Genomic DNA, 277,500 nt, shown 5'->3' on the forward strand with positions numbered 1-277,500 from the left:
GGGGGGGTCAGACATTCTGCCATGCCACTCTCAGGTGGGCAATAGGTTGCCAGCAGCATACCACCCTGCATCCCACTGCTGGTTTGCTTCTGAAGCTAAGCAGGGTTGGTCCTGGTCAGTCCCTGGATGGGAGACCAGATGCTGCTGGAAGTGGTGTTGGAGGGACAGTAGGAGGCACTCTTTCCTATGGTCTAAAAAAAAATATCCCAATGCCCCTGTGTAGGGTGCTGTCTTTCGGATGGGACGTTAAACGGGTGTCCTGACTCTCTGAGGTCATTAAAGATCCCATGGCACTTATCGTAAGAGTAGGGGTGTTAACCCCGGTGTCCTGGCTAAATTCCCAATCTGACCCTCAAACCATCACGGTCACCTAATAATCCCCAGTTTACAATTGGCTCATTCATCCCCCTCCTCTCCCCTGTAACTATTCCCCAGGTCGTTGCTGCAAATGAGAACATGTTCTCAGTCAACTTACCTGGTAAAATAACGGATAAATTAAAAAATACAGGAGGACTTACCCCTTGAGCAATATTAAACCTGCTTACAGGAGATCTAATCAAAGTTGTAATACACAAATACAGGTCCAGGGCATGATCACAGTTATATTCAAACCTCGTAGGAAATAAAAAGCATACAGCATGTTTGTAATGAACATTCGAAAACCCCTGTAATATAGTGTAATACAACGACTAACCGATGTCCAGAGTGGGCTGATTATCACCTCAATGTTTTCGCAGCGTCTGCATCCTCCAGGCCAGTAGAAGACTCTTCAGTCACTATAAACAGGTTCCTCCAGGCCAGTAGAAGACTCTTCAGTCACTATAAACAGGTTCAGGCCAGTAGGAGACTCTTCAGTCACTATAAACAGGTTCCTCCAGTAGAAGACTCTTCAGTCACTATAAACAGGTTCCTCCAGTAGAAGACTCTTCAGTCACTATAAACAGGTCCAGGCCAGTAGAAGACTCTTCAGTCACTATAAACAGGTTCAGGCCAGTAGAAGACTCTTCAGTCACTATAAACAGGTTCAGGCCAGTAGGAAACTCTTCAGTCACTATAAACAGGTTCAGGCCAGTAGAAGAGTCTTCAGTCACTATAAACAGGTTCAGGCCAGTAGAAGAGTCTTCAGTCACTATAAACAGGCTCCTCCAGTAGAAGACTCTTCAGTCACTATAAACAGGTTCAGGCCAGTAGAAGAGTCTTCAGTCACTATAAACAGGTTCCTCCAGGCCAGTAGAAGACTCTTCAGTCACTATAAACAGGCTCCTCCAGTAGAAGACTCTTCAGTCACTATAAACAGGTTCAGGCCAGTAGAAGAGTCTTCAGTCACTATAAACAGGTTCCTCCAGGCCAGTAGGAGACTCTTCAGTCACTATAAACAGGTTCCTCCAGGCCAGTAGGAGACTCTTCAGTCACTATAAACAGGTTCAGGCCAGTAGAAGACTCTTCAGTCACTATAAACAGGTTCAGGCCAGTAGAAGACTCTTCAGTCACTATAAACAGGTTCCTCCAGTAGGAGACTCTTCAGTCACTATAAACAGGTTCAGGCCAGTAGGAGACTCTTCAGTCACTATAAACAGGTTCAGGCCAGTAGAAGACTCTTCAGTCACTATAAACAGGTTCCTCCAGTAAAAGACTCTTCAGTCACTATAAACAGGTTCCTCCAGTAGAAGACTCTTCAGTCACTATAAACAGGTTCCTCCAGTAGGAGACTCTTCAGTCACTATAAACAGGTTCAGGCCAGTAGAAGACTCTTCAGTCACTATAAACAGGTTCAGGCCAGTAGGAGACTCTTCAGTCACTATAAACAGGTTCAGGCCAGTAGAAGACTCTTCAGTTACTATAAACAGGTTCAGGCCAGTAGGAGACTCTTCAGTCACTATAAACAGGTTCAGGCCAGTAGAAGACTCTTCAGTCACTATAAACAGGTTCCTCCAGTCATTTACATCCAGAGAGGATGAATGTAATGGAAGCACACCGTCCTGGTAATTAATGCTGGTGTGAAGTCACACACATGAGTCAACTACACAGCACTGTGGACAGGACACTTCTCCCCTCTCTGACATTATAAATAAATTATGTGAGTGACACAGCAGTCTGAGGAACTGCATCTCAGTGCTAGAAGCATCACTACATACCCTGGTTCGATCCCGGGCTGTATCACAACCGGCCGTGATCGGGAGTCCCATAGGATGGCGCACAATTGGCCCAGCGTCGTCCAGGTTAGGGGTTGGGTTTGGCCGGGGTAGGCCGTCATTGTAAAATAAAAATGTGTTCTTAACTGACTTGCCTAGAAGGTTAAAGGTTAAATAAATGTAAAAAAATAGAAGTACACACAACTGCTTAGAAATCCACCCTAAACAACAACAACAGAATCTTCTATGGTTGCATTTAATTCCTTAACATTCCAAAAAGTTGTTCCCTCCCCTCTGGGAGTCAACAAGGATAGAATGAAGGTAAGTAACTTTCCGAAAGGAGATGAATAACAGCCTACGAATAAAATCTTACAAATAACAGCCTACAAATAACAGCCTACAAATAACAGCCAACTCTATAATGTGTTTTCCAGGCGGTGTGTGCGTCCACACTGGACTGTACTCTAGAGGAGGTAAAGCTGTATGGAGGTCCAGGAGCTTGAACTCCTTGGCCTGAATGCCAAGCGTCACGTCTGGAGGAAACCTGGCACCATCCCTACGGTGAAGCATGGTGGTGGCAGCATCATGCTGTGGGGATGTTTTTCAGAGTTAGGGACTGGGAGACTAGTCAGGATTGAGGGAAAGATGAACGGAGCAAAGTACAGAGAGATCCTTGATGAAAACTGCTCCAGAGCGCTCAAGACCTCAGACTGGGGTGAAGGTTCACCTTCCAACAGGACAACGACCAAGTCTCTGAATATCTTTGAGTGTCCCAGCCAGAGCCCGGACTGAAAACAGCTGTGCAGCGACGCTCCCCATCCAACCTGACAGAGCTTAAAAGGATCTGCAGAGAAGAATGGGGGAAACTTCCCAAATACAGGTGTGCCAAACTTGTAGCGTCAAACCCAAGAAGACTCAAGACTGTAATCGCTGCCAAAGGTGCTTCAACAAAGTACTGAGTAAAGGGTCTGAATACTGTAAATGTGATATTTCAGAATTATATTTGTCATACATTTGCAAAAATGTCTAAAAACATGTTTTTGCTTTGTCATTATGGGGTAATGTGTGTAGATTGATGACGGGAAGAAATATATTCACTTTTAGAATAAGGCTGTAACGTATCAACAAAAAGTGAATGGGTCTGAATGCACAGAGACCTCAATAACAGCAACGCAGGGCCTCATTTCATTGGTTACATTAGAATATGGATATGTCTACATTTCTCTGTGAAGATGCAGGGGTGTGTTGTGGTTCAGTCAGCCTCTCTTCTCTCTCTGAGTGGAGTCCATGCCCCTGAACGAGCTTCATATTCACAGTCTTGACACACACACACACTAGCGGGCATGCAATCACACAAGCGCTTGCATGCACACACAAGCGCACGCATGCAGGAAGGCACGCGCGCACGCACGCACGCACACACACACAGCTCAGAGCACATAGAGCTCAGAACGAGAGCCATATTCACAGTGCTCACAACGCTCTGATTTACATCAAAGGGGTGCATATTTTATACTGTCCTACTTTCCCTCCACCACCACCACCCCCACCATCACCACACACTCTCTCTCTCTTTCTCCCAGGTACACATACGTGTGCTGAGCCCCCTACCCCCTCGTACGGGCAAGGCATCTGGAGCAGCTGGACCCCCCCCCCCCCCCCCCATCAGGAAACAGTGGATTAGGGAGTGGAGGGGTCTCAGGGGAGGGGGGGGGGGGGGGGGGGCAGTAACAGACTCAGGAACAGGAGCCTTCTGGGCAATCAGAGTCACCTCTACCCTCACCATCGCCCACTGTGGAGCCCTTTTCCTCAGAGCACATTCCAGTTTGAACTCCAACAACAACAAAATGGGATATCACGTAAAAGTGGCTTTACGATGAACTTTATCACCAAGAGATCTCTGAACCCCTTTCGATCTTGAGAACCAGGGAGTTCCTGGGGGAACCTGGGGGAACCTGGGGGATCCTGGGGGAACCTGGGGGATCCATCAGTACAAAACACGCACAGGAGCAATGAATAATGAATTATATTTATTACAATGCCACTATACTGTGTACACTATACTGGCTCATATCTGGATATGTGTTCCAGTGTGCAATAATGATGACGCTTGAAGTAATGTCCAAAAAGCTGCATTTTTCTAACGACTCAAAGTGTCACCGCTTCTCTCTGTCTTCTTGTGTCAAATGTTGTGTCAAGTTTCCTTTGTAATGGAATACTAAAGTATAGCACAGGCAGAGAGGCACCACTCTCCTCTCTCCACTTCCCCTTGAAACATGAGGCACCACTCTCCTCTCTCCACTTCCCCTTGAAACAGGAGGCACCACTCTCCTCTCTCCACTTCCTCTTGAAACAGGAGGCACCACTCTCCTCTCTTCACTCTTCCCCTTGAAACAGGAGGCACCACTCTCCTCTCTCCACTTCCCCTTGAAACAGGAGGCACCACTCTCCTCTCTTCACTCTTCCCCTTGAAACAGGAGGCACCACTCTCCTCTCTTCACTCTTCCCCTTGAAACAGGAGGCACCACTCTCCTCTCTCCACTTCCCCTTGAAACAGGAGGCACCACTCTCCTCTCTCCACTTCCCCTTAGAACAAGCCTCGGTAGGAAACACAGTAGCCTGTTACTCTACTCACTGGTAACCCAATCAGTCTCGCCTTAATCTCCCCACCCTGCACCTGCCACCCCATCCTTACGTCCATCTCCAAAAAATCTACCTCCACTTTTCCAGAACAATGCACTTAGTATGTTTTATTTAAAATCCCCCTGCATCACCTAGGTTGCATCATTAATGGCACCCAATTCCCTATATAGTGCTATGGTCCCTGGTCAAAAGTAGTGCACTGTATAGGGGATAGGGAGCCATTTGGGACACAGTCTGACCTAGACACCTGAGAGTAATTTGCACAATGGACGGACGCTCCAAATCCACTTCACCTCTCGCTCTGTGGCCTCTGAAGCACACAGTCACACCATACCTTTACTCACGTGTCCCTGTCCAACTCCCAAGCTACCCGTCGTGACGTAGTTGGTACACTGCAGATGGTGCGTCGTGTAGCGGCGTTTTCAGGTCATGGATTTTTTTTTCTCCAAATGGCACCCTACTCTCTACATAGTGCACTACTTTTGACCAGGGCCCAATCTGGTCAGAACGGGTGGAATATGTATGGAATAGGGTGACATTTGGAACACAGTTCCTGTGTCTAGATACGTAAGATTTAGAACAGTTCCTGTGTCTAGATACGTAAGATTTAGAACAGTTATGTATGAAGGTGTCAGGATGAAAACCCCAAACAGAGATTGAAATAAGGCTGGCCTCTCTGAGATTCCCTGGCCTCTCTGAGATTCCCTGGCCTCTCTGAGATTCCCTGGCCTCTCTGAGATTCCCTGGCCTCTCTGAGATTCCCTGGCCTCTCTGAGATTCCCTCATCTTTTCCTCATTAAATATGTCTCTTTTTTTAATTGTTCCATGTCCAATAAATGTATATATTTGATTGATTTAATAGCAGAGGTAAGTTATTTTACAGGTAGCCTAGTGATTAGAGTGTTGGGCCAGTAACCGAAAGGTTGCTAGATCGAATCCCCGAGCTGCCAAGGTAAAATCTGTTGTTCTGCCCCTGAACAAGGCAGTTAACCCACTGTTCCTATGCCGTCATTGTAAATAAGAATTTGCTTTTGAACTGACTTCCCTAGTTAAATAAAGGTAAAATAAATAAATAGACCCACATACGTTTGAGATTTGTAAATGGGATGCGATCGCCTGAAAATGTATTAATCAAAGAAAGAGAAACGTCATGGGAAGGAACATATAAATGGTAAAGTTCATGTTGAGCATTTGTGTAATTCAAGTGTGTTCTCAACAGGCTTCTGGTGAGAAGGTCTAGCTGTGATTCCATTGGTCAAATGCATTTTATAGTACTTGTTTACATAACGTCCTAGTCTACTCTACCGCCTCCTTCTTAGAACATCTCTGCTCTCTAGTGGCTGATGTGGGAACTGCAACAAGGTCATTTGAGAATTGGAACAATGTCATTGAAGTGATATCTCATGTTTACTGATGAGGGTGATACAGTATGTAGCCCACAAACAACCCACACCATGATTCAATCATTGACAGTGTTGTGCATGGTAAAACTGACAAACGTAAAATGTCTGATCAGAGGGCATTTGGTGCCATAGGTCTACTACAACTACCTTGACTAACCCGTAGCCCAGCACATTAACTCTGTATAGGTACCCCCTGTATATAGCCCACCACATTAACTCTGTATAGGTACACCCTGTATATAGCCTCGTATTGTTATTTTATTGTTACTTTTTATAATTTTTTACTTTAGTTTATTTGGTACATTTTTCCTTAAGTCTTTCTTGAACTGCGCTGTTGGTTAAGGGCTTGTATATAAGCATTTCATGGTAAGGTACACCTGTTGTATTTGGCGCAGGTGACAAATAAAGTTTGATTTGATTTGCGAGGAATAGGTCAAATGCTTGGCTTTACAGTTCCCACTGCAAGAATTACAGGTCCCATAGTAAATGGGAAATATTTCAATCTTGAAAAGGTGAAATCCACAGAAAGTGCAATATCAGTTGAGCTCAGCCAGATACAGTAGTATTGTATGGTTTATCCAGACCATTCCACACCTTTATAATCTCACATAAAACGCAGCTGCACATGAGGGCTACTTGCTGTTGTTGTTTTACATTTCCTCCAAGAATCAACAGATCCCTTTTCCATTCAACCTTAACATTAGATACATTTGGTAATACAGTCATAATATAATATAATAACACCTAAATATTAGACAATTGTTGATGAAGCCTCCTCTTTTATTTCAGAGAAATATAAAACATATTTTGATTTGCATGCAAATATTATGATAATATTTGTGCCAGCAATATGTAGATGCTCAAAGTAGCTCAGTCCACAATACAAACAGACATATTTAAATATGGTTGAAACAGAGCAACTAATGCGTAATAAACATGTTATAAAACCATGACTCATTTGTAATAATCTCCCAGATCATTACCAGGCAGGCTGGCCTCGCCCCTCCTCCCAGATCATTACCAGGCAGGCTGGCCTCACCCCTCCTCCCAGATCATTACCAGGCAGGCTGGCCTCGCCCCTCCTCCCAGATCATTACCAGGCAGGCTGGCCTCACCCCTCCTCCCAGATCATTACCAGGCAGGCTGGCCTCGCCCCTCCTCCCAGATCATTACCAGGCAGGCTGGCCTCACCCCTCCTCCCAGATCATTACCAGGCAGGCTGGCCTCGCCCCTCCTCCCAGATCATTACCAGGCAGGCTGGCCTCACCCCTCCTCCCAGATCATTACCAGGCAGGCTGGCCTCGCCCCTCCTCCCAGATCATTACCAGGCAGGCTGGCCTCGCCCCTCCTCCCAGATCATTACCAGGCAGGCTGGCCTCGCCCCTCCTCCCAGATCATTACCAGGCAGGCTGGCCTCGCCCCTCCTCCCAGATCATTACCAGGCAGGCTGGCCTCGCCCCTCCTCCCAGATCATTACCAGGCAGGCTGGCCTCGCCCCTCCTCCCAGATCATTACCAGGCAGGCTGGCCTCGCCCCTCCTCCCAGATCATTACCAGGCAGGCTGGCCTCGCCCCTCCTCCCAGATCATTACCAGGCAGGCTGGCCTCGCCCCTCCTCCCAGATCATTACCAGGCAGGCTGGCCTCGCCCCTCCTCCCAGATCATTACCAGGCAGGCTGGCCTCGCCCCTCCTCCCAGATCATTACCAGGCAGGCTGGCCTCGCCCCTCCTCCCAGATCATTACCAGGCAGGCTGGCCTCACCCCTCCTCCCAGATCATTACCAGGCAGGCTGGCCTCACCCCTCCTCCCAGATCATTACCAGGCAGGCTGGCCTCACCCCTCCTCCCAGATCATTGCCAGGCTGACTGGCCTCACCCCCTCCTCCAGGTCATTACCAGACTGACTGGCCTCACCCCCTCCTCCAGGTCATTACCAGACTGACTGGCCTCACCCCTCCTCCAGGTCATTGCCAGGCTGACTGGCCTCACCCCCTCCTCTAGGTCATTACCAGGCTGACTGGCCTCACCGCTCCTCCAGGTCATTACCAGACTGACTGGCCTCACCCCTCCTCCAGGTCATTGCCAGGCTGACTGGCCTCACCCCTCCTCCAGGTCATTACCAGACTGACTGGCCTCACCCCTCCTCCAGGTCATTACCAGGCTGACTGGCCTCACCCCTCCTCCAGGTCATTACCAGACTGACTGGCTATGATGTGTGTTGTAATTCCCTGGCTATGATGTGGGATGTAATTCCCTGGCTATGATGTGGGGTGTAATTCCCTGGCTATGATGTGGGATGTAATTCCCTGGCTGTGATGTGGGGTGTAATTCCCTGGCTGTGACGTACAGTAGGTACCTGGGAGACGTCCATGAAGCTGGGTCTGACTGTGGAGATGAGCCCTAAGGTCTTAATGGGACAGTTGACCAGCTGGGACAGGATATCGCAGGCTGCCTCCGCCAACTCTGTACAGCTGTCCACCTGCAGGAGAGGAGAAGGAGGAGGAGGAGGAAGGAGAGGGAGGGAGGGGGGAGGAGGGAATAGGAGGGAGAGCAGGAGGAGCAGGGAGGAGGAGCAGGAGGAGAAGGGAGAGCAGTAAGAGCGAGCAGGAAGGAGAGGAGGGAGGGGGAGGAGGGAGGAGGAGGAGATAAACACATAATAGCAGCCCAATTCATAGGCCTACACTACAAATTAAACACAATTTTTAACACATCTGGTTAGTAGGCTATACAATCAGTGTTAATGTCAATGTCAAATAACATAGCCTAATATTTTCAATTTCATTACATTGATAAAATCACCAATTTTTCTATTAAATATGTTTTTAATATTTCTTTGTGTGTTGTTTGAGGGAAATCAGCTTGCAATCAACACAAAATGTTGAAAAAGACTCAAAATAATGAAAATAGACGTTTCAGGGAGGAATGGAGAGAATTAGGAGTTCTTACCATATTTCTCCAATGTCAAACCAGAGTGTGTTGTTTGCAACGCTGTTCGCAAATAATTAAATCTTAGACATCCGTATGAATCTAAGCATGGCACTTTCAAAAGTTATACCTTTCCATCCAGACAGAGGCTCTGCCGATGCAGAAAAATGTAAGCTTCAACTGCTGGCTACTCGTCCGTTGCAAAACCCAACAACCGGTTTGACGTACTGCCAAATTCTCTAAAATGACGTTGGAGGCGGTTTATGGCAGAGAAATGAACATACAATTCTCTGGCAACAGCTCTGGTGGACGTTCCTGCAGTCAGCATGCCAATTGTACGCTCCCTCAAAACTTGAGACATCTGTGGCGTTGTGTTGTGTGACAAAACTGCACATTTTAGAGTGGCCTTTTATTGTCCCCAGCACAAGGTACACCTATGTAATGAGCATGCAGATTAATCAGTTTCTTAATATGCCACACCTGTCAGTTGGATGGATTATCTTGGCAAAGGAGAAATGCTCACTAACAGGGATGTAAACAAATTTGTGCACAAAACATGAGAGAAAATATTTTTGCGCGTACGGAACATTTCTGTGATCTTTTATTTCAGCTCATGAAACATGGGACCAACACATTACATGATGCATTTATATTTTTGTTCAGTATATTTTCAGTGCAAGTCAAGCACTGCACATGATCCAGGCTAATTGCAGACAATCTTTGAATTAGTAAAGACTTTAGTTATTACTTTCTTAAATCACATCTATGTAGGTCCAGTAAATATCAGAAAACTCTTAAGTTTTAAAAAGGGTAAAGAATTTACAGGCACACATTTAGAAGGACAAACGATCTGTCATATTATCATAGGACATCAGTTCACAGTGAGGGATAAAGGCTTACAACTTTCAATTGCCTACACAGCAAGAGCAAGCTGAGGAGAGGCATACACTTGACATTTGAGTGGATAATTAGACAAAACACGTGTTTATTTTATTGTTTGTTTGAAAGTCGATGCCATTGTTAGTCCTATGTTTGAACCTGGATTCCTGGTCTAACTGCTAGGCCTGCAATAATAACCTTGGCCCCTACTCACTTACATTACAGGTTGGGTTGGTAGGACCATAAACTAACACTTGTTGGAATAAAACATAATAGAATGGAATATAAAAACAAAATTTCTAAGCCTAATCGACACATTTTAAATTGCCTTTGTACAGCTTTGAACAACATACGCTACAAAATATGAACTGTGCAAAAGGTATTCAATGATCAGCGAAAATGAAGGGAAGGAGACGAAACAAATGGAGGACACCAGCTTAGAATATTTAGATGCACCCCCAAATTCATCACACGCTGCCCACGTCACCTACCCAGCTCCTCATCTCTCCTGCGCATATCCGCCGCAATTTGAACCGTGTGAAGTCAGCATGAAAAACCACACATCGACAACCTAAACAAGTAATGTCAATATTCTTGTATTTTAGCTTCAAGCTGTAGTACAGCACTTGTTGCGGCGATAAGGAGATCGCTAGCTAGCTAGCAAGCAAGCCACGTTTCTCCCCCTTAGCATCCGAATATCGTTTTTGCAACGTCAACACCCTCCTGCTTAGGTAATTACATGATTATCTTATTGTTAAACAGGTAAATATCTCAAAATGGTTTATCTTGAAAATAACGTTTACTTTAGCTAACTAGGTTCAGTAGCTAGTTTGTTGGTGCTTGATCGGAAAGCAGTCACATTTGTTTTTATAAAAGCTAGCTAGCCGTTGATCATGACTCTCAGTTCCATTACATTAACGTTACACATGAGTCATTGGACAAAGTCGTCTTATGTGTGGGGGAGTTTAGCTCCGACGGAAAATGCCGTACGGCTGCAACTCGTTAAACAGGTTAAAACGATATACAATAAGTGTGTAGTTTGCATTTGTGTAATTATTTTGATGTGGTATGAAAATAGAGTGATTTAGCTATGTTTCAATACATTTAGAATCGATTCACGTTTTAACATGAGATGGAGTATTTGGCTGTTTTGGCTTCCAGAGCCAATGCCTCTTTAAAATGAACATGTAACGTTAGGTTAGTTAGCAACGGTCCTTGCCCTATAGGAGTAACGTTAACGTTACGGTCCTTTAGTCCAATATTGGGCTGGCTAGCTAGCTAGCTAGCTATGCTAATATAATATAGCTATGATTAAAATACAGATTGTACGAAAATAAGTTACTTTACATTTGCTGTGGTGTCATAGGTACAGTTGCTATTGAGCCAATAATTTATCCATTGCATTAATGTTATTAGGACGCATCCAATAAATAGGGTTAGCTATGTGACGCGAAGCTAACCAAAGGACTTTCATGCCATGGCTAGCTAACTAATGATGTAACTTGTTTTCTGAGGTCGATGTAGCTAACAGTACTAGAGGTCTCCAAATGTTGCTTACTGTGACCATCCTGTCCTATCTGTGTCACTCATGATCATCTATTATAGCTTTGGGGTACCCATGAAAGGATTCCATTCATTATACAAACATCCTTTGTCATTACAATACATTTGAAGAAGAGATGGGTAGGTAGCTAGGCAGGATCCTTGTATCTGCTTTTAGCAACACTAGTATTTATATTGGCTTCAGAAAGTATTCATACCCCTTGACTTATTCCACATTTTGTTGTGTTACAGCCTGAATTCAAAATGGATTAAATATATATTTTTCTCAGCCATTTCTCACTCATGACAAAGTGAAAACTGGTTTTTAGAAAATTTTGTGAATTTGGTGAAGTACAGAAATATCTAATCTGAAGTAAATTTGGGTAAGTCTCTAAGAGCTTTCCACACCTGGATTGTGCAACATTTGCCCATTTATTCTTTTCAAAATACTTATAGTTCTGTCAAATTAGTTGTTGATCAGTGCTAGACAACCATTTTCAGGTCTTGCCATCGATTTTGAAGTAGATTTAAGTCAACTGTAACTCGCCACTCAGGAACATTCACGGTCTTCTTTGTAAACAACTCCTGTGTAGATTTGGCCTCGTGTTTTAGGTTATTGTCCTGCTGAAAGGTGAATTCATCTCCCAGTATTTGGTGCAACACAGACTGAACCAGGTTTTCCTCTAGGGTTTTACTTGTGCTTAGGTCCATTTTGTTAAAAAAATATGTATCCTGAAAAACTCCCAAATCATTAACAATTACAACCATACCCACAACATGATGCAGCCACCACTATGCTTGGTAATATGGAGTGTGGTCCTCATTAATGTGTTGTATTGGATTTGACCCAAACATAACACTTTGTATTCAGGCCAAAAAGTGAATTGCTTTGCCAATACCAAAAAGCAGTATTACTTTAGTGCCTTGTTGCAAACAGGATGCATGTTTTGGAGTATTTTTTTTTTCTGTACAGGCTTCTTTCTCTTCACTCAGTCATTTAGGTTAGTATTGTGGAGTAACTACAATGTTGTTGATCCATCCTTAGTTTTCGATCACAGCCATTAAACTTGAACTGTTTTAAAGTCACCAATCCCTGTGCGGCTTCCTTCCTCTCCGGCATTGAGTCGCCTATATCGTCGTAGTGACTGGATGTATTGATACGCCATCCAAATACATACAGTTGAAGTCGGAAGTTTACATACACCTTAGCCAAATACATTGAAACTCAGTTTTTCACAATTCATGACATTTAATCCTAGTAAAAATTCCCTGTCTTAGGTCAGTTACGATCACCACTTTATTTTAAGAATGTGAAATGTCAGAATAATAGTAGAGAGAATGATTTATTTCAGCTTTTATTTCTTTCATCATATTCCCAGTGGGTCAGACGTTTACACACTCAATTAGTATTTGGTAGCATTGCCTTTAAATTGTTTAACTTGGGTCAAATGTTTCGGGTAGCCTTCCACAAGCTTCCCACAATAAGTTGGGTGAATTTTGGCCCATTCCTCCTGACAGAGCTGGTGTAACTGAGTCAGGTTTGTAGGCCTCCTTGCTCGCACACGCTTTTTCAGTTCTGCCCACAAATGTTCTATAGGATTGAGGTCAGGGCTTTGTGATGGCCACTCCAATACCTTGACTTTGTTGTCCTTAAGCCATTTTGCCACAGCTTTGGAAGTATGCTTGGGGTCATTGTCCATTTGGAAGACACATTTGCGACCAAGTTTTAACCTCCTGACTGATGTCTTGAGATGTTGCTTCAAAATATCCACATAATTTTCCTGCCTCATGATGCCATCTATTTTGTGAAGTGCACCAATCCCTCCTGCAGCAAAGCACCCCCACAACATGATGCTGCCACCCCCGTGGGTCACGGTTGGGATGGTGTTCTTCGGCTTGCAAGCCTCCCCCTTTTTCCTCCTAACATAACAATGGTCATTATGGCTAAACAGTTTTATTTTTGTTTCATCAGACCAGATGACATTTCTCCAAAAAGTACGATTTTTGTCCCCATGTGCAGTTGCAAACCGTAGTCTGGATTTTTTTATTGCGGTTTTGGAGCAGTGGCTTCTTCCTTGCTGAGCGGCCTTTCAGGTTATGTCGATATAGGACTCATTTTACAGTGGATATAGATACTTTGTACCTGTTTCCTCCATCTTCACAAGGTCCTTTGTGGTTCTGTGATTGATTTGCACTTTTCCCACCAAAGTACGTTCATCTCTAGGAGACCGAACGCGTCTCCTTCCTGAGATGTATGAAGGCTGTGTGGTCCCATCGTGTTTATACTTGCGTACTATTGTTTGTACAGATGAACGTGATACCTTCAGGCGTTTGGAAATTGCTCCCAAGGATGAACCAGACTTGTGGAGGTCTACAGTTTTTTTTCTGAGGTCTTGGCTGATTTCTTTTGATTTTCCCATGATGTCAAGCAAAGAGGCACTGAGTTTGAAGGTAGACCTTGAAATACATCCACACGTACACCTCCAATTGACTCAAATGATGTCAATTAGCCTATCAGAAGCTTCTAAAGCCATGACGTCATTTTCTGGAATTTTCCAAGCTGTTTATAGGCATTGTTAACTTAGTGTATGTGAACTTCTGACCCACTGGAATTGTGATACAGTGAAATAATCTGTCTGTAAACAGTTGTTGGAAAAATTACTTGTGTCATGCACAAAGTAGATGTCCTAACCGACTTGCCAAAACTATAGTTGTTAACAAGAAATTTGTGGAGTGGTTGAAAAACGAGTTTTATTGACTCCAACCTAAGTGTATGTAAACCTCCGACTTCAACTGTATATGCATACATGCATGCATACATACAGTACCAGTCAAAAGTTTGGATACCTACTCAAGTTTATTTATTTATTTTTATAAAAATGTTCTACATTGTAGAATAATTGTGAAGAAATCAAAACTATAAAATAACATAGGGTGGCCTTTAAAATGTTTTATTCGATTCCTCATGTTGTACTCATTGTTAGGAAGAATTATGGTCCAAATCGGATGTTAGGTATTATATTTATTGAATATTATATGAATCCTATACATTTATAATGTCAATTTGGGTGCAATCAGTTAGCTTCATTTCTCAGAAATCTAATTATAGTTCAACAAAAAAAAATGTTTCAGGAATGATAATCTTTCTAACTACAGAAACAATTTCAGAAAAATCTGAGATAGTGGGTGTCATGGCTTGCTGAAATGACATGGAATGACCCCCCCCCTTTGCATAAGTACCAACCCTACAAACAATCGGCATATTGAATTTGATTTAACTTCTGGCTTCCGGTGGGCTATTCTCCTTTTTTGGTTCCTTATAAGTCGTTCATGGCAAGTGGAGTGGCTGGAGCGTCATCAAATCAGATCCCCTGTCACACAATGATGTAGCTAGTAGCCCCTACCTGTCTACGGTCAAAGCAACGACATGTCACTCTTCTACTGCACTGTCACGGTCAGTGGCTCCTGAGCTGGGATAAGCCAGATTTATTTTTTTGTATAGGTCCAATGCCTTGTGTTTGGTCTGGTATTTGGTAGCTACAATATGGATTGATCCTCAAAACAGCAGTAGTGCAGATTTATTTTCAGAGATATATATGTGTATGTGAAGCTGATGAGTAAGTAGATTATTTATTTTTTTGTTCATAATGTTTTTCCTTGCAGCTTTTCAGAGTGTGATGGAGATATGTGTGATGTTAGGTAGTAAGGAGGGGTATGGAATAGAGGTTGACCGATTTATTATTTTTCAATACCGATTATTGGAGGACCAAAAAAAGCCGATACCGGTTAATCTGCCTATTTTTATTTGTAATAATGACAATTACAACAATACTGGATGAACACTTATTTTAACTTAATATAATACATCAATAAAATCAATTTAGCCTTAAATGAACAATGAAACATGTTCAATTTGGTTTAAATAACGCAAAAACAAAGTGTTGGAGAAGAACGTAAAAGTGCAATATGTGCCATGTAAAAAAGCTAACGTTTAAGTTCCTTGCTCAGAACATGAGAATATATGAAAGCTGGTGTTTCCTTTTAACATGAGTCTTCAATATTCCCAGGTAAGAAGTTTTAGGTTGTAGTTATTATAGGACTATTTCTTTCTACGATTTGTATTTCATATACCTTTGACTATTGGATGTTCTTATAGGCACTTTAGTATTGCCGGATATGTATAATTCTGGCAAGTTAATTACGGCCTTTGTAAGGAATAAATGGACTTCACACAGTTCGCAATGAGCCAGGCGACCCAAACTGCTGCATATACTCTGACTGCTTGCACGGAACGCAAGAGAAATAACACAATTTCCATAGATATAAGAAATTAATGTTAGCAGGCAATATTAATTAAATATGCACGTTTAAAAATATATACTTGTGTATTGATTTTAAAGAAAGGCATTGATGTTTATGGTTAGGTACATTGGTGCAACGACAGTGCTTTTTTCGCGAATGCGCTTGTTAAATCATCACCGTTTGTCGAAGTAGGCTGTGATTCAATGAGAAATTAACAGGCACCGCATCGATTACATGCAATGCAGGACACGCTAGATTAACTACTGATTATGTTAAGATTGATTGTTTTTTATAAGATAAGTTTAATGCTAGCTAGCAACTTATCTTGGCTTCTTGCTGCCCTCACGTAACAGGTAGTCAGCCTGCCACGCAGGTTCCTCGTGGAGTGCAATGTAAGGCAGGTGGTTAGAGCGTTGGACTACTAACCGGAAGGTTGCAAAAACGAATCCCCGAGCTGACAAGGTAAAAATCTGTCGTTCTCCCCCTGAACAAGGCAGTTAACCCACTGTTCCTAGGCCGTCATTGAAAATAAGAATGTTCTTAACTGACTTGCCTCGTTTAAATAAAGGTGTAAAAAAATACAAATAAATAATCTGCAAATCGGTGTCCAAAAATTACCGATTGTTATGAAAACTTGAAATCGTCCCTAATTAATCGGCCATTCCGATTAATCGGTCAACCTCTAGTATGAAAGGGTCTTTGAGTGACATGTAAGAAATAGAACATTTTAGTTTTGGACCTTATGATTTATTGAGAGGGACTACTGCACATCAGCCCATTGACTAATCCTTATCTTGGTGTGTATGACGTCAATGTAATATTTACTGGCCTGTTTCATTTCTGTTTACTCTATTGCCGTGGCATGACAAGGATCTTGTTTCCCCTCATAAATAGTCTAACTTATGACCTTCTTGTTTGCTTTTTGTAATGTGAAAAGGTTTTCTTTGTTTAACCATAATGTGTCTTTTGTTTTGTTCCCAGACCAAGGACTTACAATGACACTGAAGGTCAAGCTGAGTTCAGTTTGCCTGGGTGTAGAAGGGATGACCTGTGCTTCCTGTGTTCAGTCTATTGAGCAGCGCATTGGGGGTCTTCCTGGAGTCGTACACATCAAGGTGGGTCCGGTACACATTTATGGGAGGTTTCCCAGACCCAGATTAAGCCTAGTCCTGGACTCCAGTGAGAATGATTTTAATTGTATTTTTTAAAATAATTTTGTTCAGGACTAGGCACAATCCGGGAAACTGGCCCAATGTGTTTTAACATGTGTATCACAACTTTATAGGATAGGCCTTTGTGTGACATGTACATGTGTTAGATTATAACCTACACATCCAACTGATTTGACAGAATCTGAAGCAGGTTTTCACCCTTACAGCTTTGTGGTCATCAATCTTTCACCTTTCAAACAGAATGTCTTCAAACTGCCAAGTCTGCATTTCCACCATACCCTTGACACCATTGCACAATTTCCAGAGATTTAAAATAGCGGAGTGTGCTTCTTTTTCTTCTTTTTCTCGGTTTCAGAACATTTTAAAAACTAGATGTGAAACTAACTAGCTAGAATTGAGAAAGCAGCAAAAACCTTTCTTTATTTTATCTCTTACCAACTATAATTTTATATTTCTTTTCACCCAACTAAATATCCCATAGCATCTGATTTCCAGGTCGCGTCCTATTCTCAACTACTTTTGACCAAGGAATCAGGGAATGGGGTTTGGGATGCACCTCCTCTCCCCTAAGGGGATGGCTTGTTCATATAGCTTAATTGAAGATTAACAGTGATCCTTACTTCCGTGTAGCAGCTGTAATAATGTCCTAGATGGCAGTAAATGTGGCCTGGCCTTCTCTGTGTGTTTACCCCTCAGGCACAGGTTAATGAGGATATAATGTAATCGTGTTGTTCCTGACAGAGAGCTGGTCTTTACAGGACTGTCATTTGGTTATTGTGGGTCGATAACCGGCTGAACGGGTAGCAGACGGAGGATGGGCAATGTCATCAATTCCTTTAAAGGGTCTGGGGACGTTAATGTGTGTTATTGTAAAAACGGTACATGTCCTTTAAGTGAGGAGTGAATAGATTGTTGTTGCATGTGGACGGTAGGCCTGTAGGATAGTTTTTGACTAGTGTCAAAGTTAAAAACAGTAGTAGACTGTATGAGGAAAGGACAGTCTTTCTCTCTCATTTACTCTCGCTCTCCCTGACACACACACACACACACACACACACACACACACACACACACACACACACATATATATTTAGGAAAACATAGATCTCTGGTACGTGCACACACACTTCCCTCCTGTGTTTTTAACTTGCAGTTCAGTCAGGGTTGAGTGGTCATGTGATGGCGTCAGTTAATCACAAGTTTCCGTGTGTGTGTGTGTGTGTGTGTGTGTGTGTGTGTGTGTGTGTTAGAGAGATATGGGTTCATTATATTGCTACTAGAACGTGCTGGAAGCTTCTGAGGCCAATGCACTCCTCTTTATATACAGTACCAGTCAAAAGTTGGAACACACCTACTAATTTTTATGTTTTACTATTTTCTACAATGTAGAATAGTGAAGACATCAAAACTATGAAATAACACACATGGAATCATGTAGTTAAACAAATCAAAATATATTTTATATTCTTCAAAGTAGCCACCCTTTGCCTTGATGACAGCTCTGCACACTCTTGGCATTCTCTCAACCAGCTTCACTTGGAATGCTTTTCCAACAGTCTTGAAGGAGTTCCCACATATGCTGAGCACTTGTTGGCTGCTTTTCCTTCACTCTGCGGTCCGACTCATCCCAAACCATCTCAATTGGTTTGAGGTCGGGGGATTGTGTAGGCCAGATCATCTGATGCACCACTCCATCACTCTCTCAGATCACACTGTTGAAAAACAAATGATAGTCCCACTAAGCGCAAACCAGACGGGATGGCGTATCGTTGCAGAATGCTATGGTCGCCATGCTGTTTAAGTGTGCCTTGAATTCCAAATCAATCACTGACACTGTCACCAGTAAAGCACCATCACACCTCCTCCTCCATGCTTCACGGTGGGAATTACACATGCGGAGATCATCCGTTCACCTACGTATCACACAGACACGGCAGTTGGAACCAACAATCTAATTTGGACTCATCAGACCAAAGGACAGATTTCCACCGGTCTAATGTCCATTGCTTGTGTTTCCTGGCTCAAGCAAGTCTCTTCTTATTATGGATGTCCTTTAGTAGTGGTTTCTTTGCAGCAATTCGATCATGAAGCCCTGATTCGCACAGTCTCCTCTGAACACTTAATTTTGATGTGTCTGTTACTTAAACTCTGAAGCATTTATTTGGGCTGCAAATTCTGAGGCTGTTAACTTTAATGAACTTATCCTCTGCAGCAGAGGTAACTCTGGGTCTTCCATTCCTGTGGCGGTCCTCATTAGAGCCAGTTTCATCATAGCGCTCGATGGTTTGTGCGACTGCACTTGAAGAAACTTTCAAAGTTCTTGAAGTTCCATATTGACTGACCTACATGTTTTAAAGTAATGATGGACTGTCATTTCTCTTTGCTTATTTGAACTGTTCTTGACATATTTTGGTGGACTTGGTGTTTTACAAAATAGGGCTATCTTCTGTATACCAACCGTACCTTGTCACAACATAACTGATTGGCTCAAACACATTTAGAAGGAAAGAAATTCCACAAATGAAACTTTTAACAATGCACACCTGTTAATTTGGATCCGCCCCCCTTTTTTTTTTTTTTTACTAAAATAACATACGCAAATCTAACTGCCTGTAACTCAGGACCTGGAGCAAGGATATGCATATTCTTGATACCATTTGAAAGGAAATGTGGAAATGTTAAATTAATGTAGGAGAATATAACACTTTAGATCTGATAAAAGATAATACAAAGGGGAAAAAATGTATTTTTTTTGTACCATCTTTGACTTGCCAGATAATGGCCCTACTGTTATATTCCAATCCAGGCGCAATTTAGATCAATATTGCCCAAATGTGCCTAATTGGTTTATTAATACATTTTCAAGTTCATAACTGTGCACTCTGCTCAAACAATAGCATGGTGTTCTTTCACAGTAATAGCTACTGTAAATTCGAGAGTGCAGTTAGATTAACCTCTCTAGGCTAGATCGGACGCTACCGTCCCACCTGACCAACATCCAGTGAAAGTGCAGGGCGACAAATTCAAACTACAGAATTGTAAATATTTAACATTCTTAAATACACATACAATATGTCAAAATAAAGCTTAACTTCTTGTTAATCCAGCCACGGTGTCAGATTTCAAAAAGGCTTTACGGCAAAAGCAAACCATGCTATTATCTGAGGACAGCACCCCATCAAACAAACACAGACAATCATATTTCAACACGCCAGGCGCGACACAAAAGTCAGAAATAACGATATAATTCATGCCTTACCTTTGAAGAGCTTCTTCTGTTGGTACTCCAATATGTCCCATAAACATCACAGATGGTCCTTTTGTTAGATTAATTCTGTCGTTATATCTCCAAAATGTCAATTTATTTGGCACGTTTGATCCAAAAAAACACCGGTTCCAACTCGCGCAACATGACTACAAAATAGCTAATAAGTTACCTGTAATCTTTGTCCAAATATTTCAAACAACTTTCCTAATACAACTTTAGGTCTTTTTTTACATAAATAATCGATACAATTTAAGACGGGATAAACTGCGTTCAATAGCGGATAAAAACAAAGTGGAGCGAGCTTTCAGGTCGCGCGCCCCAACCACAACAGAACACTAGACCTGACCCTCGTTCTGAACAGCCCTACTTCTTGATTACACAAAGGAAAAACATCAACCAATTTCTAAAGACTGTTGACATCCAGTGCAAGCAAATGCCTTCGAAATCTAGATCCACATAGAAACCTATTTAACACTGTCACCTCAAAAAAAAAAAAAAACCTGGATGGTTTGTCCTCAGGGTTTCGCCTGCCAAATAATTTCTGTTATACTCACAGACATCATTCAAACAGTTTTAGAAACTTCAGAGTGTTTTCTATCCAAATCTCTTAATAATATGCATATCCTAGCTTCTGGGCCTGAATAGCAGGCAGTTTACTTTTGGTACGCTTTTCATCCGGATGTGAAAATACCGTCCCCTAGCCTAGAGTTTAACAAGAATTTAAGCTTTCTGCCAATATCAGATAGGTCTATGTCCTGGGAAATGTTCTTGTTACTTACAACCTCATGCTAATCACATTAGCCTACGTTAGCTCAACCGTCCCGCGTGGGGGGACACCGATCCTGTAGATGTTGATTGAAATGCATTCCAGATGACTTCCTCTTGAAGCTGCACAAGGATTATCTTCAGACTACTTGTTTATGTGGAATATATTTGATGTCCTATTGATTGTAGCTGCATAACGTTTTAGTAACCGTCTCCGTGTATGTGATTTCAACCTATTCCATGAATCTCAGAATTGTGCTGATTTTACATAGTAACCATGACATGACAATTTTATGGCTGTCAATGACTGCATGTCTTCATGGCATAATTGTATAACAGCTGTATAATTCTGTTTAGTTTCAAAGCCTAGTTTTAGAAACTGCAATACTGTACATCAGTTGTCACTTCTGTTGATTCAGTATAAAGTGTTTTAATTATTCAGTTTGTTTGACATTTTTTTCTGGTAGGTGTCTCTGGCGCTGAAGAATGCCAGCATCATCTTCGACCACAGTCATCACACCCCAGAGTCCCTGGCTGAGGCCGTTGAGGACATGGGGTTTGACTCCATCCTCTCAGACACTACCACAGCTTCCGTGGTCCTCACGGAGACCCAGCTGGTCCCCATCCCAGCCCTTCTCACCCCCGAAGCACAGCAGGAGGCTCTGACCAAGCTAGCTCAGCTCCAGGGGGTCCTGGAGGTCCAGAAGAACAAGGACCAGAGGGGGGTGTCCGTTACCTTCATCCCTTCCCTGATTAGTGTAGTGCAGCTTGGGGAGGTGGTTAGTAGTTTGGCCCCCCTCCTGGAGGTCCCTACATCCAATAGCCCTACAGAGGAAACACTTGTCCCAGCTCCTGCCACAGTGTCAGCCCCGGCCACATCCTCACAGCCTCAACTGGTGAAGATGCGGATCGAAGGCATGGTCTGTCTGTCCTGCACCACCACCATCGAAGGGAAGATTGGCAAGCTCAAAGGAGTTGAGAAAATCAAAGGTAACTTTGTTACTTTGTATTGCGTAGTAGTCACCGGTTTTACACTGAAGGCCATTATCATTTGATCGTGACTCAATGAGGTCTGGTCAAGTGTAATGGTGATCTTGCTAAAGGTCCAATGCAGCTGTTTTAATATCAATATCAAATCATTTCTTGGTAACAATGAAGTACCTTACTGTGATTGTTTTCAATTAAAATGGTCAAAAAGAAACAAAAATAGCTTCTTAGCAAAGAGCAATTTCTCAAGCAAGAATTTTGCTAGGACTGTCTGGGAGTGGTCTGAGTGGGGAGGGGAAAACTAGCTGTTATTGGCAGAGAAGTTTGGAACTCTTATTAGTCTTTTAACTACACTGAACAAAAATATAAACTCAACATGTTTCATGAGCTGAAATAAAAGAGAAGCTGGGGACAATAAAAGGCCACTAAAATTTGCAGTTTTGTCACAAAGCACAATGCCACACATGTCTCAAGTTTTTAGGGAGTGTGCAATTGGCATGTTGACTGCAGGAATGTCCACCAGAGCTGTTGCCAGATAATTTAGTGTTAATTTCATAAGCCACCGCCACCGTCAATTTACAGAATTTGGCAGTACGTGCAACCGGCCTCACAACCGCAGACCACGTGTAACCACGCCAGCCCAGGACCTCCACATTCGGCTTCTTCACCTGTGGGATCATCTGAGGGTGGGTGGGGGTGCTGAGGAGTATTTCTGTCTGTAATAAAGAGCTTTTGTTGGGGAAAAACAAATTCTGATTGGCTGGGCCTGCCTCCAAAGTGGGCTGCGCCCCTGCCCAGTCATGTGAAATCCATAGATTAGGTCTTAAGGAATTTATTTGAACAGACTGATTCCTTCTATGAACTGTAACTCAGTAAAATCTTAGAAATTGTTGCATGTTGTATATATATTTTCTACGTATATTTTGCCAGCTGGTGATGCCATCAGGCAGGCCAAAATTCCATCCAACTAAAACAGGCTGAAACTTATTTTCAAACAGCTGTTTTCACAATTTCACAGTATTATTCCAATCTCATAGTGTGTGTCATAGTTTATATAAATATAAATGAATGAATACAACACAGGAAAATTAAAATTAACTCCACTGGTCCTTTATCTGACTTGGCATTCTATAGCGATGAATGAATATGGGAAGTTGCCGTAGTCCAGTATTCTCACTTAACATTATTCCAGACCCTGAAATGCAAGTTAATCTGGAAAACAAACCTCAATCTCCTGTTTTTCTGTCCTCAACACTGTGATACTTTTGGATTCCTGGAGATGATAATTTATGAATGTTTCCCTTGTGTGTTCTCCTCCAGTGGTTCTAGACTCCCAGGAGGCCACAGTTCTCTACCTGCCATACCTCATCACTATCGACGACATCATCACCCAGATCGCCAAGGCCGGCTTCAAAGCCACACCCAAGTCCAAGCCCCGCCCCCTGCAGCTGTCCGTCAGTGAGATGGAGCGGTTGCTAAGCGCTGCCCTATCACCCCCACCGCCAGTGGAATCTTCCACCGAGGATTCTGAGGTGTCTACAGACTCGGCCCAGACTACCCTCAGGGTGACGGGCATGCACTGCCGCTCCTGTGTGGTAAACATTCAGGATAACATCTCCAAGCTGGCTGGGGTGACCTCCATAGAGGTATTGTTGGAGAGCGAGAGCGCCTCCATCCACTACGACCCAGAGAGGCTGACTGTGTCTGGGCTACAGCAAGCCATCGAGGCCCTGCCACCGGGGACATTTAAAACCCAACCCTGGAGCGCTACCTCTGGAGGTGTAAGCCCTACATCCACCACACCACCACCACCGTTGTCCCAGGCCGGCCTCTCCTCCACCCAGCCCTGCTACAGCCAGCCTCTGACGGCCACGGCCTTAATCCATATAGAGGGGATGACCTGTGGGTCCTGTGTTCAGTCCATTGAGGGGATGCTGTCTCAGAGGAAGGGGGTGCGGTCAGCCAGGGTGTCGCTGGCCAATCACAGAGGGGCGTTTGAGTTCGACCCTCTCCTCACCCAACCAGAGGAGCTCAGAGAGGCCATAGAGGACATGGGATTTGATGCATTCCTGCCTGGTGAGTTGATGGGCGGTTTGTATTCTTTTATCCTAACTAGGGTTTCAAAATTCAGCAAACGTTCCGTACATTCCCAGGTTTTTCAGAGATCCTGGTTGGGAGGATTCCCTCGCTCCTTATTCTGGGAATCATACAACAGGAATTTCTGTCTTAGGGGAAGTTTCTGGAAATTTGCAACCCTACACCTAATAATATCTCTAGCCTAAAGGCTGTGTTGTGAAACAAAACAAATGAATCTGTGTGTATTTGTAACTCATGTAAACTTCCCAGAGCAGTAGCTGAAGAACAGCCATAGAAAGCAGCATGAGAAACCAACATGAAATGGAAACTAATTGTTGCTATATTGTCCTTTTTAGAAACCAACTCCCTGTTGACCGTCCCAGTTATCAGTCCCCCCTCGCCCCCATCCCCCCCCCCTGTCAAGGAGAAGGAGCTGGACAGCGACTCAGAGAGGGGCGCTGCACAGTGTGTTAAGGGGGCCCCAAACACCCTCGCTAAATGCTTCATCCAGATTGGTGGAATGACCTGTGCATCCTGTGTGGCCAACATTGAGAGGAACCTGAAGAATGAACACGGTGAGAGGAGGTTATGTTCATTAGGGCATGCACATTTTTGTTGTTTTTGCAACGATTTACTCCCTGTTTCAGTCCATTTTCTTCGGTAATTAACACAACCCAGTACTACGACTACTGATGAACTATGGTGTAGATCTATTAGCAACACTGACATAGAGCCTGTTCTGTACAGAAGCTAGCTGTCGTATCTGGGACGGGAAAGTGTCATAAACGGTGTCAGTTTAAGATTTACGACGGCAGTTTTTAAGTAACATGGGAGGAACGTGTAGGATGTTATGAAGGCTGTGGACTTCTACCTGGTCAGGACACCCCTTTTAAAGGCATTCATCACTTGTATATTTACTGTTGTCTCCCTTTAGCATCAAGCTCATGTATCAGTTCGATAGGAACGTGATTAAAATGGGTATGTTGCATTAGTCTAACATTGTCCTGCGTTCCTCTGTGCAGGTATCTACTCTGTGCTGGTGGCCCTGATGGCTAGTAAGGCTGAGGTCCGTTATAACCCTGAGGTGATGGACCCTCTGAAGATAGCCGAGTATGTCAGAGAGTTGGGCTTCACTGCTTCTGTCATGGAGAATTATGAGGGTTCTGATGGAAGCCTGGAACTGGTGGTGAGTGTTCTGATTCTCGTCAACACACCGTAATGGTGTTCTGATTCTCGTCAACACACCGTAATGGTGTTCTGATTCTCGTCAACACACCGTAATGGTGTTCTGATTCTCGTCAACACACCGTAATGGTGTTCTGATTCTCATCAACACACCGTAATGGTGTTCTGATTCTCGTCAATACACCGTAATGGTGTTCTGATTCTCGTCAACACACCGTAATGGTGTTCTGATTCTCGTCAACACACCGTAATGGTGTTCTGATTCTCGTCAATACACCGCAATGGTGTTCTGATTCTAATCAACACACCGTAATGGTGTTCTGATTCTCATCAACACACCGTAATGGTGTTCTGATTCTCATCAACACACCGTAACGGTGTTCTGATTCTAATCAACACACCGTAATGGTGTTCTGATTCTAATCAACACACCGCAATGGTGTTCTGATTCTCGCCAACACACCGTAATGGTGTTCTGATTCTCATCAACACACCGTAATGGTGTTCTGATTCTCGTCAACACACCGTAATGGTGTTCTGATTCTAATCAACACACCGTAACGGTGTTCTGATTCTCATCAACACACCGCAATGGTGTTCTGATTCTCGTCAACACACCGCAATGGTGTTCTGATTCTCGTCAACACACCGTAATGGTGTTCTGATTCTAATCAACACACCGTAATGGTGTTCTGATTCTCGTCAACACACCGCAATGGTGTTCTGATTCTCGTCAACACACCGTAATGGTGTTCTGATTCTAATCAACACACTAATGTTTTATAGGGCTAGTGATATTTCCACTGCCTCTGTTCCCTCTTGAATAATCCCAGATTGTCTCTGTGCTACACCCCTGCTAGATGTTTCCTCTAAACCGTGTATTAACAGTACTCCTCTCCACCTCTCTCCAGGTCAGGGGAATGACGTGTGCCTCCTGCGTTCACAAAATAGAGTCCAGCCTGATGAAAGAGAACGGTATCGTCTACGCCTCCGTTGCCCTGGCAACCAACAAAGCCCACATCAAGTACGACCCGGAGGTAACGGGACCGAGAGACGTCATCAAACTCATAGAGGTACTTCATTTTTTTTCAATAATTCATTTATTTGTTTGTCCATTCGTTTGTTCATCCCAACTGGGTCATCCAACCCCTCTCCTCTGCCCTTCATGACAATGTGATATCTGTTTCTTTACCTAGTAAAATATAGGGTTACATTTATTCATTCATTTTGTCTGTTTATCAGAACATGGGCTTCGAGGCATCTCTGGTGAAGAAGGATCGAACAGGCAGTCACCTGGACCACAGCAGAGAGATCACACAGTAATGGAAGGGAATGGGAGGTGTGGGATAACGGGAGGCAATAGTTCAGCTGCTTGGGTGTTTCCTCACTGGCTATTTAGACGAGATTACTCGTCTGTCTCCATGTCTGTACCACCTTCTCTCTCTCTCTTCTCCCAGATGGAGGAAGTCGTTCCTGGTCAGCCTGTTCTTCTGCGTCCCAGTCATGGGGATGATGACCTACATGATCATAGTAGACCACCAGATCAGCACGTCTCACCAGCACAACGCCACCACACAGGACCGGGAACACTACCACTCCACCATGTTCCTGGAAAGACAGCTGCTCCCAGGCCTCTCCATCATGAACCTGATCTCATTCCTCTTCTGTGTCCCTGTACAGGTAGGAGAAAAAGAGGGAGGGAGGGAGGGAGGGATAGATTGGGGGGGAGGGAGGCGTAGATTGGGGTGGAGGGAGGGAGGCGTAGATTGGGGTGGAGGGAGGGAGGCGTAGATTGGGGTGGAGGGAGGGAGGCGTAGATTGGGGTGGAGGGAGGGAGGCGTAGATTGGGGTGGAGGGAGGGAGGCGTAGATTGGGGTGGAGGGAGGGAGGCGTAGATTGGGGTGGAGGGAGGGAGGCGTAGATTGGGGTGGAGGGAGGGAGGCGTAGATTGGGGTGGAGGGAGGGAGGCGTAGATTGGGGTGGAGGGAGGGAGGCGTAGATTGGGGTGGAGGGAGGGAGGCGTAGATTGGGGTGGAGGGAGGGAGGCATAGATTGGGGTGGAGGGAGGGAGGCATAGATTGGGGTGGAGGGAGGGAGGCGTAGATTGGGGTGGAGGGAGGGAGGCGTAGATTGGGGTGGAGGGAGGGAGGCATAGATTGATAGATGGGGTGGAGGGAGGGAGGCGTAGATTGGGGTGGAGGGAGGGAGGCATAGATTGGGGTGGAGGGAGGGAGGCGTAGATTGGGGTGGAGGGAGGGAGGGAGGGAGGGAGCAGTCACTTGGGGCGTGTGGACGGGGAGCAGTCACTTGGGGAGGGAGGGAGCAGTCGCTAGGGGCATGTAGACGGGGAGGGAGGAAGGGAGCATTCACTAGGGGCGTGTAGACGGGGAGGGAGGGAGCAGTCACTTGGGGCGTATAGACGGGGAGGGAGGAAGGGAGCAGTCACTAGGGGCGTATAGACGGGGAGGGAGCAGTCACTAGGGGCGTATTCAAAAGACTGCAAGCTTATAGAACATTCAGATAGAAATGTATTATGTAGAACAAACAAGACTCTGTTGAATAGAATAGATCATATCAGACTGAATAAGCCCCTGATTTAAAATTAGACTTACACTAGTGCCTCCGGGAAAGTATTCAGACCTCTTGACTTTTTCCACATTTTGTTACGTTACAGCCTTATTCTAAAATGGATTACATAATTTTTTTAAATCCTCAACAATCTACACACAATAACCCATAATGACAAAGCAAAAACAGGTTTTTCGAATTTTTTCCAAATGTATAAAAAAACACAAAAACGGAGACCTTATTTACATAATTATTCAGACCCTTTGCTATGAGACTCTAAATTGAGCTCAGGTGCATCCTGTTTCATTTGATCATCCTTGAGATGTTTCTACAACTTGATTGGAGTCCACCTGTGGTAAATTCAAGTGACTGGACATGATTTGGAAAGGCACACACCTGTTTATATAAGGTCCCACAGTGCATGTCAGAGCAAAAACCAAGCCATGAGGTCAAAGGAATTGTCCTTAGAGCTCCGAGACAGGATTGTATCGAGGCACAGATCTGGAGAAGGGTACCAATAAATGTCTACAGCATTGAAGGTCCCTAAGAACACAGTGACCTCATCATTCTTAAATAGAAGAAGTTTGGAACCACCAATCCTCTTCCTAGAGCTGGCCGCCCGGGCAAACTGAGCAATTGGGGGAAAAGGGCCATGGTCAGGGAGGTGACCAAAACCAGATGGTCACTCTGACAGAGATCCAGAGTTCCTCTGTGGAGATGGGAGAACCTTCCAGAAGGTCGACAATCTCTGCAGTACTCCACCAATCAGGCCTTTATGGGAGATTGACCAGACGGAAGCCATTTCTCAGTAAAAGGCACATGACAGCCCGTTTGGAGTTTCCTTAAAGACACTCCAACAATGAGAAACAAGATTCTCTGGTCTGATGAAACCAAGATTGAACTCTTTGGCCTGAATGCCAAGCGTCATGTCTGGAGGAAAACTGTCACCATCCCTATGGTGAAGCATGGTGGTGGCAGCATCATGATGTGGGGATGTTTTTCAGGGACTGGGAGACTAGTCAGGATTGAGGGAAAGATGAACAGAGAGAAGTACAGAGAGATTCTTGATGAAAACCTGCTCCAGAGTGCTCAGGACTTTGGACTGGGCCGAAGGTTCACCTTCCAATAGGACAGCAACCTTAAGCACACAGCCAAGACAATGCAGGAGTGGCGTCGGAACAAGTCTATGAATGTCCTTGAGTGGCCCAGCCAGAGCCCAGACTTGAACCCGATCGAACATCTCTCGAGAGACCTGAAAATGGCTGTGCAGCGACACTCCCCATCCAACCTGACAGAGCTTGAGAGGATCTGCAGGGATGAATGGGTGAAACTCTCCAGATACAGGTGTGCCAGGCTTGTAGCGTCATACCCAAGAAGACTCGAGGCTGTAATAAATGCCAAAGGTTCTTCAACAAAGTACTGAGTAAATTGTCTGAATACTTGTGTAAATATGTTTTTTTATATTTATTGAATTAGCAAACATTTCAAAAACTTGATTTTGCTTTGTCATTATGAGGTATTGTGTGTACATTGATGAGCAAAAAAAAACAATTTAATACATTTTAGAATAAGGCTGTAACTTATCAAAATATGTGAAAAGTCAAGGAGTCTGAATACTTTCTGAAGGCACTGTATACCAAAGTATGTGGACACCTTAAAATTAGTGGATTTGGCCATTTCAGCCACACACGTTGCTGACGGGTATAAAATCGAGCACACACCCATGCAATCTCCATAGACAAACATTGGCAGTAGAATGGTCTTACTGAAGAGCTCAGTGACTTAACGTGGCACCGTCATAGGATACCACCTTTCCAACAAGGATGCCCTGCTAACGCTGCCCCAGTCAACTGTAAGTACTGTTATTGTGACGTGGAAACAACTAAGAGCAACAACGGCTCAGCCGCAAAGTGGTAGGCCACACAAGGTCACAGAACGGGACCGCCGAGTGCTGAAGCGTGTAAAAATTGCCTGCCCTCGTTTGCGACATTAACTACCGAGTTCCAAAATACTTCTGGAAGCTGCTTCAGCACGAACTGTTAGTCGGAAGCTTCATGAAATGGGTTTCCATGGACGAGCAGCCGCACACAAGCCTAAGATCACCATTCGCAATGCCAAGTGTTGGCTGGACTAGTGTAAAGCTCGCCGCCACTGGACTCTGGAGCAGTGGAAATGCGTTCTCTGGCGTGATTAATCCCAATTTATCATCTGGCAGTCTGACGGACGAATCTGGGTTTGGCGAATGCCAGGAGACGTCTACCTGCCTGAATGCATAGTGCAAACTGTAACGTTTGGTGGAGGGGTGATAATGGTCTGGGGCTGTTTCAGGCTAGGCCCCTTAGTTCCAGTGAAGGAAAATCTTAACGCTACAGCATACAATGACATTCTAGACGATTCTGTGCTTCCAACTTTGTGGCAACAGTTTGGGCAAGGCCCTGTCTTGTTTCAGCATGACAATGCCCCTGTTCACAAAGCGAGGTCCATACAGAAATGGTTTGTCGAGATAGGTGTGGAAGAACTTTACTGGTGTGCATAGAGCCCTGACCTCAACCCCTTTAAACACCTTTGGGATGAATTGGAACGCCGACTGCGAGCCAGACCTAACATCTGTGCCTAACATCTAATGCTCTTGTGGCTGAATGGAAGCAAGTCCCCGCAGCAATGTTCCAACATCTAGTGGAAATCCTTCCCAGAAGAGTGGAGGCTGATATAGCAGCAGAGGGGGGAACCAACTCCATATTAATGCCCATAATTTTGGGATGAAATGTTCGACTAGCAGGTGTCCACATACTTTTGGTGATCTCGTGTATCTTTCTAAGTAACACAATACTTACTTAAATAATAATCACCATTTGTGACTCAAGTGTGAAAGTCATTTTCTAATCAAACCTGAAATTAATATATTTTGAATTTTTTAACATTCTTGTCTTTTAGTTTATTGGCGGACGCTACTTCTACACCCATGCCTATAAGGCCCTGAAACACAAAACAGCCAACATGGACGTGCTCATCGTGCTGGCCACCTCCATAGCCTTCACCTACTCCGTGGTCATCCTCATGGTCGCCATGATAGAGAGGGCAAAGGTCAACCCCATCACCTTCTTTGACACGCCCCCCATGCTCTTTGTCTTCATCTCCCTGGGGCGCTGGCTGGAGCAGATTGCCAAGGTACTGAACCTATATATCTCTTTATTTAACCTTTTAACTAGACAAGTCAATTAAGAACAAATTCTTATTTACAGTGACGGCCTACCCCGGCCAAACCCGAACAACGCTGGGCTAATTGTGCGCCGCCCTATGGGACTCCCAATCACAGCTGGATGTGATGCAGCCTGGTTTCGAACCAAATATATATATTTTTTAAACTGTTTTTTGCTTTGTCATTGAGGTTTTGTGTGTAGATTGATAAGGGGGGGTACAATTGAACCAATTTTAAGAATAAGGCTGTAAATGTAACAAAATGTGGGGAAAGTCAACGGGTCTGAATACTTTCTGAAGGCACTGTATGTAAAAGCATACTTTAGCTATAACACAAACGGATAACTTATCATTAATAGAGACGTACTCTTGCTACAAAAATAGCACCATGCTCTGCAACTACTACTGTCCGTTGCTATAAAGATGTAGAAGCATGTCTTCTAGAAGTCATGAGCTCCCGAGTGGCGCAGCGGTCTGAGGCACTGCACCTCAGCGCAAGAGGCGTCACTGCAGTCCCTGGTTCGAAACCAGGCTGTATCACATCCGGCCCGAATGCTCTGTAGCTATTGCAACCATATAGTCCTGACCTGCTCTGTCTCCCCTGCAGAGTAAGACATCAGAAGCTCTGTCCAAGCTGATGTCCCTCCAGGCCAGCGAGGCCACGGTGGTCACACTCAACACGGACATGTCTGTACTCAGGTACTTCACTAAACTTCTCCTGTTTCTACACTTGGAGTTGGATAGCCTGGGTGTTTCTGCTCTTAACCAAAACCGTTTCTGGCCCTGAGATTAGGATTTGGATAAGGCAGGTTGTAAGATATTTGAAACTATTTCAAGTGTTTAAGTTTCATTTCGATGTTTAATCAGAACTGACCCCAGGCCAACATTGAACAGCAAACTCTTTTGAGACGTGGCATAGAACCTGCATCTGACTACATGCCTTTCTCTCTGTCCATGTCAGTGAGGAGCAGGTAGATGTAGAGCTGGTCCAGAGAGGAGACGTGGTCAGGGTGGTGCCTGGAGGGAAGTTCCCCGTTGATGGGAGGGTCATCGAGGGACACAGCATGGCTGACGAGTCCCTCATCACAGGTGGGTTACAGTGGGGAAGATCAACTCTGAGGAGACTGGAGAAGATACATCTCAAAGCTAATGTCTCATCTCTGATGTGTTTTGTGTCCCAGGCGAGGCCATGCCAGTGACTAAGAAGCCAGGCAGCACAGTGATAGCTGGCTCTATCAACCAGAACGGCTCTCTGCTCGTCAGTGCTACACACGTGGGCCTGGACACAACCCTGTCTCAGATAGTTAAACTAGTGGAGGAGGCTCAGACATCTAAGGTGAGGGTGGTGGTGGTAATATGTCAAATTTTGTGTAAATTATCTTCTGTTTCCTGGACTTTGAGTTGGATATTTGATATATATTTGTCTATATTTGATTTTGACAGAACTGACCTTGGGCAACACATGGAGGATTTGTCTCAGAATGAATTTTTCAGTAATGAGCTGGAAGAGCTTCACCTCTGTGGCCTCTGACCTATGCTTTAACCTTCATGACCTCTGACCTCTCCCCTGCAGGCTCCCATCCAGCAGTTTGCAGATAAGATCAGCGGTTACTTTGTCCCGTTCATCGTTGGGGTCTCTCTCCTCACTCTGTTCGCCTGGATCCTCATTGGCTTTGTTGACTTTCCACTGGTGGAAAAATACTTCCCGGTGAGTAACAATTACTATACAGATATCTATGTAAAAACCTTTACTATGCTGATATCTGTGTAAAAACTTTTACAGGGGGTGTATTTAGCTAAATCATTCCACTTAAATCAGGTATTTATATAATTTTCATTTAAATCCTGTCTCTTTGTGAGAGCAGTATGGGAAAGGCCTAGTGGGGAATCTGCTGTCACCTGTCTACTTCCTGTTTAACCTCTCTAGGGTACATGGGACGGTAGCGTCCCACCTCTTCAACAGTCAGTGAAACTGCAGGGCGCTAAATTCAAAACAACAGAAATCCCATAATTAAAATTCCTCAAACATACATGTATTTTACACCATTTTAAAGATGCACTTGTTGTAAATCCAGCCACAGTGTCCGATTTCAAAAAGGCTTTACGACGAAAGCAAACCAAACGATTATGTTAGGTCAGCACCTAGTCACAGATAACACAGCCATTTTTCCAGCCAAAGAGAGGATTCACAAAAAGCAGAAATATAGATAAAATTACTAACATTTGATGATCTTCATCAGATGACACTCATAGGACTTCATGTTACACAATACATGTATGTTTTGTTCGGTGAGGTTCATATTTATATCCAAAAATCTGAGTTTACATTGGCGCCTTACGTTCAGAAGTCACAAAACATCCGGTGATTTTGCAGAGCCACATCAATTTACAGGAATACTCATCATAAACATTGCTAAAAGATACAACTGTTATGCATGGACTTTTAGATGCACTTCTCCTTAATGCAACCGCTGTGTCAGATTTTCAAAAAAGCTTTTCGGAAAAAGAAAACCAATCAAGACACAAATATAGCCGCCATATTATGCAGTCAACAGAAGTCACATTATAAACATTCACTTACCTTTCATGATCTTCATCAGAATGCACTCCCAGGAATCCCAGTTCCATAATAAATGCTTGTTTTGTTCGATAATGTCCGTCATTTATGTCCATATTCCTCCTTGTTGTTCTAGTGTTCAGTACACTTTCCAAACTCACGACGTGCGGGCAGGTCCAGCGGAAAGTACGGACGAAAAGTTAGTTATATTACAGTCCGTAAAAACATGACAAACGAAGTATTGAATCAATCTTTAGGATGTTTTTAACATAATTCTTCAATAATGTTCCAACCAGAGTATTCCTGTGTCTTCAGAATTGCGATGGGACAGAGCTCGCTCTCACGTGAACGCGCATGGTCACCTCATGGCAGACCTGACTAATTCCTCTCCTTCGGCCCCACTAAACAGTAGAGGCATCAGACAAGGTTCTAACGACTGTTGACATCTAGTGGAAGCCGTAGGAAGTGCAACATTACCAATATCCCACTGTATCTTCAATAGGAGCTGATTTGAAAATCGACCAACCTCAGAATTCCCACTTCCTGGTTGGATTTTTTTCTCAGGTTTTTGCCTGCCTGATGAGTTCTGTTATACTCAGACATCATTCAAACAGTTTTAAAAACTTCAGAGTGTTTTCTATCCAAATCTACTAATAATATGCATATTCTAGCTTTTATGGCTTTGTAGCAGGCCGTTTACTCTGAGCATGCTTTTCATCCGGACGTGAAAATACTGCCCCCTACCCCAAAGAAGTTAAACAGTGGAGGCTGATCAAGGGAAGGAGGCAAGAGAGAAGAAATCAGCATTAGACTATTGAAATGTAATCCAGACTGTTCCCCTGTTTCTCTGTCTCCCTCTACAGGGCTATGATAAGAGCGTCTCCAAGCTGTAGACTACCCTGTCTAACGTCTCTCTGTCTCCCTCTACAGGGCTATGATAAGAGCATCTCCAAGGCAGAAGCCGTGATCAGGTTTGCCTTCCAGGCCTCCATCACGGTGCTGTGTATCGCCTGCCCCTGCTCTCTGGGCCTGGCAACCCCGACAGCTGTGATGGTGGGCACGGGGGTGGGTGCTCAGAACGGTATCCTCATCAAGGGAGGGGAACCACTAGAGATGGCACACAAGGTGAGGGGAGAAGACACTACCAATCAGACAATAGTCGATCACTAATAATATCATATTGATAGTAAAAATCATTCGGTTTGATATGTTATGCCTCATGTTTGTAGTCAGAATCTGATTATTTGCGACTGTTGCAGTTACTGGGTGTATCTTATTAAATTGTCTGAGGATCGCTATACTATCGCTTCCCTTATTGCTAACTCATTACAAAAAAAAACGGTATATTTTCCAGATCCAGACAGTGGTGTTTGATAAGACGGGTACCATCACCTACGGAGCTCCTAAAGTCATCCAGGTGAAGATTGTAGTGGAGGGGAACAGGATGCCTCGCTCCCGTCTGCTGGCCGTCGTAGGGACCGCAGAGAACAACAGTGAACACCCGCTGGGAGCTGCCATCACCAAGTACTGTAAACAGGTGAGTCTGGTTCCATCACCAAGTACTGTAAACAGGTGAGTCTGATTCCATCACCAAGTACTGTAAACAGGTGAGTCTGGTTCCATCACCAAGTACTGTAAACAGGTGAGTCTGATTCCATCACCAAGTACTGTAAACAGGTGAGTCTGGTTCCATCACCAAGTACTGTAAACAGGTGAGTCTGATTCCATCACCAAGTACTGTAAACAGGTGAGTCTGGTTCCATCACCAAGTACTGTAAACAGGTGAGTCTGATTCTGTTACCAAGTACTGTAAACAGGTGAGTCTGATTCCATCACCAAGTACTGTAAACAGGTGAGTCTGGTTCCATCACCAAGTACTGTAAACAGGTGAGTCTGATTCCATCATCCAGTAAAGTAAACAGGTGAGTCTGATTCTGTTACCAAGTACTGTAAACAGGTGAGTCTGATTCCATCACCAAGTACTGTAAACAGGTGAGTCTGATTCTGTTACCAAGTACTGTAAACAGGTGAGTCGGGTTCCATCACCAAGTACTGTAAACAGGTGAGTCTGATTCTGTTACCAAGTACTGTAAACAGGTGAGTCTGATTCTGTTACCAAGTACTGTAAACAGGTGAGTCTGATTCTGTTACCAAGTACTGTAAACAGGTGAGTCTGATTCTGTTACCAAGTACTGTAAACAGGTGAGTCTGATTCCATCACCAAGTACTGTAAACAGGTGAGTCGGGTTCCATCACCAAGTACTGTAAACGGGTGAGTCTGGTTCCATCACCAAGTACTGTAAACGGGTGGGTCTGATTCTGTTACCAAGTACTGTAAACGGGTGGGTCTGATTCTGTTACCAAGTACTGTAAACGGGTGGGTCTGGTTCTGTTACCAAGTACTGTAAACAGGTGGGTCTGGTTCTGTTACCAAGTACTGTAAACAGGTGGGTCTGGTTCTGTTACCAAGTACTGTAAACAGGTGGGTCTGGTTCTGTTACCAAGTACTGTAAACAGGTGGGTCTGGTTCTGTTACCAAGTACTGTAAACAGGTGGGTCTGGTTCTGTTACCAAGTACTATAAACGGGTGGGTCTGATTCTGTTACCAAGTACTGTAAACGGGTGGGTCTGATTCTGTTACCAAGTCCTGTAAACAGGTGAGTCTGATTCTGTTACCAAGTCCTGTAAACTGGTGAGTCCAACTGAACCTCAGTACTACAGCTGACAGGTAGGAGACTGGTCGTGAGTGGATCATTCCATTGTGGATCCAGATGAAGTATACTAATCTGTCTCTGTATTAGGAGCTGGGTACGGAGTCCCTTGGTGCGTGTACTGACTTCCAGGCTGTGCCAGGCTGTGGAATACGATGCCAGGTCAGTAACACAGAGACCATCAGGAGAGGGCTGTGTAATAAACTGTGTGTGTGTGTGTGTTAGGTCAGTAACACAGAGACCATCAGGAGAGGGCTGTGTAATAAACTGTGTGTGTGTGTGTGTGTTAGGTCAGTAACACAGAGACCATCAGGAGAGGACCGTGACGGCTGTGTAATAAACTGTGTGTGTGTTAGGTCAGTAACACAGAGACCATCAGGAGAGGACCGTGACGGCTGTGTAATAAACTGTGTGTGTGTGTGTGTTAGGTCAGTAACACAGAGACCATCAGGAGAGGACCGTGACGGCTGTGTAATAAACTGTGTGTGTGTGTGTTAGGTCAGTAACACAGAGACCATCAGGAGAGGACCGTGACGGCTGTGTAATAAACTGTGTGTGTGTGTGTTAGGTCAGTAACACAGAGACCCTGCTGAGACAACATCAGGAGGACCGTGACGGCTGTGTAATAAACTGTGTGTGTGTGTGTGTTAGGTCAGTAACACAGAGACCCTGCTGAGACAACATCAGGAGGACCGTGACGGCTGTGTAATAAACTGTGTGTGTGTGTGTGTTAGGTCAGTAACACAGAGACCCTGCTGAGACAACATCAGGAGGACAGTGACGGCTGTGTAATAAACTGTGTGTGTGTTAGGTCAGTAACACAGAAACCCTGCTGAGACAACATCAGGAGGACAGTGACGGCTGTGTAATAAACTGTGTGTGTGTTAGGTCAGTAACACAGAGACCCTGCTGAGACAACATCAGGAGGACAGTGACGGCTGTGTAATAATCTGTGTGTGTGTGTGTGTGTTAGGTCAGTAACACAGAGACCCTGCTGAGACAACATCAGGAGGACAGTGACGGCTGTGTAATAATCTGTGTGTGTGTGTGTGTGTTAGGTCAGTAACACAGAGACCCTGCTGAGACAACATCAGGAGGACAGTGACGGCTGTGTAATAATCTGTGTGTGTGTGTGTGTGTGTGTGTGTGTTAGGTCAGTAACACAGAGACCCTGCTGAGACAACATCAGGAGGACAGTGACGGCTGTGTAATAATCTGTGTGTGTGTGTGTGTGTGTGTGTGTGTGTGTTAGGTCAGTAACACAGAGACCCTGCTGAGACAACATCAGGAGGACAGTGACGGCTGTGTAATAAACTGTGTGTGTGTGTGTGTTAGGTCAGTAACACAGAGACCCTGCTGAGACAACATCAGGAGGACAGTGACGGCTGTGTAATAAACTGTGTGTGTGTGTGTTAGGTCAGTAACACAGAGACCCTGCTGAGACAACATCAGGAGGACAGTGACGGCTGTGTAATAAACTGTGTGTGTGTTAGGTCAGTAACACAGAGACCCTGCTGAGACAACATCAGGAGGACAGTGACGGCTGTGTAATAAACTGTGTGTGTGTGTGTGTGTGTTAGGTCAGTAACACAGAGACCCTGCTGAGACAACATCAGGAGGACAGTGACGGCTGTGTAATAAACTGTGTGTGTGTGTGTTAGGTCAGTAACACAGAGACCCTGCTGAGACAACATCAGGAGGACAGTGACGGCTGTGTAATAATCTGTGTGTGTGTGTGTGTGTTAGGTCAGTAACACAGAGACCCTGCTGAGACAACATCAGGAGGACAGTGACGGCTGTGTAATAATCTGTGTGTGTGTGTGTGTTAGGTCAGTAACACAGAGACCCTGCTGAGACAACATCAGGAGGACAGTGACGGCTGTGTAATAATCTGTGTGTGTGTGTGTGTGTGTGTGTGTGTGTGTTAGGTCAGTAACACAGAGACCCTGCTGAGAACATCAGGAGGACAGTGACGGCTGTGTAATAATCTGTGTGTGTGTGTGTGTGTTAGGTCAGTAACACAGAGACCCTGCTGAGACAACATCAGGAGGACAGTGACGGCTGTGTAATAATCTGTGTGTGTGTGTGTGTGTGTTAGGTCAGTAACACAGAGACCCTGCTGAGACAACATCAGGAGGACCGTGACGGCTGTGTAATAAACTGTGTGTGTGTGTGTGTTAGGTCAGTAACACAGAGACCCTGCTGAGACAACATCAGGAGGACAGTGACAGTGAAGACAACAACCAGGGAAACAGTGTTCTGGTCCAGATCAGTGACTCCAGAACCCGGCCAGGATCACACCCCCTCATCATGGACCCGCAGCCTCTCAGTGCGTACTGGGATATGTAGTGCAAAATAGGACAGCTATTTTCAATTGTTTTAAAGCTGAATGGAAAATACAATCTTAAATTAGCCCTTATTGTCAATTATTATTCACCATAAGGCCTGTTTCCACTGCACCGATTGAAATGCATGCTATACATTCTGTCTACAATCTAGGATATATTCTAGTCTAACCCCTATTATTCCTCTGTGTTCCTCTATAGCCCTGGTGCAGACAGAGAACCAGTAACCTCTCTGTGTTCCTCTATAGCCCTGGTGCAGACAGCATCCTACGTAGTGTTGATAGGGAACCAGTAACCTCTCTGTGTTCCTCTATAGCCCTGGTGCAGACAGCATCCTACGTAGTGTTGATAGGGAACCAGTAACCTCTCTGTGTTCCTCTATAGCCCTGGTGCAGACAGCATCCTACGTGGTGTTGATAGGGAACCAGTAACCTCTCTGTGTTCCTCTATAGCCCTGGTGCAGACAGCATCCTACGTGGTGTTGATAGGGAACAGGGAGTGGATGAGGAGGAACGGACTGCAGATCAGACCTGATGTTGACGAGACCATGAATGAACATGAACACAGAGGACGCACTGCTGTACTGGTGGCAGTGGACAGTGAGTACTGAGTAGCCTTAGGAGTTTCCAACCTTTAATCCATTGTGTTGCTGAGTGTATATAATCACTCTCCCCTCCCTCTCTCTCTCTGTCTCTCTCTCCGTCTCTGTCTCTCTCCCCCCGTGTCTCTCTCTCTGTAGATCTTCTATGTGCCATGATAGCCATAGCAGACACAGTGAAGCCTGAGGCAGAGTTGGCGGTTCACACCCTGCAGGCCATGGGACTGGAGGTGATTCTGATGACTGGAGACAACAGCAAGACAGCACGGGCCATCGCTGCTCAGGTAGGGGACTGGACTGGCTGGGGGGGTGGGGTTCAGAGGTCACGGGAGACTACATAGACTACTACATGCAAATATAATGTTTATGAATGTATCTACTGAACCAGAACATGTCACTCAGCATCTGATTAACAACCCAAATGGAAATGTGATTTTATTGTGTCTTGTGAACTGTCATTTAGCTGTCTCTCTGTGTCCTCCAGGTGGGCGTCAGGAAGGTGTAAATGTGGTTTGATTGTAGGTTGTGAACTGTCATTTAGCTGTCTCTCTGTCTCCTCCAGGTGGGCGTCAGGAAGGTGTAAATGTAGGTTGTGAACTGTCATTTAGCTGTCTCTCTGTCTCCTCCAGGTGGGCATCAGGAAGGTGTAAATGTAGGTTGTGAACTCATTTAGCTGTCTCTCTGTCCCCTCCAGGTGGGTGTCAGGAAGGTGTAAATGTAGGTTGTGAACTCATTTAGCTGTCTCTCTGTCTCCTCCAGGTGGGCGTCAGGAAGGTGTAAATGTGGTTTGATTGTAGGTTGTGAACTGTCATTTAGCTGTCTGTCTCCTCCAGGTGGGCATCAGGAAGGTGTAAATGTGGTGTCATTTAGCTGTCTCTGTCTCCTCCAGGTGGGCATCAGGAAGGTGTAAATGTGGTTTGATTGTAGGTTGTGAACTGTCATTTAGCTGTCTCTGTCTCCTCCAGGTGGGTGTCAGGAAGGTGTAAATGTGGTGTCATTTAGCTGTCTCTCTGTCTCCTCCAGGTGGGCATCAGGAAGGTGTAAATGTGGTGTCATTTAGCTGTCTCTCTGTCTCCTCCAGGTGGGCGTCAGGAAGGTGTAAATGTGGTTTGATTGTAGGTTGTGAACTGTCATTTAGCTGTCTCTGTCTCCTCCAGGTGGGCATCAGGAAGGTGTAAATGTGGTTTGATTGTAGGTTGTGAACTGTCATTTAGCTGTCTCTGTCTCCTCCAGGTGGGCATCAGGAAGGTGTAAATGTGGTGTCATTTAGCTGTCTCTCTGTCTCCTCCAGGTGGGCATCAGGAAGGTGTAAATGTAGGTTGTGAACTCATTTAGCTGTCTCTGTCTCCTCCAGGTGGGTGTCAGGAAGGTGTAAATGTGGTGTCATTTAGCTGTCTCTCTGTCTCCTCCAGGTGGGCATCAGGAAGGTGTAAATGTGGTGTCATTTAGCTGTCTCTCTGTCTCCTCCAGGTGGGCATCAGGAAGGTGTAAATGTGGTGTCATTTAGCTGTCTCTCTGTCTCCTCCAGGTGGGCATCAGGAAGGTGTAAATGTAGGTTGTGAACTCATTTAGCTGTCTCTCTGTCTCCTCCAGGTGGGTGTCAGGAAGGTGTAAATGTGGTGTCATTTAGCTGTCTCTCTGTCTCCTCCAGGTGGGTGTCAGGAAGGTGTAAATGTGGTGTCATTTAGCTGTCTCTCTGTCTCCTCCAGGTGGGCATCAGGAAGGTGTAAATGTGGTGTCATTTAGCTGTCTCTCTGTCTCCTCCAGGTGGGCATCAGGAAGGTGTAAATGTAGGTTGTGAACTCATTTAGCTGTCTCTCTGTCTCCTCCAGGTGGGTGTCAGGAAGGTGTAAATGTGGTGTCATTTAGCTGTCTCTCTGTCTCCTCCAGGTGGGTGTCAGGAAGGTGTAAATGTGGTGTCATTTAGCTGTCTCTCTGTCTCCTCCAGGTGGGCATCAGGAAGGTGTAAATATGGTTTGATTGTAGGTTGTGAACTCATTTAGCTGTCTCTGTCTCCTCCAGGTGGGCATCAGGAAGGTGTAAACATGGTTTGATTGTAGGTTGTGAACTCATTTAGCTGTCTCTGTCTCCTCCAGGTGGGCATCAGGAAGGTGTAAATGTGGTGTCATTTAGCTGTCTCTCTGTCTCCTCCAGGTGGGCATCAGGAAGGTGTAAATATGGTTTGATTGTAGGTTGTGAACTCATTTAGCTGTCTCTGTCTCCTCCAGGTGGGCATCAGGAAGGTGTAAATGTGGTGTCATTTAGCTGTCTCTCTGTCTCCTCCAGGTGGGCATCAGGAAGGTGTAAATATGGTTTGATTGTAGGTTGTGAACTCATTTAGCTGTCTCTGTCTCCTCCAGGTGGGCATCAGGAAGGTGTAAACATGGTTTGATTGTAGGTTGTGAACTCATTTAGCTGTCTCTCTGTCTCCTCCAGGTGGGCATCAGGAAGGTGTTTGCGGAGGTGCTGCCGTCCCACAAGGTGGCCAAGGTAGAGCAGCTGCAGCAGGCAGGGAAGAGGGTGGCCATGGTGGGTGACGGGGTCAACGACTCGCCCGCTCTGGCCATGGCAGACGTTGGCATCGCCATTGGAACTGGCACTGACGTGGCCATAGAGGCAGCTGACGTGGTGCTGATCAGGGTGAGGAGCAGAGGGCTGAGTGGATGGATGTACATCTGTCTGGCTGGCTGATCGTCTCTACACGTTAATCTGTCTGATCGTCTCTACACGTTAATCTGTCTGATCGTCTCTACACGTTAATCTGTCTGATCGTCTCCACACGTTAATCTGTCTGATCGTCTCTACACGTTAATCTGTCTGATCGTCTCCACACGTTAATCTGTCTGATCGTCTCTACACGTTAAGCTGTCTGATCGTCTCTACACGTTAATCTGTCTGATCGTCTCTACGCGTTAATCTGTCTGGCTGTCTGATCGTCTCCACACGTTAATCTGTCTGATCGTCTCTACGCGTTAATCTGTCTGATCGTCTCTACACGTTAATCTGTCTGATCGTCTCTACGCGTTAATCTGTCTGATCGTCTCTACGCGTTAATCTGTCTGATCGTCTCTACGCGTTAATCTGTCTGATCGTCTCTACGCGTTAATCTGTCTGGCTGTCTGATCGTCTCCACACGTTAATCTGTCTGATCGTCTCTACGCGTTAATCTGTCTGATCGTCTCTACGCGTTAATCTGTCTGATCGTCTCTACGCGTTAATCTGTCTGATCGTCTCTACGCGTTAATCTGTCTGGCTGTCTAATCGTCCCTACTAGAGGTTGACCGATTTATGATTTTTCAACACCGATACCAATTATTGGAGGACCAAAAAAGCTGATACCGATTAATCGGACGATTTATTATATTATTTGTAATAATGACAATTACAACAATACCGAATGAACACTTATTTTAACTTGATATAATACATCAATAAAATCTATTTAGTCTCAAATAAATAATGTAACATGTTCAATTTGGTTTAAATATTGTAAAAACAGCATTGGAGAAGAAAGTAAAAGTGAATGTGCCATGTAAAAAAGCTAACGTTTAAGTTCCTTGCTCAGAACATATGAAAGCTGGTGGTTCCTTTTAACATGAGTCTTCAATATTCCCAGGTAAGAAGTTTTAGGTTGTAGTTATTATAGGACTATTTCTCTCTATACGATTTGTATTTCATATAACTTTGATTATTGGATGTTCTTATAGGCACTTTAGTATTGCCAGCCTAATATCAGGAGTTGATAGGCTTGAAGTCAAACAGCTCTGTGCTTCAAGCATTGCTAAGAGCTGCTGGCAAACGCAGTAAAGTGCTGTTTGAATGAATGCTTACGAGCCTCCTGCTGCCTACCACCGCTCAGTCAGACTGCTCTATCAAATCATAGACTTAATTATAATATAATAAACACAGAAATACAAGCCGTAGGTCATTAATATGGTCAAATCCAGAAACTATAATTTCGAAAACAAAATGTTTATTCTTTCAGTGAAATACGGAACCGTTTCGTATTTTATCTAACGGATGGCATCCCTGAGTCTAAATATTGCACAACCTTCAATGTTATGTAAAATTCTGGCAAATTAATTATGGTCTTTGTTAGGAAGAAATGGTCTTCACACAGTTCGCAACGAGCCAGGCGGCTTAAACTGCTGCATATACCCCGACTCTGCTTGCATAGAACGCAAGAGAATTGACACAATTTCCCTAGTTAATATTGCCTGCTAACATGAATTTCTTTTAACTAAAAATGCAGGTTTAAAAATATATACATTTTAAGAAAGACATTGATGTTTATGGTTAGGTACTTTATTATATGCAACGACAAGTGCTTTTTTCGCGAATGCGCTTTTGTTAACTTCTCTGGGGCAGGTGGAACGCAAACGTCCCACCGGCCAATAGCCAGGGAAAATACAGAGCGCCATATTCAAATAACATGATATAAAAATCTAACTTTCATTAAATCACACATGTAAGATACCAAATTAAAGATACACTCGTTGTGAATCCAGCCAACATGTCAGATTTCAAAAAAGTTTTTCGGCGAAAGCATAAGATGCTATTATCTGATGATAGCACAAAAGTAAACAAAGAGTAGCATAATTCAACACTGCAAGCACGACACAAAACGCAGAAATAAAATATAAATCATGCCTTACCTTTGACTAAATTCTTTTGTTGGCACTCCAATATGTCCCATAAACATCACAAATGGTCCTTTTGTTAGATTAATTCCGTCTATATATATCCAAAATGTCTATTTATTTGGACCGTTTCATCCAGAAAAACACAGCTTCCAACTTTCACCAAGTCACTACAAAATATATCAAAAGTTACATGTAAACTTTACCAAAACATTTCAAACTACTTTGGTAATACAACGTTAGGTATTTTTAAACGTTAATAATCTATCAATTTGAAGACGGGATGATCTGTGTTCAATACAAAAAGAAAACAATCTGACGCAACTTTTTTCGTAACGTGACTCTCAAAATATTTAGTTCATGTGACCCTCATTTACGATAGCCCTACTTCTTCACTACACAAAGGAATAACCTCAACCGATTTCCAAGGACTGGTGACATCCAGTGGAAGCGGTAGGAACTGCAAGCAAGTCGATTAGAAATCTGGCGTCTCTAAAAAAACTAATTGAAAAGACAGTGACATCAAAAAAATACAAATTCTGAATGGTTTGTCCTCAGGGTTTTGCTACATTAGTTCTGTTATTCTCACAGACATGATTCAAACAGTTTTAGAAACTTCAGAGTGTTTTCTATCCAAATCTCAAATTCATTTTTGAAGAATTGCGCACTTTTATTGTAATGGTAAAGCTCAGTCTGTCTTGAATACTAAGTTTTCCTCTCTCCCCCATGTCTTTCTCTCTCCCCCCATGTCTCTTTCTCTCTCTCCCCCCATGTCTCTTTCTCTCTCTCCCCCGTGTCTCTTTCTCTCTCCCCCCCGTGTCTTTCTCTCTCCCCCCGTGTCTTTCTCTCTCCCCCCGTGTCTCTTTCTCTCTCTCCCCCGTGTCTCTTTCTCTCTTCCCCCCCGTGTCTCTTTCTCTCTTCCCCCCCGTGTCTCTTTCTCTCTTCCCCCCGTGTCTCTTTCTCTCTTCCCCCCGTGTCTCTTTCTCTCTTCCCCCCGTGTCTCTTTCTCTCTTCCCCCCGTGTCTCTTTCTCTCTTCCCCCCGTGTCTCTTTCTCTCTTCCCCCCCGTGTCTCTTTCTCTCTTCCCCCCCGTGTCTCTTTCTCTCTCCCCCCCGTCTCTTTCTCTCTCCCCCCGTGTCTCTTTCTCTCTCCCCCCCGTGTCTCTTTCTCTCTTCCCCCCCGTGTCTCTTTCTCTCTTCCCCCCCGTGTCTCTTTCTCTCTTCCCCCCCGTGTCTCTTTCTCTCTCCCCCCCCCCGTGTCTCTTTCTCTCTCCCCCCCCGTGTCTCTTTCTCTCTCCCCCCCCCCGTGTCTCTTTCTCTCTCCCCCCCCCCGTGTCTCTTTCTCTCTCCCCCCCCGTGTCTCTTTCTCTCTCCCCCCGTGTCTCTTTCTCTCTCCCCCCGTGTCTCTTTCTCTCTCCCCCCGTGTCTCTTTCTCTCTCCCCCGTGTCTCTTTCTCTCTCCCCCCGTGTCTCTTTCTCTCTCCCCCCGTGTCTCTTTCTCTCTCCCCCCGTGTCTCTTTCTCTCTCCCCCGTGTCTCTTTCTCTCTCCCCCGTGTCTCTTTCTCTCTCCCCCCGTGTCTCTTTCTCTCTCCCCCCGTGTCTCTTTCTCTCTCCCCCCGTGTCTCTTTCTCTCCCCCCCGTGTCTCTTTCTCTCCCCCCCGTGTCTCTTTCTCTCCCCCCCGTGTCTCTTTCTTTCCCCCCCCGTGTCTCTTTCTTTCCCCCCCCCGTGTCTCTTTCTCTCTCTCCCCCCGTGTCTCTTTCTCTCTCCCCCCCCCGTGTCTCTTTCTCTCTCCCCCCCGTGTCTCTTTCTCTCTCCCCCCCGTGTCTCTTTCTCTCTCCCCCCCGTGTCTCTTTCTCTCTCCCCCCCGTGTCTCTTTCTCTCTCCCCCCCGTGTCTCTTTCTCTCTCCCCCCCGTGTCTCTTTCTCTCCCCCCCCCCGTGTCTCTTTCTCTCCCCCCCCGTGTCTCTTTCTCTCTCTCCCCCCGTGTCTCTTTCTCTCTCTCCCCCCGTGTCTCTTTCTCTCTCTCCCCCCGTGTCTCTTTCTCTCTCCCCCCGTGTCTCTTTCTCTCTCCCCCCGTGTCTCTTTCTCTCTCCCCCCGTGTCTCTTTCTCTCTCCCCCCGTGTCTCTTTCTCTCTCCCCCCGTGTCTCTTTCTCTCTCCCCCCGTGTCTCTTTCTCTCTCCCCCCGTGTCTTTCTCTCTCCCCCCGTGTCTCTTTCTCTCTCCCCCCGTGTCTCTTTCTCTCTCTCCCCCCGTGTCTCTTTCTCTCTCTCCCCCCGTGTCTCTTTCTCTCTCTCCCCCCGTGTCTCTTTCTCTCTCTCCCCCCGTGTCTCTTTCTCTCTCTCCCCCCGTGTCTCTTTCTCTCTCTCCCCCCGTGTCTCTTTCTCTCTCTCCCCCCGTGTCTCTTTCTCTCTCTCCCCCCGTGTCTCTTTCTCTCTCTCCCCCGTGTCTCTTTCTCTCTCTCCCCCCGTGTCTCTTTCTCTCTCTCCCCCCGTGTCTCTTTCTCTCTCTCCCCCCGTGTCTCTTTCTCTCTTCCCCCCCGTGTCTCTTTCTCTCTTCCCCCCGTGTCTCTTTCTCTCTTCCCCCGTGTCTCTCTCTCTCCCCCCCGTGTCTCTCTCTCTCCCCCCGTGTCTCTCTCTCTCCCCCCCGTGTCTCTCTCTCCCCCCCCCCCGTGTCTCTCTCTCTCTCTCCCCCCCCCGTGTCTCTCTCTCTCTCTCCCCCCCGTGTCTCTCTCTCTCTCTCCCCCCCGTGTCTCTCTCTCTCTCTCCCCCCCGTGTCTCTCTCTCTCTCTCCCCCCGTGTCTCTCTCTCTCTCTCTCCCCCCCGTGTCTCTCTCTCTCTCCCCCCCGTGTCTCTCTCTCTCTCCCCCCCGTGTCTCTCTCTCTCTCCCCCCGTGTCTCTCTCTCTCTCCCCCCGTGTCTCTCTCTCTCCCCCCGTGTCTCTCTCTCTCCCCCCGTGTCTCTCTCTCTCTCTCTCCCCCCGTGTCTCTCTCTCTCTCTCTCCCCCCGTGTCTCTCTCTCTCTCCCCCCGTGTCTCTTTCTCTCTCCCCCCGTGTCTCTTTCTCTCTCCCCCCGTGTCTCTTTCTCTCTCCCCCCGTGTCTCTTTCTCTCTCTCCCCCGTGTCTCTCTCTCTCTCCCCCCGTGTCTCTCTCTCTCTCCCCCCCCGTGTCTCTCTCTCTCTCCCCCCGTGTCTCTCTCTCTCTCTCTCCCCCCGTGTCTCTTTCTCTCTCCCCCCGTGTCTCTTTCTCTCTCCCCCCCGTGTCTCTTTCTCTCTCCCCCCCGTGTCTCTTTCTCTCTCCCCCCCGTGTCTCTTTCTCTCTCCCCCCCGTGTCTCTTTCTCTCTCCCCCCCGTGTCTCTTTCTCTCTCCCCCCCGTGTCTCTTTCTCTCTCCCCCCCGTGTCTCTTTCTCTCTCCCCCCCGTGTCTCTTTCTCTCTCCCCCCCGTGTCTCTTTCTCTCTCCCCCCCGTGTCTCTTTCTCTCTTTCCCCCCGTGTCTCTTTCTCTCTTTCCCCCCCGTGTCTCTTTCTCTCTTTCCCCCCCGTGTCTCTTTCTCTCTTTCCCCCCCGTGTCTCTTTCTCTCTTTCCCCCCCGTGTCTCTTTCTCTCTTTCCCCCCCGTGTCTCTTTCTCTCTTTCCCCCCCGTGTCTCTTTCTCTCTCTTCCCCCCCGTGTCTCTTTCTCTCTCTTCCCCCCCGTGTCTCTTTCTCTCTCTTCCCCCCCGTGTCTCTTTCTCTCTCTTCCCCCCCGTGTCTCTTTCTCTCTCTCCCCCCCGTGTCTCTTTCTCTCTCTCCCCCCCCGTGTCTCTTTCTCTCTCTCCCCCCCCGTGTCTCTTTCTCTCTCTCCCCCCCCGTGTCTCTTTCTCTCTCTCCCCCCCCGTGTCTCTTTCTCTCTCTCCCCCCCCGTGTCTCTTTCTCTCTCTCCCCCCCCCGTGTCTCTTTCTCTCTCTCCCCCCCGTGTCTCTTTCTCTCTCTCCCCCCCCGTGTCTCTTTCTCTCTCTCCCCCCCCCCCCGTGTCTATAGAATGACCTGCTGGATGTGGTGGGGAGTATTGACCTGTCCAAGAAGACCGTCAAGAGAATCAGGATCAACTTTGTGTTTGCTCTGGTCTATAACCTGGTGGGGATCCCTATCGCTGCTGGTGTGTTCATGCCTGTTGGTCTGGTTCTCCAGCCATGGATGGGTTCTGCTGCCATGGCCCTGTCCTCTGTCTCGGTGGTGCTGTCCTCTCTACTACTCAGATGGTGAGTTACCAGACCAGGTGCCAGTTTCCCATCAAGCTGTGGTATTTCTGTGTGTTAGCTCTCCTCGGCACCTTAGTAACCTGTCTAGGACTGGGGTGCCGCTAGCACACCCCCCCCACCCCCACTGAAAAGGCAGAGCCGCGAAATTCAAAAAAAATATATTTTTTAAATATTTAACTTTCACACATTAAAGTCCAATACAGCTAATGAAAGACACAGATCTTGTGAATCCAGCCAACATGTCCGATTTTTAAAATGTTTTACAGGGAAGACACAATATGTAAAGATGTAAATCTATTAGCTAAACACATTAGCATAATCCACCATCTTTTCTTTGTCCACCAACACCAGTAGCTATCACCAATTCGGCTAAACTAAGATATTGATAGCCACTAACCAAGAAAAAAGCTCATCAGATGACAGTCTGATAACATATTTATGGTATAGGATAGGTTTTGTTAGAAAAATGTGCATATTTCAGGTAGATGTCATAGTTTACAATTGCACCCACCGTCACAAATGGACTAGAATAAATACAATGAGCAACGTGTTTACCTAACTACTAATCATCAAACATTTCGTAAAAATACACAGCATACACTAATCGAAAGACACAGATCCTGTGAATCCAGACAATATTTCAGATTTTCTAAGTGTCTTACAGCGAAAACACAATAAATCGTTATATTAGCATAGCACATGTGCAAACATTACACCAGCATTGATTCTAGCCAAAGAGAGCGATAACGTAAACATCGCCAAAATATATTAATTTTTTCACTAACCTTCTCAGAATTCTTCAGATGACACTCCTGTAACATCACATTACAACATACATATACAGTTTGTTCGAAAATGTGCATATTTAGCCACCAAAATCATGGTTAGACAATGAGAAAAGTAGCCCAGCTGGTCAGAAAATGTCCTGCGCCACATTTGACAGTGATCTAGTCGTATACATAAATACTCATAAACGTGACTAAAAAATATAGGGTGGACAGCGATTGATAGACAATTTAATTCTTAATACAATCGCGGATTTACATTTTTTAAATTATCCTTACTTTTCAATACAGTTTGCGCCAAGCGAAGCTACGTCTAGCAAAATGGCGTCATAAGCGATTAACAATTTTCGACAAACACGATTTATCATAATAAATTGTTCCTACTTTGAGCTGTTCTTCCATCAGTATCTTGGGCAAAGAATCCTTTCTTGGGTCTAATCGTCTTTTGGTCGAAAGCTGTCCTCTTGCCATGTAGAAATGTCCATTGCGTTCGGCATGAACTGGAACCGTGCCCAGAGATTCACAGTGTCTCAGAAATAAATGTCCCAAAATCGCACTAAACTAAAATCGCACTATAAATTGCTATAAAACGGTTTAAATTAACTACCTTATGATGTTTTTAACTCCTATAACGAGTAGAAACATGACCGGAGAAATATTACTCCCTACACTAATGCTTGGAACAAGTGCGGGTCGGTGGCCACCGCGCGCCTGACGCAGCTGGAAAAGAGTTCCTACCTACAGGTTTTTTTTCATTTATAGTGGCTGTGATTGGGCAATCGACACTATTCAAATCGTCATCACGTAAAGGCATCCAGGGGAAGACGTAAGCAGTGTCTGTATGCTCATAGCAATAACAGTGGCCTTAAAACTGACTCCAGATCAGGGGCCAAAATGTGTGAAATCTGACTCTGTCAGGGAAATTGCTGTAGAATGAGTTCTGTTCCACTCAGAGACAAAATTCCAAAGCCTATAGAAACTATAGACTGTTTTCTATCCAATAATAGTAATAATATGCATATTGTACGATCAAGAATTTAGTAGGAAGCCGTTTAAAAAATTACACGATTTACATAAATAGTGACAACAGCACCCCCTAGCCTCAACAGGTTAATCTAAATCCAGCACTGAACTACAACTTGTAGTGTCTTAGTGTTTCTCTATCTAACTCTTCTCTCTCTGTGTTTGTAGCTACACTAACTCTTCTCTCTCTGTGTTTGTAGCTACACTAAATCTTCTCTCTGTGTTTGTAGCTACACTAACTCTCTCTTCTCTCTCTGTGTTTGTAGCTACACTAACTCTCTCTTCTCTCTCTGTGTTTGTAGCTACACTAACTCTTCTCTCTCTCTGTGTTTGTAGCTACACTAACTCTCTCTTCTCTCTCTGTGTTTGTAGCTACACTAACTCTTCTCTCTCTCTGTGTTTGTAGCTACACTAACTCTTCTCTCTCTCTGTGTTTGTAGCTACACTAACTCTTCTCTCTCTCTCTGTGTTTGTAGCTACACTAACTCTTCTCTCTCTCTCTGTGTTTGTAGCTACACTAACTCTTCTCTCTCTCTCTGTGTTTGTAGCTACACTAACTCTTCTCTCTCTGTGTTTGTAGCTACACTAACTCTTCTCTCTCTGTGTTTGTAGCTACACTAACTCTTCTCTCTCTGTGTTTGTAGCTACACTAACTCTTCTCTCTCTGTGTTTGTAGCTACACTAACTCTCCTCTCTCTGTGTTTGTAGCTACACTAACTCTCCTCTCTCTGTGTTTGTAGCTACACTAACTCTCTCCTCTCTCTCTCTGTTTGTAGCTACACTAACTCTCTCCTCTCTCTCTGTGTTTGTAGCTACACTAACTCTCTCCTCTCTCTCTGTGTTTGTAGCTACACTAACTCTTCTCTCTCTGTGTTTGTAGCTACACTAACTCTCCTCTCTCTGTGTTTGTAGCTACACTAACTCTCTCCTCTCTCTCTCTGTGTTTGTAGCTACACTAACTCTTCTCTCTCTGTGTTTGTAGCTACACTAACTCTTCTCTCTCTCTGTTTGTAGCTACACTAACTCTCTCCTCTCTCTCTCTGTTTGTAGCTACACTAACTCTCTCCTCTCTCTCTGTGTTTGTAGCTACACTAACTCTTCTCTCTCTGTGTTTGTAGCTACACTAACTCTTCTCTCTCTGTGTTTGTAGCTACACTAACTCTTCTCTCTCTGTGTTTGTAGCTACACTAACTCTCCTCTCTCTGTGTTTGTAGCTACACTAACTCTCTCCTCTCTCTCTCTGTGTTTGTAGCTACACTAACTCTTCTCTCTCTGTGTTTGTAGCTACACTAACTCTTCTCTCTCTGTGTTTGTAGCTACACTAACTCTCTCCTCTCTCTCTCTGTGTTTGTAGCTACACTAACTCTTCTCTCTCTGTGTTTGTAGCTACACTAACTCTTCTCTCTCTGTGTTTGTAGCTACACTAACTCTCTCTTCTCTCTCTGTGTTTGTAGCTACACTAACTCTTCTCTCTCTGTGTTTGTAGCTACACTAACTCTTCTCTCTCTGTGTTTGTAGCTACACTAACTCTTCTCTCTCTGTGTTTGTAGCTACACTAACTCTCTCCTCTCTCTCTCTGTGTTTGTAGCTACACTAACTCTTCTCTCTCTGTGTTTGTAGCTACACTAACTCTCTCTTCTCTCTCTGTGTTTGTAGCTACACTAACTCTCTCTTCTCTCTCTGTGTTTGTAGCTACACTAACTCTTCTCTCTCTGTGTTTGTAGCTACACTAACTCTTCTCTCTCTGTGTTTGTAGCTACACTAACTCTTCTCTCTCTGTGTTTGTAGCTACACTAACTCTTCTCTCTCTGTGTTTGTAGCTACACTAACTCTCCTCTCTCTGTGTTTGTAGCTACACTAACTCTCCTCTCTCTCTGTGTTTGTAGCTACACTAACTCTCTCCTCTCTCTCTGTGTTTGTAGCTACACTAACTCTCCTCTCTCTGTGTTTGTAGCTACACTAACTCTCCTCTCTCTCTCTCTGTTTGTAGCTACACTAACTCTCCTCTCTCTCTCTCTGTGTTTGTAGCTACACTAACTCTTCTCTCTCTGTGTTTGTAGCTACACTAACTCTTCTCTCTCTGTGTTTGTAGCTACACTAACTCTTCTCTCTCTGTGTTTGTAGCTACACTAACTCTTCTCTCTCTGTGTTTGTAGCTACACTAACTCTTCTCTCTGTGTGTTTGTAGCTACACTAACTCTCTCCTCTCTCTCTGTGTGTTTGTAGCTACACTAACTCTCCTCTTTCTCTCTGTGTTTGTAGCTACACTAACTCTTCTCTCTCTGTGTTTGTAGCTACACTAAGCCCAGCGCTGAGCTGCTGGAGTCTCGTCTGGGCAGTCAGAAGAGAGACGCTGCAAGCCTATCAGACGTCAGCGTACACATCGGCATGGGCGAGCTGCGCCGTTCCTCCCCCAAGCTGAGCCTATTGGACCGCGTTGTTAACTTCAGCCGCGCCTCCATCAACTCCCTCCAATCAAAGCACTCCCTGAACAGCATGGCCCTCAGCGAACCCGACAAACACTCATTGCTGGTGGGGGAGGCCCCCTGCGAGGAGGAGTTTGTCTGAGGCTAGGTTATGCTAAGCTACTCTAGTCTACGCTAATTTAAGCTTGGTTTAGCCATTTTATGCTTGACTAGGCTACGCTAAGCTAACTTAAGGTAGCGAAGGCTAAGTGGGTTACGTAAGTTAATTGGCCCATCCATCTACACAGGTGCCCCCAGGGTGACATCTTTTGACTTGAAAAAGCCTTTCTGTTGCCCCACACCGTCTGACTGACAGTGTGTGCACTCCAATGGGTGCCTGGGAGGGCTTCATGTTCACTCTACCGCTGCCTGTGTCTTTTGTCAATGGCCACTTGTACCCTCAGGGGAAGGGGTCTTACACTGGGGTCTTATAGGAGCTCGGACTCTTTGTCCAGGGTGTTAAGAGCTTCAGCTGAAAGACGATGCAGGTGTCATTAAGAAGACTGCACTGCAATCTTTTTCTACGTGCTTATAATATGAAGGTTTGCAGAGACAATCTTTTGACATTTATCCAAAGACACCCTAAAATGGTGCCCCATGTTAAAGTGTACTTAGTGTGACAAAAAAACAAAAATCCTTCTGAGGCAGCAGAAGTGTATTAAATATACTGTTGTATATTATGATTGTATAATTAAGCAATGAGGCCCGAGGAGGCGTGGCATATTTACCAATATACCACGGCTAAGGGCTGTTCTTACGCACATTGTAACACGGAGTGCCGGGACACAGCCCTTAGCCGTGGTATATTGGCCATATACCACAAACCCCTGAAGAGCCTTATTGCTATTATAAACTGGTTACCAACGTAATTAGAACAGTAAAAATAAATGTCATACACGTGGTATATGGTCTGATATACCATGGCTTTCAGCCAATCAGAATTCAGGGCTCAAACCACCCATTTTGTAACGAGAGTATTTATATTAGCCTTATTTAAAGACAAAAACAATTATCACAGTACTTATTTGTACTTTGTCATATTTTCCTTGGAAAACGAAGGAATGTTGTTGAGGATGTTTATGTTTGTTAGAAACCTATGTTTCCAACATAAACATTGTTTTCTCAAATTAGGATATAAATATATATATATATATATACAGTATGTGAGTAATCATTTAAGAATGTACTGTATAAACTCTAAGGATCTCTTACTGCAGAATACTCGTGTAACCATTTGTACCAGTAAACGTTACTCAAGTGCCAATTGTATACTCAAAGTCCAACACATTCCAAAGATAAGGCCGTGCTCAGCAGGAGTCTGCAGCTGATTGGCTCGTCTGCTTTACCACACTCTAATTTATTGACTGAGTTTCTCGAAGAAGAATTGGAATTGCATTTTTAATGATGTAATTCATTGGATTAGTAACACAGACCTGTGTAGAACAGCCAAGAGTCTGTTATTGAATGTCAATTCTTCACTGTGAATGAAACAACCGATGTTACATGGTAGAAGTAATATGTGATTGTGTGTGTGTGATGGGTGGAGGGGGGCCACCAGGAGGACGTGGGGGGCACCGGGGGGGGCACCAGGAGGACGTGGGTCAGTAACATCTGGGTTTTTGGTAGATGCACCACACAAGGATGACTGAAATAGAGTTCTAAAGTTGATTTCCAAGTGTCATTCAAGACTATATTGCTAGAGACACTATGAAACACCCAATGTGAAGCTAGCAGGACAAGAAGGATAGGAGATTGTAAGTCCTCTTCATTCATATTGCGGTCATGACTGATCATGCCAGAAGGTCTGCTTGTTAGTTGAACTAGTAGTGGCTTGTCATCTGTGTTTCATTCATCTGAGTTGCTGTGCTTTTCAACATGATGTAGTTATGCAACACAATGTAGACACATACTGGTTCCTCCACATTAGATGCCAGTTTCATTGTGCTCTTATATGCATACCATAGTGTCAGTCAGTACATGTATCTAGCTATCCAGGGGGGGGGGGGGGTTGTGTGTGGAAGGCATCCAGGAGGGGGGGGGGGGGGGGGTTGTGTGTGGAAGCTATCCAGGGGGGGGGGTGGAAGCTATCCAGGAGGGGGGGTTGTGTGTGGAAGGCATTAGTGTTTCAATATAGGTTGTCTGTATAATTATCTTGGAATAAACTGCTTTGACCTTGTTCTTCTGTTTATGTTAATTTAAACACACAGCATCATTCTGACCCATCAAATCCACTTGATTTGCTTTTTAAATGGATAAAACATTCTTACTGCAGTAAAGTGCACTATGGTGGAAAAAATATCTGCTGTGTCTAACCTTGACCAGTAGATGGCAGTAAGCAACCAGTGGTTTTGCCTGTCTGGGTTTGAATGAGAGATGATGAAAATGTTATATTTATGTACTTTTTCATATTTTGTTACATGGAGACTAAATAACCCCTGGTCAGGTCACATGGTTAAGGCTCCAGGACGCTGACAGCATCCGATGTCACAGGAAGGCCAAGATCATCAAGGACCTCAGCCACCACAGCCTGTTCACATCGCCACCATCTAGAAGGTGGAGACAGGACAGGTGCACTAAAACTGGGATTGGCTGATAAACAGCTTCTATGTCCAGTGAATCGGACTGTTAAACAGTCACTACTAGCCGCCCTACGCCCAGTACCCTGAACTTTAGAGACGGCTGCCCTATGTACTTAGACACTGGTCACTTTAATGTTTACATCCGGTTTTACCCACTTGATATGTACACTGAGCGTACAAAACATTATGATTGACCAGGTGAATCCAAGTGAAAGGTATGATCCCTTATTGATGTCAGTTGTTAAATCCACTTCAAATCAGTGTAGATGAAGGGGAGGAGACAGGGTAAGGAATTTGTCAGCTTTGAGACATGGATTGGGTATGTGTGCCATTCATAAGGTGAAGACAAAATATTGAAGTGCCTTTAAACGGGGTAGTAAGTGTCAGGTGCACCGGTTTGTGCCAAGAACTGCAACGCTGCTGGGTTTTTCCACATTCAACAGTTTCCCGTGTGTATCAAGAATGGTCCACCACCCAAAGGACATCCAGCCAACTCCACACAACTGTGGGAAGCATTAGAGTCAACATGGGCCAGCACCCCTGCTTTCGACACCTTGTAGAGTCCATGCCACGAAGAAATTAGGTTTGTTTTGAGGGATTTTATTGCACCTGAGATACACACATTTGAAGATTTTATGTGACCTCATTTAGTAGTAAAAACAAAAACAGTACAACCCTTTTGAGACTTCATTATTTTTTATTTCATCCAGTTAGTCTAGACATTACAACATCCCAAATTTACTGAAAAAAAAAACTATTAAATATCAATATTCCAGAATACCCTTTACTAAAAATACCCATTTCAAATTAGATTACTGTAAACTGTCATGACGTATTCCTCTTGAGTGTATTTGTATCACTTTGGCTAGATTGACATTGCAGCAGATTGACTTGGCAGATAGACTGTAGGCCTGTAAAACATTGATTGATATTTACGTAAGACTTTTATTTTGTATAGACTTATAATTTGTAGTAATTAAGGTTTGTTCGGGCAGGTTTGTGTGGAATTTCTTGGGGTTTGGTACATCAAGTTAAAGAGACACGAATACATTGTCCGCTGGTTGACAAATATTCCGTTTTTAGAATCCATTGTGCTTATCTCTCACTAATTGTTGCTTTTTAAAGTTACATTAATATATTTGATTAATGAATGTGCTTCATCACATAAATCATTTATAGAACTTTAAGTTTGAAATACTGATAATTAGAAATATGTAGTATCTCTGATCAACCATCAATTACAATATTCCAAATATAGCATTCAGTTTTACATATGAAAAACATCAAACAATGAATAGATGCTGAGACTGTGATTCAAGCCTAGGCACGTTATAGAGCAGACCACTTTAACGTCATTTACAGCGTTTACTGTCAGCGTTTACCGTTTGAACGTCAGAGAAATTGCCTTTTAAAGGTGCAGTGTCTGTCCAATCCACTGCTCTATAACACGCCTTGGATTGAATCCCTGGCTCAGTTTGAATTAGATCTGCCGATGCTACATTTAACTACTGAAGTACACTGAAACATCCATCGCTCAAAGCCTCTTCCTAACATCTGTAATTTTCAGGATTCTCTCTGAAAATACTTAAATAAAAACCATATAAGTCAATACTGGTAGATATATTTTTCATAGTTAAAACATTTAAAACACCTTACAAAAATCACATAATGCGATGAAAACGGAGGATACTATTATCAACCAAACGGAATGTTCACAATAATTATTTTAAACACATTTTTTTTTTTAAGTATTACTTCCATTTACTTCTTAGACATAAACTCTGGAATAAACTGGATAAAAAAAATAGCAATCTGTCTATTGTGTGTGTGTTTAAGGTTACTGATAATGCTATTATCCAGAGTTCCTTTAGTCTGACAGTACTGGACCAGTAGACGACCTGGAGGTTTTGTTGATGTTATTTTGGTCCCGAGTTTAACACCATAACGGTGCATTTGAGTGAATCTTTCAGCAGGTCAATCATTCACTATTCCACGAATTCTTTGTCATATAGATTTTAAATTAGGGATTGACAAACGTGCACAAGACATGATGCGCTTTTGTCTAGCCTGAGAGATGGTCTAGCTAGCCTGAGACAGCAGCAGAGTAGCACAATAAAACAAACATACCATCATCTCTTTGGCACATGGTTCAGCAAGGTCTGTGGGTTGTCTCATGACTGGGTCAGCATTCGGGACCGCAAGGCTTTTCTCTTTATCAAGAAACAACACTCAACGTTTCATAACGTTGTGCCACACCTTGAAATGGATCGCTACTTTCATTTCAAGGCAAGACGGATTCTGCTTTAGGGGGAGATTTCCCCCCCCCCCTAGAAGTAATTTTTTTTTTTTAATTTTAAAGGTATTTTTTTGAACATAAGATCTGTCATTGTTTTGAAACACAGATGCAGCGGATGCCACGCTGAAAGCAGTGGAGGCGGCTGAGGGGAGAACAGCTCATAATGACATCCGGAACAGAGCAAATGGAGCGGAATCAAACACCTGGAAACCATGGAAACCATGTGTCTGATGCATTTGATACCATTCCACTGATTCCGCTCCAGTCATTAACACGAGCCCGTCCCTCCCCAATTAAAGTGCCACCAACCTCCTGTGCCTGAAGTGACGATACAGACAGACTAGTTGACTGTCTGAAAAACACCTGTAACCAACCATATGCCTATTATCACACTAATGAGGAGTGGTTTGTTCATGCATGGTTTGGGAACCAAAATAGACAGTCTGGAATAAACATCAATTATATGAAGATATTGCATCAAAAGCACCAGTAATATACATAATGATGGTTATTGTAGACCATTAAAAGATCTCACACTGTTAGGGGGAGTAAACCCTGGTCATGGAACCAATGTAGATACCATCCAAATTGGCACGCTATTCCCTACATAGTGCACTACTTTTGACCAGAGCCCTATGGGAATAGGATTCCATTTGGGACACAGCCCTGGCAAAGTTCACTCATTTGGCAAATATGAATTCATTAAAATGCACTGTATGCCATATTGTTATTCTCTGAAATGACCCTAATATATTACTGTCAAGAGGTTGTGTATTGTTGAGAGGTCTCACAAACCGTTATTGAGATTTGGCAAATAAATTAACTTAATTTTGGAGTAGGCATCATAGTTAGATTAAGACTGACGAATACTGATTACTGCTATTGTTACAAATACAGGAACACAGACCCTGTTATTTTCCCTGGTTCTCCACTGAACACAAACAACTGTTTTGAATATGAAAATGTTTTGGCAGAAAAAATACAATTGACAGAAAAGTCAACTATTAAAACAACTGCATGGGAATAGAAAAACAACAACCATTGTACACAGACCCAACTATAAATCACCATCATCACAGTGCCAGAATAACAACGAGACCAATTTCTTCTGCAATTGAAAATAAATCACACATAGCAGCAAACAAAGCAAACAGAAAGAGAGAGGAGAGAGGGTGACGGAGAGAGGGTGACGGAGAGAGGGTGACGGAGAGAGTGTGACGGAGAGAGGGTGACGGAGAGAGGGTGACGGAGAGAGGGTGACGGAGAGAGGGTGACGGAGAGAGGGTGACGGAGAGAGGGTGACGGAGAGAGGGTGACGGAGAGAGGGTGACGGAGAGAGGGTGACGGAGAGAGTGTGACGGAGAGAGGGTGACGGAGAGAGGGTGACGGAGAGAGGGTGACGGAGAGAGGGTGACGGAGAGAGTGTGACGGAGAGAGGGTGACGGAGAGGGTGACGGAGAGAGGGTGACGGAGAGAGTGTGAGGGGAGGAGGGAAACAAGGGATTCTGTCTGTGGAGTGGAGGAGAAAAAGGAGGGCAGTTGAGGATGAGAAGCAAAACTTAACTTTGGCACACAGAATGAGGAAGAGGGTTGTCGGTGTCTGCCACCAATACAGATGGTGTGAGGATAGTATGACAGTGCCAGGAGGGTTGTCGGTGTCTGCCACCAATACAGATGGTGTGAGGATAGTATGACAGTGCCAGGAGGGTTGTCGGTGTCTGCCACCAATACAGATGGTGTGAGGGTAGTATGACAGTGCCAGGAGGGTTGTCGGTGTCTGCGTCCAATACAGATGGTGTGAGGGTAGTATGACACTGCCAGGAGGGTTGTCGGTGTCTGCCACCAATACAGATGGTGTGAGGGTAGTATGGCAGTGCCAGGGGGGTTGTCGGTGTCTGCCACCAATACAGATGGTGTGAGGGTAGTATGGCAGTGCCAGGGGGGTTGTCGGTGTCTGCCACCAATACAGATGGTGTGAGGGTAGTATGGCAGTGCCAGGGGGGTTGTCGGTGTCTGCCACCAATACAGATGGTGTGAGGGTAGTATGGCAGTGCCAGGGGGGTTGTCGGTGTCTGCCACCAATACAGATGGTGTGAGGGTAGTATGGCAGTGCCAGGGGGGTTGGCGGTGTCTGCCACCAATACAGATGGTGTGAGGGTAGTATGGCAGAGCCAGGAGGGTTGTTGGTGTCTGCCACCAATACAGATGGTGTGAGGGTAGTATGGCAGTGCAGGAGGGTTGGCGGTGGGCTGGACACTCATAGTCCTTTGTTGAAGTAGACCCTCTCCACCCCGGGGTGGCTCACACGGATCTTCTCCTGAAGCTCTGGCTCCAATCGGCTTACTGACATAGAGCTAAAGAGAGAGAGAGAGAGAGAGAGAGAGAGAGAGAGAGAGAGAGAGAGAGAGAGAGAGAGAGAGAGAGAGATAGAGAGAGAGAGAGAGAGAGAGAGAGAGAGAGAGAGAGAGAGAGAGAGAGAGAGAGAGAGAGAGAGAGAGAGAGAGAGAGAGAGAGAGAGAGAGAGAGAGAGAGAGAGATACCACATTTTATTGCTGTGAGACTGATCAACACAGCTAGCAATGATGGTTCACTCACCTCTTCTGGGGGAACAGTGCACAGCACAGTGGAGTGGCGAACACCAGGCTGAAAGACAAGCACACAAAAGGGTCAGCATCACATCTACTCTACTAAAGAGATCTAGAGACTGTAGATTAGATACCATAGCTATAATGCGTGTTGCTTTAAAACATATACTGTATGTCACGGGTCCTTCAGTGTTGACAGTATATGGCACAGGTCTTTCACAGCATTGACAGTATATGTCATGAGTGATTTACAGCGTTGACAGTATATGGCACAGGTCCTTCACAGCGTTGACAGTATATGTCACGGGTTTTTCACAGCGTTGACAGTATATGTCACGGGTTCTTCACAGCGTTGACAGTATATGTCACGGGTTCTTCACAGCGTTGACAGTATATGGCACGGGTTCTTCACAGCGTTGACAGTATATGTCACGGGTCCTTCACAGCGTTTATGTTCTGACTGATATACTGAAATAGGTTTGCAAATCAGGAGTCCAAATGGTGGTTTATCAACAGTCCAAATGGTGGTTTATCAACAGTCCAAATGGTGGTTTATCAACAGTCCAAATGGTGGTTTATCAACAGTCCAAATGGTGGTTTATCAGCAGTCCAAATGGTGGTTTATCAGCAGTCCAAATGGTGGTTTATCAACAGTCCAAATGTTGGTTTATCAACAGTCCAAATGGTGGTTTATCAACAGTCCAAATGGTGGTTTATCAACAGTCCAAATGGTGGTTTATCAGCAGTCCAAATGGTGGTTTATCAACAGTCCAAATGGTGGTTTATCAGCAGTCCAAATGGTGGTTTATCAGCAGTCCAAATGATGGTTTATCAGCAGTCCAAATGGTGGTTTATCAACAGTCCAAATGTTGGTTTATCAACAGTCCAAATGGTGGTTTATCAACAGTCCAAATGGTGGTTTATCAACAGTCCAAATGGTGGTTTATCAGCAGTCCAAATGGTGGTTTATCAACAGTCCAAATGGTGGTTTATCAGCAGTCCAAATGGTGGTTTATCAGCAGTCCAAATGGTGGTTTATCAACAGTCCAAATGGTGGTTTATCAGCAGTCCAAATGGTGGTTTATCAGCAGTCCAAATGGTGGTTTATCAGCAGTCCAAATGGTGGTTTATCAGCAGTCCAAATGGTGGTTTATCAGCAGTCCAAATGGTGGTTTATCAGCAGTCCAAATGTTGGTTTATCAGAAGTCCAAATGGTAGTTTATCAACAGTCCAAATGGTGGTTTATCAGCTGTCCAAATGGTGGTTTATCAACAGTCCAAATGTTGGTTTATCAGAAGTCCAAATGGTAGTTTATCAACAGTCCAAATGGTGGTTTATCAGCAGTCCAAATGTTGGTTTATCAGCAGTCCATTGCTGGCCACTTACCAGAATCCCACCAAGACCACTTGAATAGGTGCACTCATCCACGGGAACTTCTGAAAAGACCAGAAAACAATGAGACAAACAAAGGAAGGGATACATTCCACTACTCTGAAATGGCTTCCTCTGCTCTGTCCAATTTCCTCACACTCACTAACCACTGAAAGGGCTGGAGTGCTATAGGCAATATGGCTGTGGGTTATTGCTTAGTATACACCATTTTGTTCCACCTATCCAGTTAGTTTGAATCAGGATGAGGAAAAAGGACACATAGCAAAGGAAATTACTTTAAAACATTTGGATTTAGCCGCTGACTGTGCCTAGATGACTGCTACGGAGTCCCTCGATGGCTAACACAACACAGTGACAGGCCATTATTAATACACACTCTCTAGTAAAGCCACTTATCAAAAGGCTTAGTGCCATCATAGATATGAGAAAGTAAGGCTGACTGCCATCATAGATATGAGAAAGTAAGGCTGACTGCCATCATGGATATGAGAAAGTAAGGCTGACTGCCATCATAGATATGAGAAAGTAAGGCTGACTGCCATCATAGATATGAGAAAGTAAGGCTGACTGCCATCATAGATATGAGAAAGTAAGGCTGACTGCCATCATAGATATGAGAACGTAAGGCTGACTGCCATCATGGATATGAGAAAGTAAGGCTGACTGCCATCATAGATATGAGAAAGTAAGGCTGACTGCCATCATGGATATGAGAAAGTAAGGCTGACTGCCATCATAGATATGAGAAAGTAAGGCTGACTGCCATCATAGATATGAGAAAGTAAGGCTGACTGCCATCATAGATATGAGAAAGTAAGGCTGACTGCCATCATAGATATGAGAACGTAAGGCTGACTGCCATCATGGATATGAGAAAGTAAGGCTGACTGCCATCATAGATATGAGAAAGTAAGGCTGACTGCCATCATGGATATGAGAAAGTAAGGCTGACTGCCATCATAGATATGAGAAAGTAAGGCTGACTGCCATCATAGATATGAGAAAGTAAGGCTGACTGCCATCATAGATATGAGAAAGTAAGGCTGACTGCCATCATGGATATGAGAAAGTAAGGCTGACTGCCATCATAGATATGAGAAAGTAAGGCTGACTGCCATCATGGATATGAGAAAGTAAGGCTGACTGCCATCATAGATATGAGAAAGTAAGGCTGACTGCCATCATGGATATGAGAAAGTAAGGCTGACTGCCATCATAGATATGAGAACGTAAGGCTGACTGCCATCATGGATATGAGAAAGTAAGGCTGACTGCCATCATAGATATGAGAAAGTAAGGCTGACTGCCATCATAGATATGAGAACGTAAGGCTGACTGCCATCATGGATATGAGAAAGTAAGGCTGACTGCCATCATAGATATGAGAAAGTAAGGCTGACTGCCATCATGGATATGAGAAAGTAAGGCTGACTGCCATCATGGATATGAGAAAGTAAGGCTGACTGCCATCATAGATATGAGAAAATAAGTGAATATCCAATACATGTGATCATACGTGAATAAATAAATAAATGATGTGAATAATACCTTTAGGAAGGCTTTCTTTTCCAAGGTGTTCATTAAAAACGGAGGGATAGCTGAAAAACAGAATAGTGAAATAAAATTGTAATGTTTTATAAATGTTTACAAACAATATATTTTACCTGATAACATGGTTGATTTCAAGCTTTTATAATTTCCAGTGTATCCTATTGAGTTGCCATGTTGGAGTCACAGATCGCATGGGTTGCCAGATTGGTCCTAAAGCCCATTACGTCATACATACCCATTCCAGGAGAGGCCATGAGGATTCTAGACACCACCACCTGGGAGATAGCCTGCTTAGCGGCGGTGCTTGACTCTCCTAACCGGTTATCGTTCTCGTCTGTTATCGGAATGCCGTGTTTCAGTTCCCTGGGCAATAAAAGAAGAAGGAAAATAAAGTAAACATCTATTATAGGAACTGGCATCGATGATAAAGACATTTTCTTTTCAAAGACCTTGTCCAAGTTGTGGAAAGAATAACGTAAATGTCAATAAGTTATGTGTGACCTATGGGTTTAGAAAGGTAAAATTGAGCATTGTAAAGACACCTAATCAATATTTCAAACATTTACAGAGGTACCATACTCTGGGATTCTTATCTTCACATTGCCAAAACCTCATCATCCCTCAATAACTTCATGCAAAGACTGGGATTCAGCCTGATGAACCAAACTACACAATAATTCCCTCCATGTAGCCTGACTCTCTCTCTCTCTCTCACACACACACACACACACACACACACACACACACACACACACACACACACACACACACACACACACACACACACACACACACACACACACACACACACACACACTCAAACATGTTTTTTCTTCTATACTGAGTATACAATGTACAAGTATAATTAATTTGCTTTGTTTAGCTGATTGAACAAACGTTTTAATTATATTATATTATTATATTATATTTGTGGTGTGATTTCCATATCAGTCCTTTGGGGTTTCCAGCCTCACCTGCACACCGCTTTACCTGTTAAATAATCTCTGTATTTACTTTATCTTCCTTCTTCTTTTATTGTCCAGGGAACTGAAACACGGCATTCCGATAACAGACCAGAGATTATTTAACAGGTAAAGCGGTGTGCAGGTGAGGCTGGAAACCCAAAAGGACTGATATGAAAATCACACCACAAATATAATAAAATAATACAATAATACCATATCACTTTAACCATATCTACATGTAGATACTACCTCAATCAGCCTGACTAACCGGTGTCTGTATGTAGCCTTGCTATTTTTATAGCCTCGCTACTGTATATAGCCTGTCTTTTTACTGTTGTTTTATTTCTTTACTTACCTATTGTTCACCTAATACCTTTTTTGCACTATTGGTTAGAGCCTGTAATTAAGCATTTCAATGTAAGGTCTACACCTGTTTACTCGGCGCACGTGACAAATAAACTTTGATTTGATTTGTTAAATACCTGCAAGGTTTTGTCTTTCACTTCTTTTCTTTGGTGCGAATAAATAAAACCTAAATAAAACCTAACATTTAACACTACATTTTAGTAAATAGAATAAAAAACATTTAAAATGCTGAGTGCATGTTTGCAAAACTATATCTTCAAAGTGGAGGAGATACAGACTGGGTTTGTCTTACCGTTGCCTCATGAGGGGGATGTTGATGCAGTTAGCAGCAGCAACAGCAGCGAAGGGAACTAACCTCCCTACGAGGGGAGATATGTGCTACACAACGACAACAAAAGATTGGAGTAAAACAGAGAGACAGGGATGAAATTGATCTATACAGTCCAATAGAACTATTCGGCAAGGCTTATTGTTCCAAAGCTGAAAGCTCTTTGTGCATGTCATGATGGTTATGATGAGTGGCATCTGTTTCCACAACGGGAGTACTGTATGAATTATACAACATTTTCTCTCTCTTTCAACACATTGACTAACCAGCAAAGCAGGCAGCAGGCAACATATGTAGACTAATTCTATTCATGGTTACTATGCACTTCTATTCATGGTTACTATGCACTTCTATTCATGGTTACTATGCACTTCTATTCATGATAACTATTTTGTACATGATAACCACTCATGATATGACTTGTGAGTAGCTACGTTTGATAACACTTCGATGCGATGTGGTTGATGGTAAATGAATGAATGAGAACAGGGTTTCTATGGGTTAATACCTTTGTTAGTGCATTTAGTCCTAGAGCCGTGGCTACTGCCCCTGTGGTAGCAGATACATAGGCTGTGCCAAGCTGACTGCAAATGAGAAATGCATTCATAAATTCACATATTCATACTCATTCACATATTAACCTAACCACAAAACATTAAAGGGGTTTAATAGGTACAAGAAACACACCAGACAAGAAACTACTGGCCAATATTAACTATAACTACAGGCCAACATCAACTAAAACTACAAGTCAACATCAACTAAAACTACAGGCCAACATCAACTAAAACTACAAGCCAACATCAACTAAAACTACAGGCCAACATCAACTAAAACTACAGGCCAACGTCAACTAAACTACAGGCCAACATCAACTAAAACTACAAGCCAACATCAACTAAAACTACAGGCCAACATCAACTAAAACTACAAGCCAACATCAACTAAACTACAGGCCAACATTAACTAAAACTACAGGCCAACATCAACTAAAACTACAGGCCAACATCAACTAAAACTACAGGCCAACATTAACTAAAACTACAGGCCAACATTAACTAAACTACAAGCCAACATCAACTAAAACTACAGGCCAACATCAACTAAAACTACAGGCCAACATCAACTAAAACTACAGGCCAACATTAACTAAACTACAGGCCAACATCAACTAAAACTACAGGCCAACAACTAAACTACAGGCCAACATCAACTAAAACTACAGGCCAACATCAACTAAAACTACAGGCCAACATTAACTAAACTACAAGCCAACATCAACTAAAACTACAGGCCAACATTAACTAAACTACAAGCCAACATCAACTAAAACTACAGGCCAACATCAACTAAAAACTACAGGCCAACATCAACTAAAACTACAGGCCAACAACTAAACTACAGGCCAACATCAACTAAAACTACAGGCCAACATTAACTAAAGCTACAGGCCAACATCAACTAAACTACAGGCCAACAACTAAACTACAGGCCAAAATCAACTAAAACTACAGGCCAACATTAACTAAACTACAAGCCAACATCAACTAAAACTACAGGCCAACATCAACTAAAACTACAGGCCAACATCAACTAAAACTACAGGCCAACATCAACTAAAACTACAGGCCAACATCAACTAAAACTACAGGCCAACATCAACTAAAACTACAGGCCAACGTCAACTAAAACTACAGGCCAACATCAACTAAACTACAGGCCAACATCAACTAAAACTACAAGCCAACATCAACTAAAACTACAGGCCAACATCAACTAAAACTACAGGCCAACATCAACTAAAACTACAAGCCAACATCAACTAAAACTACAGGCCAACATCAACTAAAACTACAGGCCAACATCAACTAAAACTACAAGCCAACATCAACTAAACTACAGGCCAACATCAACTAAACTACAGGCCAACATCAACTAAACTACAGGCCAACATCAACTAAACTACAGGCCAACATCAACTAAAACTACAGGCCAACATCAACTAAAACTACAAGCCAACATCAACTAAAACTACAGGCCAACATCAACTAAAACTACAAGCCAACATCAACTAAAACTACAGGCCAACATTAACTAAACTACAAGCCAACATCAACTAAAACTACAGGCCAACATCAACTAAAACTACAGGCCAACATCAACTAAAACTACAGGCCAACATCAACTAAAACTACAGGCCAACATCAACTAAAACTACAGGCCAACATCAACTAAAACTACAGGCCAACATCAACTAAAACTACAGGCCAACATCAACTAAAACTACAGGCCAACGTCAACTAAAACTACAGGCCAACATCAACTAAACTACAGGCCAACATCAACTAAAACTACAAGCCAACATCAACTAAAACTACAGGCCAACATCAACTAAAACTACAGGCCAACATCAACTAAAACTACAAGCCAACATCAACTAAAACTACAGGCCAACATCAACTAAAACTACAGGCCAACATCAACTAAAACTACAAGCCAACATCAACTAAACTACAGGCCAACATCAACTAAACTACAGGCCAACATCAACTAAACTACAGGCCAACATCAACTAAACTACAGGCCAACATCAACTAAACTACAGGCCAACATCAACTAAAACTACAGGCCAACATCAACTAAAACTACAAGCCAACATCAACTAAAACTACAGGCCAACATCAACTAAAACTACAAGCCAACATCAACTAAAACTACAAGCCAACATCAACTAAAACTACAAGCCAACATCAACTAAAACTACAGGCCAACATCAACTAAAACTACAGGCCAACATCAACTAAAACTACAGGCCAACATCAACTAAACTACAGGCCAACATCAACTAAAACTACAGGCCAACATCAACTAAAACTACAAGCCAACATCAACTAAAACTACAGGCCAACATCAACTAAAACTACAGGCCGACTGAGGGAAATTAATTCAAAGCATACTTCCTTTAGACTGGAATTTGGCATTACGTGATTTGACATACCTGTGTATTATTTATTGAGATGCTTAGATTTCAGATGATTTTAAAATTACTTAAATACTTGGTTATCAATGGTTATCAAATGTTTTGGTTACACCTCGACTCACGTTGGTTGAACGCCCTCTGCCTCTTTCCTAATTACTTTTAGCAACATTTCATTTTAAGAAAAGTTCTTTATTGGTGTGTGTTCATTGATTTTTTTTATACAGTTCTTCTAAAGAATAATCACACATAGAAAATGTCCGGGCCCCCTGCAATCAACTTTCTTTTTTTTCCTTCTTTTTTTTTTTTTACATCTGGCCGCTGTAAGAATATAGTAGAACAGGCCTGATATAGAAACTATAACACCAACTTACTTAACTGAGAGAGGAGCATCTCCACTCCTATTGGTGTAGTTGACTATTGCATTGAAGGACTGATTGATCCACTGCCATAAGACTACAGCTGGAGTTGTCCTGAGGAGAGAGAGAGAGAGAGAGGGAGAGAGAGAGAGAGAGAGAGAGAGACAGAGAGACAGAGAGACAGAGAGACAGAGAGACAGAGAGACAGAGAGACAGAGAGAGAGAGAGAGAGAGAGAGAGAGAGAGAGAGAGAGAGAGAGAGAGAGAGAGAGAGAGAGAACACTTCAATTAGACTACAGCTGGAGTTGTCCTGAGGAGAGAGAGAGAGACAGAGAGAGATGACACTTCAATTAGACTACAGCTGTAGTTGTTCTGAGGAGAGAGAGAGAGAGAGACTTAAATTAGACTGAGACGGGGTGATAAGGAATAAATATATTGACGAGTGATAAAGCACCTAACCCTGACAAACGTGGATTTCTTTGTGTACAAAACAAGGGAGTATAGAGATATCAGAGAGAGATGGGAAGCCATCAGGTAATAGCAGACATAACAGTGACAGCACACCACACAACCACTGATCTACCCATCTTCTCAATTACACTCCTCTGAAAAACACGGCAACTCTGTGTTGACTGATGAGAATGAATGATGAGAACGATACATTCTTTTAGTGTCAGAATCTGACTGGTACTCCGCCTGCTTGAACCTACCTGCTTCAGTATGAACTGCCAGTGACCAATGGCATGACCTGATTTCTTTTTCTACAACATCCTGTAGTAAACCTACAATGAGATTCTTATAACACTATCATTCTAATAGAACAGTCTTATAACACTATCATTCTAATAGAACAGTCTTATAACACTATCATTCTAATAGAACAGTCTTATAACACTATCATTCTAATAGAACAGTCTTATAACACTATCATTCTAATAGAACAGTCTTATAACACTATCATTCTAATAGAACAGTCTTATAACACTATCATTCTAATAGAACAGTCTTATAACACTATCATTCTAATAGAACAGTCTGAACACTATCATTCTAATAGAACAATCTTATAACACTATCATTCTAATAGAACAGTCTTATAACACTATCATTCTAATAGAACAGTCTTATAACACTATCATTCGATTAGAACAGTCTTATAACACTATCATTCTAATAGAACAGTCTTATAACACTATCATTCTAATAGAACAGTCTTATAACACTATCATTCTAATAGAACAGTCTTATAACACTATCATTCTAATAGAACAGTCTTATAACACTATCATTCTAATAGAACAGTCTGAACACTATCATTCTAATAGAACAGTCTTATAACACTATCATTCTAATAGAACAGTCTGAACACTATCATTCTAATAGAACAGTCTTATAACACTATCATTCTAATAGAACAGTCTTATAACACTATCATTCTAATAGAACAGTCTTATAACACTATCATTCTAATAGAACAGTCTTATAACACTATCATTCTAATAGAACAGTCTTATAACACTATCATTCTAATAGAACAGTCTTATAACACTATCATTCGATTAGAACAGTCTTATAACACTATCATTCTAATAGAACAGTCTTATAACACTATCATTCTAATAGAACAGTCTTATAACACTATCATTCTAATAGAACAGTCTTATAACACTATCATTCTAATAGAACAGTCTTATAACACTATCATTCTAATAGAACAGTCTTATAACACTATCATTCTAATAGAACAGTCTTATAACACTATCATTCTAATAGAACAGTCTGAACACTATCATTCTAATAGAACAGTCTTATAACACTATCATTCTAATAGAACAGTCTGAACACTATCATTCTAATAGAACAGTCTTATAACACTATCATTCTAATAGAACAGTCTTATAACACTATCATTCTAATAGAACAGTCTTATAACACTATCATTCTAATAGAACAGTCTTATAACACTATCATTCTAATATAACAGTCTTATAACACTATCATTCTAATAGAACAGTCTGAACACTATCATTCTAATAGAACAGTCTTATAACACTATCATTCTAATAGAAAAGTCTGAACACTATCATTCTAATAGAACAGTCTTATAACACTATCATTCTAATAGAACAGTCTTATAACACTATCATTCTAATAGAACAGTCTGAACACTATCATTCTAATAGAACAGTCTTAAAACACTATCATTCTAATAGAACAGTCTGAACACTATCATTCTAATAGAACTGTCTTATAACACTATCATTCTAATAGAACAGTCTTATAACACTATCATTCTAATAGAACAGTCTTATAACACTATCATTCTAATAGAACAGTCTTATAACACTATCATTCTAATAGAACAGTCTTATAACACTATCATTCTAATAGAACAGTCTTATAACACTATCATTCTAATAGAACAGTCTTATAATTATAACACTATCATTCTAATAGAACAGTCTGAACACTATCATTCTAATAGAACAGTCTTATAACACTATCATTCTAATAGAACAGTCTTATAACACTATCATTCTAATAGAACAGTCTTATAACACTATCATTCTAATAGAACAGTCTTATAACACTATCATTCTAATAGAACAGTCTTATAACACTATCATTCTAATAGAACAGTCTTATAACACTATCATTCTAATAGAACAGTCTTATAACACTATCATTCTAATAGAACAGTCTGAACACTATCATTCTAATAGAACAGTCTTATAACACTATCATTCTAATAGAACAGTCTTATAACACTATCATTGGGCGGCAGGTAGCCTAGTGGTTTGAGCATTGGACTAGTAACCGAAAGGTTGCCAGATTGAATCCCAGAGCTGACAAGGTAAAAATCTGTCATTCTGCTCCAGAACAAGGCAGTTAACCCACTGTTCCTAGGCCGTCATTGAAAATAAGAATTTGTTCTTAACTGACTTGCCTAGTTTAATAAAGGTTAACACACTATCATTCATTCTAACAGAACACTGCTGCTCACTTGTAGAAGGTCATCATACAGCCAGTGATGGTCATGTTCATGGGGACCTGAGCCGACATGCGGCCAATCAGGATCATCTTCTCTCCGGTGTCTGGGTGGAAGGCTGAGTCAAAGATGTACTTGGCTCTCCATAGCTCGTCCTCTGTCAGTCCGGGGGACATCACCCCTTGCCTGGGGGAGAGAGAGAGAGGGGGGGGGGGATGACAAGTGATTAGCTGAGCCTGTTTACTTAGAAGCAATACAAGTTTAAACAACGCTCTGTTAGATGCACATAACCTGCATTCGATAAACACGGCCCATTGTATTCAATGTTGCATCATAGAACGCAACCATGTGTTGCATTTCTGGTTAATCAATAATTAATTAAGGGAAAACTGGTCCTAGATCTACGCCAACAAATTCTATCAGGAGCTCTCAGCTCAGTTATGGGTTGTTTCCATACAGCAGAACCAAGGAGAACTAGAGAGAACCAGGAGGAACCAGAACCAAGGAGAACTAAGGAGAACCTGGAGGAACCAGAACCAAGGAGAACTAAGGAGAACCTGGAGGAACCAGAACCAAGGAGAACTAGAGAGAACCTGGAGGAACCAGAACTAGGGAGAACCTGGAGGAACCAGAACTAGGGAGAACCATGCTCAGAATACACTACCGGTAGTCACTGATGACTTTGTGTGCATTCTCTAGTTGTTCGTTGGTAAGCAGGACGTTGCGGGGGTCGGTAACGGTGAAGAAGTGTTTGGCCCGGCCCATAAACGTCCCTTGGTCCCATCGAGGCTCCTTGATGTTTATGGAGGTGGAGATTTCTGTCGTCATGGTTATCTGAAAGATCACAACATTCATAACAAAGATTAATTATTTTGTCCTTGTATATCTACCCTATAAACATTCACAACATACATCAGTTATATTGTCCCAGGTGATTTATATACCGGCGCTCGAACAAAATTCATAAATTAGCCTAGCTACTGTCAGAGGAGGCGAAATTCATAAATTAGCCTAGCTACTGTCAGAGGAGGCGAAATTCATAAATTAGCCTAGCTACTGTCAGAGGCGAAATTCATAAATTAGCCTAGCTACTGTCAGAGGAGGCGAAATTCATAAATTAGCCTAGCTACTGTCAGAGGAGGCGAAATTCATAAATTAGCCTTGCTACTGTCAGAGGAGGCGAAATTCATAAATTAGCCTAGCTACTGTCAGAGGAGGCGAAATTCATAAATTAGCCTAGCTACTGTCAGAGGAGGCGAAATTCATAAATTAGCCTAGCTACTGTCAGAGGAGGCGAAATTCATAAATTAGCCTAGCTACTGTCAGAGGAGGCGAAATTCATAAATTAGCCTAGCTACTGTCAGAGGAGGCGAAATTCATAAATTAGCCTAGCTACTGTCAGAGGAGGCGAAATTCATAAATTAGCCTAGCTACTGTCAGAGGAGGCGAAATTCATAAATTAGCCTAGCTACTGTCAGAGGAGGCGAAATTCATAAATTAGCCTAGCTACGGTCAGAGAAGGCGAAATTCATAAATTAGCCTAGCTACTGTCAGAGGAGGCGAAATTCATAAATTAGCCTTGCTACTGTCAGAGGAGGCGAAATTCATAAATTAGCCTAGCTACTGTCAGAGGAGGCGAAATTCATAAATTAGCCTAGCTACTGTCAGAGGAGGCGAAATTCATAAATTAGCCTTGCTACTGTCAGAGGAGGCGAAATTCATAAATTAGCCTAGCTACTGTCAGAGGAGGCGAAATTCATAAATTAGCCTAGCTACTGTCAGAGGAGGCGAAATTCATAAATTAGCCTAGCTACTGTCAGAGGAGGCGAAATTCATAAATTAGCCTAGCTACTGTCAGAGGAGGCGAAATTCATAACAACCTTCTGAATAAATGCTTTGGAAAAACTGTAATAAGGTGTCCCTGTGATAAGTTTCTTTCCACAAGATTAGTTTCCACAAAGTGTGGCACTCACAGGAACAGTTCTAAACAGCATTAAGTCATCTGTGTCCCCAGTCCCAGACTTCCCCAGTCCCAGACTTCCCCAGTCCCAGACTTCCCCAGTCCCAGACTTCACCAGTCCCAGACCTCCCCAGTCCCAGACCTCCCCAGTCCCAGACTTCCCCAGTCCCAGACCTCCCCAGTCCCAGACTTCCCCAGTCCCAGACCTCCCCAGTCCCAGACCTCCCCAGTCCCAGACTTCCCCAGTCCCAGACCACCCCAGTCCCAGACCACCCCAGTCCCAGACCACCCCAGTCCCAGACCACCCCAGTCCCAGACCACCCCAGTCCCAGACCTCCCCAGTCCCAGACCTCCCCAGTCCCAGACCACCCCAGTCCCAGACCACCCCAGTCCCAGACCTCCCCAGTCCCAGACCTCCCCAGTCCCAGACCTCCCCAGTCCCAGACTTCCCCAGTCCCAGACCTCCCCAGTCCCAGACTTCCCCAGTCCTAGACTTCCCCAGTCCCAGACTTCCCCAGTCCCAGAGTCAGAGACAAGGAGACAAACGCAACACAAATCACCAAAAGCAAAACAAGAGGCCTTGACTATTGTGTTTCCTAGAACAAAACGGACCCTGAAACAGCCTTCCACTAATTCTATTTCATTCTGAAACTAGAGTAGACATTAGTTCCCCAATCCCACTCCACACACAGACACAGACACAGACACAGACACAGACACAGACACAGACAGACAGACAGACAGACAGACAGACAGACAGACAGACAGACACAGACACACGCACACACACATTTTGTTGAGTTGATTACACATTCTGTAGGCCTATTTTACACACATCAGCCAGAAACCACTCCTTTCTAGGTAACTTCTCTTATATTACCACAAAATAATTTCACAACTGCTGTCCCTTGAGAAGAATGAGTAATTTAGAACACACTGTGAGAAATTCTTCTCAGTATTAGCTTAGCAGGATAGCTGATTCAGTATAATGTTGCTATGGAGATGAACTGGCTGACCTGACACAGGGGTTTTGAAGCACTAAATGATCCTGAACCTCACAACCCCCTCAACCACAGACCTCTTCAAAAGCCCCAAACCACGCCCTCCTACCCCTTTCTCTCCCTCTCAATTCAATTTAAGGGCGATATTGGCGTGGGAAACATATGCTTACATAGCCAAAGCAAGTGAAATAACAAACAAAGGTGAAATAAACAATACAATAATTAACAGTAAACATTACACTCACAAAAGTTCCAAAAGAATAAAGACATTTCAAATGTCATATTATGTCTATATACAGTGTTGTAACGATGTGCAAAAGGGAAAATAAATAAGCATAAATATAGGTTGAATTTACAATGTTGTTTGATCTTCACTGGTTGCCCTTTTCTTGTAGCAACAGGTCACAAATCTTGCTGCTGTGATGACACACTGTGGTATTTCACCCAATAGATATTTGAGTGGCAGGTAGCCTAGTGGTTAGAGTGTAGGGGCGGCAGGTAGCCTAGTGGTTAGAGTGTAGGGGTGGCAGGTAGCCTAGTAGTTAGAGTGTAGGGGCGGCAGGTAGCCTAGTGGTTAGAGTGTAGGGGTGGCAGGTAGCCTAGTGGTTAGAGTGTAGGGGCGGCAGGTAGCCTAGTGGTTAGAGTGTAGGGGTGGCAGGTAGCCTAGTGGTTAGAGTGTAGGGGCGGCAGGTATCCTAGTGGTTAGAGTGTAGGGGTGGCAGGTAGCCTAGTGGTTAGAGTGTAGGGGCGGCAGGTAGCCTAGTGGTTAGAGTGTAGGGGTGGCAGGTAGCCTAGTAGTTAGAGTGTAGGGGCGGCAGGTAGGCTAGTGGTTAGAGTGTGGGGGTGGCAGGTAGCCTAGTGGTTAGAGTGTAGGGGTGGCAGGGAGCCTAGTGGTTAGAGTGTAGGGGCGGCAGGTAGCCTAGTGGTTAGAGTGTGGGGGCGGCAGGTAGCCTAGTGGTTAGAGTGTAGAGGCGGCAGGTAGCCTAGTGGTTAGAGTGTGGGGGTGGCAGGTAGCCTAGTGGTTAGAGTGTAGGGGCGGCAGGGTAGTCTAGTGGTTAGAGTGTAGGGGTGGCAGGTAGCCTAGTGGTTAGAGTGTGGGGGGGCAGGTAGCCTAGTGGTTAGAGTGTAGGGGTGGCAGGGAGCCTAGTGGTTAGAGTGTAGGGGCGGCAGGTAGCCTAGTGGTTAGAGTGTAGGGGCGGCAGGGTAGTCTAGTGGTTAGAGTGTAGGGGTGGCAGGTAGCCTAGTAGTTAGAGTGTAGGGGTGGCAGGTAGCCTAGTGGTTAGCGTGTGGGGGTGGCAGGTAGCCTAGTAGTTAGAGTGTAGGGGCGGCAGGTAGCCTAGTGGTTAGAGTGTGGGGGCGGCAGGCAGCCTAGTGGTTAGAGTGTAGGGGTGGCAGGTAGCCTAGTGGTTAGAGTGTGGGGGTGGCAGGTAGCCTAGTGGTTAGAGTGTAGGGGCGGCAGGGTAGTCTAGTGGTTAGAGTGTAGGGGTGGCAGGTAGCCTAGTAGTTAGAGTGTAGGGGTGGCAGGTAGCCTAGTGGTTAGAGTGTAGGGGTGGCAGGTAGCCTAGTAGTTAGAGTGTAGGGGCGGCAGGTAGCCTAGTGGTTAGAGTGTAGGGGTGGCAGGGAGCCTAGTGGTTAGAGTGTAGGGGCGGCAGGTAGCCTAGTGGTTAGAGTGTGGGGGCGGCAGGTAGCCTAGTGGTTAGAGTGTAGAGGTGGCAGGTAGCCTAGTGGTTAGAGTGTGGGGGTGGCAGGTAGCCTAGTGGTTAGAGTGTAGGGGCGGCAGGGTAGTCTAGTGGTTAGAGTGTAGGGGTGGCAGGTAGCCTAGTGGTTAGAGTGTGGGGGGGCAGGTAGCCTAGTGGTTAGAGTGTAGGGGTGGCAGGGAGCCTAGTGGTTAGAGTGTAGGGGCGGCAGGTAGCCTAGTGGTTAGAGTGTGGGGGCGGCAGGTAGCCTAGTGGTTAGAGTGTAGAGGTGGCAGGTAGCGTGGGGGCAGTGTGGGTAGTGTGGGGGCGGCAGGTAGCCTAGTGGTTAGAGTGTGGGGGTGGCAGGTAGCCTAGTAGTTAGAGTGTAGGGGTGGCAGGTAGCCTAGTAGTTAGAGTGTAGGGGTGGCAGGTAGCCTAGTGGTTAGAGTGTAGGGGTGGCAGGTAGCCTAGTAGTTAGAGTGTTGGACTAGTAACTGAAAGGTTGCAAGATTGAATCTCCGAGCTGACTAGGTAAAAAATCTGTTATTCTGCCCCTGAACAAGGCAGTTAACCCACTGTCCCTAGGCCGTTATCATAAATAAGAATTTGTTTTTAACTGACTTCCCTAGTTAAATAAAGGTAAAATGAAAAAATATGTGAGTTTATCAAAATTTGATTTGTTTTCGAATTCTTTGTGGATCTGTGTAATCTGAGGGAAATATGTGTCTCTAATATGGTCATGCATTTGGCAGGAGGTTAGTAAGTGCAGCTCAGTTTCCATCTCATTTTGTGGGCAGTGTGCACATAGCCTTCCTTCTCTTGAAAGCCAGGTCTGCCTATGGCGGCCTTTCTCAATAGCAAGGCTATGCTTACTGAGTCTGTACATAGTCAAAGGTTTCCTTAAGTTTGGGTCAGTCACAGTGGTCAGGTATTCTGTCACTGTGTACTCTCTGTTTAGGGCCAAATAGCATTCTAGTTTGCTTTGTTTTTGTAAATTCTTTCCAATGTGTCAAGAAATTATCTTATTGTTTCCTCATGATTTGGTTGGGTCTAATTGTGTTGCTGTCCTGGAGCTCTGTGGGGTCTGTTTGTGTTTGTGAACAGAGCCCCAGGGCCAGTTGGCTTAGGGGGCTCTTCTCCAGGTTCATCTCTCTGTAGGTGAAGGCTTTGTTATGGAAGGTTTGGGAATCGCTTCCTTTTAGGTGGTTGTAGAATTTAACGTCTCTTTTCTGGATTTGGATAATTAGTGGGTATCGGCCTAATTCTTCTCTGCATGCATTATTTGGTGTTTTACGCTGTACACAGCAAAAATAATCTCTCATAGACTGGGCAACACCTTGTCTAGCAGTAAGCCCATAGGCCTACGTTTAGTCTGAAAGAACAGAGAAAGGTTCTGGAGAAAATCCCTTTAATTTGAGAACTTCTGTAATAAGCCATTCTACTGCATGTTTATTTTCCTATCAAATGGATTTTATGTTGTTTTTTTTAATCACAGAGAGGAAAAATAATCAGGACATTCCCGAGATACAATGGAACCAGGTCTGAACTGGATTCTATTAACCCGTTGTTACAATGTAACCCAGTCTGAACTGGATTCTTTTAACCCGTTGTTACAATGTAACCCAGTCTGAACTGGATTCTATTAACCCGTTGTTACAATGTAACCCAGTCTGAACTAGATTCTATTAACCCGTTGTTACAATGTAACCCAGTTTGAACTGGATTCTATTAACCCGTTGTTACAATGTAACCCAGTCTGAACTAGATTCTATTAACCCGTTGTTACAATGTAACCCAGTCTGAACTAGATTCTATTAACCCGTTGTTACAATGTAACCCAGTCTGAACTAGATTCTATTAACCCGTTGTTACAATGTAACCCAGTCTGAACTGGATTCTATTAACCCGTTGTTACAATGTAACCCAGTCTGAAATGGATTCTATTAACCCGTTGTTACAATGTAACCCAGTCTGAACTGGATTCTATTAACCCGTTGTTACAATGTAACCCAGTCTGAAATGGATTCTATTAACCCGTTGTTACAATGTAACCCAGTCTGAACCGGATTCTATTAACCCGTTGTTACAATGTAACCCAGTCTGAACCGGATTCTATTAACCCGTTGTTACAATGTAACCCAGTCTGAACTGGATTCTATTAACCCGTTGTTACAATGTAACCCAGTCTGAACTGGACTATATTAACCCGTTGTTACAATGTAACCCAGTCTGAACTGGATTCTATTAACCCGTTGTTACAATGTAACCCAGTCTGAACTGGACTCTATTAACCCGTTGTTACAATGTAACCCAGTCTGAACTGGATTCTATTAACCCGTTGTTACAATGTAACCCAGTCTGAACTGGATTCTATTTACCCGTTGTTACAATGTAACCCAGTCTGAACTGGATTCTATTAACCCGTTGTTACAATGTAACCCAGTCTGAACTGGATTCTATTAACCCGTTGTTACAATGTAACCCAGTCTGAACTGGATTCTATTAACCCGTTGTTACAATGTAACCCAGTCTGAACCCAGTCTGAACTGGATTCCGAACCCGTTGTTACAATGTAACCAGTGTTATATCCATCCAGTTCCAGCTTGCTGCAGATGTAACAGGGGACATTTTGAAACGCATGTCTCTGTCTGTAACCCGTTATGTGAGAAACTGTAAAGGTATTTGTGTAGCTCGTGCACGGGATGATGAAATTGCACCAAAGATGGCTGCAGGAGTAACGATAAAACACAGGTATTCCCTAGACTCCGGCTGGCGGCTGTAGAATGTCTATGAGAGGCGCTACTGTATCTTTAAATTGAATTAAGGTTCACGGGGTTCTCATGAGATGAATACAGGCCATAATAACTCAATGCATAAGCACGACTGATGGGTGCCTCCTTATCGCGGTCTCTCTCACACACACACACACACACAGCAATCAGTCTGTAGCAAATATATAACAATAGTTATAAATCTGTCTTCCTCTGACAAAATGTCAATCAGTCAGACTGCCGGTGTGTCAAATCCAATACAACAATAGGCTGAAGCCCTAATACAAAGGAAGCATTGATTTGATGATACTTGTTATCTCATTCTAAAATTGAACTTTGACAATGGGCGGTTTGTCTTACGCCTGCTACGTTAGGTTAGGTGGCATTTGGGCTAAAGACCTCTGTTCCAGCCCCACGTTTAACCAATCACTGGCCTCGATGGCTACATATTAAGCTATATAGGCTACATTGTAACGTATTTCTTAGGCTACAATGGGAGTTCCCATAGCATAGCTTAATCACACAACTGCATAACATTGTGCTAAAACCGGCCAGCTCTGGTTTGAGAGAGGGTCAGTGAAATATAGCCAACAATATTTCTCATCATTTCGTCAAATGAACCGAACGTGCAAATGGATCCGGACGCACAATCCTACTATTGGTTTGATCAGATAAATGGATCAACGTGATGCAGACCAGCTTGATCTGGAGAAAATCGCTGCATGTATACCGTTCGATCTGGATAAATCAAATCAAATGTTATTTGTCACATGCGCCGAATACAACAGGTGTAGTAGACCTTACAGTGAAATGCTTACTTACAAGCCCATAATCAACAGTGCAGTTTAAAAAATGATACCAAGTCAAAGTCCAACATGTTGCAAACATGTAAAACGCCCACAGAAATATAATATCTCCGCTAATAGGCTATTATCCCAAGCATCTGTTTCAGGCCAGCTGTGCGTCCCTGTTTCAACTAAAGCCCTAGTTAACTGCCTGCCACAACCCCTCCCTCAAAAAAAGTGGTATCAAATCCAACATGTGTTATAAAGGTATCCAGACACTTACTGCACTAAACTCTGATCCTTGTCTGGCACGGTAACAGCAGTCTGCCGCCAGAGATGTCCCTGAATAGCTAGCTCAACGAAACTAATTGGACATGTATGCAGCGGCAACTCAGCAACAACAGGCGCACAGCAGTGGGACCAGAGTTCCTTTCACAATAAATGCCGAACATTAAATCAATGCAAATAAACAGGCCAAAATATCAATATCTCGATTTTTATAGGAGTCCAGATCATATAAATGTCAAATATTCTTGCTCCATACCCAAAAATGTTCATGGCCAGGTTTATCATAATTTAAAAGTTATTGTTTTGGGGCTCCCGAGTTCATAGTTTTTTTCTCAGACAAGGACTTTTATTTGCTAATATTTTTAGGGTAGTCACTAGTGTTTGGTTATGTGCGCTAACTTCACCTTACTATTTTTGCGGAACAGATAGATAATTGACGACAATAACATGTACTTAACCAGGCAAATCAGTTAAGAACAAATTCACATTTACAATGACGGCCTACCCCGGACGACGCTGGGCAAATTGGGACTGAAATTGGGACTCCCAAATAAGGACGGATGTGATACAGCCTGGAATCGAACCTGGGACTGTAGTGACCACTCTCGCGCTGAGATGCAGTGCCTTAGACCGCTGCACCACTCGGGAGCCCCAATACAACCTTGAAATATATCAGCTTTTTTCCCTTTGTATTATCTAGTTCTGGGCCTATCTCCATGAGCTGTCGTTGAAGAATATCAGGAAGCAGAATCACTGCATTATGCGCATCATCAGTAGACTCCCTATATTTGAAGCAATATAAACGTCCACTGATTATACAAGACTGGGGCTTGCTCCTTTGTAGAAGAGGAAACACTACAAAGCCAACAAAAAGCGTTTACACAAGCAGCCCAATTCTGATATTTTTCCACAAAATTGTATTTTTACCAAGCACACCAGATCTTTTTACATCAGGTCTTTTCAAGAGCTGATCTGATTAGTCAAAATGCCAATTAGTTAAAAAAAGATCCGAATTGGGCTGCCTGTCTAAACGCCGCCTTATATGGCCCGTAACGGTCTGATATGGTTTGATAGAGTGCATGGCAGCGTGTATAACTTGGCTTGTAATTGAAATTGCCGTGTATGTTGCTTTCACTTTTGCCCCAGATAATGGGGGAGGGGTAATGTTCAACATCAAGGGCAGCGGAAGGAAAGCTGGTTTTCCAATAGTCAGCTCTTTTAACACAGACCTAATGGATTGTACTGTTGTAAATCAGTTGTAGGCTGCTGTACACTGGGCCTTTGATTTTACAAAATACTAATTAAATGGAACCATAGAGAAACATTAACTAACATATTTTCAATCATATGTAAAAATACACTCTAATAAACCTATTCAAATGTTAACTTATCCACCCAATCTTTGCAGCCTTAGTCATAGGCCTATCTAACTGGAGGCTGGACTAGTGAAAGTGATAGGGTAGTAGGAGGTAACTAGCCCCCTTAAGAACAATGTCTAATTGCTGACACAAAAAAAAGCAACGTTTGGGGAAAAAAATGGTAGTGGATAAAGGTCATGCTTAGGCGAATAAACTATAAAGGGAAATCAATTTTTTTGTTATTTATTGAAATATAATTTTTTTGAAAAGGTGCCATTTTTTTTAAGTACCATGGTAATCCCAGCAGTCTTTAAAATTACACTCAGGAGAAAAATATATTCAATAGTTGTTTTTAATAATAAACAAAAAATATTACTTAGAATATAATAGTGAAATGGATTATAACTAAGAACATTAAATAACATTGGAATATAACATCAAATAACAATAACTAATTTATTCAGCGTAACATTGATGTGGCAACTCTCTTATGCTCTGCTATTGCACGATTCTAATTTGTACATAGGTCACAAATTAAGCTATCCCCAGTAAAATTGGAGCACAATTCATGAGCCCGCCTCCTGCACTGCTCACACCTAATCCAGTCCCCACCTGTGACTGAAAACAGGGGGAGAGATGCCAATTGAAAAGCTTTTTTTTAACGTAGCTAGCTATCTAGCTATATGACATAAAATGCTGTGTAAAATAGCTAAAATGCTATAAGTAACATTAACTGTTACTTGTCTAAAAAAAAAAAAAATAATATCAGTCACTGGTGGATACATTTACAACTGCAATTAAGTTACGTTTTCTTTTTGATGTATTTTACCTCAGACGATCTGGTAGTAAGGTTGCTAGCTAGCACCCCTAACAGTTTATACTAACTAGATCGCTGGCTAGCATTTACTGCTAGTGAAGTTGCTAGATAGCAAGTTCGCATAAACTAGTGCTAACTGGGATAGTCATTGTCTAAAATGACAGGTAAAAACACATTCATAATCATAAACCTAAAAATAAATCCAGTTTGGGGGGAGGGGGGACTGCTCAACACACTCATTCAACATATTACTAGTTTACAAAAAAATTATAGACATTGTTCTCTCTAAACAAGGGTATTATTTAGCTTAAGGCTTTCCTACTTGTATATTTAAAAAAAACAATTATAGATCTAACTTCATTGGCATATATCTACAACTTGATCAATTTACCACAAATTAGTTGTGTTGAAATATCTCCAAAAGTTGTGATGTCATAAAGGACATTTTTGTTGAGCAAGAGCAGTGGCAGGTAGGGAAGTGTTGTGGAAATAATTTGGTGACATCTTGTGGAATTACAGGGGGGGGTGGGGCAGTTACCCCTTAGTACCTTACAGTGCAAACAATAAAGCAAGGTATGAATTTAGCGACTTTTACTGCCATCTAGTGGTCTGTTTTGGGAGCACAGATGACTCATTCTCACTCAGAAGTAGGACAAAGCATCAGCTGGTTAGTCATTGCTAATAGAGGTGACATTGGACTCTAGCGCAGGGTTTCACAAAGTCGGTCCTGGGGGGCTTGTACTCGATGAATTAAGGTCTCTAATTAGTAAAGAACTCCCCTCACCTGGTAGGTCTTAGTAAGGAACTCCCCTCACCTGGTAGGTCTTAGTAAGGAACTCCCCTCACCTGGTAGGTCTTAGTAAAGATCTCCCCTCACCTGGTTGTCTAGGTCTTAGTAAGGAACTCCCCTCACATGGTAGGTCTTAGTAAAGAACTCCCCTCACCTGGTAGGTCTTAGTAAAGAACTCCCCTCACCTGGTAGGTCTTAGTAAAGAACTCCCCTCACCTGGTAGGTCTTAGTAAAGATCTCCCCTCACCTGGTTGTCTAGGTCTTAGTAAGGAACTCCCCTCACATGGTAGGTCTTAGTAAAGAACTCCCCTCACCTGGTTGTCTAGGTCTTAGTAAAGAACTCCCCTCACCTGGTAGGTCTTAGTAAAGAACTCCCCTCACCTGGTAGGTCTTAGTAAAGAACTCCCCTCACCTGGTAGGTCTTAGTAAGGAACTCCCATCACCTGGTTGTCTAGATCTTAGTAAGGAACTCCCCTCACCTGGTAGGTCTTAGTAAACTCCCCTCACCTGGTTGTCTAGGTCTTAGTAAAGAACTCCGCTCACCTGGTAGGTCTTAGTAAAGAACTCCCCTCACCTGGTTGTCTGGGTCTTAGTAAAGAACTTCCCTCGACTGGTTGTCTGGTTCTCAGTAAGGAATGCCCCTCACCTGGTTGTCTAGGTCTTAGTAAAGAACTTCCCTCACCTGGTAGGTCTTAGTAAAGAACTTCCCTCACCTGGTTGTCTAGGTCTTAATTGAAAGGAAAAAAACAAAATACCACAGACAATGAGTTTGACACCCCTGCTCTAGTGTCTAGGCAAATATCTGTCCTTATAATACCTGGGACATACGCTGCGTTCAAGACAACTGGGAACTCGGAAATCTCAGTTTTCTAACTTCAGTGCCTTCAAGACAACTGGGAACTCAGGAAAAAAACAAGCTCAAACTGTCAAAAATCATTTTGAATATGAATCCAACTCGAAAACTTGGGCATCTTTCTATCACTAACGTAATCATTTGACCTTGTCGACCTTGTATTTACTGTACTCTATACCATCTACTGCATCTTGCCTATGCCGTTCGGCCATCGCTCATCCATATATTTTTATGTACATATTCTTATTCATTCCTTTACACTTGTGTGTATAAGGTAGTTGTTGTGAAATTGTTAGATTACTTGTTAGATATTACTGCACGGTCAGAACTAAAAGCACAAGCATTCTGCTACACTCACATTAACATCTGCTAACCAGGTGTACGTGACAAATAAAATTGTATTTGATCAAGGGGCAAAGTCGTTCTGAAAGTCAAAGGTCACACTTGCCTCTGTGCCACGCAGAGCTCCTAAGAACCATACAGGACAAAGCAATGAAGGAACAAATTCAATCTTTATTATATAGCGGAGGCTGCAAAACAGAAAGTTATCTAAAACAAGGGATGTCATTTTGTACAGGTGTTCCTCTGTTCATCTGAAATAGGTTTTACTCAACGAATGGACAGGTGAGTGACAGAAAAGCTATTTGCTGGGGGTGAAATATACAGTGCATTCAGAAAGTATTTCAGACCCCTTAACTTTTCCCACATTTTGTTACATTACAGCCTTATTTTAAAATGGATTTCCTCCAGATATGACGCTTGGCATTCAGGCCAAAGAGTTCAATCTTGGTTTCATCAGACCAGAGAACCTTGATTCTCATGGTCTGAGAGACCTTAAGGTGCATTTGGAAAAGTCGTCATGTGCCTTGTATTGTGAAATGGCTTCCGTCCGGCAACACTACCATAAATGCCTGATTGGTGGACTGCTGCAGAGAAGGTGGTCCTTCTGGAAGGCGCTCCCATCTTTACAGAGGAACTCTAGAGCTCTGTCAGAGTGACCATTGGGTTCTTGGTCACCTCCCTGACCAAGGCCCTTCTCCCCCGATTGCTCAGTTTGGCCAGGCCGCCAGCTCTAGGAAGAGTCTTGGTGGTTCCAAACTTGTGCCTCGGCACAATCCTGTCTTGGAGCTCTAGGACAATTCCTTCGACCTTATGGCTTGGTTTTTGCTCCGACGTCATCTGTTGGACCATATATAGACAGGTGTGTGCCTTTCCAAATCATGTCCAATCAATTGAATTTACCACAGGTGGACTCCCAAGTTGTTGAAACATCTCAAGGATGTTAAATGAAAACAGGATGCACCTGAGCTCAATTTCAAGCCTCATAGCAAAGGGTCTGACTACTTACGTAAATAGGGTATTTGTTATAATTTTATTTTTTTGTGTGCAAAAATGTCTTATTTTTTTCTCTTCACTTTGTCATTATGCGGTATTGTAATGTCATTATGTGGTGTTGTGTGTAGATTGACGAGGAAGAAAATGTATGTAATCCATTTTAGAATAAGGCTGTAACGTAACAAAATGTGGAAAAAGCCAAGGGGTCTGAATCCTATGAGTGCAGCGTACCACAGAATGCTGTAGTTTGTCAGTGTCATGATAAACATTAAATACAAAAAGTGCAAAGAGAAAGAAGAATTCAATTCCTTCCAGCGCCCAACCAACTTTGAAAACAATGATTTAAAATTCACACACAAAAAAAAAGCCATTGAATTTCTGTTAGAAAAATGTTCACAACATAACATGTTTACTGCAACCTTCCAGTTTGAGGCCATGCCGAGTTAAATTTACCAAAACTTTTCTATACTATAATTATGTTCCTACCACAAGGGTTACATTTAAGCCTTAATCTCAGCAGATTAATTCATTCAAAGCAGATCTTTTTCCTGACAAAACCAGCAGGTACTATGAGACTGTCTGCTTCCAAAATGGCACCCTATTACTATATAGTACACTGTAATCTTTACAATGAAGAATCATTTTCAGAGATAAATACAACATCATGCACAGAGAGAGAAGGAACTGGTTCCATGGACTGTGGTGGGTGTCGGTTGTGTGGTCTTCTTTAAAGATGAATGTGACATTTTTTCCCCCATTTTGCATTGTGAAATTATGGCACACATTTTGGTCCATGGATTGATGGATGCTTACTTTGTCACAACTCTATACCGATGGTTGGTTACTCCCTTCTCCCACATCTTCACTAAGAAGAATCTATAGCAATACTTCACAGGCATTGGGATCTTTTACAGGAAGTAGTCAGGAGTGCGGCGGGTCACATGGGGTTCACCTCTGCGAGGGGCGGGGTCGAACTGAAGGCTGGAATAGAAACACAGACAGTCACATATCTGATACGAGGCCTTGGAGCGACGTTACAACTAATAGAGGGTTCGCTTCTTTTCATCAATCAAGATGAGAAAAGGAAGCTTGCTAACTCATTTATCTACTCGTTACAATTTCCAATGTATGGAGTTTAACAATAAAGCTAAAGTAAAGAATTGTCAAGGGGAATTTTATTCTGAAGTGAATACTTATATTTTGAAGTGATTACTTACAAGGAGTACTTGAGTGTGTCATCCAGCTCCATGATGGCAGCCTGGTTTCCACAGCGATAGCAGTAATTGGGTGCACTGAAGATAGTCACCACGTTGCGGTCATGGCACCAGTTATAACCCTGTCAAAACAAACACTCAGTAAACCAGAGGTACATCTAGGAATAAGACAATCTAAAACATGAAATCATGCAAATACAAAAAGACGGTCTGCATTTTGGTATAAAAATATATAATTTCCAGCACTTAAAAACATGCCACTGTACCTCCATGACCAGCTGGTGAGCTCTGGAGACCAGGGTGAGTCCGTTCGCATGGTTGAAGGTCTCCGAGATGTCTTGTCCAAAGGTGTAGCCGGCACCGCGGGGAGAGATGCCCCAGCCGCCCCGGTCATCGGGGTCTGACCACAGCAGGTCACACATCGGACCCTGGAAGAGGGAGACAGTGGCCATGTTAGTAAGGTCAACAATACAGTGAACACCACATGATGTGAATAAGGTGGCCATATTGGTGAGGTCAGGCTGCAACACAGAGTGTCACCACATGATTTTATCAAAGGTGTTTGCTAAGTGCATATTACAACTGTGAGACGAGTAGTGACTGGTTGGCCAGAAGTCCATGGAACAGATTAAACATCTGCTATACAACGTCAGGGCTTACAGACTCCAGTGGTTGAATATCCACACTATGAAGACGCTGAACAACTGGAAACTCTTCACTCTACATGAACTGAACAAAGCAGGGATTTCCTGGCTAGAGGCAAAAGCTGTCACATAGAAGTGAGTGAGGTGGAGAGCAGGGTGGACGCCCTATGCTCCCAAGGGACCAAGAGGTTGAAGTCAAGTAAGTCAATATTATGAAACAACATACTGGGCATGCATTCTAACTAGCATGGTAATATGAAGATTGGACGTCGTTTCTAGGAACGTGGAAGTGAGCTGACCTCATGAGGAACTTCCTGTAAGCGATCCAGCGCTCTGATGTGTTCCAATGTGTCTATTGAGGGGGACAGTCCACCGTGGAGACAGAAGATCTGCAGAGGAACAACAAGTCAATTAGGACATTTCCATCTAAAATGTGTAAGAACGAATCAAATCATTAAGGCTGAAAATACCATCTAACACTGTGTTGGGTTGTAGGTTTAAATTTTTTTTACATCTGTATTGTACAGCACATTGCTGCTGAATTGCATGGTCATGTAATAACAGTAGTGATCAAGGAAGAGACCTCTCCAACCACGGTGCAGGAATTGAGGAGCAAACTGAAGGAGAGGAGATTCAATAACACGGACAATAGAATTAAAAAAAAAAAAAAAAAATTGTTGCTTAAAGTAGAACCAATGCGGTCCGGCGTTCATCCTTCATCATGGTTTTTGATGAAGGTCAAAAGCCGAAAATAGTTGGTTCTATTTGTAGCAATAAAAAAAAAAAAAAGCTTTTTATTGAATTCCATTGTCCCCTTTGATGCTGAATCTCCTCTCCTCCATAACAGAGATCCTAATAGTACAAGAGTTTCATATAGCGCTCTTCAAGGATCCAAGCAAAGACACTTGTGTAATGCACTAATAAATACATAAGTGATACATTAAAATATGTCACTTTTTTTGGGGGGCAACACGACCAAATTCACATAGAAGTGAGTTATAGAGCTGTTTTTCTCATTGAAACCATGCCTAAGAAGTGGTAGATCTGTTCTGTGTGCACCATTTCTACGCTTCCCGTTCTTAAGTTTCGACTGTGCGCCTTTTACTGTCGGTTTTGATTCGCTTCAAACAGCAAAAAAAAAAAAAAAACTATATTTTTGGTTATGGAAAATATATTTCACAGTAGTTTAGATGGTACGATGATTCTCTACACAACGGCCTGCTGGTTTTGTTACATAAACTGAAACTAGGCAAACTGCCATTTCATGGTTGCAAAGAATTCTAACAGAGTGATTTCTGCATAATGCACCTTAAACAACTAATATCTCACCTGGTTATCTACCAGTGCAGTTAGGGGCAGATAATCAAATAAGTCTGTGAAGTACTTCCAGACGTTGGCGTTTCCATATTTCCTTAAACACTCGTCGTAGAAGCCGTACACCTGGGTGATCTGTCTGCTCTCGTGGTTCCCTCGAAGGATTGTGATTCGCTCACGGTACCGAACCTGGAAAAACAAAAACAATTATTAACACATCTCTGGATAGGACAAAAAGCGCATAACAAGACATTACATTCAAAGTGACTGCATCTTCTGTTCTCGCGTCAACCAGACATGGTTAAAGGTTGACGACGACATTTACAGTAGCAGCAATGAATCTTATCCTGTGTTATATCAGTAGGCTGTCCTCCCTGTAGACCTACTGGCCTCCACCACCAGTTTGAGTTTTAGCCTTGTTGCGGTTTTTCCCTGTGCAAAATACACTAAGCAATATCAGAAAGGAATCAGCCGAAGCTATTTTAGAGTACACTCTGAAACAGGAATGGGCAACTGGCGAGCCACAGGCATTTTGTAGGTCCCGTGTATCAATAGGAACTCAGTCAGGGTCTCAACTTACTGTTGAGAATTACAATAATCAAGCTTCAATTAAAAACAAAATGGTGGTCGTGCATCAGCAGTTTCTCTCTTGTTATGTGTCACTAACAGTCACTCAATTAATCCATGCAAGCTAAAAAAAAAAAATTGATTGGTAAGTTAGCTGACTAGGCGATCTAAACTTGTATTAACCATGGCCGAACACCGTCCAGGGGCCATTTCTGTCAACCCTATGGCAAAATTGCATGAAATTACTTAGAAGAATTAATTCTGAGTCATCAGGCAAATCCACTGCAGCCCCTCATGATGAAATCAGATGTTGGGGGGGGGGGGCGCCCACCCCCATTAAAGTTGCCCTTTCCTGCTCTAAAACATTTGTCTATGTTTACCTTGAGAGATACTAGGAGGCTAACTGTCTCTACAGAGTAGTAGCCCCTGTCCACATAGTCTCCCATGAAGAGGTAGTTGGTGTCCGGAGACTTCCCTCCGATTTTAAACAGCTCCACCAAGTCATGGAACTGGCCGTGGACATCTCCGCACACGGTGACCGGACATCTCACCTCCTGCACGTTAGACTCCTTCGTCAGGATCTCTTTGGCCTGAGAAGGAAATGAGACATAAGAGTTTGGGGTTAGGAATTTAAACACAGGATGGGGGAAATCGGGTATACAGAGGGGAAGAGCGGGAGTTCGGGTCTGTGTATGTTATTTCTTGTTTGAGTACTATATTTATAAAATGCATACATATTTTTAAGCTCTAACTATATACGGTAGTTGATACCCAAGGGGCACACTTGGAAATTAAACTGCAACAAGCCAGAACGGAGCGTAAGAACATCAAGGACATCAAGCTGAAATTTACAAACGCATTCATATAAAAATACAACATCACTGCTATTCAGTCAATGCATGTCAGCCAACCCCACAGTGGATGTAATAGCAATAGGCTCCGCCGCCATTTTCAGAATAATGTCGCTAGCTAGTAAGTAACTAACTAGCAGTAACAAACAATAGCCGGTGGGGAAATTAACCGTACTCGGACCAATGAGCAATTTAAGATAGACAGCTAGCATTAGCTAACTGTTAAACAACTAACACAGCAAATATTAGCTAAGCTAGTTTTCCGGGCAAGGGCTTGCAATATCATTCGAATTAAACGGGTTAAAATTACCTTTTCGCAAAGGGCTTTGACTTGATTTTCCGAGAGCTGCTTGCATTCGCCGAGTTGCTCAATCCACCCATCCAATTCCTTAGTGAATGACTTGTCGTCCATGTCTGGTTATATTTCAGCTAGCAAACGACCTAGTTAGGTTACCTATTGAAAACTAATTTAGCTAATGCGTTCTCGTCATTCGCACTCTTTTTGCTTTCGTCGAAAATGAATGCACGAGCTAGCTAGGTCACCGACACTGCTTAAAATTGGTTCAACCTCCCTACTAGCTAGCTACTCGTTAAAAATAAGCGCTGCATGCGCCTCGATATCCTGTTTATCTGAAATAGCTAAAGAAATGCGTGGTACAGCCGCAGTTGCAGAAAACTGGCTCTGTATGAAATTCCGTGGACCCAACCCTGCTTCTTCACCGAGCAACAATCAATGAGAGAGTTCTATTACACTGGCCCGGGATGAACAGGGAAACGCTCCCTCACATCATCAGGCGAAACCGGGGAGGGAGGAGCGCAATACTCAAATCAAACATTACTCTGCGTCTCTCTGTCAGGATGTCAACAAGGCAGCATGGTGCATCGTCCAGTACATACATCTCTTTTCCATAAAATAAATGTTTGAATTTTCAAACTACGATTGGGAAGGCAGATACATCATTTTTTGTATCACTTTTGCATGTGAAAACACAGAATCCAACTCATCCCTCCACAACGTGTTTAATTACGTCACTTTTGTTTTGAGCCGACTTCGCGGGCGGCCAGAGCTGGGCACCTGGCTCACGCTCGGGAGCCAGCCCGGTTCCAAAACAAATGCAATCACTTTTCACCCATTCAAATTTCTCACACCGGGGTAACCCGAGTCAGATAAACGAAATCCCCCGGTCTTGCTGCGTTTACGTCATTGGTCGACGTACCTCACCCGTCCCCTTCATCTGGGCTTTGCTGCCACCGTGTGGTTGCGAATGAGAACTACAATGTGCTCTCGGTATTAAAATAATAAATCTATCACAATAAATACCATGAATATTGTGGATAATAGTGTGAATAGATCTACTACTATTCAAATGCACATGACTACTGTGCATGCAGGTTATCAAGCTGAAATAAATGGTATAAAAAATATATAATAATTCACAGAGAATAAATACAACGGACTGGCAGGATGCAAAAGCAACAATCCAGAATTTTAAGCGGCTTCTAATGTTTATGACACACGCATGCGCATTGAGGTTCACCCTAGTCAGCGGTATGAGAAATGGTCCATGCAATCCTGGTTCCTTGAGACGTCCCAAATCCGAGGTTACTCCATTGAATTTTACATTTTAAATGGTTAAGGTAAGAATTGAGGTTATGGTTAAGGTTAGGGAACTGTAGTAGGGGTTAAGGTTAGGGTTTAGGATAGCGACGTCCCCAAGGTACCCGGGTGGCACTTCCCAGGAAAAAATGGAAGCACTTTTGAGGCAAGGAGGACAGCAGGTAAGACGTTCAATATTTAACGTTTATTTTCTGTTGTAAAATAACATATAGTTAGCTGAACCTCTTCACTTAAACCCTAGGTACATCGTCACTTTGAAATCGGTGCAGCTCGCGTCCACGAAGACTTATGTTTTGACCAGTCATTAGTTTTGACAGACCTGCCTGACACTATAGCAGTAACAAAACTAATTGAATGAATGATCAAGCTTGATACAATGTAACAACCAGTGTTAGGGAAGCTACTCTGAAAATGTACTTTACTAAGCTACCAATTACTCCAAACTGGAATAAGTTAAGTTACACTAAAGTTACCCATAAGAAAAATATAGTTTACTACTATAAAGTTACTTTGAAAAAGTATTTCACTACATCCAAACTACTTCGTGAAAAATTATCATATCTAAAATGTAATTGACTACAAATTGCAAGAATATTATCACTCAAAAGTCAGATGTTAACAGAAAGTGTAATTCAGCCTATTAAACACAAAAACGATGTTTCAAGTGAGAATTAGAAAGGTCTGATGCTGAAAACACCACTACATGGCAAAAAAATAATGAACTACTGAAAACAGTATCAATATTTGAATTTAGTTAAACTACCACCAAGATACTGCAAAATGTAATGAAATTACTAGTTGAACTATTTGTAGTTCACTACTCCCCAACACTGGTAACAACCAACACATCTACAGTTAATGGGTTTCTACGCCTAGTTTCTCAGTAAAATGTAATTTACAGGTTTTATATTTACAGGGCTTGATCATTTGCAGATGAATGATTTGCATGTATTTGACATTTTCTTAATCCTGTGTCTCTTTCCCAGCCTCTGGATGCTGCCAACCTCAAAGACCTGAGAGTTGCTCTGAATGGCATCTTGGCCAAAGGAAAGACGCTCAAGCTGGAGACTAAGGTAGGAACTAGGAACTCCCAGAGGATACTACTGAATAGCTAATACTAAATATACGTAACACCAAGCCACAGTGGATGAAAGAATAATGGAATCACTGTCCACCTACAGAATCAGAAACGTTGACATTTTAGGGGTTACATTTCTTGTTACTCCTGACTAAAATCCTCACCATAAAGTCTGTGAAATATAGTGATTAATATAGTGATTATGAGCTGGTTTGTACATGCTGCTTCAAGTCTTAATGTCTTCTCTGTTCTCTCTCTACCCAGCCTGACTCCCTCCATCCTGGGTGGAATGACAGTCAGCGTCAGGGACAAGTATGTCGACATGTTTACCAAGACAAAGATCCAGAAATGGACCAAGATCATTAGGGAGACCTAATAATTGGCATAGGGTTGTGTCCCAAATGACACCATACTCCCTACAGTATGTAGAGCTATTAAGGGCTACGAGACCAGGCTGAGGGAATAGGGTGCCATTTGGGGGTATTTTTTTTGTTTTAAACATTTTGCTTATTCAACTGGACCGAAGTCCTGTGAACTCAATAGGGAATGAATGACTAGTGGAACAATGCTACGGGGAAATGCCTTACCTATGTGTATTATTGCTTCCCAGCTTTAAGCTTAACAGTACAAAGTATTACAGTAAATTTAGTCTTTCTGTTGTCATGTTTGATTTAATTTATTAGAATCCCTGTTAGTCAACGCCGATGGCGACAGCTAGTCTTACTGGGGTCTGAAACATAACGAAAAATACATTACAGACAAAAGACTTTACAATTTACATACATTTAAAAACATGAACATATAGTGTATCTATCAGTTCCACATACATGTCAGTTCATACACTCAACAAGTAGGTCACGTGTCAGTTCATACACACAACATGTAGGTCACATGTCAGTTCATACACACAACATGTAGGTCACATGTCAGTTCATACACACAACAAGTAGATCACATGTCAGTTCATACACACAACCAGTAGGTCACATGTCAGTTCATACACACAACAAGTAGATCATATGTCAGTTCATACACACAACCAGTAGGTCACATATGTCAGTTCATACACGCAACATGTAGGTCACGTGTCAGTTCATACACACAACAACATTTACATTTACATTTAAGTCATTTAGCAGACGCTCTTATCCAGAGCGACTTACAAATTGGTGCATTCACCTTATGACATCCACCTAGATCACATGTCAGTTCATACACACAACATGTAGCTCATATTAAATATGATGTATTATTAAAAAAACACTGGATTTGTCTGTTTTTGGGAGTTTATTTGTAGCCAGAGCGAAGCTAGTTGATTTGTAGCTTCGTTAAGCTTTTGTGAGACTAGTAGCCTCGTAAAGCCAGAGCGAGGCTAGTTGATTTGTAGCCTCGTAAAGAGTGAGGCTAGTTGATTTGTAGCCTCGTAAAGAGTGAGGCTAGTTGATTTGTGGATGCAGTCAAAGAAATGTGTGTAGAAAATATTGCACAAAAATATTTGTTTACAGTTTCACAGAGGAAAACTGCTGTTTGACAATCAGACAGTGAAGAACTAGCGATGTGACTGAAATGTGAATATGTATGAAACTGTACAGAAAAACTGATGTGAGTTCTGTAAATTAGATTGCTTTCCCACTAACGTCAGGTCAAATGTAGTTATGTTACACGGTTTAGTAGATCAAGCAAGTTTTTAATCCTGTACTTAATGTTTGTCATTGTTATACTACCACCTACTGAAAGTACAGTATTGATAAACCTCTGTTTATAAAGGTTCCGACTAGTTACCACAGCCGCAAAGTCAAAATTACCTATATCGTAAAATGTTATGAAAACACAAATTAGCTTTTTGGTCTTAATATGAGGTTACGGTTAGGCATAAGGTTAGCAGTGTGGTTACTGTTAGGTTTAATTGTTAAGGTTTAAAATCCCATTTTAGGAAGAGACGTAAAAATAGGCGGGGTTTATGACTGGCTGTCACTAGTGACGCCCGTTTCTAAAACTGTTTCAAAACTGTTAACTCATTTCCTGGACGCAATGTCCACGATTTCAAAACAAAGGTTACAAACAAAATACACCATATCCTATATTCTTGATCGAAATTATGACTGGATTACATGCCATTTTTTATTATATTAAATGTCTTTATAGGGCTGCTAGGTTTCCTTAAAGTCTGGCGCGCCTGCGCTTTGAGCCCCTCCTATTTTATAAAAGAAAAAAAACTGAGGAAAATGGCTGCCTTTCTCGTTTAAACCTCTGTCCTAGAAGAATAAATAAATATGAAATACCCGGCGCATAATGTCATCCAGGATCAAGTTAATATCCATGGAATATAAGGCGTAGAATACATGCGTTTTTAGGATGTTATGGCGGTCAAGAATGGAAAATATGTTTCATATTTAACCCTTTGCATTCTATGATCCGCCTACAAATGAGGTTTGTGTTTTTTTAATGTTCTCAAAATGTACTTGCAAATTCAGCCGTTTTCTTCGTGGTATTTCGTTGTAGTAGCGCCCATTGTCCCATTTATACAGCTGTTGTATTATTGGGTTGTAAACGCATAATAGCGAGACACTACGTTGCGTATTGTATTAACACCGCCGATATGGTTTTGCAACAATAGCCTGTTCTAATTAATAATGTTGGACAAGATGTTTGCACATAGAATAGATACTTTATAACATATGCATTACATAGTGATGTGCATCACCAACTTAGGTTCTTATTGTGTGTGTGTGTTTATGTGCATGCTCGTAAGTCTGTGTCACACCTACCAATTCAATGACTCTAAACCTGTTTCCCTTTCATTTGTACCCCTCAACAGAAAATGATGCACCAAGTCACTAGCAGCAGCAATGACTATTGCATGAGTGGCCTTGCAGAGGAATGTCAACACCCAACCAGCCACTTTGACTTATGTAGCTCGCAATCCAACAAATTCTACCCTTCGCCCCCACCCCCTACTCTACAGCTACCCCACCCAAACCTGCACAAGCCCATGCCCTGTCAAATGCAACAAGAGACCCAGAATGAGTTCCACCCTCAGGCAGTGAGGATCCAAGGGCCCGGTGAGGCTCCAACTGGGCCAGAGAGCTCCAAGAAAAAGAAAGGAAGTGTCGTCAAGTCCGGCCGTAGAGGGAGACCCTCGGGGACCACTAAGTCAGCCGGTTACCGGACAAGCACCGGACGTCCGTTGGGGACCACGAAAGCTGCGGGGTTCAAGACCAGTCCCGGCAGGCCCTTGGGTACGACCAAAGCGGCGGGCTACAAGGTTAGCCCTGGCAGGCCTCCTGGTAGCATCAAGACTCTGGCTCGGCTGAAGAAACTGGAGTACGGGAGCTGTGATGGTACCAAGAAACTAGACTTCAGTAACTGCGTCGGCGGAGCAAAGAAACTGGACTATGCCAGTTTCGAAGTGGCACCTTTCCCTTACACCCTGATGCAGAAACGAGGCTCGCGTGAGCCTACTGGCAAAGTGGAAGAAACTAACGAGTAGTTCTGCCTTCGTCTCGTATCTATTGTCTAGAAATCATATTTGAGTGCTTGTCCTAAAGGATGTTGATGACCAGAAGGGACTCATGTAGCCAAAATTTTGGTTGACTTTTGGATATGTCTGGCACTGGTTATTAACGAATGGCTCCTCCTCTCTTAATTGTACTCTGCTGATATTGTCACCATTTAATCTGTCTCTATCCAAAGACTAAAATCGCTCTCTTTATTTCAATAAGTTTGTTATCTTATTTTACCGAAATTGCATGATAAGGCATATAATAAATACAGTCAATATACTTTAGCTAAACAGGAATGAGAGAAATAGCCTACTATTCATCATAATCTGGTCAAATGCTCGCTGTCTGGAGAAGGGTTGATGTGTTGTTTAAATGTTTTAATATCTGACTTTCATTCATCTGTTTATTTTATGCTCTGATATAATGTGCTTTTATCATTAGTAGTTTGCTTGTCCTCCTGATGTTTTCCACATTGAAAATGCATCTGAGTAGAAAACAACACAAAACACACTAGCAAAACATGAATCTTAGTAGGAAACAACACAAAACACACTAGCAAAACATGAATCTTAGTAGGAAACAACACAAAACACACTAGCAAAACATGAATCTTAGTAGGAAACAACACAAAACACACTAGCAAAACATGAATCTGAGTAGAAAACGACACAAAACACACTAGCAAAACATGAATCTTAGTAGGAAACAACACAAAACACACTAGCAAAACATGAATCTGAGTAGAAAACAACACAAAACACACTAGCAAAACATGAATCTTAGTAGAAAACAACACAAAACACACTAGCAAAACATGAATCTTAGTAGGAAACAACACAAAACACTAGCAAAACATGAATCTTAGTAGGTAACAACACAAAACACACTAGCAAAACATGAATCTTAGTAGAAAACAACACAAAACACACTAGCAAAACATGAATCTTAGTAGAAAACAACACAAAACACACTAGCAAAACATGAATCTTAGTAGGAAACACAAAACACACTAGCAAAACATGAATCCTAAGCTTCTCCCAGAGTGCATTTGGCAGTGTTTGTGTCTTTTGTGTTGTATGGTATGACATATTTTTTATTTGTATTTATACATAGCATATTTATACACAGGATTTCATGCAATATAACATTGTTACAACACGTTTTCTGAAATTTTGCTTGAACTTTTGGGCCTCCCGAGTGGCGCAGCGGTCTAAGGCACACCACCGCAGTGCTAGAGGGGTCACTTCAGACCCGAGTTCGATCCCGGGCTGTATCACAACCGGCCGTGATCGGGAGTCCCAAAGGGCGGTGCACAATTGGCCCAGCGTCGTCCAGGTTAGGGGAGGATTTGGCCAGGGTAGGCCGTCATTGTAAATAAGAATTTGTTCTTAACGGACTTGCCTAGTTAAATAAAGGTTAAAAAAAATAAACTGACGAGAACACAGTGCATCTGAAAACTTCTCATAATACTTATTTGACAACAAAGGAATTGTTGTTTCTAACCCTTTGTGAATATTAATGGTTTTGTCTTCTCAATGTACTGTATTATCCGTTATTCTTTGTTCTCACAAGTTAACTATCAAGTCAAAAAAGCAAACCCAGAATGGTGTTGAGTAGGAACTATCATTTTAACCAACGGAGAAAAAATGCTATGTGGTGGATTATGTGAAAACGATAAGATAGTTTTTTGTATGTGGGACCAAAAATTAAAGTGAAATGGTCATTCCAAAATGATATTGTCTTGACTGTCACTGATATTTTAATATTGTAGTGTATAAACAACAGTGTAGATCATTTCCATTTGTAAAGTGCAGACAAACAAATCTATATCTTATCATATCATGGGGTCCAGGTCCCCCTATGAGCCAGTGGACCCCATAACACCCCACAGTGTTATAAAACACTGATTGCATGTCCAACCACTCTAAAATACATATAAGGAATACTGTTTTAATCCTGATATTCGCATCCTATAATAATTTTTCTAAGAAGATTTACGTACATAAACCTGGGTATTGTGTCTTACATAGGCCTAGAATTACATATGGCCTGTGTTGTGAATCTCATAGAACTGAGAAACCAATATTGAATGAGGAAAAAAAGAACAACACATTTAACTATAATTTCAAAATAAAAACAATGTGGGCCACTTCGAGAAAAAAAAATCTAAACTCATTTTCTTATTTTTGTCCTCTGACATTGTATGTTCATTCTCTTCGCCCTACGTTCTGAGTGACGGCCTCATAAGGTTACAAATCTACAGATTGGTCATCAATGAAGAGCAGCCGAGGCAAATATCCTATCAGGTAATATGATTAATTAGAATTGGCTATACAACAATGTCTGTAGCCTATTTGACAACTGTCATTTCGATGTAGCAGTGATGGGTATTGTGCGAAGCGAGTTTATTACAGTAGCAATAGGGCACGACTGCAAGTATGGCGAGCCTTTTGTGTGGCCACTATGCAAGGCGTATTCTTCTCTTTATAGGCTGCTGTCATTGTTATTTTTAATGCGAATTTATTGCAGGATACGCGGGAAAAAAACAGATAAGCATTTAGCCGAATTAACAATATTATATTACATTGCACCTCATTGACATGGCGTCCAGGGGTCCGACTTTAGTTAGGGCTTTGCCCCCACCATTGACATGTGTATTGCTGCCAACATGGCCTATTTTCTCTGCTGTCAGGCAATATGGCGCATAGTCTATTATAAAACTTTGACTAGGCCGCATCCGCTTGCGCTGTTTTCCAGTCGACCACATTCGAACTATTGATCCGTGTTCGTTGTGGTCACAGATTCATCTCTCTCTCCAACCTCTCTGCTATCCAAAATGGAGGAAGCAAGTTACGCCTTTGTTGGGATAAGGAAACCAATGGCGCAATGGTTTATCAGTGTGACATACCTTCCACTCACATAACCCCATAATAAATAGTATTTATCAAGCCAAGGGTTTCGTGTATGTTGACTAAAACACATGAGGGGATATAGTAGCCTACATCCTACATCTGGATTTGTCAGTGTGACTGTAGACCAGTGTTCTCTAGTGACTGAGGACTGATAGGTTGAGAGAGTGCCCCGGCCCGATGTGCTGTGATCCGCGGCTACGCAGACGGGGGGGGTTGGGTGGCTGTGCGGATTGGTTGCTCAGCTCTGCTCGCCAACACAGCCAGTCCGTCTAGCAGGGCTTGTTTTAACATAACTAGAGGGGCATTTCGACAGCCCGCAAAACAACCATGTAGTAAAAATGATATTGTAATTGCTAGGGACTAAGGTGGTGTACGCTACACTGACTTTTGATGCACTAAAATGGAAGGTTACATTTTTTTTGGTCTATTGGTGACTGTTTTGGAAAGGCCGCCGCTGGTGAGATAGGACAGGAGGTGAAGGGGAGAGAATGAGAGCTGTTGGTCTTTCTTGGCCTAGTGCTGCTGCTACTGCTGGGATTGTGCAGATCCGCTTTCACAATTCGAAAAAAACACACGCTTCATGCCCCAATCTGAAAGACCCGCAGTTGGTTTTATTGTGACCGACCTCCAAATGGTAAGATTATTGCTTTTTTTAATACAGACGATGTTTTTAAACGTTTTGAACCGTCCTTTTGTGAGTTAGAATGGATGCTTCCTATGTCGGTTTATAGGCTCTGTGTAGGCTACTTGTGTGAGCCATTCTGTATGATGGCTTTGACTGTATTGACTCCCCTACAGACAGTCAGTTTGGCAGCGCGATCAATGTTGCACAGATCTATCATTTCAGTATTTGCGATCGTTCTATTTTGATAACAAAAACAGAACGAGTAGATATGATTTTATTGTGAACGGGGCAGAGCACACCGGTCGCTCGCTGGGTTTTCCTGATCTTTTTGTCTTCTCTGCTGCCACTACCGACGGCCTTCAGAGGGGAAGCCATGCAAATGTCGTATTATTACGTGTAGGCTATGCGGTAGTCTTTCTTTATGTTATTGTCGCGTGGAATGTGAGTTGTTATTTACACACAGACAGTATGGTGTAAATACATTCTGGTGTTTTTTTAACAATTGTTTTGTAACATTGTAGCTATTTCAAACAGTGCATGAGTCTGAACCATATGAATTGACCACACTGTAGCTTGATAGGAAAAACCTGCTTGTTTGCTAGAAGGTTTACCTCAACCACCCTAACCTGCATTTTCTTTTACAATGACAGGAAGGAGTCATGACAACATGAATTCTTCATACAGACGGGCTGTTCGGGGCGGCTCAGCTTCAGCCACATCTTACAGCTCAGGCCAGCCAGAGCTGAGGCCCCCCAATCGCCTCTCAGTTTCCGCCACTTCGTATAGAAACCAGTGCAACAGCAGCGCCAAGCGTGGCTCAACAGACAAACCTTCGACGGCCATGCAACTGTCAACCTCTGCCCTCAAACAGGCGCCTAGCTACGGGTATAACCAGGCAGAGAGGGAAAGGCCCCACTGCTACAGTCCTCTGCTGAGGCTCCAGGACCTCTCCACTATGGTACACAGATCTGGGTCTGATCTGGGACCCGGGCCCCAGCCCAAGGACCTTCATGCCAGGAACCATTTGCACTCTCACAGCCCAGTGGGAGGCTCTAGTTTTGGGGCTCCCCTGGTCCGACTGCCCCCCTCTACTGGTAACGAGGAGACAGAACCCTACGAGGATTCCATGCGGGATCAGAACGGTTTCTCTCCTGTCAGTTCTGATAGTTTGGAGCGCTGCTCCCCCATCCCCAATGGTTACCTGCATTTCGAGTCCACCTTGTTTGACAGTGGGGACAGGGAGGATGAGGACGAGGAGGATGATTTGGTACCTTTTCAACAACACTCTTCTAAGTCCGCCAGAGACAGAACGGTCACAGACTCTAACACCACTTCTGGTTCAGGGGTAGGCCATAACAGCACATACAAACCCTCTGTTCTCAACCTGATGTCCAAGAGTCTATCTGAACTGGACCCTACTCTGAGCCCCAGTGCTCTGCCTGACATGTCCATGGGAGATGGCTGGAGTATGGACCAGGACTCTGACAGTGACAGTGACAGTGAGATGACAGGAGACACACATGACAATGGTCTCATCTCACCTGTTGGAACCAACTCTAATGTGAGTTCCCTCTCTTACTGATGATGATGATGATGATGGTAATAATAATAATTCTCAGAGTAGATGGATCCTGGGTAGCTCTAAAAGATATCTGATCTAATCTGACGTTCACGTTATCTCCAGTTCTGTCAATACTGTGTAATCTCCTGGAACAGTATTTGTCAAGAAGATATTTTTTTATTTGGCGTACACTATATGCTGATCAACCATATAGGCTAGTTTTATATTAAACAAAATCATATTGATTTGATAACAGTATTTGTTTCACATTTGAATTTGAGATGCTAAAAAGAAATGTTGAACAACATATAATAAGATAGAAGAAATCCCTTTCACCATCAGAGTTTTGAACTGTCAAAGGGATGATCCTATATTTTTATGTATTTATTTATCTGTTATTTTATCAGGTAAGTTGACTGAGAACACGTTCTCATTTACAGCAACGACCTGGGGAATAGTTACAGGGGAGAGGAGCGGGATGAATGAGCCAATTGTAAATGTGTAATAAGTCCTTTGTTTATTTTTTTGTTCAGCCCAACAGCCCAAAGAAGAAGCCCCTCCCAGCAGTGCAGTACTTGGAGGGAGATCTGGTCTGGGCCAAGTTCAACCGCCGCCCCTGGTGGCCCTGTAGAGTTACCATAAATCCACTGGAGGGGATACACACACGCATGAAAGGTGGGAAGTTGTGTTATTGGTGTTGGATCTAAACGTATCACAGGATGGGTTTATTATTATGTCAGGGCATGAAGCATTGATTAAAAGTGGGAAGGAAGGGAAGCTGTCCTCTGGGTTCTATGGGGGAAGGAAGGGAAGCTCTCCTCTGGGTTCTGTGGGGGAAGGAAGTGAAGCTCTCCTCTTAGTTCTGTGGGGGAAGGAAGTGAAGCTCTCCTCTTGGTTCTGTGGGGGAAGGAAGTGAAGCTCTCCTCTTGGTTCTGTGGGGGAAGGAAGTGAAGCTCTCCTCTTGGTTCTGTGGAGGAAGGAAGTGAAGCTCTCCTCTTGGTTCTGTGGGGGAAGGAAGTGAAGCTCTCCTCTTGGTTCTGTGGGGGATATAACAGCTAGAGAGAAGAAATAACCACCTGGATCTAAAATGTGTTGTCCACAATCACTCCAAAGTTGACATAGTTTGTGGTATATAAGGGCATATAGTATGGGGGCATCCTCCGACAGTTATCTATAAACTACTTCAACTCAATGTATCAGCTCAGTTTGTCTTTGTGTAATGACAAACATTTAAACGCTTTTGAGTTTCTCCTTTAACATTTTGTATCCATGTTAAAACAAGTTGTCCGTTGTGTTTTCTGTTGTTCCAGTCCCCAGTCGTCGTCCTTGTCGTATGTATTACGTGGAGACTGTGGCGGAGATGGCAGACCATGCCTGGGTACCTGGGAAAGTTACCTACCCCTTCACAGGAGGAGAGCAGTTCACAGACCTGCCTGTGCTGAGACGGAGAGGGAAACAGAGGGAAAAGGACTACAAATACACAGTAACTGACCACAGACTGTCAACTCCTGTTGCTTTTCATTTAGATCGCATTGTGTGTTGCTGTTAGTAGAGATATGTTTAAAGTCACAAATCGCTTTTGTCGTTATAAAGGTGCAGAATAGTTTCATTGCGTGTCTCACAAAACATATCTGGAAGATTATACTCATACTATCTATTCCACAATGACAACAACTCCATATAGTTTAGAAATAAGGACATCTTTGACAGTTGGCCACTTTTGTCCTGATGTTTGTCTTCTCTCCCCTGTAGATACCCAAGCGTTTGTTGGAGTCGTGGAAAGTCAGTGTGCTGGAAGCTGAGTTTCTCCTACCTGACCTGCTGAAGAATACTGCTGTCTCGTCTTCCATGGCTTTTAACGGTGAAGAGCGGGTGTCCTCCCCACTGCCTGATGAAAAAACATCCGAGGCCCCCTCTTGTTCCTCCTTTAACCTCACTGCACCCCCCTCCCTCAGCCCTACCCCCAACAGAAACAAACATCCCCCTGCTGCCAACCTGACCGTAGCGAACGACAGTAGCAGCAAAAAGAAACCCTGCCAGAAGAAGAAGAAGAAGAGGAAGGGTCTGGCGGAGATCTTTGGTCATATAGCTGGAAGCCCCACAGAGTCACTAAGCATCCTAGACCTGGCCAACCAAATGCCTGCTGCCGCAGCTGATCCACGGAAAAAAGAAGATCCCAAGGACTCTCCATACGCAGACCTGGATTCTGTACCAACCATTGTGCGTCCCAAACGGTCTGAGAAACCTGCTAAAGAAGACACAGAGAAACCATCTGAACCCTCAAAAGAGGAGGCAGAGAAAGGGGGCAAGACTTCTCCTGAAAAGGCCAAAGACAGGCGTGTGGGCATGGTGGTTCCTAGGCATGAAGTTCCTAAATCCTCATCCCCAAGCATTTTAGCAAAAAAATCTCTTTTAAATTACAGAACTACAAAAAACACAAATGTTTTACAGTCAAAACAGAAGTTGGGCAGCTCTTCTGAACTGACGAATAAAAATGATCATGATAAGCACTCTCTGCATCTCCCTGCCAGCAGACGTCTGATGACCAGGGCCCTGAAAGCAGAGAAGGAGACAGAACTCAAAGAGGCTCTACTGGCCTCAAGCCAAAACTTGAGAGACGATAGGCTTAATGTGCATTCTTCTGATGATGATGATGTGAGCGATAACGTTCAGATCAGAGCAGAGTCGTCTACTAGCAGGGATTCTTCACCAGACAAAGCCAGATCCTCTGCTAGTCACAGCTCTCCTAAAAAACAGTCCAAGTCTGATTGGAAGCGCCTCCACAACGGCTCGTGGAAAAACTCAGAAGATGTGACTCCAGGGTTCAGTAAGCCTGTCATACCCCCTATTAAGGTCAAGGAAGAGAACATTGTCTCAGACATATCCTCCTGTTCTTCCCCCACCTCCTCTCTCTCTCCCATGGACGCTTTCCAAGATATCAAGGAGCTGTCATTCAAATCCTTAGTGAAGGAGGAGAGCGACTCCGGGGACTCTAACACTAATTTTAAACCTGAACCTAATTACAAGTTCAGTACTTTCCTGATGCTCCTGAAGGACATGCATGATACCAGGGAGAAAGAGGGCAAGCCCCTGACCATGCCTCCCTCGCCAGACCTCATCAAGGAAGAACCCATGGTCATACCCACCGCCCAACCACCAGACGACCCCCTTAACGCTCCTGCTGGCGGGGACTGGATGCCGGCGGGGACCAAAATCCAAAACGGCCAGCATGCGAGCTCGCCAACAACCAAGAGAACACCGGCCAAACCCAAGTCTAAAAATAAACCCATCAATAAAAACGAAACGTACAAACTTGAAGGGAAAACAGTGCTGGCTCAGATGGTGGCGAACGCAGTGGAGAAGCAGCAGCGGAGGAAGCCGAGGCCTCCAGCCAAACTCCGGGCCACCATCGCTGGTCTCTCTCCCGAGATGGCCGACCTAGCCTGGGGGAGGGAGTTTGTATCTGGGCACGCTGACCTGGCTGAGCCTGGCCTCGGCCCTCCTCTTCCTCCTGTCCCCTCCGCTGTTGACTCCTCATCCTACCTCGACAAGAGCCCGGGTACCAAAGTGGCCCCTAAGAAGCGCTGGCAGACGTTTGCGCAGCAGGGGCCGGTGAAGCCAGGGAAGGATGCAGATGCATTGGGTGGGGTGGCCTCACCGCAGGGGCCTGTGGAGGTGAATGGGATCTACAGAGACGGCCAGGGAGGGGCACCAGACCCCATCACGTCCCATGATCTGAACCTGGGGATGGAGAAGCAAGATGACACATCAGGTAAGACATGGCTTTCAGTACCAGCTGTGTTTTATGTCAACAGTTAGCTTTTTATCTTTAGAGATTGATTTGGTTGATTGATTATTTGTTCCCACAGCACATTCTGAAAACAAACGGCTGAGGAAACCCAGCAAAAGACTGCTGGAATCCACAGAGGAGGAACAATTCTTCTCCCCGAAGAAAAAACTGAAGAAACCTCTGGAATCTTCCAAAACTCCTCTGAGCCCTTCCACAGTTCCAGGCCCAGCCCTGCTAACATACACCTCTACCCCCAGCCCCACCTCCACCCCCACCCCTGGCCCTACCTCTGGGGAGCCAGCCAGCCCCACCCCTGGCCCTACCTCTGGGGAGCCAGCCAGCCCCTCCCCTGGCCCTACCTCTGGGGAGCCAGCCAGCCCCACCCCTGGCCCTACCTCTGGGGAGCCAGCTATCACCACCTCTGGCCCTACCTTTGGGGAGCCAGCCATCACCACCCTTGGCTCTACCTCTGGAGAGCCAACCATCACCACCCCTGACCCTAACTCTGGAGAGCTAGCCTGCACCAATGCCCTAGCAGGGCTGAAACAGAGTCTGTCTCAAGATGTCCTCCACCGTGTTATAAAATCATTATCCAAACAACCCTCAGCAGTGACCTCTTTCTCTACTGAATCATCATCATCAGATGGTACAAACCCTCCTCTGCCCTCTGGTAAGCAACATCTCCAAAAACGTCTCTCATACGGCAATGCTGTCTTATGTAATACAAGAGGCATATATATTCTATTGGGAGAGTAGTTCCATAGGGAGAGTAGTTCCATTGGGAGAGTAGTTCCATTGGGAGAGTAGTTCCATTGGGAGAGTAGTTCCATTGGGAGAGTAGTTCCATTGGCAAGTAGTTCCATTGGCAAGTAGTTCCATTGGGAGAGTAGTTTCATTGGCAAAGTAGTTCCATTGGTAAAGTAGTTATGATAATGAAAACAATCCTCATATTTTCATATACAGTAGATTTGTGGTATTTAAATGTCTGTTCAATCCCCAGCCCCAGTATCCCTGGAGAGGAAGAGGCCAAGGAAGCCATCTCACAAGGTCCTGGAATGCACCATAGAAGAAGTGTCACTCAGTCCTCCAAAGAAGAAGGAGTTGAAGAAGCAGAGTGGACAGACAGAGGAGAAGACAGAAGTCAGGGACACTCAGGTAAGGCTGAATGAACTAATCAACAGCCATATTAACACAACTATACTTCTACAGTACCCCTCTGAAACAGATCTAATTGTCTCATTTCTATGACAGGTTAAGTCTGTGAAGAAAGAAGTGCCTGTATCCAGCGTGACAACTCCAGAGAGCATGGTTTCTCTGCAGGCATCCTCCCCTGCCCGGCCCTCTAGCCCTACTGTGCTCCTCACCCCCAAGGAAGAGACCGAGAAGATCAGTCCTGGGGTGGGAGGAGAGAGCCACACCAACGGAGAGATATCACCCAAACCTGAGGTATAATTGTACCAGTACTGTAAAACAGGATGCGAAGCCCCCACACCTTAACCAATATGCTGTGTAATAACTAATGTAAGAATGTGTATTAAAACCTCTCCTCTCCTCCAGGTGTTCTCTCCTGGTCTGAATGACAGTTTCTCCCTACCTGGCGAAGGGTCCCTGGTCTCCAGCACTAAGAGGAACACAGGAGAGAAAGGAGGAGCTGCGTCCATGAAGGAGAATGTCTGTCAGGTAGGTCAACCAACAACATGCCACAACCTTTCTATTTTGTAGAGGCAGGAACAGTCAAAATAGCTCTAAACTTGATTTCCAGGCTTTCTCACATTAGTTTAGAAATAGACGTTCCCAATAGCCGAGTGATGAATGAGATTTGAGAGTATCGTAACACAAAATATCTGTGTGTGTGTCTTGCAGGTGTGTGAGAGGACAGGTGAGCTGCTGCTGTGTGAGGGCCAGTGCTGTGGGGCGTTCCACCTGCAGTGTATCGGCCTATCAGAAGCCCCCAGAGGGAAGTTTATCTGTAGTGAATGCACTATAGGTGAGTCTCTACCTATACACCTGTCTGTACACTTACATTTGAGTCATTTAGCAGATGCTCTTATCCAAGCAATTAGGGTTGAATGCCTTGCTCAAGGGCACAGATGTTTCACCTTTCGGTTGCTAGGCTACCTGGCACCATACAGGAGCCATATACACCTGGTGCAGCCTCACCTATACACACATTCACCTTGACTTAACACTGTGTTACTGAGTTCTTACACCTGTACAGTGATACTGCCATGCTCACAGACCATATCTCTGCATCTGACAGAGGTATTCTGTATCTATACCCACAATGTATGTAAGCTGCTTTGGTGTATCACAAAGCTAAGATGGTATCTTTTCCATTGCAGGGATCCACACATGCTTTGTGTGTAAGAAGTCTGGCGACGGTGTGAAAAGGTGCATGGTGCCTGTATGTGGGAAGTTCTACCACAACGAGTGTATCCTGAAACACACACCCACCCAGCCCCAGAATAAAGGGGTTCGCTGCTCCCTCCACGTCTGTCTGTCCTGCCACATCACCAACCCCCTCAACCCCTGCACTTCCAAAAGTAGGTTCCAGTTCCACTCTGCTTTGATAGAACCAGGGGTAAAGTAAAATGAATTTCTTCCTGGTACGAGACCGTCTATATGTGCATGCATGCACCAACATTTGTGCACTATTAACTCAATAGGATCTCTGTGGGTCTAGTCGTAAAGATTTGTCATTTAACTTTTATAATGTATGACCTTTTATTGTGGCATAAACACAACCAGTCATGATGTTTTCATCTGATTGTCAAGAGGCGAAAGAAACGCACACCTATTTAGACGAGGTCCTGACTAGTGGAGTGGAATACTTAACAGATAAAGGAGAGCCGCACACTCTAGGAGCTCAGATGCAAAAATATGTTATGTCCAACGTTTCGACAAGACAAGCTGTCTTCATCAGGGTTCATCTGATTGTCAAACAATCACTTCAAAGGTCTCCTTTATGAGGCTGCCCGTTCGTCCTCTCTGAACGTTCAGTATTTCCAGCCTCCAAATAGTGGTGAATGTTACACCATAAAGGGTAATGACATTTTGGCGATTGTCATTAGGACAGATTTTATGCGTCCGCTGCTGTCCGCTCGTGACGCGGTATCAGCAACTTATTTCTGCCTTGACAAAATGTTAGCGTTCTCGTTGAACCACGTTGCATTTTTGGAGTGTAGGCTAAACCACCTGTTTTCAAGTCCATTCGGTAATTGTTCATGCCTCTGACATATAATAATGATAAAATAGTGGTATGAAGGCCTACATTTTTCTGGACATTTTGTTGGAATTATTATGATAGGCTCATGTACCGTACCGTGTTACTTTCACCCCTGGACAGAGTAGAAATAGATCTTCACTGTAGGTTCTGTTTACAATTGGAAGTGACTGTAACGGCAGCCTTCCCTCTCTTCACGAGAAGAGGGGGTGTAACAGAGATCAGACCAACACGCAGCGTAGCCAGTGCTCAACATTTAATTTAACGAACTGTGAACACTACAACAATACAAAACAACAAAATGTGGCAAACCGAAACAGTCCTAGCTGGTGCAGACAAAACACAGAGACAGGAAACAACCCCCACAAAATCCCAACACAAAACAAGCCACCTATATATGATTCTCAATCAGGGACAACGATTGACAGCTGCCTCTGATTGAGAACCATATTAGGCTGAACACAGAAACAGACAAACTAGACACACAACATAGAATGCCCACCCAGCTCACGTCCTGGCCAACACTAAAACAAGCAAAACACATAAGCACTATGGTCAGGACGTGACAGTACCCCCCTCCTGAGGTGCGGACTCCGAACGCACCCCTAAAACTCAAGGGGATGGTCTGGGCGGGCATTTGTCCGCGGTGGCGGCTCCGGCGCAGGACGAGGACACCACTCCACCACTGCAGCACTATGGTCAGGACGTGACAGTGACACGGTTAGAGTCGATTTGAATGGGATTATTATGGGATGGAAAACCGATTGCTACAGTAGAATTGAAACGTATCAAGTAGGGTGAAAACTTGTAATGTGATTGGAGGACTAAGATTAGCTACAAACCTTACTGCAGATCAGTTTGCCTGGGATGGGATCCTAGATTCTAACATGGCTGTAGAGATGCTTGGTGTGTGTTGTTTTTGACCTGTGTTCTTCTTCTAGGTCGTCTGACCCGCTGCGTGCGTTGCCCTGTGGCGTACCACGCTAATGACTACTGTATGGCGGCGGGCAGCGTAGTCCTGGCCAACAACAGCTTCCTGTGTCCCAACCACTTCATCCCCCGCAAGAACTGCAAGAACCATGAACACATCAACGTCAGCTGGTGCTTTGTCTGCTCAGAAGGTTGGTGACTGGTTGGGTTGCTGTTAATGTTTAAGTTTAGTTTATTAATTCGACCATTTAAAAAAAAGAAAAGAAAAGTGTAACGGATGTGAAATGGCTAGCTAGTTAGCGGTGGTGTTCGCTAATAGCCTTTCAATCGGTGTAAAGGCAGTCATTGTTGTTCTCCTCCTCAAACGAGGAGGAGCATGGATCGGACCAAGATGCGGATTGGTGATTAATCATACTTTTAATGAAAAACAGCAAACACGACACTACAAAACTACAAAACAACAAACTAACAAACCTTCAACCGTCCTGTGTGGCCCAAACACTGACACAGGAACAAACACCCACAAAACACCAGTGAAACCCTGGCTGCCTTTGTATGACTCTCAATTAGAGACAAACAATACACACCTGTCTCTAATTGAGAATCATACCAGGCCGAACACAAAACCCCACATAGAAATACAAACATAGACAAACCCACCCAACTCACGCCCTGACCAACTAAAATGAATACAAAACAAAGGAAAACAGGTCAGGAACGTGACAGAACCCCCCCCTTAAGGTGCGAACTCCGGGCGCACCAGCACAAAGTCTAGGGGAGGGTCTGGGTGGGCGTCTGTCCACGGTGGCGGCTCTGGCGCTGGTCGTGGTCCCCACCCCACCATAATCAATCCCTGCTTCTTTATCCCCCTCCCAATGACCACCCTCCCACTAACACCACCTAAATGAGCGACCAGCACCGGGAGAAGGGGCAGCACCGGGACAAGGGGCAGCACCGGGACAAGGGGCAGCACCGGGACAAGGGGCAGCACCGGGACAAGGGGCAGCACCGGGACAAGGGGCAGCACCGGGACAAGGGGCAGCACCGGGACAAGGGGCAACACCGGGATAAGGGGCGGCAGGTCCTGGCTGAGGGACTCCGGCAGGTCCTGGCTGAGGGACTCCGGCAGGTCCGGGCTGAGTGGCAGCTCCGGACTGTAGGGCAGCTCCGGACTGTAGGGCAGCTCCGGACTGTAGGGCAGCTCCGGACTGTAGGGCAGCTCCTGACTGTAGGGCAGCTCCTGACTGGCGGGCGTCTCTGGCAGCTCCTGACTGGCGGGCGTCTCTGGCAGCTCCTGACTGGCGGGCGTCTCTGGCAGCTCCTGACTGGCGGGCGTCTCTGGCAGCTCCTGACTGGCGGGCGTCTCTGGCAGCTCCTGACTGGCGGGCGTCTCTGGCAGCTCCTGACTGGCGGGCGTCTCTGGCAGCTCCTGACTGGCGGGCGTCTCTGGCAGCTCCTGACTGGCGGGCGTCTCTGGCGGCTCCTGACTGACGGACGGCTCTAGCGGCTCCTGACTGACGGGCGGCTCTACTGGCTCGGGACAGACGGGCGGCTCTAATGGCTCGTGGCAGACGGCTGACTCAGATGGCGCTGGGCAGACAGATGGCTCAGACGGCGCTGGGCAGACAGATGGCTCAGACGGCGCTGGGCAGACAGATGGCTCAGACGGCGCTGGGCAGACAGATGGCTCAGACGGCGCTGGGCAGACAGATGGCTCAGACGGCGCTGGGCAGACAGATGGCTCAGACGGCGCTGGGCAGACAGATGGCTCAGACGGCGCTGGGCAGACAGATGGCTCAGACGGCGCTGGGCAGACAGATGGCTCAGACGGAGCTGGGCAGACAGATGGCTCAGACGGAGCTGGGCAGACAGATGGCTCAGACGGAGCTGGGCAGACAGATGGCTCAGACGGAGCTGGGCAGACGGGCCGTTCAGGCACCGCTGGGCAGACGGCAGACTCTGGCCGGCTGAGACGCACTATAGGCCTGGTGCGTGGTACCGGAACTGGAGGTACCGGGCTGAGGGCACGCACCTCAGGGCGAGTGCGGGGAACAGGGCACACTGGACTCTCGTGGCGCACTCTAGGCCTGGTGCGTGGTACCGGAACTGGAGGTACCGGGCTGAGGGCACGCACCTCAGGGCGAGTGCGGGGAGAAGGAACAGTGCGTCCAGGGCTCTGGAGACGCACAGGAGGCTTGGTGCGTGGTGCCGGAACTGGAGGCACCGGGCTGGAGACACGCACCATAGGGAGAGTACATGGAAGAGGAACAGGGCTCTGGAGATGCACTGGAAGCCTGGTGCGTGGTGTAGGCACTGGTGGTACTGAGCTGGGGTGGGAAGGTGGCGCCGGATATACCGGACCGCGAAGGAGGACACGTGCTCTTGAGCACCGAGCCTCCCCAACCTTACCAGGTTGAATGGACCCCGTAGCCCTGCCAGTGCGGCGAGGTGGAATAGCCCGCACTGGGCTATGCAGGCGAACCGGGGACACCACCTGTAAGGCTGGTGCCATGTACACCGGCCCGAGGAGACGTACTGGAGACCAGATACGTTGGGCCGGCTTCATGGCACTCGGCTCGATGCCCAACCTAGCCCTCCCAGTGCGGCAAGGTGGAATAGCCCGCACTGGGCTAAGCACGCGTACTGGGGACACCGTGCGCTTTACCGCATAACACGGTGTCTGACCAGTACGACGCCCTCTTACTCCACGGCAAGCCCGGGGAGTTGGCTCAGGTATCCAACCCGGCTTCGCCACACTCCCCTTTAGCCCCCCCCCAAGAAATTTTTGGGTGAGCCTCTCGGGCTTCCGGCCTCTCCTATGTGCTGCCTCCTCATACCAGCGCTCCTGGGCTGTGGCTGCCTCCTTCTCCTCCCGAGAGCGGCGATTCTCTCCCACCTTAGCCCAGGGTCCTTCTCCATTGAAAATTTGCTCCCAACTCCATTCCTCTTCTCTCCATTGCCTTAGTTCTCTTTCTCTCTCCTCAATCCGCTTGGTCCTGTTGTGGTGGGTGTTTCTGTAAAGGCAGTCATTGTTGTTCTCCTCCTCAAACGAGGAGGAGCATGGATCGGACCAAGATGCGGATTGGTGATTAATCATACTTTTAATGAAAAACAGCAAACACGACACTACAAAACTACAAAACAACAAACTAACAAACTAACAAACCTTCAACCGTCCTGTGTGGCCCAAACACTGACACAGGAACAAACACCCACAAAACACCAGTGAAACCCTGGCTGCCTTTGTATGACTCTCAATTAGAGACAAACAATACACACCTGTCTCTAATTGAGAATCATACCAGGCCGAACACAAAACCCCACATAGAAATACAAACATAGACAAACCCACCCAACTCACGCCCTGACCAACTAAAATGAATACAAAACAAAGGAAAACAGGTCAGGAACGTGACAATCGGTGACGTCACTTGCTCTGAGACGTTGAAGTAGTGGTTCCCCTTGCTCTACAAGGGCCGCAGCTTTTGTGGAGCGATGGGTAACGATGCTTCGTGGGTGACTGTTGTTGATGTGTGCAGAGGGTCCCTGGTTCGCGCCCGGGTCGGGGCGAGGGGACGGTCTATAAAGTTAAACTGTTACACAAGCACAGATAAAACTTGAAAAAGCCATACATGCACATGAATAAAATCATTGAGGATAACACACAATAAAGTCTGGGACTTCTTTCCATTGTGGTCCTTTTGAGACAAGATGGCTAGACAAGATCGAACACAGTACGGCAGTGAAATAATAAAACAAAAACAGAGAAGAAGAACATCTCTCATCATTCCAGTTACATCATAGGGGTTATTCATATGGGCACAGAGGACATTAAACATATTTTTACTTTATTTTTTAAAGCTGTCCAGAGAGGATATTGTTTTTATGGGCAGAGGCAACTCATTCCATTCTGAGGCTCCAGTATACAAGAAAGTACCTTTCCCAGCATTACTCCTGAACCTGTATAAGCACACATCAGCAACACCTGATCTGGTGCTGTGATTGTGTGCATCCCTAACACGAGGAAAGTAATCACTTAGATATCTGGGCGCAGGACCATAAATACTCCTGTAAACCAAACCTAGGCTAATCTGGGACACCCTAGCCTCAACAGGCAGCCAGTTTAGTTCCTGAAAGCAGCTCCTGCCTATGTGAGTATGTGGACTCACCTTCAATACTACCCTGATCAGCTTATTCTGGGCTATCTGGAGTAGAGGTCGACCGATTAATCGGAATGTCCGATTAATTAGGGCCAATTTCAAGTTTTCATAACAATCGGAAATCGGTATTTTTGGACACTGATTTGGCCGATTTTTTTATTATAATTTTTTTTTACACCTTTATTTCATCTTTATTTAACTAGGCAAGTCAGTTAAGAACACATTCTTATTTTCAATGACGGCCTAACGAGGCAGAACGACAGATTTTTAACCTTGTCAGCTCGGGGGATTCAATCTTGCAACCTTACAGTTAACTAGTCCAACGCTCTAACCACCTGATTACATTGCACTCCACGAGGAGCCTGCCTGTTACGCGAATGCAGTAGAAGGCAAGGTAAGTTGCTAGCTAGCATTAAACTTATCTTATAAAAAACAATCAATCTTAACATAATCACTAGTTAACTACACATAGTTGATGATATTACTAGTTTATCTAGCGTGTCCTGCGTTGCATATAATCGATGCGGTGTGTATCGTTGCTCCAACGTGTACCTAACCATAAACATCAATGCCTTTCTAAAAATCAATACACAGAAGTATATATATTTTAAACCTGCATATTTAGCTAAAAGAAATCCAGGTTAGCAGGCAATATTAACCAGGTGAAATTGTGTCACTTCTCTTATGTTCATTGCACGCAGTCAGTGTATATGCAACAGTTTGGGCCGCCTAATTTGCCAGAATTTTACGTAATGATGACATAACATTGAAGGTTGTGCAACGTAACAGGAATATTTAGACTTATGGATGCCACTTATGGATGCCAGATAAAATACGGAACGGTTCCGTATTTCACTGAAAGAATAAACGTCTTTTTTTCGAGATGATAGTTTCCTGATTCGACCACATTAGTGACCTAAGGCTCGTATTTCTGTGTGTTATTATGTTATAACTAAGTCTATGATTTGATAGAGCAGTCTGACTGAACAGTGGTAGGCAGCAGCAGGCTCGTAAGCATTCATTCAAACAGCACTTTCCTGCTGTGCTTCAAGCCTATCAACTCCCGAGGTTAGTCTGGTGTAACCGATGTGAAATGGCTAGCTAGTTAGCGGGGTGCGTGTTAATAGCGTTTCAAACGTCACTCGCTCTGAGACTTGGAGTAGTTGTTCCCCTTGCTCTGCATGGGTAACGCTGCTTCGAGGGGGGCTGTTGTCGATGTGTTCCTGGTTCGAGCCCAGGTAGGAGCGAGGAGCGGGATGGAAGCTATACTGTTACACTGGCAATACTAAAGTGCCTATAAGAACATCCAATAGTCAAAGGTTAATGAAACACAAATGGTATAGAGAGAAATAGTCCTATAATTCCTATAATAACTACAACCTAAAACTTCTTACCTGGGAATATTGAAGACTCATGTTAAAAGGAACCACAAGCTTTCATATGTTCTCATGTTCTGAGCAAGGAACTTAAACCTTAGCGTTCTTACATGGCACATATTGCACTTTTACTTTCTTCTCCAACACTTTGTTTTTGCATTATTTAAACCAAATTGAACATGTTTCATTATTTATTTGAGGCTAAATAGATTTTATTGATGTATTATATTAAGTTAAAATAAGTGTTCATTCAGTATTGTTGTAATTGTCATTATTACAAATAGACAAAAAAAATCGTCCGATTAATTGGTATCGGCTTTTTTGGTCCCCCAATAATCGGTATCGGCGTTGAAAAATCATAATCGGTCGACCTCTAATCTGGAGCTTCCCCTTCATAAGTTTAGATAAGCCCCCAAACCAGGAAGTACTAGCGCAGTCAAAATGGCATTGAATGAGGGCAGTAGCTAGCACTTTCATGGAGTCCTTATCAAGCAGCTTGGACTTTCTAGCCAAAAACGTAATCCTGGCATTAACCTTCCCTAGCACTTTATTGACCCTAACTCCACTCTGATTTCAGACAACCTACACAATTTAGGTCTGGATCCAAAAATAATTGCTTCAGTTTTCCCTAAGTGCAGAGATAGCTTATTATCTCCAAGCCATTTGCTAATGTTAGTAAGCTCTGTGCTAAGTATGCTCTCCAACATAGTTTTACTTTTGTGAGACACCAGAAGTGTAAAGTCATCCGCATAAAGAAAAAGACGGCAAGAACAAGCATCTTTCATATCGTTAATATACAATAAAAACAGCAGAGGCCCAAGCACGCTCCCCTGCGGAACGCCACAACTCATTGGTTTTGCCTGAGACAGTGAACCATTAACCTCTACTACACGCTCCCTTCCTGATAAATAGGACTTGATTGGTTAGTTGATTGAGTGTTGTCAGTGTTGCAGAGAGTCCATTATGCAAGGAGGAAGGAACCCGTATACAAATGTGGAGGTATTGTTATTAGAGGTAGAGTAATAATACGAGTAGGAGTGTGATGGAAATCATATGTGGAGGACCTACGCTCCTCACAGAGTAAACAGATTGAAGTGAAACATAAAGTGAAAAGAAGCATTCAGCCTCCCGTCCTGAGGTCATTGGGTCAGATCTGGTTGACTTGGTGTTTGAGCTGCACCTTCTCCTTTCTCCCTGCAGGGGGCAGTCTGTTGTGCTGCGAGTCTTGTCCTGCTGCCTTCCACCAAGAGTGTCTGAACATCGAGATGCCCGAAGGTAGCTGGTTCTGCAACGACTGCAAGGCCGGGAAGAAACCACACTTCAAGGACATCCTCTGGGTTAAAGTGGGAAGATACAAGTAAGAAACACCGTTCTGTAGAAATAGTATCGATGTGTTTGGTCAGAACCAACTGAGTGACACTTTAATCCCATGTCAACATATAAATATATATATATATATATATATATAAAAAGTAGCTCAAGAGCAGAACCTTGAAAGCCAGTTGTGTTGTTATTGATCAGAATCCCTGTCTGTGTGTATAATCTGCGTCTACAATGAGTATACCAAACATACGGAACATCTTCCTAACGTTGAGTTGCCGACACACCGGCAGTCATGTGTCATGACCGCAGTAAAATTCTACGTGACCATTGAGTCACGGTAATCTCCTCTTATGCGCTCTGGACATGCGTTGGTAGTACTCAAATGGCTAATTATCATCAGGTCCTAATGGCCTGGTACTCAGGGCTCTATTGTCTCTCCATCAGGTTGCTAATGGCCTGGTACTCAGGGCTCTATTGTCTCTCCATCAGGTTGCTAATGGCCTGGTACTCAGGGCTCTATTGTCCCTCCATCAGGTCCTAATGGCCTGGTACTCAGGGCTCTATTGTCTCTCCATCAGGTTGCTAATGGCCTGGTCCTCAGGGCTCTATTGTCCCTCCATCAGGCCCTAATGGCCTGGTACTCAGGGCTCTATTGTCTCTCCATCAGGCCCTAATGGCCTGGTACTCAGGGCTCTATTGTCCCTCCATCAGGTTGCTAATGGCCTGGTACTCAGGGCTCTATTGTCCCTCCATCAGGCCCTAATGGCCTGGTACTCAGGGCTCTATTGTCCCTCCATCAGGTTGCTAATGGCCTGGTACTCAGGGCTCTATTGTCCCTCCATCAGGTTGCTAATGGCCTGGTACTCAGGGCTCTATTGTCCCTCCATCAGGCCCTAATGGCCTGGTACTCAGGGCTCTATTGTCTCTCCATCAGGCCCTAATGGCCTGGTACTCAGGGCTCTATTGTCCCTCCATCAGGTTGCTAATGGCCTGGTACTCAGGGCTCTATTGTCCCTCCATCAGGCCCTAATGGCCTGGTACTCAGGGCTCTATTGTCTCTCCATCAGGTTGGTAATAGCCTGGTACTCAGGGCTCTATTGTCCCCCCATCAGGTCCTAATGGCCTGGTACTCAGGGCTCTATTGTCCCTCCATCAGGTTGCTAATGGCCTTGTACTCAGGGCTCTATTGTCTCTCCATCAGGTCCTAATGGCCTTGTACTCAGGGCTCTATTGTCTCTCCATCAGGTTGCTAATGGCCTGGTACTCAGGGCTCTATTATCCCTCCATCAGGCCCTAATGGCCTGGTACTCAGGGCTCTATTGTCTCTCCATCAGGCCCTAATGGCCTGGTACTCAGGGCTCTATTGTCCCTCCATCAGGTTGCTAATGGCCTGGTACTCAGGGCTCTATTGTCCCTCCATCAGGCCCTAATGGCCTGGTACTCAGGGCTCTATTGTCTCTCCATCAGGTTGGTAATAGCCTGGTACTCAGGGCTCTATTGTCCCCCCATCAGGTCCTAATGGCCTGGTACTCAGGGCTCTATTGTCCCTCCATCAGGTTGCTAATGGCCTTGTACTCAGGGCTCTATTGTCTCTCCATCAGGTCCTAATGGCCTTGTACTCAGGGCTCTATTGTCTCTCCATCAGGTTGCTAATGGCCTGGTACTCAGGGCTCTATTGTCCCTCCATCAGGTTGCTAATGGCCTGGTACTCAGGGCTCTATTGTCTCTCCATCAGGCCCTAATGGCCTGGTACTCAGGGCTCTATTGTCTCTCCATCAGGTCCTAATGGCCTTGTACTCAGGGCTCTATTGTCCCTCCATCAGGTTGCTAATGGCCTTGTACTCAGGGCCCTATTGTCCCTCCATCGGGTCCTAATATCCTGATACTCAGGGCTCTATTGTCTCTCCATCAGGTTGCTAATGGCCTGGTACTCAGGGCTCTATTGTCCCTCCATCAGGTTGCTAATGGCCTGGTACTCAGGGCTCTATTGTCTCTCCATCAGGCCCTAATGGCCTGGTACTCAGGGCTCTATTGTCCCTTCATCAGGTCCTAATGGCCTTGTACTCAGGGCTCTATTGTCCCTCCATCAGGTCCTAATATCCTGATACTCAGGGCTCTATTGTCCCTCCATCAGGTTGGTAATAGCCTGGTACTCAGGGCTCTATTGTCCCCCCATCAGGTCCTAATGGCCTGGTACTCAGGGCTCTATTGTCCCTCCATCAGGTCCTAATGGCCTTGTACTCAGGGCTCTATTGTCCCTCCATCAGGTCCTAATGGCCATGTACTCAGGGCTCTATTGTCCCTCCATCAGGTCCTAATAGCCTGGTACTCAGGGCTCTATTTTCCCTCCATCAGGTCCTAATGGCCTTGTACTCAGGGCTCTATTGTCCCTCCATCAGGTCATAATGGCCTGGTACTCATGGCTATATTGTCCCTCCATCAGGTCATAATGGCCTGGTACTCAGGGCTCTATTCTCTCTAACAACTCTGACATCAATGCAAATACAATATAATATCACATCAAACACTGATCATCAAAACAGTATAATTCTTTTAAAACTCACCTCACTGTGATTTGATCAATGTGAAGAAAGCAGTTCAACAACAGGTTGAAACTGAGTGGGACAACATGGTTCTTGTGGATGTTGTTTCAAAGCCAAACACAACTAAATGGACAGCGCTTTCTAAGGTGATGATTCATTCAAAACAACCATATGCATATTAGAGTTGATGCATATTCATAGGACTAACCTTGAAGATGAAGAAGGGGAAAAAATTATTAAAATAATGATTGTGCCGTTATGCAATATATATCCCACTGCATATTTGAAGAGGTTCAACAATAGGTTGAAACTGAGTGGGGGCTCTATTGCAGAAAAACAGAAAACAAAATGGATTTGATGTCGTTGGTACATAATTGGTATTTTCTATACTCTAGTAATGCCTCTGAGTGTAGACGGTATTATTATGCATACTGAATGGACTGGTTACCTTACGCTACGCTCCGGACTGTCTATCCATGAGACTGGGAGAGAACGTATAGGCCTAGGCGATGCTGTTGGGTCAGTGATTGTGCTGGGCGGCTAAGCCTACAGTTACAGTGAAATTAGATTTTGAATAGCCTAGTAATATTTCATTTATTAATAGGCTGACACATTACCTTTAGCTACAGAATGTCTCACCACCTTGCGTTTCTATCTCCTCCCCTCTCTCCTTCATTCCTTTCTTCAGCACGCAGAGAGAGAGAGAGAGAGCCTGTCAACAGTTTAGTGAAATATGTTTCGTTGTGAAAAACATGTTACTATGGATGTTCCTGAACAGATTTCACTTGGTTTCCCAAATGAAACACTGGGTAGCTGCAGGAACAGGGTTGGAAAGCACATAACATACAGAGTTTGGGAGGTATATCACCTGTCACTCAGCTGCGGCTGCCTGCTGCTCAACCTGTGGTGATGCAGGAGGTAAATATAGTAAGTAGCCTACCTGGTGGGAAAGGCCTCCATTCGCTATTTGAGTGCAAGTGGACAACACTTATTTTTTTTTATCTTGCCCCTGTTCCTGCCCCTTTGATAATGGGCCGTTCTAAATCGAAAAACAAATATTACATATTAGTAAAGACGAGATTAAATAGAAAATAGTCTGATGGGTAAAAATATGATCACTTGATGAGAGAACAGCTTATGCAGTCTGAGGTAAGGGACAGATCACAAGCTTTATTTTACGACTTTGTCAAATCGTCAATAGTCTATAGTCGCATCATGCAGACAATATCTTTTGATTTCTAAGACATTCTAAGGTTTGTATCATTCACAGCTAAAGTTGACAAATAACTGTAAATCTAGTGTATAGGGCCTGTCCCAAATCATCCCGTTTACGTTTGACATAGCCACTTCATATGAGCACTCGCACCGGAATGGGAAACATATCCTATTTTATTCAGCTATGTTCAATGATATATTTTTTCTTACTATAAAATCATATAATGTAAAATAATGGCACGGGACTTATAAACATATCTTGTCTGCTACATGAACAAGCCTACAGCCTATGACATGGGTACGTCAATTTCATATCCTGTTCTTCTGAAATCTTTAGACCTGCCTAAAATAAATTAATGGATTTACTGTGATGGTGTATATTAAATTGATTTATTCTACTTTTTTAAATGTAGATGTTCCAATGGCTCATCAGCAGGCTGGAGGCTTGGAGATGCTAAACGTATTTATGTTAATTAGCGGTAAATTACCGTGAGTCCGGCAGTCTTTTGCATGACAATAACCTGCTGACAAAATGTCATGACCGCCACAGCCCTAGATGCTGGTCCATGTTGACTCCAATGCTTTCACACGGTTGTGTCAAGTTGGCTGGATGTCCTTTGGGTGGTGGACCATTCTTGATACATACAGGAAACTATTAAATGTGAAAAACCCAGCAGCGTTGCAGTTCTTCACACAACCCTGTGCCCCTGGCTCCTGCTACCAGACCCCGTTCAAAGACACTTAAATATTGTGTTTTGCCCATTCACCCTCAATGGCACACATATATAATCCATGTCTCAATTGTCTCAAGTCTTAAAAATCCTTCTTTAACCTGGCTCCTCCTCTTCAACTACACTGATTTGAAGTGGATTTAACATCAATAAGGGACCATAGGCTGACCAGGTGAATCTAGGTGAAAGCTATGTCATGGAAAGAGCAGGTGTTCTTAATGTCTTTGTATAATCAGTGTATAATGTAAAATCTGTATCTCCTCTCCTTTGTTCAGGTGGTGGCCTGCGGAGGTGTGTCTTCCTAAGAACGTCCCAGAGAACATCCTCCGTATGAAACACGAGGTGGGGGAGTTCCCCGTTCAGTTCTTTGGTTCTAAGGACTACGCCTGGACCTATCAGGCCAGAGTCTTCCCTTACATGGAGGGAGATGCCAACAACAAGGACAAGATGGGGAAGGGTTGTGACGCCATCTACAAGAAAGGTTAGAAAGAAACCTCCTTTACCTGGTTATAATAGAATATATGGCAAACAACAGACTTCATTTTAGAAAGAAATACCAAAGAACCTTTCCTATTTAGTGTATTAAAATGCCTTTTTGTCTATTTTGGCATGATGTATGTTTTCTCCAAGTCTTAAACAATAGAGATGTTTCCAGGTACCACATGGCAGGGCTCAAAGTTTGCAATTTGAGATGTATTAGCTAGTTGATAATGCTAACTTCCGTTTCCTCTCAGCTCTGAATGAAGCTGCTGATCGGTTCAAAGCTCTTCAGGATGAGAAGGAGATGAGACAGCTTCAGGAGGACAGGAGGAACGACAAGAAACCTCCTCCGTACAGACACATCAAGGTACTGTCCCTTTAAACCTCCTCCCTACAGACACATCAAGGTACTGTCCCTTGGGCCTCCCGGGTGGCGCAGTGGTCTAGGGCACTGCATCGCAGTGCTAACTGCGCCACCAGAGTCTCTGGGTTCGCGCCCAGGCTCTGTCGCAGCCGGCCGCGACCGGGAGGTCCGTGGGGCGACGCACAATTGGCATAGCGTCGTCCGGGGTAGGGAGGGTTTGGCCGGTAGGGATATCCTTGTCTCATCGCGCTCCAGCGACTCCTGTGGCGGGCCGGGCGCAGTGCGCGCCAAACCAAGGGGGCCAGGTACACGGTGTTTCCTCCGACACATTGGTGCGGCTGGCTTCCGGGTTGGAGGCGCGCTGTGTTAAGAAGCAGTACGGCTGGTTGGGTTGTGCTTCGGAGGACGCATGGCTTTCGACCTTCGTCTCTCCCGAGCCCGTACGGGAGTTGTAGCGATGAGACAAGGTAGTAATTACTAGCGATTGGATACCACGAAAATTGGGGAGAAAATGGGATAAAAAAAAAATTTAAAAAAAAGGGTACTGTCCCTTTAAACCTTCCTACAGACACATCAAGGTACTGTCCCTTTAAACCTCCTCCCTACAGACACATCAAGGTACTGTCCCTTTAAACCTCCTCCCTACAGACACATCAAGGTACTGTCCCTTTAAACCTCCTCCCTACAGACACATCAAGGTACTGTCCCTTTAAACCTCCTCCCTACAGACACATCAAGGTACTGTCCCTTTAAACCTCCTCCCTACAGACACATCAAGGTACTGTCCCTTTAAACCTCCTCCCTACAGACACATCAAGGTACTGTCCCTTTAAACCTCCTCCCTACAGACACATCAAGGTACTGTCCCTTTAAACCTCCTCCCTACAGACACATCAAGGTACTGTCCCTTTAAACCTCCCTACAGACACATCAAGGTACTGTCCCTTTAAACCTCCTCCCTACAGACACATCAAGGTACCGCCCCTTTAAACCTCCTCCCTACAGACACATCAAGGTACTGTCCCTTTAAACCACCTCCCTACAGACACATCAAGGTACTGTCCCTTTAAACCTCCCTACAGACACATCAAGGGGGCCAGGTACACGGTGTTTCCTCCGACACATTGGTGCGGCTGGCTTCCGGGTTGGAGGCGCGCTGTGTTAAGAAGCAGTACGGCTGGTTGGGTTGTGCTTCGGAGGACGCATGGCTTTCGACCTTCGTCTCTCCCGAGCCCGTACGGGAGTTGTAGCGATGAGACAAGGTAGTAATTACTAGCGATTGGATACCACGAAAATTGGGGAGAAAATGGGATAAAAAAAAGAAAAAAAAAAAAAAAAGGGTACTGTCCCTTTAAACCTTCCTACAGACACATCAAGGTACTGTCCCTTTAAACCTCCTCCCTACAGACACATCAAGGTACTGTCCCTTTAAACCTCCTCCCTACAGACACATCAAGGTACTGTCCCTTTAAACCTCCTCCCTACAGACACATCAAGGTACTGTCCCTTTAAACCTCCTCCCTACAGACACATCAAGGTACTCTCTTGCATCCCCTGTTTGTCCCTCTCTTTGGTCCCTATTTGATTTGTCCTGCTACAGCTTCTCTCATGTTTGACGATTGAATAATACCTCAGTATTTTTACTCAAATCTCCCTTTGAGATCTATGCATAATTCACGCAGAAGTCTGAATTGCATCCGCTTAATTCTTCCCCTCAGGTGAACCGACCAATCGGCAAGGTCCAGATCATCACGGCGGACCTATCGGAGGTGCCGCGCTGTAACTGCAAGGCGTCTGATGAGAACCCGTGTGGCATTGACTCAGAGTGTATCAACCGCATGTTGATGTATGAGTGCCACCCTCAGGTGTGTTTGGCAGGGGAGAGGTGTCTGAACCAGAGTTACACCAAGAGACAGTACACCCAGGTGGAGATCTTCAGGACCTTGTCACGAGGCTGGGGGCTACGGGGCGTCTCCGACATCAAGAAGGTACAGACTATGGCATCAAACTACAACACAAAACAGTTCCCCCTGTGTTTCTGTTTTGTTTAGAGAAACGTTCCGCCTTGTCCCCGCTACAGATCTGCGCTGCTGCCTACGTAATTGCCCCTTGTGGGATAAATCAAGTATTTTCAATTGAAATCAATTCCAAGGTCCTTTTCACCCGATTTGTTCTTTGTTTGTGTCTGTTTTAAAAAGATGTGGACATACAGTAGTATATTTAGCCTCCATACCGCCGTGTCTGTTTTAAGATGTGGACATACAGTAGTATATTTAGCCTCCATACTGTAAAATGTGTTGTGTATCAACTGGATTATAACCTGAGTCTGTGCTCTCCTCCCTCTCTCTCAGGGTGCATTTGTGAATGAGTACGTGGGGGAGGTGATAGACGAGGAGGAGTGCAGAGCCAGGATCAAACATGCTCAAGAGAATGACATCTGTAACTTCTACATGCTCACTCTGGACAAGGACCGGATCATAGACGCTGGACCCAAGGGGAACCAGGCGAGGTTCATGAATCACTGCTGCCAGCCCAACTGTGAGACCCAGAAGTGGACAGTAAACGGAGACACCAGGGTGGGGCTCTTTGCCCTGGAGGACATCCCCAAAGGTCAGAGGAAGTACTAACAAACCTACTGGAGCCTGGTTCCATTTTTGTAACTAACTCCTGGAGCCTGGTACCATTTCTGTAACTAACTCCCGGAGCCTGGTACCATATCTGTTACTAACTCCTGGAGCCTGGTACCATTTCTGTTACTAACTCCTGGAGCCTGGTACCATTTCTGTTACTAACTCCTGGAGCCTGGTAACATTTCTGTTACTATCTCCTGGAGCCTGGTTCCATTTCTGTAACTAACTCCTGGAGCCTGGTTCCATTTCTGTTACTAACTCCTGGAGCCTGGTACCATTTCTGTAACTAACTCCCGGGAGCCTGGTACCATTTCTGTAACTAACTCCCGGAGCCTGGTACCATTTCTGTTACTATCTCCTGGAGCCTGGTACCATTTCTGTTACTAACTCCACTTCAGGCACTAGGGCTAGTGACCAAAAGTGTCTTTGTAATTTGTAAAGATTCAGAAGGTAACTGTGAAGAAACACGACAAAAGAAACAAACCTAATTGTTCCTTAATTATGGACTATGATATCAACTCTGTTGGCCTAGTTAGAATAGGAATACATCTACCTGTACAGTACTTGTGTATTTTTATTTGTGTGCAGGTGTGGAGCTGACCTTCAACTACAACCTGGAGTGTCTTGGTAACGGGAAGACGGTGTGTAAATGTGGAGCGTCCAACTGCTCCGGGTTCCTGGGGGTCCGACCAAAGGTAAGGCTCTTTGAGAGTGACGAATGTCAACATGCAAAACATTTGAATTAAAATTGTACTTGTCTACTAGACACTCTTATCTAGAGAAATATAAAGTAAGTGCTTTTAGTTGTTTACTGTGTGATGAAGATGAGTTATACTATAAAAAGTAAAGGTAGACTGGTGAATATAGCAGCCTAAAGGTAGACTGGTGAATATAGCAGTCTGAAAGTAGACTGGTGAATATAGCAGTCTAAAGGTAGACTGGTGAATATAGCAGTCTGAAGGTAGACTGGTGAATATAGCAGTCTAAAGGTAGACTGGTGAATATAGCAGTCTGAAGGTAGACTGGTGAATATAGCAGTCTGAAGGTAGACTGGTGAATATAGCAGTCTAAAGGTAGACTGGTGAATATAGCAGTCTAAAGGTAGACTGGTGAATATAGCAGTCTAAAGGTAGACTGGTGAATATAGCAGTCTAAAGGTAGACTGGTGAATATAGCAGTCTGAAGGTAGACTGGTGAATATAGCAGTCTGAAGGTAGACTGGTGAATATAGCAGTCTGAAGGTAGACTGGTGAATATAGCAGTCTAAAGGTAGACTGGTGAATATAGCAGCCTAAAGGTAGACTGGTGAATATAGCAGCCTAAAGGTAGACTGGTGAATATAGCAGTCTGAAGGTAGACTGGTGAATATAGCAGTCTAAAGGTAGACTGGTGAATATAGCAGTCTGAAGGTAGACTGCTGAATATAGCAGTCTAAAGGTAGACTGGTGAATATAGCAGTCTGAAGGTAGACTGGTGAATATAGCAGTCTGAAGGTAGACTGGTGAATATAGCAGCCTAAAGGTAGACTGGTGAATATAGCAGTCTAAAGGCAGACTGGTGAATATAGCAGCCTAAAGGTAGACTGGTGAATATAGTAGCCTAAAGGTAGACTGGTGAATATAGCAGTCTAAAGGTAGACTGGTGAATATAGCAGTCTGAAGGTAGACTGGTGAATATAGCAGTCTAAAGGTAGACTGGTGAATATAGCAGTCTAAAGGTAGACTGATGAATATAGCAGCCTAAAGGTAGACTGGTGAATATAGCAGCCTAAAGGTAGACCGGTGAATATAGCAGTCTGAAGGTAGACTGGTGAATATAGCAGTCTAAAGGTAGATTGAATATAGCAGTCTGAAGGTAGACTGGTGAATATAGCAGTCTAAAGGTAGACTGGGGAATATAGCAGTCTAAAGGTAGACTGGTGAATATAGCAGTCTAAAGGTAGACTGGTGAATATAGCAGTCTAAAGGTAGACTGGTGAATATAGCAGTCTAAAGGTAGACTGGTGAATATAGCAGCCTAAAGGTAGACTGGTGAATATAGCAGCCTAAAGGTAGACTGGTGAATATAGCAGTCTGAAGGTAGACTGGTGAATATAGCAGCCTAAAGGTAGACTGGTGAATATAGCAGCCTAAAGGTAGACTGGTGAATATAGCAGCCTAAAGGTAGACTGGTGAATATAGCAGCCTAAAGGTAGACTGGTGAATATAGCAGCCTAAAGGCAGACTGGTGAATATAGCAGCCTAAAGGTAGACTGGTGAATATAGCAGCCTAAAGGTAGACTGGTGAATATAGCAGCCTAAAGGTAGACTGGTGAATATAGCAGCCTAAAGGTAGACTGGTGAATATAGCAGCCTAAAGATAGACTGGTGAATATAGCAGTCTGAAGGTAGACTGGTGAATATAGCAGCCTAAAGGTAGACTGGTGAATATAGCAGCCTAAAGGTAGACTGGTGAATATAGCAGCCTAAAGGTAGACTGGTGAATATAGCAGTCTGAAGGTAGACTGGTGAATATAGCAGCCTAAAGGTAGACTGGTGAATATAGCAGCCTAAAGGTAGACTGGTGAATATAGCAGTCTAAAGGTAGACTGGTGAATATAGCAGCCTAAAGGTAGACTGGTGAATATAGCAGTCTGAAGGTAGACTGGTGAATATAGCAGTCTGAAGGTAGACTGGTGAATATAGCAGCCTAAAGGTAGACTGGTGAATATAGCAGTCTGAAGGTAGATTGAATATAGCAGTCTGAAGGTAGACTGGTGAATATAGCAGTCTAAAGGTAGATTGAATATAGCAGTCTGAAGGTAGACTGGTGAATATAGCAGTCTAAAGGTAGATTGAATATAGCAGTCTGAAGGTAGACTGGTGAATATAGCAGTCTAAAGGTAGATTGAATATAGCAGTCTGAAGGTAGACTGGTGAATATAGCAGTCTGAAGGTAGATTGAATATAGCAGTCTGAAGGTAGACTGGTGAATATAGCAGCCTAAAGGTAGACTGGTGAATATAGCAGTCTAAAGGTAGACTGGTGAATATAGCAGTCTAAAGGTAGACTGGTGAATATAGCAGCCTAAAGGTAGACTGGTGAATATAGCAGTCTAAAGGTAGACTGGTGAATATAGCAGTCTGAAGGTAGACTGGTGAATATAGCAGCCTAAAGGTAGACTGGTGAATATAGCAGTCTGAAGGTAGATTGAATATAGCAGTCTGAAGGTAGACTGGTGAATATAGCAGCCTAAAGGTAGACTGGTGAATATAGCAGTCTGAAGGTAGACTGGTGAATATAGCAGCCTAAAGGTAGACTGGTGAATATAGCAGCCTAAAGGTAGACTGGTGAATATAGCAGCCTAAAGGTAGACTGGTGAATATAGCAGTCTGAAGGTAGATTGAATATAGCAGTCTGAAGGTAGACTGGTGAATATAGCAGCCTAAAGGCAGACTGGTGAATATAGCAGCCTAAAGGTAGACTGGTGAATATAGCAGCCTAAAGGTAGACTGGTGAATATAGCAGTCTAAAGGTAGACTGGTGAATATAGCAGTCTGAAGGTAGACTGGTGAATATAGCAGTCTAATGGTAGACTGGTGAATATAGCAGTCTAAAGGTAGACTGGTGAATATAGCAGTCTAAAGGTAGACTGGTGAATATAGCAGTCTAAAGGTAGACTGGTGAATATAGCAGTCTAAAGGTAGACTGGGGAATATAGCAGTCTAAAGGTAGACTGGTGAATATAGCAGTCTGAAGGTAGACTGGTGAATATAGCAGCCTAAAGGTAGACTGGTGAATATAGCAGCCTAAAGGTAGACTGGTGAATATAGCAGTCTAAAGGTAGATTGAATATAGCAGTCTGAAGGTAGACTGGTGAATATAGCAGTCTGAAGGTAGATTGAATATAGCAGCCTAAAGGTAGACTGGTGAATATAGCAGTCTGAAGGTAGACTGGTGAATATAGCAGTCTGAAGGTAGACTGGTGAATATAGCAGCCTAAAGGTAGACTGGTGAATATAGCAGTCTGAAGGTAGACTGGTGAATATAGCAGCCTAAAGGTAGACTGGTGAATATAGCAGTCTGAAGGTAGACTGGTGAATATAGCAGCCTAAAGGTAGACTGGTGAATATAGCAGCCTAAAGGTAGACTGGTGAATATAGCAGCCTAAAGGTAGACTGGTGAATATAGCAGCCTAAAGGTAGACTGGTGAATATAGCAGTCTGAAGGTAGATTGAATATAGCAGTCTGAAGGTAGACTGGTGAATATAGCAGCCTAAAGGCAGACTGGTGAATATAGCAGCCTAAAGGTAGACTGGTGAATATAGCAGCCTAAAGGTAGACTGGTGAATATAGCAGTCTAAAGGTAGACTGGTGAATATAGCAGTCTGAAGGTAGACTGGTGAATATAGCAGTCTAAAGGTAGACTGGTGAATATAGCAGTCTAAAGGTAGACTGGTGAATATAGCAGTCTAAAGGTAGACTGGTGAATATAGCAGTCTAAAGGTAGACTGGTGAATATAGCAGTCTAAAGGTAGACTGGGGAATATAGCAGTCTAAAGGTAGACTGGTGAATATAGCAGTCTGAAGGTAGACTGGTGAATATAGCAGCCTAAAGGTAGACTGGTGAATATAGCAGCCTAAAGGTAGACTGGTGAATATAGCAGTCTAAAGGTAGATTGAATATAGCAGTCTGAAGGTAGACTGGTGAATATAGCAGTCTGAAGGTAGACTGGTGAATATAGCAGTCTGAAGGTAGATTGAATATAGCAGCCTAAAGGTAGACTGGTGAATATAGCAGTCTGAAGGTAGACTGGTGAATATAGCAGTCTGAAGGTAGACTGGTGAATATAGCAGCCTAAAGGTAGACTGGTGAATATAGCAGTCTGAAGGTAGACTGGTGAATATAGCAGCCTAAAGGTAGACTGGTGAATATAGCAGTCTGAAGGTAGACTGGTGAATATAGCAGCCTAAAGGTAGACTGGTGAATATAGCAGCCTAAAGGTAGACTGGTGAATATAGCAGCCTAAAGGTAGACTGGTGAATATAGCAGTCTGAAGGTAGACTGGTGAATATAGCAGCCTAAAGGTAGACTGGTGAATATAGCAGCCTAAAGGTAGACTGGTGAATATAGCAGTCTAAAGGTAGACTGGTGAATATAGCAGTCTGAAGGTAGACTGGTGAATATAGCAGTCTGAAGGTAGACTGGTGAATATAGCAGCCTAAAGGTAGACTGGTGAATATAGCAGTCTGAAGGTAGACTGGTGAATATAGCAGCCTAAAGGTAGACTGGTGAATATAGCAGTCTGAAGGTAGACTGGTGAATATAGCAGTCTAAAGGTAGACTGGTGAATATAGCAGTCTAAAGGTAGACTGGTGAATATAGCAGTCTAAAGGTAGACTGGTGAATATAGCAGTCTAAAGGTAGACTGGTGAATATAGCAGTCTGAAGGTAGACTGGTGAATATAGCAGTCTAAAGGTAGACTGGTGAATATAGCAGTCTAAAGGTAGACTGGTGAATATAGCAGTCTAAAGTTAGACTGGTGAATATAGCAGTCTAAAGGTAGACTGGTGAATATAGCAGCCTAAAGGTAGACTGGTGAATATAGCAGTCTAAAGGTAGACTGGTGAATATAGCAGCCTAAAGGTAGACTGGTGAATATAGCAGCCTAAAGGTAGACTGGTGAATATAGCAGTCTGAAGGTAGATTGAATATAGCAGTCTAAAGGTAGACTGGTGAATATAGCAGTCTGAAGGTAGACTGGTGAATATAGCAGTCTGAAGGTAGACTGGTGAATATAGCAGTCTAAAGGTAGACTGGTGAATATAGCAGCCTAAAGGTAGACTGATGAATATAGCAGTCTAAAGGTAGACTGGTGAATATAGCAGTCTGAAGGTAGACTGGTGAATATAGCAGTCTGAAGGTAGACTGGTGAATATAGCAGCCTAAAGGTAGACTGGTGAATATAGCAGTCTGAAGGTAGACTGGTGAATATAGCAGCCTAAAGGTAGACTGGTGAATATAGCAGTCTGAAGGTAGACTGGTGAATATAGCAGTCTAAAGGTAGACTGGTGAATATAGCAGTCTAAAGGTAGACTGGTGAATATAGCAGCCTAAAGGTAGACTGGTGAATATAGCAGCCTAAAGGTAGACTGGTGAATATAGCAGTCTGAAGGTAGACTGGTGAATATAGCAGTCTAAAGGTAGACTGGTGAATATAGCAGTCTAAAGGTAGACTGGTGAATATAGCAGTCTAAAGGTAGACTGGTGAATATAGCAGCCTAAAGGTAGACTGGTGAATATAGCAGTCTAAAGGTAGACTGGTGAATATAGCAGCCTAAAGGTAGACTGGTGAATATAGCAGCCTAAAGGTAGATTGGTGAATATAGCAGTCTGAAGGTAGATTGAATATAGCAGTCTAAAGGTAGACTGGTGAATATAGCAGTCTGAAGGTAGACTGGTGAATATAGCAGTCTGAAGGTAGACTGGTGAATATAGCAGTCTAAAGGTAGACTGGTGAATATAGCAGCCTAAAGGTAGACTGGTGAATATAGCAGCCTAAAGGTAGACTGGTGAATATAGCAGCCTAAAGGTAGACTGGTGAATATAGCAGTCTGAAGGTAGACTGGTGAATATAGCAGTCTGAAGGTAGATTGAATATAGCAGTCTAAAGGTAGACTGGTGAATATAGCAGCCTAAAGGCAGACTGGTGAATATAGCAGCCTAAAGGTAGACTGGTGAATATAGCAGTCTAAAGGTAGACTGGTGAATATAGCAGTCTGAAGGTAGATTGAATATAGCAGTCTAAAGGTAGACTGGTGAATATAGCAGTCTGAAGGTAGACTGGTGAATATAGCAGCCTAAAGGTAGACTGGTGAATATAGCAGTCTGAAGGTAGATTGAATATAGCAGTCTGAAGGTAGACTGGTGAATATAGCAGTCTAAAGGTAGATTGAATATAGCAGTCTGAAGGTAGACTGGTGAATATAGCAGTCTAAAGGTAGATTGAATATAGCAGTCTGAAGGTAGACTGGTGAATATAGCAGTCTAAAGGTAGACTGGTGAATATAGCAGTCTAAAGGTAGATTGAATATAGCAGTCTGAAGGTAGACTGGTGAATATAGCAGTCTAAAGGTAGATTGAATATAGCAGCCTAAAGGTAGATTGAATATAGCAGTCTAAAGGTAGACTGGTGAATATAGCAGTCTAAAGGTAGACTGGTGAATATAGCAGTCTAAAGGTAGACTGGTGAATATAGCAGTCTGAAGGTAGACTGGTGAATATAGCAGTCTAAAGGTAGACTGGTGAATATAGCAGTCTAAAGGTAGATTGAATATAGCAGTCTGAAGGTAGACTGGTGAATATAGCAGTCTGAAGGTAGACTGGTGAATATAGCAGTCTAAAGGTTGATTGAATATAGCAGTCTGAAGGTAGACTGGTGAATATAGCAGTCTAAAGGTAGATTGAATATAGCAGTCTAAAGGTAGACTGGTGAATATAGCAGTCTGAAGGTAGACTGGTGAATATAGCAGCCTAAAGGTAGATTGAATATAGCAGTCTGAAGGTAGACTGGTGAATATAGCAGCCTAAAGGTAGATTGAATATAGCAGTCTAAAGGTAGACTGGTGAATATAGCAGTCTAAAGGTAGATTGAATATAGCAGTCTAAAGGTAGATTGAATATAGCAGTCTAAAGGTAGACTGGTGAATATAGCAGCCTAAAGGTAGATTGAATATAGCAGTCTAAAGGTAGACTGGTGAATATAGCAGTCTGAAGGTAGACTGGTGAATATAGCAGTCTAAAGGTAGATTGAATATAGCAGTCTAAAGGTAGACTGGTGAATATAGCAGTCTAAAGGTAGATTGAATATAGCAGTCTGAAGGTAGACTGGTGAATATAGCAGCCTAAAGGTAGACTGGTGAATATAGCAGTCTAAAGGCAGACTGGTGAATATAGCAGTCTAAAGGTAGATTGAATATAGCAGTCTAAAGGTAGACTGGTGAATATAGCAGTCTGAAGGTAGACTGGTGAATATAGCAGCCTAAAGGTAGACTGGTGAATATAGCAGTCTAAAGGTAGATTGAATATAGCAGTCTAAAGGTAGACTGGTGAATATAGCAGTCTGAAGGTAGACTGGTGAATATAGCAGTCTAAAGGTAGATTGAATATAGCAGTCTGAAGGTAGACTGGTGAATATAGCAGTCTAAAGGTAGATTGAATATAGCAGTCTGAAGGTAGACTGGTGAATATAGCAGTCTAAAGGTAGATTGAATATAGCAGTCTGAAGGTAGACTGGTGAATATAGCAGTCTGAAGGTAGACTGGTGAATATAGCAGTCTGAAGGTAGACTGGTGAATATAGCAGTCTGAAGGTAGATTGAATATAGCAGTCTGAAGGTAGACTGGTGAATATAGCAGTCTAAAGGTAGACTGGTGAATATAGCAGTCTGAAGGTAGACTGGTGAATATAGCAGTCTGAAGGTAGACTGGTGAATATAGCAGTCTAAAGGTAGATTGAATATAGCAGTCTGAAGGTAGACTGGTGAATATAGCAGTCTAAAGGTAGACTGGTGAATATAGCAGCCTAAAGGTAGACTGGTGAATATAGCAGTCTAAAGGTAGACTGGTGAATATAGCAGTCTAAAGGTAGACTGGGGAATATAGCAGTCTAAAGTAATGGCCTGTGTGTGCGTGTGTCTGTCTCCCAGAACCAGCTGTCTAAAGCACGGGAAGGAAGAGAACTGAAGGAGGGCAAGAAGAAGGTTCTGGTGAAGAGGAAGCCTCAGCTGGAGGTGACAAAGGAGAGGGAGGACGAGTGTTTCAGCTGTGGGGACGGAGGACAGATCGTGTCCTGTAAGAAGCCAGGTTGTCCCAAGGTCTACCATGCAGACTGTCTCAACCTGGCCAAGAGACCTGCAGGTGAGTGAAGGGGCGAGAAACCACCTCCCCCATGAAGGCTCTTTGACCCAAAATGGCTGTTATATTATGTGTGATTATGAATGGGACTTGCCTAAGAGGTTGTTGTCTGTAGATTCTTTTGTCCTTAGAATTCATCAGCAAGGGATTTGGACATGGGGGTGGGGGGGGGTAACTTCCCACTGGGCACACAGCATAATTTCAACATGAATAATTGGATAATATTTGGTTGAGATGTTGGATCAATGAGATTACAACCGACTGTATATTCACCCACTCAAAAAGATAGCCAAAATTTTGTTGAATTTCCTATTTGGTATTTTATTAGGATCCCCATTAGCTGTTGCAAAAGCAGCAGCTACTCTTCCTGGGGTCCACACCAAACATGAAACATGACATAACACAGAACAGGAACAGCTCAAGGACAGAATGACATACATGTCAAACTGTCACTATGCTTTCAACCATCTAAAAGTACAATCGATTTCCAATGGAAAAACAACGTCTGGTTTTTGGTTGAGTTGTCACCCAAATGTCTATCATTGCACTTTCAACCATTTAAAAGCCCAGATAAGTTCAAATGTCAGATATGTTGTTTATTTATACAACAGATGATTGTGTTATCACTGTGCTTCATCTAATAGCACAACCAAATGACCTGGATTACAGTTAAGATTGCATTAAAAGTACATAGCGCAGTGACCAATGCTTTTTGAGATTCTGGTCAGTTTACAACAGGTATTGTGACGATCTCCATAGACCTGCGATGACCTATGCATGCTACCTGGGACATGCACGCTTTATATGATTACATAAGAAGATATTAGTTACAGTAACCTTAAAATGTGGCCATGAATGTGTTACTCATTTTAAGGTAGAATTTTTTAATTTTTTGTTTTACATTAACCTTAAAGAGATTCTCTGGTACTTTTGACTACTTTTTAGCCAGTAGTTTTTGAAAGTAGCGTCCACGATCACGAAAGTGGTCCCCCAAAAAATTGCGTACTATGTTTCAAATGTGCAGATATGTGCACCACGTCGTTGTTCTCTCGCTCTACTGTATATGGGTCTCGCTATCTGTCACTCCAATGGCGAGGGGCTGGAGATAATTGGCTGAAACTCTAATTGCTAGGGGGCTGGCCCACGTGGAGGTAAATGTAGGGAAAATGGCGCTGCATAGGTTCCAGAAAACAGTTGCTTTCAAGCTAGGGATTTCGTGGCTAATTAATAGATTATGCGTGTATGAACTACACATTGACACATCCAGCCCAAAGTGTGAGGTTTAAAAAATACTTACCGAAGCAGGCCTAATATTAAATTGTGTTTGGTTGTCAACGCAACCAAATATCACCATTTGAAGGAGATTTATCTTCTGCTTGGAATGTTCCATCTGACTTAATCCCATTCCTTAACTTTTATTTTTGATTGAATTGGAGACTTGAATCCAACATATAATTTGTTTACTTGTCGACAAGTTAATAGGCTATTTATTGAATTTCAAAAATTATATTGAAATGTGTTTGGTTGTCAACGCAACCAAATATAAACATTTGAAGGAGATTTATCTTTGGCTTGGATAGTTCTACCTGTGCCACTGACTTAGTCTGGTTTAATTCTTTAACTTAGATTTTTGGTTGAGATGGAGATCGGAATCCAACATTTCAACTGTTCATTTGTAGACAAACTGGATTTACAGCCAGACTAAGTCAGTGGCACAGATGGAAGAATCTAAGCAGAAGATACAGTGCAATTGGAAATTATTTAGACCCCTTTGAATTTTTCCACATTTCGTGACGTTACAGCCTTATTCTAAAATGTATTAAATAAATAGAAATCCTCAATCTACACACAATACCCCATAATGACAAAGCAAAAACAGGGCAAAGTATTACAAATAAAAAACTGTTATCACATCTCAATAAGTATTTAGACCCTTCTGCAGATCCTCTCAAGCTCAGCCTGTATTTGGGGAGTTTCTCCGGTTCTTCTCTGCAGATCCTCTCAAGCTCAGCCTCGAGTCTTCTTGGGTATGATGCTACAAGCTTGGCACACCTGTATTTGGGGAGTTTCTCCGGTTCTTCCCTGCAGATCCTCTCAAGCTCAGCCTCGAGTCTTCTTGGGTATGATGCTACAAGCTTGGCACACCTGTATTTGGGGAGTTTCTCCGGTTCTTCCCTGCAGATCCTCTCAAGCTCAGCCTCGAGTCTTCTTGGGTATGATGCTACAAGCTTGGCACACCTGTATTTGGGGAGTTTCTCCTATTCTTCTCTGCAGATCCTTTCAAGCTCTGTCAGGTTGGATGGGGAGCGACGCTGCACAGCTATTTTCAGGTCTCTCCAGAGATGTTCGATCGGTTTCAAGTCCGGGCTCTGGCTGGCTCACTCAAGGACATTCAGAGAATTGTTCCGACGCCACTCCGGCGTTGTCTTAGCTGTGTGCTTAGAGTCGTTATCCTGTTGGAAGGTGAACCTTCGCCCCAGTCTGAAGTCATGAGCGCTCTGGAGCAGGTATTCATCAAGGATCTCTCTGTACTTTGCTCAGTTCATCTTCCCTCGATCCTGACTAGTCTCCCAGTCGCTGCCGCTGAAAAACATACCCACAGAATGATGCTGCCACCACCATGCTTCACTGTAAGGATGGTGCCAGGTTTCCTGCAGACGTGACACTTGGCATTCAGGATAAAGGTTTCAATCTTGGTTTCATCAGACCAGAGAATCTTGTTTCTCATGGTCTGAGAGTCATTTAGGTGCCTTTTGGGAAACTCCAAGCGGGATGTCATATGCCTTTTACTGGCCACTCTACCATAAAGGCCTGATTGGTGGAGTGTTGCAGAGAAAGAGTTCTACCATCTCCACAGAGGAACTCTGGAGCTCTGTCACAGTGACCATCGGGTTCTTGGTCACCTCCCTAACCAAGGCCCTTCTCCCCTGATTGCTTAGTTTGGCCGGCGGCCAGGTCTAGGAAGAGTCTTGGTGGTTCCAAACTTCTTCCAATTAAGAATGATGGAGGCCACTGTGTTTTTGGGGACCTTCAATGCTGCAGACATTTTTTGGTACCCTTCCCCAGATCTGTGCCTCAACACAATCCTGTCTCGGAGCTCTAAGGACAGTTCCTTCAACCTCATGGCTTGGTTATGGCTCTGACATGCACTGTCTACTGTGGGACCTTATATGGACAGGTAAGTGCCTTTCCAAATCATGTACAATCAATTAAATTTACCACAGGTGGACTCCAATCAAGTTGTAAAAACATCTCAAGGATGATCAATGGAAACAGAGTGCACCTGAGCTCAATTTCGAGTCTCATAGCAAGGGTCTGAATACGTATGTAAATAAGGTATTTCATTTTAATTTGTTTTATACAGTTGCTAAATATAAAAACTGTTTTTGCTTTGTCGTTATAGGGTATTGTGTGTAGATTAATTTAACAAATTGTAGAATAAGTCTGTAATATTTTCCGAATGCTGTACATCTCCTTCAAATGTTGATATTTGGTTGCATTGACAACCAAACACAATTCATCATCACTAAATATCATTAAATATTAAATCAACCAGGGCTTGAAACGCTATGCCTTTTTATATTGTCTATTTTTAGTTGAATCCTTGGTTGAATTTAAACCATATCTATTCATGACTTCCCTAATGCTATATAGGCCTAAATAGTATAATTGAGGATATAGTGATAAATAATGGTCACATTTAATTTGCTCTGTTAAACCTACCGTTTGGAATGACTTCAATAGCAACAGTGAATCTATTTTGTTTTTAAGTGGAGATCTTTCTAAGATCATTCTCACGATAGCACATTGGTAATAGTCAGTGACGAACAGCATAGCTGGGTTTGGTTAAAACCCTGGATGAGAGACCAAAGGGTAGCTGTAGCCTATAGGTTTTTTTCTTTGGATAGTTGATATAACGTTGAAGAGCTGACGTTGTTTTAAAGGTACAAATTCAACATATTTTATACAAGGTTTGTCTATGTTGAAATGTGGTTACCATGATGACAGAATCCTGTGGATGAAATGTCACCCTGAAAACAACATTTTTCATTGACTACTTTTTTCAAATCCAATTTATTTTCTACGTAGATTCCACGTCACAATACGCTAATAAATTACGCTGAAACAATGTTGATTCAACCAGATTGTGCCCAGGGGGTTAGATTGATTTAGTACATCGGAGAAGGAAAGAAATTGTAGTAGTAATTTTAGCTTTTGTTCAACCCTCAAAGCTGGAGTTTCCTGAAGGAGCATAAGGATCTGTACTATATGAATGTGTCTGGTGATCTCTGTTGTAGCAATGATTCTGTGTCTGTATTCCAAGGCCGTTGGGAGTGCCCCTGGCACCAGTGTGACATCTGCGGTCATGAGGCAGCCTCCTTCTGTGAGATGTGTCCCAGCTCCTTCTGCACGCAGCACCGTGAGGGCTTGCTTTTCATCTCTAAGATAGACGGGCGGCTCGCCTGCAACGATCACGACCCCTGTGGACCCGAGCCCCTGGAACCAGGGGAGATCAGGGAGTATGTACCTCCTGGGGGCATGCCTCTCCCTCACCTCCTCACCCACCCCCAGGGTCTGGTCCCACCCAGGCCTGGTTCCACCACTGCTGGTTCTATCTCCGCCACAGTTGCCCCAGGCCTGGCCCAGGACTCGCTACTGCCCCCTACAGGGAGCCTGTTCCTCAACACCTCCCAGACCTCCAACACTTTCTCATACGGATCACCTAGCAGTCCCTACATGTCTGATAGTCAAATACTGCACTTCTCCCCTCCTTCTCCCCCCTCCTCCTACAAGGATGAGAAAGAGGAGGAGGATGGAGAGCTGGAAGACGGACAGGTGGATGGGATAGAAGAGGACGCGGAGGAGGACGAAGGAGAGGAAGAAGAGGAGGAGGAGGATGGAGAGGAGGACGAGGAGGAAGAAGAGCCGATGGAGGTATTTGAGGATGAGGAGGAAGAAGATGAGCAGTATGAGGGCGGACTAGGAGAGGAGGAGGAAGGGGGAGATGTGTATGATACCTGGGGGGACTACATGGAGGAGGAGCCAGATGATGAGGGGGAGGTAGAGGGAGAGGAGGAGGAGGAGTGGGGGAGGGTGGAGGACGAAGAGAAATGAACTCCGTTTACATCCCCCCCCCCTTGTGTCTTCCATTCCTTCTTAGATCTATCCATCTCTACGAAAATACTGTTTCTCTAGCTCTCATCTCACTAGAGTGACATTCAGATGGACAGACAATGAGAGACAGAGAGAGAGAGATTGTCCTGGTGGTACCAAGTGAAATACGAAGCTGCCTTTGTGTTCGTACTGCATAGCCTTCCTATCCCCAGCACAGCACAGCACAGCATAGCACAGTGTGGGCTGGACTAACGTTGCGTAAGGGATAGGAAGTGGTGCTAAGGGGCTGGGAGGACTGCTCTGGTCAGCCTCTGGTCCTTCTGTTGATATGTTATTAGTGTCTGGTGCTGTTTTTCTTCCTCTCAGAAAAGTTGTTTACATTTTTGTTCTTGCTTTTTTTTTTACAATTGGAAAACAAAAAAGGATGGGCAACCTCACTCAGCCACACCCTACCTACACCGGCCATGTTGCAAAATAAATGTACAAATACATGTTATTCAATAATTTCATCCACACTGCTTACACACGTCAACTAACCTCTTTGATCCCTAACTCTAAAATAGAACTTGGTTCTATTTGAGACACTCAATGCGCTGTAAGTCCCACATCTCTCATATCCTTTTTGGTTTTCAAGAAGATACAACCCAACATGGTTGCTTGAAAGGAGAAACCTGGAGATATCAATCAAAGATAGCTAGGTTTCCCTTTTTATCTGTGGATTATTCGTTGGAATGGAGCGACACACAGCTAAGAATGGGACCACATGCATGGGCTTCCGAGTGGTGCAGCGGTCTAAGGCACTGCATCTCAGTGCTAAAGGCGTCACTACAGACACCCTGGTTCGAATCCAGGCTGTATTACAACCGGCCGTGATTGGGAGTCCCGTAGGGCGGCGCACAACTGGCCCAGCATCGTCCGGGTTTGGCCGGTGTAGGCCGTCATTGTAAATAAGAATTTGTTCTTAACTGACTTGCCTGGTTAAATAAAGGTTACATTTTCTTTTTTTTTTACAAAATGATCAGGTAAAATAAAAACCCAATGTTCATCTCCCAGGACAAACCGCTAACAACAGCTATCTAGCTTATTGTCCATGAATGTTTCATGTGTGTTTCAACCTGGCCCCAAATGAATATAGTTGGATCACAGTTGGTTTTGTTATTTTAACCTGTGTGTCATGGCGTCTAGTTTGAATAGACAAAATCAACACGCGCGGGGTCGGTGTAGCCATGGTGTTAGATTTAGGAGCTCGACCAGTTATCAAGAATAATCAACGATATGCTCTCAATGATCACTGATTTTAAAAAGCCATAACTAACTACTGGTTTGGACTTATAACATTGTTACAAATCAACCCAATGTTGAAATCTAAAGTGCATCTCTTGTGAACGGTAAAGAAAACCCTTTTTGTCTACTGCAAAAGATTGTTGATAAAACTCTCAAAATCCCTGATTTAAGATCACAGATTGTTTGTTCATTACATTAAGATGTTTATGGCTGGACAAACAGAAACATTCCAAGAGTTCAGAACATCACTCCTGTTAGTTGTGCGCACATCAATGTTTTGACCTTCATTTATGGCTTGTGTTACTGTTCCATCCACAGAATTAGAAGGAAATGAAACACATTCTAGTTCTATGATTCCATCATTAAAGGTCATTCAACAGTCACATCTGGCAGGAGAATGTCTATTGTCTGTTTGGGAGATGACACAATGTATATTGTGAGTGAAAGTGATGTATGTTTGAGTGCACGCACGTGTCTGCTGTTATAGAATCAAGCAATACTAGTCATGTATTAACTCATGGCCTGAAGAACAGTGCTTTTAGACTTTTTAAAGTAGAGTTTTATACCTCTGAATTGAGTGTTGTGGTGCTGTAAACATTTTAACAAAAACCCCTTAGTATAGACTCTTCATCGTCTGGCTGGAAGGCTGGTTGCTTACATCACTAAAAGTCAGTTAACTGAAGAGCCAAGCAGAATGTCTCATGTTCTCTGTCATAACTAATGTTGATTCATCGGGCAGCTTTTCCAACAGGGTGGTTTATCCATCACTCTGAAGCTGTGAAGTGTCCTGAAACATCTGTACATTTTAGAAAGGTTGTTCCGAGACCTTCAGTTCATAACGTTTGTGTAATGTTCTGCTGTATATGTTCTGCATTCAAACATGTAGCAGCACACTTCCAACGCACAAAACACACGGGTCCATTCTGTTTGGTTGCTGGTTATGTTAAATTCCATGAAATAACAATCCTTCCCATGAGTCTCATCCAACGTTTTTGAAATGAGAACACTTTGCTACATTTTCATGAATTCTAGAATTGGTTAAATTGATGTTTAGAATTAGAATGTCAACTATGAGAATCACTGGACAATTGGCCTTATATCTAATATTCAGCCTTTTAAAACAATCAATTGGGTCCAACACATATCAACTAAATGAGAAAATTATGTACTGAATTCCCAAACAGAAGCACTACCATTTTTACATGGCTTGCCCATCAATGTGTCAACAACAAATCTTTCTGCCTCACCCTTGACATCCGGGGCAGATAAATAGATGTTTTTTTTTTGTTGGCTAGTTTTGTATTTCTCAAACCAATATTATCTTTTTTTCTAATGTTTTTATTTTAATTTTTTTTTCTTCCGTTGTGTGTTTTGTGATGATGTTTATGCCAACAGGTCTACTTCGAAGAGTTCTCTGGCCCCTCTCCTGTTTTTTTTAGAGAGCTGAAACACAACCGTAGATTTTCTGAAAAAACGGGGGACATGTTTATTGATGCCATGTAGAGAAGACTCATGAACTGAACTGTACTGTACTCCTTTGTGTATAATAAATATTATAAGTAAAGTTTTACAATAGAAAATGTTGTTCTTGTCATTTTTTTAAATCACTCACCAGTTGTCCAATTTTGAAAGAATATTTACTGATTGATTAATTTCATAATCATTGTAAAATAAGTTAAAGGACACGTGTCATAAACGTTCCACTCGGTGGCGAACAAGTCATCGACATACAACTGGCTCAGCGCAACGATGATAGATATACTGACAAGATGCATATCTCTCCGCACTAACAATGGGAGTCGTCCACGAAGCGACAGGACATGCTGTCTAGCTCCCGCCTATCCTTTCTTTGTATTGGTGGAAACATGTCATTGTAATGCATATTTTAGTATTCGATTAAGGTTGTTGACATCAACCGCCTATATTCAATGGGGAGATATGCTATGCTACTATAGCCTCATATCATGAATATGTGTAGGCATCTGGGGACAACGCCGATATAACGTATTTTTTTTCTCTCAAAGTTGCCGGGATGTCACGTGTTCTACTTATATCGATACAATTGTAACAACTTAAAAAAATACGAAACTTCTATTCGATCAAATAAACCGCACGTAGTAAATAAGGCATTCATTTTTTTGTTGACCAAATTCGACCTCAGTACAAAAACTTCTTCCTTGGTCGGCGAAAAAACGCCGATTTTCCTCTTCCTCGCTGCCAGTACCCGACGTCACTTCCTGGTTTGTGAAATGGCGATGTTCATGTTGTAAACACAAGTCGAAAGCCACGATTCCAGTCTACGTCTCTAAACGTATCTAATTTTGGTGATCCTGTCAAGGTAAGCGAAACATGCATTTAATCAGAGTGAGTTGTATGGTCTATTTTTGTCAGACCTTCGTCGCTTACTTGAATTATGCATAGGGATGCACCAAAGTTAGCTAACCAGCCTGCCAGCGTGTTGAAAACGTTTGTTTTTGTCAATAACTTAAAGCCAGCTACACCATCAGCCACATATCCCTACAGAAATATGCAACATTTTATGAAAGCCACGTATTCGTTTAATAGTAGCTAAGTGACTAATCCAGCTTTGTGTCGTGTGCACTCCCAGCCAGTGACCCCATCACCGTAATCATGCCGGAGGAAGAAGAGGCAGCGACGGCTGCGACCAGCGCCGATGGGGTGGTGGGTCTGGAAGAACCCAAGAAGATGACCAGAGAGGATTGGAGGAAGAAGAAGGAGTTAGAGGAACAGAGAAAACTGGGAAATGCTCCTGCTGAGGTAGATGAAGAGGGAAAGTAAGTAAAATTAGCTGGACCAGTTCACATCAGAGTGGGGCTGGCAGACAGCCAGAGGAATAATTCAATGCATGCAAGCAACCTGTGACAAGATGTTTGCCCAGAACTGGACCTCATAGTCTCTGTCTGTTTCTATATAAAGAGTGAAAATCCTCCATGTTTTCCAGTCCTTTGGGCTAGCTAGTCACATCATTCCACACAGAAGAAGCCAGTGGGCCAGTGAGTTCTCCTTTTGTGGAAGCATTGTGTGCTGACTAATTGTTCTTCCTCTTGTTTCCAGGGACATCAACCCTCACATTCCCCAGTACATCTCCTCAGTGCCCTGGTACATCGACCCCTCTAAGAGACCCACCTTAAAGCACCAGAGGCCCCAGGAGGAGAGGCAACAACAGTTCTCCTCCATTGAGGAGTGGTACAGGAGAGGGGTGCAAGAGGTGAGCAGATTGTGTTGTAATTCAGCTGTCTTCCATTGTAAAGCCTTAACTACAATAAATACTGTTGTGCATGTAACAATTAAAGCCACGAGCTGAGTTAAGGCATAATTCAGTTGTCTTCCGTTCCAAATCCTTAAATGTATGCCTAACCCCTGTATCTCTCTGTAGAAAGCCATCAGCACCAAGTTCAGAAAGGGAGCTTGTGATAACTGCGGTGCTATGACACACAAGAAGAAGGACTGCTTGGAGGTGCTTACCACATTTAGTTTTATTGTCTGCAACCCAAGTGGCATCCTATTGCCTTTTTAAAAGTAGTGTGCTATATAGGGAATAGGGTGCTGTTTGGATGTAACCAGAGTATTATGTGCTTGGTTTGGAATCAATGATGATGCTCCACATCTGACTATCTACCTATCCATATATCTATCCATTCATCCATCCCTACCCTTACCCCTTTTCAGCGGCCCAGAAAGGTGGGGGCAAAGTTCACAGGTAACGGCATGGCCCCCGACGAACACAGCCAGATCTCTCTGGATCTGGACTACGATGGGAAGAGGGACCGCTGGAACGGCTACGACCCTGAGGATCACATGCGTATTGTGGAGGAGTATGCCAAAGTAGACCAGGCCAAACAAACACTGAAATCTCAGAAACTCCATGAGGAGTTGGCTTCAGGGAAACTCACGGACCAAGCAGTAAGCCATCAGATTTTCTCACGTAGCTGTGTTGGATACCACTGATTATTCTACACACTAAATATGTTGCAGAAGACTGCAAATACTGCATTAAATATTGGTCATTGGCACATTATCCAAAATTAAATAAAATACATTTGGTTGATTGGTTAATATCAATCTAGTAGGTAAACGCATGCTATGTGTCAGTTTTCTGCTGGTGTGTGTTGATATACTCTTCTCTGTTTCCTGTAGAGCTCCTCAAGAAAGTGGGATGATGGCGAACGCACACAGGAGCAAAACAGTGAGGATGAGGATGAAGATAAGTACGCTGATGACATCGACATGCCGGGACAGAACTTTGACTCCAAGAGACGAATCACAGTCAGAAACCTGCGTATCAGAGAAGACATCGCTAAGGTGAGTCCAGTCATAAATGTTGAAGGTGTTTTGATGAAGAAGTATTTGTTAACTTATGCGTTTGTGTACTTTGCGCTCCGTAGTACTTGAGAAATCTGGATCCAGACTCTGCTTACTACGACCCCAAGACTCGAGCCATGAGAGAGAACCCCTACCAGAACACTGGCATGGTTCCTGAAGAGTAGGTTACGGTTCTTTTAACTATAGTGCTGAGCGACTAACCAACATGTAGGTTATTTTTTCAGTTTAAAAGAAATTGACAAAAGTTGGTTAAACCATTTGAATACCATTTAGTTCTTTTTTTGTGTGTGTGTGTGAGGTCAATGCGATGATGACTTGGAATTAAATAATAAAGTCTTAAAATAAAATGGAATATACACAACAACTCTGGGTGCTCCCGAGTGGCGCAGCGGTCTAAGGCACTGCATCTCAGTGCTAGAGGCGTCACTACAGACACCATGGTTCGATTCCAGGCTGTATCACAACCGGCCGTGACTGGGAGTCCCATAGGGCGGGGCACAATTGGCCCAGCGTCGTTAAGGTTTGGCCGGAGTAGGCCGTCGTTGTAAATAAGAATTTGTTTTTAACTGACTAGTTGCCTAGTTAAACAAAGGTTTACTAAAATAGTAACGTTTTTTTTTATTTATGTGAGTAAATGATGGTTAAATAAGTGATAAGCAGTAATGAGCAGTCACTACCATCAGGGGACTTTATTCTGTGTTGTTACAGCATTAAACCCACATAATGCATAGTGCATTTAATGTGAGAAATGAAAAGCCGGGATTATTGTATAATAATCAGAACCGACCTTAACACGCACTAATCTCTCAGCACTATTTAGCTAATGACCCCCCATGAGAAAAACCCCTATCAGAACACCGGTATGGTGTCTGAACAAAGGGTTACTATTCCTTTAACTAACAGTCTAACTTCATGTCATGAATCTCTAATTACATATCATGAGTCTTAAACCACGTGTTATGATTTTGTAATTACATGTTCCAAATCACTAAACACGTGTCATGAATGCTGAAGTGAAAATGCTAATCTTTTCTTTCACTGTGTCTTTTGGATGTGTCTGAAAGAATGCTTTGCCGTCACTGAGAGATCTCCTAACTGTCTTCCTAAATGTCTGTGTCGTGTTTATTTGGCAGTGTGGGGTTCGCAGGAGACAACTTTGTACGTTACTCTGGAGACACCGTCACCATGGCACAGACACAGCGTGAGTCACACAGTCTCTCTTTCCTGCCAACAACCCAACGAGGTTTCCTCTGAGTTTCTAAACACAGGGACCCAACATCGCAAGATGTAATTCTTCCTAAATTGTTAATTTTCTCGATTTCTAAAGGCACAACATAGGCTTGAGCCAATGTCTTAAAGGGATACTTCCCGAATTTTGGCAATTAAGCCCTTTATCTACATTATCTAGTCAGATGAACTTGTTGGTACCATTTTTTATTATCTGTGTCCAGTATGAAGGAAGTCTAGAGGTAGTTTCGAGAGCCAATGTTAACTAGCGTCATGCTAGCTGTTCCCGTAGACATCCAGTCATTGAGCTAACGCTAGTTAGCAACCTCAAACTGCACGTATAGACAAAAATGGTATCCACACGTTCATCTGACTCTATGGAAGTAGATAAAGGGATTCATTGCACAAATCCAGAATTATCCCTTTAAGTAACTGAACATGTTTTTAATCCAACCTCGTCAAAGTGAAAAACGGACACATTTGAATTTGTCAAAAAAGAAGTTATATCGAGGTATTTCTATTGGACAACCAGTTTCTACATACACTATATATGCAAAAGTATGCGGACACCCCTTAAAACGTGTGAATTCGGCTATTTCAGCCACACCCGTTGCTGACAGGTGTATAACATTCAGCACACAGCCAAGCAATCTCCATAGACAAACATTGGCAGTAGAATGGTCTTACTGAAGAGCCGTCAGAGGATGCCTCCTTTCCAACAAGTCAGTTCGTCAAATTTCTGCCCTGCTAGAGCTGCCCCGGTCAACTGTAAGTGATGTTATTATGAAGTGGAAACGTCTAGGAGCAACAACAGCTCAGCCATGAAGTGGTAGGCCACACGAGCTCACAGAACAGGACCGCAGAGTGCTGAAGCATGTAGCACGTAAAAATAGTCTGTCCTTGGTTGCAATACTTACTACTGAGTTCCAAACTGCCTCTGGAAACAATGTCAGCACAAGAACTGTTTGTCGGGAGCTTCATGAAATGGGTTTCCATGGCCGAGTAACAGCACACAAGCCTAAGATCACCATGCGCAAGCCAAGCATCGAGTGGTGTAAAGCTCACCGACGTTGGACTCTGGAGCAGTGGAAATGCGTTCCAACATCTAGTGGAAAGCCTTCCCAGAAGAGTGGAGGCTATTATAGCAGCAAAGGAGGGACCAACTCCATATGAATGCCAGTGATTTTGGAATGAGATGTTCGACGAGCAGGTGTCCACATACTTTTGGTAATCTAGTGTATCTTCATATTAAACCATATTTGTTAATATTTTCTCTATCTCCCAGGAGATTTCCCCACTTCTTATTTATTAGGCTCATAAAATGGTATCCATAGAGAGAGTATCCTAATGCCAATATTCTTCACAGTTAGTCTAGCAAAGGGATTGTATGGAACTAAACATACTTCCTCCCCTCTCATCTCCTCCCCACTCATCTCCTCCATCTCTCCAGTCTTTGCGTGGGAGGCCTATGATAAGGGCTCTGAGGTGCACCTCCAGGCCGACCCCACCAAGCTGGAGCTGCTGCACCAGTCCTTCAAGGTCAAGAAGGAGGATTTCAAGGACAAACAGAAGGAGACTATCCTGGATAAGGTACAGAATAAATGCACTGCACTCCATCCTTAACAGCCTCATTTTCAATGTAGATAAACTGCATGCAGAAAGTTGTGAAGCCCATAAAAGTGTCATCAATGTAATGAACATGATTTCAAATCCTACTGTCCATTTTTGATACAAAGTACTCCTTTAACTGGGAAATGTACAAATATTGAATTTCAATTCCAAAGATGAAATGTTTTTACAATTCCAATTCAAACTGTCCAAACAAGTCTAATTCAATTCTATAACTTAAAGATAGTTGGAATTCAAATTGAATTCAATGTAAATTATTCATTTTGAGTGAATTAAAATTGTAATTTCAAATTAAATTGGAATTGACCCCATCCCTGTCATACATTAGTTAATGATATAACTGTTTCATTCTTGTTTGTTTGTTGATGGTCCCATTGAATGACTGTTACTCCTGTGTGTTCTGACTGCTACTCCTGTGTGTTCTGACTGCTACTCCTGTGTGTTCTGACTGCTACTCCTGTGTGTTCTGACTGCTACTCCTGTGTGTTCTGACTGCTACTCCTGTGTGTTCTGACTGCTACTCCTGTGTGTTCTGACTGCTACTCCTGTGTGTTCTGACTGCTACTCCTGTGTGTTCTGACTGCTACTCCTGTGTGTTCTGACTGCTACTCCTGTGTGTTCTGACTGCTACTCCTGTGTGTTCTGACTGCTACTCCTGTGTGTTCTGACTGCTACTCCTGTGTGTTCTGACTGCTACTCCTGTGTGTTCTGACTGCTACTCCTGTGTGTTCTGACTGCTACTCCTGTGTGTTCTGACTGCTACTCCTGTGTGTTCTGACTGCTACTCCTGTGTGTTCTGACTGCTACTCCTGTGTGTTCTGACTGCTACTCCTGTGTGTTCTGACTGCTACTCCTGTGTGTTCTGACTGCTACTCCTGTGTGTTCTGACTGCTACTCCTGTGTGTTCTGACTGCTACTCCTGTGTGTTCTGACTGCTACTCTTGTGTGTTCTGACTGCTACTCTTGTGTGTTCTGACTGCTACTCTTGTGTGTTCTGACTGCTACTCTTGTGTGTTCTGACTGCTACTCTTGTGTGTTCTGACTGCTACTCCTGTGTGTTCTGACTGCTACTCCTGTGTGTTCTGACTGCTACTCCTGTGTGTTCTGACTGCTACTCCTGTGTGTTCTGACTGCTACTCCTGTGTGTTCTGACTGCTACTCCTGTGTGTTCTGACTGCTACTCTTGTGTGTTCTGACTGCTACTCTTGTGTGTTCTGACTGCTACTCTTGTGTGTTCTGACTGCTACTCTTGTGTGTTCTGACTGCTACTCCTGTGTGTTCTGACTGCTACTCCTGTGTGTTCTGACTGCTACTCCTGTGTGTTCTGACTGCTACTCCTGTGTGTTCTGTGTGTGTGTCTCAGTACGGGGGTGAGGAGCACCTGGACGCCCCCCCCAGAGAGCTGCTGCTGGCCCAGACTGAGGACTACGTGGAGTACAGTCGTCACGGTGCCGTGCTGAAGGGACAGGAGAAGGCTGTGGCACGCTCCAAATACGAAGAGGACGTACTCATCCAGAACCACGCGGTGAGGCGTCCAGAACCGATTAACCCCGTAGAGATGAGCACAGTCAGAATGGTCTCTGGTTAGACAGGAACCTTTTGGAGTGTTCTTGAACAGCCCCCTTGTGGAGGAGCACAAGTGCTGGTGTTTTTACAATTACTTTGTCAGACAATAACAATTAAAGTGTTCAAGAACTGTGCCAACTAAAAAAGAGTAAAGGACAGTATTAAGGTAGCATCTATTCAGATGTGCATATGTAACAGTATAGCTTCCATCCCTCTCCTCGCCCCTACCTGGGCTCGAACCAGGGACCCTCTGCACACATCAACAACTGACACCCACGAAGCATCGTTATCCATCGCTCCACAAAAGCCGCGGCCCTTGCAGAGCAAGGGGAACAAATACTTCAAGGTCTCAGAGCGAGTGATGTCACCGATTGAAACGCTATTAGCGCGCACCACCGCTAACTAGTTAGCCATTTCACATCGGTTACACATTCTTACAGAGGTTTCTGGGTTTTTGCTTTGCAGTGTATCTGGGGGTCGTACTGGAGAGAAGGCTGCTGGGGCTTCAAGTGCTGCCACTCCATGGTCAAACAGAGCTACTGCACCGGAGAGGCTGGCATCAAAACTACAGTCAGTATTCTACTAATCATCTGTCATGTTTGAGCCTTGGGTAATGTGATTTCCGTAGTCAATTATAGACACTGAAGTTTTTTTCCCGATGAGATGATTGACAGGTATCTCCCCCTATAGAGCTCCTCGGCCTGTGTTCCGTTTGAGGAGGGACTTGAGCAGGAGGAAGAGGAGGAGCCTAGGACTCTACTGGAGATGCACAGAGAGAAACTTAAAGAGAAGAAGAAGAAGAAGCAGAAGAAGAAGAAGAAGAAGCACGGCTCAGACAGCAGCGACTCTGAGGAAGATGAGGAAAAGAAGAAACAGAAACTGAACAAGGTGAACTTTGACTTCTTTGCGTTGATGTTCATGTGCATGCCTGTGTGTTTATGTACATGTCAGTCCCCTTTGCCTATGTGTGTACTACTACCTGACTATATCTCACCCCCCTATCTCATCCTCCTACCTCCCCTTACCCCCTACCTTCCTCTCTCCCCAGGCCCTGGCTGCAGAGGACGTGCGTCTGAAGCAGGTAGAGGAGATGATGAAAGTGGATGAGAGGAAGAGGAAGTACAACAGCCTGCAGGAGATCAAGGAGCCCACGGAGGAGGAGATGGAGGCCTTCAGGATGAAACGCTCCAGGGAAGACGACCCCATGGCCAACTTCCTGGAGCTGGGGCAGTGATAAGAGGGATAGTGACAACCCCATACTCTACGCTCGCCCCTACCTACAGTATACCCTCTACCATCTCCTCCCACCCCTGTACCCCTTCTCCTCTCCTCCCACCCATGTACCCTCTCCTATATCCCTACCCCGTGTACCCGTCTCCTCCCACCCCTGCACCCTCTCCTATATCCCTACCCCCTGTACCCGTCTCCTCCCACCCCTGCACCCTCTCCTATATCCCTACCCCCTGTACCCGTCTCCTCCCACCCCTGCACCCTACCCTTTACTCTCCCAAATCCCTTCCCTCCTCTCCTACCCCTACCCTCTCCTCCTACCTCTACCCTATCCTCTCCTATACCCCTCTCCTCCTACCCTCTCCTATACCCCTCTCCTCCTACCTCTACCCTATCCTCTCCTATACCCCTCTCCTCCTACCTCTACCCTATCCTCTCCTATACCCCTCTCCTCCTACCCCTACCCTCTCCTCCTACCTCTACCCTATCCTCTCCTATACCCCTCTCCTCCTACTCCTACCCTCTCCCCCTACCTCTACCCTATCCTCTCCTATACCCCTCTTCTATACCCCTACCCTCTCCTCCTATCACACTCTGGAACCCAACCTCCTGTTCTTTGCTTAATGTTCTTACTCTTCAAGATCATGGTTGTCTTTTTATTATTAAGTCTATCAATGTGGTAGAATGTTATTTTCTTTCATATTTGTACATGTAGAATGGATTTTGAACTTTCCGTTTATCCAATAAAAAGCATGATTTCCCTTGGTTCTCTTTTACCGGTATGAAACACTAGCACAGGATACCGCGCGGTAAAACACCGTTTCCCATTCATTTCAATGGAAGGAAAGCGGAGAGGGCGGTGTGAAGTTGGCGGAAAAAATGCAACTTTTACCGACTTTATGCAAATCACCAGCGGCAACCGCTGGGCGATGACCAATCATATCGAGTGGTTCTGATGAATTTGAAGCTATGCGACCCAAGGCTGGAGACTTTCTTCAGGGAAGATGGCTGACAAGAATACTAGGGTGGAAGCAAATGTAAGTGATAACGTCATAACGAATCATGGCAAAAAAATTTTTACAGTTGACAAGAATATGTTAGTTAATGTAGAGACAAACGATTATGCATATTTTTTTATCATAAAGTTAATTTACGAAAATCGCGATTTAGCAAGCTAGCTGACTAGCTAACATGGGTGTTGTGACATGGAAATAAAATTGTAATTGTAATTCTGGTTGTTTGTTTTAGGGACTCCTGAAACAACCAGCAAACCAGGCTGTAGTCTTGTGAAACAGTGGATGTAAAGAATCTAGCTGACTAAAGCGTTTACTGCAAATTGAATGTACAATTGTGTAAGCTTGCTTTGCTAATATTTGCCATGCAATGCAGATAGATGAAATATGTAGCTAGCTAGCTACAGTCGTGGCCAAAAGTTGAGAATGACACATATTAATTTCCACAACGTTTGCTGCTTCAGTGTCTTTATATATTTTTGTCAGATGTTACTATGGAATACTGAAGTATAATTACAAGCATTTCATAAGTGTCAAAGGCTTTTATTGACAATTACATAAAGTTGATGCAAAGAGTCAATATTTGCAGTGTTGACCCTTCTTTTTCAAGACCTCTGCAATCTGCTCTGGCATGCTGCCAATTAACTTCTGGGCCACATCCTGACTGACGGCAGCCCATTCTTGCATAATCAATGCTTGGAGTTTGTCAGAATTTGTGGGGTTTTGTTTGTCCACCCGCCTCATGAAGATTGACCACAAGTTCTCAATGGGATTCAGGTCTGGGGAGTTTTCTGGCCATGGACCCAAAAGATCAATGTTTTATTACCAGAGGCACTTAGTTATCACTTTTGCCTTATGTCAAGGTGCTCCATCATGCTGGAAAAGGCATTGTTCGTCACCAAACTGTTCCTGGATGATTGGGAGAAGTTGCTCTCGGAGGATGTGTTGGTACCATTCTTTATTCAAGGCCGTGTTCTTGGGCAAAATTCTGAGTGAGCCCACTCCCTTGGCTGAGAAGCAACCCCACACATGAATGGTCTCAGGATGCTTTACTGTTGGCATGACACAGGACTGATGGTAGCGCTCAACTTGTCTTCTCCGGACAAGGGTTTTTCCGGATACCCCAAACAATCGGAAAGGGGATTCATCAGAGAAAATGACTTCAGCAGTCCAATCCCTGTACCTTTTGCAGAATATCAGTCTGTCCCTGATGTTTTTCCTGGAGAGAAGTGGCTTCTTTGCTGCCCTCCTTGACACCAGGCCATCCTCCAAAAGTCTTCGCCTCACTGTGCGTGCAGATGCACTCACACCTTCCTGCTGCCATTCCTGAGCAAGCTCTGTACTGGTGGTGCCCCGATCCCGCAGCTGAATCAACTTTAGGAGACGGTCCTGGCGTTTGCTGGACTTTCTTGGGCGCCCTGAAGCCTTCTTCACAACAATTGAACCGCTCTTCTTGAAGTTCTTGATAAACCGATAAATGGTTGATTTTGGTGCAATCTTACTGGCATCAATATGTGCCTGTGAAGCCCTTTTTGTGCAAAGCAATGATGACGGCACATGTTTCCTTACAGGTAACCATGGTTGACAGAGGAAGAACAATGATTCCAAGCACCACCCTCCTTTTGAAGCTTCCAGTCTGTTATTCAAACTCAATGACAGAGTGATCTCCAGCCTTGTCCTCATCAACACTAACACCTGTGTTAACGAGAGAATCACTGACATGATGTCAGCTGGTCCTTTTGTGGCAGGGCTGAAATGCAATGGAAATGTTTTTGGGGGATTCAGTTCATTTGCATGGCAAAGAGGGACTTTGCAATTAATTGCAATTCATCTGATCACTCATCATAACATTCTGGAGTATATGCAAATTGCCATCATACAAACTGAGGCAGCAGACTGTGAAAATTAATATTTGTGTCATTCTCAAACCTTTTGGCCACGACTGTATGTTCTTATTGTGCAGTGGAGGATAAAAAATACCTGTATGCCTATGGATGTGTAGCTAGCTACCTAGCCGATCTGTGTATGGACCCAAACGTTTGGTATATGTTATTAGTTAAGAACCTAGCAATGATCCTCAGCTATCATAGCCAGTTGTATCAACTTCAAAACAGTCTGAATGACATTAATGAAGCCTATGGATTGAGTAGAATATAATATAACTTTGTGCCAAGGATGCAAGTCGTATATACATCTAGTTATTACCTCGCATGAGATCTCCACATTGTAGCCTGTACATTTAATATATTCACTGATCATGTACTCTACCTTGGCAACGGTAAGGTATGAAAGACAGATTATTTTTCAGTCATATCCAATACCAGGAGAATCACATTCCAGTCTTTGTATGATGCTGTGTCTGCATGTATTTATTACAATTATACACTTCAATAGTGTATGTCAACCATTGATGTCCTGGGATATCAATGGTTACACATTGTAACTATGCATTAGACTAGAAACCTGATTTAACTACTTAAAGGCTGATTTGTAAATCTCATATATGGAAATATAATTGAAAACTGTACACTACACTTCCTATGCATCATGTAAATACTCTAAAACTGGTTCATCTCTATCTAATGCCCTTCATCTGATCAACAGGATAGGTGTAGTATTAAATCAAATGAGACTTAATTTCAACCAGTAGAGAATGTAAAAAGCTTTATTGAAAGTACATTATCCAAGGGTTATAAATACATGAATTACAAATATAATTGTAATATTATAAATACAAGTTGAATCTGTACTTCAATGCACATCTGTTGTGCATTATAAAAACAGGAAGAAATGTGGCGAGAGGTGTAACAGACAGAAAGGGAAAGAGGTATGAACTTAGGAGCAGGGAAGGCAGCATATGATTAATGAACCAGTGCAACTAAAAATATTTTCTCAGTTCATCACAATTACATAATAGTGTCTCCAGTCAGCCCGAAGGTTATCTTAAGAGCGGGTGAGGTGGCGATGATGGGAATGGGGGTTGGCATCCTCTCTCACATCAAAACATCTGCAGACGAGAGACAGATGGAGAGAGAGAGAGCATGTTTAAGCCCTGTTTTTATTGTTAGTCATCATAATCATCAGGAGGTGAAATGCAAAACTGACCTTGGATCATTAACTCTCGGACTACTGCATCTCTATCTGTATTTCAATGTAAAGGATCTCTTTAATAATACTTCCTGTTGACCCGACCATGTGACCTCTCACCTCTGATCATGCTGTGCCCTCTATGTAGCCAGTCCTAATGCCTCAGGGGTTCACCGACACTGCTGATATAACCCTAGAGGATTTAGGGAGAAGAGGAGAGAGGGATGAAGTGAAGGAGAGTGACTTGTTGAGAAGATAAGGTAGTTAAAGAGACAGTGTTCAACAACAATCTGTGTGTGTGTGGCCTCATCTGGTGTCCACACCACACCAAGTGACTGCAGAGTACTTTATGCTGAAAAACATGAACGGACACACGAGGACAAACAATATAGCGTAGTTATAGATTTAATTAAGTGTCTTACTATTCTCCATGGTTGGCCCTCTTGCCTATTCTTTGAAGGTGGAAGGAGCCACAGTTATACACCTGAGCCTGCTTACTACACAACACAATCTATCAATCAGATTGATACATGAGCGTGTAGGTGTGAGTTATAGGGTATCTAATTGTTCTACATTTTTTCAATATGGGTGATTTAAAATAGCCTGTTTTGGTTTTGTACAGACATCACACCCTTACCAAAACAGCACCCTCACCTGAGAAGTAGAAATCAAAGGGACAGAAACTGGGAATTGAATAACTGCAGATGACAGCTACGTAAATGGAATACTCTTATTGCAATGTGAATTAATCTTAAAAAGAGCCTTTGGTTGTGCATAGTGTAGTCTATGGTGTTGCCAGGGAACAGCACCTTCTTCGAAGAAGTAGGAGGTGAAGATCTCCCGCACACGGATTGCCTCTTGCTGCGTTGTTGGACCCCATGCTTGAAACATCCTGCAGAGCAGCAGACTGATATTGAATTCATTTAGTTAGCTATCTATACAGTATGTGAAGTTTGCTAGATAGCTAGCTAGCCAACTAGCTATCACATTTAGCAGCTCATTTGAGTTAGCCTGCACTGTAGGTAGTTAGATAATAATACATCATTGTTTTACATTTTCGAAATGGATTGACTTACTTGAATAGGTTCTCCTAGGCATGTGGACAACTGGAAACAGGGCAGCAAAGTTTGTTTGTCAGCAGAGCGTTTTAGAGGATATTACTATTGAACTATGTACCCATTTAATAACCAAACCTTCATACAAACTTGCTTTGCTGAATTCTTGACACAATCGAGCATGCTGCCAGCACGCCCACAAGCGAGTCACAATGGGCGGCCTAAGCCGCACGTGGCAATTTACTGCTATCTAGTGTACATTCACCGTTAGTGACAATTGGTGGAATAAATAATTTTATATATTCCCATTCTGTTCGTGAATTATTTTATCTCAGTACGCACTGAAAATGTAATATATCAATGAAAGTATAGGTGATGTAAGTGCTGTGTAAACAAAATAAATTGGCTAACACTTTTAGTACCTAAGAAGTGCCAAGCACTGCAGACAAATAGTTGCGGCAAAAATACTTTGCTTGGCCCACGTCTGGTATGGGTTTGTGCTTGTCTCATCAGTGGAACCTGAAACAGGACGTGGGAGAGAGACAACAGGACAGGGGGAGAGACAACAGGACAGGGGGGGAGAGACAACAGGACAGGGGGGAGACAACAGGACAGGGGGAGAGACAACAGGACAGGGGGAGAGACAACAGGACAGGGGGAGAGACAACAGGACAGGGGGAGAGACAACAGGACAGGGGGAGAGACAACAGGACAGGGAGAGAGACAACAGGACAGGGGGAGAGACAACAGGACAGGGAGAGATACAACAGGACAGGGGGAGAGACAACAGGGCAAGGGGGGGAGAGACACCTCTACATGCATCATCTTCGATCTTCTGATTCACAAACCACACATGTCATTGTTCAATGGTCCCCATCTCTGGAATAGTTATACATTAGCTGTTTCTTTGCATGCCAATTAGTTTGAGGGCTTAATCACAATTTTATCATGTGTTTTATTTAGTTGACATTGTGGTTTTATTCTGTGAAACATTGCCAACACAGTGCTTCACCCTCTTCTTCCATTGGGGAGAATTTGATGGGTTTTCTCTGGTTCTTGTGTCTGGACACATCTGGTAATCCTCAGTTTTTCCTTGGGGCCGCCTTGTATGATGTTTGTTTTTCAGATTTCTCATGTTATGGTGATAACCTGAGAAGTTGACGGTATAGCGTCTATCAAAACATCCCCTAATGCAATTTGGCCCCTTGGCACAACTGTCCAAAGCTGTCAATCAATCACGAGCCTAGGGAATCAAGTGTCAGATTAAATTTCACACAATAACCGGTGAGAGAAAATCCTCAAAACCAATACATTCAACTTCCATCTTAGACTTTGCTTTATTTATATACATTACAAGGATTGTCAGAGGGAAATCTTGCTGAGTTGGTTGAAACTAATTACCTCATGGTGAAAGTATTTGTTGGCAGAGAGAGAGAGAACTATTGCTGAAACAGGGTGGATGTTCATGTTTTGCATTTGGGGTTAAAATACACACAGGATTTCTTGCCAGGGCTGCACTTCAGAGATGGTATTTCGACCTGACATTGGAGTATTATGTAGGCGGTAAGGTTGTGCTTCCGTTCTGTGGAACTGAAAGGTTGGGCAACCCATAAAAATGCTGCTGTTTATCAAGTTGACCTCTTCAGTTGGTGAGTAGCCTACATGTTTTCTCTTTTTATATTCCTTCATTATGTTCCCTAACAATGTCATAATGCGTGAGAGATGTTCCCTAACGATGTCATAATGCGTGAGAGATGATCCCTAATGATGGTGTAATGTGTGAGATGATCCGTAATGATGGCGTAATATGTGAGAGATGTTCTCCAACGATGTCATGATGCGTGAGAGATGTTCCCTAATGATGGCGTAATGTGTGAGAGATGATCCCTAACGATGTCATAATGTGTGAGAGATGTTCCCCAACGATGTCATAATGGGTGAGAGATGATCCCTAACGATGGCATAATGTGTGAGAGATGATCCCTAACGATGTCATAATGCAAGGGAGAGGATCCCTAACGATGTCATAATGCGTGAGAGATGATCCCTAATGATGTCATAATGCGTGAGAGATGATCCCTAACGATGTCATAATGCGTGAGAGATGTTCCCTAATGATGGCGTAATGTGTGAGAGATGTTCCCTAATGATGGCATAATGTGTGAGAGATGTTCCCTAACGATGGCATGTGTGAGATGATCCCCAACGATGGCATAATGTGTGAGAGATGTTCCCTAAAGATGTCATAATGCGTGAGAGATGTTCCCTAATGATGGCGTAATGCGTGAGAGATGTTCCCTAATGATGGCGTAATGTGTGAGAGATGTTCTCTAATGATGGCGTAATGTGTGAGATGATCCCTAATGATGGCGAAATGTGTGAGAGATATTCTCCAACGATGGCATAATGCGTGAGAGATGTTCCCTAATGATGGCGTAATGTGTGAGAGATTATCCCTAACGATGTCATAATGTGTGAGAGATGTTCCCCAACGATGTCATAATGTGTGAGAGATGATCCCTAACGATGTCATAATGCGTGAGAGATGATCCCTAACGATGTCATAATGCGTGAGAGATGATCCCTAACGATGTCATAATGCGTGAGAGATGATCCCTAACGATGTCATAATGCGTGAGAGATGATCCCTAACGATGTCATAATGCGTGAGAGATGATCCCTAACGATGTCATAATGCGTGAGAGATGATCCCTAACGATGTCATAATGCGTGAGAGATGTTCCCTAATGATGGCGTAATGTGTGAGAGATGTTCCCTAATGATGGCGTAATGTGTGAGAGATGTTCCCTAACGATGGCATGTGTGAGATGATCCCTAACGATGGCATAATGTGTGAGAGATGTTCCCTAATGATGGCATAATGTGTGAGAGATATTCTCCAACGATGGCATAATGTGTGAGAGATGTTCCCTAATGATGTCCCCTAACGATGTCATAATGTGTGAGAGATGTTCCCTAACGATGTCATAATGTGTGAGAGATGATCCCTAACGATGTCATAATGCATGAGAGATGATCCCTAATGATGGCGTAATGTGTTAGATGATCCCTAATGATGGCGTAATGTGTGAGAGATGTTCTCCAACGATGGCATAATGCGTGAGAGATGTTCCCTAATGATGGCGTAATGTGTGAGAGATTATCCCTAACGATGTCATAATGTGTGAGAGATGTTCCCCAACGATGTCATAATGTGTGAGAGATGATCCCTAACGATGTCATAATGCGTGAGAGATGATCCCTAACGATGTCATAATGCGTGAGATGATCCCTAACGATGTCATAATGCGTGAGAGATGATCCCTAACGATGTCATAATGCGTGAGAGATGTTCCCTAATGATGGCGTAATGTGTGAGAGATGTTCCCTAATGATGGCGTAATGTGTGAGAGATGTTCCCTAACAATGGCATGTGTGAGATGATCCCTAACGATGGCATAATGTGTGAGAGATGTTCCCTAATGATGGCGTAATGTGTGAGAGATATTATCCAACGATGGCATAATGTGTGAGAGATGTTCCCTAACGATGGCATGTGTGAGATGATCCCTAACGATGGCATAATGTGTGAGAGATGTTCTCCAACGATGGCATAATGTGTGAGAGATGTTCTCCAACGATGTCATAATGTGTGAGAGATGATCCCTAACGATGTCATAATGTGTGAGAGATGATCCCTAACGATGTCATAATGTGTGAGAGATGATCCCTAACGATGGCATAATGTGTGAGAGATGATCCCTAAAGATGTCATAATGCGTGAGAGATGATCCCTAAAGATGGCATAATGCGTGAGAGATGATCCCTAACGATGGCATAATGCGTGAGAGATGATCCCTAAAGATGTCATAATGCGTGAGAGATGATCCCTAACGATGTCATAATGTGTGAGAGATGATCCCTAACGATGGCATAATGTGTGAGAGATGATCCCTAACGATGGCATAATGTGTGAGAGATGATCCCTAATGATGGCATAATGTGTGAGAGATGATCCCTAACGATGGCTTAATGTGTGAGAGATGATCCCTCACGATGGCATAATGTGTGAGATGATCCCTAATGATGGTATAATGTGTGAGAGATGATCCCTAACGATGGCATAATGTGTGAGAGATGATCCCTAACGATGGCATAATGTGTGAGAGATGATCCCTAACGATGGCTTAATGTGTGAGAGATGATCCCTCACGATGGCATAATGTGTGAGAGATGTTCCCTAACGATGGTATAATGTGTGAGAGATGTTCCCTAATGATGGCGTAATGTGTGAGAGATTTTATCCAACGATGGCATAATGTGTGAGAGATGTTCCCTAACGATGGCATGTGTGAGATGATCCCTAACGGTGGCATAATGTGTGAGAGATGTTCTCCAACGATGGCATAATGTGTGAGAGATGTTCTCCAACGATGGCATAATGTGTGAGAGATGATCCCTAAAGATGTCATAATGCGTGAGAGATGATCCCTAAAGATGGCATAATGCGTGAGAGATGATCCCTAAAGATGGCATAATGCGTGAGAGATGATCCCTAACGATGTCCCCTAACGATGTCATAATGTGTGAGAGATGATCCCTAACGATGGCATAATGTGTGAGAGATGATCCCTAACGATGGCATAATGTGTGAGAGATGATCCCTAATGATGGCATAATGTTTGAGAGATGATCCCTAACGATGGCTTAATGTGTGAGAGATGATCCCTCACGATGGCATAATGTGTGAGAGATGTTCCCTAACGATGGTATAATGTGTGAGAGATGATCCCTAACGATAGTATAATGTGTGAGAGATATTATTTTATTTATTTTTATTTCACCTTTATTTAACCAGGTAGGCTAGTTGAGAACAAGTTCTCATTTGCAACTGCGACCTGGCCAAGATAAACCAAAGCAGTTCGAGACCTACAACAACACAGAGTTACACATGGAATAATCAAACATACAGTCAATAATACAATATAAAAAGCCTATATATAAGGCATGTGCAAATGAGGTAGGATAAGGGAGGTAAGGCAATAAATTGGCCATGGCGGCGAAGTAATTACAATATTGCAATTAAAAACTGGAATGGTAGAATGTGCAGAAGATGAATGTGCAAGTAGAGATACTGGGGTGCAAAGGAGCAAGATAAATAAATACAGTATGGGGATGAGGTAGTTGGATGGGCTATTTACAGATGGGCTATGTACAGGTGCAGTGATCTGTGAGCTGCTCTGACAGCTGGTGCTTAAAGCTAGTGAGGGAGGTAAGTGTCTCCAGCTTTAGTGATTTTTGCAGTTCCTTCCAGTCATTGGCAGCAGAGAACTGGAAGGAGAGGCGGCCAAAGTAAGAATTGGCTTTGGGGGTGACCAGTGAGATATACCTGCTGGAGCGCGTGCTACGGGTGGGTGCTGCTATGGTGACCAGTGACCTGAGATAAGGCGGGGCTTTACCTAGCAGGGTCTTGTAGATGACCTGGAGCCAGTGGCGACGAGTATGAAGCGAGGGCCAGCCAACGAGAGCGTACAGGTTGCAGTGGTGGGTAGTATGTGTGTTACTGGATTTTTGTGAATAATGACTAAAATATGTATACATTTGACTTAGAATCATAACTAAACAGAATACTACTATGTTACTGTATGGATGAATGAACCTATGAATCATAATGCTGAATATAATGTGTTCCTTGTTAGAAAGAATGTAGTTATCTTCAGACAGGCTGGAATGATGTGTTCCTTACAGGAAATTCTGTCTCTACCCAGGGAGGGGAGAGACCTTGGGTTGGTTGCAGATTGTTTAACAGGTGGCAGACAGTAATGTGAGAACGCTAACCGTACTACCATTGTATCCGAGAGGAGGAAGGACATTTTAAAACCTGTGACGTCATCTTTATTACACTGCTCAAAAAAATAAAGGGAACACTTAAACAACACAATGTAACTCCAAGTCAATCACACTTCTGTGAAATCAAACTGTCCACTTAGGAAGCAACACTGATTGACAATAAATTGCACATGCTGTTGTGCAAATGGAATAGACAAAAGGTGGAAATTATAGGCAATTAGCAAGACACCCCCAAAAAAGGAGTGATTCTGCAGGTGGTGACCACAGACCACTTCTCAGTTCCTATGCTTCCTCGCTGATGTTTTGGTCACTTTTGAATGCTGGCGGTGCTCTCACTCTAGTGGTAGCATGAGACGGAGTCTACAACCCACACAAGTGGCTCAGGTAGTGCAGTTCATCCAGGATGGCACATCAATGCGAGCTGTGGCAAAAAGGTTTGCTGTGTCTGTCAGCGTAGTGTCCAGAGCATGGAGGCGCTACCAGGAGACAGGCCAGTACATCAGGAGACGTGGAGGAGGCCGTAGGAGGGCAACAACTCAGCAGCAGGACCGCTACCTCCGCCTTTGTGCAAGGAGGTGCACTGCCAGCGCCCTGCAAAATTACCTCCAGCAGGCCACAAATGTGCATGTGTCTGCTCAAACGGTCAGAAACAGACTCCATGAGGGTGGTATGAGGGCCCGATGTCCACAGGTGGGGGTTGTGCTTACAGCCCAACACCGTGCAGGACGTTTGGCATTTGCCAGAGAACACCAAGATTGGCAAATTCGCCACTGGCGCCCTGTGCTCTTCACAGATGAAAGCAGGTTCACACTGAGCACATGTGACAGACGTGACAGAGTCTGGAGACGCCGTGGAGAACGTTCTGCTGCCTGCAACATCCTCCAGCATGACCGGTTTGGCGATGGGTCAGTCATGGTGTGGGGTGGCATTTCTTTGTGGGGCCGCACAGCCCTCCATGTGCTCGCCAGAGGTAGCCTGACTGCCATTAGGTACCGAGATGAGATCCTCAGACCCCTTGTGAGACCATATGCTGACACATGCACATTTGTGGCCTGCTGGAGGTCATTTTGCAGGGCGCAGGCAGTGCACCTCCTTGCACAAAGGCGGAGGTAGCGGTCCTGCTGCTGGGTTGTTGCCCTCCTCTGGCCTCCTCCACGTCTCCTGATGTACTGGCCTGTCTCCTGGTAGCGCCTCCATGCTCTGGACACTACGCTGACAGACACAGCAAACCTTTTTGCCACAGCTCGCATTGATGTGCCATCCTGGATGAACTCCACTACCTGAGCCACTTGTGTGGGTTGTAGACTCCGTCTCATGCTACCACTAGAGTGAGAGCACCGCCAGCATTTAAAAGTGACCAAAACATCAGCGAGGAAGCATAGGAACTGAGAAGTGGTCTGTGGTCACCACCTGCAGAATCACTCCTTTTTTGGGGGTGTCTTGCTAATTGCCTATAATTTCCACCTTTTGTCTATTCCATTTGCACAACAGCATGTGCAATTTATTGTCAATCAGTGTTGCTTCCTAAGTGGACAGTTTGATTTCACAGAAGTGTGATTGACTTGGAGTTACATTGTGTTGTTTAAGTGTTCACTTTATTTTTTGAGCAGTGTATATAACCTGATGTAAATTGTACTATGATCAGTACTCTCGAGAATAAACACTATTGATTGATTGATTTTGAGACTGGTTTCTGTCCATTTAATGCTGATAAGTATCTTACAAATTCTTATGTATGGGCAGAGTGTTTTAATTGAAATTTTTTATTTTATTTATTTTATTTTTTTATTTTACCGTTATTTTACCAGGTAAGTTGACTGAGAACTCGTTCTTATTTGCAGCAACGACCTGGGGAATAGTTACAGGGGAGAGGAGGGGGATGAATGAGCCAATTGTAAACTGGGGATTATTAGGTGACCATGATGGTTTGAGGGCCAGATTGGGAATTTAGCCAGGACACCGGGGTTAACACCCCTACTCTTACGATAAGTGCCATGGGATCTTTTAATGACCTCAGAGAGTCAGGACACCCGTTTAACGTCCCATCCGAAAGACTGCACCCTACACAGGGCAGTGTCCCCAATCACTGCTCTGGGGCATTGGGATATTTTTTAGACCAGAGGAAAGAGTGCCTCCTACTGGCCCTCCAACACCACTTCCAGCAGCATCTGGTCTCCCATCCAGGGACTGACCAGGACCAACCCTGCTTAGCTTCAGAAGCAAGCCTGCAGTGGTATGCAGGGTGGTATGCGTGAGAGATGATTGATTGATTAATAAACATATAGGAATTAAATTCCTTTAACAATGTGGGGCTTGGGTGACAAAATGGATGGCACTGTATCCAAGATGGCACAAGATGGCATAGACTGCATCCAACTTGTTGAGTAGAGTGTTGGAGGCTATTTTGAAAATGACATTGCCGAAGTCGAGGATGGTCAGTTTTACGAGAATTTGATGTTAATTGACATGCATAATGTGATGTCTACAAACCAAAACACAGAGTAAACCTTGCTGAAAAAAAACAGTTGAACAACAAAGTATGTTAGCAATGTCTTCATTGTAATTGAATATCATTGCCGTTCAACTACAAAACAAAGTGCTGTGCGTATTGGAGAGTTTCTCTATATCTCTCACACATTATGACATTGTTAGGTAACATCTCTCACACATTATGACATTGTTAGGGAACATCTCCCACACATTATGACATTGTTAGGGAACATCTCTCACACATTATGACATTGTTAGGGAACATCTCCCACACATTATGCCATCGTTAGGGATCATCTCTCACACATTATGCCATCGTTAGGGGACATCGTTAGGGAACATCTCTCACACATTATGACATCGTTAGGGATCATCTCCCACACATTATGACATCGTTAGGGAACATTTCTCCCACATCATGACATCGTTAGGGATCATCTCTCACACATCATGACATCGTTAGGGAACATCTCTCACACATTATGACATCATTAGGGATCATCTCTCACACATTATGACATTGTTAGGGAACATCTCTCACACATTATGACATCGTTAGGGATCATCTCTCACACATTATGACATTGTTAGGGAACATCTCTCACGCATTATGACATTGTTAGGGAACATAATGAAGGAATAGAAAAAGAGAAAACATGTAGGCTACTCACCAACTGAAGAGGTCAACTTGATAAACAGCAGCATTTTTATGGGTTGCCCAACCTTTCAGTTCCACAGAACGGAAGCACAACCTTACCGCCTACATAATACTCCAATGTCAGGTCGAAATACCATCTCTGAAGTGCAGCACTGGCAAGAAATCCTGTGTGTATTTTAACCCCAAATGCAAAACATGAACATCCACCCTGTTTCAGCACTAGTTCTCTCTCTCTGCCAACAAATACTTTCACCATGAGGTAATTAGTTTCAACCAACTCAGCAAGATTTCCCTCTGACAATCCTTGTAATGTATATAAATAAAGCAAAGACTAAGATGGAAGTTGAATGTATTGGTTTTGAGGATTTTCTCTCACCGGTTATTGTGTGAAATTTAATCTGACACTTGATTCCCTAGGCTCGTGATTGATTGACAGCTTTGGACAGCTTTGGACAAACTCTGAGGATTACCAGATGTGTCCAGACACAAGAACCAGAGAAAACCCATCAAATTCTCCCCAATGGAAGAAGAGGGTGAAGCACTGTGTTGGCAATGTTTCACAGAATAAAACCACAATGTCAACTAAAACACATGATAAAATTGTGATTAAGCCCTCAAACTAATTGGCATGCAAAGAAACAGCTAATGTATAACTATTCCAGAGATGGGGACCATTGAACAATGACATTTGTGGTTTCTGAATCAGAAGATCGAAGATGATGCACGTAGAGGTGTCTCTCCCCCTGTCCTGTTGTCTCTCCCCCTGTCCTGTTGTCTCTCCCCCACGTCCTGTTTCAGGTTCCACTGATGAGACAAGCACAAACCCATACCAGACATGGGCCAAGTGAAGTATTTTTGCAGCAACTATGTCTGCAGTGCTTGGCATTCTTAGGTACTAAAAGTGTTAGCCAATTTATTTTGTTTACACAGCACTTACATCACCTATACTTTCAGTGATATATGACATTTTCAGTGCGTACTTAGATAAAATAATTCACAAACAGAATGGGAATATATAAAATTATTTATTCCACCAATTGTCACTAACGGTGAATGTACACTAGATAGCAGTAAATTGCCACGTGCGGCTTAGGCCGCCCATTGTGACTCGCTTGTGGGCGTGCTGGCAGCATGTTCGATTGTGTCAAGAATTCAGCATAGCAGGTTTGTATGAAGGTTTGGTTATTACATTTATTTATTTATTTATTTAACCTTTATTTAACCAGGTAGGCAAATTGAGAACACGTTGTCATTTACAATTGCGACCTGGCCAAGATAAAGCAAAGGAGTTCGACACATACAACAACACATAGTTACACATGGAGTAAAACAAACATACAGTCAATAATACAGTGAAAAATAAGTCTATATACAATGTGAGCAAGTGAGGTGAGATAAGGGAGGTGAAGGCAAATAAAAAATATATATAAATAAAAATATAAAAAAGGCCATGGTGGCGAAGTAAATACAATATAGCAAGTTAAAAAAAACACTGGAATGGTTGGTTTGCAGTGGAAGAAGGTGCAAAGTAGAGATAGAAATAATGGGGTGCAAAGGAGCAAAATAAATAAATACAGTAGGTAAAGAGGTAGTTGTTTGGGCTAAATTATAGATGGGCTATGTACAGGTGCAGTAATCTATGAGCTGCTCTGACAGCTGGTGCTTAAAGCTAGTGAGGGAGATAAGTGTTTCCAGTTTCAGAGATTTTTGTAGTTCGTTCCAGTCATTGGCAGCAGAGAACTGGAAGGAGAGGCGGCCAAAGGAAGAATTGGTTTTGGGGGTGACCAGAGAGATATACCTGCTGGAGCGCGTGCTACAGGTAGGTGCTGCTATGTTGACCAGCGAGCTGATATAAGGGGGGACTTTACCTAGCAGGGTTTTGTAGATGACCTGGAGCCAGTGGGTTTGGCGACGAGTATGAAGCGAGGGCCAGCCAACGTGAGTGTACAGGTCGCAGTGGTGGGTAGTATATGGGGCTTTGGTGACAAAACGGATGGCACTGTGATAGACTACATCCAATTTATTGAGTAGGGTTTTGGAGGCTATTTTGTAAATGACATCACCGAAGTCGAGGATTGGTAGGATGGTCAGTTTTACAAGGGTATGTTTGGCAGCATGAGTGAAGGATGCTTTGTTGCGGAATAGGAAGCCAATTCTAGATTTAACTTTGGATTGGAGATGTTTGATGTGAGTCTGGAAGGAGAGTTTACAGTCTAACCAGACACCTAGGTATTTGTAGTTGTCCACATATTCTAAGTCAGAGCCGTCCAGAGTAGTGATGTTGGACAGGCGGGCAGGTGCAGGCAGCGATCGGTTGAAGAGCATGCATTTAGTTTTACTTGTATTTAAGAGCAATTGGAGGCCACGGAAGGAGAGTTGTATGGCATTGAAGCTCGCCTGGAGGGTTGTTAACACAGTGTCAAAAGAAGGGCCAGAAGTATACAGAATAGTGTCGTCTGCGTAGAGGTGGATCAGAGACTCACCAGCAGCAAGAGCGACATCATTGATGTATACAGAGAAGAGAGTCGGTCCAAGAATTGAACCCTGTGGCACCCCCATAGAGACTGCCAGAGGTCCGGACAACAGACCCTCCGATTTGACACACTGAACTCGATCAAAGAAGTAGTTGGTGAACCAGGCGAGGCAATCATTAGAGAAACCAAGGCTGTCGAGTCTGCCGATGAGGATGTGGTGATTGACAGACTCAAAAGCCTTGGCCAGGTCAATGAATATGGCTGCACAGTACTGTTTCTTATCGATGGCGGTTAAGATATCGTTTATGACCTTGAGCGTGGCTGAGGTGCACCCATGACCAGCTCTGAAACCAGATTGCATAGCGGAGAAGGTATGGTGGGATTCGAAATGGTCGATAATCTGATTGTTGACTTGGCTTTCGAAGACCTTAGAAAGGCAGGGTAGGATAGATATAGGTCTGTAGCTGTTTGGGTCAAGAGTGTCCCCCCCTTTGAAGAGGGGGATAACCGCAGCTGCTTTCCAATCTTTGGGAATCTCAGACGACACGAAAGAGAGGTTGAAAAGGCTGGTAATAGGGGTGGCAACAATTTCAGCAGATAGTTTTAGAAAGAAAGGGTCCAGATTATCTAGCCCGGCTGATTTGTAAGGGTCCAGATTTTGCAGCTCTTTCAGAACATCAGCTGATTGTATTTGGGAGAAAGAGAAATGGGGAAGGCGTGGGCGAGTAGCAGAGGGGAGGGCAGTGCTGTTGACCGGGGTAGGGGTAGCCAGGTGGAAAGCATGGCTAGCCGTAGAAAAATGCTTATTGAAATTCTCAATTATAGGGGGATTTGTCGGTGGTGACAGTGTTTCCTATCTTCAGTGCAGTTGGAATCTGGGTGGAGGTGTTCTTATTCTCCATGGACTTTTCAGTGTCCCAGAACTTTTTTGAGTTTGTGTTGCAGGAAGCAAATTTCTGCTTGAAAAAGCCAGCCTTGGCTTTTCTAACTGCCTGTGTATATTGGTTTCTAGCTTCCCTGAAAAGTTGCATATCACGGGGGCTGTTCGATGCTAATGCAGAACGCCATAGGATGTTTTTCTGTTGGTTAAGGGCAGTCAGGTCAGGAGAGAACCAAGGGCTATGTCTGTTCCTGGTTCTAAATTTCTTGAATGGGGCATGCTTATTCAAGATGGTGAGGAAGGCATTTTTTAAAAATATCCAGGCATCCTCTACTGACGGGATGAGATCAATATCCTTCCAGGATACCTCGGCCAGGTCGATTAGAAAGGCAGTGATGACAGTGATGAGTGGAGGTCGTTTGACCGCTGACCCATTACGGATGCAGGCAATGAGGCAGTGATCGCTGAGATCTTGGTTGAAAACAGCAGAGGTGTATTTGGAGGGCAAGTTGGTTAGGATGATGTCTATGAGGGTGCCCGTGTTTACGGAATTGGGGTGGTACCTGGTAGGTTCATTGATAATTTGTGTGAGATTGAGGGCATCAAGCTTAGATTGTAGGATGGCTGGGGTGTTAAGCATGTTCCAATTTAGGTCGCCTAGCAGCACGAGCTCTGAAGATAGATGGGGGGCAATCAGTTCACATATGGTGTCCAGAGCACAGCTGAGGGCAGAGGGTGGTCTATAGCAGGCGGCAACGGTGAGAGACTTGTTTTTAGAGAGTTGGATTTTTAAAAGTAGAAGTTCAAATTGTTTTGGAACAGACCTGGATGGTAAAACAGAACTCTGCAGGCAATCTTTGCAGTAGATTGCAACACCGCCCCCTTTGGCCGTTCTATCTTGTCTGAAAATCTTGTAGTTTGGGATGAAAATGTCAGAATTTTTGGTGGTCTTCCTAAGCCAGGATTCAGACACGGCTAAAACATCTGGGTTGGCAGAGTGTGCTAAAGCAGTGAACAAAACAAACTTAGGGAGGAGGCTTCTAATGTTAACATGCATGAAACCAAGGCTATTACGGTTACAGAAGTCATCAAAAGAGAGCGCCTGGCGAATAGGAGTGGAGCTAGGTACTGCAGGGCCTGGATTCACCTCTACATCACCAGAGGAACAGAGGAGGAGTAGGATAAGGGTACGGCTAAAAGCTATGAGAATTGGTCGTCTAGAACGTCTAGAACAGAGAGTAAAAGGACGTTTCTGGGGGCGATAAAATAGCTTCAAGGAATAATGTACAGACAAAGGTATGGTAGGATGTGAATACAGTGGAGGTAAACCTAGGTATTGAGTGATGATGAGAGAGATATTGTCTCTAGAAACATAATTGAAACCAGGTGATGTCATCGCATATGTGGGTGGTGGAACTGAAAGGTTGGATATGGTATAGTGAGCAGGGCTAGAGGCTCTACAGTGAAATAAGCCAATAAACACTAACCAGAACAGCAATGGACAAGGCATATTTACATTAAGGAGAGGCATGCTTAGCCGAGTGATCATAAGGGTCCAGTGAGTAGAGGTTGGTTGGGGTCACGGCGATCCAGACAGCTGGCCGGGTAGCTGGCTATCGGTAGCAAGATAACATAGGATGGAGGTCTATTTTTAGTCACCTCGTGCGTTTCCGTCTGTAGACTAGTGGGGTTCCGTGTGGTAGAGGGGATCGATCCAATTGGCAAAATAGATATAATGACCCAAGAAAAAAAAAAAAAAAAAATGTCCGATATACTTATTCAGATAGCAGCCGATAAGACAGCTAATGATTAGCAGATGGGTCTTCGGGAACATTGCAACGGAAAAGCCTGTTGAAACCACCTCGGACAATTACGTCGGCAGACCAGTCGTGATGGATCGGCGGGGCTCCGTGTCGGCAATAAAGGGTCCAGTCCAATTGGCAAAAGAGGTATTGTAGCCCAAGAATTCGCTGGTAGACCTCCTCGGCTAGCCGGCAGATGGGCCTATAGTTGGGTACATCGTTCAATAGTAATATCCTCTAAAACGCTCTGCTGACAAACAAACTTTGCTGCCCTGTTTCCAGTTGTCCACATGCCTAGGAGAACCTATTCAAGTAAGTCAATCCATTTCGAAAATGTAAAACAATGATGTATTATTATCTAACTACCTACAGTGCAGGCTAACTCAAATGAGCTGCTCAATGTGATAGCTAGTTGGCTAGCTAGCTATCTAGCAAACTTCACATACTGTATAGATAGCTAACTAAGTGAATGAAATATCAGTCTGCTGCTCTGCAGGATGTTTCAAGGATGGGGTCCAACAACGCAGCAAGAGGCAATCCGTGTGCGGGAGATCTTCACCTCCTACTTCTTCAAAGAGGGTGCTGTTCCCTGGCAACACCATAGACTACACTATGCACAACCAAAGGCTCTTTTTAAGAGCCATTCACATTGCAATAAGTGTATTCCAAATCAAAGTTTATTTGTCACGTGCGCCGAATACAACAGGTGTAGGTAGACCTTGTCGAACTGCTTTGCTTTATTCTTGTCCAGGTCGCAGTTGTAAATGAGAACTTGTTCTCAACTAGCCTACCTGGTTAAATAAAGGTGAAATAAAAATAAAACACTTTTTTTTTTATTGTGCAGCTGAGTAAATTAGCCATACACTGTCTCGTAAATATTTGTGAATCTCTGTTTTGGTCAGCGAACCTCTGGCTGATGACAGCAGTGTAATGCATCGGTGCTGATGATCTCTACAACCACAGCTTTCCAACTGATAATTTCTAAATGCCTCCCTTATCTTTTCAGCTACCATCATGCTCCAACTGTCTCTCATGGTGTGCTTGCTATCCACCACCATCACTACCTCCCAGTCCCAGATCGAGACTACACACCCCTTGTACAAGAAGGGCCACAACATCACCATCCATTCCTCCCAGCTGGTGTGTAGTCTACCCGGACATCAGGCCCGGTGGAACCCAGGGGCCCCTGGATCTCAAGGGACTATGGGTCCCATGGTTACCCCAGGGAAGGATGGCCTGGATGGGGGAATGGAGAGAAGGGAGAGAAGGGTGGCAGATGTAGGCAGAGAGGGGGAGAGGGGTGACTGAGGAAAGCAGATATGGAGAGAAGGGTGACAGATAGGTAAGGAGAGAAGGGGGAGGGGTGACAGAGGTAAGAAGCCTAATGCATGCATCCAGGTATTAGCCTGGACTGGGTCTGAAACCGAGTACTGTAGTACAACTCAAGGCTGAGTTAGTTAGCCCACTGAGCTGAAGCCTACAGTATAGGTATTACCTGTTAGTCCACTACCACTCTTGTAGTCCTTGATATTAATTCCTGTGTTAGCTTTAATTTTGTGTTCCTATGCAGTACACTGTATTGTGAGCTGTCTGGTGTGACTATATGAATGTGAATTAGCCAGTCCCTGTCTCTGTCTGATCTTCAGGTGAACAGGGCAGGCCTGGGAAACAATGTAAACTCCAGTTAAAGGGCGTGGTAGGCAAGCATGGACCTCGAGGGCTGAAGGGCCCGCGTGGGGCCCCAAGTTTGGCCGGACTGGGGGGCATCAAGGGGGAGACGGGTGAGACAGGCTCCTGGGGGGATGTAACTGCGGCACCAACTCAGCCCGCTCTGCCTTCTCCTATAAAGCGTCTCCCGATCCAGTTCAAACGGATTCTACTGAACGAGGGGGAACAATTACAACGCCACAACTGGGAAGTTTGTCTGCTCTGTCCCGGGAGTCTACTACGTCACTTATGACCTCACACTGGGAAGTTTGTCTGCTCTGTTCCGGGAGTCTACTACTTCACTTATGACCTCACACTGGGAAGTTTGTCTGCTCTGTCCCGGGAGTCTACTACGTCACTTATGATGTCACACTGGGAAGTTTGTCTGCTCTGTCCCGGGAGTCTACTACGTCACTTATGATGTCACACTGGGAAGTTTGTCTGCTCTGTCCCGGGAGTCTACTACTTCACACTGGGAAGCTTGTCTGCTCTGTCCCGGGAGTCTACTACTTCACACTGGGAAGTTTGTCTGCTCTGTCCCAGGAGTCTACTACTTCACACTGGGAAGTTTGTCTGCTCTGTCCCGGGAGTCTACTACGTCACTTATGATGTCACACTGGGAAGTTTGTCTGCTCTGTCCCGGGAGTCTACTACGTCACTTATGACCTCACACTGGGAAGTTTGTCTGCTCTGTCCCGGGAGTCTACTACGTCACTTATGATGTCACACTGGGAAGTTTGTCTGCTCTGTCCCAGGAGTCTACTACGTCACTTATGATGTCACACTGGGAAGTTTGTCTGCTCGGTCCCGGGAGTCTACTACTTCACACTGGGAAGTTTGTCTGCTCTGTCCCGGGAGTCTACTACTTCACACTGGGAAGTTTGCCTGCTCTGTCCCGGGAGTCTACTACTTCACTTATGATGTCACACTGGGAGTTTGTCTGCTCTGTCCCGGGAGTCTACTACTTCACTTATAACCTCACACTGGGAAGTTTGTCTGCTCTGTCCCGGGAGTCTACTACTTCACTTATAACCTCACACTGGGAAGTTTGTCTGCTCTGTCCCGGGAGTCTACTACTTCACTTATAACCTCACACTGGGAAGTTTGTCTGCTCTGTCCCGGGAGTCTACTACGTCACTTATGATGTCACACTGGGAGTTTGTCTGCTCTGTCCCGGGAGTCTACTACTTCACTTATGACCTCACACTGGGAAGTTTGTCTGCTCTGTCCCGGGAGTCTACTACGTCACTTATGATGTCACACTGGAAGTTTGTCTGCTCTGTCCCGGGAGTCTACTACTTCACTTATAACCTCACACTGGGAAGTTTGTCTGCTCTGTCCCGGGAGTCTACTACGTCACTTATGATGTCACACTGGGAGTTTGTCTGCTCTGTCCCGGGAGTCTACTACTTCACTTATGACCTCACACTGGGAAGTTTGCTCTGTTCCGGGAGTCTACTACGTCACTTATGATGTCACACTGGGAGTTTGTCTGCTCTGTCCCGGGAGTCTACTACTTCACTTATGACCTCACACTGGGAAGTTTGCTCTGTTCCGGGAGTCTACTACGTCACTTATGATGTCACACTGGGAGTTTGTCTGCTCTGTCCCGGGAGTCTACTACTTCACTTATGATGTCACACTGGGAAGTTTGTCTGCTCTGTCCCGGGAGTCTACTACTTCACTTATGACGTCACACTGGCCAACAAGCACTTGGCGATCGGGCTGGTGCACAACGGGCAGTACAAGATCGAGACGTTTGATGCCAAAACTGGGATCCAGCGTCCGGCTCCACGGTTCTCTGGTTAGAGCGTCAGGACCAGGTTTGGCTGCAGATCTTCTACTCTGAACAGAATGGGCTATTCTATGACCCGTTCTGGACAGATAGTCTGTTTAGATAGTCCTGCTTTTGCTTCCTTGTCCATTTGGGAAGAAAATTCTGCCTGTTATCATTGCAATTATAGTTCAGCCTATTTATACTCAGTTTTGGTCAATAATAAAAATGTTCTCTAAAAAATGTAATTGTAATAGGCCAACTGTATTATCGTTCCACATTATTGAAAAAGCTATGCCCTATATTGACACCAGGTAACACTGAGTTGTCTGTTGCCCAGCTAGTACTCATTGCTTAGTATTTATACTGAACAAAAATATAAACGCAACTTGTAAAGTGTTGGTCCCATATTTCATGAGCTGAAATAAAAGATCCCAGAAATTTTCCATACACACAAAAAAGCTTTTTTCTCTCAAATCTTGTGCACAAATTTGTTTACATCCTTGTTAGTGAGCATTTATACTTTGCCAAGATAATCCATCCACCTGACAGGTGTGGCATATCAAGAAGCTGATTAAACAGTATGATGGTTTCACAGGTGCACCTTGTGCTGGGGACAATAAAAAAGGCCACTTTAAAATGTGCTGTTTTGTCACACAACACAAGGCCACAGATGTCTTATGTTTTGATTGAGCGTGTAATTGGCATGCTGACTGCAGGAATGTCCACCAGAGCTGTTGCCAGAGAATTGTATGTTCATTTCCCTACCATCAGCCTCCTCCAATGTCATTCATAGAATTTGGCAGTACGTCCAACCAGCTTCACTACCGCACACCACCTGTAACCACGCCAGCCCAGGACCTCCACATATAGCTTCTTCACCTGCGGGATCATCTGAGACCAGCCACCCGGACAACTGATGAAAGTGTGGGTTTGCACAACCAAAGAATTTCTGCACAAACTGTCAGAAACTGTCTCAGGGAAGCTCATCTACGTGCTCGTCACCTTCACCAGGGTCTTGACCTGACAGCAGTTTGGCGTCTTAACCGACTTCAGTGGCCAGATGCTCACCTTCAATGACCACTGGCACACTGGAGAAGTGTACTCTTCACGGATAAATCCTGGTTTCAACTGTACCGGGCAGATGGCAGACAACGTGTATGGTGTCGTGTGGGCGAGCGGTTTGATGATGTCAACATTGTGAGCAGAGTGCCCCATGGCGGAGGTAGGGTTATGGAATAGGCATGCTTAAGCTACGTACAACGAACACAGTTGCATTTTATCGATGGCGATTTGAATGCACAGAGATACCATGATGAGATCCTGAGGCCCATTGTCGTACCATTCATCCTCTGCCATCACCTCATGTTTTAGCATGATAATGCATGGCCCCATGTCGCAAGGATCTGTACATAAATCCTGGAAGCTGAAAATGGCCCAGTTCTTCTATGGCCTGCATACTCACCAGACATGTCACCCATTGAGCATGTTTGGGATGCTCTGGAGCGACGTGTACATCAACGTGTTCCAGTTCCCGCCAATATCCAGCAACTTCGCACAGGAATTGACGAGGAGTCAGACAACATTCCACAGGCCACAATCAACAGCCTGATATACTCGAAAGGAGAATGTGCATGAGGCAAATGGTGGTCACACCAGATACTGACTGGTTTCTTGATCTACGTCCCTACCTTTTTTTTAAGGTATCTGTGACCAACTGATGCATATCTGTATTTCCAGTCATATGTAATCCATAGATAAGGGCCTAATGAATTGATTTCAATTGACTGATTTCCTTATATAAAGTGTAACTCAGTAAAGTCTTTGAAATTGTTTCATGTTGCGTTTATTTTTGTTCAGTGTATAAAAATAATTGCATTGCGTTCTATTTTTTCTTAAAACTGCGTTGACGGTTCAGGGCTTGTAAGTAAGCCTTTCACTGTAAGGTCTACCTACACCTGTTGTATTCGGTGCATGTGACAAATAAAATTAGATTTGATTTTGTTATGGCTGATTGGAGGGAAAATGAGTGAAAGAATTTTATTTTCACATTATTCACATTATTTTTTGGGGTTTATATTCAGCAATAAGATGTTCCTACATGCAACTTTTCTTCTTATTTTTCCTATTTGCAACTATCCCTCTCTGTCTAAATTAAACGAGAATGCACTAACCGTGTTAGATGTCATTAAAAAAATATATTTTGTGTTATAAATCTTATTATAGTACATTTGTGCTAAAGGACAACGTTTTTTACACACATGCCACTTGAGAAAGTTAATAAAGGGATTTGCAATAAAAACTTGATTTATAATCATCTCTACAGCGCTATCCGTTTCCAGAATGCCAGTGTTTGAGAGACAAGTTTAGTTTAATTGAAATCAATTAGAGAATGAGTTACTGCCGTAATTAGCCCATTTCGGTCACGTGTTTTTGGACTACATTTCCCATCTCACACTCGGTCTTTCGCGTACGCAAATTCACTAGCTCCTCACCGACCGCAACAGCAGCTGGGGAAGCTAACCACTTCGTTGAACGAGTATCCGTGGAAAAATCTTTGTGAAAGTGTAAACAGACGAGATAACAGCTGAGTTAAACTGTTTTGAAGCGTTGTTACTTTGTCAACTGAATAACTGAAACAGTCGTCGCTTTCGAGGATAATACAAAACTTCCCAAAGAGGAATTCTTCATTCAGGATGTCGGAGTGAAACAAAGAGGTCTGGGGGCATTCCTGTCAGATAGGGTGAGCGGCACATGCGATCTTGGACATTTAGCGAATCTAAAAGTTTACTAAATGTGTGTATCAATGATTTAATGCTGTCAATAGTCAGGTGTGATCTTTGTTTAAGTTTAAGGTATAGGACTATAAATAATAGTATTTGAACCGCAAGAGTGGTCTACTTTTCTGTTAAAAAACACTCGTGGTGTTGACACCGCTAAATGAGCGAGAGAGAAAGTCCTGACAAATGTTCACATTATCAACGTATTGTTTTTCTCATACCAGATGTGTGACATTGTAGCACTTTTATTGTTAGGCCTACAAAAAAGTTATTTTATTACCCCAGCGCTACAATTGCCATTTAGTTTTTTTCTTCTCCATTTTAAGGCATTTACATCACACCCACTTGCATGGGGAATGTATTGCAGTTCAGTACCATAGCCCAATATTGGACCAAAGGAGCCCAACGTTACTCCTTAGTTCAAGGAACTTACATATTCTGTTTAAAGGGCGAATTGGCGCTGAAAGACACAACTGGCAAATACTCCCATCTAAACGAGAAGCGATTTTCAATTGATGTATGGTTCTAGAAAAACATCAAAATAATTTAACATGCAAAATGCACTGTTTTAAACCGGTTTTAACACAGTTGTTACAGCCAACAGTATTTTTCAGTGACAGGTTTGTGACGTCTGTCTTCCAGTTACGCACAGATTCGGATACTCGGAAAGTTATTTTATTTTATCACCGTCTGTTTTCCGTAAACAAGCGCTGTAACATGGACATATTGCTGTGTGGGAATCCTAACCCTATAAAAGTGTATCAATTTAACTATTTTTTTTTTTTTTTTTGTAATTATTTCTCGCAAATATGAAAGATTTTTAAAGTCCTTATGCTTCCAAAACGTGTTAATGTTCAGACCGAGCGTCACGGCTCTTAACATACAACCTGTGATAAATGGCTCTTAGATGGAATGGAACTGAGTCATGAATGATCAAGGGCGATGCAGTTCCAGTGACCAATGTTTACTGTACACATGGTCATGGAGGAAATGAACTCACATTTTTAAGCTTACAAGAGAGCAGCTCACAAATTTGAATAGTTTCCCAGAATTTTGCATTTGAAATATTTCGAAAGGCTATTGGATGTGTGTTTTTTTATTTATTTTAAAACTCAAAGGCTGATCTTTAACTGCAATTGATTTAAACGGATTGCTTAATTAATATCAAAGACATGTTTCACTTTGCTCCCATAACCCATTAATCTCTACAATGCGATTTAAAAAAAAATATATATATTATAAAAATAAATCGTAGTGCAAATTAATAGAAAGGATACAATGTTTTTTTCCCCTTGAAATAAACACTTATTTTATTTGCTGGGACTTCATCTCTCTTATAAAATAGATTTTTATTCACCAGTATGATATAGGATATTGCCACTTATTCTAGAAGTCCTTGTCCTTTTGATATCAAATACCTAAAGTTGTGATAAGACACCATAACGTGCGGCGTACAGCCAGGATGTCTCTTGACTTAGCCCACATTGCTGTGTGTCTGCAGGGTTGAACTTCATCCTTGTGGCCTTCTCTGAATGGGAAAGATGGAAAGGGAATTACAATGGTGGAAAGGACAGCTAGCAGAGGATATCCATCAGTCCCTTCGCATCAAGGTAAGACCAGCCAGTCATAGAATCAGAATGAATAGAATTCTGAATTTAATTCTATGAATCCAGGTCTCTGGGTCTCCTTGGTTCATTCCCGGAGTTCCACTTTCCTCATCACCACGTGATCAGAATCTCAACTGCATGGTGAAATGTGTATTATGGGGTTGTTCTCAATGCCAGGGAGAAAGCTTTGAGTCTGGTGGCATGCAGTTCACCTGTGCTTAAATGCATCTTAACCTGAAAAAGACAACTAATCTAGGTAGCCTAGCGGTTAAGAGCATTGGGCCAGGAACCAAAAGCTCGCTGGTTGAAATTCCCAAGCTGACGAGGTGAAAAATCTGATGATCCCTTGAGAAAGGCAGTTAACTCTAATTGCTCCTGTATGTCACTCTGGATAAGAGCGTCTGCTCAATGGCTTAAATGTAAAATGTATGGATTCTTGTTGACATACTGTAGTCCATTGGTGAAAATCCAAGCCAGTAGAGTGACATGATAGCAACTCCTCAACTTCTATTTATAGCTTCTATATTCTATATAGTGTAGTTAATGTTGGCAGATGGATATAATTACATGACTGTCATCTATGTGAGCGTGGTCTAATTTAGATTACACAGAGGGGTTGAGGCTCATTAATTGGCTGATGCAGTAATTAGACTAACCTCCGGCTTGATGATATTTTACTGTTTGGCCATTTAATGGCAGCATCTGTCACTGGACTGCCATCCACATAAAGGGAGCAAGAATATCATAGCTAATTTGATTCTACTTAGAAAGAACAATATGAAGTAGGGGTTTGTGTGTGTCTACGCACACGTCACATGTAGGGGGAGTATTTGGATAGTAGATGGAACTGTTGCAGGCAGCTGCCCCGACTCGGTTACAATCGGGCAGTCTCCTTACAAGTCATTCACTTAGCCTAACAGTCATTTGATTTACTCGTGTCTAAATCACTGAGTTGGATGTCTGTAACCAGGGGAAGTGTAGATCAGGGAAACCTTCTGATTTTATTCTGACCCCCCCCCCCCCCCCCCCAACCCTTTAACCAATCTGCAGACCAAAGACAAAAAATCCCTTTAAAACAACATGGATGCTGATGTAAGGTCTTAGAAAGCCAAACGACACCCCCGACATCTCTAAATAATTGTAGCCCATCAGCAGGCTAGTCTGCCCCCCCACCTCTGCATCGAGCCCCCTGCCTTCCACTGCATCAGTTATGCTGTGGTTCCCCACAATGCCCTGCACCATTGAATCCTCAGACAGATGGACCAGAGGCAAGGCATGCAGGGAGGGGGCGGGGGGAGGCGGAGAAGAGAGGACAACTCAAGTCGGGGGTTGTGTTTATGGGGGTGTCTGTATGCACGTTTTAGCACTGTTTATATTGTCCTTCAGCTGCCGATCACCTTAGTGATCACCGCTGTTTAGGTATTGCCTATATACAAACAAACTCAACAGACAATTGATGTAACTCGCAGATTAAATATGTGAGGCACACGTGTGCCATAGATTGTGATCCTCGGTACGTTGGTCATGCTGACAGGCACTACAGGGTGACTCTTCATCAATCTACAGCAAGTCAGTATCCAGTGAAGATTAGCTTTACACGTGGGCAGTGTTTTGTTATTTGGACAATCCTTAGGGAAGGGAAGTAGGCCCGCTGTCTCTGACAAACAATAGTAACCTGTATTTTTAGTATGGGTGGATGTTTTTGGTGTGCCTCTAGCAGCAAACCACAAACTGGTACAGCACTACTTAAAGAGATTAATCCACCCCTACTCAGTCTGATAATAAATAAATCCACATTTATAAAGCCCTTGTTTTTTTTAAATCAAATATTCGTCTATGTGGGGTATGAAGAAACAAAGCATTTATTGAAAAACCAAAACAACTCCTTGTTTTTCTAAGCCTGTATTAGGATAGAGACAGACTCATGAAGCATTAAAGGCTATACATCTGTGAGAAAGTGTCTTTATCTCTCCCCTTGTCAAATGCGTCTTTAAGCTGAAGGCTCACGTGACGCTCCTATATTCTCCTGTTCTGTGTGGTTGACTAGGAGACTGGGTGCGTCCTATGGGGCGTGTCAAATGGCACCAGTGCACTACCACATCCCGCCCCAAACGGACACCAAAAATGCTCTCAAAGATCTTCATTGTGACCCTGAACGAACTGGAGACCGTGTACCCGGAGGCAGCGTCCATTGTCACTGGGGACTTTAACAAAAGTACATTTGAGAACCGTGCTCCCGAGTTACTATCAACACATTGACTGTCCAACTCGCAGAGATTCTCAATGGACCAACGCTACATGCTTTTCAGACACGGGTATAAGGCAATCTCCCGTCCTCCTTTCGGCAAATCGGACCAGGACTCCATTTTGTTCCTCCCCGCCTACAAACAAAGACTCAAGGGAAGTTCCGGTGTTCACATCTGTACAACACTTGTCTGACTAATCAGAATCCATGCTCCAAGACTGTTTTGATCACGTGGACTGGAATATGTTACAGGTTGTCTCTGGGGATAAGATCAATTAATACACCGACTCAGTCACCGGATTCATAAAAAAATACATAGATGTTGTGATACCGATTTGTGTCTTTCGAAAACCATGGATTGATGGCAGCCTTGTCGGGGAAACTGAAGGAGACAGATGCTGCTTATAAACAGGGCAAGGTGACCAGGGACAATTGTATGGTTAAACAAAATCGACCTATGCAGATCGCTCAAGATGGCGAGACACAAGTATAAGGACAAAGTGGAAGAGTAATTCAGTGGTTCAGATTCGAGGCGTATGTGGCAGGGACTTCTAACGATCACGGATTACAAAAAGAGAGCCAGTCACGTCGCGACACCAACATACCGGACAAGCTAAACACCTTTTTTCTCACGGTTCGAGCATAACGACTATTAGCTACCGAGGAGAGCCCCTGAAGACAACGAGGGCTACGTGTTTACTGTCTCCACAGAGGATGTATGTAAGTCATTCAAACGTGTTAACCTTCGCAAGGATGCCGGCCCAGGGAGCATCCCTAGCAGTGCTCTCAGAGCTTGTGCAGACCCGCTAGCTGTTGTGTTTTTGGACATTTTAAGTTTCGCTCTAGTACAGGCCTTTTATTCGCACTTTCTTCAAGATGTCAGCTATCATCTCTGTACCCGGGAAAGGAACTGAATGACTACCGACCAGTAGCACTCACTTCTGTCATCATGAAGTGCTTTGAGAGGCTTGTCAAAGACCACATCACGACCTCCCTCCCCGTCACTCAACCCTCTCAAATTTGCCTACCGCCTAATCGATCCATTGATGACGCAATTGCCATGGCACTGCACACTGCGCTCACCCAGCTGGACAAGAGGAATACAAATCTGAGGATGCTGTTTATCCACTACAGCTTGGCTCTACGTTCACCGCAAAGAGCATGGCCCTGGGACTGAACTCCTCTCTATGTAACTGGGCCCTAGACTTTTTGACGGGCTGCCCCCCAGGTGGTGAATGTAGGAAACATTACCTCTTCCACACTGCTCCTCAACACGGGCCCCCCCCCCCAAGGATACGTCCTCAGTCCCCTCCTGAACTCTCTGTATATCCACGACTGCCTCAGTTTCAACTCCAAGTTCGCTGTCGACATGACAACAGCAGTAGGCCTAATTACCAACAGCGAAGAGACTGCCTACAGGGAGGAGCTAGGCACTCGGACGGTGTGGTGCCAGGTAAACAACCTCTTCCTCAACGTCAGCAAAACAAAGGAGCTGATTGTGGACTTTAGGAGTGGCTGCTGTGGAGACGGTCAAAAAACGTCAAGTTCCTCGGCTTACACATCTCCGAGGAGCTGAAATGGTCAAAACACACGGATACCGTGGTGAAGGCACGACAGCGACTCTTTAACCTCATGAGGTTGTCCTGAGAGGCAGTGGTTGAATTGGCCTGTCCCCGAAGGCCCTCACTGTTCTACAGCAGCACCATCGAGAGCATACTGTTGGGCTGCATCACAGCCTGGTATGGCACCGCCACTGACCAAGGTACTACAGAGGGAGGTGCTCTCAGACGAATGCACCATTGGGTGCTCACTGCCTGCCTTTCAGGACACCTGCAACACCAGGTGTTGCAGGAAGGCCAAGAAGATCACCAGGGACCTGAGCCACCGCCTGTTCTTCCCGCTTCCATCACTCAGACACGTGCAGTACAGGAACATCATGGCTAAAACTGACTGGCCAATAGAGCACTTGGCTCCAGAGTGGTGCAGCGGTCTAAGGCACTGCATCTCAGTGCTTGAAGCGTCACTACAGACACCCTGGTTTGAATCATGCTGTATCACAACCGGCCGTGATTGGGAGTCCAATAGTGTGGCGCACAATTGGCTCAGCGTTGTCCAGGCTTGGCCGGTGCAGGCCATCATTGTAAATAAGTATTTGTCCTTAAATGACTTGCCTAGTTAAAGGTAATAATTAAAACCAGTTTCTACCAGACGGTCAGGCTGCTGAATAGCCACCAATGGTCAGCTACCAGCCCCATTTGGACCCCCCCCTTTCCCAAACAGACTTCAACCCTGCCCCCACCCTAATGGATATTTATCATGCTGAATAGCCACCACTACTTCCTGTCCCCCTCCCCTTACCCACCATGGGGAACCCTGTACCCCTCACTCCCCTTCCTGACCTAAATTGAAATGTAGAATTGGGTTCTACATGGAAATGTACTGTGTAGGCATAGATGGTAGCCATGTCTGACAACTATCTACAGTGCCTTTGGAAAATTTGCTATGAGACTCGAAATTGACATCAGGTGCATCCTGCTTTCATTGGTCATCCTTGATATGTTTCTACAACTTGATTGGAGTCCACCTGTGGTAAATTCAATTGATTGTACATGATTTGGAAAGGCACACACCTGTCTATATAAAGCCCCACAGTTGACAGTGCATGTCGGAGCAAAAACCAAGCCCTGAGGTCGAAGGAAATGTCTGTAGAGTTCTGAGACAGGATTATGTCGAGGCACAGATCTGGGGAAGGGTACCAAAACATTTCTGCAGCATGAAGTTCCCCAAGAACACAATGGCCTCCATCATTCTTAAATGGAGCATGTTTGGAACAACCAAGACTCTTCCTAGAGAGCTGGCCTCCCAGCCAAACTGAGCAATCTGGGTAGAAGGGCCTTGGTCATAGAGCTGACCAAGAAACCAATGGTCACTCTGACAGAGCTCCAGAGTTCCTCTGTGGAGATGGGAGAACCTTCCAGAAGGACAACCATCTCTGCATCACTCCACCAATCTGGCTATTATGGTAGTGGCCAGACGAGAGCCACTTCTCAGTAAAAGGCACATGACAGCCCGCTTGGCGTTTTTCCAAAAGGCACCTAAACCATTCTCAGATCCATGAAAAACAAGATTCTCTGGTCTGATGAAACCAAGATTTGAAGTCTTTGGTCTGAATGCCAAGTGTCACATCTGGAGGAAACCTGGCACCATCCCTACAGTGGTGCATGGTGGTGGCAGCATCATGCCGTTGGGATGTTTTTCAGCGGCAGGGACTGGGAGACTAGTCAGGATCGAGGGAAAGATTAACTGAGTGAGATCCTTGATGAATACCTGCTCCAGAGCGCTCAGGACCTCAGACTGGGGCGAAGGTTCACCCTCCAACATGACAATGACCCTAAGCATATAGCCAAGACAATGCAGCAGTTGCTTCCGGACAAGTCTCTGAATGTCCTAGAGTGGCCCAGACAGAGCCCGGATTTGAACCTGATCGAACATCTCTGGAGAGACCTGAAAATATCTTTGCAGCGACACTCCCCATCTAACCTGACAGAGCTTGAGAGGATCTGCAGAGAAGAATGGAAGAAACTCCCCAAATGCAGGTGTGCCAAGCTTGTAGCGTCACACCCAAGAAGACTCGAGGCTGTAATCACTGCTAATGGTGCTTCAGCAAAGTACTGAGTAAAGAGTCTGAATACTTATGTGATTTTTGTTTTTGGTATTGTGTGTGTAGATTGAGTGGGGGATGATTGAATACATTTTAGAGCAAGGTTGTAACGTAACAATGTGGAACAAGTCAAAGGGTCTGAAATACCTTTCGAATGCACTGTATGTTTGTGCGTTAACCTATTTATATTTATTCTTACACTCCACATTGTTTCTCTTCCCTCTACCTTCTCTCCATCTTCCGTCTCCTTTCATTCCCTCCATCTTTCTCATCCTCTCCCTCTAGGAGTTGAAGCTGCCTGTGTACAGGGCCCACTCCCCTCAGATAGGGATGCGTCGGTACTTTGCGGACCTGCTGGCCATACTGTCGAACCGCTACCAGCTGTGTCCTACAGCCAGACACCTGTCTGTCTACCTACTGGACCTGTTCATGGACCACTACGATGTAGCCGTCAAACAGCTCTACGTCATCGCTCTGTCCTGCCTGCTCCTCGCCAGTAAGTACCATGTGTGTTTACAGAATAAAGGCTCTGCCAGTTTCCTGCAGCTGACAGTGGAATTACACAGCATGTTAATGATGTTCCAAAAACTGTCATGAATGGTTATAAGATATGTTATAACTGTTATTACACACAGCCTAACCCTCTCAGTTCCCATCCATTACCTTTTGTAATGATAATTTACTCCAGTGTCCAGATGATGGCTGGCTGGAAAGCCCTATATCATTTGTGGTGCTGTGGCTTTTCACATTGTTTAGGTAGAAACCCACTCTCTGTGACTTTGTGAAGATTAGCCTGTGTCTGTACGTCTTCACGCGCACAGCTTTGATAACGCGTCTGGGGGGGGTTTTGCCTCTGGGTCTTTTATTAGTTCCCGGTGGCATCTGTCAAGATCTAAATGAATGTCCTACACAGCGTATGAAAGCCATTAGAACAGGAATAAAGACACAAAGGAACCTTGGACCTGGGTTTTGTCAGATGACTGATTGTGATCTTGGAGTTGTGCTACTGTTACTACATGTAGCCTAGTTTGTGTAGGAGTAGTTGCTATAAGTGAGTCTGTGTGGTGATTTTAACGGCTTGTCTGAACATCAACACAGCATCATGGGTAATTACACTAATGATGCTGTCAAACTGTGAGTCTGGGATGGGGCCCGCTCACTGGGGAGACGTGTGTGAGGCTTTTTTTTTAAGGGGGGGAGCTCGTACAGTTCAATGGAACACTAAATGAAAAGATGACAACGTATCGGCCAAAAACCCTGTTATTCGTATTCTCTGACTTGACTAATTAAGGAGGCTTTTGATTGTGTCTTTCAGTGAGAGAACAGTCAGACCCTTCTCTTAGCTGCCTCCCTCCCACCCGCTAGGTTCCTCTAGCGATCAGCTCTGTGATTTGATGAAGGCTTTGAAAGGGCTGTTTGATTCAAGGTTGTCCTGGTTGGGTTTGCTGTTTAATCTCCTGAGATGCTGGAATCTGGCCTAGTTCTTGAACTGGACTTCTCTGTCTGGTTTGTTGTTCACTACTCAGGTTCCCCTGAGTTTCAGGTCTGATGCCCACTCTGATCTGTGCTTGTTCTGTGTACCACAAATGGCACCCTATTCACTATATAGTGCACTACTGGCTAAAAGTAGTGGACTAACTAGGGAATAGGGTTGCCGTTTGGTACTCAGACTTTGACAGGCACACATTGTCTTTGTTAAAATTCTACGGGCTTCCGCGCTGGGTTAATCAATCACTGCCTCCATTGTGCCTCAACAGTCAGAACTTAATCCTGTTAGCCTATTGGTAATATCTCTGCTCTCTCTGGGGGGCTCTCTCTGCTCTCTGGGGGGGGGGGGGGCTCTCTCTGCTCTCTGGGGGGGGGGGGGCTCTCTCTGCTCTCTGGGGGGGGGGGCTCTCTCTGCTCTCTGGGGGGGGGGCTCTCTGCTCTCTGGGGGGGGGGGGCTCTCTCTGCTCTCTGGGGGGGGGGGCTCTCTCTGCTCTCTGGGGGGGGGGCTCTCTCTGCTCTCTGGGGGGGGGGGGCTCTCTCTGCTCTCTGGGGGGGGGGGCTCTCTCTGCTCTCTGGGGGCTCTTTTCAAACTCTCCCTGTGTTTGAACTATGTGTGTTTTCATAGACATTCACAGCAAGGTCAATTGTGGTTCTGTGGTGTTCGTTTTCGTCCATAGTCGATTTGTGAGAAGAAGGAAATGGAGTGTCAGAACTTCTTCTTCCCAAGCAGTCACAGGGACATGAGACCTATTGTTCAAAGTCTGTCTACACATTTAGCATCCTTTCATCAAAGCCTTTTTCCTAAAGGAATACCCTTCCTAGTGTCCCATTTCAATGGTGCTCGTAGATGCCAAGACTCCAGACACCCCTTGAGCTCTGGTCAAAAGTAGTGCACTGTATTCGGGACTAGGGTTCAAAAGTAGTGCACTATATTCGGGACTAGGATTCAAAAGTAGTGCACTGTATTCGGGACTAGGGTTCAAAAGTAGTGCACTGTATAAGGTCCAATTTTAGGATGTACACACATGGAACTATGGTCCCATACCCAGTGACTTCAACATGACTCTTCCTGGCATCCCTCTCTGTAGTCAGGACACTCTGCTCTTCATAGCAGGTATTTCGCATCACTATTGACAGACTCATTGTGTATCTCCCTCTCAATTCAATTTAATGGCTTTATTGGCATGGGAAACATATGTTAACATTGCCTAAGCAAGTGTAGTAGATAATAAACAAATGTGGGATAAAAATGAACAGTGAACATTACTCACAAGTTCCAAAATAATAGAAATTGCAAATGTCATGTCTATATATTGTGTTGTAAAGATGTGCAAATGGTTAAAGTACGACAGGTAAAATAAATAAACATAAATATGGGTTATATTTACAGTGGGGTTTGTTCTTCACTGGTTGCCCTTTTCTTGCAGCAGCAGATCACAATCTTGCTGTGATGGCACACTGGTATTTCACCCAATAGACATTGGAGTTTATCAAAATCGGTATGTTTTCAAATTCTTTGTGGATCTGTGTAATCTGAGGGAAATATGTGTCTCTAATATGGTCATACATTTGCCAGGAGGTTAGGAAGTGCAGCTCAGTTTCCACCTCATTTTGTGGGCAGTGTGCACATAGGCAGACCTGGCTCTTAAGAGAAGACAGGCTATGGTGGCTTTTCTCAATAGCAAGGCTATGCTCACTGAGTCTGTACATAGTCAAAGATTTCCTTAATTTTGGGTCAGTCACAGTGGTCAGGTATTCTGCCACTGTGTACTCTCTGTTTAGGGCCAAATAGCATTCTAGTTTGCTCAGTTTTTTTGTAAATTCTTTCCAAAATTTCTTGACAATCTTTTTGTTTCCTCATGATTTGCTTGGGTCTAATTGTGTTGCTGTCCTGGGGCTCTGTGGGGTGTGTTTGTGAACAGAGCCCCAGGACCAGCTTGCTTAGGGGACTCTTTCCCCAGGTAGTTTTCTCTGTAGGTGATGGCTTTGTTATGGAAGGTTTGGGAAACGCTTCCTTTTAGGTGGTTGTAGAATTTAACGTCTCTTTTCTGGATTTTGATAATTAGTGGGGATCGGCCTAATTCTGCATGCATTATTTGGTGTTTTACGTTGTACATGGAGGATATTTATGTGGAATTCTGCCTGCAGAGTCTCAATTTGGTGCTTTTACCATTTTGTGAGTTTTTGGTTGGTGAGCAGACCCCAGGCCTCACAATCATAAAGGGCAATGGGTTCTATAACTGATTTAAAGTATTTCTAGACAGATCCTAATTGGTATGTTGAATTTGATGTTCCGTTTGATGGCATAGAAGGCACTTGCCTTGTCTCTCAGCTCATTCACAGCTTTGTGGAAGTTAACTGTGGCGCTGATGTTTAGGCCAAGGTATGTATCATTTTTTTGTCTGCTCTAGGGCAACGGTGTCTAGATGGAATTTGTATTTGTCGTCCTGGCAACTAGACCTTTTTTTTTTTTTTTTTTTTTGGAACACAATTTGTTTGTATTAATATCAGGGCCCAGGTCTGACAAAATCTGTGCAGAAGATCTAGGTGCTGCTGTAGGCCCTCCTTGGTTGGGGACAGACTCATCAAACCATCAGCAAACAGACATTTTGACTTCAGATTCTAGTCGGTTGAGGCCGGGTGCTGTAGACTGTTCTAGTGCCCTCGCCAAATTGTTGATATACATTGTATGTTGAAGAGGGTGGGGCTTAAGCTGCATCCCAGTCTCACCTCACAGCCCTGTGGAAAGAAATGTGTGTTTTGCCAATTTTAACTGCAGACTTGTTTGTTTACATGGATTTTATGTTGTACGTTTGTTCCTCTAACACCACTTTCCATCAATTTGTATGTCAGACCCTCATGATAAATCAACAAAGCATGAGAAGACTTTGCCTTTTGTTTTGGTTTGTTTGTCAATTATGGTGTGCAGGGTGAATATGTGGTCTGTCGTATGGTACTTTGGTTAAAAAGGCCCATTTTGACTTTTGCTCAGTACAATTGAGGAATTGAACTAATATGCTGTTAATGATAGTGCAGAGGATTTTCCCACGGTTGCTGTTGACGCATATCCCACGGTAGTTATTGGGGTCAAATTAGGCTCCACTTTTGTGGATTGGGTTGATTTACATTTTTACATTTACATTTTTAGTCATTTAGCAGACGCTCTTATCCAGAGCGACTTACAGTAGAGTGCATACATTTTATTACATTTTACATACTGAGACAAGGATATCCCTACCGGCCAAACCCTCCCTAACCCGGACGACGCTATGCCAATTGTGTGTCGCCCCACGGACCTCCCGGTTGCGGCCGGCTGCGACAGAGCCTTGGCGCGAACCCAGCCCAGCCTGGGCGCGAACCCAGAGACTCTGGTGGCGCAGCTAGCACTGCAATGCAGTGCCCTAGACCACTGCGCCACCCGGGAGGCCAGTCAGTCCTTGGTTCCAAATATTGGGGTAGATGCCAGAGCTAAGGATGATGTTAAGGAGTTATAGTATAGCCAATTGGAAGTTTGTGGTCTGTATATTTTATCATTTCATTGAGGATGCCTTTAACACCACAGGCCTTTTTTGGGTTGGAGGGTTTGTATTTTGTCCTGTAGTTCATTCAATGTAATTGGAGAATCCAGTGTGTTCTGGTTTTTAATAGTTGATTCTAAGATTTGTATTTGATCATGTATATATTTTGCTGTTTGTTATTGAGCCAAAAAGATTGGAGAAGTGTTTTACCCATACATCTGTTTTTGGAAAGAACTCTTTGGTGTTTTTTAGTGGTTTCCAATTTCATTGAGCTGATTTCTGACGTGCTGTTCTTTTTCTGTATTGTTTTAGTGATTCACCCTCGGCTCAGGGTTTCTGGGTCTGTTTTTTTGGTTGGATAGTTTTCTCAATTTCTTTATTAGGTTTTTGCTTTCTTCATCGAACCATTTTGTCATTGTTAATTTCCTTCAGTGTTCTGTTTGAAATGTTTAGATTTGATAGGGAAGCTGAGAGGTCAAACATACTGTTTAGGTTTTCTGCTGCCAAGTTGACACCTTGACTATTAGTGGAAATTATGTCCAGGAAGTTGTCTAAAGGATTGAATTAGTTGCCTAATTGTTTTTTTTGGTAGGTTTCAACACTACTTTCCTTCCATCTATAGAATTTCTTAATATTACTCAGTTCCTTTGGCTTTGATGCCTCATGATTTGAGCATAGCTCTGTTCAAGTAGTGTGATTTTGCTGTGATCTGATAGGGGTGTCAGTGGGCTGACTGAATGCTCTGCGATACTTTGGATTGAGGTCAGTGATAAAGTAGTCTACTGTACTACTGCCAAGTGATGAGCTATTGGTGTACCTAACATAGGAGTCCCCTCGACGCCTACCATTGACTATGTACATAGCCAGCATGTGACAGAGCTGCAGGAGTTGTTACCTGTTTTTGTTGTCGTAGTTGTGCCTAGGGAGGCATATGGGGGACGGAATGCTGTCACCTCCATGCAGGTGTTTATCCCCCTGTGTGCTGAGCGTGTCAGGTTTTTGTCCAGTTCTGGCATTTAGGTCACCACAGGCCAAATGTAAAATGTTCCTGTTTTGATCAATTTAATAGAGTGAGTTATGTCTGCTCTATACCAAATTAGCATACCCCCTGAGTCTCTTCCCTGTTTCACACCTGGCAGTTTGGTGGATGGGACTACCAGCTCCCTGTAACCTAGGGGCCAACCAGTGGGTCCATCTCCTCAGGAGATGACCTCAGGCCTTGGATATTCCAGGATGAGATGGTGAAGGCTTTGTGTTCCATAAAGTATCCAATGTTGGTGGTGTGGTTTGGCCTCAGACCAGTAAGTGTGAGCAGAGGGGGTAGGATCCCCTGGGTGTGGGATTCTTTGTTTATCTGTCCTGCTATGATATTGAGGCTATGTTCTGGGGTGGACTGTTCTGCTGTGGTGTCAAGACTTTGGTAGGGGGTTCAGGTGGGCTCTTCTGCTGGCTTCTCTGTGGGGGTGGCCACCTCTCTAGTGGGTTGTTCTCTGTCACATGCAATCCCCCTCACCCTCTCCTCCAGCAGTCTGATCCTCTAGTGCTCTGTTCTTCTCCTGCTCTTTCTCCTGTTGTCTCACCACAGTCCAGAGTGCAGATATGTCTCTCTCCAGCTCTCTTGGTCTGGTTGAGGGGGTGTTGTTGAGCTGGACAATTTGTTGTTGTGGTGCTGACTGGAGTGTGTTCACCTGCTGTTCCAGCGCCACCTGCCTTACCTCCAGCTGGGTAAATGTATCCTTCATTTCAGTGAGGGAGTATAACTCTGTGCTGGGAGGTTGACTTTTCGTTTGGGGTTGCTCATCTGTGGGGTTGTGTAATGAAGAGGTCTGGTTTGACACGCTCGGAGTGGGGGGTTATCTTTCTCCGGAGTTTATCCTGCTGAGCTATCTATTTGTTCATGTGAAAGTCCAGCTGAAACTGTTTGGTGTTGCCCTGTACCATTACTGTCTCTCTGTTGCAGTCTGAGTTTGGCTCTGTGTTCATAATGAGGTCAGAAGTGATATCTTAAATGTAACCTTTATTTAACTAGGCAAGTAAGTGAAGAACAAATTAATATTTACAATGACTGCCAAACCCTAATCCGGACTGCCCTGGGCCAATTGTGCGCCGCCCTATGGGACTCCCAATCACGGCCGGATGTGGTACAGCCTGGATTCGAACCAGGTACTGTAGTGACGCCTCTTGCACTGAGATGCAGTGCCTTAGATCGCTATACAGCACTATTTTCATGTAATCTCATTGTATTATTTGTTCCCTCTCAATGAGCCCAGCTGGCTGCTGACAGTTAGCTCTGTGCTGTGTATTATTCTGTGTCTCCCATGCTGCTGTCCTGCTACATGGAGCCTAGTAGCAGTAACCACGTAGTATGCTGCTGGTGCATTGGTTGAATGGGTTCAGTGGGTGGGTTTGAATGTTTTGTAGTGGTTGTGTGTGTTACATTGTGTGTACCGGCTGTGGATGACCTGCAATAGTGTGGCTAACGATTTGTGTTAGAGAGAAGGGGCTTTAAAAAGAGCAACCCCCCCCCCCCCCCCCCCCCCTCCCAATCCACCCCACAGACACTGCGGAAGGCCTGCCTGGAGGCCCGGGGTATGGAGGGAGAGGGCCACCTGCCATATGCTCCCTGAGTCAGGCCCAAACAAAAGCCCGTCAACAGGAGCCCTGGCCCAGGGTGGGGGAGGGGTGCAGAGACATGGGTGGCGGTTGTGTTTTTGTGTCTGCATTTGTGTGTTTTTGTGACTGACTGCAAGAGAGGTTGATGTGTAGAGGCTTCCGCTTAGTATCTTATCTGACTAGAACTCCATTTCCAGGGGTATTTTAGTTTATCAGATAAACCAGACATGAGATCACATCACTGAATCATTAGCCATTATAGTGTTCCTGCTAGGAGTGTTTCAGATGGAGTTATCCTCCACCATAGCCCCACTGCTAGGAGTGTTTCCTCTCTCACTCACCTTATCAGGACCCAGGACCCAGGCAAGCACAACCAGTCCTGAGACTGGGCTGGGGCCCCTAAAGCACCTCTACCCCCCCCCCCCCCCCCCCCCCCCCCCCCTTCCACCTCACCCTTGGGGGGGTTCGGAAACGAGCTGAGCGGTGCTTCAAAGAGATGTCGACCGCCGATGTTAAGCAGGGAGGAAGGGGGGGAGGCAGGGGGGGGCTCCATGTTTGAACTGAACCACTCGATATGTAGATTAACAGGGGGTCCCCCCATCTCCTCCCCTCTCTCCCTATACCTCTCTCGGTCTGTCTCTCTGATGCTTGGATTGAATTCTCTTAGAATTACAATCATGTTCTGATAATTAAAGGAATTCTAAGTCAATGGTAAAATTGTTCTGATCTAGGACAGTGATTTCGTCAAATGCTGCTTTATTCCCTAAAGGAAAAAAATAGTTTTTTAAAGTGTAGGCTAGTGCATTATCAAATTCGATTTGTCACATGCGCAGAATACAATAGGTGTAGACCTTACAGTGAAATGCTTACTTACAAGCCCTTAACCAACAATGCAGTTAAGAAAAATAAGTAAGTGTTAAAATATTTGCTAAAATAAACTGAAGTGAAAAAAAATGAATTAAAGAGCAGCAATAAAATAACAGTAACGAGACTATATACAGGCGGTACCGGTGCGAGGGCACCGGTTAGTCGAGGAAATATGTAGAGGTAAAGTAACTATGCATAGATAATAAACAGAGTAGCAGCCGTGTAAAAATGGGGTTGGGAGTGGTCATTGCAAATAGTCCGGGTAGCCATTTGATTAGCTGTTCAGGAGTCTTATGGCTTGGGGGTAGAAGCTGTTAAGGCTTTTGGACCTTTACTTAGCGCTCTGGGACTGCTTGCCGTGCGGTAGCCGAGAGAATAGTCTATGACTAGGGTGGCTGGAGTCTTAGGCATATTTTAGGGCCTTCCCCTGACACCGCCTGGTTTAGATGTCCTGGATGGCAGCAAGATTGGCCCCAGTGATGTACTGGGCCGTATGCATGACCCTCTGTAGTACCTTGCGGTCGGAGGCTGAGCAGTTGCCATACCAGGCGGTGATGCAACCAGTCAGGATGCTCTCGATGGTGCAGCTGTGGAATTTTTTTGAGGATCTGAGGACCCATGACAAATCTTTTCAGCCTTCTGAGGGGGAATAGGCTTTCCCGTGCCCTCTTCATGACTGTCTTGGTGTGTTTGGACCATGATAGTTTGTTGGTGATGGGGACACCAAGGAACTTGACGCTCTCAACCTGCTCCACTACAGCCCCGTTGATGAGAATGGGGGCGTGCTCGGTCCTCCTTTTCCTGTAGTCCACAATCATCTCCTTTGTCTTGATCACGTTGAGGGAGAGGTTGTTATCCTGGCACCACACTGCCAGTTCTCTGACCTCCTCTCTATAGGCTGTCTCATCTGTCGGTGATCAGGCCTACCACTGTTGTGTTGTCTGCAAACTTAATGATGGTGTTGGAGTCGTGTTTGGCCATGCAGTCATGGGTGAACAGGGAGTACAGGAGGGGACTGAGCACGCACCTCAGAGGGGCCCCCGTGTTGAGGATCAGCATGGCAGATGTGTTACCACCTGGGGGTGGCCCGTCAGGAAGTCCAGGATCCAGTTGCAGAGGGAGGTGTTCAGTCCCAGGGTCCTTCGCTTAGTGATGAGCTTTGAGGGCAGTATGGTGTTAAACACTGAGCCGTAGTCAATGAACAGCATTGACTGAATGAACAGCAATATTTTAATGCCGTTGATTAATTATTGAATGACTTTTGTAATTAAACTTTTATTTAACTAGGCAAGTCAGTTAACAAATTCTTATTTTCAATGACAGCCTAGGAACAGTGGGTTAACTGCCTTGTTCAGGGGCAGAACGACAGATTTTTACCTTGTCAGCTCGGGGATTTGATCTAGCAACCATTCGGTTACTGGCCCAATGTTCTAACCACTAGGGTTCCTGCCGCCCCAGGAGACTATCGTTCTGGTTCTATAGATGTATTTAGTTTCTTACAAATACCAGGGTAGGACTGAAACGTCATAATGCCATTTAGGTTATTGATTAGTGTTTTGCTTTAGGGAGGGGGCGTCTTCCTCACCCCGAAAGTGTTCCACACCCCTAGGCAGGACATGATGAGACCCCTCCCCAGACGGCAGAGGGCCAAGGATTCTTCCTGGTCACCCAAGCGTTAGGCTCTAGAGGTCAGAGGTCAGAATGGGTCTACATTGTGTGAACCGGTGGTACCTAGAGGACAGACGGACTCACTCATTGGGGTGGGGGGGGGGGGGGGGGTTGTGGCGGAGCTGTGGCCAATTTCATCAAAGAAAGACGAGCCGGCAAATGTAAAGGAGTTTAAAGAGGAGAGAATTCCTTCAGAGCCGATGACCGAGAGAGACTGACACAGACCGAGAGAGAGTTATACAGTGCCTTCAAAGTATTCACACCCCTTGACTTTTTCCACATTTTGTTGTTAAAGCCTGAATTTAAATTGCAATTGTTTTTCACTGGCCTACACGTAATACCCCATAATGTCAAAGTGGAATGTATTTTAATTTATTTTTTCACTTGAAATTTTTCTTATTTATTAGAAATCTTTACTAATAAATAAAAAATGAAAAGCTGAAATGTCTTAAGTCAATAAGTGTTAAACATGGCAAGCCTAAATAAGTTCAGGAGTTAACATTTACTCAAGTCACATAATAAGTTGCATGGACTCACCCTGTGTGTAATAGTGTTAGTGTTTTTAATGATTTGAGTGACTACCTCATCTCTGTACCCCACATATTTAGTTCTGTAAGGTCGAGCAGTGAATATCAAACACCGATTCAACAAAGACCAGGGAGGTTTTCCAATGCCTTCGTGGCTGCATCATGTTATTGGTATGCTTGTTTTTGTTTATTTATTTCACCTTTTATTTAACCAGGTAGGCTAGTTGAGAACAAGTTCTCATTTATAACTGCGACCTGGCCAAGATGAAGCAAAGCAGTTCGACACATAACAGAGTTACACATGGAGTAAAACAAACATACAGTCAATAATACAGTAGAAAAATAAGTCTATATACACTGTGAGCAAATTAGGTGAGAAGGAAGGTGAAGGCAATAAATAGGCCATGGTGGCGAAGTAAATACAATATAGCAATTAAAACACTGGAATGGTAGATTTGACAGTAGATGAGTGTGCAAAGTAGAAATACTGGGGTGCAAAGGAGCAAAATAAATAAATACAGTAGGGGAAGAGGTAGTTGTTTGGGCTATGTAAATGTGCAGTGAGCTGCTCTGACAGCTGGTGCTTAAAGCTAGTGAGGGAGAAACCATGTTTCCAGTTTCAGAGATTTTTGTAGTTCGTTCCAGTCAATGGCAGCAGAGAACTGGAAGGAGAGACGGCCAAAGGAGTAATTGGCTTTGGGGGTGACAAGTGAGACATACCTGCTGGAACGCGTGCTACGGGTGGGTGCTGCTATGTAAAAATTTACTGGAGTTTTTCAGGACATTAAAACAACTGAATGGAGCTAAGCACAGGCGAACTCCTAGAGGAAAATCTGGTTGTCTGCCTTCTACCAGACACTGGGAGATGAATTCGCCTTTCAGCAAGCGAATAACCTGAAACACAAGGCCAAATCTACACTGGAGTTGCTTACAAAGAGGGTGAATGATCCTGAGTGGCCGAGTTAGATTTCCAAGTAAATTTAAGTAAAAAACTATGGTAAGACCTGAAATTGTTGTTTTAGTAATGATTAACAACCAATTTGACAAAGATCGAAGAATTTAGAAAATAATAATGGGTAAATGTTACACAATCCAGGTGTGGAAAGGTCTTAGAGACCCAGAAAGACTCGCACCTTTGGAAGCAATTACAGCTGTTTCTACAAAGTATTCACTCAGGTGTGTGAATACTTACAGAAATTAGATATTTCTGTAATTTTGAATCAAAAAATGTTTTATTTTTTTTTATACGTTTTCACTTTGTCATTATGAGGTACTGTATGTAGATGGGTGAGAGGGGAAAAAATATATTTATCCATTTTGAATTCTGGCTGTAACGCAACAAAAATGTGGAATAAATCAAGGGGTATGAATAATTTTTTGAAGGCAGTGAATCTATTAGGCTTGTGAAAGGGGTTTGGTGGATGTTGTAGTTCTGATTTATTGTTACAGTCTCTGGCTGTAGTAGTGTGTTCTTGTTAGATTGAATCATCTACGTCTAGTTTATAGGCTAGCACTGCTAAAATAGTCTTTCCCCTTCACATGAACTCCTTCAGAAGACTGAGGAGAGGTGATTGTTTTAATGAGGAGTGCAGTGACCGGATGTAGCAGTGTGGTCATTCATTGAAATCAATACAGTCAGTCTCTGTGGGTGAGGTAGAGAGGAACACCGTTACGGTAGTCTCCTCTGTGACTTTAGTGAAGACCGTAATGGTAGTCTCCTTTCCTCTCAGTGGAACATAAGTGATGGCTGCAACAGTTTGTTTTTTTCTTCATCCCTCTAACTCTAGTGAAGAGTATTCTCAGGTTTATAAACTCCTTCAGCAGTAGTCTAATCCCGCCAGCAGGTTCTCAGGTTTATACACTCCTTCAGCAGTAGTCTAATCCCCCCCAGCAGGTTCTCAGGTTTATAAACTCCTTCAGCAGTAGTCTAATCCCCCCAGCAGGTTCTCAGGTTTATACACTCCTTCAGCAGTAGTCTAATCCCCCCCCCCCCCCCCAGCAGGTTCTCAGGTTTATACACTCCTTCAGCAGTAGTCTAATCCCCCCCCCCCCCCAGCAGGTTCTCAGGTTTATACACTCCTTCAGCAGTAGTCTAATCCCCCCCCCCCCCAGCAGGTTCTCAGGTTTATACACTCCTTCAGCAGTAGTCTAATCCCCCCCCCCCAGCAGGTTCTCAGGTTTATACACTCCTTCAGCAGTAGTCTAATCCCCCCCCCCCAGCAGGTTCTCAGGTTTATACACTCCTTCAGCAGTAGTCTAAGCCCCCCCCCCCCCCCCCCCCCAGCAGGTTCTCAGGTTTATACACTCCTTCAGCAGTAGTCTAATCCCCCCAGCAGGTTCTCAGGTTTCTAACCCCCTCCAGCAGCACACCTGGGAAGAGAGAGGACTTGCTACATCCTGCTGTTCGTACCTTTTAACCCCTCTCTGAGTGCGCTCTACTGCCTCATCACACACGTCCACAGGGCCGACTCGCAGCCCTCTGCAAGGCAGTACTCATGAGGTCTGTATCTCTCGATGAGACGGTAAAGGAGAGGAGACCGATAGTTTCAGAAGTGGACAGGCATGCACTTGGCTCATCAAAGGAAGCATTGACTCCAACCGTAAGCTGAGGAATGAACTATTTTATCTCTCACACACCTGCATACAGCTCATAGGTTAGTCACTGTGTTAATCTTGTTGACATGAAACGGGACAGGTTGTGAAAAAAAGCCTATGAGTTCTACCTCCTTTCAGAAATGTAGTTTCAGCTTGAATAGGTTTTGTGTATCACTTGTTTTAATTAATAACACGCACAATCAACAGCTAATACAAGTAGTAAACCAAAGAGCCATCATTGAAGATAATGAGAAGACTGACAGCACAATGTCCCGACCAGTCCCCTAACCCCACCAGGATGAAAAGAGGGTTTTGAAGAGATGCTGATGGCTGTTTATGGCTGTGCCTATGGACACAGGAGTCCAGCAGACAGACTAGACTATTAGCCTATACAATGTGATGGTGAATGGGGAAAGTGTAGACTGACACTGGGTCTAGGCTGGAGTGGGCTGGGCTGGCCCTATGCTAAGGCAGCTGGAGTGGGCTGGGCTGGCCCTATGCTAAGGCAGCTGGAGTGGGCTGGGCTGGCCCTATGCTAAGGCAGCTGGAGTGGGCTGGGCTGGCCCTATGCTAAGGCAGCTGGAGTGGGCTGGGCTGGCCCTATGCTAAGGCAGCTGGAGTGGGCTGGGCTGGCCCTATGCTAAAGCAGCTGGAGTGGGCTGGGCTGGCCCTATGCTAAAGCAGCTGGAGTGGGCTGGGCTGGCCCTATGCTAAAGCAGCTGGAGTGGGCTGGGCTGGCCCTATGCTAAAGCAGCTGGAGTGGGCTGGGTGGGAGTGGACAGAACAGCAGTTATTGTTTCCTGTTCTGGTTGTGAGATGCCATTACAACATATGTGTGAACTGAGACCTGCTATAGCCTGCTGGGGTGATTGGCTGCTGGCTGGGCTCTCTGTTTCTCCTTTAAAGGGTTAATGGCAGGCTACAGCATCAGCAGTAAAACTCACACTTGAAGAGCCTATATATATATATATATATATATATATATATATATATATATATATATATATATATATATATATCTCACACACACACACACACACACTGCTTTGGCTGGCCTTGAGACAAAGGGGAGGAAGGGAGTTAGAGAGGAGGAGGGAAAGAGGGAGAGAATCTGAAGTCATATGTTTGTTTGCTGATGAACTGGTGCTTCTGTCCCCAACCAATGAGGTCCTACAGCAGCACCTAGATCTGTCCCCAACCATAATGGTGTTCCTAAAAAGGTCCAGTTGCCAAGACGACAAATACAAATTCCATCTAGACACTGTTGCCATAGAGCACACAAACTATACATACCTCGGCCTTAACGTCAGCGCCACAGGTAACTTCCACAAAGCTGTGAACGAGCTGAGAGACAAGGCAAGAAGGGCTCTGCCATCAAAAGGAACATAAAATTCAACATACAAATTAGGATATGGCTAAAAATACTTGAATCAGTTATAGAACCCATTGCCCTTGTGGTTGTGAGGTCTGGGGTCCCCTCACTAACCAAGAATTCACAAAATGGGACAAACATCAAATTGAGACTTAAAACAACGTAAAACACCAAATAATGCATTCAGAGCAGAATTAGGCCGATCCCCGCTAATTATCAAAATCCAGAAAAGAGCCGTTAAATTCTACAACCACCTAAAAGGAAGGGATTCCCAAACCTTTCATAAAAGCCATCACCTACAGAGAGGATAATCTGGAGAAGAGTCCCCTAAACAAGCTGGTCCTGGGGCTCTGTTCACAAACACAAACAGACCCCACAGAGCCCCAGGACAGCAACACAATTAGACCCAACCTAATCATGAGAGAACAAAAAGAAAATTATTTCCAATGTGTCAAGTAATTAACAAAAAAAACAGCGCAAACTAGAATGCTATTTGTTCCTAAACAGAGAGTACACAGTGGCAGAATACCTGACCACTGACTGACCCAAACTTAAATAAAACTTTGACTATGTACAGACTCAGTGAGTCTTCTGTGAGTGTAATGTTTACTGTACATTTTGTTTTACTTTTGTTTATTTAGTTCACTTGCTTTGGCAATGTTAACATGTTTCCTATGCTAATAAAGCCCTTACATTTAAATATGATTTAATTGAGAGAGCAGGGAGGGAGTTTGAGAGCGGGGAGGGAAGGAGGCAAGGAAATACCAAGGAGTAAAGAGAGATGGAGGGAGAAAGAGGAGGGTGAGAGACGTAGCCAGTTTGATGGCGTAAGAACTAACACTCTTCAAGGTGAATTACACCAAACCTCCCTCCCCTTCAACTCTCCTGTCTGTCTTTGTTGCCATGATGATAGTGCTGCGGTCAAAGCCAGTGTTGTTTTTCACCAACGACCTCTGTGATATTTTGATATCCAGAAGGGTGTGTACATTTTTGTCCATAGACTGTTAATCCAAGCTGATGGGTTTTAGGACTTCTTCAATAATACTCTAGTGGTGACTGTGGCGCGTTCCTTCCAAACACTGGGGAGGGTGACTGTGGCGCGTTCCTTCCAAACACTGGGGAGGGTGACTGTGGCGCGTTCCTTCCAAACACTGGGGAGGGTGACTGTGGCGCGTTCCTTCCAAACACTGGGGAGGGTGACTGTTTGAGCATCTCCTGTGTGGATGTGTTGGTAACCTTGTCCATTCTCTGTTTTGAACAATGTTCCATTGTGTGTCAGTAGTCTGAATGGGCATTAATCACATTTCCTCAACATACATTTAGTCATACTTCTGTGGAGGGTAGGTTTTCTCTGCCATGAGGATGCCGTGTGCTCTTGCCCCCCCCCCCCCCCCCCCCCCCCACCACCACAGGTTTCCTGCTGAAACGGGTTTATAGGAGAACCCAGAGGTTTATTAGGTGTGTTAGGGAAATATGCCAGAGTAACCTGACTCCTCACCCTCCCTCCCCCCTTTTCACTGTGGGGGTGAGAAAGGAAGTGAAGGACTCTTTTTGGATTAAAGGCAAAATCATTGGTGCTCATTGGCCACTCAGACATGAGAGACTGTGGCCTAAGGGCTGTTGCTATGGAGAGTTCAGAGTAGAATGTCTAGAGTGGTAGTGGACACGCTGGTAGTGAAAGGGTTCTGGGAAGTAGGTTACTGCTGGTAGTGAAAGGGTAGGTTACTGCTGGTAGTGAAAGGGTTCTGGGAAGTAGGTTACTGCTGGTAGTGAAAGGGTTCTGGGAAGTAGGTTACTGCTGGTAGTGAAAGGGTAGGTTACTGCTGGTAGTGAAAGGGTTCTGGGAAGTAGGTTGCTGCTGGTAGTGAAAGGGTTCTGGGAAGTAGGTTGCTGCTGGTAGTGAAAGGGTTCTGGGAAGTAGGTTACTGCTGGTAGTGGAAGGGTTCTGGGAAGTAGGTTACTGCTGGTAGTGGAAGGGTTCTGGGAAGTAGGTTACTGCTGGTAGTGAAAGGGTAGGTTACTGCTGGTAGTGAAAGGGTTCTGGGAAGTAGGTTACTGCTGGTAGTGAAAGGGTTCTGGGAAGTAGGTTACTGCTGGTAGTGAAAGGGTAGGTTACTGCTGGTAGTGAAAGGGTTCTGGGAAGTAGGTTACTGCTGGTAGTGAAAGGGTTCTGGGAAGTAGGTTACTGCTGGTAGTGAAAGGGTAGGTTACTGCTGGTAGTGAAAGGGTTCTGGGAAGTAGGTTGCTGCTGGTAGTGAAAGGGTTCTGGGAAGTAGGTTGCTGCTGGTAGTGAAAGGGTTCTGGGAAGTAGGTTACTGCTGGTAGTGAAAGGGTTCTGGGAAGTAGGTTACTGCTGGTAGTGAAAGGGTTCTGGGAAGTAGGTTGCTGCTGGTAGTGAAAGGGTTCTGGGGAGTAGGTTGCTGCTGGTAGTGAAAGGGTTCTGGGGAGTAGGTTGCTGCTGGTAGTGAAAGGGTTCTGGGAAGTAGGTTGCTGCTGGTAGTGAAAGGGTTCTGGGAAGTAGGTTACTGCTGGTAGTGAAAGGGTTCTGGGAAGTAGGTTGCTGCTGGTAGTGAAAGGGTTCTGGGAAGTAGGTTGCTGCTGGTAGTGAAAGGGTTCTGGGAAGTAGGTTGCTGCTGGTAGTGAAAGGGTTCTGGGAAGTAGGTTACTGCTGGTAGTGGAAGGGTTCTGGGAAGTAGGTTACTGCTGGTAGTGAAAGGGTAGGTTACTGCTGGTAGTGAAAGGGTTCTGGGAAGTAGGTTACTGCTGGTAGTGGAAGGGTTCTGGGAAGTAGGTTACTGCTGGTAGTGGAAGGGTTCTGGGAAGTAGGTTACTGCTGGTAGTGAAAGGGTTCTGGGAAGTAGGTTACTGCTGGTAGTGAAAGGGTTCTGGGGAGTAGGTTACTGCTGGTAGTGAAAGGGTTCTGGGAAGTAGGTTGCTGGTAGTGAAAGGGTTCTGGGAAGTAGGTTGCTGGTAGTGAAAGGGTTCTGGGAAGTAGGTTACTGCTGGTAGTGGAAGGGTTCTGGGAAGTAGGTTACTGCTGGTAGTGGAAGGGTTCTGGGAAGTAGGTTGCTGGTAGTGAAAGGGTTCTGGGAAGTAGGTTGCTGCTGGTAGTGGAAGGGTTCTGGGAAGTAGGTTACTGCTGGTAGTGGAAGGGTTCTGGGAAGTAGGTTACTGCTGGTAGTGGAAGGGTTCTGGGAAGTAGGTTACTGCTGGTAGTGAAAGGGTTCTGGGAAGTAGGTTGCTGCTGGTAGTGAAAGGGTTCTGGGAAGTAGGTTACTGCCGGTAGTGAAAGGGTTCTGGGAAGTAGGTTGCTGCCGGTAGTGAAAGGGTTCTGGGAAGTAGGTTACTGCCGGTAGTGAAAGGGTTCTGGGAAGTAGGTTACTGCCGGTAGTGAAAGGGTTCTGGGAAGTAGGTTGCTGGTAGTGAAAGGGTTCTGGGAAGTAGGTTGCTGGTAGTGAAAGGGTTCTGGGAAGTAGGTTACTGCTGGTAGTGGAAGGGTTCTGGGAAGTAGGTTGCTGGTAGTGAAAGGGTTCTGGGAAGTAGGTTGCTGCTGGTAGTGGAAGGGTTCTGGGAAGTAGGTTACTGCTGGTAGTGGAAGGGTTCTGGGAAGTAGGTTACTGCTGGTAGTGGAAGGGTTCTGGGAAGTAGGTTACTGCTGGTAGTGGAAGGGTTCTGGGAAGTAGGTTGCTGGTAGTGAAAGGGTTCTGGGAAGTAGGTTGCTGCTGGTAGTGAAAGGGTTCTGGGAAGTAGGTTACTGCTGGTAGTGGAAGGGTTCTGGGAAGTAGGTTACTGCTGGTAGTGAAAGGGTTTTGGGAAGTAGGTTACTGCTGGTAGTGGAAGGGTTCTGGGAAGTAGGTTGCTGCTGGTAGTGGAAGGGTTCTGGGAAGTAGGTTACTGCTGGTAGTGGAAGGGTTCTGGGAAGTAGGTTACTGCTGGTAGTGAAAGGGTTCTGGGAAGTAGGTTACTGCTGGTAGTGAAAGGGTTCTGGGGAGTAGGTTACTGCTGGTAGTGAAAGGGTTCTGGTAAGTAGGTTACTGCTGGTAGTGAAAGGGTTCTGGGAAGTAGGTTGCTGCTGGTAGTGAAAGGGTAGGTTACTGCTGGTAGTGAAAGGGTTCTGGGAAGTAGGTTACTGTTGGTAGTGGAAGGGTTCTGGGAAGTAGGTTACTGCTGGTAGTGAAAGGGTTCTGGGAAGTAGGTTGCTGCTGGTAGTGAAAGGGTTCTGGGAAGTAGGTTGCTGCTGGTAGTGGAAGGGTTCTGGGAAGTAGGTTGCTGGTAGTGAAAGGGTTCTGGGAAGTAGGTTGCTGCTGGTAGTGGAAGGGTTCTGGGAAGTAGGTTACTGCTGGTAGTGGAAGGGTTCTGGGAAGTAGGTTACTGCTGGTAGTGGAAGGGTTCTGGGAAGTAGGTTACTGCTGGTAGTGGAAGGGTTCTGGGAAGTAGGTTACTGCTGGTAGTGAAAGGGTTTTGGGAAGTAGGTTACTGCTGGTAGTGGAAGGGTTCTGGGAAGTAGGTTGCTGCTGGTAGTGGAAGGGTTCTGGGAAGTAGGTTACTGCTGGTAGTGGAAGGGTTCTGGGAAGTAGGTTACTGCTGGTAGTGAAAGGGTTCTGGGAAGTAGGTTACTGCTGGTAGTGAAAGGGTTCTGGGGAGTAGGTTACTGCTGGTAGTGAAAGGGTTCTGGTAAGTAGGTTACTGCTGGTAGTGAAAGGGTTCTGGGAAGTAGGTTGCTGCTGGTAGTGAAAGGGTAGGTTACTGCTGGTAGTGAAAGGGTTCTGGGAAGTAGGTTGCTGCTGGTAGTGAAAGGGTTCTGGGAAGTAGGTTACTGCTGGTAGTGAAAGGGTTCTGGGAAGTAGGTTACTGCTGGTAGTGAAAGGGTTCTGGGAAGTAGGTTGCTGCTGGTAGTGAAAGGGTTCTGGGGAGTAGGTTGCTGCTGGTAGTGAAAGGGTTCTGGGGAGTAGGTTGCTGCTGGTAGTGAAAGGGTTCTGGGGAGTAGGTTGCTGCTGGTAGTGAAAGGGTTCTGGGGAGTAGGTTACTGCTGGTAGTGAAAGGGTTCTGGGAAGTAGGTTGCTGCTGGTAGTGAAAGGGTTCTGGGAAGTAGGTTGCTGCTGGTAGTGAAAGGGTTCTGGGAAGTAGGTTGCTGCTGGTAGTGAAAGGGTTCTGGGAAGTAGGTTACTGCTGGTAGTGGAAGGGTTCTGGGAAGTAGGTTACTGCTGGTAGTGAAAGGGTTCTGGGAAGTAGGTTGCTGCTGGTAGTGGAAGGGTTCTGGGAAGTAGGTTGCTGCTGGTAGTGAAAGGGTTCTGGGAAGTAGGTTACTGCTGGTAGTGGAAGGGTTCTGGGAAGTAGGTTACTGCTGGTAGTGAAAGGGTAGGTTACTGCTGGTAGTGAAAGGGTTCTGGGAAGTAGGTTACTGCTGGTAGTGGAAGGGTTCTGGGAAGTAGGTTACTGCTGGTAGTGGAAGGGTTCTGGGAAGTAGGTTACTGCTGGTAGTGAAAGGGTTCTGGGAAGTAGGTTACTGCTGGTAGTGAAAGGGTTCTGGGGAGTAGGTTACTGCTGGTAGTGAAAGGGTTCTGGGGAGTAGGTTACTGCTGGTAGTGAAAGGGTTCTGGGAAGTAGGTTGCTGGTAGTGAAAGGGTTCTGGGAAGTAGGTTGCTGGTAGTGAAAGGGTTCTGGGAAGTAGGTTACTGCTGGTAGTGGAAGGGTTCTGGGAAGTAGGTTGCTGGTAGTGAAAGGGTTCTGGGAAGTAGGTTGCTGCTGGTAGTGGAAGGGTTCTGGGAAGTAGGTTACTGCTGGTAGTGGAAGGGTTCTGGGAAGTAGGTTACTGCTGGTAGTGGAAGGGTTCTGGGAAGTAGGTTACTGCTGGTAGTGAAAGGGTTCTGGGAAGTAGGTTGCTGGTAGTGAAAGGGTTCTGGGAAGTAGGTTGCTGCTGGTAGTGAAAGGGTTCTGGGAAGTAGGTTACTGCTGGTAGTGGAAGGGTTCTGGGAAGTAGGTTACTGCTGGTAGTGGAAGGGTTTTGGGAAGTAGGTTACTGCTGGTAGTGGAAGGGTTCTGGGAAGTAGGTTACTGCTGGTAGTGAAAGGGTTCTGGGAAGTAGGTTGCTGCTGGTAGTGAAAGGGTTCTGGGAAGTAGGTTGCTGCTGGTAGTGAAAGGGTTCTGGGAAGTAGGTTACTGCTGGTAGTGAAAGGGTTCTGGGAAGTAGGTTGCTGCCGGTAGTGAAAGGGTTCTGGGAAGTAGGTTACTGCTGGTAGTAAAAGGGTTCTGGGAAGTAGGTTACTGCCGGTAGTGAAAGGGTTCTGGGAAGTAGGTTGCTGCCGGTAGTGAAAGGGTTCTGGGAAGTAGGTTACTGCTGGTAGTGAAAGGGTTCTGGGAAGTAGGTTACTGCTGGTAGTGAAAGGGTTCTGGGAAGTAGGTTGCTGGTAGTGAAAGGGTTCTGGGAAGTAGGTTGCTGGTAGTGAAAGGGTTCTGGGAAGTAGGTTACTGCTGGTAGTGGAAGGGTTCTGGGAAGTAGGTTGCTGGTAGTGAAAGGGTTCTGGGAAGTAGGTTGCTGCTGGTAGTGGAAGGGTTCTGGGAAGTAGGTTACTGCTGGTAGTGGAAGGGTTCTGGGAAGTAGGTTACTGCTGGTAGTGGAAGGGTTCTGGGAAGTAGGTTACTGCTGGTAGTGGAAGGGTTCTGGGAAGTAGGTTACTGCTGGTAGTGAAAGGGTTCTGGGAAGTAGGTTACTGCTGGTAGTGAAAGGGTTCTGGGAAGTAGGTTGCTGCTGGTAGTGAAAGGGTTCTGGGAAGTAGGTTACTGCTGGTAGTGAAAGGGTAGGTTGCTGCTGGTAGTGAAAGGGTAGGTTGCTGCCGGTAGTGAAAGGGTTCTGGGAAGTAGGTTACTGCTGGTAGTGAAAGGGTTCTGGGAAGTAGGTTGCTGCCGGTAGTGAAAGGGTTCTGGGAAGTAGGTTACTGCTGGTAGTGAAAGGGTTCTGGGAAGTAGGTTACTGCTGGTAGTGGAAGGGTTCTGGGAAGTAGGTTACTGCTGGTAGTGAAAGGGTTCTGGGAAGTAGGTTACTGCTGGTAGTGGAAGGGTTCTGGGGAGTAGGTTACTGCTGGTAGTGAAAGGGTTCTGGGAAGTAGGTTACTGCTGGTAGTGAAAGGGTTCTGGGAAGTAGGTTGCTGCCGGTAGTGAAAGGGTTCTGGGAAGTAGGTTACTGCTGGTAGTGAAAGGGTTCTGGGAAGTAGGTTACTGCCGGTAGTGAAAGGGTTCTGGTAAGTAGGTTGCTGCTGGTAGTGAAAGGGTTCTGGGGAGTAGGTTACTGCTGGTAGTGAAAGGGTTCTGGGAAGTAGGTTACTGCTGGTAGTGAAAGGGTAGGTTACTGCCGGTAGTGAAAGGGTTCTGGTAAGTAGGTTACTGCTGGTAGTGGTGATAAGGATATTGCTGTAGTTACTGGCTTCTGGAGGGGATGAGAGGATGAGGGATCAGACGGGGGACGTGGGCAGATTAAAGGATTTGTTTTCAAATAAATCAGTATTTTTGTTATTCTACTACAACGCCCAATCAAGTCCCCCACGTCTGACAATAATGATGAGATCAAGGAAAACAGAATTATTATTATAAATAAATAAAATCGGGCAATTCGAACAGTGTAAACAACACTCAACGAATGATAAATAATACCAGAGGCTGGTCTAACGAGGAATGTGTGACTCCTTTATTACAGCATAACAAAGATTAACAGCTGAATTTGTGAAATAGTTTATCCGACATGTGAGACTTGGTGCTCACAGAACCATTGGACTATTAATCAAACAGGCAACAGGATCTGTCGTATTTCTGGAGATATGGATGATTTAATAAAGTCAGGCACATTTTAACAGTTAGGCTATTGATTCTAGAATTAAGTTGGCGTTTCTTCAGTTCTCACTTTTCTTAGACAATACGACAAAGGCTGTTTTCTCATCTCATTCTGCTGCATTGTTCTCAACACCAATATGCTGGTTAACTTTGCTATTATGCACTTCGCAACATGGTCTAGGAAAAAGCACCAATTCAACAGGGCGCTGATGTGTATTACAAACAAGGACCGCGACCACAATCCAATGCGGGATTAGGTGCAGTTGTTATAAAATAATATTTTTTATTAGTGTTGCACCATTGTTCTTATACCATATGTCTTAGACCGATGGACTGTTCCATCCCCACGGCCTCCACAATGGATCAGTCCACTCAGACAGGAGCCAATCAGACAGGTGTCTTGTACATCATGATATTTTTTGTTGCTACTGCTCCACGAAAGAAATATCTGTCGACCAAACAATGGACCAGTCCACTAAAGGGGGTCAGCTAAAAGGCTTTTCTATAGTCTGCCTTCTAACCTCTCTCTGTCCCTCTCTCTCTCTCTGTCCCCCTCTCTCTCTCTCTGTCCCCCTCCCCTGTAGGTAAGTTTGAGGAGAGGGAGGATCGGGTACCTAAGTTGGAGCAGCTCAACTCCCTGGGCTTCATGTGTTCTCTGAGCCTTGTTCTCAACAAGAGAGACCTCATCAAGATGGAGCTGCTGCTGTTGGAGACGTTCAGCTGGAACCTCTGTATGCCCACCCCGGCCCACTTCATAGACTACTACCTCCAGGCCTCGGTGCAGGAGGGAGACCTGTACAACGGCTGGCCTCTCTCCTCCCTCTCCAAGACCAAAACCTTTATGGACAAGTACACACACTACTTCCTGGAGGTGTCACTGCAAGGTGAGGGGTGATGGAGGGAGGGAAGGAAGGAAAAAAAATAGAGGGACTTAGGAAATATGTGCAGCCTCTTGTGCTTGTCACAATTTAATGTAGTGAATCATAATGTTGCTCTAGAGACTAGACCATTTCTAACAGTCTCTCTGTGTTGCTCTAGAGACTAGACCATTTCTAACAGTCTCTCTGTGTTGCTCTAGAGACTAGACCATTTCTAACAGTCTCTCTGTGTTGCTCTAGAGCACAGGTGTCAAACTCATTCCACGGAGGGCCGAGTGTCTGCGGGTTTTCGCTCCACCCTTGTACTTGATTGATGAATTAACATCACTAATTAGTTAGGAACTCCCCACACCTGGTTGTCTAGGGCTTTATTGAAAGGAAAGACCAAAAACCTGCAGACACTAGGCCCTCCGTGGAATGAGTTTGACACCCCTGCTCTAGAGACTAGACCATTTCTAACAGTCTCTCTGTGTTGCTCTACCCCCTTCAAACATTCAACTTCCAGCTGCGTACCCCCTCTAGCACCGGGGTCAGCGTACTCTCAAATGTTGTTTTTTGCCATCATTGTAAGCCTGCCACACACACACTATACGATACATTTATTAAACATAAGAATGTGTGAGTTGTCTTCACAACCCGGCTCGTGGGAAGTGACAAAGACCTCTTATCGAACCAGGGCACAAATAATTATATCATAATGAATCATTTTGCTCTTTATTTAACCATCTTACATATAAAACCTTATTTGTTCATTGAAAATGGTGAGTAACTCACCACAGGTTAATGAGAAGGATGTGCTTGAAAGGATGCACATAACTCTGCAATGTTGTATTGGAAAGAGTCTGTCTTCAGTCATTTTCCACACACAGTCTGTGCCTGTAATTAGTTTTCATGCTAGTGAGGGCTGAGAATCCACTCTCGCATAGGTACGTGGTTGCAAAGGGCATCAGTGTCTTAACAGCGCGATTTGCCAAGGCAGGATACTCTGAGCGCAGCCCACTCCATAAATCTGGCAGTGGCTTCTGATTTTAAATCACATTTTCACCCAACCGCTTGTTGCAATTTTGATGAGGCTCTCTTGTTCAGATATCGGTAAGTGGACTGGAGGCAGGGCATGAAAGGGATAACGAATCCAGTTTGTGTCATCCGTTTCGGGAAAGTACCTGTGTAATTGCGCACTCAACTTACTCAGGTGCTTCGCTATATCACATTTGACATTGTCCGTAAGCTTGAGTTCATTTACACAGAAAATCATACAATGTTGGAAAGACCTTTTGTTGTCCTTGTTATTGCAGACAGAGAAGAGCTCCAACTTCTTAATCAGCCTCAATTTTGTCCCGCACATTGAATATAGTTGCGGGGAGTCCCTGTAATCCTAAATTCAGATCGTTCAGGCGAGAAAAAACATCACCCAGATTGGCCAGTCGTGTGAGAAACTTGTCGTCATGCAAGTGGTAAGTCAAGTGAAAATTATGGTCAGTAAAGAACTTTAAGCTTGTCTCTCAATTTAAAAAAACGTGTCAATACTTTGCCCCTTGATAACCAGCGCACTTCTGTATGTTGTAAAAGCGTTACATGGTCCCTGCCCATATCATTGTATGGTGCATAAAATACACGAGTTCAGGGGCCTTGTTTTAACAAAATTAACCATGTTCACTGTAGTGTCCAAAACGTCTTTCAAGCTGTCAGGCGTTGGGAGCAACCGCTTGCACGTGCGTTTTCACTCCATCATGGCTTTTGCGCCATCAGTACAGATACCAACATGAGCAGCAGCTACGTTTGGCTACATACGGACTGTTAGTTGAATTCCCACGAGAGAGTGACGGTTAATGTGATTGGATGTTAATTATTTGACTAGGCTACCTGTATTTGACATTGTTGTTATTTCGCAGAGTACTTAGATAATTTTATTTTTGGAAGTGAAACGAGGCTAATCAGGGGGGGTGGGGGACCTCACTCAAATGTATAGATCTGTTGGAAAATAGATTTTTTTTAATTATTATTATTTTATTTTTTTATACATGTGAATCACATTTTTATTTGGCGTACCCCCGACGGAATTGTGTTCCCCAGTTTGGGAGTACCTGCTCTATACCATTTCAAACAGTCTCTTTGTTCCTCTAGACCATGCGTTCCTGAGTTTCCGGCCGTCTCAGGTGGCAGCAGCATGCGTAGCGGCGTCTCGTGTCTGTCTCCAGATTTCTCCGAGCTGGACCACGTCTCTACACCTACTGACTGGATACACCTGGGACCACCTCACACACTGCATCAAACTCATGCTGCTGTAAGGCTCACACAGGACACACATCTGAGACCAATTGAATGCTTGTATATGCAGTAGCAGTCAAAAGTTTGGACACACCAACTCATTCAAGGGGTCTTCTTTATTTGTAACTACATTGTAGAATAATAGTGAAGACATCAAAACTATGAAATAACACACAGAATTATGTAGTAACAAAGTGTTCAACGAATAAACATGTATTTTATATTTGAGATTCTTCAAAGTAGCCACCCTTTACCTTGATGACAGCATTGCACTCTCTTGTCTCTCTCTTCCACAGTGCACATGACAGCGACGTGAAGGAGGCCAACAAACCAAAATCCACCCCTCCGTTGTCTCGATCCGCCTCTCTCCAGTCTCACCCTCCTCTCTCCCACCTCTCCCCGGTCCCAGCCATCCAGAGACCAGCTACCACCTCCTCCACCCCCCAGCAGCTCCTCTTCCAGCCCAGCCCAGTGGGCTTCCCACACCTCTCCCCCTCCCTGTCCCAGCTCCACACGCTAGCCGACTCCCAGGCTTTGGGGCCTGCTGGAGTCAACATGTCCCAGGACTTCCTCCAGAGCCACAGGATGGGGCTGCTCACTGGGGCCAACACCATGACCTCTACAGCAGGGGCCTTCCCCTCCTATCCTAGCCTGACTTCGGGGCTGCAGCCTGGGGCTCGGGTGGCACCGCTGGCCTTGCAGGGCCCCATCTCCATGCAGGTAGCCTTGGCTGCGGAGCCTAGACACTGCCTCAACATGGCCTACAGCCGGGGGTACCTGGGGGGCGTGGGCCCCCACCACACCTTCACGTCAGCGGGCTGCTTCGACAGATGACGCCAGGAGACGGAGGAGAGGATGAACAGCAAACCGCCCCGAGCCAGAGACAGGGAGCGCTACAATCCTCTCCCATCACTACTTCCTCCTCCTCTCCGCTCCCTGGCAGACCTCTTCTCTCTCTCCATTAGCACCCCGTCCCCCTCCTCGGCCGCCACGCGCCCTGCGCCCCCCACCTTCAGACAGAGACGGCGAGAAAGACTGCTCAAACGCAAGCAAAGGTCAAAGGGCACCGATGACCCCATGGAAGTCATCACACTGACATGACGCCCCTGACTGATGTTGAACACTGTGTTCTAATCACGTCACAGGAACATGATGCCAAGGCAGAAGCATTAAAACACTGTAGAATGGTCACTATGTCCCTGATTTAAGATGCTGTTATCACTGTGAACCAGAGGCTATGCAGCATGATTCCTCCTCAGTGCCTCCTGTGTTTCGACCAGAGTGATGTCTGTCTGTGAATTCAGATGAAGATGAAGTGCTGCTGGGTCTCTCACTGTAATCCAAAAATATCAACTCAACTGAAGACGAGAAATAGGCCAGTAAAGTCTTGAGCTGCTGACTTGGGAACAGTGGTATGACTTGTTGTAAGCAGACATACCAGTGAGTTGAAGATGCTATGTCAGTGTGTGTGTGTGTATATATATAGGCTTTATATCACTCTTATGCCAGTGAATAAAGGGATTATGTCACTAAGTGCTACAGGGGCCCTCTGAGAATTCCTACCCATAATCCTCAATGGATGGATGGGGAGGGGAGGCCAGAGTTCATTGTTCTGTCACAGCAGAGGAAATCCACAGTTAACATAGCTGTCATGTTTTGCTTCTCTTCCCATCCTCCTTCCTATTGAGTGAGAGAGAATATTAATGTAGCATTCTAATTCTATGTTTGGAACTTTGATGATGTGTACATAATGACATGCTGCTGCCTTCTATATGAACTGATGGTTCTGTGTGAGTTGAAGACTTATTTCCATGAACCACAGCGTATATCAGGGACTTGATGTAACAGATTACTTGAATACGATGCCATTGAAACGTGACGTAACTTTTTAATTTAAGTTGACAAATTTGTTTGTTGCTTTATTTTGTATTCCTTGGTTTTGGTTTTTTATATCCTGGCGTGAAACACATTGTTTATTTTTTATGTTTTTATTTATAAAAATGTTAAAAAGCCATTATATAGCAACTGAATATTCAGGCTCAGGTTGTTAGGCTGAGGATATCCAATCAGCCATCTCCTTATTGAGGAGGTTACCCAATCAGCTGTTTTCTTACTATTTCGTGTGCTTTAAGTAGATGCTAGCATGGCACCCAGGAGAGTTTCTCACTTCTCTCCCAGAGGAAGAGGACCTGCCTTTTAAATGACATACTAAGATATATAAAACACACTCTTTGCATCCTGGTGGAATCAGTGACCTCGTGGTCGATGAAACACACAGCCCATCTGCAGCTTATCATCACTAATTGCTTCCCACATTTCCAAAACTTCCACTTCCTGCTGGAACGTAAACACATCCAGATTCCCCTTCTGCGTCACAGGCGATCTCGCTGGTTACCGTGGCGATAGCCAAAAATCTAAATCGGGGGCTCACTCAGAAGGACAGTTGGAACGTTACAGAATGTTTAGATGCCCATAACTGATCTAAACAGCACATTTCTATCTGTTGTGTAGAGCAGGGAATGATGGAAGCTCTAGAAATCACATTTCTATCTGCAACAGTGTTACCTTCTGGTCCCTTTCTGTCGGTATGCTTTGAATGTGTAAGTTTTACAATGCTTGTACCTTGTACCCAACAGTTTTCAGACTTGAACAATGCTGATACTACTAAGGCCGTGTTCTGATTCTCAATGTTCCAGGCTTAGATAACGAGATTATTTTCATTGAACACTATGAAGCCTGCTTTAGGAAGATATCTGGCAAGCATCTGAAATGTGTCTAAACTTTTTATAGCATAAACCTACCTTACTGTAGTCTAGATAGTATTTTACTACAAATGGAATGAAGGGCTTAGTAGCAACCAAATGCATCTTCCTGAATGATCTTTTCTGAACTGTCAATCCCACTCACTGTATGGTCATCACTACTTTTATCTTTTATAGACAAAAGGATTCTGCCTTTTAACTTTGTATATATTTTTTTAAGTGCATTTTTATTTAGTCTTGTTCTTCCTGTGTTAATAAAGATGGATGCAGTCGGTGTGGAGTACTGGGTCATATTCATTAGGCATCAAACGGAAGAAGACTGACAAACAGGGAGGGATTAAATAAGCTATTCTTATTGGACAAGTTCGTTTTCTGTTGCAAAACATTTTTGCTACGGTATGACCTATTGAATAAAACCCTGTTTTTTAAAGTACAAGTACTCTTCCCTCACTAAAAAGCTACTTCTCACTGAGGTCTCAAGGTAATTTTTTTGGTAGAACCACAGCATTAGAATGATTCAATCTGTTTATGGCTAGAACTCTTCTCACAGCCATCACAGTCTAGCCCTTGCCACTGGTTCATCTTTTGACTTATTCTTTGACATTATTTTGTGATTTGACTCCGTTGATCCTTGCTGCCAGAAAGCAGCGAGATCTGAACACTAATCACTATGTTGCATATTGCAGCCTTGACTGGTGTACTGCACATATTGCTATAGCGATACTGTGCTGATAACACAATCACACTACTTGTCCAATGAAATGACATGAGAAATGTCCCAGTGTTTTTGTTAAAAAGGGGCTTCTTTGATCAGATGAGCCATTTGAAATAAACAAACTGATTATCTTCACTGAGTTGGTGTTTGTTTTGTTTGATATTCATGCTATTGATTATCGTTTACAAGTTATTGTATAGTATTATTGACATATGGGCCTTATTGAAACAATCCCAAATTACCACCTATTGGCTAAAGGGCTCTGGTCAAAAGTAGTGCACTCTGTGTGTGTATATATCATTTTTTTAAATGCATTTAACTAGGCAAGTCAGTTAAGAACAAATTATTATTTACAGTGACGGCCAAACCCTCCCGTAACCTGGATGATGCTGGGCCAATGGTGCGCTGCCCTAGGGCGGCACTCGATCTTCCACCAATCAGGTCATTGACATGTTTCACTGAAGATGAAACCCTGGTCTAGCTGACTTAAACCGAGGGGGAGGAATATGAAGTGTCCCAACTCTTCTCTTCAGTCCTCAAACTCCACCCCCCCTCGTCTCATTCATCATTTAGCGTGGTCTGTGTTCTACGACATTCTGTCAGAGGCCATGACCATCCAATTAATTTCTTCCAAAGATATTGTCCATTATTTATATTTTTTCACATATAGTAGAGCTTCTAATGGGATCACTGGATTATTACTGGAGGAGGATGTAGTGAGATCAGGTAGCAGGAGACACCAGCCACACAGCCCATCTGTAGAGACACTAGCCACACAGTCCATCTGTAGAGACTAGTGAAGACACCAGCCACACAGCCCATCTGTAGAAACTAGTGAAGACACCAGCCACACAGTCCATCTGTAGAGACACCAGCCACACAGCCCATCTGTAGAGACTAGTGAAGACACCAGCCACACAGCCCATCTGTAGAGACAAGTGAAGACACCAGCCACACAGTCCATCTGTAGAGACTAGTGAAGACACCAGCCACACAGCCCATCTGTAGAATCTAGTGAAGACACCAGCCACATAGTCCATCTGTAGAGACACCAGCCACACAGCCCATCTGTAGAGACTAGTGAAGACACCAACCACACAGCCCATCTGTAGAGACTAGTGAAGACACCAGCCACACAGTCCATCTGTAGAAACTAGTGAAGACACCAGCCACACAGCCCAGCTGTAGAGACTAGTGAAGACACCAGCCACACAGACCATCTGTAGAAACTAGTGAAGACACCAGCCACACAGTCCATCTGTAGAGACTAGGGAAGACACCAGCCACACAGTCCATCTGTAGAGACTAGTGAAGACACCAGCCACACAGCCCATCTGTAGAGACTAGTGAAGACACCAGCCACACAGCCCATCTGTAGAGACACCAGCCACACAGCCCATCTGTAGAGACTAGTGAAGACACCAGCCACATAGTCCATCTGTAGAGACACCAGCCACACAGTCCATCTGTAGAGACTAGTGAAGACACCAGCCACACAGCCCATCTGTAGAGACTAGGGAAGACACCAGCCACACAGCCCATCTGTAGAGACTAGGGAAGACACCAGCCACACAGCCCATCTGTAGAGACACCAGCCACACAGCCCATCTGTAGAGACTAGTGAAGACACCAGCCACACAGACCATCTGTAGAAACTAGTGAAGACACCAGCCACACAGCCCATCTGTAGAGACTAGTGAAGACACCAGCCACACAGACCATCTGTAGAAACTAGTGAAGACACCAGCCACACAGTCCATCTGTAGAGACTAGGGAAGACACCAGCCACACAGCCCATCTGTGGAGACTAGTGAAGACACCAGCCACACAGCCCATCTGTAGAGACTAGGGAAGACACCAGCCACACAGCCCATCTGTAGAGACTAGTGAAGACACCAGCCACACAGCCCATCTGTAGAGACTAGGGAAGACACCAGCCACACAGCCCATCTGTAGAGACACCAGCCACACAGCCCATCTGTAGAGACTAGTGAAGACACCAGCCACACAGTCCATCTGTAGAGACTAGGGAAGACACCAGCCACACAGCCCATCTGTAGAGACTAGTGAAGACACCAGCCACACAGCCCATCTGTAGAGACACCAGCCACACAGCCCATCTGTAGAGACTAGTGAAGACACCAGCCACACAGCCCATCTGTAGAGACAAGTGAAGACACCAGCCACACAGCCCATCTGTAGAGACTAGTGAAGACACCAGCCACACAGCCCATCTGTAGAGACTAGGGAAGACACCAGCCACACAGCCCATCTGTAGAGACTAGTGAAGACACCAGCCACACAGCCCATCTGTAGAGACTAGTGAAGACACCAGCCACACAGTCCATCTGTAGAGACTAGTGAAGACACCAGCCACACAGTCCATCTGTAGAGACTAGTGAAGACACCAGCCACACAGCCCATCTGTAGAGACTAGGGAAGACACCAGCCACACAGTCCATCTGTAGAGACTAGGGAAGACACCAGCCACACAGCCCATCTGTAGAGACTAGTGAAGACACCAGCCACACAGCCCATCTGTAGAGACTAGTGAAGACACCAGCCACACAGTCCATCTGTAGAGACACCAGCCACACAGTCCATCTGTAGAGACACCAGCCACACAGTCCATCTGTAGAAACTAGTGAAGACACCAGCCACACAGTCCATCTGTAGAGACAAGTGAAGACACCAGCCACACAGTCCATCTGTAGAGACTAGTGAAGACACCCTGGTTCGATTCCAGGCTGTATCACAACTGGTCGTGATTGGAAGTCCCATAGGGCGGCCCAGCGTCGTCCGGGTTTAGCCGGGGTAGGCCGTCATTGTAAATAAGAATTTGTTCGTAACTGACTTGCCTAGTTAAATAAAAATAAATTGACAGCACCTGACACATTTTATGCATGTCTATATAATTGAAAAAGAAAATATTCAAGAAACATAAGATAAAAATAAAGAAAATATTGAAAACCACTGACAGAGAGACTGACAGAGAGACAGAGATTACTCCAGAGAAGGCTGCCTAGAGAGACTCTCTGGTTGGACAGCCTCATGTGAGCCTTCTCAGTGTCCAGGCCATTCTTTTACATTTGAATTCAAAACATTATCACAAAAGGCAAACAAAACATAATTAAAATACATGTGAGGATCACTCTGGCCTGCACTCATGTTCCTGTTCATAAAGTTTGGAATTTAGGATTGTTCAACATATTAAATTCACAGAACATTCTTTAGTCAACTGACAGTTGATGCAAGTCTCAAAACAGTCTGGCAAACCTGGAGGGTTGATAATCAGATTTTCAACTTGAGGTAAGGAAGCAAAGAATTTGAATGTATACTGAACAAAAATGAAAAAGCAACATGCAACAATTTTACTGAGTTACAGTTCATATAAGGAAATCAGTGAATTGAAATAAATTATACCCTAATCTATGGATTTCACATGATTGGGCAGGGGCGAAGCCATGGGTGGGACTGGGAGGGCATAGGCCCAAACACTTGGGAGCCAGGCCCACCCACCGAGGAGCCAGGCCCAGCCAATCAGAATTAGTTTTCCCCCAAATACTCTTCAGTTTCATCAGCTATGTGGGTGGCTGGTCTCAGGCGATTCTGCAGGTGAAGAAGCCGGATGTGGAAGTCCTGGACTGGTGTGGTTACACGTGGTCTGCGGTTGTGAGGCCGGTTGGGGAAAAAACTACATTGTTAGAGAAATTAACATTAAATTACCTGGCAACAGTTCTGGTGGACATTCCTGTAGTCAGCATGCCATTTGCATGCTCCCTCAAAACTTGAGACATCAGTGGCATTGTGTTGTGAGAATTAACCTTTTTGTGCATATGGAACATTTCTGGGATATTTTATTTCAGCTCATGAAACCAACACTTTACATGTTGCGTTTGTACTTGTGATCAGTATATAAATGTATGTTACTCCAGAATAATATTTTGTCAATATTAAGAATTATGTTGTTGACATCTTGTTTTAGCAATGTCACAATTTATATTGAAGACTCTGTTTAGCTAACAACTGTCATTAGCTTAGCTAAATTAACAAAACATCTCTAATTCCAGGTTGTTACATTGTCCTATGGAGTCCATGGGAGATCAGAGAGAGAGGAAGGGATCATGTCAAATTTTTCAACTTCAATGATATCTCAGCCTTATCACCACCTTCAATCTTAAAGGTCACGAACAGTCAAAATAATGTTAAATTAGATGATATTTGGATGAAATCAGATCAAAGTATGAATAATGACCGTTGCTTCTACATTGATAAAGTTTGATCATAAAGTTACTGGTTCCATCTAGAGTCGACCGATTAATTGGAATGGCCGATTAATTAGGGCCGATTTCAAGTTCTCATAACAATCGGTAATCTGCATTTTTGGACACCGATCATGGCCGATTACATTGCACTCCACGAGGAGACTGCGTGGCAGGCTGACTACCTGTTACGCGAGTGCAGCAAGGAGCCACGGTAAGGTGCTAGCTAGCATTAAACGTATCTTATAAAAAACAATCAATCTTAACATAATCACCAGTTAACTACACATGGTTGATGATATTACGAGTTTATCTAGTGTGTCCTGCATTGCATATAATCGATGTGGTGCCTGTTCATTTATCATCGAATCACAGCCTACTTCGCCAAACGGGTGATGATTTAACAAAAGCGCATTCGCGAAAAAAAGCACGTGTTGTTGCATAAATGTACCTAACCATAAACATCAATGCCTTTCTTAAAATGAATATACAAGTATATATTTTTAAACCTGCATATTTAGTTAATATTGCCTGCTAACAAGAATTTAATTTTAACTAGGGAAATTGTGTCACTTCTATTGCGTTCTATGCAAGCAGAGTCGGGGTATATGCAGCAGTTTGGGCCGCCTGGCTCGTTGCGAACTGTGTGAAGACCATTTCTTCCTAACAAAGACCATAATTAATTTGCCAGAATTGTACATAATTATGACATAACATTGAAGGTTGTGCAATGTAACAGCAATATTTAGACTTAGGGATGCCACCCGTTAGATAAAATACGGAACGGTTCCATATTTCACTGAAAGAATAAAGGTTTTGTTTTCAAAATGATAGTTTCCGGATTTTACCATGTTATTTATGACCTAAGGCTCGTATTTCTGTGTGTTATTATATTATAATTAAGTCTATGATTTGATAGAGCAGTCTGACTGAGCGGTGGTAGGCAGCAGCAGGCTCGTAAGCATTCATTCAAACAACACTTTCCTGCATTTACCAGCAGCTCTTCAAGCATTGCGCTGTTTATGACTTCAAGCCTATCAACTCCCGAGATTAGTGTCAGAGTCGTGTGTATAGGTGGCAGGGGAAGTCAGGCGCAGGAAGGTCAAATGGAGTGTAATGGAGTCTTTTTAATAGAAGTCCACTAAACATACTTCAAACACTAAATGTACTCTCTGACAAAGACATGAGGGGGGAAACAGAGGGTTAAATACACAACAGGTAATGAATGGGATTGAAACCAGGTTTGTAGGAAGACAAGACAAAACCAATGGAAAATGAAAAATGGATCAATGATGGCTAGAAGACCGGTGACATCGACCACCGAACACCGCCTGAACAATGAGAGGCAACAACTTCGGCAGAAGTCGTGACAATTAGGCTGGCAATACTAAAGTACCTATTAGAACATCCAATAGTCAAAGGTATATGAAATACTAATGGTATAGAGAGAAATAGTCCAGCTTTCATATGTTCTGAGCAAGGAACTAAACGTTAGCTTTTTTTACATGGCACATATTGCACTTTTACTTTCTTCTCCAACACTTTGTTTTTGCATTATTTAAACCAAATTGAACATGTTTCATTATTTATTTGAGACTAAATTGATTTTATTGATGTATTATATTAAGTTAAAATAAGTGTTCATTCAGTATTGTTGTAATTGTTATTATTACAAATATATATATATAAAAATCGTCCGATTAAATTGGTATCGGCTTTTTTTGGTTCTCCAAGAATCGGTATTGTATCGGCGTTGAAAAATCATAATCGGTTGACCTCTAGTTCCATCCCCCATGTCAAACACATGGATTCATTATTAAGGGGACATCACCTTAACGTCTATTTTAAAACACCAATGGCAACATGACATTCTCTTCCCTAATTTAAATAAGTACATTGCATGACATAAGTATTTCATACATCAGAAAAGCAGAACTTAATAGTCTAGGCGAGCTCATGAATTTACAGTGCCTTCGGAAAGTATTCAGACCCCTTGACTTTTTCCACATTTTGTCAGGTTACAGCCTTATTCTAAAATGTATTAAATAGTGTTTATCATCATTGATGAGAGAAGTCATGACTATACATGAATCTTGATTTTTTTTTTTTTTCAACATGTGGTTTGATAGTTATTGTGTAATGAACGCGGCCTATTTCTCTTTTGTCAGGATACGAGGATGGAAGACGTCAGCAACGCAAGGTAAGCTGTCAACTAGCAAATAAATCACATGTTATTTGTCACATGCGCCGAATACAACAGGTGTAGATCTCATAGTGAAAATTCTTACTTACAAGCCCTTAACCAACAATGTAGTCAACATTTATTTTGTTGAGTTAAGAACAATAAAATAGGCTATATACAGGGGGTGCCGGTGTTGAGTCAATGTGTGTGTGTGTGTGTGTGTGTGTGTGTGTGTGGGGGGGGGTACAGGTTAGTGGAGGTAATATGTACATGTAGGTAGGGGTAAAGTGACTATGCATAGATAATAAACAGCGAGTAGCAGAACACTGCGATGCAAAAAAGAATGTAACACATGCAAGGTTTGTTTCTTCCCATAAGAACAGACCGAGCGCTTAACTGATTAATTCTATTTTCAGACTGGACATACGATAAAGCTGGAGTCCTATCTGGTGTCAAACATTAAGCCCTCATGGACGGTAGGCCATTTCTGCTTAAGGTGAGCTCTTTATAATTGAAGTACAAGAACATAGCAGGATAGTTATGGTTTTGTTATTGATGTTGCTGAATGATATGATAGCTACACTGAACAAAAATATAAACGCAACAATTTCAAAGGTTTTACTGAGTTACAGTTCATATAAGGAAATCAGTCAACTGAAATAGATTAATTAGGCCCTAATCTACAGATTTCACGTCACTGGGAATATTTTTATTTTTATTTTTTTTTAAAGGTAGGGGCATGCATCAGAAAATCAGTCAGTACCTGTTGTGCATCATTAGCCTCATGCAGCTCGACACATCTCCTTCGCATAGAGTTGATCAGGTTGCTGATTGTGGAATGTTGTCCCATTCCTCGTTAATGGCTATGCGAAGTTGCTGAATATTGGCGGGAACTGGAACACGCAGACATACACGTCGATCCAGAGCATCCCAAACATGCTCAATGGGTGACATGTCTGGTGAGTATGCAGGGCATGGAAGAACTCGGATGTTTTCAGCTTCCAGGAATTGTGTACAGATCTTTGCGACATGGGACTGTGCATTATAATGCTGAAATATGAGGTGATGCTGGCAGATGAATGGCACGACAATAGGCATCAGGATCTCGTCATGGTATCTCTGTTTATTCAAATTGCCAAAAATTAAATTGTGTACATTGTCCGTAGCTTATGCATGCCCATACCACAACTCCACCTTCACCATGGGGAACCCTGTTCACAACGTTGACATCAGAAAACCACTCGCCCACACGATGCCATACAGGCTCGCTGTCTGCCATCTGCCAGGTACAGTTGAAACCTGGATTGATCAGTGAAGAGCACACTTCTCCAGCGTGCTAGAGGCCATCGAAGGGGAGCATTTTCCCACTGAGGTTGGTTACGACTCCGAACTGCAGTCAGGTCAAGACCCTGGTGAGGACGAAGAGCAGACAGATTAGACTTCCTGAGATGTTTTCCGACAGTTTGTGCAGAAATTCTTCGGTTATGAAAACCCACAGTTTCATCAGCTGTTCATTGGCTGGCCTCAGATGATCCCGCAGGTGAAGAAGCTGGATGTGGAGGTCCTGGACTGGCGCGGTTACAGGTGGCGTGCGCTTGCGAGGCCGGTTGGATGTACTCCCAAATTCTCAAAAAACAAACAAACATGAAGAGTAGCTGCTGCCTTGGCAGGAACGACTGGGGATCCGTGATAAATGTTGTCAGTCCTGGACCCCCCCCCCGGGTGCACAGTGGTAGGACCCCTTCTTTATTGTTTTGATGTTAAAATCTGAAGAGAAAGTAGAAAAGTAGGTCACTGTGCCTAGAGAACAAACATACAAAGCTTCATTATAATGAACAAAAATATAAACAAAACATGTAAAGTGTTGGTCCCATGTTTCATGAGCTGAATCAAAAGATCCTAGAAATTTTTCATATGCACAAAAAGCTTATTTCTCTCAAATGTTGTGTACAAATTTGTTTACATCCCTGTTAGTGAGCATTTCTCCTTTGCCAAGATAATCCATCCACCTGACAGGTGTTGCATATCAAGAAGCTGATTAAAACAGCGTGATCATTATATAGGTGAACCTTGTGCTGGGGTAAAAGGACACTAAAATGTGCAATTGGGATGCTGACTGCAGGAATGGCAGGGCCTGGCTCTTCCGTGGCTGGGCCTATGCCCTCCCAGGCCCACCCATGGCTGTTTCCCTGCCGTCATGTGAAATCCATAGATTAGAGCCTCATGAATATATTTCAATTGACTGATCTCCTTTTATGAACTGTAACTCCGTAAAATTGTTGCATGTTGCATTGATGTTAGCCCTTGGCAGCGTTATCAGAAAGCACAGCATTGATTTTCACTGCTACGCAGACGATACATAACTTTATATTGCCGTGTCTCCAGAGGATTTTATCTCCACGGATAAATTATTAGACTGTATTAGTGATTTAATGATTTAAATACTTGGCTGGCTCACAACTGTAGCCATGGAGTGCTTTGAAAGGCTGGTCATGGCTCACATCAACAGCATCCTCCCGGACACCCTAGACCCACTCCAATTCGCATACCGCCCCAACAGATGACGCAATCTCAATTGCACTCCACACTGCCCTTTCTCACCTGGACAAAAGGAACACCTACGTGAGAATGCTGTTCATTGACTACAGCTCAGTGTTCAACATCATAGTGCCCACAAAGCTCATCACTAAGCTAAGGACTCTGAGACTAAACACTTCCCTCTGCAACTGGATCCTGGACTTCCTGACGGGCCACACCCAGGTGGTAAGAGTAGGCAACAACACCCCTCCTTTATTCCCTGTTCACCGACGACTGCGTGGCCAAAATGACTCCAAAACCATTATTAAGTTTGCTGGCGACACAACAGTGGTAGGCCTGATCACCGACAACGATGAGACAGCCTATAGGGAGGAGGTCAGAGAACTGGCAGTGTGGTGCCAGGACAACAACTTCTCCCTCAACGTGAGCAAGACAAAGGAGCTGATCGTGGACTACAGGAAAAGGGCGGGCCGAATAGGCCCCCATTAACATCGACGGGGCTGTAGTGGAGCAGGTCCAGAGTTTCAAGTTCCTTGGTGTCCACATCACCAACAAACTAACATGGTCCAAACATACCAATACAGTCGTGAAGATGGCACGACAAAACCTTTTAAGCCTCAGGAGACTGAAAAGATTTGGCATGGGTCCCCCCAAAAAAACCTCATCATCATTACTAAGAAGGCTGGAAGCTAGGTCTGGGGTCGAGAGCATCCTGACCGGTTGCATTACCGCCTGGTATGGCAACTGCTCGGCTTCTGACCTTAAGGTGCTACAGAGGGTAGTGCAAACGGCCCAGAACGTCACTGGGGCCAAGCTTCCTGCCATCCAGGACCTAGATAATAGGCGGTGTCAGAGGAAAGCCCATATAATTGTCAGAGACTCCAGTCACCCAAGTTAGACTGTTCTCTGCTACCGCACGGCAAGTGGTACCGGAGCGCCAATTCTAGGACCAAAAGGCTCCTCAACAGCTTCTACCCCCAAGCCGTAAGACTGCTGAACAATTCATAAAATCGCCACCGGACAATTTACATTGAACCCCCCCTCCCTTTTGTACACTGCTGCTACTCATTGTTAATGATCTATTACCCCACCTACATTTACAAATTTCCTCAACTAACCTGTACTACACACACTGTACCAGTGGCCCCTGTATATAGCCTCGTTATTCTTATTGTGTTACTTTTTATTTTAGTCTACTTGGTAAATATTTTCTTAAGTCTTCTTGAACTGCTGCTGCTTGTAAGTAAGCATTTGACGGTAAGGTCTACACTTGTTGTATTCGGCGAATGTGACAAATAAAGTTTGATTTGATCTGTGGACAAATTGAAAAGTCAGCTTAAAACATATTTTTAGCTTTGCTTTTCATTAGGGTGCTTTTTAATTGTTCCGTTTGTGTCATTTAGGTTTTTTTATATTTATTTTTGTTGTGAAGTAAATATTTCAGCTTTTATTTTCATAGTTTTCATTGCGACCTTGTGGTGGGCCGTCACAGTAGGAAGTTACGAACTCTTCAAATAAACATAAACTGATGTAGTGGCACCATCTAGTGGAGAAAACGAAACGTAAGTAGTGCCATTTGCAAAGTTGTTACATTTGCATACTTCGACCGTTTCAACTACAACCAAGCCCCTGATTGGTCGTTTTTGTTGTCTTTAACTATGTGCTCGTCTATGATTGGCTATAGTAATTTTTACCAACTCTGAAAACATTCTTTACAACTAAGTTCAAAGCGATAATCAAACAAAATACGGTTTGAACTTTGAAAGGTAACAATAAAAAATATTAATTTAATATAGACGGTTATTTCAACAACAACAAAAATAGGACACGGTCAAAGTTCCTGAACTGAAAAGTAACATAGGAACTATTTTAGTGGGAGTTGCTGTGTCCTACCCGGATCAGGAAGATGGTATACAGGATCCATGGTGTCTTTCCGAGGCAGCAAAATGAGAGGCGTTGGTACATTTATCAGCAGACTACTGCTTTTCCTATTACTTCACTTTACTCTAGTGAAATGCGATATAACAGACGGCAATGCAGAGCACTTAAAGCGGGAGCATTCGCTCATGAAACCGTACCAGGGTAAGTACGCTATGTGATAATGATAGCACACTTTTATATTGTCAATAACGTTAGCTGCTAGGAGCCAGTCATACTAATTAACTAGATAGTTTACTAACTAGCCAAATAATGTGCAACTGCAGCCCGCAATTCGGGGCGTTCCTGCATCCCATTGGTTCCGTCATAACATGCTGACCGGACCGCTCGCGCGCATGTTGATTTTGAGGCTATCAGGACACGCAGGTTGAAATATCAAAACGAACTCTGAACCAAACTAAATTAATTTAGGGACAGGTCGAAAGGCATTAAACATATGTCAATTTAACTAACTAGCTTGCTGTTGCTAACTAGTTCTCACCACCCTAACCCCACTCTATACAGGGGAAACTCACCACTCTATACAGGGGTAACTCACCACCCTAACCCCACTCTATACAGGGGAAACTCACCACTATACAGGGGTAACTCACCACCCTAACCCCACTCTATACAGGGGAAACTCACCACCCTAACCACACTCTATACAGGAGAAACTCGCCACCCTAATCCCACTCTATACAGGGGAAACTCACCACCCTAACCACACTATACAGGAGAAACTCACCACTCTATACAGGGGAAACTCGCCACCCTAACCCCACTCTATACAGGAGAAACTCGCCACCCTAATCCCACTCTATACAGGGGAAACTCACCACCCTAACCACACTCTATACAGGAGAAACTCGCCACCCTAATCCCACTCTATACAGGGGAAACTCACCACCTTAACCACACTATACAGGAGAAACTCACCACTCTATACAGGAGAAACTCACCACTCTATACAGGGGAAACTCACCACCCTAACCACACTCTATACAGGAGAAACTCACCACTCTATACAGGGGAAACTCGCCACCCTAACCCCACTCTATACAGGGGTAACTCACCACCCTAACCACACTCTATACAGGAGAAACTCACCACTCTATACAGGGGAAACTCGCCACCCTAACCCCACTCTATACAGGGGTAACTCACCACCCTAACCACACTCTATACAGGAGAAACTCACCACTCTATACAGGGGAAACTCGCCACCCTAACCCCACTCTATACAGGGGTAACTCACCACCCTAACCCCACTCTATACAGGGGAAACTCACCACTATACAGGGGTAACTCACCACCCTAACCCCACTCTATACAGGGGAAACTCACCACTCTATACAGGGGTAACTCACCACCCTAACCCCACTCTATACAGGGGTAACTCACCACCCTAACCCCACTCTATACAGGGGTAACTCACCACCCTAACTCCACTTAAATACTCTTTATTTGTATGTATTTTATTGGCCCATACACCCCTCTATTCGGAGGACAAAAATAATTTTGTTTTACATTTTTGTTTTTACATATATATTATTTCCCATGGGATCTTTACTGACCAAAGAGTTGGAACACCTGTTTTAAATGGGATAGCATATATTACCTTTAGGATGGGATAGCATATATTACCTTTAGGATGGGATAGCATATATTACCTTTAGGATGGGATAGCATATATTACCTTTAGGATGGGATAGCATATATTACCTTTAGGATGGGATAGCATATATTACCTTTAGGATGGGATAGCATATATTACCTTTAGGATGGGATAGCATATATTACCTTTAGGATGGGATAGCATATATATTATTTCCCATGGGATCTTTACTGACCAAAGAGTTGGAACACCTGTTTTAAATGGGATAGCATATATTACCTTTAGGATGGGATAGCATATATTACCTTTAGGATGGGATAGCATATATTACCTTTAGGATGGGATAGCATATATTACCTTTAGGATGGGATAGCATATATTACCTTTAGGATGGGATAGCATATATTACCTTTAGGATGGGATAGCATATATTACCTTTAGGATATTATATATTGCTATTGGGAAGAGATATCATATTACTATTAGGATATCATATATTACTATTAGGATATCATATGGGGTGGCAGGTTGCCTAGTGGTTAGAGCGTTGGACTAGTAACCGGTAGCTTGCAAGATCGAATCCCCGAACTGACAAGGTAAAAATCTGTCGTTCTGCCCTGAACAAGGCAGTTAAACCACTGTTCCTAGGCCGTCATTGAAAATAAGAATTTGTTCTTAACTGACTTGCCTAGTTAAATAAAAATATATAAGGACCTTGAGGAATAACATTAGGCTCCTTAACATTACATCTTGGGCCAGGCTTGGGGTAGCCAACGCCACTCAACTCTGTTTAGTCTGCTTGGCTTGGGGTAACTCTTACTTCCATTGCATTACATTGAACCATTGACCATTACATTGAGCCAAATTACCATCCCCCTTGTGAAAGGAATGGTCATTTGCTAAACTGCGCACAGTCATTTTGTATTTGAAAGATTCTTTCTTGTTTATATGAAAGTTAAGTTCCAAAGGTTTCCAAAACTGCTAGCGAGGATTAATTAATGTTTTTAAACGTTAAAACAGAGTGCCGGGATTGTAGTTAACATGGAGCTAGCTGTCCTCCATACCATCAACTGAGAAACCAAGAATGGGACCGGCTGTAAGCCACCTTGGGCCCCCTTGGTTTCTCGAGAGCTGGGCAAGGGGTGGCAATGAGTAATTGATGAACAACATAATTCTGCACATTCTTCTCCCATGTGTTCCTGAAATCCTGCTTGTCTCTTCACCAAAATGTTGCACAGGTGTTGGAAGCAGCCCATCCAGTCAGTGGGACTTCTGGGGGAGCACGCTAGTCACCAGCTCCTATGTGCGCCTGACACCTGATGAGAGAAGTAAACAGGGATCCATATGGAACACAGTGGTGAGTAAATAACTAGCTTCTATGAAATGTATTCTGTTAGGCATTACAGACCGAAAATACAGTCCATTCTCAAATCGATTATAGCTTGATTTGAGAATATCTACATTTTAAACTGAATAGATAGGTCCAATTCATGGTTGAATTGATGATCCAATGTCATTGTGTTTTCTCTGTGCAGCCTGTTCATCTGAAAGACTGGGAGATGCACGTGCAGTACAAGATCCACGGTTCGGGGAAGAAAAATCTCCATGGAGACGGCATCGCCATCTGGTACACGAAAGAGAGACTTCATCCAGGTAATGCATTATCTTGCCAAAATAGAATCTTTGTCATCAATCACTTCCTCATTCCAGTACAAAGCTTTGGCAATCAAATCAGTAGACTAGTCTATGTGATGTGGTAGCACTGGGTTGCATTTGACGTAATCACTTTAAGTCTCAGTCATGTGCTCATCATATCTCGCCTCTTTGCCTTCCATTCAGGCCCAGTCTTTGGAAACCAAGATCATTTTGTTGGCCTGGCTTTATTTGTGGATACCTTCTGCAATGATCTCCATGGGCTGGATGTAAGTGCAGCGATCTGGCTGGTTGACTTGACGTGATTCTTCCCTTTGCAGGGTCTGTGTTTGGCAGCAATGCTAAGTTCCACGGTCTCGCCCTTTTTATAGACACGTACCATAACGATGAGGCGGCTGACGTGAGTTGATGCAGCTACATTTCTCATTATTCTCCTGCGTTTCATGTCAATGTGATGGAAGGATTTTAATGTGATGTATTTTCTTTTTGAGTTTCTTTGTTATTTTTTCATATGAATCTTTTTAGTTTCTTTCTGGGAAGGACCTTTTTGTAGCATCATGAACATCACCTTTTAATATGCTGCATTCGGCTTATTACACATTTTGAATTACATGTACAAATATTTTTGCATCACAGCGTAAAATGGATTGATTGGTAACTGAGTCAGGACTAGGATCAAATAATTGATTCACAATGTCTATCTTTATTGAATATTTTTTTTGTTTTCGGTTGTTACATCTCTTGTGCTTTACACTAGCGTTCCTTCCCCTACATCTCTGCCATGGTGAATAATGGTTCTCTGCCCTATGACCATGGGAATGATGGACGTACCTCTGAACTGGGAGGCTGTTCTTCTGAAATCAGGAACAAAGACCATGACACCTACCTGGCCATTCGCTACTCTAAGGGCAGACTCACGGTAGGAATCACTTTTTAAGTTATATAAATTACTGTAGTCTAGACATCTTGGACTGGTATCCTAAACACAGATGAGGTTTAATAGAGATGTTATATATATATATATATATATATATATATATATATCTTCTATGTTATAGTGTATAAGTTATGTAATTGACATGATACATTTATATTCAAATAATGTCAATTGCTGAATTGTGCCATTCTGATCTCTACAGGTGATGATTGACATTGATAATAAGAATGAATGGAAAGAGTGCATTGACATCGGGGGTGTCCGCCTCCCCACGGGGTACTACTTTGGAGCTTCTGCTGCTACAGGAGATCTCTCTGGTAGGTTGGGTCAGGTTGTGGAGACTGATTCTTGCTACAGGGGATCTCTGGCAGGTTGGGTCAGGGTAGATTAAATAGAGACTGATTCTTTCAAGATGTAGATCAAATTTTTTTTAGGTCTCGAACACAAATTTAAAAACTGCACGCTGAGAAAGATAATGCCTGACTTTGATTCAATTCTTATTTAAAAAACAAGTATTCCAAATTTAAAAACTGCACGCTGAGAAAGATAATGCCTGACTTTGATTCAATTCTTATTTAAAAAATCTTGCTGTGCAGAAGAGTACACACAGATTGAACCAATTACTTGTTTGTCATTTCAGTCTGGCTTTGTCCGTTGTACATTTGAAGTCTATGGTGACTCATGCAAACACAACTCTCATGTTGCAGATAACCATGATATCATCTCTATGAAGATGTATCAACTGATGGTGGAACACACACCTGATGAGGACAGTCTGGACTGGACCAAGATTGAGCCAAGTGTTAGCCTCCTGAAGTCCCCCAAAGGTAGGTAGATTTATTTGATAAAGAAAACCCATTTCTGTTCTAACCAAAGATGGTATTCCATTTGACCACAGTTAAGTATTTGTCATCTTACTGTAGATCATCTACGGTAGGTGAGTAGACTTGTTAGGTTAAGAGTTAACCATGATCATTTTTCTTGAATTTTTCTCTTTCACAGACAACATTGATGATCCTACTGGTAACTTCCGAAGCACACCTCTTACTGGCTGGAAGGTCTTCCTGCTTCTGCTATGTGCTCTACTGGGAATTGTAGTTTGTGGTGTTGTAGGGGCTGTAGTCTTTCAGAAGCGCCAGGAAAGAAACAGGAGGTTTTACTGAGAGGAAAACATATTTCTGTATGTGAGAGGTATTTGTAAAATGAACAGATTCAGCAACACATCCAAAGTGAATTTTCTAAAGATTGTGCAAATGTTTATCTGCTGACGCACCGCGATGATTACAGTCACTTATGGTATCGTTCAATGTTTGTGAAATAACCATGACTAATGGTTACTACCACATATATGAGTGACCTTTTGATGGAGGCATTTTGTTTTTATTCACACTTTCCCCTGTTATTTTTGCTTTCACAGTACAGGGGATACTTGTTGATTTGGATCAATCTGTAAAACACTGATTTTGTTAAATAACTTTTAAAGGAGATTTACTTTCACAACATTTTCTGTATAAGTTGATTTATTTTCACCTCATCTTTTTATACCATTGGGTTCTGAGTGATTGGACTGATTTACATATGTTTAGCATTTAATTTAGTTTTACATTGACCTCTAACTGCTCTTGACTTTGAATTCAATATGGGTGTTGGGAAGGATTTCGGGCACATTTACATTTGGTAAGGCCTACTGGGGGCTTTACAAATTTCTCATGTGAGATTGCATCACATTTCTTATTTTACATTAGATCTGCGGGAATTGTGTTTTTAATGATTCTGCATAAAGTGTTTCTTTCCTTCTGAGGTGGCTGCTTAAACACGGATTATTTGCGTGGAAATATCCCTTTACCGTGATTGAATGATTCAAACTGAACAAGGCCGTTAAGTTATCCTGTAAGACTCAATAAAACTGGTCTCCCCAAATGATTAAACTCAGTGTCTTCTAATGTGTAGTCCTAATGCTTTCATATCATTTTGTGTGACAGTGCACGTTAGCCCTGGACTTTTTCTAGTGAAGCTCTACTACTGATTAAACTAATTGATGTGTAAATTGAAGACCATAGTTAATTATTTTCATTCGTTTTGTTAGTGTTGAAATAAAAATACAGGCGTAGTGCATGATCATGAAACCGGAAGAACATTACTTAGAACTACCATAACCACAAGTCTAACTCGAGTGTTGATTGGACGAGGACAAGCGATAGGTTACGTGGCATTGGTGTCCGCGCAGACTCAGATCACAACATCCTTCGTCTATCATCGCCTGGAAGATGATGGCAGTCAAAATGCAGTCTTGTGTGTTGTTAGTTTTGCTTTTGAACGTTTATTACACCTTTGTCTCCTCGCTGTACTTTCACATCGGGGAGACTGAGAAGAAATGCTTCATAGAGGAAATTCCGGATGAGACCATGATCATCGGTCAGTAACGTTATCTTGGGATTGCTATGCTATTTAGCTTCGGGAAGTCAGCTAACGTTAACAGCTATCTCGTCAAACTACCTTCTGAGTTCGGGTTCGCTAACGTTAACCAGCAATCTAGTTAGTTAGCTAGTTATCTAGCCAGCCAACATTAAATGTGTCTGTAAACTTTTCAGTTGACTTGTTGACAGACTTGGCTAGCTAGCTACTTAAATTCATGAGCAGGTTAGCTAACTAAGTTAACCAGCTAGCTAACGTTAGCTATACAAATCAAATACAATTGTATTAGTGGCGTACACGTTTGCAGATGTTATCGCAGGTGCTAAATGCTCATGTTTCTAGCTCCAACAGTGCAGTAATATCTAACAATACAAATTTGACACTTGTCATATTGATGTCCTCAACTATCATGATGTGGATACTTTAATAAATATAACCCATATCTAGTGTAACTACATCATATTTTACTGTCGTACCATCCATATCGTAGGTCCTGCCCAGAAACAACCCCTGGTCCTAACAGTTTACCCTCTAGCTAGGCACTTGTAAGGATAAGACCGGTAGAAGCAGTCATTGGCTGGCATGTGTAAACAATTACATTTTTCTCTTTTTTAAGGAAACTATCGTACACAATTGTACGACAAACAGAAAGAAGAGTACCTTCCTGCCACACAGGGTCTGGGGATGTTTGTTGAGGTGAAAGACCCTGATGAGAAGGTAGGATGCTACACTCTGCAACCAGTATCATTCACATCATATGGTATTCTCTGAGAGAAGCCTGTGAGAATAATTAAAAACCAAGCTCCATTGAATTGAATAGTAATTATACTGAAGATGTGTTGCTTCCTGTGTGTTTTCTTGTCTGGACTCTAGGTGATCCTGTCTCGTCAATACGGCTCGGAGGGAAGATTCACCTTCACCTCTCACACCCCAGGAGAACATCAGATCTGCCTTCACTCCAACTCCTCCAAGTTTGCCCTCTTCGCTGGAGGAATGCTTGTAAGTACATTAGTGTGACAAATGTGGGGGGAAAGGCTATTGCACTCACAATGTGGGTCAATAAGAAAAGCTGATGGCAGGATGCAATATGGGATGAGGGGGGTGTAAGTGTTTTGAAAATACCCATGTTTACGCTCTTCTGAATTGCTGTGAACCACCCTCAGAGAGTTCACCTGGACATCCAAGTGGGAGAGCACACCAATAACTATGCAGAGATTGCAGCCAAAGACAAACTGACAGAGCTGCAGCTGAGAGTGAGACAGCTGGTGGAGCAGGTGGACCAGATCCAGAAGGAGCAGAACTATCAGAGGGTGAGTACATTTTTAAACGTTTTTTTTTAATTTAACCTTTATTTAACTAGGCAAGTCAGTTAAGAACAAATTCTTATTTACCATGGCGGCCTACTCCGGCCAAACCCTAACCCGGAAGACGCTGGGCCAATTGTGCCCCGCACTATGGGATTTCCGATGACGGCTGGTTGTGATACAGCCCGGGATCTAACCCGGGTCTGTAGTGAAGCCTCTAGCACTGCTTAGACCGCTGTGTCACTTGGGAGCCCAATTCTAACTCAAGTATACATCAGCTGTCCTGCTGAGTAAAGCCCTGGACACCCCGGACAGCTGTCCTCCATGAGTACTTGGCACCTCTGAAAAGAGAGCTGGCTGTAATTTACAAACCGATTCTATATGTAGAAAAAATACTAAAATAATGTCAGTCAGATGTCTACCGGCGGGTGGTCCGTAAAACACACTGAGCTAAACGAACCATTTGGTGCAATGTTTTCTCCTTAAAATATCAAAGTCTTTTCAAGGCAGTTTGATTTAAGACATTTTCTGAATTCCATACTTACCTCGAACCCCCACACTCTAGCCACTCCTGTAGATCTGAGAGTATTGGATTGATATAAGCATTCGAGTAATGGCTTAATATAGTCTTCTGAATGGCTGGGTGGAAATATCGCCATATTGCTTCCGACCTATCCAATCCTGTCAGATCTACTAGTGAGTAGGGGTCGGGTTGGAGTTCAGACATTGATTCCCTTGGCTTGTGTGCTACTATTTGTATTTATTAAAGCTTTGCTATGTCTTTTTCAGTACCGTGAGGAGCGCTTCAGGCAGACCAGCGAGAGCACAAACCAGAGGGTTCTGTGGTGGTCCATCGTTCAGACATTGATCCTGGTGGCCATTGGCTTCTGGCAGATGAGACATCTCAAGAGTTTCTTCGAAGCCAAGAAATTAGTGTAGACCTGCACTCTCATTTTGTTGTTTATCTGAGTCCGGGTTGGGGATCAATTTGGTTTCAAATCAGTAAATTCAGGAAATGAACTTTAACTCTATTATTCAATTGAAAATTCTGCCACTGTTTTCTATGAGGCATTTTTCATTCATCAATTCAGGTTTTAAATTCACTTCTTGAATTGATAAGTGAAATGAACCCAACCCTGGTCTGAATGCAGTACTCAAACGTCAGTCAGAATGTGTGTTTGCTCCCAGAAGTATATGTGCAGACTGGTGAAGTTACCATCCTATCAGTGAAAACCACCCAATTACTTTGTATTTTGAGAGGGCTCTGCTTTTGGATTTTTAAGACCCTTTTATGACATTGATATTCTCCATCCCTGTTTCTATAAGATATCAGTCTACAATTTGTTTTATTTATGATCCTCTACATTATGCTATATGTTTTACCTTAGGCTGGGGGAAAATGGTTTTATACTATTGATGATATCAAACATTGTTCTTTGAAGGTTAAAACCACCTGTATTTTTTTTCAACACATACTGCCCCCCATAATATATTTCTGTATGTGACTGTCAGTCATATTACAGGTCACATCTCTTCTCTCAAAATAACAGGTGTGTTTTCAAACTGATTAGACAATGTTCTCACTCTACATGCATTGTAATGGGGGTTTTGTTACTGGCTGAGAGAGATCATCTATTTTAGTTTAGAGCCATACAACAGAAATGGTGACTTGATTTATGAAATCTATTTTTGGTCATGTGTGCATACTGGTCTTTGTGTCTGGATGTTTTTTATTTAGATTCAAATGAATTTACGTTTCAACCCCTGATGTATTTAGTGTCAGTCATGGTCTGTGTGTTTAGAAAGACATCCAGCATTTTTTAAATGGAGATCTTGAAAATTTGGAACCTTCTCCTGTCTTGGTAGCCCGTATCTGTATTCACAAAGCACCTTGGAGTAGGCTTGCTGATCTAGTATCTGTTACCCCTTGCTATTAATTTTGATTTAAAAGTCAAAGCTGATCCTAGCTCGGCACTTCTATTCTGAGACGCTTACTGAATACGGGCTCTGTCTGTGTTTTATTTAATGGTCAATTTATAAAGCTGGAAAGTGAGACAAGAAACATGACATTTTAGTTAAAGGGTGGTAATAGTGTCTGATGTTAATATGGTAGTTCTACGGAAGAAAAAAAAGTAATGTGAAATACTAGCTATGCATTTGCTTAAGCAAGAAAGCAGTTCCCACAGTTTCTCCCTAACTTGCTGAATACACTGCCAAAGATATTCACTTATCACAATCCATTGACTTGATGATGGTCAAGTAAATATTGATTTAAAGAGATTTGCTTGTTTTTTCCCCCATCTATACTGCATATCTAAGTGAACCAGGAGAGATGGTGTTTTTGGCTTCCGTTTTGTCCATTTCCTTTCTCCAAATTCTCAAGTAGAGTTATGAAGACACTGATTTAATTCAATAAAGAACTGCTGTCCAGGTTAACAGTTTGCTCCAGTTCTCATCATGTACAAGGAGTTGATTCGTGGGTAAACATCCATTGTACACTTGAAAAGTATTTAGCCAGAAAGCAGTCTTTGTTTCTTTTCTATCATAAAACAATTAGAACTATACTGGATAATTTTTGCAAAAACATTTTTTGTTCAGTTAATGTTTTTTGTTTATATCCTTAATATTCCCAAAATGATTCCTAATTGTGTTAGTTCATCATTGGTGTTTTTTGTTGTTGCCTTTTGTTATGGTTAGATGTCAGAGATTGAGTATGATTTTAATTTAATTGATTTTAATGGTTTATTTTGGGTGTTTGATATTTTAGATTCTGTAAATTTGAAAACGTGTCTAAATTGCACTCAAATATAACGTTTTGTGACCTTTGGCTAGCTTGAATGACTATTTCCCTAGACACTTTGCCAAACAAAAATAGATGCATAGGAAATGCGTTCTGTAGTTCCCCAAATGCATAGGAATGTTTAGTCTTGATCGTGTGTTTCTCCCGGAGCAATGTCTTAGGCGAACTTTATAAAAACAGGTTGTGATATTTTCCTGAGTAGAAGCTCTTTAGTGAACTAACGAATTATGTCAATGTAACTTTCGTATGGTAGTGTGTGAAACACACCGTTAATTATCGAAACAAATTATATTTGTATAGTTTGTTGCTAGACTTTTGTTTCCTGAAATCCACGGGTCTCACTTTGCGGTAGGTCATGGCGGGTAGGAACAACATTTCCCTTGCTCCTCTATGTTGCCACGTGTCCACCCGGGGCGTCTTCATTACGCCGATTCTGATGCAAAACGTTTATTAAACGGAAGGAAACGGGACTGGACCTACCCGAATGTGTCCAATATAAACACTCGTTCTAGCTGTAAAACGTTTTACAACAGTTTGGACTAATTATTACACCCCTGCTAGACAGCTCGCTAGTCATTAGCCAGCGTCAAGCGAAAGCTTTGCCAATGTAACAAGAAAATTGACACGGAATGTCAGTAACCAAAGGCATATTGTGACATTTCGAGGATAAATATGACAAGAATATCAGTTGGACATCGAAATCCGACTGCAAAGGAGAGAGCCAGGAAGAATGGAGAAATTCGATTGTAGAATCACGACAACAACATTCTCTGTTTCATGAGTAACTAACTTCTGTGCAACCTTGAAGCTGTTGTCATTTGCAACTTTGAAAATGATGTATTCATCAAGAAGAAAACCAGTCCTCTATTTCAAAGAAGACAGAAGGTAAAAAAGATAACGGTATTCGGTATCTCTAATGTTAACAATGAGAGATTATCCAATCCTAGACTGATTAGGCTTGATGAGGGAACATATTTATGTATTTCAAGACATTAGCAAACTAGTAAAATGTGTCATTTTTATCTACTAGTGAGGCCTATGTGAATCATAAAAATACACTACTACTGTAGGTACACTAGGTGGGTGCCTAAATCTCTATTACATTGGGCCACTAGCCTATTTCTCAAAAACGTTTGAGAATGCAGCCGGTGTAAATGGATTGCAGTCAGGTGTTGAAGATGGTTAAAATATTTCACATAATTTCTTGGTATTGTTCAACCTCAAAGAAATGAGACACCAAAAGTACCTCGTCCAGAAGAGCGTAATCAGTGAGTAGTTGACTACAATAGAAGTGTGTTGCTCTCAGATTTTGTTGTGTGAAATAATGTTGGTGCATTGATTTTAGTTTGTTTGCTGGTAAAATTGCATGATAGTATTTTAAATCAGCCATTCCTTATAATCTAGACGTAGCCAATGCATACAGTGTGTATGGGTTTGGTTGTGCAAGCGTTTTAATGTACAATACTAATGCCTAACTGAGTTATTGAAACATTTGAACTATTAGCTGTTTCCCAATGGCAATGTGATGTGTCTTTCAGCTACTTAACCGCTCACTTTTACATGCATGGCACTTGATCCATTTGTGGTTAAGGAGTGCATCATAGCATTGATTGACTTCACTACATTGCTCAATATGAGACTTGCTATTACTTTCAGATTCTGGTCTGGGAAATGCACAGTCTACAAACTATTTGGTCTGTGTGTGGTGCTGGTACTGGGCTCCCTCCTGTGGCTCCAACTCAGCTGTACAGGAGACATGAGCCGGGTTGTAGTGGATGACAGACGCCTCCTCCATCAGCCCTGTCCCCTGGAGAGACAGGCATCCGCTGCGGACGACCCTTCCTGGGGTCCTCACAAGCTGGCCCTCCTGATACCTTTCAGGGAGAGGTTTGAGGAGCTGCTGGTGTTTGTCCCCTTCATGCACACCTTCTTGAACAACAAGAAAATACTGCATAAGATCTTCGTAATCAACCAGATGGATCACTATCGGTAAGTGATAGAAGATGTTATTTTGCCCTGTTAGTCATTAGGCCTACAACAGAAATGTTGTCTAATCTGAAGACCACAGCATATTCTGTTCTATCCTGTTCTATCCTGTTCTATCCTGTTCTATTCTGTTCTATTCTGTTCTATTCTGTTCTATTCTGTTCTATCCTGTTCTATCCTGTTCTATTTCAGTCTAATGGTTGTTGATGAATTCTGATTGGCATAGGGTAACTATAGTCTGGATGTGTGCCTAGTTGATTTGCACCTTACCAAAGAAATATTGACTCCTCCTGAAAGGTAATAATGAGTTCCACCCATATCTCACTACAGGTTCAACAGAGCCTCTCTCATTAACGTTGGTTACACGGAGAGTGGTAACGACACTGATTACATCGCCATGCATGATGTGGACTTGTTACCTCTGAATGAAGCTCTGGACTATGGTTTCCCAGAGGAGGGCCCTTTCCACGTGGCCTCACCAGAACTGCACCCCCTGTATCACTACAAGACATACGTGGGAGGAATCCTGCTGCTCACCAAACAGCATTATCACATGGTAGGTTAGCCTATTGTTAAGTTAATCATTCATTATCCATAATAATAGACAGCACTTCAAAGCTCCAAAAAGTTCAAACATTTTTTTTAACCCATGTACATATTAACATAAAATGATTTGTCACATGCACTGAATACAACTGGTGTAGACATTACCGTGAAATGCTTACTTAAGAGCCCTTACCAATGATGCAGAGTTTAAATATAGTAACACAAGAGAAATAAAATAAAATACACAAAAATTGAGATATATACAGCGAATACCAGTACCAGATCAATGTGCAGAGATATGTACATGAAGGCAGGGCAAAGTGACTAGGCATCAGGATGGATAGATCATATTGTATGATTGTGGTGTTTTAGCTGTGTGTCATGTTCTGTGTTCCTGAAGTGACTAGGCATCAGGATGGATAGATCATAATGATTGTGGTGTTTTAGCTGTGTCATGTTCTGTGTGGTGTTTTAGCTGTGTCATGTTCTGTGTTCCTGAAGTGCAACGGTATGTCCAACCGGTTCTGGGGATGGGGGAGAGAAGACGATGAATTCTACAGGAGACTAAGAATTGCTGGATTACAGGTAAACCAGGACTGTCCTTTACGTGTCACAAAGAGACAGAGAGAGCTAGGAATTTGGGTTAATCCCTGAAAATACTCCCAAAAGAATGATAAACCAATGAATGATTAGCATCAGTATCCGACACATCTCCCTACATATTAGAACAACTCAAGAGTACGTTTGCATATAGATCAACAAACCAGCTGCCGCCACGTCTCTAAATACTATGAATAATATAATCAATCTGTCATGTTCTGTTTGCCAGCTCTTCAGGCCCAGTGGGATAAAAACAGGGTATAAAACCTTTCACCACATCCATGACCCTGCCTGGAGGAAGAGAGACCAGAAGAGAGTGGCCGCACAGAAACAGGTAGAGATGCATTCACTGGACACCTACTACCGTGTTGTATTGTTATGTGTTGCATTCTCAGATAGACAGATACTGGATTTATCTCTTTGGTTGTATTTCTAATCACAGTACTGACATTGTTTTTCTCTCCTCATTTTTTGGAAGGAACAATTCAAGGTTGACTCTGAGGGCGGGCTGACTAACTTGCAGTACAAGTTGGAGTCGAGACAGGAGCTGACTATTAGTGGAGCCCCTGTCACTGTCCTCAACACCAAACTGGAGTGTGACACGGGCAAGACTCCCTGGTGTCTGTTGAACTAAGATGGCCCCCGTGATAGACCTATGCTGCCTCTCATCTGGGTTATGTTCATTATCCACCAAACGGAATAAAACAGACTAAAACAGGGAGTGACTACCTGAGCTTCTCCAATGAGAAACACTTGTTTTTGTGTGCCCTAATGACTATGACCCCGGTGCTACAGAGGGGTGCTGTTAACCCCTGCTTGCTGTGCTACTTCGGGACAGTTTCTGGTCCTGAGGACATTGCTAAAACAAATAACCGCACCAGGAGACATGGGTACCATATTCTGGCCGGTCCAGAGAAGAGCCTTTGACCTTTGAACTCAGCAACGCCTTCCCTCATTGGAGAGATGGAATGTATTTATAAACTAACTAAATTGTGTTGTCCTTTAGATTTGCAGCGTAGCCGTCTGACTTGCATTCAGAACTGTGAGTGACTGGATCTCATGCAGGCCTAACTTCAGGGTCTTTAAACTACAGACACTTTGCCAATAGTATCTGTTTATCTAGGGACCGACCAGGACCAACCCTGCTTAGCTTCAGAGGCCAACCAGCAGTGGGATGTAGGGTGGTCTGCTGCTGGGTGTGGACCATTTTCATTTTTCAGGAATCCCTTTTCTGTCCTTCAGTTGAAGTCTGCTATACTGTCTGGCTTAATGTCTTATCATCAGAGTTAGTTTACTATGAAAGGGTTTTCTTTCTGACATTGTAATGCACCGGATTGGCATGCCACCTCCATGCTACATAGTGCTGTATTCTCATCCGGTATCCATTGTGACCCATCATGTACTCAACTAGTAGTGAGTTGAGTATCAGAGAGCCATTTTGGGTTTGATGTTGATGGTAAATCAGCTTTTAAGGTTTACAGTTGAGCTTTAGAAAGTTTTCAGAGAACGACTAGATATTATGAAAGTATGTTTAGGTAAATTATGGTATGTTTAGGTAATGTCAAGCATATGTTACAACAGTTTGGCCATATACCATACTGCTGTCATGTCAAGCGTACAGTTGAAGTCGGAAGTTTACAGGTCACAGTTGTAATTGAGAACAAGATCTCAACTAGCCTACCTGGTTAAATAAAGGTGAAATAAAATAAAACATTCACCTTGGCCAAATACATTTAAACTCAGTTTTTCACAATTCCTGACATTCAATACCAGTAAAAATGCCCTGTCTTAGGTCAGTTAGGATCACCACTTTATTTTAAGAATGTGAAATGTCAGAATAATAGTAGAGAGAGTGATTTATTTCAGCTTTTATTTCTTTCATCACATTCCCAGTGGGTCAGAAGTTTACATGCACTCAATTTGTATTTGGCAGCATTGCCTTTAAGTTATTTAACTTGGGTCAAACGTTTTGGGTAGCCTTCCACAAGCTTCCCACAATAAGTTGGGTGAATTTTGGCCCATTCCTCCTGACAGAGCTGGGGTAACTGAGTCAGGTATGTAGGCCTCCTTGCTCGCACACGCTTTTTCAGTTCTGCCCACATTTTCTATGGGATTGAGTTCAGGGCTTTGTGATGGCCACTCCAATACCTTGACTTTGTTGTCCTTAAGCCTTTTTGCCACAACTTTGGAAGAATGCTTGGGGTAATTGTCCATATGGAAGACCCATTTACGACCAAGCTTTAACTTCCTGACTGATGTCTTGAGATATTGCTTCAAAATATCCACATCATTTTCCTTCCTCATGAATGCCATCTATTTTGTGAAGTGCACCAGTCCCTCTTGCATCAAAGCACCCCCACAACATGATGCTGCCAACCCTGTGCTTCACAGTTGGGATGGTGTTCTTCGGCTTGCAAGCCTCCCCCTTTTTCCTCCAAACATAACAATGGTTATTATGGCCAAACAGTTCTAATTTTGTTTCATCAGACCAGAGGACATTTCTCCAAAAAGTACGACCTTTGTCCACATGTGCAGTTGCAAACCATAGTCTGGCTTTTATATAGAGGTTTTGGAGCAGTGGCTTCTTCCTTGCTGAGCGGCCTTTCAGGTTATGTCGATATAGGACTTGTTTTACTGTGGATATAGATACTTTTGTACCCGTTTCCTCCAGCATCTTCACAAGGTCCTTTGCTGTTGTTCTGGGATTGATTTGCACTTTTCGCACCAAAGTACGTTTATTTCTAGGAGACAGAACGCATCTCCTTCCTGAGTGGTATGACAGCTGTGTGGTCCCATGGTGTTTATACTTGCGTAGTATTGTTTGTACAGATGAACGTGGTACCTTCAGGCATTTGGAAATTGCTCTCAAGGATGAACCAGACTTGTGGAGGTCTACAATGTTTTTTCTGAGGTCTTGGCTGATTTTCTTTTGATTTTCCCATGATGTCAAGCAAAGAGGGACTGAGTTTGAAGGTAGGCCTTGAAATACATCCACAGGTACACCTCCAATTCACTCAAATGATGTCAATTAGCCTATCAGAAGCTTCTAAAGCCATGACATCATTTTCTGGAATTTTCCAAGTTGTTTAAAGGAGCAGACAACTTTAGTGTATATAAACTTCTGACCCACTAGAATTGTGATGCAGTGAATTATAAGTGAAATAATGTCTGTAAACAATTGTTGGAAAAATGACTTGTCATGCACAAGGTAGATGTCCTAACCGACTTGCCAAAACCATAGTTTGTTAACAAGAAATTTGTGGAGTGGTTTAAAAATTAGTCTTAAGTACTCCAACCTAAGTGTATGTAAACTTCCGACTTCAACTGTATTATACTGCTGTAATGTCAAGCGTTTTGCCATATCATACTGCTGTAATGTATTTTTGAATGATTAGACAAGTCAATGGTACCGAAAAATGTATTTGTACAATATTCAGTATTTATATAAAGTTATGACTCAACCACGGGAAAAACATGCACGTTGTCTTTTTTCTTTGTTATAAATGTCTTCATTGTACATAATATGATTAACACATCTGTATCGTATTTTCAATACTTAACATGATCTAATTGATCCATTTCAAGTTCTGTATGACAGAAGACCGTTGTACTTAAGACTTCGTTATGTTGACGTTTTTCACTACAATTGAAATTGAAAAGTACTTGTTTCAGTTGAAACCTTCTCAGGAAATGCTTATAGGGTTAGTTAATAACTGATGGCACTTTGCTTGACAGTGTAAAGGAAGTTGTGTAACCTCTTTGTTTAGATTCCAGGTGCTTAAAGTGACCACTAGCCTGTCATTCCAGGTGTGTCTTTAAATCTTCCTGATCCTATAAACAGCCTTTGAAGTCAACCTTGCATTGTCCCGCTGGTTATAGACAAGCCCCATTTTGAATCCACTAGATGCTTGTATCACTACCAAGAAGTCTGTCTGAAATGTAGTATAATTTATTGTAAGATTATTAAATCAGACATAACTTGTTATGCATTTAAAGTCAGCTCAAGACTGCAGTAGTTAAGCCTATTTCTGCTTCTTGACCATGTAAAGTTTCGTCGTTGCATTTAAATAGCCTAGGGAGCAAGCTACCATATGTCCTGTCCATATGCGATTATGGTTGTATGCCTTTTTGTAGCCTAATAATTATAGATATATAGCATATTTATTTCATAAGCACAAACTAAGTCTCACTCAATGGCAACTTTGCCTAATTCTGGGGACAGACGTTTCCCAAAACCCAATGGCAACTTTGCCTAATTCTGGGGGCAGACGTTTCCCAAAACCCAATGGCAACTTTGCCTAATTCTGGGGGCAGACGTTTCCCTAAACCCAATGGCAACTTTGCCTAATTCTGGGGGCAGACGTTTCCCTAAACCCAATGGCAACTTTGCCTAATTCTGGGGGCAGACGTTTCCCAAAACCCAATGGCAACTTTGTCTAATTCTGGGGGCAGACGTTTCCCAAAACCCAATGGCAACTTTGTCTAATTCTGGGGGCAGACGTTTCCCAAAACCCAATGGCAACTTTGCCTAATTCTGGGGGCAGACGTTTCCCAAAACCCAATGGCAACTTTGCCTAATTCTGGGGGCAGACGTTTCCCAAAACCCAATGGCATTCGTTTAACATTAGATCCTGATATTCAAATGAGTTCACATGAAAACCCGATATTCAAATGAGGTCACAATGAAAACCTTTAGCCTTGTCTACAGAATCATGACTGTGGTGATTTGTCACTTCAGCCCCGCATGCAAAGCTCCTGTCTGAAGTCTTTGTCAGGTCATAATTGATCCATCGGCTCTTGGTCGACCAGAACACGGCCCCATTTAGGACAGGCCCCATCAGGAAAGGTTTACACTAATCTCCTCTCCAAAGTAGTTTCTGACTCGATGGGACAACACCTCTCAGGCCCTCTGATCTATCTGTTGAGGCGGGGTATAAGGTCCTCGCCTCCCGCCTGGAGAAGGAGCCTCATTGAGCCACACTCAACCGCGCAGCATGACGAGAGGAAGCCTGAGCGCAAATTCCCTCAACCTGACATCTTCTTTCTCATTACCATTATACTTTCCTTTTTATGGTGGAGCAACGGACATCTCCTCGCGCTTGCCAAATACGATTCTATCAACAACAACGTGATCCTTCAGTATAGAAGTGATTCATTCCGTGGGTCCTTCCGGGGAAGCAGCCACACAACAAGCCACGCACATCCAGCAACCAGGCGGAGGCGCACTGCACCATCCGGTGATCTGACTTGGGCGCATTTTGGAGACACAAATTCACTTCACCCAGTTTACTAGAGGCGTCTAAGTGGTTATAATCAAGTTCTATAGAACGGTAAGATTTCAAGTTTAATTTATGTTGTAAATGTTTCCGACTTTTATTTTTATGGTCCAAGGGATAGTAGCATACATGATAGAGCTCGCTTTGAATTGTTTTGTAAAACTGATGATCTGACTCCTATTAATTCCAAATGGAATATGGAATAGGGGTCATTGGGATAATGTATAATTAAGAATATATAGCAAATTAATGTTTGTTTTCTCTCTGCAGGACAACCGGGCAGTCTATAGGGGAACCTTCGTGCGGAGATTCCGCACTATCTACAGACCGACAACCAGCTGACTAAACTAGAAGAGGTGTGCAGTAAGCAGCGGTACATGACCGGGACGGAGAAGAGTCTTCTGGCCTCATTGCTGAGACTGACCGAGACACAGGTCAAAGTCTGGTTCCAGGACAGAGGAACGCGGTGGAGGAAGGCCCACGGGGACATGGTCGGTGTACCGGAGAGACACGCTCACGGTGAAACATCGCGCAAGGAGGAGGATGAGTTGATTTCCGTGGACAATGACGAGTCATGGGTGTATTTTTTTATTTGTTTTATGTTAGTAAATGCCTTGACCCCACCACACACATTCATGATGATTCTTGAATTCTTATTCTTGTCAAACAAGAGAGAAACTTGCCGATATTTTACCACTGTGTGGCCTGGCATGGTATGCTTTTGCTCATCAGCTAACAACTAGGCTATGAGTCACTGAAGATTTAGCCATATCATTTTTGTAATGTATTTTATATCCCCATATCACAACATTCCGTATGTGATTTAATTTCCCCCGCCTTCCTTTTACACCTGGAGTTTTTATTGGGTTTCCTTTCAGTTTATGTGGTGGCATTTATCCACGTACTGAACCCAGGATATAGGCCTAGCTTTATACCGAACCCAGGGTGTACGCCTTCTGTACCGAACCCAGGATATAGGCCTAGCTTTATACCGAACCCAGGGTGTACGCCTTCTGTACCGAACCCAGGATATAGGCCTAGCTTTATACCGAACCCAGGGTGTACGCCTTCTGTACCGAACCCAGGATATAGGCCTAGCTTTATACCGAACCCAGGGTGTACGCCTTCTGTACCGAACCCAGGATATAGGCCTAGCCTTATACCGAACCCAGGGTGTACGCCTTCTGTACCGAACCCAGGATATAGGCCTAGCTTTATACCGAACCCAGGATATAGGCCTAGCTTTATACCGAACCCAGGATATAGGCCTAGCCTTATACCGAACCCAGGATAAAGGCCTAGCCTTATACCGAACTCAGGATATAGGCCTAGCCTTATACCGAACCCAGGATAAAGGCCTAGCCTTATACCGAACTCAGGATATAGGCCTAGCCTTATACCGAACCCAGGATATAGGCCTAGCCTTATACCGAACCCAGGATAAAGGCCTAGCCTTATACCGAACTCAGGATATAGGCCTAGCCTTATACCGAACCCAGGGTGTAGGCCTTCTGTACCGAACTCAGGATATAGGCCTAGCCTTATACCGAACCCAGGATATAGGCCTAGCCTTATACCGAACCCAGGGTGTAGGCCTTCTGTACCGAACCCAGGATATAGGCCTAGCCTTATACCGAACCCAGGGTGTACGCCTTCTGTACCGAACCCAGCATATAGGCCTTGTACCGAACCCAGGGTGTACGCCTTCTGTACCGAACCCAGGATATAGGCCTAGCCTTATACCGAACCCAGGGTGTACGCCTTCTGTACCGAACCCAGGATATAGGCCTAGCTTTATACCGAACCCAGGGTGTACGCCTTCTGTACCGAACCCAGGATATAGGCCTAGCCTTATACCGAACCCAGGGTGTACGCCTTCTGTACCGAACCCAGGATATAGGCCTTGTACCGAACCCAGGGTGTAGGCCTTCTGTACTGAACCCAGGATAAAAGCATAGCCTCCTATATTGCTGTTGTTTCTGTTCTTAATGTGGATTTTTTTCTACTCATCACTGTTTCTATTTTGTTGTTTTGACTGATAGTGATCAGTAGAAAATATATTGTTGTTTTGACTGATCGTGATCAGTAGGAAATATATTGTTGTTTTGACTGATAGCGATCAGTAGAAAAAATATTGTTGTTTTGACTGATAGTGATCAGTAGAAAATATATTGTTGTTTTGACTGATAGCGATCAGTAGAAAAAATATTGTTGTTTTGACTGATAGTGATCAGTAGAAAATATATTGTTGTTTTGACTGATAGCGATCAGTAGAAAATATATTGTTGTTTTGACTGATAGTGATCAGTAGAAAATGTATTGTTGTTTTGACGGATATTTTTTAGCTACTTGATATGTAATTCTCTTGTATTTAAAAAAATAAAAATAAACCTTTGGCTTATAGATGTGAAATGATTAATAATATATAGGAAATGCCGTGTCCAAAACAGCAAGTGTGGATTTATTAAAGAACACACTATTTGCTGCAAATAATTATAGGCTACATAAATATATAATCCTAATCGACTAATTCTAATATACTCGGATGACAATAGTGTGATGGACACAAGACTGCAGATATAGCACCAAACTGAGTGACTAATGCATTATGGGCCACTACAGACTGTTTATTCGTTTTCAATGAGTTAAGAAGTCCCCCCAGGCATACTGGCCTTCACTTAACCAGGTATTATGTTCCTAGAAGCCAGGTGTGTGGAGGTAAAAGCTTAAAGTCAGACCCAACACTGACATTCTTCTCCCTAATTGACCTTTATGGACTCGAGCTGACAGAGACAGGAAATGTTTGTGCGCGAGCGTAAATAAATCAGACAGTTCGGAGAGAGAGAGAGAGAGACAGCCATAAGGGCACAAAACGTTACACAATTTGAGCCTAAATATGCTTCAAGGTTAATAAATTCCTCCTCACGCCATTTGCACACACAGTACATAGACCTTTTTTTTCTATTGTGTTATTGACTGTACGCTTGTTCATTCCATGTGTAACTGTGTTGTTGTTTGTGTCACACTGCTTTGCTTTATCTTGTCCAGGTCACAGTTGTAAATGACAACTTGTTCTCAACTAGCCTACCTGGTTAAATAAAGGTGAAATAAAAAATAAATACAAAAATAGCAATTAGGTAGTAGATGGAAGTTTCCATTATGTAGTTATTAAAAAATAATACGTGTGAAATTAATTAACATGATATAATTAATAACTAATAAAGTTAAAGTAAATCGGGGTAAATAAAATAGAAAATAATATTGTTGAATTGAATTAAAAAAAAATTTTTTGTAAATAGGAAATTATAGAGAATATCATGAATTCTATCCCAGATCTGATCTATCCTAGATCTGATCTATCCCAGATCTGATTTGAACAGAACATCAATATTATCTTAAAAAGTCAAGCTTTTTTCTCAACCAGCACTGACCTTTACCGAGACCATTAAAATCCACTAGAGGGCATTGATAACCACGTAATAGTTTGGGTGAATGTATTGACATGGAGGCTACGTGTTCCCCCCCCCCCTTTTTTAAATTTATGTAGTTCTGTCCTTGAGCTGTTCTTGTCTATTGCTGTTCTGTATTATGTTTCATGTTTTGTGTGGATCCCCAGGAAGAGTAGCTGATGCTTTTGCAACAGCTAATGGGGTTCCTAATAAAATACCAAAAAAATAGAGCTCCCAAAGTAACCAATTAATTCACTTGAAATTATTAATTTACCACCAAATTAAATGCAAATGAAAATAAATGATTAAACCAGCACAAGATTTGACAAAATTATGCCCCTCAACTTTACCCTTGACAAATGTACTTAACTAGGGCAATACTGTAACTATTTGAATTGATAAAGTTATTATTAAAATACGGAATTAATATCATCAACAACAATGTATATTTAATAAGGGGACTGTTTTCTTCATTCCATTTCTCATTCAATGTACTGAAACCATAATCTGTAATGACCTGATGTGTCGATGAATGTTCCATTCATCAGAGTTCTATAAAACTGCTCATGTTTTTCTTGTCCTTTATACTGTAGCTTACTATATAGAATAACGTAAATGGCAGGCATTTCCTATAACACATCCCATTGCTGTTCCTTTCTGAATAGAGTAACCTCATTCCTTGTAAAAGGGACTTAACTCCAGTTAGCTGATTCAAGGCAGACCATGCAAGGGGACAATAATCACATTTTAACTCAGCTTCACACCCCTGCGTGCCTACAAAAACTCCAGCTGCTTAATACCTCCTTTCAGACCAGCAAAATCTGTCATTAATTGCCAGAGGCAAAATTAATAGTTGTTAATGGCCACCTGAATCAAAGGCTCCGGGGCTAGATCTGCCAGTAAAACCTATTAATTCTATACAGGGGGACTGGGCGTTATAGGATTGGTATAGGGGACAAGAGGGGTGGAGACTAAACTCCTTTGGGACTCAAAGGGCTCTTTGGCCCTTGGTGGTTCACATCAGCTTCCACAGAGCAGATCATGAAAGATGGAAGCAGGGGGCTTTTGTGGTTCGTCCTGATTATTTCTCCCCTGAAAGGACTGACATCTGTCCTGAGTTCCTGGGACTGGCTGTTTCTCTGATCTACTGGTACCCCCCCCCCCCCCCCTCTCCCTCAACAACATCTAAGATGGTAACTACCAAAAGAGGGAGGGAAGGTACCCTGGACATAACGTAAAGAGGACATATTTCCCAGACCTTTGACCTTAGTAAAACAATACCTCTTTAACTGACCTATTGTCAAAAGGAGTTTCATTTAGCAGACCTATAGGCCTATTCTGTAAAGGAGTTTCATTTAGCAGACCTATAGGCCTATTCTGTAAAGGAGTATCAAATATCAGACCTATAGGCCTATTCTGTAAATGAGCTTCATTTAGCAGATCTATAGGCCTATTCTGTAAAGGAATTTCATTTAGCAGACCTATAGGCCTATTCTGTAAAGGAGTATCAAATATCAGACCTATAGGCCTATTCTGTAAAGGACTTTCATTTAGCAGACCTATAGGCCTATTCTGTAAAGGACTTTCATTTTGTAGACCTATAGGCCTATTCTGTAAAGGACTTTCATTTTGTAGACCTATAGGCCTATTCTTTAAAGGACTTAAATGATTTTCAGTCATCAGTGGTTTTGGATGCCTTGACAAAAAAAAAATCCTAGTAATCCTCAGAGATATTTTGTAGTTAATCCCTAGAATTATCATGTTCAAATTGTTAGAAGTGGCTTTAAAGGTTAGGACTAGTCTGATCTTTGACCTAGAATTAAATTGATCAATAAACCTACAGGTGCCACTGTCAGATATGGGCTGTAAGATAGGAAATAGATATGGGCTAGAAGATAGGAAATAGATATGGGCTATAAAATAGGAAATGAAATAGATATGGGCTAGAAGATAGGAAATAGATATGGGCTAGAAGATAGGAAATAGATATGGGCTGTAAGATAGGAAATAGATATGGGCTAGAAGATAGGAAATAGATATGGGCTAGAAGATAGGAAATAGATATGGGCTAGAAGATAGGAAATAGATATGGGCTATAAGATAGGAAATAGATATGGGCTAGAAGATAGGAAATAGATATGGGCTAGAAGATAGGAAATATATATGGGCTAGAAGATAGGAAATAGATATGGGCTAGAAGATAGGAAATAGATATGGGCTATAAAATAGGAAATGAAATAGATATGGGCTAGAAGATAGGAAATAGATATGGGCTAGAAGATAGGAAATAGATATGGGCTAGAAGATAGGAAATAGATATGGGCTAGAAGATAGGAAATAGATATGGGCTAGAAGATAGGAAATAGATATGGGCTAGAAGATAGGAAATAGATATGGGCTATAAGATAGGAAATAGATATGGGCTAGAAGATAGGAAATAGATATGGGCTAGAAGATAGGAAATAGATATGGGCTGTAAGATAGGAAATAGATATGGGCTAGAAGATAGGAAATAGATATGGGCTAGAAGATAGGAAATAGATATGGGCTATAAGATAGGAAATAGATATGGGCTAGAAGATAGGAAATAGATATGGGCTGTAAAATAGGAAAAAGCAGAATAACTCATTTGTGTGAGAACCTTTTTTATGGTTTTCTATTACATGGCTAATTTCCTAGATTTTAGGGACCATTTGGGGGACGGGGCATAGGGAATAATACACTTATTATGAGTAAGTTATAATTAGTCAATCATTAACAAGAACATCTCATATTGTGGTGCTTCTGATTTAATATGATATCACTTTGCAACATTTAAATAAACGTATATGGATGGGCTATTATTAGTCACAAGTCAATTCAATAGAGCATAAGTCACTCATTCAGACTAACAAAATGGCTGTCATCCGCTAGGCTACACGGTCCTATCTGCGCATGCCCACCACACCTCTGTCACCGACAGTAGAGACCAGGTATTGAGTCTGACGAGTGACAGGCTCTTTCTCAAAGGCTTAGCCTACTGATCCTGGCTCCTAATACAGCACAGTCCAAAAATGGTTTCCAGGAGTGATGAGACTGAGACAAGAGCCAGGCTGTCATAAACCTAAAGTAATCACAGACTAATAGATCTGACGTTGCAGTGGTAACTAGAACCGAAACTTGATTTTTTGGCATATTGTTAGAGCAGAGAAAACCGGACGATATCCTATTGAAGACAAGTGACGGAGACAACTGAACCGGCTCTACAGGCAACCCGCTTCCAGAGGTCCACTGATATTGGTAACAAGGTTTGCACGCGCAAGGGACTGCGAGTTATGGATTTCCCGGGAACTGTTCTACTGCTACTGTTGTGAGGTTTTCTTCTGCATTACCTGTTTTATAACTGTGTTATTGAATATATTATTACAAATATATCAACTACAACCTATTTGATCATGTACCAACATAGTAAGAAATGTTTCACCATCGAATCCCTGGTTGGGAAAGACGTGAACTCTTCGACTAACGGGGACGAACCGATCAGACCCACAGCGCTGAGGTTCACGGAATCAATTCACCCGGCGCCCTTTGGGAGTTGTTTCCAGAACTCCGGCAGGACTTTATACAGCAGTCCAGACATGATGTTCCCTGACCCGGGCACACACACAGGGAACTCCGGTCTGCCCCTGCATCCCCTCCAGCTTCCATCTCAGCCTTTCTTCAACCCGCATCAGAGAGACACGTTGAATTTCTACCCGTGGGTTCTTCGAAACAGATATCTCGGACACAGGTTCCAAGGTAAGCGAACAAGTACTTTAATTTAACGAATATTGCTAAGTTATTTTAAATACTATCATGTGTTTGGGCATATCTTTGTTATTGCACACATATGGGGACATATTACGCACGAGCTAAATTACAATGACTGTAAGCATTAGAATTAAGAACTCACTCTATAGTTCCGTGATGGAAGAAATGTCCTTATGATCCCTGATCATGCAACATGTTGGTAGGGATGGCCATTTATTCAGGAAACAAAAAAGGTCTAAAAAGGTCGTAAACAAAGCAACAAAAACAGGATCAATGCAAATTATTGAAACTACTGTTTGCAGAGGACAAAGTTTCAACATCCAACTATAGTTATTTTACTCCTTAAGTTATAGGTCTATTCATTATTGGTAAATTTTCTGAGATTGGATGCATTAAAATAAGCATAAAACATCCAACCCAGGCTTTGAACCCGCCGGTAGCTTAATTTAAAAAGCCCGTAAAAAAACATAAATGCATACTTTTCGTCCATTTTCAGTAGTGATTTTAAAAAACAAACATTAACGTATGTTTTAATTCAATGAAAGTAGACTATATTGTTTATTTTTATTAATTTATTAATTTACACATCGAAGCCATTGCACTTTCTTATAATGTATGTTCCGATAAAGTTGTTAGGAGATCAATAGTCTAATATGTTGAATAATAATAAATAATACTAGGGTAAATGAATTTAAATGTGTAAGTTGTATGCAATTATTTAAATAAAATAGGCCTATAATCCAGATTTCTTTCACTTATGCCTAAACATTCGTTTTAGTTTTTGCATCATTCAAAAAGTTAATTATAAGTAGTGGTGCAAAAAGTACCCAAGTATCCTGCTTGAGTAAAAGTAAAGACATCTTAACAGAAAATGACTCAAATAAAAGTGAGTCACCCAGTAAATGTAAAATACGGCTTGAATAAAAGTCTAAAAGTATTTGTTTTTAAATATACTTAAGTATTAAAAGTACACGTAATTGCTAAAATATACTTAAATATCAAAAGCAGAAATATAAATTATTTCACATTCCTTATATTAAGCAAACTGGACGGCACGATTTTCTTGATTTTTTAATTTACGTATAGCCAGGGGCACACTTCAACACTCAGACATCATTTAGAAACGAAGCATTGTGTTTAGTGAGTCCGCCAGATCAGAGGCAGTAGGGATGACCAGGGATGTTCTCTTGAGAAGTACGTGGATTTGACCATGTTCCTGTCCTGCTAAGCATTCGAAATGTAACGAGTACTTTTAGGTGTCAGAAAATGTATGGAGTAAAAAGTACATTATTTTCTTTAAGAATGTAGTGGAGTAAAAGTAAAAGTTGTAAAAAAATGTAAAGTAAAGTACAAATACCCCCAAAAACTACATACGTAGTACTTTAAAGTATTTTTTACAAAAGTACTTTACACCACAGATTATAAGGATTTTTGTTTCTCAAATATTTAGATATAGTTAACTAATATTTAATTAGACAATTTAATGTTCAAAGTTATTTGGATTAAAAGTAACAAAAGACAGGAATAATGTAATATTATTAATTATATTATTAATATTATTAATAACAAATAATAACAGAAATAATAAACCATATACAAATAATAACAATATTAATTAATTGAAATTTGCTTTGTGTTCAACTTTAGATTTAAGGGCTGCATATTTCTGATAAGACAATGGACCAGATACGAAAGTCTTTAGGAACCAAATAAATCCATGAGAGAAATATATGAATATTGGAAAATCTCAGCATTCAGTGACCAAAACTTTAAATCTTCTTACTCAAGCTATGTGCAGTGCCTACATGCAATACATGGTGAACATCCTTACTAACTGATGCTGGGTGGTCCTCAAAAAACAAAGCAATTTGTTAAACCAGACAGATCAATAACTTTCAACGCTCATCTCGTTGACTCAGTGGACAGCAGTAGTTAGCCACATCAGGTGTGCTCTCAGGTATGTTACACTCTGACCAGTCAGCCCAGGGCCGTATTCACAGTGTCTCAGAGTAGTAGTACGGATCTTGGATCAGTTTAGCCTTTTAGATAATTAATGAATAAGATTATGAGGACAAAGGGGGGGAATCTGATCCTAGATCAGCACTCCTCCTCTTTACCAGGTAACCTTCAGGGTGTACCTCAGTCAGGTAATCAGTGGGAGTCAGAGGTTACTGTCACTGTTGCTCAGATCAGGAGCTCAGATAAAGTGTCTTTGTTTACAGACACAGCAGATCCACTCACTGATGGTGTCCAATAACCATGAAAACTAGTGTTTAGACAAGGCTAACTACAGACCGGAGGAGTGAGAGGAGAGGATTAGCCTTCATGACTGTCACTTACTGTTAGGGATGGATGGGAGATTTATTTTCTTTCATACTCCCCACACTTCCTGAGAGATAGAGAGAGAGAGAGAGAGAGAGAGAGAGAGAGAGAGAGAGAGAGAGAGAGAGAGAGAGAGAGAGAGAGAGAGAGAGAGAGAGAGAGAGAGAGAGAGAGAGAGAGAGAGAGAGAGAGAGAGAGAGAGAGAGAGAGAGAGAGAGAGATAGAGAGAGAGAGAGAGAGAGAGAGAGATTTATATTGGGGTGCATTTCAGTGTGTATGAGATTGTTATGGGATTGTTATCATCAGGAAGGAGGGCAGACAGTTCATTCACCCATCTCATCTCCCAATGGTCTGATGGTCTGGAGGTTTGCTTTGACACATTTTTATTCATTAGGAGGTGTTGAATGTCAGGAGATACGTGTCGGAGGTTAACTGATAGGATAACAGGGCATTGTAAACATTATTTGTCAAACATATTGGATAGTTCATACAACACTCCTCTTTTTTTTAGTTGTTTCAGTCTTTGGTTTATAATCAGACAGAACAATCAATCACTCACTCAGATAAAGACAGACTGTATGAGGAGGATAAAACATTATGATTACATGCATGTAAAATCCTAATAGATTCAAATGTTGTATGTAAAGAATAATTTATGCTGGAATTGATAGTTTCCTATTCACATTCATTAATTATCTCTCTACATGTATACTTTATAGTCCATTTAGTGAGAAACGGAAATAGACCATCCTCCTCCTTATTTACCGCCATCCGACTCCCTCTGTATTCATCCATCCAGGGTTAGAATGAGAGATTGGCCCCCACCACTACCCAGTGTGTAGCTGACTGCTGACAAGACCATTCTTGTTGGTGCCAGGGGACTGGTGTTATTGGTGATGAACACAGCTCTCTGGCTGGCGCTGCCATCTGCTCCCTGGTAGTCATGTTGGAGGCATGTTCCCCCATGTTCCCCCACCCGCTGACTACAGGCCAGAGTGTTGAAGGCTCATCGCCTGGAGGGTATTCCCTCTGTGGTTGGGGCTGAGCCACCCTTACAGTTTAGGGTTAGTATTCACAAAGAGTCTCGGAGTCGTAGTGTTGATTTAGGATCAGGTCCCCGAGTCCATATAATTATATTTATTATGATCTATAAGGCTATATTGATCCTAGATCAGCACTCTTACTGAGTGGAGGTCTGAGCAGAACCAGCATTAGAGTTCAGGACTAGTGTTCAGCCCGGTGAGTTCCTCCCCAGTCTCAGTCTTCTCCAGGGGGATGTGAGTGGAGGTCTGAGCAGAACCAGCATTAGAGTTCAGGACTAGTGTTCAGCCTGGTGAGTTCCTCCCCAGTCTCAGTCTTCTCCAGGGGGATGTGAGTGGAGGTCTGAGCAGAACCAGCATTAGAGTTCAGGACTAGTGTTCAGCCTGGTGAGTTCCTCCCCAGTCTCAGTCTTCTCCAGGGGGATGTGAGTGGAGGTCTGAGCAGAACCAGCATTAGAGTTCAGGACTAGTGTTCAGCCTGGTGAGTTCCTCCCCAGTCTCAGTCTTCTCCAGGGGGATGTGAGTGGAGGTCTGAGCAGAACCAGCATTAGAGTTCAGGACTAGTGTTCAGCCTGGTGAGTTCCTCCCCAGTCTCAGTCTTCTCCAGGGGGATGTGAGTGGAGGTCTGAGCAGAACCAGCATTAGAGTTCAGGACTAGTGTTCAGCCTGGTGAGTTCCTCCCCAGTCTCAGTCTTCTCCAGGGGGATGTGAGTGGAGGTGACGCCGCTAACAGCATACGACAGATGATGCCAGTCTATCTGAGTGGCTAAACCACCAGCCAGAACTAGCATGGGGTTCACCAGTGTGTGATAGGAGGGACAATTCTCAAGGAAAATCATATTGTTTCTTTCCTTATCAATGCATTACTATATTAGGTCAAAACTACAATAGTTACTGCTGTTAAAAATTAAGACTTTAACACGAGATATATTACATTACATCTCCTCAATTTATTTAATTCAGCCTAACGCTGAGATTTAAAAAATGTACCATAAAATGGAGATACTATTTAGTTATTTTATTTTATGGCATGGACCCTAAAACCAGGAAATCCTATGACTTCTGTGACAGTGTGGCTTGTTGGTGTTCAGTGCCCCTTGAGAAGCATTAAGACTAAAGTTTTCATCACCTGCAGCTGCAGTGGATCTCTTTTCACATTCTCCTGTTCTACCAGAGCCGCGCTTCTCACATTCTCTCCCTTCAGAGGTGTCTCTATTGTTGTGTCCTCTGACGTTCAAAGCATTTTCAGCACGCCAGCTGAAGATGGTTGTTAATGACAGTCCTGTGACAGAAAATTTGCATTCTTTAGTTAGCTAACACAGCTGAAGTGCTGGATAGCATACCGTATTTGGTGCGGACTCCAATATACTGTTATCCATGGCATTGTTAGTGCTATAGCCTATTTATTGTAGCAGGAAGGGGTGCTACAGTGCTTTCAGAAGTATTTACACCCCTTGAGTTTTTCCACATTTTGTTGTGTTACAGCTTGAATTTAAAATGGATTACGTTGAGATTTCGTGACACTGGCCTCCATACAATAACCCAAAATGTCAAAGTAGAATCATGTTTTTAGATATTCTTTTACAAATGAATTAAAAATGAAAAGCTGAAATGTCTTGAGTCAATAAATATTCAACCCCTTTGTTATGGCAATCATAAATAAACATTTGCTTAACAAGTCACATAATAAGTGGCATAGACTCACTCCGTGTGCAATAATAGTGTTTAACATGATTTTTACATGACTACCTCATCTCTGTACCCCACACATACAATTATTTATAAGGTCCCCCGGTCGAGCAGTGAATTTCAAAAACTGATTGAACCACAAAGACCACGGAGGTTTTTCAATGCCTCACCAAGAAGGGCACCTATTGGTAGATGGGTAAAAAAAAAAGTTTAAAAAAGCAGACATTGAATATCCCTTTGAGCATGGTGAAGTTATTAATTACGCTTTGGATGGTGTATCAATACAACCAGAACCCTGCAAAGATACGGGCGTCCATGGGGCCAATGTTGACTTTCAAACAGTTGCAGAGTTTAATGGCTGTGATAGGAGGAAACTAAGGGTGGATCAACAACATTGTAGTTACTCCACAATAATAACCTAATTGACTGAGTGAAGAGAAAGAAGCCTGTACAGAATACAAATATTCAAATTATTATTATTTTTTTTTTAAACATTTATTATTTACAATGACGGCCTAGGAACAGTGGGTTAACTGCCTTGTTCAGGGGCAGAATGACATATTTTTACATTATCAGCACAGGGATTCGATCTAGCAACCTTTTGGTTACTGGCCCAACGCTCTAACCACTAGGATACCTGACGCCCAAAACATGCATCCTGTTTGCAACAAGGCACAAAAGTAAAACTGCAAAACATTTGTCTAAGAAATGACCTGAATAAAAAGTGTTATGTTTGGTGCAAATCAAATACAACACAACTACCACTCTTCATACGTTCAAGCATGGTGGTGGTTGCGTCATGTTATGGGTATGCTTGTCATCGGCAAGGACTAGGGAGTTTGGAGCTAACCATGGAGCTAAGCATAGTCAAAATCCTAGTGGAAAACCTAGTTCAGTCAGCTTTCCAACAGACACTGGGAAACAAATTCACATTTCAGCAGTACAATAACCTAAGACATACGGCCAAATATATACACTGCATTTACTTAACATGACGACATTGACTGTTCCTGAGTGGCCTAGTTACAGTGTTGACAAAAATATATGTCAAGTCTTGAAAATGGCTGTCTAGCAATGATCAACAACAAACTTAACAGAGCTTGAAGAATTTTTAAAATAATATAATGTAAATATTGTATAATCCAGGTGTGCAAAGCTCTTAGAGATTTACCCAGAAAGACTCACAGCTGTAATCGCTGCCAAATGTTATTCTGACATGTATTGACTCAGGGGTGTGAATACTTATGTAAATGAAAGATTTCTGTATTTCATTTTCAATACATTTACAAAAATGTCTAAAAACATGTTTTCACTTTGTCATTATGGGGTATTGTATGTAGGGTGGGTGAGAGAAAAATTATAAAATCTGTGATTTTTTTCCCAAATTCGGTTTCATATTTTCCCAAATTCAATATACCTTTCTCAGATGTATTTTTCCTGGTTTTAGTTTAGTTTTCCGCTCTCAAAAATACAATTGTTCATAGAGAAACAATGAAATTGGACGTTCTGTGTCGATGGCAATGCTGAAATCATATCACATTTGTTTTAGGTCTGGAAGAAAACAAACACATTCAGATTTTTTTGTGTGTAATTCCCCTTTAATTGCACATCTGGCCCTTTAATTGCACATCTGGCCCTTTAATTGCACATCTGGCCCTTTAATTGCGCATCTGGCCCTTTAATTGCGCATCTGGCCCTTTAATTGCGCATCTGACCCTTTAATTGCACACCTGGCCCTTTAATTGCGCATCTGGCCCTTTAATTGCGCATCTGGCCCTTTAATTGCACATTGGGCCCTTTAATTGTGCATCTGGCCCTTTAATTGGACATCTGGCCCTTTAATTGCGCATCTGACCCTTTAATTGCACATCTGGCCCTTTAATTGCACATCTGGCCCTTTAATTGCGCATCTGGCCATTTAATTGCACATCTAGCGAGTGAGGATTGTGCCATCTAATGTGCTGGTCTAGCGATGGTTCTAGTGGCAAAGTTAGCAAATAACAAATCATAGATACAAATGATATACTTACTCATGATATACTTCTGCCAGGTAAGCAAGCCTACTTTGCAGTTAACATTTAATTGAGAAGGTTTTGGGGAAAGTATTTCTGTCAACCCACAAGATGGTTATCACATCAAATCGCCACACACGGAGTGATTAACAAACACATGCACCACACAGACATGCAGGGGCAATATTGCTGGAAATTAATTGGCAAATATTGTGTTAGGTTTGCCTTTTTAAACCAATAGTAGCTAACCAGGGGTGGGATAATGTCAATTTTGCGTCGATTAGATAGTAGCTTGGAAATTGCTGTGTCTGATGCTTGTGAGATTTGTTAATGACCGTATGCGGTGGAACACATGAAAATCACATGTACCTTCAGAATTGTTTGGCAAACTACTCAGCGGTAGCTACTGGTAGCTGGCGATCGACCTCTTGGAGACCCCTGAGACACAGACTGTCCAGGTGAATCCAGATGAAAGCTATGATCCCATATTCATGTCACTTGTTAAATCTACTTCAATCAGTGTAGATGAAGGGGAGGAGACAGGTTAAATAAGGATTTTTAAGCCTTGAGTCAATTGAGTATGTGTGCCATTCAGAGGGTGAATGGGCAAGACACAATATTTAAGTGTCTTTGAACGGGGTCTGGTAGCAGGAGCCAGGCACACAGGTTTGTGTGAAGAACTGCAACGCTGCTGGGTTTTTCACATTCAACAGTTTCCTGTATGTATCAAGAATAGTTCACCACCCAAAGGACATCCAGCCAATTTGACACAACTGTGGGAAGCATTGGAGTCAACATGGGCCAGCATCCCTGTGGAACGCTTTCGACACCTTGTAGAGTCCATGCCCAGAGGAATTGAGGCTGTTCTGATGGGAAAATGGGGAGGGGTACAACTCAATAGGACGGTGTTCTTAATGTTTTGTACACTCGGTGTATATTAATCTGTGCATGTGGAAAAACATTGTTGTAGCATTGTTTTGAATAGAAGCTGAGGCAACCTACTATTAGCTATTATTACCAGGTGCTAATAAGAAAGATTATTTCTTTATTTGATTTATTAGGATCCCCATGAGTCGACGCCAATGGTGACAGCTAGTCTTACTGGAGTCTGACACATAACTAAAAATACATTACAGACGAAAGACTTTACAATTGACACACATTTGGGGCGGCAGGTAACCTAGTGGTTAGAGCGTTGGACCAGTTGCTGAATCGAATCCCTGAGCTGACAAGGTAAATATCTGGCCTTCTGCCCATGAACAAGGCGGTTAACACACTGTTCCCCGGTAGGCTGTCATGGTAAATAAGAATTTGTTCTTAACTGACTTGCCTAGTAATATAAATGTAAAACATTAATGTGTGTGTGCATCTATCAGTTCCACATACATGTCAGTACATACACACAACAAGTAGGTCACATGGGGGAGAGGTGGTGTTGCTGTTCACTTGTGCTATATAAGATGGGAGTTCCATGCACTCATGGCTCTGTATAATACTCTACCTTTTTCTTGAATTTGTCCTGAACCTGGGGACTGTGAAAACACCGCTGGTGGCATGTCTGGTGGAATAACTGTGTGTGTCAGTGCCGGGTGTAAGTTGACTATGCAAACAATTTGGAATTTCCAACCCGTTAATGTTTCTTATAAAAACAAGAAGTGACGAAGTCAGTGTTTCCTCAACTCTCAGCCAAAAGAGACTAGCGTGCACAGTATTAATATTAGCCTTCTGATTACAATGAAGAGCAAGACGTGCCGCTCTGTTCTGGGCCAGCTGCAGCTTAACTAGGTCTTTCTTTGCAGCTCATATGACTGGACAATAATCAAGACAAGATAAAACTAGAGCCTGCAGGACTTGCTTTGTGGAGTGTGGTGTCAAAAAAGCAGAGCATCTCTTTATTACGGACAGACCTCTCCCCATCTTTACAACTATTGAATCTTTTGACCATGACAGTTTACAATCTAAAGTAACACCAAGTAATTTTGTCCCCTCAACTTATTCAACAGTCACAACATTCATTACCAGATTCGGCTGAGGTTTAGAATGATTTATACCAAATACAATGCTCTTAGTTTTAGAGATGTTCAGGACCAGTTTATTACTGGCCACCCTATTCTAAAACTGAATGCAACTCTTTGACTTTTATTAGCTGTGGTTGTTGATGCGTATATGGTTGAATCATCAGCATACATGGACACACATGTTTTGTTTAATGTCAGTGGCAGGTCATTGGTAAAAATATAAAAGACTAGAGGGCCTAGAGAGCTGCTCTGCGGTACACCACACTTTACATGTTTGACATTAGGGAAGTTTTCATGAAAGAAAACCCTCTGAGTTATATTAGATAGCTCTGAATCCACTATATGGCAGAGGTTGAAAAGCCATAACACACATTTTCTCAACAACAGTTTATGGTCAATAATATAAAAGGCTGCACTGCAATCTAACAGTACAGCTCCCACAATCTTCTTCTTATTAATTTCTTTCAACCAATCATCAGTCATTTGTGCCAGTGCAGTACATGTTGAGTGCCCTTCCCTATAAGCATGCTGGAAGTCTGTTGTTCATCTGTTTACAGAGAAGTAGCATTGTATTTGGTCAAACACAATTTTTTTACAACAGTTTTCTAAGCGCTGGCAGCAAGCTGATAGGTTTCCTATTAGAACCAGTAAAGGCCTCTTTACCACTCTTGGGAGGCGGAATGTCTAGTGCAGCTGGTTATTCCAGGCCTGTCAAAGAAGATATTAAGAGTTGACCATAAGCAGACGTGATTTGTTATGCTAGGCAAGAAATACACGGTTGTTTCCACAGACAGTGCTTTCATTGAACTCATTTAACAGTCTGTAGGAGAGAGCATCAGGTCAGTTTCTAACTAGGTTTATATTAGCATGACATTATCCCTATACTATTGTAGTGTGTGCAAAGCAGTCATTAAGGCAAAGGGTGGCTACTTTTTGAAGAAACTTAAATATAAATTATATTTTGATTTGTTTAACACTTTTTTGGTTACTACATGAATTCATATGTGTTATTTCATAGTTTTGATGCCTTCACTATTATTCTACAATGTAGAAAATAGTAAAAAATAAAGAAAAACCCTTGAATGAGTAGGTGTGTCCAAACTTTTGACTGGTACTGTATACAGATGATCTTAATGTCACAATATAGAGAGGAGAAAAGTCACTGAACCTGCCATCTACAGTGGTAATATAATCCTCTATTTATGAATGAACTTGCCATCTACAGTGGTAATATAATCCTCTATTTCTGAATGAACCTGCCATCTACAGTGGTAATATAATCCTCTATTTCTGAATGAACTTGCCATCTACAGTGGTAATATAATCCTCTATTTCTGAATGAACCTGCCATCCACAGTGGTAATATGATCCTCTAGTTCTGAATGAACCTGCCATCTACAGTGGTAATATAATCCTCTATTTCTGAATGAATCTGGCATCCACAGTGGTAATATAATCCTCTATTTCTGAATGAATCTGCCATCCACAGTTTTAGGATACTCCTCTAGTTCTGAATGAACCTGGCATCCACAGTGGTAATATAATCCTCTAGTTCTGAATGAACCTGGCATCCACAGTGGTAGGATACCCTATAGCTTCTGAATGAAGCGGGAATCAGTATTGAAACTAGATGATCTACACTGAACACGATTATAAATGTAACATGCAACAATTTCAAAGATTTTACTGAGTTTTTTTATTTATTTTTATTTTACCGTTATTTTACCAGGTAAGTTGACTGAGAACACGTTCTCATTTGCAGCAACGACCTGGGGAATAGTTACAGGGGAGAGGAGGGGAATGAATGAGCCAATTGTAAACTGGGGATTAATAGGTGACCATGATGGTTTGAGGGCCAGATTGGGAATTTAGCCAGGACACCGGGGTTAACACCCCTACTCTTACGATAAGTGCCATGGGATCTTTAATGACCTCAGAGAGTCAGGACACCCGTTTAACGTCCCATCCGAAAGACGGCACCCTATACAGGACAGTGTCCCCAATCACTGCCCTGGGGCATTGGGATATTTTTACAGTTCATATAAGGAAATCTGTCAATTTAATTAAATTCATTAGGACCTAATCTATTGATTTCACATGACTGGGAATACATACACTACCGGTCAAATGTTTTAGAACACCTACTCATTCAAGTGTTTTCCTTTATTTTTTACTATTTTCTACATTGTAGAATAATAGTGAAGACATCAAAACTGTGAAATAACACATATGGAATCATGTAATAACCAAAAAAGTGTTAAACAAAGCAAAAACTTTTAACAAGGCACACCTGTTTATTGAAATGGATTCCAGGTGACTACCTCATGAAGCTGGTTGAGAGAATGCCGAGAGTGTGCAAAGCTGTCATCAAGGCAAAGGGGGGCTATTTGAAGAATCTCAAATATAAAATATATTTTGATTTGGTTAACACCTTTTTGGTTACTATATGATTCCATATGTGTTATTTCATAGTTTTGATGTCTTCACTATTATTCTACAATGTAGAAAATAGTAAAAAATAAAGAAAAACCCTTGAATGAGTAGGTGTTTTAAAACTTTTAGTGTTGTGAAACGGTAGTGTATATGCATCTGTTGGTCACAGATACCTTTAAAAAAAGGTAGGGGCGTGGATCAGAAAACCAGTCAGTGTCTGGTGTGACCACCATTTCATGCATGCAGCGTGACACATCTCCTTCGCATAGAGTTGACCAGGCTGTTCATTGTGCCACTTCAATGTTGTCCCACTTCAATGGCTAAGTTGCTGGATATTGGTGGGAACTGGAACATGCTGTCGTACATATCGATCCAGAGCATCCCAAACATGTTCAATGGATGACATGTCTGGTGAGTATGCAGGCCATGGAAGAACTGGGACATTTTCAGCTTCCAGGAATTGTGTACTGATCGTTGAGACATGGGGCCGTGCATTATCAAGCTGAAACATGAGGTGATGGTGGCGGATGAATGACATGACAATAGGCCTCAAGATCTCATCAAGGTATCTCTATGGATTTAAATTGTCATCAATAAAATGCAATCGTGTGCATTGTCCGTAGCTTATGCCTGCCTATACCATTACCCCACCGCCACCATGGGGTACTCTGTTAACAACGTTGACATAAGCAAACCGCTTGCCCACACAACGCCATACACACTGTCTGCCATCTGCCCGGTATAGTTGAAACCGGGATTCGTCCGTGAAGAGCACACTTCTCCAGCATGCCAGCGGCCATCGAAGGTGAGCATTTGCCCACTTACGTCGGTTACGACGCCGAACTCCAGTCAGGTCAAGACTCCGGTGAGGACGACGAGCATGAAGATGGTTTCTGAAAGTTTGGGCAGCAATTCTTTGGTTGTGCAAACCCACAGTTTCATCAGCCCTCCGGGTGGCTGGTCTCAGACGATCCTGCAGGTGAAGAAGCCGGATGTGGAGGTCCTGGGCTGGCGTGGTTACACATGGTCTGCGGTTATGAGACCAGTTGGACGCACTGCCAAATTTTGTAAAACAACGTTGGTAGCAGCTTATGGTAGAGAAATTAACATTCAGTTTTCTGGTTACAGCTTTGATGGGCATTCCTGCAGTTAGCATGCCAATTGCATGCTCCCTAAAAACTTGAGACATCTGTGGCATTGTGTTGTATGACAAAATGGCACATTTTAAAGTGACCTTTTATTGTCCCCAGCTGTTTAATCAGCTTCTTGATATGACACACCTGTCAGGTGAATGGATTATCTTTGCAAAGGGGAAATGCTCACTAACAGGGATGTAAACAAATTTGTGCACAATCTTTTCTTCTTTTGTGCGTTTGTAACGTATCTGTGATCTTTAATTTCAGCCAATGAAACATGGGAAGACTTTACATGTTACATTTATATTTTTGTTTAGTATACTTGGGGCTCCCAAGTGGCGCAGCGGTCTAAGGCACTGTATCTCAGTGCAAGAGGCGTCACTACAGACACCCTGGTTCAAATACAGGTTGTCACCAGTGTCGTCCGGGTTTGGCCGGTGTAGGCTGTCATTGTAAATAAGAATTTGTTCTTAACTGACTTCCCTGGTTAAATAAAAAAAATACTTCTAGAGGTTTTTATTGAGTCTAGCCTAAGAAAAGTATTCACAAAGATTTATGGAATAACTCACTTTAAATGACAGTACTATTAAAATGTGATTTATGTCTTTGTTACGTTGGCACACCTATGCAATGTTCTATTTAAAGTATCTTATTTTGAAACACTTTGATCTGAATAGCAAACATACATTTCTCTCACAATTAACATAGGCTTATAAAAAATTAGGCACTTGAGCAAATTTCAGGTTTGCTGAGTGTAAACTTGAACTGTGTAAAAATTCTGTGCAGCTTCCAGCGCCTGTTTGCTGAGGCTGTACCCATTTTAAGTTACTGTTTCAAAAAGTATTCTACTGTGGCTATTTGATCATAATGTAGGCTTAACAGAGTAGCCTACCATCGACAACAATGGATAAATTGTATATTGTTCAATATAGGACTACATTCCGTGATTAAAAATAAATAAATAGACATTACCCTGTTTATCCACTTGTCCTTCAGACAAGGAGGTGACTGAACATGTTGTTGTGGTGTCGATGCAGGAAACCACTTTACAAAATTAAAAATCTTTTTAATCCCATACCATAATTACAGAGAATCAGACAAATGATTCTACCCTTTGCCCATTGGCTACTTAGATCATAATTACAGAGAATCAGACAAATTATTCTACCCTCTGCCTATTGGCTACTTAGCTTATTCAAGCATGTCTCAAAATACAGCATTGCCCTTTAATTAAAGACAAAAAAAAAAGCTCTTTACCTGACTCGCTTTTCAAAGATGTACAGCTTTTCTTCTCTTGTAGGAAGAAATCACTCCCCCATTGCTGACCACAAATAATATATAACTGGGCTAATAACTCACTAAATAGCAAGGTTATGAACAAATGTGCACATTTGGCAACATGCAGCTCTCGCTTTGATCTCAAAACAAGCGCATCTACTCATGACCGCTCATCCTGTAAACACAGTCAAGTTCAAAGTGAATGCCACAGATCCATATATGGCAATGGTCTATTTACATATAGGCCTACTGCAGCTCTGATTGGTTATGCCGCACTGGTCTGGTCTGTGTAGAGTACGGGGCCTGACTCGTGCCTGATAGTGTTTAACTAAGGTGGAAAACTCTGGAAAGTTGAGTGAAGTTCAATCTAGTGCGTCTCTCTGTGCGGTAGTCCCGAGGGTGCGCACGGGCGCAGCTGAAGGCCTCAGTTTAGCTGAACTTGGCTAGCCGAACCGAACGAGTGTGCTCACAAACTCCCTTAAAAGACCATCGCTTGAAAAATTTGAAAAAAAGCAGCAATGGTACTGTTTGTCCCTTTTGAGACGACATAGCCAGTATACACTTCCTGAAAATAGTCAGAATTAATCTAAGATAACTCAAGAAATGTGTAATTAATTTAGACGTTTTTGACGAAGAGATCTTAGTCGCACAATTTTACATCTAACCAAGATTTTTGGTGCAGTACTTTGCAATGAAAAAATGTGCGTGAAAATGAGTCGTCTCTCGTTGAATGACAACAAAGACTTTATTGAAGAAACCTTATTGTTGACCAATCACCGACGAAGAGACGTAGACTTCGGCTCCGAACTTCGGCTTGCTTCCCTAAAAAAAATGTGTGTTCCCGAACAACCGAAAAAAATGAAAAAGTCCAAAACAAACAAAAACAAACAAAATGTCGTCATAATATGTGCACTCTACCGACCTGTTTCAGCTGGGAAGAATGCATACACCTTTACTATTAGAGGGAACATTGGTCATGACCTTGATAAATCAGAGTTTTTTTTTCTTCTTTCAAATGTACTTCTATCTCTCTCTGTGTATGTGTGTGTGTGTGTGTGTGTGTGTGTGTGTGTGTGTGTGTGTGTGTGTGTGTGTGTGTGTGTGTGTGTGTGTGTGTGTGTGTGTGTGTGTGTGGAACCAACAGGCTCGTTGTTGAAAGTCCCAGTCCCTGGAGATGGATGTCATCCATGGTGGCTGACCCAACATGTCAATTATTCATCTCTACTATTTCCTAACTGTGATGACATTCATCTCTACTATTACCTAACTGTGATGACATTCAACTCTACTATTACCTAACTGTGATGACATTCATCTCTACTATTTCCTAACTGTGATGACATTCAACTCTACTATTTCCTAACTGTGATGACATCCATCTCTACTATTACCTAGCTGTGATGACATTCATCTCTACTATTTCCTAACTGTGATGACATTCATCTCTACTATTTCCTAACTGTGATGACATTCATCTCTACTATTTCTTAACTGTGATGACATTCATCTCTACTATTACCTAACTGTGATGCCATTCATCTCTACTATTACCTAACTGTGATGGCATTCATCTCTACTATTTCCTAACTGTGATGACATTCATCTCTACTATTTCCTAACTGTGATGACATTCATCTCTACTATTTCCTAACTGTGATGACATTCATCTCTACTATTTCCTAACTGTGATGCCATTCATCTCTACTATTTCCTAACTGTGATGGCATTCAACTCTACTATTTCCTAACTGTGATGACATTCATCTCTACTATTTCCTAACTGTGATGACATTCATCTCTACTATTACCTAACTGTGATGACATTCATCTCTACTATTTCCTAACTGTGATGACATTCATCTCTACTATTTCCTAACTGTGATGGCATTCATCTCTACTATTTCCTAACTGTGATGCCATTCATCTCTACTATTTCCTAACTGTGATGACATTCAACTCTACTATTTCCTAACTGTGATGACATTCATCTCTACTATTTCCTAACTGTGATGGCATTCAACTCTACTATTTCCTAACTGTGATGCCATTCATCTCTACTATTTCCTAACTGTGATGACATTCATCTCTACTATTTCCTAACTGTGATGGCATTCATCTCTACTATTTCCTAACTGTGATGACATTCAAACGTGATGTGTAATGCATACAGTACATCATCCCCTTAACGATAAATCTGTCTACATACTAGAACAAGCATGTGGAATGAGGCGTGGTGGCATTGTGAAATGGAGGGAAAATGTCACAACCAAACATTAGTAGCTTTTACATGTACATGAATCAATTACTCACGTTATGGGAAAGTGTCATGAATGATGAGTCAAGTGAAGATGCCCATTGGGGCACATTGATAAGGCTAATACTGACCTAGAGAGCAGCATGCAATAGATATCAACACTGATGTCCTGCTTAGCAGCATACAATACATATCAACACTGATGTCCTGCTTAGCAGCATACAACAGATATCAACACTGATGTCCTGCTTAGCAGCATGCAATACATATCAACACTGATGTCCTGCTTAGCAGCATGCAATACATATCAACACTGATGTCCTGCTTAGCAGCATACAATACATATCAACACTGATGTCCTGCTTAGCAGCATGCAATACATATCAACACTGATGTCCTGCTTAGCAGCATACAATACATATCAACACTGATGTCCTGCTTAGCAGCATGCAATACATATCAACACTGATGTCCTGCTTAGCAGCATGCAATAGATATCAACACTGATGTCCTGCTTAGCAGCATACAATACATATCAACACTGATGTCCTGCTTAGCAGCATACAACAGATATCAACACTGATGTCCTGCTTAGCAGCATACAATACATATCAACACTGATGTCCTGCTTAGCAGCATACAATACATATCAACACTGATGTCCTGCTTATTCAGTTCTTTGCCCTCCTTTTTGATGTGTAATTGGACAAATAAAAACACTTAGTAAAAACCATTAGTGTCAGTTTGCTGAGTTGTACAGCAGTTAGTATACTATAGTTAGTATACAGCAGTTAGTATACTATAGTTAGTATACTATAGTTAGTATACTATAGTTAGTATACAGCAGTTAGTATACTATAGTTAGTATACAACAGTTAGTATACTACAGTTAGTATACAACAGTTAGTATACTATAGTTAGTATACTATAGTTAGTATACTATAGTTAGTATACAGCAGTTAGTATACAGCAGTTAGTATACTATAGTTAGTATACAACAGTTAGTATACTATAGTTAGTATACTATAGTTGGTATACAGCAGTTGGTATGAAGTAGTTAGTATACTATAGTTAGTATACAGCAGTTGGTATACAGTAGTTAGTATACAACAGTTAGTATACTATAGTTAGTATACTATAGTTAGTATACAGCAGTTGGTATACAGTAGTTAGTATACAACAGTTAGTATACTATAGTTAGTATACTATAGTTAGTATACAGCAGTTAGTATACTATAATTTCTCTCTTTACGCGGTCTCTTTACACATACAACAAGAGCTGCTACGGTGTCATTCCTGTCTGTCAACCCTAAGTCTAAACCTCCACTTTCTCTCCCTCCTCTCCTCTCTCCAGATGAGGACAGCAGCCCAGAGAACATGCTCCTTCATGGGCCTTTTTCCCGTAAGCCGAAGCGCATCCGGACAGCCTTCTCCCCCTCACAGCTCCTCAGGCTGGAGAGGGCCTTTGAGAAGAACCACTATGTGGTGGGAGCAGAGCGGAAGCAGCTCGCCAGCGGCCTCTGCCTCACCGAGACACAGGTGTGTGGTGAGGGGACTCAACGATGTTGAACGCACCCTAAACCCCTAGGGCCTAAAAGCCATGTTGTGCTTGATCCGAAAATGTGGTCGGAGGCTCCGGATGGAGGGTGTTACGCAATTGTGACGCCTCTGGAGGCTTGCGGAGGCCAAATCGAACTCTGTACCGCATCGTTGTGCTCCTTTGTATAGCTCCGTATAGCTCCGTATAGCTCCGCATTGACTTCCTTGACAACTTCCTTCACAACAGCTTTGCTCAGCGAAGTGCAAGAAATATACATGCCCTGACTTTAGAGGCCGTATCACAGTAAATGCTGTACGGCCACTGCAGAAGTCGGATTTACCATGCAAAGCCTTTAAGGCATGGCTGCATTCCAGAGCGCTGAAACAGGAGATATGAGTGGACTCGTAGTCAGAACTCCACAACACCCCCTCAACCAACGTATAGCAAAACCCGGTTTCTTAACCACAAGTTGTTTGTCCTACGGTAGCTATCGGGATGGGCAAGGTGATGTCAGTAAATTATGTAGTAGATTTCACAATGATTATTTATGACTTCATTTCCCTAATCAACAACAGAAACACGCTGCTGATAAACAGCAATTTCGGCTTTTCGCAATCCTCTCATGCAATATATTATACATTGGGAATACAGTATTGCGATGTGCTGAACTTTTAATTTCAAAGGAATTAGACCAATAATTTAATCAAGCTTGTAAATGTGATATAAAAATGACAACCAGACAATGCCTGAAAAATTAGATAGAAATATGTTGCTATTTGCAAACAGCTGTAAAGAACGAAGAAGCCTTAGGTAAAGGCAATGTTTGGCAGTGCTGTAGAGACAATATGGAAGCAATAACAGTTTTACACCATGTGAAATTTTGTGTTGTCATTGTTGCTATGACACGTTGAAAAAAGCTTCGCTTAAAAATCATAGGGGAGATACATGCAGACACTTTTATAACTAGTAAAGGTACATTTACTGAAGAAAATGTGTGCGCTTGCTTCAGCTGTCGGTGTTTCATGGACGTGGAAGAACAAGTAGTAATAGTTTTTACACCAAGCACATTGATACTGTATATTTGACCAATGTTTCTTCCAGTACTAAACGTGAAGTCTCTCCTTTCTCTCCCAGGTAAAGGTTTGGTTCCAGAACAGGAGGACGAAGCACAAGAGACAGAAGCTGGAGGAAGAGTCACCTGAGTCGCAGCAGAAGAGGAAAGGAAGCCAGCACGTCAGCCGCTGGAGGGTGGCTACGCACCAGGGCAGTAGCCCCGAGGACATCGATGTCATCTCAGAGGACTGACGTACGTCGTCGGTGTCACCTTGATTAAACCATCATAAATCATTTGTCATGAATGCAGACTGACTGACTGCTGACTGACTTGTGTCTGAATGTCGGCAGTCTGTGTGCTCCTCTGAACACCTGGTTTGACCTTTCAATGAAAACGATCACTGCTTTAAGTTGGACAGAAGAAGGCCAAGTTTATCATTTTATTACACAGCTCTGACTGCTTTAAACGTGGTGGACATCTGCATTTGGTCTATGTTGCTTGCCATAGCAGCACAAATTACTGAAGAGAGACTGTTTGACTGGGAGGAATCCGTTCAATACAGTTTGTTACTCTATTGTCTACCTGAACCTGAGATTGTTCTTCCTCACACTCACATTTAACAAAACATTGTCATTGTTTTAGCGTTTTCAGTTTGTTGTGTAATTGTACAATGCTAAATATGCACAATATGTTTGTGGTCAAAAATAAGCCATTGGTATGATAGCTATAGAGGAACCACCTAGAACATACTGATTCAGTTTAGGATTTTGTTTGTCTTAATTATAGTCTTTAGACCAGTCCCACTGAAAGGTAGGCAATTGCCAATACAGACAATACATCGTATAGATGCCACGTTACCCTGAAATATGTTTTGGAGTCTCACATAGGAATAGTTTGGACAATTTAAATTGTAAGTATTTATGTACATCTAAAAATGGTATTCTATGCATATTTTGTCCTTGTTTTGATTCCTCTGGATTTTTAAAAAGGCCGTTTTTTTTGCCTAGTTTGTTACTCTTTAAATTCATTGCAAGTTTGTTTTTGCCTTTTGACAAATATTTGATTAATTCTACTTAGACCATGTAGAATGTACAGTGCAGGCACATTCAAAGTTCTCCACAAGAATGACATGGAAAAACAAATGTACCTCAATACTACATTTATTTCAGCAACCATTACCATTCCTGTGATATCATGTTACGTAGCACTTCGTAGTGGAATATATATATATATATATTTTTTTTTTGTTTTAAATAGATGTTAGAAATAACGCACTATAAGTAGGCCTACCCTTTCATTTTCTTTGAACCTATGCCCCGAGAGTGAACGTTTTTTGTACTTTCTGTGTGTGGTCAGATGACTTTGGAAAATAAAAACCATCAAAATAACATTATTTGTACAATACTACTGATATATATTATGTGCGAGTATGTCTAAGCGTTAATTTTATAACCTATTTTCAACATCTATAAATTGTCGACACGTCAAACTACAAACACATATCGGTTAAATGACAACGACACAGAACTTGAAAAAGTAAATTGATTCACGACGATTTGGTATTTGTTATTTGGTCTACACCTTTGTAGGACACCTGTTAATATTTTTGTGAACTGCGGTTGAATAGTCGAAGCTACTGATCAGCACATTTTTGTGACATGTATAAATTCATTTTTTTGAAATAAAAAAGTACAGAAAGCCTAGTCTAGCCTATATACAGATGCGTGGTTATAGTTTCTAAAGCTTTATCTTGTGTTGTTAAACATGTTATCCATAAGAAACCCAAATGATCTGTGTTTTACTCATCTTTATTCAGTCTGCAGATAGCCTTTATTATTAGGCCTATCCTCAATTATACATTGGCTATAATAGGGTTATTAACAATTACCCTAGATTATTAATACACTTTTTGACGAAAACATGAAACATAAGGAGGTTCTTTAGACGGCAGTAGGCCTATTAAGTTTGGGACAATCCTTTTTCAATGTGTTCTCCGTCTGGACTTGTATGTCTATAATTTGTAACTCAATGAGACACTGGAAAGGTTGCGATGGGTGCCTGGCCAAATACGACGACACGTTCAAAGCGATATGAAGCAAGTTTAACATAACTCGGTGTCAATACACACTCTGTTCCGTCTCGTGCTCTTCAAAGGACATCTTTCACCAGAAATATTGTTGTGCCAGATATGTTGTTCTTTCCGGACACACCGAAGGACATATGCAACACTTACAACAGCAAAAATAGAGAATGACAAACGTATATTGATTAGCCCCCTAGGCCATAAACCTTCAGCCGAAAGAGTTTTAATAAAGGTAGGCCTATGTCAGACTCAGAATCAAACGCATATTTTTATTCCAATTTTTTTGCCATGCATGAGATGAGGATATGCTGCTATGGGGAAAACAACGTCACTGTTCCGTTATGCCGAAACACACAGATGAGTAACGGCTGAGAAAGAGACAATCACAGCAAGAAATGTGTCGGGCCAAACGGACACGATCAACCCAACAACAGGTCAAAACCTGTCCCTGCTATTATTACTAACATGACATGTCCTCCTTACTAAAACGCTCTTCTTTTGGTAATAGAGACAAGTCTAGCGTGAGCCATAGTATTAATCAGTGATATATGGAGCATAGTCCCTGAGTGGTCAATCATTTAGAGCCGTTGTTCTTCATACTCAAACTGTCCCTAATTTCATTTTACGTTTTATTATATTCTATGTCACCATTGTTGTGTTCGATATTCAGCTTGTATTAATGTAGATTGATGAAACATTGCTTGAAGGGCCTCTGCTGGGCCTTCAGCTCTATGTTTTACCAGCTGGAAAATTAATTCATATCACCTTTATGCGTTGTGATTTACACCTGCTAATTCTTCAAGCCCCGAGCAATTGAGGGGTGTTAGATTTGCGTCATTTTCATCACCTTTTTACAATAGACAGCCTCATTATCGGCAGATAGGCGCATAAACTGTGAACAAAATGTAGGAGCAAGCTATTCATATTCTCGGTAATTGGGACTTGAATCTTTTTTCAGGGTACAATTACATAGCCAATTGCATACTTTCAGACACATTGATGATACGAGCATTGAAATAGGGATAGTAAAATCCGCTAAGGCCTATAGGCTACATGATTGCCAGGATTTTGTTGTTAAATTGATACAGTTGTTTCTGTTCTGCCTGATGCATGAGTGGAATGCAAACCAGCTCTCTTTTAGTAATTCTAAGTAATCTTATTTGTACTGTTGGAATGTGGATGAATCTATAGTATATTTAGTATAGTATAGTTGATTATATTATATTATTGACTGGGTGGTTTGGTCCCGTGTGGCTCAGTTGGTAGAGCATGGCGCTTGCAACGCAAGGGTTGTGGGTTCATTTCCCACGGGGGGACCAGGGTTCAATTCCCACGGGGGGACCAGGATGAATATGTATGAACTTTCCAATTTGTAAGTCGCTCTGGATAAGAGCGTCTGCTAAATGACTTAAATGTAAATGTAATGTAAATGTTTGAGCCTTGAATGCTGATTTGCTGACAGCCATGGTATATCAGACCGTATACCACGGGTATGACAAAACAGCTCTAATTACATTGGTAACCAGTTTATAATAGCAATAAGGCACCTCGGGGGTTTGTGGTATATGGACAATATACCACAGCCAAGGGCTGTATCCAGGCACTCCTCGTTGCGTCGTGCTTAAGAACATTCCTTAGCTGTGGTATATCGGCCATATAACACACCCTCTCGCGCCTTATTGCTTAAGTATAGTGTAGTACAGTATAGTATATCATAGTATAGTATAGTACAGTATAGTACAGCATAGTATGGTCCACTATAGTATATTATATTATAACACACTGTAGTATAGTATATTATACCATAGCATAGTCTAGTAGTACATTACATTTGTATAGTATAGTACAGTAAAGTCTGGTATTGTATAATATTGCATAGTATAGTATATTATAGTAGCATAGTACATTACATTATAGTACAGTATAGTACAGTATATTATATTATAAAGGGGAAAGGAGAAAGGTGTATACTTAGTCAGTTTTAAAACTGAATGCATTCAACTGAAATGTGTCATCTGCATTTAACCCAACCCCTCTGAATCAGAGAGGTGCGGAAGACTGCCTTAATCGACATTCACGTCTTCGGCGCCCGGGGAACAGCGGGTTAACTGCCTTGCTCAGGGGCAGAACAACAGATCTATACCTTGTCAGCTCTGGGATTTGATCCAGCAACCTTTTGGTTAGTATAGTATATTATAGTATAGTACAGTGCAGTACAGTATGGTATTGTATAGTAAAGTAGTATGGTATTGTATAGTAAAGTAGTATTATATTGTATAGAATGCCTAATTTACTATAGATTATAGATTTGAAGATTATTTAGTAGTAGATTTATTAAAGTCTGTTCCAGAGCCATATATTTAGATAGTTTGGACAATTTGTTATATTCTGTTCCTGAGCCATATATTTAGAGAGTTGTGACAATTTATTATAGTCTGTTCCTGAGCCATATATTTAGAGAGTTGTGACAATTTATTATAGTCTTTTCCTGAGCCATATATTTAGAGAGTTGGTACAATTTATTATAGTTGTCACGTTCCTGACCTGTTTGCTGTTGTTTTGTATGTGTGTGATGGTCAGGGCGTGAGTTTTGGGTGGGCAGTCTATGTTTTCTGTTTCTATGTTGGTTTTGGGTTTCCTGGTATGGCTCTTAATTAGAGGCAGGTGTTTTGCGTTTTCCTCTAATTGAGAGTCATATTAAGGTAGGTTGTTCTCACTGTTTGTTTGTGGGTGATTGTCGCTGTGTCTGTGTATTTTGCACCACACGGTACTGTCTCGTCTCGTCTCGTTCGTTCGGTCGTTCCTGTTCATGTGTTTTCCTCGTTTCATGTAAGTTCATAGTTTAGGTCTGTCTAGTTCGTTTTGTTATTTTGTTTATCATTCAAGTGTATTTCGTTTCGTGTTTTTCCGTCTTGTCAAATAAACATTGTATTCATCACCCGCTGCGCCTTGGTCTACTCACTCACCGAAAGAGAGCCGTTACAATAGTCTTTTCCTGAGCCATATATTTAGAAAGTTGGTACAATTTATTATATTCTGTTACTGAGCCATATATTTAGAAAGTTGGGCCAATTTATTATATTCTGTTCCTGAGCCATATATGTAGAAAGTTGTGACAATTTATTATAATCTGTTCCAGAGCCATATATTTAGAGAGTTGGGCCAATTTATTATAATCTGTTTCAGAGCCATATATTTAGATAGTTGGGCTAATTTATTATAATCTGTTCCTGAGCCATATATTTCGAGAGTTGGGCAAATTTATTATAATCTGTTCCTGAGCCATATATTTAGAGAGTTGGGCTAATTTATTATAATCTGTTCCTGAGCCATATATTTAGATAGTTGGGCTAATTTATTAAAATCTGTTCCAGAGCCATATATTTAGATAGTTGGGCTAATTTATTATAATCTGTTCCAGAGCCATATATTTAGAAAGTTGGGCCAATTTATTATAATCTGTTCCTGAGCCATATATTTAGAGAGTTGGGCTAATTTATTATAATCTGTTCTTGAGCCATATATTTAGAAAGTTTGGCCAATTTAATATAATCTGTTCCAGAGCCATATATTTAGAGAGTTGGGCTAATTTATTATAATCTGTTCCAGAGCCATATATTTAGAAAGTTGGGCCAATTTATTATAATCTGTTCCAGAGCCATATATTTAGAGAGTTGTGACAATTTATTATAGTCTGTTCCAGAGCCATATATTTAGAAAGTTGGGCCAATTTATTATAATCTGTTCCAGAGCCATATATTTAGAGAGTGGGGCTAATTGATTATAATCAGTTCCAGAGCCATATATTTAGAGAGTTGGGCTAATTTATTATAATCTGTTCTTGAGCCATATATTTAGAGAGTTGAGCCAATTTATTACAGTCTGTTCTAGAGCCATATATTTAGAGAGTTGGGCTAATTTATTATAATCTGTTCCAGAGCCATATATTTAGAGAGTTGGGCCAATTTATTATAATCTGTTCCAGAGCCATATATTTAGGGAGTTGGGCTAATTTATTTTAACCTGTTCCAGAGCCATATATTTAGAGAGTTGTGACAATTTATTATAGTCTGTTCCAGAGCCATATATTTAGGGAGTTGGGCTAATTTATTTTAACCTGTTCCAGAGCCATATATTTAGAGAGTTGGAGCAACGTTAAGAACATTTTCTAATTCTAGACATTCATAGCATTGTTTAAATATTCCCCATGTTATGTTAATGCAGAGCTAACATGGCTGCCATACAATGTTGTAGTGGCATGTAAATACATCACAATGCAGAAACCTCAATGTCCCAGCTCTCTAAATATATAGCTCTGGTCTGTCCAAATGCCCTCAGTTCAGTTGTACCCTTTTTATTATATTCAGGGGAAAACATTAATACACTTCCAGCTACCTGCCTCCTTGGCGTTGCCATGGAAATTGGACATTTAGAGGGACAAATAACATACCAGATGGAAGAATGCATGTAGGTGCACAGAATGATCAGCTGTGTTCAGCAGCCACCACACCTCAAGAGAAACCAAGAGACATATTTATTATGATTATGTTATGCTGTTGATATTTATAATAATCATTTAATATACTAAAGTATTTCATGTCTGGATTCCTTTTATTCATATCCCATTTTACATGTACTTTTATGTAGGTTAATTTATGCACACAACAGAGTAGTTGTGTGCAGCCAGCCATACAGCTGGCGGATCAAGAGGTCTATAACTACTGTATATAATTAAGTATTAGAATTCTAGAACTAGAGGCTAGAACTATAGAATGACATATTAGAACTCTAGAACTAGAGGCTAGAACTATAGAATTAAATATTAGAACTCTAGAACTAGAGGCTAGAACTATAGAATTAAATATTATAACTCTAGAACTAGAGACTAGAACTATAGAATTAAATATTAGAACTCTAGAACTAGAGGCTAGAACTATATAATTACATATTAGAACTCTAGAACTAGAGGCTAGAACTATATAATTAAATATTAGAACTCTAGAACTAGAGGCTAGAACTATATAATTACATATTATAACTCTAGAACTAGAGGCTAGAACTATATAATTACATATTAGAACTCTAGAACTAGAGGCTAGAACTATAGAATTAAATATTAGATCTCTAGAACTAGAGGCTAGAACTATAGAATTACATATTAGAACTCTAGAACTAGAGGCTAGAACTATAGAATTAAATATTAGAACTCTAGAACTAGAGACTAGAACTATAGAATTAAATATTAGAACTCTAGAACTAGAAGCTAGAACTATGGAATTAAATATTAGAACTCTAGAACTAGAGGCTAGAACTATAGAATTAAATATTAGAACTCTAGAACTAGAGGCTAGAACTATAGAATTACATATTAGAACTCTAGAACTAGAGGCTAGAACTATAGAATGAGCTATGAGTGTTCTTCTTCTTTCTGCTGATTGAAAGATGTAATTCATCTTTATTACTAATTAGTGACTAACAATCCCACGAGGCTCCATTATGAGGCCTCTGTTTGGCTAGATGTCAAAGACAAAGACACAAACACAGCTCACATTGACATGACCTTAGATAGATGGATGGAAAAGTTCCCTGTTGCTTTTCTCAAGTCAAAAAAACAACAACTCGTCTTTGTTATTGAAATGTTTTTCTCAACCATTAGGCTTCAAGTAAACACCATGAAGTGAAAATAAGTCTGGTTCCTTTGTTGAAAGTCAGATAAGGGTTGTCAAGGGTTGTGTGAAAAGGAATATGCCGTACGGTGTAATAGTGTTGTGAAACCTGGCGGAAGTGTAGGCTATTAGTAGCAGTTATAATGACCTGAGTGATTGCATTAATCAGAAAACTACACAACCCCCAGTACCTGTGTGTGTGTGTGTGTGTGTGTGTGTGTGTGTGTGTGTGTGTGTTTGTGTGTGCATTAGTGCACTGTAAAAAGTAATTAGTTCTGCTAACACTTTTATTTGGTGGAAACCCACTGCCTAGAACCATTTGAGTAACCCAACTCAAAGTACAGTGCCTTCAAAAATGATTCACACCCCTTGACTTATTCCACATTTTGTTGTGTTACAGCCTGAATTCAAAATGGATTAAATATATATTTTTTCCTCACACATCTACACACAATACTCCATAAGGACAAAGTTAAACATATTTTTAGCAATGTTTGCAAATGTATTGGAAATTAAGTCCAGTAATATCTAATTTCCATAAGTATTCACACCCCTGAGTCAGTACAGTACAGTACTGAGTCAGTACAGAATCATCTTTGGCAGCGATTACAGCTGTGAGTCTTTCTGGGTAAGTATCGAGGAGCTTTGTACACCTGGATTGTACAATGTTTGCCCATTATTCTTTTCAATATTCTTCAAGCTCTGTCAAATTGGTTGTTGAACGTTGCTAGACAACCATTTTCAAGTCTTGCCATAGTTTTTCAAGCAGATTTTAATCAAAACTGTAATTTGGCCACTCAGGAACATTCACTGTCTTGTTGGTAAGCAACACCAGTGTAAATTTGGCCTTGTGTTTTAGGTTATTGTCCTGCTAAAAAAGGCGAATTCATCTCCCAGTGTCTGGTGGAAAGCAGACGGAACCAGGTGTTCCTCTAGGGTTTTGCCTGTGCTTAGCTCCATTCCATTTGTTTTTTACCCTGAAAAACTCCCCAGTTCTTGACGATTACAAGCATACCCATAACATGATGCAGCCACCACTATGCTTGACAATATGGAGAGTGGTACTCAGTAATGTGTTTTATTGGATTTGCCCCAAACATAACACTTTGTATTCAGGACCAAAAGTTAATTGCTTTGACAATTTTTTTTGCCTTGTTGCAAACAGGATGCATGTTTTGGAATATTTTTATTCTGTACAGGCTTCCTTCTTTTCACTCTGTCAATTAAGTTAGTATTGTGGTGTAACTACAGAGTTGTTTATAAGTCCTCAGTTTTCTCCTATCACAGCCATTACACTGTTTTATAGTCACCATTGGCCTCATAGTGAAATCCCTGAGAGGTTTTCTTCCTCTCCGGCAAGTGAGTTATGAAGGACACCTGTATCTTTGTAGTGACGGGGAGTATTGATACACCATCCACAGTGTAATTAATAACTTCACCATGTTCAAAGGAATACTCAATGTCTGCTTTCTGTTTTGTTTACACAACTACCAATAGGTGCCCTTCTTGGCGAGGCATTGGAAAACCTCATTGGTCTTTGTGGTTCAATCAGTATTTGAAATTCACTGCTCGACCGGGGGACCTTATAAATAATTGTATGTGTGGGGTACAGAGATGAGGTAGTCATGTAAAAATCATGTTAAACACTATTATTGCACACAGAGTGAGTCTATGCCACTTATTATGTGCCTTGTTAAGTAAATGTATACTACTAAACGTATTTAGGCTTGACATAACAAAGGGGTCGAGCACTCAGATTTTAATTTGTAATGAATTAGTAAAAAAATTCTAAAAACATAATTTCACTTTGACATTATGGGTTATTGTGTGTGTAGCTCAGTGACCAAAAATCCCATTTGAATAAATTTTAAATTCATGTTGTAACACAACACAATGTGGAAAAAGGTCAAGTAAAAGGAAAGTATTCCGACCCCTTTACATATTACAAATTTTGTTACTTAATTAACAGCCTTATTCTAAAATAGATTTCGCTCATCAATCTACACACAATACCCCATAATATCAAAGCAAAAACAGGTTTTTAGAAATCTGAGCAAATATATAAAAAATACAAAACTGCAAAATCAAAATGCAAAAACTTTGTTGAAGCACCTGTGGCAGCAATTACAGCCTCGAGTCTTCTTGGGTATGACACTACAAGCTTGGCACACCTATATATTGGGAGTTTCTCCCATTCTTCTCTGCAGATCCTCTCAAGCTCTGTCACGTTGGATGGGGAGCATTGCTGCACAGCTATTTTCAGGTCTCTCCAGAGATGTTCAATCGGGTTCAATCCGCGCTCTGGCTTGGCCACTCAAGGATATTCAGAGACTCCTCCCGAAGCCACTCTTTGTCTTGGCTGTGTTCTTAGGGTCATTGTCCTGTTGGAAGGTGAACCTTCACCCCAGTCTGAGGTCCTGAGTGCTCTGGAGCAGGTTTTCATCAAGGATCTCTCTGTACTTTTCTCCGTTCAACTTTCCCTCAATTCTGACCAGTCTCCCAGTCCCTACCGCTGAAAAACATCCCCACAACAGGATGCTAACAACACCATGCTTCACCATAGAGATGATGCCAGGATTCCTCCAGACGTGATAATTGGCATTCAGGCCGAAGAGTTCAATCTTAGTTTCATCAGACCAGAGAATCTTGTTTATCATGGTCTGAGTCTTTAGGTGCCTTTTGGCAAACTCCAATCAGGCTGTCATGTGCCTTTTACTCAGGAGTGGCTTCAGTCTGGCCACTCTACCGTAAAGGCCTGATTGGTGAAGTGCTGTGGAGATGGTTGTCCTTCTGGAAGGTTCTCCTATCTCTACAGAGGAACTCTATGGCTCTGTTCGAGTGACCATTGGGTTCTTGGTCACCTGCCTGACCAAGGCCCTTCTCCCTCGATTGCAAAGTTTTGCTGGGCGGCCATCTCTCTAGGAAGAGTATTGGTGGTTCCAAACATCTTCCATTTAAGAATGACGGAGGCCACTGGGTTTTTGGGGACCTTCAATGCTGCAGACATTTTTTGGTACCCTTCCCTAGATCTGTGCCTCGACACAATCTGTCTCGGAACTCTACGGATAAATTCCTTTGACCTCATGGCTTGGTTTTTGCTCTGACATGCACTGGGACCTTATATAGACAGGTGTGTGCCTTTCCAAATCATGTCCAATCAATTGAA

The 277,500-nt window shown here is 43.3% G+C and overlaps 11 protein-coding genes and 1 pseudogene across 19 annotated transcripts; 10 read left to right on the forward strand and 2 right to left on the reverse strand.

The window, feature by feature from the left end:
- The first annotated feature begins 10,440 nt into the window (after positions 1-10,440).
- Positions 10,441-54,421, forward strand: LOC129858465 (copper-transporting ATPase 1-like). Of its 6 annotated transcripts, none has more exons than XM_055927717.1 (23): positions 10,441-10,712; positions 16,807-16,940; positions 21,498-22,020; positions 23,338-24,093; positions 24,450-24,668; positions 25,116-25,279; positions 26,190-26,351; positions 26,521-26,597; positions 26,736-26,958; positions 30,781-31,014; positions 31,652-31,743; positions 32,006-32,133; positions 32,226-32,380; positions 32,618-32,752; positions 34,532-34,726; positions 34,956-35,138; positions 36,403-36,474; positions 38,494-38,641; positions 39,110-39,256; positions 39,397-39,539; positions 41,692-41,895; positions 47,904-48,124; positions 52,227-54,421. In XM_055927717.1, the coding sequence occupies exons 2-23, from the start codon at positions 16,821-16,823 to the stop codon at positions 52,498-52,500; spliced, it is 4,575 nt and encodes a 1,524-aa protein (XP_055783692.1). In that variant the 5' UTR covers positions 10,441-10,712; positions 16,807-16,820; the 3' UTR covers positions 52,501-54,421. The 6 variants fall into 6 exon arrangements, with proteins under 6 accessions (XP_055783692.1, XP_055783693.1, XP_055783694.1 ...); XM_055927718.1 differs by having other exon boundaries at positions 10,441-10,560; XM_055927719.1 differs by lacking the exon at positions 10,441-10,712 and adding an exon at positions 10,880-10,991.
- Positions 54,422-55,653: 1,232 nt separating this feature from the next.
- On the reverse strand, positions 55,654-79,374 carry LOC129858466 (sideroflexin-1). Its single transcript, XM_055927722.1, has 11 exons — positions 79,261-79,374; positions 71,449-71,618; positions 70,800-70,970; positions 67,811-67,909; positions 64,968-65,043; positions 64,424-64,509; positions 63,036-63,163; positions 62,798-62,847; positions 61,244-61,293; positions 59,868-59,915; positions 55,654-59,626 (listed from the first exon to the last, which is right to left on the reverse strand). The coding sequence occupies exons 2-11, from the start codon at positions 71,610-71,612 to the stop codon at positions 59,530-59,532; spliced, it is 969 nt and encodes a 322-aa protein (XP_055783697.1). The 5' UTR covers positions 71,613-71,618; positions 79,261-79,374; the 3' UTR covers positions 55,654-59,529.
- A 4,202-nt stretch (positions 79,375-83,576) lies between these two features.
- LOC129858468 (serine/threonine-protein phosphatase 2A catalytic subunit alpha isoform-like) lies at positions 83,577-89,759 on the reverse strand. Its single transcript, XM_055927726.1, has 7 exons — positions 89,319-89,759; positions 88,538-88,747; positions 87,606-87,779; positions 86,576-86,665; positions 85,899-86,060; positions 85,636-85,754; positions 83,577-85,399 (listed from the first exon to the last, which is right to left on the reverse strand). Exons 1-7 carry the CDS (start codon positions 89,418-89,420, stop codon positions 85,327-85,329), a joined length of 930 nt encoding a protein of 309 aa, XP_055783701.1. The 5' UTR covers positions 89,421-89,759; the 3' UTR covers positions 83,577-85,326.
- A 757-nt stretch (positions 89,760-90,516) lies between these two features.
- On the forward strand, positions 90,517-96,941 carry LOC129858469 (UPF0461 protein C5orf24 homolog). Its single transcript, XM_055927727.1, has 4 exons — positions 90,517-90,787; positions 91,613-91,699; positions 91,969-92,016; positions 94,523-96,941. Exons 1-4 carry the CDS (start codon positions 90,755-90,757, stop codon positions 95,192-95,194), a joined length of 840 nt encoding a protein of 279 aa, XP_055783702.1. The 5' UTR covers positions 90,517-90,754; the 3' UTR covers positions 95,195-96,941.
- Positions 96,942-97,425: 484 nt separating this feature from the next.
- LOC129858467 (histone-lysine N-methyltransferase, H3 lysine-36 specific-like) lies at positions 97,426-139,944 on the forward strand. Of its 2 annotated transcripts, none has more exons than XM_055927725.1 (20): positions 97,426-97,513; positions 99,395-100,305; positions 100,839-100,980; positions 101,616-101,788; positions 102,058-104,077; positions 104,175-104,765; positions 105,096-105,250; positions 105,347-105,541; positions 105,653-105,775; positions 105,959-106,082; positions 106,438-106,638; positions 108,260-108,439; positions 114,985-115,141; positions 119,872-120,077; positions 120,331-120,443; positions 122,159-122,428; positions 122,792-123,050; positions 123,659-123,765; positions 131,758-131,968; positions 136,290-139,944. In XM_055927725.1, exons 2-20 carry the CDS (start codon positions 99,412-99,414, stop codon positions 137,078-137,080), a joined length of 6,912 nt encoding a protein of 2,303 aa, XP_055783700.1. In that variant the 5' UTR covers positions 97,426-97,513; positions 99,395-99,411; the 3' UTR covers positions 137,081-139,944. The 2 variants fall into 2 exon arrangements, with proteins under 2 accessions (XP_055783700.1, XP_055783699.1); XM_055927724.1 differs by lacking the exon at positions 97,426-97,513 and adding an exon at positions 98,316-98,753.
- A 268-nt stretch (positions 139,945-140,212) lies between these two features.
- slu7 (SLU7 homolog, splicing factor) lies at positions 140,213-149,125 on the forward strand. The gene is made up of 13 exons (XM_055927728.1): positions 140,213-140,702; positions 140,973-141,159; positions 141,440-141,593; positions 141,762-141,842; positions 142,055-142,288; positions 142,523-142,687; positions 142,771-142,868; positions 143,842-143,909; positions 145,386-145,525; positions 146,928-147,089; positions 147,596-147,700; positions 147,821-148,018; positions 148,179-149,125. The coding sequence occupies exons 2-13, from the start codon at positions 140,996-140,998 to the stop codon at positions 148,362-148,364; spliced, it is 1,755 nt and encodes a 584-aa protein (XP_055783703.1). The 5' UTR covers positions 140,213-140,702; positions 140,973-140,995; the 3' UTR covers positions 148,365-149,125.
- A 19,558-nt stretch (positions 149,126-168,683) lies between these two features.
- Positions 168,684-174,170, forward strand: LOC129858671 (complement C1q tumor necrosis factor-related protein 2-like; annotated as a pseudogene).
- Positions 173,630-210,669, forward strand: LOC129858471 (cyclin-J-like). Its single transcript, XM_055927729.1, has 6 exons — positions 173,630-173,893; positions 175,432-175,540; positions 181,729-181,939; positions 204,500-204,799; positions 206,918-207,077; positions 207,358-210,669. Exons 2-6 carry the CDS (start codon positions 175,463-175,465, stop codon positions 207,893-207,895), a joined length of 1,287 nt encoding a protein of 428 aa, XP_055783704.1. The 5' UTR covers positions 173,630-173,893; positions 175,432-175,462; the 3' UTR covers positions 207,896-210,669.
- A 10,731-nt stretch (positions 210,670-221,400) lies between these two features.
- Positions 221,401-227,573, forward strand: LOC129858472 (vesicular integral-membrane protein VIP36-like). Of its 2 annotated transcripts, none has more exons than XM_055927730.1 (8): positions 221,401-221,602; positions 224,294-224,412; positions 224,591-224,708; positions 224,895-224,977; positions 225,466-225,627; positions 225,848-225,962; positions 226,353-226,472; positions 226,648-227,573. In XM_055927730.1, exons 1-8 carry the CDS (start codon positions 221,443-221,445, stop codon positions 226,806-226,808), a joined length of 1,038 nt encoding a protein of 345 aa, XP_055783705.1. In that variant the 5' UTR covers positions 221,401-221,442; the 3' UTR covers positions 226,809-227,573. The 2 variants fall into 2 exon arrangements, with proteins under 2 accessions (XP_055783705.1, XP_055783706.1); XM_055927731.1 differs by lacking the exon at positions 224,895-224,977 and adding an exon at positions 225,029-225,108.
- A 298-nt stretch (positions 227,574-227,871) lies between these two features.
- On the forward strand, positions 227,872-231,800 carry LOC129858475 (transmembrane emp24 domain-containing protein 9-like). The gene is made up of 5 exons (XM_055927734.1): positions 227,872-228,060; positions 228,677-228,777; positions 228,934-229,059; positions 229,224-229,370; positions 230,154-231,800. The coding sequence occupies exons 1-5, from the start codon at positions 227,913-227,915 to the stop codon at positions 230,301-230,303; spliced, it is 672 nt and encodes a 223-aa protein (XP_055783709.1). The 5' UTR covers positions 227,872-227,912; the 3' UTR covers positions 230,304-231,800.
- A 102-nt stretch (positions 231,801-231,902) lies between these two features.
- On the forward strand, positions 231,903-238,771 carry LOC129858474 (beta-1,4-galactosyltransferase 7-like). Of its 2 annotated transcripts, XM_055927733.1 has the most exons (6): positions 231,903-233,049; positions 233,821-234,153; positions 234,481-234,706; positions 235,198-235,281; positions 235,526-235,630; positions 235,775-238,771. In XM_055927733.1, the coding sequence occupies exons 1-6, from the start codon at positions 232,997-232,999 to the stop codon at positions 235,928-235,930; spliced, it is 957 nt and encodes a 318-aa protein (XP_055783708.1). In that variant the 5' UTR covers positions 231,903-232,996; the 3' UTR covers positions 235,931-238,771. The 2 variants fall into 2 exon arrangements, with proteins under 2 accessions (XP_055783708.1, XP_055783707.1); XM_055927732.1 differs by having other exon boundaries at positions 231,903-234,153.
- An 8,260-nt stretch (positions 238,772-247,031) lies between these two features.
- On the forward strand, positions 247,032-268,216 carry LOC129858476 (homeobox protein EMX1-like). Its single transcript, XM_055927736.1, has 3 exons — positions 247,032-247,798; positions 265,346-265,530; positions 266,666-268,216. The coding sequence occupies exons 1-3, from the start codon at positions 247,456-247,458 to the stop codon at positions 266,834-266,836; spliced, it is 699 nt and encodes a 232-aa protein (XP_055783711.1). The 5' UTR covers positions 247,032-247,455; the 3' UTR covers positions 266,837-268,216.
- Positions 268,217-277,500: the final 9,284 nt, after the last annotated feature.

This window comes from Salvelinus fontinalis, chromosome 6 (assembly GCF_029448725.1).
Source record: "Salvelinus fontinalis isolate EN_2023a chromosome 6, ASM2944872v1, whole genome shotgun sequence".
NCBI lineage: Eukaryota > Metazoa > Chordata > Actinopteri > Salmoniformes > Salmonidae > Salvelinus > Salvelinus fontinalis.

What these genes read in the sequence shown, in the direction of transcription:
- LOC129858468 (XM_055927726.1), bottom strand. Translation starts at nt 89,420, where the DNA reads ATGGACGACAAGTCATTCACTAAGGAATTGGATGGGTGGATTGAGCAA. An exon ending in TCAAAGCCCTTTGCGAAAAG is followed by an intron (nt 88,748 to 89,318) that starts GTAATTTTAACC and finishes TTTCCTTCTCAG; the next exon opens with GCCAAAGAGATCCTGACGAA. An exon ending in TACAGGAAGTTCCTCATGAG is followed by an intron (nt 86,061 to 86,575) that starts GTCAGCTCACTT and finishes TCCCTCTTCCAG; the next exon opens with GGTCCGATGTGTGACCTGCT.
- slu7 (XM_055927728.1), top strand. Translation starts at nt 140,996, where the DNA reads ATGCCGGAGGAAGAAGAGGCAGCGACGGCTGCGACCAGCGCCGATGGG. An exon ending in TACTCATCCAGAACCACGCG is followed by an intron (nt 147,090 to 147,595) that starts GTGAGGCGTCCA and finishes TTTGCTTTGCAG; the next exon opens with TGTATCTGGGGGTCGTACTG. An exon ending in AGGCTGGCATCAAAACTACA is followed by an intron (nt 147,701 to 147,820) that starts GTCAGTATTCTA and finishes CTCCCCCTATAG; the next exon opens with AGCTCCTCGGCCTGTGTTCC.
- LOC129858475 (XM_055927734.1), top strand. Translation starts at nt 227,913, where the DNA reads ATGATGGCAGTCAAAATGCAGTCTTGTGTGTTGTTAGTTTTGCTTTTG. An exon ending in TGAAAGACCCTGATGAGAAG is followed by an intron (nt 228,778 to 228,933) that starts GTAGGATGCTAC and finishes TCTGGACTCTAG; the next exon opens with GTGATCCTGTCTCGTCAATA. An exon ending in AGGAGCAGAACTATCAGAGG is followed by an intron (nt 229,371 to 230,153) that starts GTGAGTACATTT and finishes TGTCTTTTTCAG; the next exon opens with TACCGTGAGGAGCGCTTCAG.
- LOC129858465 (XM_055927716.1), top strand. An exon ending in ATTTGATGCATTCCTGCCTG is followed by an intron (nt 24,094 to 24,449) that starts GTGAGTTGATGG and finishes TGTCCTTTTTAG; the next exon opens with AAACCAACTCCCTGTTGACC. An exon ending in ACGGACATGTCTGTACTCAG is followed by an intron (nt 31,744 to 32,005) that starts GTACTTCACTAA and finishes TGTCCATGTCAG; the next exon opens with TGAGGAGCAGGTAGATGTAG.
- LOC129858466 (XM_055927722.1), bottom strand. Translation starts at nt 71,612, where the DNA reads ATGACGACAGAAATCTCCACCTCCATAAACATCAAGGAGCCTCGATGG. An exon ending in TGTATGATGACCTTCTACAA is followed by an intron (nt 67,910 to 70,799) that starts GTGAGCAGCAGT and finishes CTCTCTCCTCAG; the next exon opens with GACAACTCCAGCTGTAGTCT. An exon ending in GATGCTCCTCTCTCAGTTAA is followed by an intron (nt 65,044 to 67,810) that starts GTAAGTTGGTGT and finishes TCTCATTTGCAG; the next exon opens with TCAGCTTGGCACAGCCTATG.
- LOC129858476 (XM_055927736.1), top strand. Translation starts at nt 247,456, where the DNA reads ATGTACCAACATAGTAAGAAATGTTTCACCATCGAATCCCTGGTTGGG. An exon ending in TCTCGGACACAGGTTCCAAG is followed by an intron (nt 247,799 to 265,345) that starts GTAAGCGAACAA and finishes TCCTCTCTCCAG; the next exon opens with ATGAGGACAGCAGCCCAGAG. An exon ending in TCTGCCTCACCGAGACACAG is followed by an intron (nt 265,531 to 266,665) that starts GTGTGTGGTGAG and finishes TTTCTCTCCCAG; the next exon opens with GTAAAGGTTTGGTTCCAGAA.
- LOC129858469 (XM_055927727.1), top strand. Translation starts at nt 90,755, where the DNA reads ATGGAAGCACTTTTGAGGCAAGGAGGACAGCAG. An exon ending in CGCTCAAGCTGGAGACTAAG is followed by an intron (nt 91,700 to 91,968) that starts GTAGGAACTAGG and finishes CTCTCTACCCAG; the next exon opens with CCTGACTCCCTCCATCCTGG. An exon ending in ACAGTCAGCGTCAGGGACAA is followed by an intron (nt 92,017 to 94,522) that starts GTATGTCGACAT and finishes ACCCCTCAACAG; the next exon opens with AAAATGATGCACCAAGTCAC.
- LOC129858467 (XM_055927725.1), top strand. Translation starts at nt 99,412, where the DNA reads ATGAATTCTTCATACAGACGGGCTGTTCGGGGCGGCTCAGCTTCAGCC. An exon ending in CCTGGAGGACATCCCCAAAG is followed by an intron (nt 123,051 to 123,658) that starts GTCAGAGGAAGT and finishes ATTTGTGTGCAG; the next exon opens with GTGTGGAGCTGACCTTCAAC. An exon ending in TCCTGGGGGTCCGACCAAAG is followed by an intron (nt 123,766 to 131,757) that starts GTAAGGCTCTTT and finishes TCTGTCTCCCAG; the next exon opens with AACCAGCTGTCTAAAGCACG.
- LOC129858471 (XM_055927729.1), top strand. Translation starts at nt 175,463, where the DNA reads ATGGGAAAGATGGAAAGGGAATTACAATGGTGGAAAGGACAGCTAGCA. An exon ending in ATCAGTCCCTTCGCATCAAG is followed by an intron (nt 175,541 to 181,728) that starts GTAAGACCAGCC and finishes CTCTCCCTCTAG; the next exon opens with GAGTTGAAGCTGCCTGTGTA. An exon ending in TGCATCAAACTCATGCTGCT is followed by an intron (nt 207,078 to 207,357) that starts GTAAGGCTCACA and finishes TCTCTTCCACAG; the next exon opens with TGCACATGACAGCGACGTGA.
- LOC129858472 (XM_055927730.1), top strand. Translation starts at nt 221,443, where the DNA reads ATGGTGTCTTTCCGAGGCAGCAAAATGAGAGGCGTTGGTACATTTATC. An exon ending in GCTCATGAAACCGTACCAGG is followed by an intron (nt 221,603 to 224,293) that starts GTAAGTACGCTA and finishes AATGTTGCACAG; the next exon opens with GTGTTGGAAGCAGCCCATCC. An exon ending in GATCCATATGGAACACAGTG is followed by an intron (nt 224,413 to 224,590) that starts GTGAGTAAATAA and finishes TTCTCTGTGCAG; the next exon opens with CCTGTTCATCTGAAAGACTG.
- LOC129858474 (XM_055927732.1), top strand. Translation starts at nt 233,729, where the DNA reads ATGGCACTTGATCCATTTGTGGTTAAGGAGTGCATCATAGCATTGATT. An exon ending in AACCAGATGGATCACTATCG is followed by an intron (nt 234,154 to 234,480) that starts GTAAGTGATAGA and finishes ATCTCACTACAG; the next exon opens with GTTCAACAGAGCCTCTCTCA. An exon ending in GAGTGGCCGCACAGAAACAG is followed by an intron (nt 235,631 to 235,774) that starts GTAGAGATGCAT and finishes ATTTTTTGGAAG; the next exon opens with GAACAATTCAAGGTTGACTC.